The following is a 288,358-nucleotide window of genomic DNA, read 5'->3' as shown; positions in this document are numbered from 1 at the left end:
AGGCTCGTCTAGTTCTAGACAGAACTTCTTGTTTTATTTTGTATACGATCATTTGTATGGCAAAAATGAATGAAAGTACTTTCACTTTTAATCAGCTAGTAATTATTATTATCATTTTAATTATTATTTATTAAATTTCAAAATAGATATTTTTAACAAATTAGAGTGGAAAAGAAATATTTACACTCTACGTAACTTTTTTATCATTTGAGATCAGGAACACACATCCCAATATAACAGGCTGGGAAGGAAAAAAAGAGAGGGGAGGGGGGATTTTATGGTGGGACCGGCTCTGTATACAAAACTCAGGAATGTCAAATGCCTAAAGAAAAAGAGGCGGCCTTTTTTCGCGGGAACAGCGGGAACTTGCGCGGGAAATTTTTGTGGGAGAAAGTTTTTATATCAATGAACCTATCAACAGCAAATGTCGTCAACTATCCCCTTGGCTAAAGACATAAGCAGTTGCCCTTGAAGGGGTACAATTACGGAATCCGTACAATATAAGAGTATTGTGCGCGATTTCTGTGAACAAAATAATAAAGCTAATCTTAAGTGGTTTCTTGTATTTTCTGAATTCAAATGTAAAGCACAAAAGAAAGATTTCCTTTTATTTCTTCTATGCGTTAAATTGTTTCTTTGCATCGCATGCGCATCTGAAAAGAATGGGGAAACAGATTAGGAAAAGATGCTCATAGTATCTTTGTTCAGGAATAAATAAAAGTTTTTGTTTCTTGGTTGTATGCTCTATGCTTTTATTCCCTTCCTTGAAAGGGCTTTCCCATCCCTCCTCTTTTGCTATGTTATATAAGTTCGTACAAACGTACTGTGTGATTAGTTGCAAAACAAACTTTGATCGAGTAACCCTTGCGGAGCACTGTACAGTGAGAAACTTGGGTCGATCTGTTTTAAAAAAGCAATTATTAATATTTTAATTATTGAGAAAAATCTTTTTCATACATCATCGTCCTATCAAATTCACAGAAAATGAGTAAACGAAAAAGGCCAGCGACAAAAGAAGAAATCACTAGAATTCTTTTTGAAGAAAGCACCGACAGTGATCTTTCATCAGAAGATGACGGATGGCCAAAAAATGATTCATTTGTTGACAATGCTGAAGCTGACAATCATAGCACTGATGAAGATGAAGAAAGTGATGCGAGTGATGAAGATAACATCTTATGCAGAAACATAAATTTTTCATGCAGCGAAATAATATGGAAGGAAGAAATAGAAAATAACAAAATAAAATTGTCAAATAAGATCCTTGGAGGTGGTCCAACCCACAATTTATCTCCTGGTGCATCCATTCTGGATTTTTTCAATTTGTTTTTTACCTTACCGATGATGGAAGCTGTTCTCCAAAACACAAACAAATACGCAGAACTTATGAAAGCTTCACAACCGTCAAAGAAATGTTTCCAGAAGTGGACTCCTCTTGAATCCATTGACGAACTGTGGGGGTTTATTTCCTGTATCTTTGCCATGGGAATGACCAAGGCACCCAGTTTGAAACATTACTGGTCAGAAGACCCAGTTCTGGGAAACAACTTTGTGAAATCGACAATGTCAAGAGACAGATTCCTGCAAATTTTACGGTGCTTCCATCTGTCCAATAGAGAAGAAGAAAAGGCTTCAAATCATCCAGAATACTATATGATGCAAAAGTTAGATCCATTTATGACGAAAGTCAGATCAAATTTTTGTCGATTTTTCACGCCAAATAAAAACCTTTCTGTTGACGAAGCACTCCTGAAGTACAAAGGGCGCTGTGGCATTATTCAATACATGCCCAACAAACCGGCTAAAAGAGGAATAAAAGTCTGGATGCTTTGCGACTCAATAACCGGATACGTGATGGACTTTGAAGTGCACTGCAGGAATAAAGGCCGCATGGAGCGTACCGAGAATGGCTTAGGTTGTGATGTGGTCACAAATTTAACTAGAACTCTAAAACAAACCGGTCATCATCTTTTTTTCGACAGATTTTTCACAAGTGTTCCATTAATGACGAGTCTTTTCTCTGCGGGTCATTATAGTTCAGGCACACTTACAACTAAAAGAAAATATCTTCCCGCATGCTTAAAAAACATCAAATTAGATAATGCCGGGGAGAGCAAAGCTTTTCAGTGCGAACAGCTGCCAAACCTAACTTGCACAGTTTGGAAAGACAAAAAAGAAATTTTTCTTTTATCCACTGGGTCCCAATACAAAAATGAAGATACACAGCGAAGAGTAGGAGGAGAAAAACTTACCATCTCATGCCCAACTTCATTCAAACTGTATAATAAATACATGGGCGGTGTGGACCTAGCGGATCAAAAGAGAGGTTATTATAACACGTGTAGGAAGTCGAAAAAATGGTGGCTGTATATCTTCCATTTTCTTTTGAACAGCGTTGTAAATAATGCTTTTTTGCTCTACACTCTATCTAATATGCCATTAGGAAAAAATCCCATGAAAGCATTGGATTTCAGACTTCTGTTGATTCACAGCCTTTCTGCTAACTTACGTAACAAGAAGCAAAACGTATTAAACGTCTTGACATCAAACAATTTGCACAAGCGAATAAAAATTGAAGGCAGGAAAAAAACTTGCAAACGTTGCTCAAAACTCAAAGTAAAGACTTTAAAAAACAGAAGTGTTGAAAGCACATTTAAGTGTGAACAATGTAATGTTTGTCTTTGTGTAACTTGTTTTGGTCCCTATCATAATGAATATTTGAAATAACATTGTTTATGTAAAATAGCATCATACAGATATTTTTAAATGTAAGCAGAAAAATAATTATTAAAAATGTTTTCTGTCAATTTAAAGGGTTTTCATTTTATAATAATTTAATTTGACACATCTTCGTTTTTTAAAGTAGGTGTAGACCCGGTAGTTATGCCATACTTTTTTTTTAGCTGTGTAAAAAATCCCATGGTGCACATAAATAAAATAAATCATGCTGCGATATTTCATGATAAATATATAACAAATGTACTTCGACCTTATACATATATCTATATATTTAAAGATTTGTTTAAAATCCCTTACACCGTCAAGCGTTACCTGTGTATGTTTAGGGTTAGATACCACACTTGTGAAGAAGTTATATCTAAGGTGAGTATTTATTCTTTACCTCAAAACGGAACACTTAACAATTTTAATACCTAAAAGAAAGACGTAATATTTACTGTATAGTGGGAAACTTATATCGATTCATTTTAAAAAAGCAATTATTAATATTTTAATTACGGAAAAAAATCTTTTTCATACATCATACTTCCATCAAATTCAATGAGTAGTTCATTTTCATTACAGAAAAGAACGTTGAAAAAAGAATTGGTGTAATATAATGATTTTAACTAATAAACTGAAGACATTAAGTGCTGAATTTAAATAATAACGGAAATTGAAGTATTAGTTACTAAGCAAAGACAAAAAAAAAAAACTTCGATAGTAGTGCAAAACCTACCGTAAAATGGGGTGTATCTAAACGCTTTTCAACTTTGATCAAAAAACGGATAGGTTAATTAAGAGTTTTATAAATTTTATTTTGGAAATAGAAGTTTCAGTTTTTAGATCTCACGTTTTTGAGCGGAAACAAAAAAATTCGAAATCTTTATAATATGAAATTTTTTGGTGGTTGTCCAATTCTCCCCGCAGGTAGTGTTAATATTAACACATGTTAAAATCTTCATTTTTTCTGATTTTTCCTAATACAGCTAGTTAAAAAAAATAATAGTGAAGAGGTTGAATAGAAACAGGTTGTTACCATTAAATAAAACCTTTACCTACAATATATACAAGAAGGAAACTAGTTCGCATGGAAGCTCATGTTGCACTCTTTTTTAACTTTTTGTGACATTTTATGGGGTTCATATTATTTACACATTGAAATAAGTTCTGAATGCTCTCGCACATCTTTCATTAGAAACTAAGCCCTGAAAACAAGTAATATAAATAATTTATCAATAATTTGATAGAAACTTTGACTTTAATAAAGTAAAACTTTTGGTATAATAATGCATTTAAAATGAGAAGCATAAAGATTCAATTCACCCTATTCACCCATATTTTTGCATAAGTTATTGTGTCCTTGAAATGAACTGATGTTTGAATGTTGTCATTTGGCTGAAGTTTCTTCATGACATCCTCTGGAAGGAGCGCTGCCTCCCTCTCCGTTTCTTGAAATCTACAGGTTTTCGAGACCTTATAGTAAAATGTTACCACAACCACACATTAGTCAACTCTACTTTATAACTACTTAATATACGCTTTGTCACTCCCTTGGATAAGTGGCGCAGCCATGGGAGGGGTTTTGGGATTAAAAACCGCTCCCAGAACTATATCTCATCCCACCAATAAAAAGAAATAAACAGTATTTATAGCTTTTTTCAAACAGGATATGTTTTAATAAAATAGCTTACTACTTACTGAAATTTTTAAATGCACAATTAATATTTCATATTGATCACCTCTACTGGTGTAAGAAGTCTGAAATGGTCTTAGTAAAGCTAAAAAGAGGATCATGCTCACTCAGCACTCCTCCACCTTTTAATATATCAAAAGGCATGATCAAAACTGAAAAAAAAAAAAAAGGGGGGGGGGATGAAATGTGGTGAAACTGGGAAGATACCATGACGTCGCAAGGAATCATTCATCTTTTATGGCGCAGTTCAAAAAATATGTCAATTTTCACCTGGGATACTGTTGTGTAATACAGAGCCAAAAATGTAAAAAAAAAAAAAAACTCATTTTTTTGGTTTATTTTTTGTTTTATTTGGCACAAAGTTTTGCAGATGATGAAAGCATGATTTTTTTTTGGCACTACACATATTGTCTTCCTTATAAGCCAGTTTTGAGCCCAAAATTAAAAAACTCTGCCTTTCAGCTCCTCATGCATTACCTTTCTTTTAAAAAAAATTCTCTGCTGAAAATACCATAACGCAATCTATGGGGATTTTTTTTTATTTTTTTCATATGATTGAGAAGTTTCGTTCCGAAACACCTCATTTTACGGTACCAGCAATATAACAGAAGGAAGCAAAAGAAAGACGAAGTCACAGTAATCTATTCCCGAGCAATGCAATGCGGCGGCGATAGCAGTCTTGCCCTAAAGGAGATTTTCCTCCCCGTCAATTAGCTCGTAGTAGGGGGTTCAACTTTTTCCCGCGAAGAAACTACGACTCTCCCTTTGGAAGAGTCTATTCTACTAAGTTCTTTCGAAAGAGACGTCCGTCCTTCGGGGATGTGACCAGCGATCTGCCCATCGTCCTTAAAGAGTTAAACTTAAGTTAGATTTTAAACTTTAGAAGTTAAAATTAGTTAAGTCGGAAATTAAAATCAGCGTCTTTGCTCTTAGGGGAGTTAGCACAACTGTAGAAAAGTCCTCATTTATAACTCTAATTACAATTGTTCTTAACAGTACTCCTTCAACGGCAAAATTCCTTTAAACAATGAGTTTTCATTTAATCCATTATTTTAATGAATGATACATGAGGCAGTGAGAAGCAAACGGATGCAAGTGGCAAAATTTGAAATTTGGAGATAACCAGTACAAATGGTAGGTGGACCTCTCCTCTGTTTTAAAGCAACAGATAGTACTAGTAGCCCTGGTAGGTGCTGCTGTATAAAATGATTTAGAAAAAAAAATTCAATGAAAGCCTACCTAGGATGTTATTTTTAAGCGCGTTTTACTAAAAACTTGAAAATGTCCACTTACATTCCTTTGCTTCTCATTGCCTCATATAATCAGTGAAATGTCTGAGTAAAACTTTCAAATTTACGTGAAAATTAATTATTTTTGGTAGACATCTTTTTTTTTCTAATTAAACAGTATGACTAAACGAAGACACAAACGGTCTCATTATCGGTTCATTCACTGACAAGATCAAAGGGAGCATAAAATTGCATTTTTATATCTTTTATTTCGAAAAATATTCCGGGAAGAGCCCTTGATTCCCATGCTCTTTCCTACTGTCAACTAAAATAAAATGGCGTTTTTAGGACTTTAATTTAAAAAAAAAAAAATCCGAAGGAGAGTCACTCACCCTTCTTTTCTTTCCTAATTTGGCCAAACCTAGCCTAAAATGGGGTTTTTTCAGACCTCAATTTCAAAGAATAATTTTTGGTTAGAAACCTACCATGGGCGCTCATAAGCAAAATTTTAAGGGGGGTGGGACTCAGATATTTTCTCCATGGTTTAGCAGGATATTTTCCTCATAGAAACTGGTTTCAGTACAGATTAGAGTTATTAACATATTTGATTTTTTCAATAACTCATTTATTAATGGCTGGAGAAGAAATGTTTTACATTTCTGCTAAGAAAAAAGTACTAAAAGCAATAAAGTTTTGAATTCTAAAGGGGGGAGTGCTTGAGCCCCCCCTGCCCCCCTATATGGGCACCCTTGGGGAGAGAGTTCTGAACTCTCTACCTTCCCTTACGTCAGTAATGGAATGCAATCGCGTTTTCAAGGCTACAATTCCAAAACATTTTTGAAGAATACCCATCCCCCTTTCGCTAACTTTATTGAAGATCTATTGATTTTGTGTTTATGGCGGGTGAACAGTCCCTCAAAGTATCACTCCCATCGCATCTCCCTTGCGTCCGCGTTTGTATGTTGTTATTAAGATTAAGACTATTCTAAAACAATTGTTTACACTGACGTTATGCGAATCAATTACTCCAATTGCAATAATAAATCACAATTCCTTGTTCTACGATTTTATTTGTTGCTAGGGCGGGGGGGGGGGGGATCTCAAATTAACGTCCTAGGTGTCACCCGTTCTGGAAATTCCACATTATGTCCTACATTAGTTTATTTGAATTATTTTTTTCTACCAGTAGCAATGCATTTTTACTCTACATTTTTTCCCCTAACGGAAAAACAACTGAATGTTCAAAAGTAAAGACAATGTGGTTAACAAATAAAAATGTGATTTTTTCTCTTTATGAATTCATTTGGCGGAGGGAAGTGGAGGGTCGCAAGGTGCGTGGAGGCACCAAAATTGGAAAAAAATTGCCCCCTCCTAAGCCAAATCCTGGATCCGCGCCTGGGCGGGATGTGTCCCGTGAGCCAAATCGTACTTTATGCCGAATGATCTATTTCAGGGCTGCGGAGTCAGGCTGATTTTGGGGTAAAGGTGTCGGAGTTCGGAGTCGAAGGTAAACTTTTAAGAATTGGAGTCGGTCATTTTCCCTCTTCAGCAACTCTGCCAGTGAAAAGTCTGCCAGTCGAAGTCGGACTGATTTTGGCATAAAGGAAACGGAGTTAAAGGCTCTAAAACTCCACGCCTTATCATGTAGCCTTTAAAACCACGTTTTGAAAACTTTGAAATCCAAAATTTTCTAGGTACTGCCTAAAATATGCTTCTAGGGCTTTCATTTTGGAAAAATGCTGATTGTTTGGCGAAGTGTTTCAAATTTCAAAACATTAAAAATACTCCTCTCAGCTCCTCCCTTAAACTCTCATACAGGCGCTCCTATAGGGACTCTAGGCGCTCCTGTCCCCAAATCATTGGATTTGTCGATATATACCCTCAAAATACGGCTATTTTTTGCATTTGTTTAGAAAACCTTTTGCATTATTTTAATTTATTCGCGAAAGAGTGCTTTTGCTCTTATGAGGAAGCAAATTGAAAATAACAATTTCGGTTCTCGTTGTATATAGGGAATCTGTAAGAGGAAAAACCGCTAAATTATTACTTCAGTTAAGTCATCTACTCCTTCGTAGTTTCGATTCGCAGAAATTACTTTATAGCAATGATTTTGCATCTGGCATCAAAACTGCGCTTTTGATGTTAATGAGAGGCTATCAATAAAAAACAAAAAATAAAGAAAGAAAACTCTGAGCAACTAACGAAGTAAAGAAAATGTTTCTGTCAAAGTTTCGTTGATTACAAATTGAAATTATCTATCCCAAGGAATTACATCTGCAGGTAACATTAATAAATAGTGATTTAAAAATTTGCTTGGTTTCATCTGTAAACAAAAATATTACATTATGTATGTTTGTGTTATTCATCAATCTGAATGAATAAATAAACAACACATTTTATGCAAACATCAGTGAAATGACCTCTTCAAATATTTATAAATCATTTAATTTTGTTTTGTGTGCAAGTCATAAATAATAAATTTCGTTGTCAGGCATGACTCATTGGATGGATGTCGTTAAGTACTATTTCTATTAATGATGTAATTTTGGTCTTTCTGCAAAGCAATAATCTTACCTGTAATGCCTTGTTTTCAAAAATTTGAATCGTTTTCCACGATGAAAATGCGTTTTCACGCTTAATTATTTTCTGAAAATTAAACAAATGTGAGGGAGATATCGTTCAAATTATTTTACATGTATCAAATCTCTATTAATGACTATCAAATCATTATTTTGTTTGTGTGTGCTTTTCTTAATTTTAAACTATCCTAATCTTCTTCATTTTAAGTTTAACTTTCCAGAAAGTAAATCTTTAATGCATTATTGAACTACATGCAAAATATCAGTGGACTATCTCTATTCTGAACACTCATGGGACCGAACAAAAGTGTTCCGATTGTGGGGGTGTTCATTATAGAGGGAGACTGGATAATGCATGTACATGTATTCGATTGGGTTAATGTACTATATTCAGTACGTTACCCCAGTAACTGAGGAGAGGTGTTGAATTTTGGATTGATTGCTAGTGCAATGTCTAATTCAACTCGGTAGGACTTAAACTCTTGCATTTATTTATTTCATTTTTTAGTTTAAAAAGTTTAACATAACATTCAGTACAATACCTGAAAAAAAGTTTTTTTTAAAAATCTGTTTTTTCATTGCGTAATCTCATGCAAGGTATGTGCTATCATCCAAGTAAAAATGTTTTCAGGTTATTCTCGGCCGCATTTTGCTTGAAGGTAATCATACTTAAATGGTCTTGAAAACAACTTGATACAATATTGGAGTCTTGAAATATAGTTAAACTTTCGGCTCATATTGATCAGCTGAAAGATTTCATGTGATGCAGTAATATTCAGGAAAATAATTTTTCTTTTTCCTCTATCCATTTTCTCTTTAATGCCATTTAATCAGTGATAAAATCGTGAATGTGTTTTTGGCTTTCCAGTTATACTTATAGGAATTCTCCAGTATCAATTGGTGAGCATGTTTAGTATACAGAGAGGTGATAATTGAAAGGGATTGAAAATAGCGTTCATAATACTGGGGTGTTCATGGTAGAGAGAGGTCAGCCTATGTTGAATCTATGGAGTTTTGCCGGGACCATCAAAATGTGTTCATGATATCGGGGTGTTCACATTAAAGAGTGCTCAGATAGAGGGAGTCCACTGTATATTTTTTAAAGTTAAATTAGGTATTGTTTACAGTTTGCCCGAGACCATACTTATGTTAGTTTTGAGAATACAAGTAGTCTTAAAATTGCTTCGATAAAAATATTTGCTTCTCACAGTTAAAAAAAAGACAATAAAATATTTAAGAAAATTTGTTTGGACGAGAAAAAAATTTGCGTTGTAAAATTATTGAGTAATGAAGAGAAAAATACTAAGTTAAAATTTTAAACTGTGTTTCTTAAAAATTAAAGTATGTCAAATGGTGTGCCTGATCGTTAAAAGCGAAGGTTTGTGGATACGGACGGATGTTTTGTGTTTAAATCTGCAAATATGGGTACCAATATGAATCTTAATATTTTTTATCCAACTAAGTCCAGTGCACATGCAAAAGTTGTCATGGAAAATAATACTTTATTATTAAATGCAATAGTTTCTTTAAAAAATCATCTACGGCGAAATAATTCTCAAGAATATGATTTATTCTTAAAAAAAGTCTGATAAGATGAGTTGGGAGAATTGGGAAAGCGCTGCATTTATGCTGAAATAAAAGGTGAATTTTTTTCTTGCTTGTCCAGTAAATGTAACAGCAAACCTCAATCTAGAAATAATTTTTCACATTCTATCTCAGCATAAATGCAGTGCCTTCAAATTTTCCCACTCTCCCCTATTCTTGAAATTACAGATCTGGCAACACCTTTACAGGATAAACACATAATTTAAACAAACCTTTTTTTGAAAAATTCCTGGGAAAGCCAACAGTACAAACCTCAAATCAAAAAGAACTGATATTTAATTGCAAAAAATGATACATTATTTTAATTTCTTTGAGAAAAAAAAAGTTTTAAAATGGAATTTAATAGTATTTTATACTTACCTATATAGAATTCCAAGTATGTAAGGAAATTTAATAAAGTGAAAGATCCGTTTTTAAGATCTACTAAATTCGTAACTGATATGGATACTAGGGCTGGGTGATGCCTAGTATCCACAAGTGTGAATCTTAAATCGTTAAAACCGGTTTAGATTTTTTTCTAAAAACCGATGCATCAATTACTGCTCCAATGTACAGGCACCAGTCCACGGTTGCTGCCATTTTAATTTCTAATTTTTTCACATTAATGTTAATTAGTCAATCCAATCAGGCTTAACAATGAAGGTGCGAAGAGCTCATTTCTCCCAAAACATCTAAGAAATACACATAAGTTTTTAGTTATTGAAGAAAGAGCTATTGATGAACTGGTAAGTTGATAATATGTAGTCACTTGTCAGAAAAAAGCAAAATTTGAAGAGCAAAATGACAACAAAAAATGCAGACATGTATTTTATTTTGGTGTTACAAGCCATGGAGTTCCTAGCACAGATGTCACTCGAGTTCTCATAGTGTCACCGACACCTCACCCCCCCCCGAAAAAAAAACACTTCATAAATGTTTTATGTTCATATGAAATTTATATAATTTTCAGATTCCTATTTTTGTGGCGTAACAAAAGTTGGAAAACAAATAAAAATTGAATCCATTTTGTCCAAAATTTGCCCTAGATGACATATGTAACCTCCCCCTTCTCCTGCAATATTGGGCACTCTTTTTTTGTTAAATTTGTGAATTAAATATAAGATATATTGGTGAAAGTTTTCAGAATTAAAGTATTTATATTTTTTGTAAACTTTGAAATCCTCTTTGAGTTACCCGGTGCGATCCCCCCCCCCCCCCCAGCTACTGATTGCAAGGATTATTTTTTTTATGTAAGAATATGTGAGCTTTTGAATGGAATACATGACTGCATCCATTTACTTATCCCTTTTTTCATTGAAAAACAGGCTCATTGTAATCTCAAAACTTGTCTTCAATATTTTTCACTAACTTGCGATTTTAGCACTGTTTTACAATATAAATTCCTTTCTGGTATCGGAATCTGTTTATTTGTGTCTGGCCATGATATATATTTTTATACCTTGTGTGTATTTTGTTAAAATTTAAACTAAAAAAAAAAAACTTACATAGTTATGCATTGCTACTTCGCGATGCAAGGACGTAGAAAGTGCTACATCACCCAGACCTTATGGATACAGATATTTTTTCCCCTCGGATATCTAGCAGATCACTCATTGTAGCCCATTGGTTTGATAATTTTTGCTCTGTGAGTGAAAGTAAGATATTACCATCTTATGTATTATGCAGTTTCTTCTGGAGTTAAAATTTTATTTGTTTCTTTCATTTTTGATGCCTCATATAATGCAAACCAACAATGTTTTTCACCAATCTATATCTTTTAAATTCTTGAATATTTTCCTTTCCATTTAAAATTAAGGAACTTTTTATAATGGTATATCATTTTTTAATCAGTGGCTTTGATTTGTTTTATTTCATACTAAATTCAAAGAAATACTTTGCTTGATACATCTATTGAATTTTGTAACTATTGTTAATTCTCTTTTGGTCATGAAAAAAGTAACATTGTGTTCTTTTTCTAGAAACTAAAATGCCTCAAGAGTCTTTTGATAGTTATGTAGGCCAAATTTTATCCAAGGTAAGTTTAGAAATTAGAAATTCGATATGTTATAACTTCTTTCTTTTCAATCAAGTAATATAGCATATTGTATAGATTTTCCTTTCTTTTTATCAACTTTTCAGTACATTAAATTCTGCTTTCTTCCAATTAGAGGAGGATGACCCAAAGTGGGTAGGTTTTCAAAAAACGCTCAAAAATTGTAGTTTTGTTTAGTTAATTGCAGCAATTTCGGTTTTATTTCCTAGCAGGGTTCTTGAACTTCAAAACAAAAAGTGATTTTTGTATTATTTCAAACCCAATATTTATTTATTATCAAACTTAACAAACATGTGAAAAACCCGCTTTGCCCTACCATTGAGCCCAAAGCGGGTAAGTTTAACTAATTGTGGTTTGGTACATTTTCCAATCAAATAAGAAGTTATATATGATTAAAATAGTTGACTGGTTACCTGCTAGTATGTAAAAAAATATAAAACAGTTGTACTTATCCAATTTAAAGTCAGTACATTTGTTTATAAAGCATAAAGAAATAACTGAGTTAATTAATAGACTAATCAATTGCTATCCTAAAAAATAGCTTTTTAAAGTTATACTTATCCTATTGAAAGAGAAAATGTAAGTCAGCACACGAGTCAAGAAATTTTAAATAAATATATGATAAAATCCTATACCCGCTTGGCCCGACCTGCTTTGCCCAAAGGCACATTTTTTATTTCAATAATTATAACCTTAAATTAACAATTAAAAAAAAGGAACCATCGTAGTTTATAGGTGGATGGTATCCGAATAAGTTAATATTATTGACAATTAAAAAAATAAGCGGGTCTTCGACTAATGACAAGCTGCAAAATTTCATTTTTAAAAATGAAGTATCATTTTTTTAAATTTTAAGCCTGATTGTGACCATTGAGAAGCAATAAAATGGAGGGAGTGAAGACTTTCATTCGTGAAATCCAGACCCCAAGTCACGTGATATATTTTAAAGTAAGCATTGGAAGAACTCAGGTTTCTTTCACTTGTTTCACACAAAACGTGCTAGCCATTTGTCGTTGTTGAGTCATATGACTTGGGGTCTTTGGGTCAGCTTTTGCTACGCCAGTGATTGGACTTGCTCCTTCCATCTTAATTCCTGCTCTAAGGCTGCGCCATGTGGCTTCACGGCTGCATCACTTGGACTGATAACTCGGGGGTGTTGGGGGTAAACACGACATGCGTATTTATCGCTGCAAACACACCATGGGGGGGGGGGGGGCTACCCGCTTTAGGCGACCTACCAGCTTTGGGCCACCCTCCCCTACGTGTGGTATGTCTTGAACATCATATAAAAGTGGATTATTCTTTCATTGCAATCTCTAATATGTAAATATTTAATTTCTTGTGCTACTATTTGTTTCAAGGACAAAATAAAATACTTCTAAGGCATTACACTTTTAATTACAACATTATTTTCTATTAATAATGACACCAATTACTTTTCAGAATAAAGGTTTTATTAGGATTTTAAGTTTAGTCAACAGTGCAACATTGCAGGTAACAAAGTCAGCAGAATGCTTGGGTTTATAAATAGATCTACTTCAAACAAATCTAAGAAGGTTCTTCTGCCTTTATATATGAGTTAGACCTCATTTGGAGTAAGATGTTCATTTTCTGTCTCCTGATCTAAAGAAAGGGAAATATATTTCAGAATTGGAAAGGGTTCAAAGAAGGGTTACTAGACTAGTAAGGGGAGATTTAGGCTATGATAACAGACTTAGCAGGCTTAATATGTATAGCCAGGAACAAAAGAGAGTCAGAGGGGACATGATTCAGTTGTTTAAATTTATCAAAATGAATGATGTTAAAGGATTAAATTTTTGCACGGAAAGCAGGATGATAGGTCATTATTTTAAGCTACTCAAATCTCGGCTAACCTAGAAATTAGGAAAAATTATTTCTTTATTAGGGTCATGCGCAATTGGAACAGCTTACCGGAAGAGGCGGTAATGAGCAAGGAAGTGGATAGCTTTGAGAGGGCCATTAATCTTCATTTCGGGACTAATAAACTGACTAGGACCAGCCTAGCTGTCCCCAGAGCCTGTTGCTAGTCGTCACATTTGTATTTGTATTTTTTTAAATGTTTTTATAAGTGCTCACTAGTTTTCAAAATCCCTTGAACCATCTTTAAGCTGTAAAATCCCTTGAGGTTACATCTAAAAGCTCTTTTCTAGCAATTGTAAAAAGTAGTCTATTTCTTTTGTATTGCATTTAAATCATAATAGATGCTGAATGATCTGCCTCAATCTCAAATTTGCTAATATAATATGTTAATGCCAAAATATTTTATCTGTCATAGGTAGATTTAAACATTTTGGGTCCTTTTGCAATGTATTTTTGGGGTCCTCTTAGCGTATTGATTTTAAAATTAGCATTTTTGGGAGATTTCTTTAATTATTTCACTGCTAATATCCGTTTATAAGGGCATCATGTATGGAAAGATTTTAAGTCAGTTTAGCTTTGAAAAAGTCTTTTGTACAATCATGTTCTATCTTAGTAAACTTCCTCAAAAAAATTAATTTAGCATCTTTCTTACTATTATTAACAATTAGAATTATGAAAAATTATTTGTTCACAGTTCTAAAAATTGAATACAAGCTTGAATATGCTACTTTTTGGTGATTCTAGAAATTATCCAAAAAGGTAAATGTTCCATTCCCCCTTTGGAGTAAAATGTAGGCTTTAAACAGTTTGTGAAGTTACAATTTCAAAAGAAAACAAATGAAAAACCCCATAAACCAGAAAAAAAAAAAAAAAAAAAAAAAAAACTGTCATTCTCGAAACTTGAAAGCAGATTATAAGTTACTGTATTTGTTTGTTTTACCTGTTTCAGCAGCCATTAGCTGGAGACTGCCACACCTCCTTTAGTTTATTCAAATTGCGATTTGGTGTTTCCCCGAAATCAGAAAAGGGTGAGGATGCTTCCCGATGAAAGGATATTTTAGTTCAATTAAAAGGTCTTACTGATAATAATTTTACAGTAGAAACGATGAGTTTTATTTGTTTATTTGTTGTATACTTCACCATGTGTAATTTTTGATAGTCATTTTCTTTAGTAATAAAAGCTTTTTGATGTTTAGTTAAAAAATTATGCTAAAAACTGAATGTTGACTCTCTTTCCATGCTGTATTTAGCAACAAGGGGATGGAGTTCTGTTTCAAGGTCAGACTTGCATGATTACCCTTCAGAAAAGATTCGCTTTCGTGATCAAATTTCATTTGCTCTTGATTGACATGATCATTTACTTACTTTATTTCAAAAGGAGAAGGAGATGCATAAAGAAATTCGAAAAAGAGGGTTTTGTGCATCAAAGGTTGCTTTAAATGCTGCAGAGTGCACTGCCTGCATAAAAGTGCCTACATGCATTTAAATTAAATATTTTTTGCTTATTGTTTATGTTTCAATCCGTGAAAACTGAGAGCAATAGTTGAAGACTTTTGACAAACACATTGCACACCCTACTAAATGTGTCTGAAATTTAAGTTGAAGAACTATTGTTTATCATCTGTCTGTAACTTCTCTTTTTTAAACTTTTCCCTTCAGCTTGTAATAAAATAATGCTCTTATTTCCAATTCTTGTAAAAACAATATGTTTCATTCTTCTCTAATTACTTTAATGTTGCTATCATTTAATATTTTGCTATGGTTCATTATTAATTCTTTTTTCTTTTTAATTTTTAGTATCAATTTCCTGATCGGGCCAAACGTGATGTCTGTGCTGCCATACGAGAATATCAGAATCTTAGAGTAAAACTAGATACTTACGGTAAACAGTTCTTGCTTATTAATTAAACACATTAAAATTTATTTTTAAAAAGTGCAATTTTAAGTGAAGGAATGTAATTGTAAAATTTAACTATTTTGGTAAAAGTTTTCTGTTTGGATGTGTTATTGATATTGTAGGAAATAGGTTCATATTAGGTTATTTTATTTCTCATACTGAAATGTGCATTTATTTGTGGATACTTTAAAAGAAATGAGATTCCAATATTATAAGTACTGAATTCTGATGTCTCAAGCCTCCATTTGTTTTTCAAGAATTAAATATACCAAAAATTTATTATCCATATCTAGTTCATAATGGGTAGTTTTATTTTTATAAAAGGAGTAAGGTGTCGAAAGATATTGTCTGTATCAAAAAAGGTTATGTTTGTGTCAAAAAATTATTATTCCATATATTTATTTTACTAAAATATACTTTAAATTGCAGTATAGCATAATTAAACCATATTAGAAAAATTGTTGTAGTTTGTATTTATAAAATAATAGTATAGTATACTCTTTGCTAAATGTCACATAAATATTAGAACATAAATTAGTTGAAATAATTTTATTGAAGTGTAAAAGTTAACAAAATGTCCCATGGGCTAACAAGCTGGCAGCTGTAAGTGTCCACAATTGTCTAGTTTCAATCACTGTATTCACTTTTACTTAAATGTAAAGAATTTTTAAATGATATAGGGGGAAAGGGGGCCTCATGTGAAAACGTGGCACAGTGAACATGGTGTGTTTTACTAAGATTGCTTCAAGCAAAAAATCTGGAAAAATGCTCAAATAAGGACAGTACCAGTTGTACCTCTTGGTCAAACATTTAGAGCAATGAGCCATTTTATGTGTCTGTGGTGACAACTTTGTTTTAGCAGGTGTTGAAAAATTCTTTTAACTGTTTTCTTCGCATGAAAACCTTTTCAAAGCTAACTGCAATGCTAAACCTAAGTATTACAAACCATTGTACAGGGTGGCGACAGATCAGGGAAATCAAGGAGATCATGGAAAAGTCAGGGAACTTTATTAATTAGGGAAAAGTCAGGGAAATATCAGGGAATTTTGAAAAAATAACAAAAAATCGGGGAAAATTGATTTTTTGAAGAAAAAATTTTTTTTTGCTTTGCAAAATTAAGTACTCTTGATTCCCTACGCATTTTCTGCATTATGCACTGCCGCATATTTGTGCATCTTTTTTTCCTCAAAGTCAAAGTATTGAATCTTACTTATTAACCACAGGATGAACTTCCAAAGATTGCTTTTGTGTCTGTTAGGTTGTTTATTTTACCTAGCTTGAAATTTCCTTTTACGCTTTCAATGCTACGTAAAATAAACAATCATACAGGCAAAGAGGAAGCCTTCAATTATGCCTTAACTCCTTTGCCTTTATTCCATTGTCTCGAAGTAATTAACGTACTATAATCACGATTTCAAGAAGAAATCTAGTTTTTGAATGAATACTATAAAAGCTTAAAAATTATTACTTCTTTGCGTTTTTAATTTAATTGCTAAAATTGAACTTTCAATTTAAAAAACTTTGTTTTTTGCCGTTATACTATTTGTTGTCACCGCAGATTATAAAGGTTTTCATTTCTTCAGACTTTAGTGATTCTTTAATTTTATAACCAAGTTGTATTCTTCTTTTATATATTTTGAAATGAACTAATTGCTTTTTTTTCCCTTTTTTCCGTCCTTGCATTTCAAAGTTGTTTGTTACAAAAGCAATCTAAGATTTTTTCTCGTTACGTACTGAAATCATTTGAAATAGAGTTAACTTGTGTACTAAAGAAAATATCTTAATTTTTTTATTGTTAAAATGCTGTATTCATTCATTAATTAAAGAAAAGCTCCATATGAATGGTTGTCAATTGGTTTCATCTGTTTTGCATAAATATGTCAATTAGTTATATAAGAATAACTATATTACTTCTATTCTTTCACTATTACTTGTTATTCTTGCAACAATTATTATACTGTTTGAAAACTTAGTTCGAAATAATTTCAATTACTTTTTAGATCTATCATAAATACACATGTTTTTAAAAGTTATTTTAATAGTTTCTTAAATTCTTATGCTAAGTGGTTTCTGGAAGTAAAGTTTTTTTATTTAAATTTTCTATAATCTTTCCATGTATAAAAATTTAATATACTGTTTTGCAGGTCATCCTCCCCCCCCCCCTCCAAAATTATCTTTTTTTTTAAAACCATTTTATTAAAAAAATCAGTATATTTTTTAAATATATCTTTAGTTCAACAACTTTACATAACTTAAAACGTTTAAAATACTGCATTTTATACAAACATACAATAGATTTCAAGTAAAGCAAAGAAAGAAAACCATTATCATTGGTAATGTAAATCAGGGCAATTTGGTGAACTCAGGGGGTTCAGGGAAATCAGGGAAAAGTCCGGGAACTTTTTTTCACAGTTCCTGTCGCCACCCTGTTGTATGAACATTCAAATAAATTTATGACAATTTTTTAAATTTTTTTATTAAATTCAAAATTCTTTATCTTTTTGAGTTAGCTCTAAAGTAGACGATGGGGCACATGTGAACACAACATCTAGGGGCACAAATGAACAGTTCTAATAGTCACTCTCTGTAATATTATCATTAGTGCAGGATACTGTGAGTGTTATAATTGTGTATGAATTTATAATTATTGTTTTCCTATAATTAGTTTGTAAATTTATTGTTAATTGTTATTAATATTATTAAGTATTTATTTATTTATGTTTATTATTTTTATTTTTGAAATTTTTTGTTACTAAATTAAATTTTTAATTAAGTCAATAACTTAGTGTTATACAATACTTACAGGGAATAAAAAGACACAAAATATTTTCATTTAATTAAAAACTGAAGTTCAAAATCATAAATTATCAAACAATGTATGAAGCTTAAATGCAAAATATACAGTCAATTCGCAATAACTCGAAGTGCCCGATAACTCGAATATTACTATAATTCGAAGTTTTTGTCAAGTCCTGATCCCTTTGTCTTTAATTCCATGCTAATTATATTCAATATCTCAAAGTTAACTTCTTTTAACTTGAAGTTTTTTCATAGATGACTTGAAATTTATTTCAAAGGAATGAAAAAAAATAAATAAATAAATAAATAAATAAATGAAAGAAAGAAAGAAAAAGTAATTCTATGAGAGAAAAATTCCTTCACCTTCACTTGTAATTCCTGCACAATAGACCTCTAAAGCAAGGAAAACACATTTTGAGCCAATGTGCAATACTCGTGCGGAAACGAGTATAGCTTGTTTCTTTTTGTTGTACTACACTGTTTACACTTAGACATGTTGCTGGAGTATGAATCTGCTTTTAAGCTGTCAAGTAGTCAAGTCGACTCATTGTACCTTTATTCAAAGGCTGACCTATGTTAAGATGTGTTTTCCTTTATTCTTTAGTTCAATCATTTGCTGATAAGTTCCCGAGAGAGAGAGAGAGAAAGAGAGCGAGAGGGTTTTTTTTACTATTAAAGGTGTCTAAGCAAAAGCTAAACATCTTGGATTTAGAAAGTAAAGTAAATTTTATTTATAACATTTAAAGGAATCCAACAATGAAAAAGAAAGATATTGCACTGAAATATGGAAAACCTCCAAATTAACTCTGTCAATGATATTTAAAAAAAAAACGAAATTAAAAAAAAAAAAAAAACGGTATTAATCCATGAATCCGAATTTGAAATGAATGAAGATGTGCACCTTTCCTGATGTAGAATCAGCTTTATCCAAGTGGTTCCAGCAGTATTGAAATCAAGACCATGTCATTCCTATAAGTGGGTCTTTGCTGCGTGAGAAAGCACCGAATTTTACTATATACTGGACATAGTAAATTTCCAAGTCAGTGCTGGATGGCTTTTTTTTTTCACTTTTCACTCCAGAGTCCCCCTTACCTTCCACAATTTGTGGCTTAACCAGTTGGATGAGACCCTGAAGACAGCTCTGATTTTTTGAACCAGACCAGAAACTGAGCAATCTCTGGTCCAGCACACCCAGAGATATTGTTTCACTAGGAGGACTTTGTGACTAAGCATATTTATCGTCCCCAGTCACTATTAATGAAGACGGTGGATCTTTGACCAGCGATGATCGAACCCTGGTCACCAGTCCGATGCCTTACCGATCAGGTCACCACGGTCTCAGTGCTGGATGGCTGGAGAAGTTCAAGGCCAGACATAACTTCGTCTTTAGAATTCTTCACAGAGACTCTGTGCATATAGAACTTAAAAACTTCTAAGTTCTGTAATTTTGTCTGTTATATGTGCATGTTAATTAAAATATTCAATATTTTTTAATGTCAAAATGTTGAAAACCGAAACTAGCGGTAAGTCGAACTTCCGATAAATCAAAGTTTTTCGTTGATCCCTTTAGATTCAAGTTATCATGAATTGACTGTCTATAGAATAACCCTTACATAATAAAAAGTTATTTGTATTATGCAGTCATATTAGTTTTTTTCTAGTCTGTTCTGTGATCAGAACAGGCTACCAGGCTTTAGAATTTGACAGTGAGCAGTTATATATTCGCAAAAAAATTTTTCTTAGTAGAACAATTACTGTACAATTGAAACTGATTCAGTATAGGTTACAAACCCTTCATCGTATTTGTTATTTATGTATATATTTTGAAGAATTTTCGTTTAAAATGCTATGCTTCTCCTGCATTTTTTATCCATGTTCATATGTGCTCCAAGCCTGTTCACATGTGCCCCTCTATAGAGGCACATGTGAACAACTGAAGATGTTTCTTAAAAATACCATAAAGTATAAAAATATTTTTGTTAAAAATCCCAACAGAATCCATTGCACAAAGAAAAGTTTATTCAATCACAGAGACACTGAGCGTTCAGAAATTGATACTATTTTTTGAAAAATAAAGAATTGAAAAAATTTGTTCATGTGTGCCCCTTTTTCCGCTAGTTTTTTTTTTTAATTTTATTTATTTATTTATTTTTTAAATATTGCCCACATGTATTTGAGACAAATCTCATTTCTTCATGAAAGTGTACAAGTTTAGACTTCATTGAATATTATTATTATTATCTTTTCAATTTCAAATTTCGTTGTTCTTTTTTTATTATTAGTGATTTACTAAACAGTGTTTCTAATTAAAATATGTTGTAATCTTTTTCCCTCAGTTTTTAATGATGGTTCTAGACAAGAATTAGCATGCTTAGATGGCACAATTCCAGTTATGTATAAAGGTAAAAATTTTCTAGTCATTTTAAAATGAAAGTACAAAACTTCATATTATTTTAGAGCCCCTTTTTTTTCACAATTTGAACTGATTGAATGAATTTGTTTTTAATTTATATGCAGATACAGTCGAACCTCCATATATCGAACTTCCACATATCAAAATTTTCTATATATCAAAGTCTCAGCAAATTTCCAAGTCCATTACATAGAAACGTTGTTTCTATGCATCGAAAAAATTTCTATATATCGAAAAAAATTTCGAGACATTCATAGATTTTTTTTCCACTTTAGACCATTTGTCTCATGGAAAATGAATGTTAGGGGAGAAAATTATGTTCACTAAAGGTTGCTACTAAACCTCACAAGAAATCTAGGGTTGAGGGGCGGCTAGATGGGTGTTATTCCGTTCTGGAGTTCTTAAATTCCCACAAGTTTATTTCAAATCTTAGTTGAAACCAGTAATACCGTAAATTCAGTTTTAAGTAATCCGTATTGTCAGTTGATTATCATTTTTAGTCTTTTTAGCTTCAGTGAAAATCATAAAAGTTAAGTAGATTGAAATTTTACTTTTCTCTCGATTACATTGTCAAAACGAAAATTCCCTAATGTTGCGTATCAAGTTGAATAGCTGAAGAAGGAAGATGTATGAAGGTCTTTCTGATAAATTTAGTATTTTCGCTAGCAGAGTTCCTGCTATTATGAGAAAACCGCAGTAAAAGTACTGATATTTACAGTAAAGCCACTCAAAACATGAAACGGCATAACAGTTGGCCAAAACTAGCTTTAATTTTAATGTTTTAGGAGATTTTTATGATAAACTAAGATCATTTCTATGTATTGAAATTTCAATATATCGAATTTTTTTTCCGGCAATTTGCTAATTTGATATATAGAGATCCGACTGTATATATATATATATATATATATATGGATAAAGTATTGAACTACATACAATTCGGAATTTTTTTTTTTGACTATGAAAAATATTATTTATTCATAAAAATAATATTTTTCATAGTTGGTGTGAATCCCAATGTACACCTTAAACAAGCATTTCTTAATTTATATTGCTAATACATGTACCTTGTACATCAGGAAGGAATTGGTGCACGAATGCCTTTCCAGTACTGCTTTTCTAGAAAAATTAATTTCCCCTTTCACATAAAATTGGTCATGACTCGTTTTTCCCTTGGCATTTGGGTACTGGACAATTTAAGAATTCAGCCCTGATATACATATTTTGTCCATAAATATATTTACACTAATCATGTGAAAATAATTAATATTTGTCCTATTGATTTATTTAAATTTGATAAATGTCTCGCATTTAATAATAGTATGTTTTTGACAGGAACTTATTATCACATACCAATTTGTATTTGGTTGATGGATTCACATCCATATAGTTCTCCTATGTGTTACGTAAAGCCTACTGCAGACATGCAAATCAAAGCCTCTCGCCATGTCGATACAAATGGAAGGATATACTTGCCATATTTGCACAATTGGCAACCAGTGAGTACTTAATCATAAGTTGAAAAATGACAATTGTTATTTTGATATATATATTTTATAATTCTGTTTACTCTTAAATGATCTACATGTTTAATTTTTATTAATGCAAAAATAGGGAAGTTTTTCAGCCCAAGCATAATATATGTCAAAATAATATCTACCTCAGAACGCAAGTCACAATTGCTACTTTACAGGAGAGTGGAAAAACGGTTGCTTGTTGCATACAAAAGATTGGACTTGCAGTTTTTTAACACTGGTAAATTATTACAAGAGTTTTTTTTTTTTTTTGATTGCGTTCATATGGTTTGATATGGAGTAGGATTCTACATATAATACACTAATAAGAAGGAAAATCGAAATTTTTGGACTTACATTAGTATAACTCTAAGGTACAGATACACTGCTCAACATTGAAACTGCAACACCATGAAGAAGATTTCTGGAAGGAATGAAATTTTTCAAAAAAACAGAGACAGCAAGGAACAATAAGTATCTCTATTTCAAACTGATATTCAGATTACAGAACGAGAATGGCGTCGACTCAGTAGGATGTAGGACCACCAAGAACAGTGATGCACAAAGAAAAATGCCTAGATATAGAGTCAATAAGAGGTCAGATAGTGTCCTGATAGATGGCTCTCCATTTGCAGTCGACCATTTGTCAAAGTTCGTCCTCTGAACGAGGCAGGGTCAAAGTTTGCAAACAGTGTCCAATCATATCCCACATGTGTTCTATAGGTGACAGATCAGGAGAGTATGGTGGCCATGAAAACATCTGTACACCTTGTAGAGCATGTTGGGAGGTGCAAGCACTTTGTGGTTGGGCGTTATCTTGCTGAAAAATGGCATTAGGCACCCCTTGAAAGTAAGAGATTGCCACCGGCCACAGCACATTCTGCTTCTATCGGTCAGCCATCATAGGGCCCTGAATACGAGCTAGAGGTGACGTGGTATCATACACAATAGCATCCCAAACCATGATACCGCATTCTCCAGTGGTGGGGTGTTCCACAGTTGCTGCCAGATTAGACCTGGCTTCATGTCAAGACCACACTCATATGCAGCGACAATCACTGAAAAAACAGAAGTGCCCAAAACTTGATAAAGAGTCCCAGAAACGTGGAGAGATAATCAAACTATACTGCAGCCCCATAACTTACATGAACTCCTTGTAAAGACTACATTTCTTTTGTTCCTTTAATTGATGTTTAATTCTTAATATTTTTAATCTTATGTTCCTTTGTTGTTTTTCTAGTTCTCATTTTGATTGCTTGTGTATTTTGCTATCTTACTTGCTCTTTTGAAATACCCAAGCTTCTTTAAATGTATTGTTTGGTTTCTCCGATAAAACCATATGTAACAACAACAAAATCAATGAACCCAATTCAGTAGTTACTCCTGAACTTTACCAACAAATAATATTCTTTAGTTTAGAAGTGCTCATAAACATCTTTGAGAGAGATCAATATTGCAAAAGTCAGCTGATTCTTTTGTTATTCAAAAACGTTCATTGTTAAGTCATCATAATGTTTGTCATTAAAAAAAGTTGACAGAAACTTGTGTAAATTGTTTTCAATTTTTGTATTTTCTTTATTTTGGAGTTATTAACTGATTTTCAATTTGGTCTGCTCAAACTTCCATCTTAGTTAAATAGATTAAAAGTGAACAATCCTCCTCTCCACAGGTGCTAATAGGCTTTGTTTCTCTTCTATGTTTTTATGTTTTGCTCTTTTCTTTAATGTGTTGAATCATTTTTCTTCATGAATATAGCTTACCCAACATTGCTTGAAGCATAAATACACCTGTGTGATATAGAAAAAAATCTGTTGAGATTAAAAAATCAAAATGACTTGATTTCTCTTAATCAATGTGACTCAACAAGATCTCTTTGTCACTAACTCGATTTCTGAAAAAATACTATTGTAATGTTATGTTCCCAAAGAGTTTAATGTAATAAAATGTATATTTATAGGCAAATTATCAAACCTAAGTGACAATGATCCTATTCCAAAAAAAAAAAAAGTTTATGGTAGAGATGGGTACACTTTATTATGGTTTTACTATTTACAGGTATATTGTTGCAAAAAAAGAGTTAATTAAAACATATAAAACTATATTTAGAGTATTATGTGCAGTGAAATTTATATTGGTTACATCATGAATAGTTGTTTTTCTTTCATTTTGAGCAAATATAAATAGATGCACTAACATTGTAAAGGTGATTTTATTTCTACTGCTATCTTCAAGTATATATTCAGTATGACAATAATTTAATTGTTGAAGATTCTAACTTATAAGCTCTGACTCATGAGTTACAAAAAATCTTCTCTTGAATCAAAAAAAAATTTCCATGATTTGTAACTCCTTGTGAAATATCGACTTTTTTGAGCTATTGGAATTGCAAAAACTAATGAGTTATAGTTAAGAAATTCACTTAATTTTCATTCTTCCAATCATGATATATGTGAATTTAATTATGCATCAGTATAATTTTCAAAGTGCATGTTACCTGACCAGACTCTGTATCACCAATATACTGTTCATATTATCACCTCAGAGCTACAGTAAGATATCTTAGTGTTATTTCTGGGATTAGATATCTTACTGTTGCTCTGAGGTGGCAATATGCCTGAAAGGTATATAAATATAACTGCTTTGCATAAATTTTTCACAATTCCTTATTGTATAAAGTACTCTTCATTTGCTGTCATATTTTGTCTGACTTGATGTTTCTTCTAGGATAATTTTGATTTACTGGGAGTTATTCATGTGATGATAATAGTATTTGGAGAAACACCACCAGTATATTCAAAGCCAAAATTGCAAAATTCTTCTGCTTACACTACTACTCCTTATCCTACTGAGCCATCTAGTATGTCATATTTTTCTCATATTTCATTGCAATTTTTTGGTTGTATACTTTTATAATGCTGCTTGAGAGGAATAAATGTTTATCTCAACAGTTCGTTAGTTTTTAATGGTTTAGAAACTGATTTTCCTAGCTATTTTCATTGTTTTATAGTTAAGAAATAAAATTTACTAAAGGATAATATTTCGAGTTGAACTCGTCATTTACAAGCATCACTGAATACTGAAATCTTCAGTACAGAAGCTTCGTATCTGCTCTGCTTACAAATTTAAACAAAATCATGCTAAATTACAAAGGACTTGGGTTCTAATGTGATGGAAATAAAAAAATGAAAATACAAAAAATGAATTAAAATGCTTAATCTTACTGGGTACCTACTAATTTTAAATTAGTAGGTACCCAGGAATGCTGGAAATGTATTAAAATGTGTTTTACATGCTGGTAATATTGTAACACTATACTGAACTTTTTTTATTGAAATGCTCGAAAATACAAAAAAATTGAATGGAACATTTACCATTGATGTGAACTAAGATTCAAAATATGCAGTAGTCTGCAATAACCCAGTCTGGGAACATTTTTTTTTTCAAATGGAGACATTTTTTTCTAACAAATTTTTACTGTATTTAATTTTATTGTATATCCCAGAGATAAACTGTCAAAACTATTTTGATTCAATTTGAATATCTGAGCTAAATTTCTTACGCATAGATTTTAAAGTCAAACGTGACAAGAAAGAGGTGGGGCGGGGAGGGTGAGAAAAAAGAAAAATTGTGTTGACAAATAATAATTGAAATTTAAGTTCTGAAAATGCAGTGTCATCGATTTACATCTGTAATTACGGTTCGTAATTTTTCACTTATTATATGAAGAAGTGCAGGAAAGCATAAACTGTATGGAGTGATTTTAGGCCTTTCACTATATAAAAGGAGTTGTTAGCTAAAAACCTAATACGGAACAAAGAAATAAAATTTGTGTTATCATTATGGGTGCCCCCCCCCCCCAAGAGCAAAGGCAAACCCCATTAAATATTGCAAAGACCGCCCCCAAATCAAAAGCCCCACCCAAAAAAGGAAAAAATACCCCTCAAAACACCCCCCTAAAAATGTATGACCCCCCTTAGGTGGGCAACCCTGATAGTTGAACAAAAAGAATGTATATGCAATTGATACCAAACAAATTACAATTGATACCAAACTATCAATTGTAATCACAAATTGCACCTCTAAATAGAGATTTCTTTATTTTTCATTTTGCAGTAAAGTTGCCAGCTTTTTAAAAAACATATTTGTGATATGAAATTTGAATTTTCAAAAATGTCATACTGGAAATGTTTGGAATTTTAGATCAGCAGATTAGTAGACTCTGTGTCTTACTCTGAATTTTTTTTCAGAGTAAGAAATAATAAAAATGAAATAATTCTTATGTATAAGCAGCTTATGTTTTATTTGTTTAATTTGTAAAATTTGTGGAAAGAGCTAAAAGAATAGCTTTTATTTGTTTGTGTTCATGAAAATATTTTCATGGCACATAATTTTAAGAAATGAAATTCTTATGAAAATAATATAAAATTTTAAGCAAAAACATATTTTGTTACTTCATTGAATAAATTTTGTTATTTACTGAGAACAAAAGGCTTTGACTTTTTATGTTATTTAACTTGTGAAGATTTATAAAATGTGCAAAAAATAGAAGAATAAGAGAAGACCTGATTAAATTCCTAAAACCTCAATAGTACAGATGAAAATTATAGTGGAGAGTAGCAATATTGCTGGACTTCATTCAACTTTATGTTTTAGTATTTGCTCTTGACCTTCTTGTTCTCTTAAAATTTGAACTTCGCTACATCACTTCCTTGAGAAGTTTGACAATATTTGTAGAAGTTTAATCCTTGTTGCTAATCTTTAAAAATATTTAATTTTTCGTAAAATTTGAAAGTATTAAAAAATACCTGAAAATTAGTCAAACATTTCTTGGCAATTCTGAGGGGTTTGAAAGAGTTCCACTGTCAGAATCACCACTGTGCCTGAAGACCCTTAAAAATTCTTGTGTTTTACTTTAGAAACAACTAAAGATAATTATTTTTACAGGTCATAGAAATTCGTATGTTAAGTTTTTTTTTTTTTGTAAATTATTGCATATTATTCAAGACAACAAAAGATAGCTTGAAAAAATACTTGTCCAAATTTCTGACCTGTCACACCAAGACTTCCTATCCTTGTTTTGTTTTAAATAGCATCAAAGTACATTTCATGCTCATTTAAATCTTGTTTTGCTTATTCCTAGTCATAATTTTAAGTGGGCTTTGGAATTTATTTTTAAAATGTAAAGTTTTTTAATTTTGAATGTATTTTGTATGTGAGCTGTATTTTGATACTTGAAAACTTGTGTCAATATGAATTTTTGAATGTTTCCTAAATTCTGCTGAAAAGGGAACATGCAGAGATTTAATTTAGACAAGTGGTGGCCCGGGCAGAAGCAAAAACTGAGGGGCCCCACTGAAAAGATATCAACAGTTTTAATCAAAAGTAAATAAATTTGTTTTGTAATTAATTTTTCAAAGCTTGCAAAGGTATGCCCCTTTGCTTTAGCTGCTAGAAGGCCTTCTGTTTTCCAGGTTATTATTTTTGATTTACAACAAAATATATATTGCACATGCGATCTATATTGACTTTCTAGTTGAAAATTAATTCTCCATCAACATGAGCAAATATTAGTATTTACCTATTTGCAATAACTATTACATGATAAAACTATTACGTACTAACATATGTAGTATGAAAACAAAATGCTTGGAAGTTACTTGTCCTTTTTGGTAGTTAATAATGAAAAAATATATGATTCTGTTTTTTGTCCACTCTAATGGGAGACATTGATTAGTTCACTTTATTTTATAAAAGAACAACTTTTGAAACAAATTAAATGGGTAATCTCAGAATTGATGAGAAAATCATATAATATTAAAAGCTTAGTTTTGAAAGTTCTAGATGTTCAGACAACTTGTAATTACAAGTTGCCCAATTTGGGGCACTTTTAAAGAAGGGGATCAGGCACCATCAACGGACTCACCTCCCCTAATTAATCACTGAACATCTTCTTCGTAACTGGTATAGTAACTGTATTTTATGCTATAATTTATACTCATTTGGCTCCTGGCCTCTGTTTGCATTCCTATTGGTTCCTTACTGGTTTATAATTATCTCATTGGTGTTTGGCTAATCCGCTATTTTTATCTTTTAAGCTGTATGCTTATTTGTTATTGGCTTTTGTCGGATGTCTTTTCATCCATAAGTTCATGACTTTTTGCATTGAAAAGGGCGTTCCCTGTAACGCCGAAACACGTGTCTGCAGTAATCTGCGAATTTGCTTTTCTGACGTTGTTTATTTCTTCTCCACTGTTCAGCACAAAGGTATTTATTTATCTCTTATTTATTTTATTTATCATATATGAACTTGTTTTTAAGTGCTTCTGAATTTTGTAATCACAGTCAGCCCCTTGTTAGTGAAGTCGTACATAACAAATTCACAGCTATAACTTTTACTGTATTATTTAGTGTATTATTTAAATATTTTTACAATATTATGGCTGTAAGGAAATTTTTACTTGGTCCGTTCAACTTCGCTACAAACAGGTGCCACTGTAGTAACAAGCGTACCATATCTTTTCAGGCCTGTGAAAACTTTTGGGTGAAGTCTTCTTTCCCCCTGCACATTTTTCATTTGTTATTATTTTTTTAACTTGGCCTGACTTGTAATTTATTTTTTAAGGATTTGATTTTAATAATTACTAAAATATAAATAATAGTTTTTTTCTGCGAGAAAAATGATGATATTTTATGTTTCTCAGGGCAGACTTCAATATAAATATTTTATTAGATGAGAAGAAAGACTACAAACCAACAGTTAATTTAAAGTAACTTTAGTAAGAGAATTTCTCAAACAAATTGGATGACAGAGTAATTGATGCTTTTCTTCTTATAAAGTTAACTTCATTGTTGAAGAGAATGCAGAATATTTGAGTACATTTTTGACATTAGTTCCATTATGCCATAGAAACATTTTATTACCATTAAACTTTATCACTACGTAAGTTATGATAGTTGAATTTTACAAGAAACTATTTCTTATTTAAAATTTTTTTGCATTTAATCAATGCTGTCTGCTCGTTTTGTAATTTTGCGGTTGTTTTTGTAGTATGTTCTTTGGAATTGTTTTTAAAGTAGTTCTCTGTTCTTTTTGCATACTTAATGATTCATGGCTTATAGGAGTTATTACCATTCATCATGGAAAACTGTGTAAGTGATGTTATGAGGAAAAATACGCTGATTTTTATAAATATGTTTCACTTTTTCTATTAAAAGTTTTTGCAATCACTTTCATAACTGTTAACAAATCTTTATACCATATTTTATATTACTGCAAGTAAAGGAAACTTTTACAACATTAATATTTCTTTTGGCAGGAAGAAAAAAAACATTTACGTAAATAAATCTCAATACCACCAGCTCATAATAAACAGCATCTTCCTAAAACAGAATATATTTTAGATAATCTTGGGGCTTTTAAGAACTTGAATCTTTTGCACAATTTTGTATTATAGAATATTAAATTACTTAAACTGTAACTTTATTCTTATATTCAGAAATTACTTAGAAACTAACTCTTTTATATTACAGGATTAATTCATACATTCCTCCCCTCCCCCCACCCGACCTTAATCTGTTACTTTTAAAACTTAACTATTCATTGTTTGCTGGCATTAATGTAATTCATTGAAAATACCAATCAAAATAAAAATATAACTAAAGTGAAATTAAATGAATACAGATGAACTGCAAATAATTTTATGTTCCTTCTAGGTTTTATGCCTATGCCCAATGTAGGTACAACTTACCCTCCATATCCACCTGTGCCAGCTACGGGTCCAGCTCCTTATCCTGCTGTATCATCTGCTTATCCTTCTTATCCTGGTAAGTTAACTAACTGTCAAATGTTTTTTTTTTTTTTTTTTTTTTTTTTTTTTTTAACAAGAGATGTTCTTAAGAATGTTATGAATGTTTCATACTTAAACAGCTCTATTCAAAACATATTAATGTATTTTCCTCCTGAAATATTTTTTATAATTTATGTCAAAATAACACAGGAAAATATTTCCACTGAAAATGAGGAAGGAGGGATGGAATGCAAATTACTGAGAATAAGTTTAGAACTTCTAAGGCCTTCTGATTAGAAAATGTGACTTTGGTTTGATGGAATGAATTTTTAAATATTTTATTTGAAATAAAAATTGGTTCTAATTTTCTTTTGTCTATTTCTCAATTGAATCCATAGTAAAGAAAGGGAGATTTTATATCTCTTTTTTATTCTTTGTAAATGTATCAGTTCTCATCAGGGAACCACATGAATTATGTAAAAGTGAATTTGAGAAAAAAAAAAGTAGAGTTGAAACCGCATAGTGAAACATGTTTTTGACGCATAAAAATCATTTACCCTCGTCCCTCTATTACTGATATATATATAGAGTCTTAAACTTGGACAACGTTTTAAGAAAATTCACCAAATTTAACGTTTTACTTTCTGAAAGAAACTTCAAAATGTGACTTTAAAAAAAATAATTTGAATTTTGACATCTTGAACTCAAGTTATATGTTTTTTGCAATCACGAGCATGTGTATATAGGCGTGTGGGTTTGTGTGTGGGGGTATGTGTGTTTGTGTGTAGAGGGCATGTGTATGTGTGTGTAGGCATGTGTGTTTGTGTCTGTGTTCTGGCATAAGTGTGTGGGTAGTTGTGTGTATGAGTGTTTGTGTGTGTGTGGGGGGGTATGTGTATGTAGGCATATGTGTTTGTGTCTGTGCAGGCATAAATGTGTGGGTAGTTGTGTGTATGTGTGTGTGAATGTTTTTGTGTGTGTGTATGTGTAGGTGTCTGTATGTATGCGTGTGTGTATGTGTGCGTTTGTAGTTGTGTATGTATGCACGTGTGTATGTGTGCGTTTGTAGTTGTGTATGTATTTGCGTGTGTGTAGGATATGGATGCAACCTAGAGACGGCTTTTGCTGCAGGTGCAGCATCGTGAGGAGCCGGTCGACGGTGATGGTGCAGAGGATGGCGGTGGGAAAATACTGTTTGACCATGGATTGTATGTAATTTGGCAATCTGCCTAGTAAAGACTATTCCATCTGAATGAATCTAGCAGGGGAGAAGGGAAAATAATGATGGGATTCGGATGCACACGTTTTATAATGTCACTACTGCCTTATTCATTTATTGCATTCTCAAAAATAAAATAAGGGGAAACAAAAACAGTTACCATGGAAACAACAAAAATAAAATAAAATACAGTAGGCTCTCTATTTAACGACTTTCTCTATTTAAAGACGACTTTTCACGGTCCCAGATGGTCCACTATGGTGTTAAAAGCATTCTATTTAAGGACGCTTTCTACTTAAAGACGATTTTTTGTGATCCCTTGAAAGTCGTTAAACAGAGAGCCAACTGTATTTTCATTTCGTTTTGGAACTTAAAAGCAAAATGGTAAGCCCAAAACTTTGTTGTGACTAAATAAATCAATTAATTTTTTCTGTGAGAATATACACTGGACGAAGTTGAAAAATTAGCATATCAGCTGAACAAAGAGGCTGAGTGGACAGAAAGACCAATGAGGAGATTAAGTAAGGTGATGTACGACAGCACATGCGCAGATATGCAGGTAGACGTAATGGGGGAGTGTCTGAGTAGTATAAAGCATGTTGTCAGTGTAAGATCAGTATTTCTGGCAAAGAGATTGCACGCCGTATAGCAGTTAAAATCACACCGAGTTGCTGCCTCAGTGAGAAATGGCGAATAATCAATCTGTTAGACGACATCTGGATGCTTTTACCCGAGGTCGAATCATTGGGAAGTTGTAGGAAGGCCGCAGTGTGACAAGTGTGGCTGCAGAGTTCGGAATTGCTCACAGCATCGTTTCACGACTTTGGAGACAATTTCAAACTACAGGAACAGCTATCCGGAGGTTCAGTAGTAGTCGTCCACATGGAACCACACCCACAGATGACCGGTATATTGTCTTACAGGCCAGAAGAAACAGGCGGCAGACAGTAGGAGAAATCGCTAGACACACAACACAAGCGACTGGATGACCGATATCGCGTTTTACCGTGACCAGAAGACTGCACGGTGGTGGTCTGTTTGCACGACACCCTATACGGTGTGTACCTCTAACGCCTGCCCATCGGAGAAGGCGTTCTCTGTGGTGCTGGGAACACCGGAATGGGAGAGACAATGAATGGGAACGAGTACTCTTTACAGATGAGAGCAGATTCAGTCTGAGTAGAGATTCTCATCGCATACTCATCTAGAGAGAGCGGGGAAGCCGCAATCATCCCTCAAACATCATTGAAAGGGACAGGTATGGAGGTCGCGGTGTTCTCGTTTGGGGAGGCATCATGCTTGGTAGTCGTACAGACCTTCACATCTTGGACACAGGTTCAGTCAACGGGACGCTTTATTGTAACGAGATTCTTCTTCCATATGTGCGTCTATTTAGAGGCGCTATGGGACCGCAGTTCCTTTTCATGGACGACAATGCACCATGTCATCGCACAGTAGCTGCCGAACAGCTCTTAGAGAGTGAGAATATTGAACGTATGAATTGGCCGGCACGATCTCCAGATCTCAATCCCATCGAGCATGTATATGATTTTCTAGGCAGACGCTTGGCAGCTCGTACCTTACCACCAGTAACGATTCGGGAGTTTCGATTGGCGCTGCAAGACGAATGGGCAGCAATGCCTCAACAACTCATTGACACCCTCATTCTCAGCATGGGCAGATGCTGTGAAACCTGCCTAGCTGTCGGGGGAGATCATATCCCCTACTAAAGACCGCATGTTTCTTGCTGGACACCCATCACAGGGATGTTTCGGCCTTCAGTCGCATTGTGCTCCATGCTTCTTTTTCAACAAAGCTTTTTTTTTTCCCTCTGATTTCTCTTTTAGTAAGTGTTGCTTACATTACACATGTCCTTACGTATTGGGGATCTTACGGTATTAAATGTGTTGATTTGGAAAGCTTTTGTGCAAAGTTATATTGAAAAAACCGTCTTGTCCTTAATTTTTGCACACCAGTGTAGATCGAATATACTTTATATTTAGAAAATGTTACTGTGAGCAAATTTTTATTTTTACAAAACTAAGGCTAAATAATAGAGAGGAAAAAGTGCACATTTGAAACAAACCAACATCCCTATAAATTAATAGATATGTCCATTTCCGCCTACAAACCGGATATTAACCTTTCAATGTAATTGATGGTCAAACAGTAAAATGATAGGACGCCAAAAACAATCAAGTGAGAACAATAAGCAATCGTGATTGCTCAAAAAAACAAAAAATTCATTATTCATAAAATAACATCACATGTTCAGCTCAAAGCTTATTTGAAACTGAATGCTTTGTCTATCCAATGTTGCACAGAATTTCTTTCTACAACTATACGAGCCAATATTAAGTGGACAGATATGAATATTGATGGAGCATAATAATAATGATCATAGAGATTTTCTGGTTTAAAGATTAGAGTTTGGGCTTCCAGGCACACTGTGCAGGTTTTCTTTCTATTTGTCTGGAATCTCATGACTGTAAGCATAGTAATTATCTGGTTGACCTTGCTTGCTCCGTATACACAAAACAATGTCGAAGTGAAACAAATCAGCCCAAGTTTGAAATTGAAATCTTGTATTGAAGAATATATGGTTGGTTTAAGAATTTGTTGCCCCATTTCCTTACTTTTTCATTCATTTTATAGTGCGTTTCATAAGTGAGATTTTTACTGTGCTGCTTAACAGGATTTGGAATTTTTCCTTTTTAAAATGTTTAACAGTTGTACTCAGTTCAAACAAATATTATTTTATGTTATTTTCAATTGAATTTTGGAGGTTTTGAGCTTTTTTTCCTTTTGTCACAAGCAAATTATTTTTCTTCCCTATGCCTCCAAATGCTCCCGATGAAGTTTTAAGGGATGACATAGCCTGATTGGTTATGCATCAGACTCATGCCTGAAGGGTTGCTAGTGTGGTACTGGTCGATTGATGACTCTCCAACTATGCTCAGGATGACTAATGAATCATTAAATCTGTTGTGGTCTCAAAGTCTTTCAAGTTCCCATGACAAGTCAACTGCCATAAAGATGCTGTATTAAGAGTTATTTTGCTTCTGGTCTGGACAAAAAATATCTAACTGTTAATTACTAAGTCGATTTGTGTTGACATGTGAGCCACACCATTTGACTAGATGAATAGGGAATAGAATGCAAAAGAAGAAGATATTTTGCATGCATTTATCAAGATCAGTCCCCCCCCCCCCCTGCTCCTTTTTTTTAACAAAAAAGTCAGGGATTTGCTAAAAGAGAAATCACTAGCCGCCCTGAATATTTAGTGTTATCCTTGATACTGAAATATCAAGTATCTAAGTTCAAACTGCTAAAATTCATGTGCGTGCTTTAAATACCTACGTATTTGATATCTAAGATTATAAGTAATGGGGGAAGAAAATTTTCGAAAGAGAAAAGGCCACCCTGTTGCTGTCACAAGAAAAATGTCAAAAAAGTCTTATTGCCAAGATGAAAATAAATATAAAGGTTGTGGCTAATTACTTTTTGAATTTTAGGTAATTATCCTGTTGCTTCTGGTTACAACTATAGTGGTTACAATGCCGCTACAGGTGGAGTGCCAACAACCAATAATTATCCTCCAGTAGCTGCTACTGCTTCAAACCCATTGCCATACCCCCAAACTACTGCCTCAAATATGACTCAACAGAGCAGTGGTACGATAACAGAAGAACATATTCACGCCTCTCTTCTGTCTGCTGTAGAGGATAAGTTAAAGAAACGTTTGCGAGAAGTTCTTGCTCAATCACAAGTAAGCTTTAATTTTAAATAAATGAAGAATGTTATATATATATATATATATATATATATATATATATATATATATATATATATATATATATATATATATATATATATATATATATATATATATATATATTCAGTGCAACAGTTTTAAAATTAAACAGAGCATTAAAAAGAATTTCCAAGAAGAAAATAAACACATTATTTTATAACTAGGAAAACATGGTGGAAAGTTATTCAGTTGTGTCTTATTACATGATTTATGATCCATCTTTCTATGAAAGATTTATTGCAAAATTATGTGATGCCTCCTAAACAATTTCAAATATTTTAAATTAATGTGGAAAAACTCCCAAAATATTTTTATTCCTTAAAGTATTGGAACTCTAGCTGCGTTTTTCTTTCTAGACACAAAAGTAGATTTTATAAGTTAAATTGTCAATATGAATGTTTACATAGTACAATAAAATGATATAAATAAATTGTAAAATATTGTGTTTATGTGTTCATATAAAGAACAAAGAATTTTGGTGTCTTGAAAATGTAGCCTGAAAGTTGATTGTGTCTTGTAGAAATTGCATGAATAATTTCTTACTTGCTATTTAACATTCTGTGTTAAAACTTACTTTATTTTGTTTCCTTCAGGCTGAAATTGAAGTTCTTAAAAAGACAGAAGGAGATTTGAACAAAGGCAAGTCAAAAATTGAAGAAATTATAAATCGTATGCAACAAGAGCAGGTTAGTTTTTCTTTCTACTTCTCTTTATATTTTTCTTCAACTCATTAACTCTAACAAAGGTTGTTTGATTGAGCTTAATAACTGCCCTTAATAATCTTTTGAAGGGGAGAGGTCATGGTGTAAATGAAGATGACAGGGTATTTTGTTGATGTTTTGAAAATCATTTTTTACACTTATGTCGTTAACCATTATTTTTAATTTTTTTGCATTGAATATGTACTTCTTAAATTTTATTGGCATACTTTTCTCTCTGTTGCAAAAATAGTATTTTTCGTAGGACAATTATTGTTTCAGTGCTAAAAAGGTTTTACTAGCCTGCTATGAAATTATTGCCTCCAAAATCTACATTTTTTTGCTAGTATTTTTAGCATGCTAAAATCAAATTCAAAGCCAGAAAGTTACTATTATATAGCATTTATTATTTAAAGAGTAAGGTTAATTTTAGTGAAATAAAAAGCTCTTTTTTTTGACAATACAGTTAATATATATTTATTTGTATAACTACTCCATAATAAAGTAACATTTGAAGAATATTCTGTGAAATTTTGAGTAATTTTTATGCAGAAATGAACCACATTGACTCTGTGGATGTCTCAAAAAAGAAAAAAAGTTTCATTTCGATGCCTCTCATAGCTTATCACTGGATCTTCTGAAATCAAAGAACCATAATGATTCTTTAGTTAATAAGTTTTTGCAGATAACAATTAGGGATGCACCGATAAGCAAATTGGCCGATTATCGATCAATCTGCTCTGGCCGATTAATGATCATAATAATTATTCTAAATGCTACCAATCCCTACTTTTTTCTTTCTTTCTTTTTTTTTTTTTTTTTGACTTTAGAAATGGTTAACAGTTTATTTCTGTGAAGCAAATTTTCTCTTCTTTCCTAATTTTCCAAAAATAATTTTAAAATTTCATGCCATTTCTTTCAGCCAATTTTCATATTAGTGTTAATAAAAGCACATAATGTTAACTAGACATGAAAATTTAAAAATATTAGAGGCAGCCTGTGGTCAGCAGGCAAATTTAGAAACATTTTTTAATTTATATTTAAAAAAAAAATTTTTTTTTGCAGCCATTTAATTCAAGTTTTTTTTAATTATAAAAAATATCAGGTTATCTTAAAGCACTATTCTAAAAGGGGAAACAAAGGGGAAATAACAAAACTCATGAAACATGATGTAATGTTGTATGTGCATATTTGTTCAAAATAAAATGATGAAAAATTAAAAAAGTAAAAAAGCAAAGTATGCACATATTTCTTTTTTACATCAAATAATATTGATTTTATTCTACTTTTTGAATCAAAAATTAAATTTAAATTGTTTGTTGTGTGATATAATCATATGTATAGTTTTGAGGAACAAAACAACTGAAAAAATAATCAAGTTGTGTCACCAAAAGCCAGGATATCATCCTAAACTTTAGGAAATGATCATGATTTTCTTTTATAAAAATAAAGCAAAAGCTTTTGGGAGGTTTTTTTTTTTTTTTTTTTTTTTTTTTTTTGAGCAATCACGATTGCTTATTGTTCTCACTTGATGGTTTTGATGTTCCTATGATTTTATTCCCCCCTCCCTCTGCAAGCACCACCGTCGACCGGCCTCACGATGCTGCTCCTCTAGCGAAAATTGTCTCCAGGTTGCGCCCACATCCTACCTGCCTACATACATACACACACGCATGCCTACACACACACAAATACCCACACACTCATGCCTCCACACATACACAAACACACGCCTACACACTCACACACATGCCTGCACACAGACACAAACACACACGCCTACATACCCACACACACATACCTGCACACGCAAAAAAACACGTGATTGCGAAAAACATAATTTGAATTCAAGATGTCAAAATTCAAATAAATTCCCCCCCCCCCTCCTTGGAGAGAATCAAATAGAGGTTTCAGTGGGACCATAAACACATTTGTTTATTTCTGCCCTTCAAATGATAAATAGAAATAATATGAATAACAAAAAAAAAAAAAGCAGCTGTAAGGCGGGTAATATGAAAAGTGTGGGGGAGGCGGAGGGTGCTGGGGAGGGGGATAAATATTTTTTGCATTCCAATTTAAAAGTCCTGTAATTCTATTATTTTTTGTAGTATCACGTGAATTCTGGCTGTGAGAATGATTTTTTTTTTAAATTTTTCATTCAGTTTTACGTATTTTCTGAACTTTTTGTTTTTACTCTGTACACTTTCCTACTGCAGTTCTAAAAAAATTTTTGCAGCAAATCATGTTTATTTATTGTTCATAAATGTATTCATCATAGTTTATTGTTGAAGGCATGCTTAAAAAATATTTTGGAAAATATTATTTTTCACCAATTATGAATAATCCGCAAAACGGCCGATTAATTGGTGCATCCCTAGTAACAATGTCAAGTGTGTTTTCTTTTATTCATTTTTCAAGTTTCTACAACTTAAAAGTCCTGTTTTTCATCAAGGGAATTAAAATTTTGCTATTACAAAATTGCATTAAAATTTATTGCAAGATTACTTTATTATTAAGTATTTATATAAAAAAAAATGTACCAACTGTCATCCAAATTATTGGAAATGTGACTTTTCTTTTGTATCAAGTTAACTACTTCCCCCTTAAAGTCATTTTATTTTTCTTGCAACATAATTTTCATTTGTCCAAAGAGTAATTATAAAGCTGAATTCAGCATGTTGTGTGTGCTTCAAATATTGTTTTTTCTCTAAAATAAAGAAATAGTATGAAAACATTTATGATGAAATTTGCTTATTTATACAACAAACATTAAGTGATTTTGCAAGAAAGCCTGATGTGGTAAAAGATATAAGTAAACAAATTGAAAATTGCGATTTCAGCACTTCAACATTATCAAAGATCATTTTTTATTTTCAGTAGTAAAAAAAAATATATTTTGTAAGCTACTACTATTATTATAGGGGGGAAAAATATGCTGATGATGTTTTGTTGGAAAAAAAGTATATTCTATGTATGATTGCTTGATTTTAATTTAAAATGTTTTATAATAAATTACTGATTTGACACTAACCCACTAGTTAAATCTCTAATATTTCATATGTTTAGAAACAACTGGAAAAGAATGTACTAACCTTAAGTTTAAAGGAAGGAGAAATTGAAGAATTGAGGCAAAAAATTGAACACCAAGCCAATGTTCCCATTGATGATGCTGTTGTGACTCCTGCACCTCTATATAATCAGTATGTATTTCAAATTTTTTTTCTGTATTTTCTGCTCCGCTCTCCCCTTATTTTTTAAATAAACAAATTTATATCGTATCTACTGTACATGTTCCGCTGTATAGACAGAATAATTTTTTTCTTCCAATTCTAAAAATCTTAACTAATAAGTGTAGAATCTGCAGACGGTACAATGCAGATGGAATGAGATATCGAATATAAATCTTCTAATTTTTTTTTTTTTTTTTGAACTACTGAAAGGCAATTTTTATAGCTTGCAAATTTTCATTAACTTGTTGTTTTTTGATTAAATATACTAATTATAAATGTTAAAATCAGTGGTGTTTCTTGGTCTATTTAAATAGAAGATCAAAGAAAAAAGGGAAAAGAAAAAGTTTGCAGACATGATGTATAAATTAAGTTATGCATTGATAAAAATGTTTTGACATTTATTTATTTATTTCTAACAACAAAGTGAGCCATTATATTACTTCATTCCATGTTGAATACAAGACAAGGTACAGAAATTTAGTTTGTTAATTTGATCCATTTGTCTGACTTTTTTTTTAATACTAGAAGGCTCTGCCCCCTGTTTGCTGACGCTCAGCAACCCTCGAAGATGGCTTTGCAACCTTATTTGATTCGCAAAGATTTAAATCGTCAATTAGAAAGAAACAATTAAAACGCCTTATGAGCTCATTTTGGATCACAAAACATCCCTTCCCCGGGTTTCAAAGTAACTTGAACCAACTTACAGGGTCGTAAGGTCTAAGGGGCTCCTGAGCATTGCAAAACTGCTGTTTTGTGTGTTTGAAAGGTCATTTTCATATTTGTGGTCTCTAGTAATATATTTTACTCTTTAGCTGGGAGCTTAAATTGAGTTAAGCCTAAGATTTTCTGTTTAAATCGAAACCCTTAAAGTTTTGTGAATAAAAAAGAAACATGCGAATCAAAAAGACGTAACTATGGCAACGCTAAGTAAAACATCAACCATTTTAATGGAGATCAGAATATTCGAAATTGTTTTTTAATGGCTTGTAACTCATTTTCCTTTGGAGATACTGTTTGACCATTGATTACATGGAAAAGCTAATATCCAGTTTATAGGCGGAAATTGATGTATCCATTAGTTTATAGGGGTGTTAATTGGTTTGTTTCACATGTGCACTTTTGCATCTCTATTATTTAGTCTTAGTTTTGTAAAAATGAAAATTTGCTCACAGCAACATTTTTTAAATCTAAAGTATATTCGATCTATATTCTCACGGCAAAAATTAATTGATTTATTTATTCACAACAAAGTTTTTAGCTTACCATTTTGCTTTTACCTTCCTGAATGAAATGAAAATATTTTATTTTCTTTTTGTTGTTTCCATGGTAATTATTTTTGTTTCCCCTCATTTTATTTCTGAGAATGCAATAAATGAATAAAGCACTAGTGACATTATAAAACACGTGTGTCAATATCCCATCGCTATTTCCCCATCTTCCCTGCTAGATTCATTTAGATGGAATCGTCTTTTCTTGGCTGATTACCAGATTATATACAATCCATGGTCAAACATTAGAGGCTTAGTTTTTCAACCATTGGTCGAGTTAGATCTGGAGTAAAAAAAGCCGCTCTTTCCAGTGGTGTCAAAAAGAAAACTGGGACAATTCCTTCGCTTTTTATTGATCGATTTAATGAAGAAAGTAGTGCCTAAATTTTAGCTAAGCCTAAAAAAGTTGGAGCTAAAAACGCAAATAACTCTCACCGTATATAAGTTGGGGTATTGAAACAAATTGCATAGAACGCGGAAAATCCTACTCTTTCCAATGATACATAATATTAATATGTGTAAGTAGTTTTTCACCCCTGTAATAGGCAATTTACACGAAATTTGAGCTTAAATTAATTACAAGAAAAAAACTAATTCGAATTAAAAAAAATAAAACCTCAGGTGCACACCCCCGGGCTCAAAGTAATTTTGTACAAAATTAAAGGCTGTAGGTGCTATAGGGTGTCCTGGAGGCAGGCCCGCCGCAGACTTCCTTCCAGAATTCCTTTGAAACCTTACTTTTATTTACTATAAAGAGATGAGGTAAACAAATAATTTATGTTTATATCTAAGAATATCATTCATAATGCTTTTCACTTCCTTCTGTATTCAACCTACACAGAGATGGACAATAAACTGCATCACTTTTGAAAAATGTTTTTTTGTACTTAATTTTATGCAATGTGAATATTGTTGCAGCAAAAAATAGTTGTTGGATTAAAAAAAGGCAAACAATTTAAAAGGCAACATTTAAGAAACCGTGAAACATGGCAGTAAATAAAGTAAGACAAACAATCTTAGAAAAATCACAAATTTGCCAATTACAGGAGACATGTTTCGGCGTTACAGGGAACGCCTTTTTCAATGCAAAAAATAATGAGCTTATGGATGAAAAGACATCTGACAAAAGCCAAGAGCAGACAAGCATGCAGCTTAAAAGATAAAAACAGCGGATTAGCCAAACACCAATGACAAAGTTATAAACCAACCAGGAACCAAAAGGAATGCAAGCAAAGGCCAAGAGCTTTCTCTTAGGTACGAAACTCAGAAAGAAAGAATTCAATTGGGCAAAGATTAAGTCGACGCTTAAACAAAAAGAAAAGAAAATGTCAGTAACCGTGAACCGCAAGAAAGGAAAAGCTGAATGGAAAACCATGATATAAAATAAACAGAAACTATAAATATTTAAAAAAAAGGAAAAATAAAGATAAATAGAAGAAATTTGGGAGGGGGGGATGTCAACAAGACAAAAAAGGTAAAAATAAACAAAGGAAGATAGAAAAAAGGGGGGGGGGGAATGGGGAAAGGACAGTATTAAAGATATGGGAGCCAAATGTTAGAAAAATATGGAACTGCACTAAGATCGTTAACTAAGTTAGAATGTTCCTCAAAATATGAAAGGATTCCCAAAAGTCAAGATCTGATGAATTGGGGCATTTTTGGATAATCTGATAAGAGTTAAAATCAAAAGAGTGATTCGAATCCAAACAATGTTGAGCAATACTAGACTTATTTAATTGTTGTTTTTTCATATAATTTTGATGCTCTTTCAAGCGAATTTTTAAAGCATGCCGAGTCTGTCCAATATAGGCAAGTTTACAACTACAATTAATTCTATAAATTCCACAACAATTAAGAGGGTGAAAAGGATCTTTAAGTGAAGAGAATGAAAGTTTATTAACAGGAGAGAACACCACTTGGAATTGGACACATTTTAGAATCTTAGCAACCTGATAGCTTACAGATGGGAAGAATGGCAAAACAACCAAATTCTTTCTGATGAAGGTTCGGTTAAGAACATTAGTTTGGGATTTATTTGAAAGTTTTTTATAAATGGAATCAATCAAAGTTGGCGGATGGTCTCTATCAATTGCCACAGCTTTAAGATAATTAAGTTCCACTTTAAGAAGTTCCGACGAAGAACAAATATTAATTGCGTGATAAACAAAAGAATTGAAAGCAGAATATTTTTGATTTGGAGGATGAGAGGATAATCTATGAGGAGGTAAAGAAACAGCAAAAGGTTTGCGATAAGCAGTAGTTTCAAAACCAATTTCAGTACGAGAAACAAGTACATCAAGAAATGAAATGCAATTTTTCCATTCTTTCTCACAAGAAAACTGAATATGAGGATCAATGGAGTTTAAAATAGATAAAACCTCATCACGCTAAAACTGATTCTGGTTCATTAGAACAAAACAATCATCAACATACCGAACATAAAATTGAAACTGCAGTTTTTGGAACAGCTGAACCTCAAAATAATGCATGTAAATATCACTAAGAATGGGGCTAAGTGGGTTTCCCATAGCCAGACCATCTAACATAATATAAAATTTCCCATTAAAAACAAAAGAACATTGCTTAAGACAAGTACGGGTAAGGAAAATTAAATCCTCAATTTCCGTATTGGTGAAATGAAATTCAAAAAGTCTTCTACGAAAGCATAACAATGAACCCTCGACGGGAACGTTTGTAAATAAAGAGTTAACATCAAAAGAAGAAATTGGAACGAAACTATGAATTTTTTTAACATCCTCAACAGAATTTTTAATAGTAAATAAATTGTCTCTCCTAAGAGGAGAAAACACAGAGACTAAATATTTTGCAAGTTTGTACGAAGCCGTACCAATATTGGAAACAATCGGCCTGAAAGGAATACCAGCTTTATGCACCTTAGGTAAAGCATAAAATCTAGCACAATTAGCTGTAGATGGAACAACAGAGTGTTTAACATTTGAAGGAATAGACTTAACAGACTTGACAGCAGATGAAATAGTTTTTAACTCTTTATCACTAGGATCTTTAGAAATTTCAGCATATGACCCAGAAGAAATCAAATCATTAGTTTTATCAACATAAGATGATTTGTCAAGAACAACAATTTGGCTACCACTGTCAACTTTGGTAACAACCAGATCAGAATTCAAAACTAAGTCTTTAACAGAACGGCTAACAGTATTAGCAAATACAGGTTTAGAAATTTTCAAGTTAAAGTCAATATTAGAAGCTATAAGATACCGAATTGAATCTTTTTGAGAGGAAGTTAAGGCACTAAATTTAAAAGTATTCTCAACACGAGCAATAAGCTTTGAAAAAGAAGGTTTAACAATCACAGCAAAATTATGATTACATTTTAGAGCCTCAATTTGAGAATTGCTTAATGGAATGCTAGAAAGATTAACAACAACATTCTTATTAACAACAGGTAAATTATCAAGAGGAACGACATGAGATTTGCAAAGCATAGCTAATTTCTTTTTCAAAACAATTTGATGTTTATCAGAGGAACGAAGGGTTCTAGACCAAGAATTTCTGTCAATGTTAAAGTCGGGAATGGAATTAGAAACCGAAAGATGTAAATCATAAAGTTCACATTCAATAAACGATAAACGCTTCCTAGTTTCCTGGATCGAAGCTCTGAGTAAAACCAATTTCGACCGAAAGATTACTTTGTCAATTTTGACAGAACGTGGTAAATTACATTTCAAAGAGATAAATTTTGGAGTAATTTTCTTGCGCCTACACTCTTGAAGAAATTTTAAATGGTTCAAAAAACGAAATTTCTTAATCCGAAGATTGGCAAACCTATTGATTTGAGACATAATCAAAAGCAAAAACAAAACCGAATGAGAATAAACAAAATCAAACAATAACGGAATGAATAAGAAACAAGAAGTGAAAAATCACGATCAAAATACAACAATGAACAAAATTCAGAAAACAAAAACAAAACACAAAATGCAAAAAAGACAAAAAAACCCCCAAACCAATTTAATACAAAGGAAAATATTACAACACATTGAAAGTACAAGAAGCCTTGAAGGATCCTCTTCTTTTCCTCCACGCAGGCGGCACAGGATGTGACTCCACGTCAGCAGTATTCAGAAAGGGGAAATTAGGATCTTTCAAGTTAGTACAAGAAAACCTCAAATTGCTTTCTCTGATCTCACAGTTGAATAGTTCCAGTTGATCCAGAAAAGGTCACTCAGACTGCAGAAGTGTTCCTGAAACATCTTTTTGGTTGAGGAAGACTTAATTCTCTAGACGCCTGACGATACACCGCAGTAATAACTAAGTAACCAAAATTTGTTCTCCGAAATTTAAAATCTGGCAACTCTTCCACCCACAAGTGCAGCAGCTTCACAGCATTAACTTAGTGTATATCCTCAAGTACAACAGTGACTGAAGAAAAACACAAATTGAATTGGATGGTGATGTGTTATGAAAAAAGGGTGGACAGTGCACAATACTTTCGTCAATTCCCGTTCTTCCGCTCGTCCCCCCCTTCTTCTTTACTTAATGTTTTGTCACTACAAAATAACCGTAATTATGTGAGACTGATCTCAGATGCCAATGAAAATGCTGATCTTTAATTTCCAAGTTTTGCATGCATGGTCTTAGATGAAACAAATGAAAATTCAGTGTCTGTGCTCAGATTTGAAGATGAGGATGATGACGATGTTGAATTAGATACTTTTTTCCCAGACTTTTACTGACATTACTATATTCTCCTTATATATTTTACAGGTTTTTCTATAAGATATTATATGCCAGTTTTTAAAGTACTAAATGAATGATATTCTGCAGTATTGTTTTTTGAAAATTCTTTAATGGTCACTTTTTTTCCATTATCATATTCTCATTCCAAAGCTAGAAAAAGTATGATTTGCTTAAGAAATGGAATAAAAGCTACTTGTTTATAAAATAAATGAAATTTATCAATCGTTTTGCAGTTAATGTTTTAAAAAGAATACCATAAAATATTCTCTATTGTAGAAAATTATTTGTTTTGCTGCTTGTCACTGTACTGGTTATCATTATACACATGGGTGATAAAAATCCTTCCATTCGTATTTGTACTCGGAATTGTATTTTATGCTTGTGTCTATATTTTTGGTACAGGGCGCAGTTTTTGTACATGCAAAAATATTTACATATTAGTAATTAAAACAATCTTATAAATGTGTTCAAAGTATTATTAAAAGTTGTTTTTAACGAAAAATTAACATGGTTAAGTGTATAACTTATACATTGTTTCCACTTGGTATTTCCTGATTTCAGAATTTTTCTTAAAAGTTGTTTTTCACTGCGTTTTCAAAGTAAAAAAAAATGTGAATGAACAACTGCTTTCAATCACTTATATATTTTAAACAGTTGCGAGATCTTTTAGTTTATTTTCCTAGTTTCAGAAATGTTTTATTCATTATACAATAAATATATGAATTAAACTAAACTTTCAGTCAAAATTTGTACCAAATTAGCTGTACATTATGTTGCTCAGGGTTCGCGTTTACGCGCTATAGCGGGTTTTTTACGCAAATTCGCGGAAAGGGGACGCAACTTCCGCGAAAATTCGGGTCCTGGGAACCCAGAAAACCCAAAAGATAAGAAACAAAAAAAAATTGTGGAAAATGCTGAAGACCCATTTAGTAATTGCTTTTAAGCTTCAATAACCAGGAGAATCAGCAGAAAGGAATTAAAATGACCCTATCTCTTTATCAGCTATTCAAACACACCCCTATTGTTGACCAATCAATGGAGTTTTATTAGTGATAAGACTGGAACTTACAGTGACCTCCTGGGCTGAGCTCAGGGAGCAAAATATTGCAGGTACATAAATAGTCCGTTGTACTGTAAACTGTATTCTAAGAACAAGCTCTCCCTCAACTTTTATCTTTTCTGAAAACAGCAATCAAGACTAAAAGTAAGAGTGTGGTTTCAATGTAATCATCAGGATTAATACAAGACAACTGTACAGTAAAATCATATCTATTTTGCACTCATGTAACCAGAATTATTTTTGAAAATCATGCATCCCCATTAAGAGGATAGGAGAAAAAAAAATAGCGAACATTTTCCCGATCGCGCTGAACACAAAGTTCTGAACTACACACATTTTTCTTCTTAAATTGCTTATGAATACTTGAACTTTATACAAAAGCACTTTAAGCTTGTCCTCTTTCTAGTAATTCATCTCTTTCTGATGGGGTTTTTTTTATTTGGACTTGCAAAAGTCAGGTATTAATCGACCGCGCCATTTTCAAAATGGCGCGATTTTAAAAATAGCACGGAAGCCAAAACAGATATTTTGAAAGAGTCAAAATTAAGTCAAATGTACTGATTTAAGATTGCAAATGAGCAGTTTTCACACTCATGTGAGAGAATGGTTCGGTTTTTGAGATCGCGATTTTTGCGTTGGGTTCATTCGCTTGCGATTTTTTTCTTCTATTTCTGTGTAATTCCCAATGATACTTGATGATAGTTCATGCTGGATAGGGGGGAGGGGGCTTTTTGGTATTTTCATCTAGAAAAAAATTCAGGAAAATAAAGGTAAAGGAAGTGCTTTCTGCTTGATCAATCAGAGGCACTTGATTAGTATTTTATGGTAAAATCCAACTTTAATTTTTTTAAAGTAAATTTTGAGTGTGATTATCTCATTGAGTTTCTCACATAACTAAGTCTTGCAAGTATATTATTTGAAAATAATTTTACAATGATAATCATAAAAAATAAAACCAATTTAATTTATTTCATAACTTTTTTAAATCACTATGTAAATAGTTTTTTTCCCAAGTATTAACCTTTTTATATTATTCATTTATATGGTAAGATTTTCTGTTTAAAATTTAAGGGACTCATTTTTTCCACCAAAGGACCCAAATCTATTTCATTAATGGGTCCCTGGGACTCAGGTTATGGATAATTGAGCGTGAACACTGGTGCTGCACATTACTAACAAAGCTAGTATCTATTTTACTAAGTATGATACTCTTTTTTTTTTTTTGTTACTCCGAAGTTTGTTAATTTTTTAAATTTTAGTCAGTATGTGGTCAGTATTTAGTCAGTATTGGTCAGTATTTTATAAATTTTGGTCAGTAAAGTCAGTATTTTTGGTCCTCCAAACAGTTTTACCCCCCGCTAATATGACTGATACAAACAAATTTATGAATTTTTGGCTTTGTATCCAAAAGTAAGTTCTCAAGGATGGTTTTTCATTCACAAAAGTTGATCAAATAAGAGTTTAGATGACAGACTATTATTTAGTAACCTACAATATTGTATGTAAACTACTTATCAGCATGTTGAAATTTCACATAGAATTTCAGAGCTATCTCCTATATCAAATATATAGATATAATTTTTTTTAAGTTTTTTTTCTTAGAATTACACACTCCTTTTTTTTTTTTTTTTGAATTTTTATGTTTTATTAATTGCATGTATATATTTAATTTACAAATATGTAATTTTTTGAAATGGAAGTTGTTTATCTTTTTGCTTACTGATTAAGAATTTCTATGCAATTTTAATGCCCTTTTAGGCTTCTCAATGCATTTGCTGAAGAGAATGCTACTGAAGATGCAGTATATTATCTTGGAGAAGCCTTGAGAAAAGGTGTAATAGACTTAGACATTTTCTTAAAGGTATGGTTGCGGAAGATTTTTCTTTTTCTAAGGCAGTTTTTCACTCAATCTGTGCTTCACTCTCTCTGTCATTCTGTGCTCGAATAATTCATGAGTTCATCTACCTGTTTAACTTTTTAAAAATATTGTTTGCTTCGAAATGTTCTCTTTGTGCAGTTATACATTTCATTAAGTCATTAAATGCAGCGTTAATTTTGATGGTAGTAACTGTCTTGAAACTAGTTAAAATCTTTGTCATTAAAATCTGTGATGCTTTATCTCTGTTTCTTTTCTTCAGCATGTACGTTCTTTGTCATGGAAGCAATTTATGTTGAAAGCTCTGATGCAGAAATGTCGAGAGAAAGCAAACCTTCCTCATTAATGGTAGACGTTCCAGGAGCACTACAAGACTCACAAACTGTAAAAAGAATTTTCTGATTTTACGTTCCAGATATTCAAAAGCTTTATGCAAGAGCAAAATAATCTGTTCTATTAGAACCTTGTATAATATACATTGTTTAATCGTAAGAAAATATTTTAATTTAAATAAACCTGTTATAATATTTAAGTCTTGAAGTATCATTGAATTACTGTATTGAAAAGCAAAATTATTTTCAAGATTCATGGTGCTCCACACTTTTATAGTCTTTCATTTTGTTTGGTTTGAGAGAAATATGGGATGTTATCAAAAACCTCTGCTAAAAAAACGAAGGACTGGGAAAGAGGTGGGAGGGGGGGGGGCGATTATTTCTAGTTGTTCAGAAACATTGTTTGAGAAAAATTATATTCACAAGGTAATTAATTTTGTGCATGTTCGATTTGATAGATTTTATCTGAGGTAGATAATGAGTCTTTTCACTTGAAATGCTAACAAGAATTTTTTTTAAAAAAATCAATTTTTGCTGAGTATGCTTTGCATTGTCTGGGGGTTGTTTAGGATCTAATCTATACCAATAATATAAAGCTATAGAGTTTATTTGAACGCGCTAATCTCTGGAACTACTGATTCGACTTGAAGAATTCTCTTTGTATTGAATAGTCCATTTATTGAAGAATGCTATAGGCTATATAACATCACGCTATGACTAATAAAAGTGGAGTAGCAATAAAAAATGTTATGAAAACGGGAAAATTTATATCTTAATATGTAGAAATCTTCTGTGCGGACATTTGTCAACATAAGGTTTTAAACGCTTGGACCGATTTTAATCAATTTTTTTGTGTGTAATTAAGTTGTGGCGAGCATGGTTTAGAAGCGTGATAGATCGAATCAGAAATGTTTTTGTTAATTAATTAATCAAAACATTGGATGGTTATGTCTCCCAAATGATTAATATTCATTTTAACCTATTGTTGAGCGAGAACTGAAATAAATATTTAACTTGTTGCCAAAGGACAATAAGAAAGCCAGCTCTGCTTTTTGTAATGAAATTTCCTACTGTGATAAGTCAATTGAGAATAGATAAAATGTAGACAGAGAGAGAGAGTGAAGCCTTCATTTCTTGAAAGCAACGATTTTAGGTCCCGTGATATATTTTAAAGTAAAGTACTAGAAGAAATCGGGTTTCTTTCACTAACCAAATGATCAGAAAGTACTGTAGCAACATTTGTTTCTCGACTCAAATCCATCTGAGTTTTGGCACTAATGGAAGTATACTTTAAGGATTATCAAACATATCAGTACATTATTAAAGAAAAAGATGGTGGAATTTAGAGACGAAACAAATTTTATTTTCGTCCAGATAAATTACAACAGGGTAGTTCTGTACACAAAAGATCAGTGCAAAAGAAGATTTTAATCTGGTGAAAAGAAGAAATTAGGTAATATATGAAAATCATTCAAGTATGCAAAGAAAGGTAGTAAGTGAGACAAATGCTTAGCAAGAGAGCGGGATTTAAAAGCTTTCATTCAAAAGATTGGAACGCTAATTGGTCGGAGTTCGCTTCGCTCACTGATCGACTGGATTACAGTAATGTGGTGGTTTGGCGACTATGGCTATAAATAATAGAGTTGGATGATCGTTTGTTTGCATTTTAAAGCTACTGTTAATGTAATTTATTGTATTTTTGTTTATTTGGCAAAATATTTTAAATTGCAAGGAATTGTTTTTGGTTTTAAAAGAGTGTTTAGTCATTTTACTTGAAGAATGTGTTTATTTTACATCAGGAGGGATGGGGGATGAATGATTTTCGCTTATTCAGAGAACTGTTTTTACCTTTATAATTTTTTTAAACGATATCCTTTCTATTGTTTTATTCAGGGTTCGTACGCTCCGGGAAAACCGGGAATTGTCAGGGAAAATGACACTGTCAAAAATGTCAGGGAGTTTTCAAATTTTGTCCTCCAAAAATTTTTTTTTCCATTTTTTTCCCAAGGAATTAAGTACCATGAGATCTAGTCTTCGTTTTCATTGTGATTTCACAAAAAAAATTGTAAATTTTTATCTAAACCGCGCGCTGGCACTTAAAAACTGCAATCGAAAAATGCACCAAAATAGCGAAGATTTTCTTACATGGAGTCAGTGAGGGGAATGCTACAAGGATAGCTACTAGGAACCATGCTCATACTATGCTGTTGCGAACAGCGAATAGATTTTTGAATGTCTTTTTTTTTTCAATCTTCAGGTACATAATTTGATTTTGTAGGATTTTTATATTGGGTTTTGTTTTCCTTACTTCTTTAACGTTTGTTTTTGTTTTTATAGTTGAAGATAATTTCTTATCTAAGTAAATAATTTGATTTGTCGTATTATTCAATTGTGATTGTTCTTTGTAACATTTTTATTATAGCATTGTTTATTTGGCAAAACACTTCAATTTTCTGGGGAAAAACCTCTTCACTCGCTAAAGGGCAGGGTTATGGTCAGTCGTAAATACAAGGGAGGAGGGGGGATCATGCCCCCCCCCCCTTCCTCGAAACCTGCGGTAATATTTGAATGTTTGCTTGAAAATTTTTTTTTTAAATGTCAAAACCATGAGAAAAAGTAAATATCTTTTGAAATTCATTTTTTAAAGCATTTAAGAAGTAATAGATACAAAGAGGGGGGGGGTCATGGAAGTCGTGATCCCCCTCCGATCTGCGACAATACTTTTTAATCTGTTGTAAGGTTCATTGCATTTGAGCAATGAAAATGATTGCTTGAAAAAATACTTTTGTGCTGAAAAAAAACCCTCCTTAGTTTATAGACATAAAGATATCTGACAAGAACTATTGTTTGATTTCTTTACATACATTAAATTCACATCTTTTTGCACTGAAAAAGAAGTTTTAGTGATAAAATATTGTTGTTTTCAAAACCTGGCAAAGTTGTCCCGGTTGACGGAATGCAATTTTTTTCGCAATTGTCTTTATAGCATTGTTTATTCTTTTTAATCATTTTTTTTTTCAAGCTAAATGACTAAAATTTTTATTTCACTCAAATCTTCGTTTGAAAGTATTATATATTTAACGATATAAATGTCCCCCTCCTGCCTTTTTTTTACCTTCCCTTTCATTTTTCAGATGACTGGATTCTTGGTTATTTTTACCTCTTTCTCAATCAGTCTAGATAAAGGGCTTTCTACTATAATCACTTCATCTGCTTGAATTTCATGTTTTTTATTGCACCCAAAGCGTTTTGAAAATCCAGGCATTCCATATTCTATTCTTGTATGGTTGTGATGTTTTTAAATAGTGTTCATGTGAACTGAGAGAAACATTCATCCTTAATCATAAATTTATTTGATCTTCAGAGCTTAAATTTTCTTTTATTTTACTTTTTAAAGCATTTTAATTGAATGCTTTTAATACAACATCAGTAGCAAAATATGATTAATTTTCAAAGCTGACTTAGCATAGCTTATTTATTTTAAACAGTACCTTTTACAAAATATATCAAAATAATAAATAAAACGATGTATCTCAAAACATTTTTGAATTTTGTATCAAATATGAAAGTATTTTTCTAGTTAATTGTTAAAAAGAACAAAATAAAATATAAATTATAACAGAATACTTTTACACTAATTATTCGAATTACTAAAAGAATAATAAATCGGTTTTGGGGAAATTATATTGAACATCTACACAATGCTTGAATGTGCATTATTAATTTAACAATTAAATATTGTTGCCTCAGAGCAACAGTAAGATATCTTGGTGTCATTTCTGGGATTAGAGATCTTATTGTTGCTCTGAGGTGATAATATAGTATTCAAATTACAAATATCCACAGAAAACTTAAACATGTTTTTTTTTTTCTTTAGTATTCATATTTCATGGCATATTTTTAGTTGATGTCTGATTTAGGGAATAAATAAGCTTCATGTTAAGAGTTTTAACATTTTAGTGTTTACTTTCAGACTTCATACCTGGTGTGTTAAATTTAAAACTCTTTCACATGAATATCAGTATATATTGAGGCAAAGTGAAAGAGTTCATTTTTCATTTACTTATTCAAACCTAATCATTTATTTATTAATTCAGTTAGATTCCTTCACATTTAATAGTTTACTTACTTTAATTCATTCACGTATTTTCTTACTATTTGCTATTTTATTCACTCATTTATTTTTTGTCATATATAAAGGGGGGAAAACAGTTTAGACAAGTCAAAAATCCACTTTTTTATGTCATAAAATGGTATTAAAACTCCTCAAAAATAAGTTGCCAAAGTTTCAGTTAAAAATTTACAATTAGTTAAGATGCTATGAGCACTTAAGTGACCGAGGAGATACGAAAATGTTCACAGCATTTTTTTTTTTTTTTAAATGTGTTTTTCTCTAAACAACTTTTTTTAAAAACTTGTAGGCATTCTAGCTCAAAGAGTTATACCCATCATTCTGAAAATTTGTGTGGATATTCTGCATTCAATTTTAATTCATATAAACCTCACTCTGGGATAATATTATTGATAAATATATTTTTTTAAGCAAGAAATGTGAAACACATGGTAGAAAAACATAACATTATGATCAAACACCTAAAAAACCATGCAATTTTCAACTTTTTTTCATCACAATTAGGATTATATTCTTAGGAAATATGTTGTTGACAAAAGAGGAACCTGCATGGGTCGGGTAAAAGGACTTGTACGCCCTTAAAAAACCTTGAAAAGTGCTTGAAAAAAAAGTTCATTTTCAAGTGTTTGAAAACCTTGAAAAAGTTTCTTAGCGCTTAAATTCTCTCAAAAATCATTGGATTGAAAAGTTTTAAAAAATTATTTCACCAATGCAATTTCCTGAACATGTGTTCAATATGCAACATTGCGAAAAATTGCTTCCATGTTTGGGACTTCAATCGTTTTGCATCTTGTAAATATTTTGATGTTTTCTACAACCGAAAGATATTTTGACATATGGTACCTTAGATTAGTTTATTTTTTGTTTAATTTCATGAATTAACAAAGGAATCAATTTGGAAACCATGACAACATTGAACTTACTTGGATTTTGCGGAAAATCGCTCTCGTGTTTCAAATTTCAGTCATTTCGCATCCTGCAAATATTTAAATATTTTGGCTAATCAAATGTTATTTTCGCATATGCTACCTTAGATTAGTATTTTTTTTTTTTTTTTTTGTTCAATTTCCATAAAAAACAATTCTTTCAGGAAAAAATATTTCTTATAAATTTTGGAAACAACCCCATTCTTTTTGTATCTATTTATTTTTTATTTTGGCCAGTTTAAATTGATATTATTGATCTGAAAAATAACATGTAATGTGTTAGGTTAATTAATATTCATTATTTTTGCACTTTTAAATGCTTATACATGTTTTCAGATTGATTTAAATGCATAGTGAATTAATTTTTGATTGCTTCTTTTTTATCTGGTGTAGTGACATTTTACAGATAAATATAATTTAGTTTTTTAACAGTATTCCTTTTTTCGAAAATTGTTTTTGAAAAGTTAGCACTTAATAAATATAAATAAAAGTTTCATTTGCTACTTTTTTAATATTAACTACCTATATGATTCAGATTTTTATTCCTTAACAATTAAATTACGAAGACGTTTATCTATTGTGCATTGAAGTTACAACGAACCAGCTTCATTTCTCTGATCGCATAGGGGGCGGGGGGGGGGGGGGGTAACGTTACGTCTTTGTACAATCCGGGTTTTGGACACAGAAGTTAGAGCAGAGGAAAGTATTACGAATTAATAAATGAAAACTATATTAATCTTTACTGTAACTCCTTTCAAATTTTCTACTTCTTTCAATATGTTTTGAAGTAAAAAGGAAATATGATATTAAATTAAAAAATTTTGAGAATTTATCATTTCTTCAATACGTTTCTTCCTCATTTTAATTGTTTGCTCCTAAAGTATTTTATTTATTCATTATTATTTTTATTCATGAATTTTGCAGACTAAAAATGCAAATCATTCAAAAAGCCTCTTAATTTTTTTTTCATCTTAAAAATTACTCAAAATTCAAATTGAGACTTTTGATTTCAATAATTGTTTGGAATGCAATAGTTGAAGCAGAGCAAAATGAAATAAATCAATACATGAAAAATAACATTCTACCCTCAAAATAAATAAACTCGTTTCAATTCGAAGAATTAAAAAAAAGAAAGAAATGAGAGATCAGGAATAGTTTTTGTAAAAAGTAAATCAATTTTATGTAATTAATATACAATTCTGTTAGTTTCTGTTAAGTAATTTTTGCAACAGAAGAGTGTAAAATAAGTGAAGTTGAAAAATGAGTGAAGTTTTCTCTCTCTCTCTCTTTTTAATAGTGTTGATGGCATTGCACTATTTTTATTTCTTGGTACACTAAAAATATTTAACTTGTTGTGTACAATGCTGAATATTTGCAATGAGATACAATTGCAGTTCGGCAGTTTGTGCGTGGAGTGAGAATGCTAGCAATGTTCTATATACGCACGTGCGTCCAGTGCCAGAAGGAGCAGGGAGTGGGGATGAATCTTGACGTCATCAGCGGAGATGGGGAAACTAAGGGGGCAGGCCTAATCGGGAGACTTTAAGATTTAATTAAAAATAACTAGCAGCCCGAATGAACTGAAATCGGTGTCTATCTTTATAAAATGGCTTAAATTTTCATTAAAAAAATATAAAAAAATGCATGCATGTTCCTCATTGTGGCTTCAATAATGCCCACCAGCAACAAGCTCTGATGGTGACTGCCCATGGAGAGTAGCTGCTACTTCTGGTGGAAATAACTTGAAAAAAATGCCAACTGTACGTCAAAAAATGAATAAAATATCCTCCAAGTTTGAACAAATTCTGATTATTCTTTTCTGTTAAAAAAAATTCACGAAAAACACTAAAATTTCGGCCTCCTAAACTGGTTTCCTTCCTTAATTAATTTGTTTATTTTCCTGTTTATTGTTTTGTTTATTCATTCAGTTGATTAAAAAAACATAATAATTAAAAGTCAAACAGAAAAATGTTTTATTTTTCACTTTGGCAAAATAGTTATCCACTTTTTTGAAGGTTCAAATTTACTTCCAAAAAAAAAAAAAAAAAAGATGTTTCAATGCAAGTGCTTGTTTCTTCTTTTTGCATTGTAATTTTCAAAAGAAATTTCTAATTTGTTCATTGCAAGAAAGGTAAGTTATCTGATTCTATTTCAATTATCTATTTCACTTTGGCATACATTCCCCTTCTACAAAATCCCAGATATACTATAAAAGAACTTTTTAAAAGGCTAGGTTTATAAAAGAATAGTTCTATTGTACTACCCTGCAATTATATATTAGTGAGATTTTATTTGAATGTAATGGGATGTATAGTACACTTCATTTGATAAAACTTATGTCTTTATGCTTGACTAAAATGAGCTGTTTTAAATATAGCACAACATCTATGCATCAAAAACTCTTACAAAAGTTGATAAATTAACCCAAGTGTTTGAAATTCTGAACATAGTGTATTTCATCAAATCACTAGGTTGGTGCATAGATTTAATTTAATTTTGGTTTCTAGTTGTTGGAAAACATATAATTGGTTGATATTTTCAGTTTGAGTATTTCAGTGGATATTTTATTTTCGACAAATAATTGAAACAACAATTCATTGAAAGTTCTAGTTATCTCGAAATGAGCTATTAATGAAAAAAAAGATGATTTTTAAAATTGTACAAATTGTATGCTAATAATTCAACATTGGATGATAATATGTATCTTCATATAAATTGTTTCTCAATAAACTATATACACTGGCAAACATTCAATAAATAAATATATATACAATGCACTTTCAATAACAGTATGATAAATCATGGCAACATTGATAACAAGTCTTTGGCAACTTGATTTTTCAAAGACTGTTTGCAAAGAAATATATGAACAATTAGTTGTTTACATTCTTCGCAGAAAATATTCGTTTTTGGAGAGTATATGCACCATATGAAATTTCAGCTAGTTAAATATTCATATTTTCAGTATAGAATGGGCTTAGATAATATCTTCCCATTGTAATTACAACCGATTGGAATGCCTAGAAATTGGCATAAATTGCAGTACCCATAGCTGGTATGTCACAATCTTGTGCAATAAATTGATGTTTAAACTTAATAGTAGAATTGCACAAACTCTACTCTCAATAGCCCAGAGAAATATAAAAAACTCGGCCACACCTTGGTTAGACGGAAAAATGACATGTGAAAAACACATTGCATGAGTATTCCTGATAACCCGGAATTTCTACAAACTCTGTCGCTTTTCGGTTCACATTAGTTTGGGTTTGTAGGACTTTAGTGTTTTTCTGAGTGTTCCTTTTGTACCTGCTTTTAGTGAGTATAATGAAAGCAGATGCATATTTTTAATTTTAATCTTAGGGGGTTCAGCAAAAGATGGTATTAAATTTTCCCTTACATTTAAAATACATCATTCCACTATTTCAATATTTTGATAGACTAGTAATCTTGTGCTAGTGGAATCTTTTTAGAGTAAATGGAATTCAGATAATGTATTCTTTACATTTCTTAAAATGATGGTTGAAGTATTACAAATATGACCTTACAGTCCATTGACAACCATATTATGTGGGACAAAGGGTTTAAAAAACTGAATTTTGTTATAAATACAAATGTGACGACCAGCATCAGGCTCTGGGCCCAGCTAGGGTGGTCCTAGTCAGTTTATTAGTTCTCAATGAAGATCAATGGCTTGAAGATAAATGATCTTTCTTGGTGATTTATAATTTTATACAAAAGGAAAGGGGGAAAAAAGAATGAGGGTTCTACTGTATAGCGATAATGTAATGCAAAATGTCAGGAAAAAAAATTTGGAGTGCCATTTTGTCATATAATCTCAGGTAAGATATGGATACAAAAAAAAGGGGGGGGGGATTATTTCTCAGTTACTGATCACACAATAAACAGTTAATTACTGTTGTGTATAACGCCCTCCTACGATTTTGTTTGCTGTGTGATTTATTACTTCCTTTAATAGAATTAGTTGAAATTTTTAGAGACGTTTGGTGTGACTTAGAATTTAGAAACATTGAAAAAGTAATCAGATAATGATTCTGTCGAAATAGTGTGCATGGAATGTGCAGTTGTGCATTATGTACAATGTTGGCAGCTAAACTTTTCTGAAGTGATAAGTACATACTGTCTCAAGTGCATACATCTGATATGATATTTATCTGTACACATGCGGTCCATTTCGAGAGAAATTCTCTCCATTTTACATTTGACCAGAGTAGTTTGGCAGGAGTCATGGTCAGTACTCTTGTATAAAAATACCCCAATCATCTCCTTAACAAGAATAAAATCCCATTTCGGGACAAAGTTTAGCAGTGACCATATTAAAATGCTCTCTGCATTATGTTTGATGATGACTGCTTGATACTTTATTTAAATATCATCCACTCATTCACTTTGATATACTGTAGGAAGTCCCATGAGGCGTTCTACATTTGTTTATTAACTCTTTGTTCGCTTGTGCAGTTTTGTACTTGTTTTTAAGACGTTTTCAGATTGCTTTTCTGAAATGTAAACTGTCTATCGGAAAGAAATTCCAAATTCCTTACAAATGCCAAAGAACCAAAGATACCATCTGGAGGTAGGAGACAGCTTTTTTTCTTTCTAACACCTGAACCGTTTCCCACGGACAAAGTTTGACAAAACCCACAAATCTTTTAAAAGCCACAAAGAAGACAATACATGAAGTGTTGATTTGGGATGGCGCTTTGCAGTCCGGCATGACAAGATCTTTTGCAGTACATATTGCACTGTGGATAATCTAAGCACTCCTCCCTGCCGATATTTCACATTTGTGTGCTGTAATTGCACTTCTCACTAGATAAATAAATAAGAATGTATGCAGTTTCATCGTTTCTTTTTCTTTTTGTCCTTTCTTTTGATGACCGTCTTCACCCCTTTAATCATATCTGCCGCCTTCTCTGCTATCATGATGATGGGCGCATTCGTATTTCCTGATACGATGGTAGGCATGATGGAACCGTCTACCACTCGTAGCCCATGTACTCCGTTCACTCTATTAAAATAAAAATGATATTCTGTTAGACCACTAGGACAAATTATTGAACGTTAGACAGCAATGTTATGTTTAAACTTGGTCAGGCCCATCATTTTGAATTTTTCAAAGGGTCTAAAGGCCTGTTTTCCTACTAGGAAAATCGCCGATCTTCTGCGTTGTTGTGTCACGCTCCGAACATGCATGCGCGAACCAAATCCGCCTTGGCGCAACGCAGAAGATCGGCGACCTCCCCCCCCCCCCAACAGTGTGCAGTACACCCTCGTTTTCCGTAGGCTTGATTATATCCGGATAAAGATTTGACATCATTTTATTTTACGCGGATGAGTTTTGATTTCATGCGAATGAGGTATTGCAATGGGAAAAAAGGTTTCCTTTCTTCAAAATCCAATCCTGGAAGATTACAGGTAACATGCAATTAACTGTATTTTGGTTTGCTAATAAGCGGGTTTGGACCACTGGAGATACTTTTTGCGATTGATTCCCTTTACAGAACTAACTTTATTAAACTCATGCAATTTAGAGCTCGCTGGAAGAAGAACTTTGAAAGTGATAAAGGAAGACGAAACCAACGGAGATACTGATATCGATGGGATATAACTAAAAGCTTTCACAATGTATATTTGAACCACGTGGACAATGATATTTTTTTTGCTTACCATTATTTTAAACATTATTGTATTTTATATTGTGTAATTCAAGACTTTCACACTTGTCATTTTGCCATGCCCATTCGAAAGTTTTAATCCATCTGCATCCAAGCTGATTCAAGCTAATGCCATTCATAAACTTATCACTGATTAATACAAAATATTTGTCTTAAATTTATAAAGATTTTAGAAAATTCAATTTGTTTTAGAAGTTGAATAAGGACATTTAAGATGGCGATAGAATATGAAAACCACATCATGTTGCGTTAATTGTTTTTTAGTCATAATATTAGCTCAGCTCTTCACATTTTACTTTAATTTGAAAGAAGCATATGTACAAAGCATAGATCAGATAGTTGTAATTTTATTTTCACTAAACACCAATTATACAATTCTAGTGAACAATTTATGTTTTTTGCTGAAAACGTTGCATTCCATGAGTCATGGAAAGTTTCAAACAGAAGTCATAGAAGTTCATTGATTTGAAAACTCTAAATGTCGCAGATAATCTGTATTGACTTATTAAAACTATATCTGAAGAAGATTATTATGAAATGTCTTACCTAAGCTGTGGATCTACGACTGCCGTGGGATCACCCGGGGCTCCCATCTTACAAGTGCCCACAGGATGGTAGATGGTGGAAGTGAAAGTCCTCGCCACGCAAGCCAGGTACTCATCACTGAACTTCGCGTAAATCTCGCACCCTGGGAAAGTGGTCTCGAAGCGATGGCCACCGTATTTCTTGAAAGGGGGGGAATCTCCAAATGCATAGCAGATCTTCATCGCTGGAATGAAATGAGATGTCGATGAGAAATAAAAACTGGACAAAGCTAAGAACATTTAACCCCTTTCCCGTTTTGGTCTTGCACCATTCGGGCCTTAACTGATCCGATCCCGAACATGCTGGACAATAGGGTGCATCGAAAAAAGTTATTTTCAGAATTTCAAATCGGCCAGGGTGAGAAAAGTTGTCGGCAAGGACTAAACAATTACATGTGAAATTTCAAGTTGGTCAGATAATATCTTCATGCGCCACATCGCAAAACATCACATGTCAAAAATCGCAAATTGAACCTAGAAATGCATTTTTTTCTTTTTTACGAAAACATTGATTTTTAATAACTTTTCAAATCGATCAGGGTGAAAAAAGAGGAGAATGAATGAGGAGAAATACTATGATGTAAAATAACATCACAGTCCGATGAAATCTTCATGCAACCACCACTTAGCAGTCGAAATTTGCAAATTGAGCCTTAAAATAGTCTTTTTATTACGAATGAAAAAAAATCTTAACTTTTTCGGTCGAGATCGCCCACGGCAAGAAAATTTGCTTCATACAATTAAAATAATTCATACCTACCACAGAAAGCAATTAATCACTTGATTCGCTATTTACCAATCGCATTTTCATTAAAGTAAGATATATTAAGCCACAAAAAATGATATTAAAAAACAATCTTTTTTGCTCGATTAAAATAACATAAAAGAAAGGGAATAAACCATCCAACATTAGAACAAAAGCAAAAAGCTTTGATGGAACAAAATCTTCAAAAACAAAGATTAAATGCAGTAGTCTTAATATTCATGTTCTTATTCCTGTCTGTAGTTCTAAAATTAGAATATAAACTACTATCCACCACTTTTCCTTTTGGAATAACAGATCAAAAAGTAAATTGCTTAAAATATCAGTAACTATATTTAGAACATGAACAAATTAATTTACATCAAGCATGAAGAAACAGCTAAACGTATGTGGAAATCTTGGCATAAAGTGTATGAACAAAAGCATTTGAGAACAAAGTTATTTTTGCAACGAAAATGATATACGTACTTTGAAAGATGAAGAATGAATTAAGATTAAAGATTTTACTCGAAACATTCTTAAATGGCTCTCCTGCAGATATTTTTCAACATTTTATTAAAATACACTCCTGTTTGAAAAATGCAACACCACGAAGGACTTACAAAAGTGAGCTGAAAATTGCAGGAAATGTAAAGTAGGGCATGATATGCAAATGATTAGAATTGCAGACCGGTAGCGCATGTGTATGCTGAGTAGCGCCCTCTGAACGGCGGATCGAATCGAATATAAATAGACGGCTGTAGCGAGGCGTGTATTATTATCGGTGGTTATATGCTAGAGTAAGCAATTGAATCTTTACTATGTCTCTTCGACGAAAGAAAGCGAAATTTGAGCAAATTTTGGAGTTTGAACGGGGCAGAATCGCCGGCCTTCGTGAAGCTGGATTGTCTTATCGTGCAGTAGCCGCTCGTGTGCAGCGTAACAGCAGCAGAATCATGCGTGTTTGGAAGCAGTGGACGGACGAGGGTCGTACAGCTCGGAAATCCGGCAGTGGATCCCGATATGTGACGTCAGCTCGTGATGACAGACACCTGGTGCATATGGCGCTGACGGACCGCATAGCTTCTTCTAGACAATTGGCAGCACAGTGGTCAACAGCTGCAGGTGTTTCATTGTGTGCCTCATCAATTCGGAGACATCTGCTGCAGCGTGGTCTGCGCGCAAGGATTCCTCTCACGCAAAACCATCGCCACCTGCGGCTACAAGGGGCCAATGTGCATAGGAGCTGGCGTGCTGATTGGTAGCTGGTCGTCTTTTCTGACGAGTCCCGCTTCAACTTTCGATACCATAATGACCGAATTCGTGTCAGGCGCTATGCCGGTGAACGGCACATTCCGGAGTGCATTATCGAACGCCACAGTGGATGAACACCCGGAGTTACGGTCTGGGGTGCCATAGCATATTATGGACGATCACAATTGCTACTAATTGTGGGCAATTTGAACAGTCCCCGATACATAAACGAAGTTTTACAGCCCCAAGCTATTTCTTTCCTACAAGGATTGCCACGGGCTGTATTCCAGCAGGATAATGCCCGTCCACGTGTCGCCAGGACTGTCAAATCCTACCTTGATTCGTAGCAGGTACAGCTTCTTCCTTGGCCTGCATATTCCCCGGATATGTTACCGATTGAACATGTGTGGGATTTCGTTGGGTGGCGTCTCGCTCGTGATCCTCGTCCTGTTGCTTCGACAGACTAACTTTGGTTGCGCATACAAACAATATGGAATACTCTTTCGCAGGCAGATATTCAAACTTTGTTTCAATCCATGCCGAGTCGTGTAGCAGTTCTTATTGCGGCACGTGGTAGCCATACAAAATACTAATTTCTATCTCTTTTTATTTTTTGTTTGGTTTGAAAATGTAATCATTTATTTGTACCATTACTACTCAACTGTGTATCAAATTTCATTCAACTATGATGCTTCCTTCATGGTATTGCAATTTTTACAAACAGGAGTTTACTTAAGAGCCCCAAGCACAGTTCAAATGATTCATATGCAACAGATCTAGGGTATAGTTCGAAGTTGAATCTCGTGGATTTCTAACGGTTGAAAATCATTTATGCTTTTGAAATTGTCTGAGTAACGTCCCATTACACCATTAAATGCAAGCGTTAATGGTTTAAGAGTGCAAGAATGTCAGAATATCGAACATTTGGCTCATTATCTCGAAAATTATTTGTCAAGTAATCTCTAAGTCCAAGACTGAGAATCTCAAATTTTAGTAAACAGCACATGATCATTTTGACGTAAACTGAGGTGTTGTATAACTTTCTAGCTACAAGTGAGCTTTGAAATTCGATTAATCGATTGAGAGACTTAAAAGAGAATTTGAAAAAGGTTATCGATCCTGTCATAAGAAGGAACAGTTACTTCGCACAACATTAAAATATTTCACTCTCAATGATTTAAAATGAAAGATACCATGTACGGCAGCTGACCCTAAGAAGAATAATGGAAGCAAGAAAACTAACAAAATCCTTACAGTCTGCAAGGAAATTTATTCCGGCCCTCAACTTTGATGCAATGACTACACAAACCTTGACAACTGGCAAGAAATTGAAAATTATGAGCCACCTTTTACGAGAAACAATGCAGATTCTGAAATTTTAAGTGCAATATCGGAGCAGGAATGTGCAGGCTTTATATTTCCATTCCTAACTTTCCATGTCGTACTCAAACAACAGAGCGATTTTAAGGTACTTGCATTGATTTATTCAGTTTGTTCAAGTAATTTGTTCTCAGAAAAGTAGAATTAATTACAACGACACTATCTCCTCCAGAAGTAATCCATGGTAATAAAATAAATACAAAATTCCTAGAAATACTCACCGTCCACCATGGTGAGGACGTCTTGTGGATGGGTAAGGTAGCGGGGATCTATTATTGGTGGGTCGTAAGGATCACTTGATCGCAGTTTCAGATAGCCCCGACTTTTGGGTCGTAATAGCACAGGACAAAAAGTGTACGCGTCTCGATAGGCGTACGGTTTGTACACTTTTTCCCACATCTGAAAACAAAAGACAAATTTAAATACTTCTTATCTATGAAATGCTCAATTCCTGACAAATTTGTAGCTTCTATGTTCGATATTTCTTATGTTTTTGTACATTTTCGTACCATGGAGATAGGAGTACAGGAGGGAACATGCCGTATCTACTCCCATTGTCACGTTTGAAGTAACTATGAGAGAGCGGAGTCCTTGTTGGGTGGTGAGAGAGGGGAAAAAGATTCGTATTACTCGGGTGAAAATTTCGCGTGTTTTTCTTTTCTAGCTCAAATTGATAATGGAAATATTTTTCGCCTACCTAAGAAATAAAAAAATAATGCACAACACGATTATATTTTAAGCTTTAAATTTCCAATGAATAAACTAATTGATTAATTAATGTCTTCAGTTAATTAAAATTAATTTAGTGACAAATGAATGATAAACTGGTTTAAAAATATCATTTTTATTAATAAAACACAATGATTTTCCCATAGATAAGAATACAGAATTATCAAAAATTTGCAGCCTATGTCCAGATTATAAAATTAGAATACAGCACAAGGAAAAAAAAAGCAGCTAGAAATCAATAAAGATTCCTACATCCATGGTTCGTACTGTTTGCAGTAAATGTTTTGAAGTGTAGCTTTTAGTCATGACGAGCATTGTTCAATTTTATCGACATCAAAATTGCACCTCATAAGCTTGGATATTGTAATCATGTTCTTAGCAGACTCGAAAATAGTGACTATTTGTAGCAGTACTACTTTGTGTTTTGGAAGCTTTCAGTTTTGCAGAATGAACCTTACTTTTGGTTTCGTTCCGTCACGAATAGTTTTCGAGTGAACTAAACTTGTCTACGACGGTGATTTAGAAAAAAATCCATTTTCTGTTAATAACTGAATGTGTATATTTATTGAAACAAGAGAGATTCTCTTAAATTATTTGGGAGCTTCGATCTTTTAAGACAGTTATTAATTTTCTAAAAAACAAATGAAGTGCATTTATGATGTCCTGAGAAGCCAAAGTATTGGTACTAGGTAATAAAATTTGGCTTTAAGTTCGTTTAAGAAATTTGAATTGCTTGATAAGCTACTCTAAACAGTTTATTTACGATATAATACATGAAATTATTTTCGAGAAAACTCACCTCTCTCCTTTGACCCATAACTCTCTGAAATGTCTGCCCTCCGTCTGAAGCTGGGGATCCAGACAAGAAGTGAATTTCTACATCAGGAAAATCGTCCGATTTATTGGCATATTTGGTATTAATGAAACCAAGACCTTCCACTCCACCGAGTACCGTCAAGGGCCCTTGACGGAATAAAGGAAAACATGTTTCAGTTCTAGTAAATCAGAACTACGAATCTACTAAAAGTACGTTAGACACTAAACTATAAATGATTTTATTAAAGTAAAGTCTTGAAATGATTGCAATAGAGAAGTATCGGTCAAAGGTTGCAATTGGTTGATATTGTTCAGGAGCATAAGCATTTAAAGCTGTAAGTCGTATCTTAAGTAGCGACATGTACGCCATCTTGGGGTTAAACGCCACGCTATCTTCCTAGTCTACCATGATGAAGTAGCGGGCTTTACTTCTTGGTTGTATTTTCTTATTAACTCTATGTTAATCCACAATTAAGAAGGAGTACAATCAAGAAGTAAATCAAGCTAGTTCTTCATAGCAAACATAACAAGTAAGCGAGTTTAGCCCCAAGATGGCGGACGTGTCGCTACTTAAAGCTGCGATCTAAGGTTTTATAGTATCGGCAAAAGATTGCAATTGGTAAGTATTGTTCAAGAGCATAAGCAGTGACACCAAAACCTTTTAGAGTTCAAGCCTCAGACTCAAGTAGGCAAGATGTATCTCTACCCCATCCTCAGTCTGAGGGGCGCTAGCTCTTGCATACGTTAATTCTATAAAACACAGCAGCCTACATTACATCAGTGATCAATATGCAGAAAAGAATGAATGGCTGTGAAAGAAATTTCGTTTAAATTTGAAAAACTAAATTCATCTATTTACCCCTTCCAATAGAGAGATATCGAACAATTTCTTTGAAAGTGAAGACTCTTGGCTGAACAATGGCGACAGTCTCGCTGACTAAATAATGAATCCCCCCTGGGTAAATGTGGTCTTGTAAGTTGTAGCCAACCGGAAGGTCAGCGATGACAGGAATCTAGAAACAGACGAAATGGTTAATATAAATTTGGAACACATTGTTTATATATCTGAGGAGGGAAACCCACCATTTGTATGTACAATCCTAATTTATACATCATCGTAATAATGAACTAAAATTTTAATTTTTAGTTTGAAAACTATCTTTTTTAAAAATAAAGCTATGTCCCATAGCTATCTAATTCACTTGTAGTAAAATAATAAAAAATTCATCCAGATGTTTAGTTAGTTACATTTTTAAATTTTGTGTCACTAGGCAATTAAAGCATGTCGCTCAACAAATAACAATAAATACAAACACAATTATGCATAGTCTCGATAAAAAAGGAAAGGTTGGGCGACGAAAGGGGGGGGGGGGCTGATTTAGATATTTAAATTTATTAAAATGGAAGATGCTGATAAAAATAACTACTTCAGTAGGGTTGTGAGCTTTTGAAATTAGGGATGTGTCGTTCATAAACGAACGGGTCGAAAGAACGACTCCTTAAAATGAATGGATTCGTTCGCTCACTTAAAATATGAACGACCGTTCTTTTGAACGGGGTGAGAGTTTGGAACATTGTATTGATGCACTTGTGATAAAATCGCATTTTTTAAAAAAAATTACATTCATCTTCAAATTTTTAACTCTAAATCAATTTCAAATTTCCTTTTCCGCAGTGCAGTACAATATATTGACCATTTAGGACGAAAATGCGTTTTTTATTAATATATCCGTTAATTAGCGATCGATTTCAAAAAATTTTATTTATGACACGTTTAACGTTAACACGTTTATTGACGACAGTTTAGGGAAAAGAAAGTCAGCTTCCACTTCCCAAAATTTTGGAAATTCATGCTTTAAAATGTAATTTCAGGCTATCTTTGGCGGGACACGGTATATTTTAAAAACTTTATTCCTCTATTTCACGGTTTTTGAACGCCAGGCAATGGATGTTCTGCAGTATTTAGATTTACAGCTCATTCTTTTTGCATGTCATGTATCTCCTAATAAAATCAATCTAGAGTTTCACCAGAAATATGTTGTTTGTTTCTCAAAGAAATGACGAATTTGGTGTAAAGAGTGCAAAGCAGAAATTTTCTTCGTTGAAGTTTATATTTTTGAAATTTATCCAACAAAGCGTAACTTCTAACATAATTTTTGTAAACTTGGTACACATATTTTGATATTGTTTTATTACGCGTAAAAAATATGTGTATTTTGAAATGACTTTGTTCAAAAAATTGAGCAGTCAGAAGGATAACGAACATGCCGGATCTATAAATTTTGGGGCCCCCTGCAACAAAATCTGTAAGGTCTCTCTCCAGAGGCTAGCAGTATATATTAGCAACGTTAATAAGTCTTAGTATTAGTTTCTTTTTTTTTTTCAATTTCTTGGGACGTTGAGGCCCTTAAGGGCGTGAGCCTCCCGCACAGCGGAGTCTGTGGATACGCATATATGAACCTAATAACGAATGAAATTATTTATTTGATAAGATGCATGGGTCAGAATTCGAAGTTTGCTCCAGTGTGAGTGGTATCATCTCAAGCCGGTGAGCTTGGACAGTTTCGCTTCCGCATCACACAATGTCGCGTGCCGGGAGGCACTTTTCCTATGCCAGACACCCTTGTCTTCTTCCTAATGACGTCTGGAATATTCCACCTTTCTTTGTCACCCTGCCTGGTCAGGGCGGAACGACAAGGGTCACCCTTCTATTTGCGAAAGTTTCTTGACGAAAACAGTAGAAGGATTGATATCATTTTGGATTTGTTTTCGGTTTCCGAGTGGATAAGTTTTGTTTTCTTCGAAGATGGTTGTTTTTCGAGTTCGGAACGCTTGTTTGCTCCGGGTTATTGTGTTATTGTGGAATCCGAATATTTTCCAAGTAAATTAAAATGCTGGTGGATACTCGGAAGTTAAAAGATAGTTATTCATTGTTACCGAATGCGACGCGCATCATGTCGTTGAAAAGAATAAGAGGCTGAGGTAACAAGAGGACTTTTCGCTATCTGACCGCATCGATGATTGTCATTTGAATATAAGGTTAAAATTAAAAAAAAAAAAGAAGCTTCACCTTAGGAAAACTGTATTCACTTGATTCTGCGCTATGCACTATTCTTCAAAACATAATCCAGTTTTCTACTATCGAATATGACTCGCAATTGTGTCAAAAGACATGTAAAAAGTTGGATATAGGATTTTTTAATTTTTTATTTGTAGTATTTTCCCGTATGCGAACAAGTTCAGTTTAACATTTTAGGAGAGAGCGGGAATGGTTTAATCACCTTTGGCGCTTGAAAATACGACATTTTTACTACAGTGAAATCCCTCTGAGCTGCCACCCCTCCGTTTCCTAAAATTTCGGCCGTTCAGAAGGGGTGGCCGCTTTAAAGGGTTTTCATTTCAGTGGCAATATAATTTCTATAATACGTAATATAAGCAAGTCTAACACATAAAATGAAGTTTGAGACTTTTCTAAAGAAGAAATATTGCTTTATTTAATTATTGTTTACATGTTTCAGAGAAAAAGTACAATTTGTGATTCTTCTCTGAATTGTTTGCAAATTCGTTTTCCAGTCCAAAATGTAAATCTTTAACCAATTTATTTGTGATTGCATCCGAATTTCTGATGACCTTATCTATTATCCTCAAAATCACTTCAGTTGCAAATTTAGCTTGCAAGCGATTACAAAACGTATTAGAAAATGGATCGTCAAAGGCCGAATTAGTGCCTAAAAGGCACAAAAAAATATTTATTCTAAAAACGTTAATAATGCAGACAGCGAACTTAATAGTCAATTTAAATCAATCTCAATTTTTTTTTGGATTTGTTTCAAAAACGCAAATTTTCGGCAGACTTGTTAACCGAAAGACGTTTTTCTCAGTCTGCACTGTAAATATCAAGGCACTCCATTGCTGTTTCGTGCTTGAAAATAATTCGAAATCGTGCTCTAATGATACTCGCGATAGTTTTCCGTCCTCGTATTGCTCAGAACTTCAATACGTTGTTCGAGATTCATAAAAATATTCTCTAACAGTATTGTTTGCAAACCAAATCAATCACACTTACACTGACCAATTAATAAAATAAACGTGAGTGACAATTTTACTCCGAAATTATTGGAATTCGTAAACAGCCAATAACACTTCTCCTCCTTGAACCGAAAGGCTGAATATTAGAAACAAGAATTGAATAAATTTTCCTGAAAAATGGGATGGGCGCACTCACTCGGCGATCGTTATGAAGGGTTGAGCGGTGGTCGTTAGGAGTGTTTTTAAATTTAAGTCTATGGGTACAAAAATCCGTGGCGAAAAAATGTGGCCGTTAGAGAGGGGTGGCCTCTTAAGACAACTGGCCGCTCGAAGAGGTTTCACTGTATTGAAATCATGGTAGCGTGCAAGGATATCTTAGGCACATATGAGGCAGTGAGAAGCAAAGGGATGTAAGTGGGTATTTTCCAGTTTTGAGTAAAACGCGTTTCAAGATAACGGCCTAGGTAGACTTTCAGTGATTTTTTTTCCTAAACTATGCTGTAAAGCAGCACCTACCAGGGCTACTAGTACAATGTCTTGCTCCTGGACTAAGGAGAGGTTCCCCTACCATTTGTATTGGTTATCTCCAAATTTTTAATTTTGCCACTTACATCCCTTTGCTTCTCACTGCCTCATATGCTCTTTTATATTTGCCTAAGTATAAGCACGGCTATTACAACTGTAATTTTAGAGACCGCAGAATGTCTGCCCACCTGACCCAATAGCGTGGATAAGCTAGCGCAATGTCCACGGTAGGTGGTTGCAGACAACGTATTGGAGACTTTAAATAATATTGTTTCAGGAATAGCAAATACAATTAGTTCCCCATTTAGAACAAAAACAACGGAAAAAAAATATTTAAGTTCAATTTATAAGGCTTACATCAGTCTTTAAATATGAATTTTGAGGAACGGTAACGACTTTTTCAGCAATTTGTACATTTGATGATATCAAGAACTTAAGCAGATAAATGAAATTACTCTCATATGTTAAATTAGAATTTGGTAGAGAATGCAAGAATATGGCAAAGTGCCAAAAAAGGGTTTTCGTACTTAGTCATGCCCATGACTGTATAATGAGGGAATATTTAGACAAAAACGGAAAGTTGCTCGTCTTCAGAGTTTGAGAAATCATCAAAGGAGGACAGTTGCTGATGGGTGGAGCATGTACTTTCAATGAAATGATATACGGTATCAGATCAACGATAGACGTTTTGCTATAAGAATAAGCTGATAAACGGATTCGTGAAATTGAATAATTAAATTAAAAGGAAAACATGAACAAAAAGAAAAGCACCGAATTCAAGGAAAAAGCTTATTTTCATAGACTTCTAAGACGGAGCTACTGCGATTCCCTCTCAGTTTGTCAAGTGATCCAGTAATATTGAATCAAGGGACAAAGACCTCTCATCCTGGGTCAATACGATGTGGCAGAAAAGAGCAAACAGATCACTTTCCACTTACTCCGAAAACTCTTGGTGTGGAGATTGGATAACCAGTCCTGGTTCATGTGAAATATTTGTATGTCAACGACTCCGCCCACTTACATCGTCTACAAAGGCTTATGTGGCCGTCCATAAACGATGTCCCACTTTTTTTCAACATATTCTACTCCTCCCCTTTTGTCATCAAGTTTCACACTTAATGTTACCCTCTCCTCTGTCCTTGTCACATGTCAAGTTGTTTTTCTTAAGCATATTTTGTTATAAAAATATGTGAGGTCACACTTCTTGTTGCTCCTTCCTTCCCCTTGTCACAAACTGTCACAATTTTACGACCCACTCCTCCCCCTTAAATCGTGAAATCATTTGTGGATGACCCCTATGCGCATCTTCACAGAGTCAACTCCTTAAGAGGATTTTACTCACTCCCATCTCTTCGAGATGATGCCTGGGCCCGATGCCGGAGAGCATGAGCAGCTGCGGACTGTTGATGGAGCCTGCGGAGAGGATGATCTCACGTCGGGCCTTCACGATGTACGTCATCTTGAGGCGGTCGAACTCCACCGCGCTGGCCCGCTTGTGATGGTCGAAGTGGATCTGCAAAAGAGACAAGATTAGTCATCCTCCATGATATGTTTTGTTTTCTACATTTTTAAAAAAAATAAGAGTAGGGATTTTTTTACAATTCTAATTGCCCGAGTGGTTGGGTTTTTTTTTAAGCAACCAACAAATTGCCTATTACTCTCACTTGCTGGAGCTGGGCCCTATGCGAATACCGAATATCATTGTCCACCGGTTCCTGCAAGAGCTGCTCTTCTGTATCTGGACCTCCTCCAGCAGCACTGTCTACCGACCTCCGCTTCTCCTGAGTCCATGTCCTGCATACACAAACTGTTACACACACAAGCACACACAATTTGCCAAATGAAACTTCAAGTTTTGCCGAATGAATATAATTTTGCCGGATGGAACTCCTAATTTTGCCGAATGGTGATCATTTTGCTGAATTGTCAGACAAAATTTGCCGAATGATGACAGTTTTTCCGAATGGAATTCCAAATTTCACTGAATGATGATTATTTTGCCGAACCGTTTGAAAACATTTGCCGAATAAGGATATTTTTGGGTGGCCCCTGTGATTACTAAAGAATCGAGTTAAAGAGGTTGTATTAAAAAGTAATTATGTTGAATTGCACAAAAAAAATGCTAGTGGTGAGATTTAAGAAGTGGCAGCCATACGAATCTAGACTGCGATTTTTTTTTAGATCACCAAGCAATCGTTTTTTAAATGATTCAGAAATATTCAGGTAATACTTTCTGCACAAATGTTGATACGAAATTAAAGTTAAAAATTTACTTTTGTTGCATAAGCGTAAGTTACAACATCCAGATTTTTCCTTTTCTTCACCGGTGCCAGAAATGCTTTAGAAGTACTGCATCGAGCTCCCCTTCGAGTGGTGCCTTGTGGAATAAGAACGCCTGGAATACAAAAGTTACATAAATATATTAAGATAAGACCATGTGCTTAGAAGAGTTATTATAATGTATTTTTTTCCTGCATATCTTTATTGTGAAATTTAGACTTGTATAGCTTTAATTTCCTATTTTTCCAAAGGAATTATCTGAGAAAGCGTCGATATGTATATTTTAAAATTTAAACAGTTGTAACTTCAGTTCAATGGAATAAATAGGGATACGGATCCAAATAAGGAACGATTTGGAAGATAAATTTCAATAATTAAGGAAAATTTTAGTGCAATGAGATTTTACTTCTTCATATATATAATAACCAATGATCGAGTAACGTTAACGACGTCATCAACAATGAAACTCGCGCATGATAATTTGATAATATGTTTTGGTAATGTTTAATATGCAGAAAAAGTCTTTATTGTGACAAGGCTGAACTCGATCCGGTAACTTAATGTGTTTTGGTAAGACTGTCATTTCAGGGGAATGAAGAACCGAAAAAACGGTCAACGGTCTATCTACTATCTACTAAAATATCACCCAACAGGCAATTGCTTCGTTCAAATGTAGAAGCAATTTTCACTCGTCATATCTTGACAGACGATTTTCTAGTTAAGAAATAATGTTGAACATCTTGCTGTTCAATCGTGTACTATAGCTTCTCTCTACTTGGGGAGTTTTTGTATTATTACGGATAACGATAATTTAAGTTTAATGAAGTGTTAGCTGAATAAGTTCTTAAAATCAGATAAGATTTAAATAAGTTGCCTTGCCATTCTGTAGACTTAAATGATTCCATTTGCAAGAGGGGTTAGAAAAGCGGATTAGTGATATGATAACGATAATTGCCTCTGTGCCAATCTAATAAGGTTTCCTCATTCAACCCAAACATAAATGAACTCGTTGAAAGTCAATCATCAAGATAGCTGAGTCTGAGTCTACTGTATGCCGGCTATAGGAATTTTCAGAACTAAACATATCAATTTAGGTGATATAGGTCAGGGTCCGATTAAGTAAAAGTGAGGCTCAAGGACCATAATACCCCACTCAATCTATAATTTTTTAAGTCAGTACAAAATAATGTTGAGCTTTTCTGCTGTCACGGTACTAGCTCTTGAATGCAGTACTGCGGGTACCGTGCAGTTGCACTGCTTACACATGCCGATCACCGCCACTGCTTTTTTTGGAGATAAAATTATCAAGAAATAAAAAAAAAGCTTTCTGACTCATGTACAGGCAACTAAATAAGAGAAATACAACAACAAGCATTACATTTTTTTTCAATTGATAAATCATTTTTTGCATTATTTCCTTCACAATGCATGATTCTTTAATGCTATGTTTTTACAAAATACGGTGCCCCATAGGAAGATAGGGCCTCAGGTCCAGACCAAGTCGGCCTGTGCGGTAATCAGGCCCTGCTTTAGGTTGGAATTGGTTCAGAAACATGTGATTAAAAAACTTTTGCTGGTGTTGGTAATGGAACATGAAAGCAATGATGTCCTTAATTTGTCACCAAAAAGAAAGTTTCCTCATTCTCAGCAAGGACATAAACGGCAAGCATTTAATTTAATAGTTTTTTGAAACGCAAACATTATATCACAGTAGAAACTTAGAGCTGTAGCGCAATCAGTGAATGGGACAAAGTTTGTTTCTTTGACCGCTCACAAGAGGCAAAAATCCATATCGCGAGACCGAGCTGAATTTAAATGATACAAATCCACTGACAATGAAATTTGCAAGTACAACGGTGAGGAATTAATCTCTCACAAAATACACTGTTTTTTCCTTTGTTGTTTAAGGTCATGACATCATAAATCTTTCCTGGCAGCTTTCGTCTACTGTCAAAACGCGGGAAAGCAGCGGGACTTCTTCGGAATTGAAAAACAAAAATCCTGCTGTGACATAACAACAGATGAATGCTTCTTAATAAAGCAAAGCGAATAAAGCATGCATTGATGGCCGAGATGCAAATTTGAATGGACATCTTTGCGTTGTATAAAGTTCACACCTTGTTAAGTCAAAACAGCAGGAGGCGTTCTTTTAATAAGTTTTTGCATGGCTTATTTGTGAATTTGCTGCTGGCACTGTTTCTGACAACGATGGCAAGATTTTTGCAAAGTTTACTATTGAGCAAGAAAATGTAGGACAGCATGTCACTTCAAGATTTTTAGTCTGGTCTCAGTTTTTCAACCAAACAATCTGATGTGTACACCTCATGACTTCCTTGTACTGCAATTTGATAACTGATGTCTGTTAAACAAACTATCTGTAAAAGAATGGGTGCGTGTGCTAAATGTAGTATGAAAGGATCAACAGTAGAATATAATAGTGCCTTAAGGGGAGCAAAAACATTTAAAATATCGACACTTCTAGTTTATTTTAAACAGATGCATATTTTATGACATTACTCAGTGGGATTTAAATTCACATTGGTTTGCCACAAAAAATGCTTAAAAAGCTCTTTTGGAATATCTTATTGCAACTAGAAAAGGGAGGCCCACAAAGGCACAACTAGATTCCTTATAGACTCAACTGTGGATTTTCAACCTTCTACTGCATACTCATTTTGACTTATGCGAGATATGCGTTTACCTTCCCACGCACAGACGCGTCACGAGAAAATTCGTGATAATTAATTTGAGGATGGTCAAAGAAGATAGATCGGTGGCTCGGTTGTCCATACGTTTGAAGACACATATGTAGGTACGAAAGTGATGAAAAAAACTAGTGAACTGTCATTCGAAAGTAAACGGCTGAAAATTCAGTGAACATTTTTTTTTTTTTTTTGTGATTACAATACTTAGTATATTTTGTACAAGGAAGCAAAAAAGTACAGATACCTTTTGTTCTTCCGAACCTATATTTGCTCGTAAATAGGCCGAAATTCAATTTAATCTGAAAATTTATCAAGAAAAAATAATCTGAACGATCATAAGATCCCGCAACCAGAGGCCAAAGAAGCGGAAATTATGTTAGAGGTCAACAGCTAAAAGAGCAATTTAGTGCATCCTCCGTTGAGCGTTGTTGAAGATTCCCCGTTGACAAAAAACTCGTTAAAAACATTCATTCGGATTAAAAAATATCTTCCGACAACTCACAGGATTAAGGCGATTCCTCAGTGAGTAGTAGCAATGATAGGTTCACAAGTTCAAAAATAAACAACAAGTTATTATTACAATTCTCAGCATTAAGTTTAGCAGGAAATTTTGACTTCTGGGGATTGGATCTGCGTTTCAAATTACCCTTTTCTTTTTTAACATTTTTTTTCCTAACTCAATGCTTCAGTTTCAAATCATAAATAATATTTGAAAAAAAATCTAGTGTGCGTCCCTCAGTACTTCCTTTCGTCTATTAAATAATCGGTTTTTTAATAACTTAAAGAAGTATGTGCATGAGCTTATGTAGGCGCGTTAAAAGGAACATTTCTTAAAGGAATAGCTTTTAAACATTTTATCCACACACATAAAAGTAGCGTAAAAGTTGAGAATTTTACTTTCAAATGTTTTTAAAAAAATGTTTTTAATAGCCTCTGTGATCTAAAATTGCATAAAACTGCATGAAACGTGTATATAGAAGAATAATACAATATAATAGTGCCTTAGAGTGAGCAAGAAAACATTTTAAATAATTACACCTCTAGTTTAAAAACAGTAATAATATTTGAGATGTTATAACATCTCAAATATTAACAATATTGGATTATTACGTCATAATTCATGTCAAAATAGAATCTTAGATGCATCTGAAACTCAATAGAACGTATTTCTCACTTTTTTTTTTTGTAAACGAAATGAAGCAAAAAAATATAATAATTAATTAAAATAGAAACTTCGGTTGCTGACAGAAAAAATCTCTCAAACCCACAATCAAAAACTCATAGGAAGTTCGAGATCGAAACGAAATTTTTTTCTTACCGTAATCAGTACAATATGCTTATTATCAAAATGAGAAGCACTTATAAGTGTTGCTCAAATAACTTGTTTTTAGAAACAAGTAACTCAATTTATTTGTCCTATTTTTTACTGAAAACTTTCGTTTTAAACAACAATAATCAAAAACGTTTAACTATTAATTGTAAGAGTATTTTATAATCATAAATTAATTACTTGGTTATGTTAAATTGTTTTTTCATAATCACGCACAAAGTTATAACATAACTGCTCACTCCTCTTACTCCCTGCACTAAACAATTACATGGAAACAATATGCTTGTTATTAAAATTCTTAACTTTTTTCAGCAATTTTTCTACACTTGAGCACCTTACTATCCTACGTTTGTTTACAAAGTGCTTGGATTGATCTCTTTGGATATGAAAATCGTTATCAAAACTCGCCTTACTTTATTGTTATTTTGTGGGGAACAAAAGAGAAATTTAATTAAGCATCTGTTTTGAGAATATGACATTGTGAACAAGAAAGCTCTCAAAGCTCCTCAAAAAGTGAAATGTGAAACAAAACATCTAATCCAGAGATTAAAACTTTTTCGATTCGCGCCAATCTTTGAAGAATAAGCATTTTCTTACGGCACTATACCCTAATTCTCTTACATTATGCACAAGGTACCATGGACATTTTGCGGTACCCTTTGCTTCTACTTGTGGCACCCACTTTAGGGTGCTCTGACCTAATCTAATCTGGAATCTTTCGCCTGCAGTTTTGAAGACAACGAATAAGGAGTAACCAGACGTCAAATAGCAAAATGATAAGATATTACAGGACGTATTTGCAAGAAGAATTTTTCTGTAATTAATTTCAATGCTGTTTATCTTATCCATACTTAAAAAACTATGGGGAAAATCGCCTTTTAAAAAATATTTACCTGTTTGCTGAGGTCCATTGATGTCCACATTTTGGTAACCGAGTTGCATGCCAGCTTCAATGAAAGAAAAAGCCAGGGGAGTAGCGTAGGAAGGGGTAGAAACAGTTAAATAACCACCAGTTGCATGGAAGCCTGTAATGAGATATGCTAAAGATATTATTTTCCGTTGGAGAACAAATGATTAGCAAGTGCACTTGATAACTGATTTTACGAACATTTAGTTTACGAACATTTGTAATTTTTCAAGCAACTTACCACTTCCAAAACTTCGATTTTTGAAACAATGGTAATCGATTTTATGAGCATGGTCCAAAAAATTCGTAAAATCGAGCTTCGTGTTAGAATTAGTATTAATCGTATTTGGAATTAGAGCTGCAGCGCACAAACTTAATAAGAACGTATTACGATTTAGCTCAGAAGTTTTGAGAAAGCCAGTAATATTTCAGGCGATTGTAAACATTACCCTCCATCCATTCCATCACGATGGAATTCATTTATCAATGCGAGAATTTTCATACAGTAAAACTAGGGGTGCCCATCACCCTCTCCTCTAAGAGCAAAGGCGCACCCCCTAAATATTGCGTACACCCTCCCAAATCAGGAGCCCCCCAAAAAGGGGAAAATACTCTCAAACACCCTTCCTAAAAATTCCAATGGCGCAGTCTGTGCCATGACTAGGTGGGCACCCCGGCAAAACAGAACATGTTTTTAATCCGATAAAACTTTCATTTTATTAAATGTAAATAAAAAAAGAAATAATCCTAATTTGAGCAAGCCTAAGTGTTAAATTAAAAAGAACCGATGAAACATTTAGTACCACACACCATCTTTGTTTCTCAAACGAGCCGCTAATGTCGATCACTCTCCCGTAAATGTAAAATTAGTTTTCAGCTCTTATCCACATAATAAAATTATTTTAAAAATCTTTAGGTGGCATTAATTTTTAAATTTTATTCACCTCATCTAACCTTAAACAAGGTAGAATCCACTCTGAACTAAGAAACTGCAGAGTAGGAGCAAAAAATATTATAGGTTACTCTTGAAAGTACTTCGTTGTTTTATTTGGAAGTAATAAAATATTCTTAAGGTTTAGCATCTTTTAAAAACTTTCTTCATCTCGTTCACGGTGTGACGTCGTGAGTCACAGATGTAAAGATTAACAATTCCAATCTTTTCATTAAATCAAATCACACCACGAACAAGGAAGGACTAAACCCCTTTTTAAAATTAACGAAAAAAAAATTTATTTACAGAAAAAAAAAATATAAATCGTTACATTGATGGGGTTACAAATTCAGGCAAACACAGTTGCCTCAGTGGTGGTCACAAAAAAAAATCACGGTTTCCAACGAAACCGGAGAAATGCCTAAGGGCACCTGATTCTCTCAAGTCCTAGAGCAATCTGCTCTCTAAAAGTCTGGATCGAGGTCTTTTTCGAAGACACGGGGCTTGCGAACTAAGCCCCCTTAAAATATCCCATTGGTGGAAACTTGGTGACGAACACTGCTACGTCGTTTTTGTAGAAGAAACCAAGGCCCGGATTCGTTGGTCGACCGGCGCCTCATTAACATGGAGCACACCTCCCCGTCTGCGGTTTTTCGGCAACGACAAAGTCGGACACCGTCCAGGGCTGTCAGGCAAACTCGTCACACCTGGTTTTAAAACTGTCCGAAGTGGTGCCAGACAGTCTAGTCCTTTATTTAGAAGCGGTATTCCAACAAAGGCACAAAGGCGTAGAAGAAGAATAGCTGTCCGTCAGTTCCACAGAGTACGGTCGGGCATCCCCGTCGCACAATGGACGCACGGCATCAAAAAGGGCACAGGACTGAAGATGCCACAGCTCCTCCCCCCTTAGGAAGGAAATTTCGTTGTGCAACCACATCAAATTTCAGGTGACATTGACGTCCAAAACACATTTAGGAAAACGAGGGTGTCCCAGGTCAGTGAACTAGACTCCCGAAAAGGCAGCCTCAGTTTAACAGAACATATTCAGAAAAAAACAAAGACACCCTACCCGTGAACCAACATCAGGTTCTCATGACCTAAAATTCTCTCCTATTTTGTTCGTCATTGCCAAAATTTTCAAAACTAACCTGCGCTACATTAATCAGTTTGGAAATGCACCATACTCCTTTATGATTTTCATGACGTCCAAAACTTTTAAAGTTCTTAATAGTCATCCGAAAAATTTAGTAACACAAACTCTCGAGCATAAAATCCCCAAAAATATTTAACACAAATAATTGATCAAATACTTCTTCGACCAAAACAAAAAAAATACATATATAAATACCAAATCCAAATAAATTGCGATAAATGGAAATTAAATACTCCCAAAAAGGTATGTTAATTTACCAGAATTTTTTTACAAATAGCCTCGGGGCCCGTTATGGTTCCTGTCTGCTCAAACCGTCGGCGTTACCATTTCTTTTCCCCGATTTGTGTTCAATTTCGAAATTGAACTGTTGTAGACATAAAGCCCAACGAGTAAGTCTGGCATTCGTTCCCATCATTTTTTTAAGGTATGTGATAGGGGAATGATCGGTTTGTATACGGAAAAATTGGCCGTTTAAATAGTGAGCTAGTTTCTTTAACCCATAAACTATAGCGGCTAACTCCTTTTCGATAACACTATAATTTTTTTCAGCTTTCGAGAACTTTTTACTGAGATATAGAACTGGATGTTCTTCCCCATTATGCATCTGAGCTAGTACAATCCCCATTCCACTCTCACTTGCATCAGTTTGGAGAATGAACTCTTTCGAAAAGTCAGGGGCATAAAGAATAGGGCTCTTTAGTAAACTCCCCTTTAAAGCACGGAACGCCTCCTCGCATTCATCCGTCCACACTACCTTTTCTTTTCTGATCCTTCCTTTCAATGCGCTTGTTAAGGGGGCTGCTACCTCGGAAAAGTTCGGAATGTATCTGCCGTAATACCCTACCAATCCTAAGAATGACCGTATTAACGTTTTAGTCGTGGGGGTTGGAAAATCTTGCACGGCTTTTAACTTCGCCTCGCTCGGAGATCTCTTCCCAGAACCGACATCATGCCCCAAAAACCGGACACTATCTTGTGCGAAATGACACTTAGAAGGTTTTACTGTTAATTTTGCGTCACCCAATCGCTCTAGCACTTTGTCCACATCGATCACATGCTGTTCCCAACTTTGCGAATATATGGCTATATCATCAATGTAGGGTGCCGTAAAATGTTCAAAGCCATTCAAAACTTGCGCTAAAAGTTTTACAAAGTAATATGGAGCGTTGAGTAGTCCGAACATCATATTCTTTGGGCGATACGTCCCAAAGGGCGTGACAAAAGCCGCGTAACGGCTTGCTCTTTCGGTCAGGGGTATCTGAAAATATCCCTTTGTTAAATCCATCAGCGTTATGTAAGGCGCTGCGCTCACCCGCTCAACTACTTCCTCAATGTTTGGTAAGGGGAAAAACTCAGTGCGCGTAATTGCATTCAACTTACGATAATCTACGCAAGGGCGGGGGTCTTTCCCAGGCACCTCCACTAAAATTAGGGGGCTAGTATAGTCGGACTGCCCGATTTCTACAATTCCCAGATCTAAAAGTCTTTTTATTTCCTCACGCACTATTTCAGTTTGCCGTGGGGACATTCTATAGGGTCGCGATCTCACGGGGTCGGCGCTGGTCAGCTCAATGTCCATCGTGACCAATTTAGTACACCCAGGGTCCGAAGAAAACACTCTTTTATGTTTCTGAAGTACTTTCCCTAATTGATCTATTTGTTTTTCCGACACGCGTTTTTCCAAATTGCTAACCCGCAACATCTCGTGTAAATCAAAATATGTAGGGTCAGGCAAGGGAAAAGGGATCTCAGCTTCTTGCTCGACATCTTCCCCCTCCTCCTCTATTATTAAATTTACTCGTTCGGGGCGCTTATGATAAGGTTTAAGTAAATTTACGTGATAAATGGTGCATTTGTCCCTCCTCTCAGGGACGTCGACCACATAGTTAGTTTCCGAGATTTTGCTCGTAACCACTCCTGGACCTATCCAGTTCACTGCCATTTTGTTAGCTTTATTTGTCGACAATACTAACACCTGCTCGCCCACCTTAAATTGCCTCTTCACAGCGTTCTTGTCATACCAAGCTTTTCTTCGTAACTGCATTTCACTCATTTTTTTTACTGTCAAATCCTGACATCTCTTTAAACGGTTGGTCAAATTTAGTATGTATTCTACCACATTTGGGTCAGATTCTTCTGGCACCATCCAATGCTCGTAGAGCAAGGTTTGGGGTGTCCTCAAATTTTTTCCATGAACGAGCTCGGCGGGGCTAAATCCCGTACTCTCATGATTTACCGTCCGAAGGGCAAACAAAGCCAACGACAAATTCTTCTCCCAATCTTCTCCCGACTCCACGCATAATGCTTTTATTATTCGTTTAATGGATGAATGAAATCTCTCCACTGGGTTGCTAGAAGGGTGGTAAATGGAGGAGTGCCTAACTTTTATTCCGAATCTTTCGAAAAACTCTGTCGTTAAAACACTAGTGAACGACCGCCCTAGGTCACTTTGTACCTCCCGGGGAAACCCTGTCCTCGAAAACGTACTCAACAGAGCATCTATCACATTTGGAGACTTAATATCGGCCACCGGTATAGCTTCGGGATACTTCGAGGCCATACAAATGGACGTTATTAGGTATTTATTCCCATTTGTGGATACGGGAAGTGGTCCAACTGCGTCAATATTTACACAGGAAAAAGGTTCCGAAATTATCGGCACAAGTTTCAATGGTGCTTTCTTCCGATCACCTTTCTTTCCTACGCGTTGACAAGCATCACACGCCCTCACATACGACTCAATTTCCGCATAACAATTCGGCCAAAAAAAATGACGCAACACTTTATCCTTCATCTTTGTAGCACCCAAATGGCCTGACGCGCCATCATGACAAAATTTCATAATTTTTTCTGTCAAACTCGATGGTATACAAAGCTGCACCCTTTCCTCTCCCAGCTTCGATCTACTCAGACGGACCAGTTTTCCTTTCATGCATTTAAAATCCTTTCCCTCCCCTTTCGAAACCTCTTCCCACAAGGGCTTTAGAACCGAACACAATTTCTGCTCTTTCTCGAACGATTCCGAATCTATTTCAGCTAACGCTAATCCCTCAAAAGGCTCTATGGGGGGTAAACCGCAAATTTCCTTCCCTTCTTCTTCGCAGGAGGGAAACGCGCTCGCTATCTCCGAATTCCCTAGAGTCCCAGTCCCAGGGTCCAAGTTCTCCTCACGCATACGCTGACGTAAGACGCTCCGAGTCTCTACCACGTTTACAACTTCGTGGGGAGTTGCTTTCAACTGGAAAAACAATTCCGCTGTCCTGTTGCCCAACAGATAAACTTTTGAGTCACTATCAGTGGTCTTAACTGCCGCTTTAGATATCACACAACCTTCTTCTGTTTCTATGCAAACTTTGGCCAATGGCAAACATTTGCATTCTTCGTCCAGCGGTTGTTTTACATAGACATACTCTCCCGTGAAATCTTTTGTCTCGATCCAACTGCGGGGACAGACGTCAATGGAAGCCCCACTGTCTCGGAGAATTCTCCGAACCTCCCCATTTATTTTCCCCGTACTCAGGTAAGGGGCAAAACACTCACTTAATTCTTTAGTGTCACCAATGTGATTAATTTGCTCCCCTTGCGCTCTCTTGAATTCAGGGCAATTGGGTTTTATATGTCCCTTTTGTGAACAAAAATAACAAACAATTTCTTTCCTTTTTTCGAAATTACTGTTTTTTTCCCATTTGGGGGGCTCTTTCTTATTAGCACTTTCCGATTTAGTATTGCTAGTTTTTGCCGGATCATTTCCTCCTTTCACCCATTTTTCTTTTTTGTGCGTTTTGGGGTCGTTTTGTTTTCCCTCCGATTTTTTGAAAGTACGCCGAAGGCTCTCGTAGTGATCTAACCTTTCAGCGAGGTCTGACGCCTTACGGAATTCTTCCCAGGAGTCCAAAAAGTGTTCCCTCACCTCAGCAGGGGTTCTCTTTTTTAACTGCTCCGTGAGCAATAACTCCTTTAACTCCTCGAATGTATTTACCTCCGCGGTTTCTAGCCAATTGTCTAGATAGCTTCTTAATTCGAAGGTGAGATCTGCCCAGGAGGAACCAAACTTCCGATTATGTTCTTCAAACCTAATCCGCAATTCCACAGAATTTAGTTTGAACCTCTTCATTAACAGGCGCTTCATGTGAGGAAAATCGTCGCTTTTCTCAAGGGGTTCCTTCACAATTAGCTCTGCTACTTCCGGGGGCAACAAAGGAATAAGCTGGGAAACCCACCTCTCTTCCTCTATCTCCTCTTTCTTAGCCTGTCTCTCAAAAATTTCAAAAAATAACGAGACATCTAATTGCTTCGGGTCAAATTTTGGGACCAGATGCTTTAAATTTGATCTCCTAGAAGTATCTGTACTCGCTGACCCATTTGAACTCAAGCTAACCGTTTCTGCTGCGGTAGTTAGTTTCAGTTTATCTAGTTCAAATTGTCTTTCTTTGTCTCTTTCCCGACATTCTCTCTCTAGTTTTTCTCTTTCCCGCTCTCTCTCTCTCTCCCTTTCTATCTCTTCTTTCAAAAGTCTCCAAGTCGATTTTGCAAATTCTTCATCATAATCTGTAGCCCCAACAATCGCTTTAACTATGTACCGACGCGTGTCTGAGTCAGACGTTTCCACGCCAAACTCCGAGGCTATCTTTCTCAGATTATCTTTTTCGATTTCAAAAAGAAAAGAACCCATTTTGCTTAAATGAGATTTTTAGAGCGTTCCCTTTTTTTTTCACAAGCAAAACTCTATTTATTTCATGCAAAATCCAACTAATCACAAAAACAGCATGCACATAAATATCTTTTACAGATCAATTTCAATAGATTTACTTAACCTGAAATCTATATCGTCAAAATAAATCATTAATTTATATGACTTTCCTTTCCAAACTGAAATAGCAAAGATCTGCAAAACAATTCTTTTGCAGTCTAACTCAGAATTTAATTCTCACAAGAAACCTTTAGTCCAATTCTATTTTCGAAAACATTGAAAATTTTTACCAACAATTTTACTCCGCTTAAATTCTCTCAAAACAAACCCACTAAAGCTGCCTCATCGGTAACCAAGAAACAAAGACCGGACTCACCCTTTTCTGCGTCCGTCTTTAACATCAGAGTAATCCAAATCCAATTTGGGGGAATGGCACACACAAAATCTTATAGGTTTCGATCAGCTCTAGGACTACTTTGTGTAAAAAGTACTTAAAGTTTTAAAAAGAATTATCTTTCAAAATTGCATAAAAATAGAAAGACCAAAGGTAACATGGGTCTGTTTCAATTTTTCTGAAACATAATCGCACCCGCTGCCACCAAATAAGCTGTGACGTCGTGAGTCACAGATGTAAAGATTAACAATTCCAATCTTTTCATTAAATCAAATCACACCACGAACAAGGAAGGACTAAACCCCTTTTTTAAATTAACGAAAAAAAAATTTATTTACAGAAAAAAAAAATATAAATCGTTACATTGATGGGGTTACAAATTCAGGCAAACACAGTTGCCTCAGTGGTGGTCACAAAAAAAAATCACGGTTTCCAACGAAACCGGAGAAATGCCTAAGGGCACCTGATTCTCTCAAGTCCTAGAGCAATCTGCTCTCTAAAAGTCTGGATCGAGGTCTTTTTCGAAGACACGGGGCTTGCGAACTAAGCCCCCTTAAAATATCCCATTGGTGGAAACTTGGTGACGAACACTGCTACGTCGTTTTTGTAGAAGAAACCAAGGCCCGGATTCGTTGGTCGACCGGCGCCTCATTAACATGGAGCACACCTCCCCGTCTGCGGTTTTTCGGCAACGACAAAGTCGGACACCGTCCAGGGCTGTCAGGCAAACTCGTCACACCTGGTTTTAAAACTGTCCGAAGTGGTGCCAGACAGTCTAGTCCTTTATTTAGAAGCGGTATTCCAACAAAGGCACAAAGGCGTAGAAGAAGAATAGCTGTCCGTCAGTTCCACAGAGTACGGTCGGGCATCCCCGTCGCACAATGGACGCACGGCATCAAAAAGGGCACAGGACTGAAGATGCCACAACGGCCCTTAAAAAGATGTCTAAATATACATCTAATTCTTCGAGGATGAGTTTTTACTTGTATCACTCTTTTACTACTTCACTTTTCCCTATCACTGTCATTTTCTGCTGCATTCTCAGCCTCCTACTTCAAAAGAAGAAATGACTTTTCGCTGATAAAAGATCGGGTACCACGGAAAATCCTTGGAAACGAATAAACGTGGTGCTAACATTTCCGGATCAAGTCAGATACATATTGTTGCACATCTACGTTTTCTTAACTGATATGTTCCTACATTCTTCTCGACATAAGGCTATTCTCTTCAAAAGCAAGATTAACTGATCAATCAGCCTGCTGTCTGCATTCAAAACGTAATGCGCGTTTTTTTTTAAACATACAAGTATCTCCATACAAATACTCTCATAAGCAAATGATTGTTTCATAATATCTTATTTTCTCTGTTCTTTTGATGAAAACAAAACAAAAACAATAAAAGTTTCTGTTTTAAAGAGATTTGTGATGATTATTTTAACCAGATAACACTAAATTTGATTTCTTGGTTTATTCTAAACTTTCTGATTTATGTATTTATAAATCATTTTTCAAGCATAAATCACGATTTTTTAGAACCGTGTTTTTTCTATCAAAACATAAATAATTTAGCAAATGAATAAAAACAAAAACAAATAAGTAATTAAACAAAAATAAATAAGATGATAAATAAAAATAAATAAGTAAATAAATAAAAATAAAAACGAATAAGTAAAAAAATAAAGCATAAAATAAATTGAATAAATAAATAAATAAATAAAGATTATCAATAAAATAAATCATACAGGAAATAACAAGAGAATATTCCTAGGCCAAAAGTTGTTGTCTAGTATGGACTTACCGTTTTTTCGCCAAAGCAGGATCCCTGTTGTCTTCGGATTTAAGGAAATAAGGGAACACATCTTTCCAACTCCACCCATGTGCCCCGTTAGCAGCCCAATAATCGTAGTCCTTCGGATTGCCGCGCACGTATAGCATGTAATTCAGTACCGATGAACCTCCAAGTACTCGTCCTCTAGGCCAACGACTTCGCTGGAAGGTAAAGATAAAATTATTGACAGCCCCTCATTTGCTAACAATTATTTTTTGCAATATTTTAATGATCATCGTTTGTAGTTTGTCAACAACTAATGCTTAACGTTTATTATTAGTAATTACTGAAATTTTATAGGATCAAAGAATTTTTCAGTTTGTAATTACTGAAACTTTGTAGGGGAAAATTTTTTTTCGAACTCTTACTGTCAGTTAGATTTGTATTAAGAACTACAACTCATCACAGAATGAAATCTTACAAAACTTGCAAAATGAACTAGACTTGCAACAACCTGATTCTTGTAATTATTGTCCATAATTTGTCAACAACTACTATTTGTCACAACTAAAATTTCAAAGAATCATAAAAACGTCGAAGCTGCAGGAAATTAGATTTGTAATAAAAGCTAAGATTCATCGATCTATAAACTCTTATGGGATAAAGTATGCAAAATTAGTTTAAGGAGCAACAGTTCATCTGGCCTAATTCTACGAAGAATTTAAGACATAAATTTAACCAAGCAATTTTTAAAAGGTACGCTACAATTGTATCATAAATACAAATTTGATCCCTTAAAACTAGGGTTCACATTTTAAGTTATGTTGATGAAATCGATAACATGATTAACTTAAAGATCTTTTAGTCAACTTTGAAGTTTATAAGGAAAAAAAACCCTCTTATTATCTTCTCTCATGAGCATAAAGTTTGGTTTTACAGTTCAGTGAAATTGGTAGAGTATTGAAAAGAACTTAAAACAGTTGAAGTATGATATTCTCGAAAAGTGTTGCTCAATTCGTGACCAGTAGAGCACTGGTGCGTCGTGAAGTCATTTCAAATATTCCACAAAAATGTTGAAGTTAGAAATAGTGAAAAATGAAAAATAATTTTTCTATGAAACTTTTATTAGCAAATTCAAATGAGAGAAAAACTTAACCTTAATACCAAAGAAACGAATTGTTAAATCAAGTAAGAAGTGAAGGGAACGTGGGGTAATGTAATAATAGCGGGGAATACTGAAATGGTAAAATATGTTCAGTTTGCCGCGACACCTACGAGTATCTAGCAGTAGTTTAACTTTGTTCTTAATCTTATAGTTGATTCCAGTCATGAAATAAAATGCATTATTAACACATGAAATACAAATTGTGATCTACTGATGTCCAGTGCAGTACTTATTTAGATAATATTCGAAACGTTTTAACTCTTTCATACGATTTGTCAAATGTGCACGGGGCAAAGTGAAATAAGCTCATTTCGTTTTCTATACATTCATTAATCAAATTACTTACGTAATAATATATTAATTCAATCATTAACATCCCTTCAATCATTAATTTACTCATTTATTGATTCATTCACTTATTTTCTTATGATTCAATATTTTATTCACTTTTTTATTTTCCCTCATAGAATAGTTAAATAATTTATTTATTCGTTTATTGTTTCATTATATATTCATTTACCGGTTCCTTTGTTTATTTATTCATTCATTTAATGAAAAATATTTTGAATAACCGAAAAAAAAAACACTAGAAAAATAACTTTAATTTTCACTTTGCCCCTTAAAGAGCAACAATTTTTACTCTTTTTCGAAAGAAAATTTATTGCCATAAATGAAAAATAATATTTCAATACAATTTTTACTACAAAATACATTGCATTTTGTACTTTCTTTATGTACTGTAATTTTCGAAACAATTTTACAATTTGTTCATTTTGGAAAAAGATAAGTAATCTCAACTTTACCCTACATTCCCCAATTTTTATTAAATTTGGAAATATAAAAGTCAAACCTTCAAACAATTTTTTAATTATAAAACGGTGTTAATTTCTTTGCACAAAAGCTATGTAGTTGCACAAAAGGCATGCGTCGCATTTAAGAAACGTAATATTGTTTAATTTTCCCCGTCTTTTTTGAAGTAAAAAGTTTGGAAAAGATCTGGGCGAAGTTGACTGACATATTTGATTATTTTAATGATGTCGGAATAAGTATACAAGAAAACGAAAAATAGGCAGCAAGGAAACTTTTAATTAAGTGAAAGATCGGGATAAGAAAGAACTGTTCCATGTATAGAAACGAGGTAGCTGTCCACTTAATTATTGAATATTAAACAATAGAAAAAAAATCGACTGACAGGGAGACAATGGAGTAAAAAAAAAAATTTTATTCCTTGAAGAATTTTTCATTTTAGTTTGAAAATTGAATGTAAACTAATCATACAATATTATTTGTCCGCAAATCCTCATTTTCAATGATTGACTGCCATGAGAATGTAATTTAATCGAATATACATTAAAACATTGGTAAGGGCTTGTAACCTTAGTTACCGAATGGGAAAGTCATTCCGAAAATGCAAGAAATATCAATTTGACGCGAAATTTTATTTCAGTCCGTTCAGTTATAGTCTTCGCAAAAAAATCTAGTGTAAAGTTAAAAAATAAGACACAATTTTAGTAGTTTTAAAAAAGGTATTGGCCTTTTTTACATAACCTGAGTAACTGAAGGCCTTGCAGGCACTACAGAACGCTCGGTCTTGTAAACTGAGATGAACACAGTAGGCCTTGACTCCCATGGGCTGTTGCGCCACTTAGTCTTGAGTTTTAGAGTTACTGAAAAAAGTTGCAGTTCGTTTATACTAGTATGTTGCTCATTTTCTAATTGCGTCTACTAGTTAGCTCGAATATGAACAAGTTGCGTTCAGTGCAGCATCGAACGTAAAGTACGTCCAAGGGAGAAAATGTTCGTGTTTAGAATAATGTTTGATGAAATGGTAAATATTTATCTATACTTATATAGAGCAGGAACATAAATGGAGAGAACAAGTTAACTCATTGGCTAAGCAAAAGCTGAGGCTACGACTCCAAGTCACGTGACTCAACAACGACGAATGGGTGACACGTTTTGCGTGAAACTAGCGAAAGAGACCTGATTCTTCCAATGCTTTGCTTTAAAAATTATCACGGGACTTGGGGTCTTGGGTTCACGCAAGAAAGTTTTCACTCCCTCCATTTTATCTCTTCTCGATGTATCTATGTGCTGATTGTGTACTAGAAAGAAGCTAACATAATTGTAACACAAATTTTGGAAATAATTTTCCGCTGCCCTGAAGGAAATTTTGTTTTCCTTGTAACTACGGTATGCGAATTTTCTTGCAAATTAGAATCAACAGAAATTGGCTATAGAAAGTTCCGTTTAGAATTATATAAATGGTAAAAATTTCGCAGTTTAATCATATTTTGATTTATGAAAAAATTTCTAGAAATAAGTTTCTGTGTTTGCTAAGACTGAATATTACATCGTTTATAAATCCGAAGCTCGTATCGATTTTCGAGACTGTTTCCTATCAACTATCTCTTTAAATTAGCTTTGTCTTTCCAGCTTTGGTTCGAGGCATGACATAAATGGCACCGTTCAGAAGAGTCATTTCTACATCTTTTAACAAATAACTGCTTTGAGCCTAATTTTACGACAAAATCTTATCAATTCGAGCATGGGGCACAACAGTAGGGCCAGTTGGGGTAAAAGGAAATATAAAGTAAACAAACTCTAATATCACACTTGTGGCTTTTGAAACTTAAATGTTGGTGACTAGATAACATACAGAAGAGCTTCTGCGAGTTCCTCATGTTTCTAAACAGTTTTGTAGGCTTCATCATTGTTTGAAAATGAAATTGCGAAAAAAATTGTTTTTAAAATTTTACATTATCCTCTCCATCAGGTCAACGAATGAGAAGTAACTAAAGTAAGCAAAAAGATTTCTAGGAGGTTTGCAACAATGCCACTTTTGGGGATTTTCTCTTGAATAAAACAAAAAGTTAACCAAACTGATTTGCATTCGCCAACTTGTTCTTGTCTAAGCCAAGCACGTGATTAAAGTTCCCAAATGGTGCAATTCTTTGGTTACATCTAGTCTATCTTTCCTGTGAATGAAGTTTAGGTGCTTCTATTTACCCCATAAATACTTTATTATGGCGTAAATGGTAACAACTAAATTTTTCATTCTTTCTACTTTTTTAGAACGTTCACTTTTATATAAATAACACTTTTGTGTGAATTTTACATAAATTCAGCTCATAGTTTAATTTTTTGTGAGCTGTTTCTTTTTAAATGAATTCAGATTACATTTGGAGGATTCGGCGGGTTGCATGCGACTTTGCGGGCTATAGATTAAGTGTTGTTGGTGTAGAACTTCGTAAGCTACTAAACTAATTGTATATAGTATGATTATATACCCAGTTACTATCTTTGACACAATGCTCAAATTTTAAACCTCATTTCATCGAAAAGTAAGGCAAGGATCTAAAGTTGAAACACTGAAATACTGTTTCCATTTTACCAAACCGACACTGAAATATTTTATTAGTTATAAAACCTCATACCCTGTTAATGAGTCCAAAGCATGCCGCCTCTTGTGGTTCTGTCTGGTATGCCCAGTCAATGGGTGTCTGTTGCAGCATAGCAGCAGCCAGAGGGATGTCCGTCACCAGGTTCTCTTTTCCACCAGCCTCGACCAACAATACCGTCACCGAAGGGTCCTCCGACAGGCGGTTGGCTATCACTGCACCAGCAGATCCAGCACCCACTGTAATAAAAGAATTCATCTGTAAGTATCGTCATTTCTGAAGGATCCTGAGCATGAGCAAAAAATTCCGATACTCGTGTTGTTGTAAACACGCAATCCGTTTTTTATCTGAAAAATAATGAATGCCAAATTGTTAAAAAGTCCCTAATATGTCGTCAGTAAATTTTATTTCGTTTTGCATCGACCTTTTTGCTATATTCGAAACTGGAGCCATGAAATTTACTTTAGGGAGTGCATTTCAGCGAATGACACTATATTTCCTCAATTACATCGCCTCGTCTATACTTTAATGGTAAAGTGAAATTTGGTTTCTATTCTCTTTTGCTATACCTTAAGTGTGGTGAAAATCTAGTGTTGCATTTGTTGAGCACAGGACATCGAGATACATTTTTTCAAGTAAGACATTTTACATGATTTAAATAGCTATTGTTTTGTCGTATTGTTGTTAAGCATTCATTCGAAACTGGCAATTTGAAGAGTGAATCAAATCGATGATTGTATTGCAAAGCTTTTCATTCTTATTGTGTTTTTAATTCGCGCATGAAGGATTGATTTTGCACTTAAAACATCAACGACGATAAAAACTTGAGATTCTTTACTTGAGAGCCAAGTTTCTCCTTTGGTTGTTAGACTGTTGTGTTAGAAATAAGTAAAGACTGCTCAGGACAAGCACCAGTTAGATATTATGTAGTTCAGAGACATAGACTTGTTTTTTTTTCTCGCTGGGGTATTATCTTTGTATTTAGTTTCATGAGGATATTTTCCAAATGTTTTTATGAAGGAATATTACAGAGTTTTATACGGATTGGTTTTTGCTATCAATAGGTATGTATTGTTATACTTTTTTAATCTTTAGCCTTGTGACAAACTGAGCAGACAGTATATTTCCAACATCAGTTTCGTTTATCAATTTGATGTGTATGGTATTAAATCTTAGATTTATGAGCAAGTGCGCTTAGCATAATGTTCTCATTTTGACTCCCGTTTCGCTTTCGTAACCTCTAAATGTTTTTTTTTGCACTATAATCAGCAGGTTTGCAATTAGTAGTTCGATCAAATTTTTTTTCCTTCGTAGTTGGGGAGTTGGTTCGAACATCATAACAAACCTTAAGTGTATAATATCAACGTCTTACGGTAGAAATATAGCAACCGGCCAAGCGTTCGAAGGGAGGTGGGGATTTACCCTGATCCCTCCCTGGTTGCTCCCTTTCCTGTTACTATGAAATACTATATATAAGTACTATTTTTGCACACTTATACTTTAATGACTTTTATTCAATCTTTTATTGCTTCGTAACAGCCGTAGAATTTTGAGCACTATTTAACATTAATTTCTTTTTCTAAATTTCAATTACCACATTTTAAGCATGCTTAAATTTCATTGCTAATGCCGAAACAATTCCTATGGTTAAGCATTATCTTTAACTCAAACTTAAATAAAATATTCCTCTTTAAAGCAAAATTCGCGTGTAGTTTTAATCATTAATTAGATAAATTGAAAGCTTTACGTATACAGTTAATTAAATCCATATTAATTACGTATCCAGTTAATTAAATCCTGAAAGTTCAAAAAGAAAAATCTTGATTGCTCTAATTCCCTATTTCATTTTGATAAATGTCACCACAACAATGTAACACCAATAAATCACGAAAGTGAGCTCGCAAAAGAACATAAACGACATTCAGATAACAACTGCACTGTAAAGATTTGTCAAAGAAACACAATGACCCCCCACCTCCCCCCCTTCCCTCCACAAAAGAAGAAATTGATTCCTTAACAAAATAACAATCAATGCTTTCTTTCTACGTTGATACCTGACAGTTTCTCGTTAAAAGACATTATAAAGCTCAGTGTTTCTTTTAATTAACGACATAATTAGAAGATATTTACAATGATACTGCATATTATGTTTCTCGAGGCACAATGAACGTTTTCTTTTGACATGTTAGGTCATTTTCCTTCGTCTCGTGTTTAAGACACAAGTTCAAATTGTAGCACGTAAAAACGTGTAACAGTTTTTTTTTTTTTTTTCATTTCTTCAAACGTAGCTTTTTAAAAGGGCATTTCTAGGTCAACTCCACTAATTCCATCCTCTGAATACAAATAGGTGTTACAATTTCTTCCACAGTAAAATGCTAAAGAATTCAAACAATTTCGTTAGAAAAGGGGTTTTAAATTCGCGTAAGTTATTTAGTCGGGTGTAATATAAATTCAAAGGAAGTATAAAAAATATTACAACCAAACTAATTTTTTTTTAATGAAGGAAGTTTTTGTTCCGTTATAGAATTATCTCATGAGATACGTCCGTTACTGAATCAAATTTTTTTTTTTTAGAATTGTTTCTGGAAATCTCGTAAATTTAACAGTAGAGTTCATGTTTTTCACAAATTTAATGCTCTGAAGCAAGGATCTAACACATTTCGAGTCTTTACATAGTGTTTTAAGCAGCATATACGTCTGCTACCGTGGAATCATTCTGCTTGTATTAGTAACTATTTTTTTTCAGTAACTTTTCAACAGTATCCAAACCCAGGAGGGATTTCTGTTACACCCTGCACTTAACATTGGGCCTACCTTTTCAACAGCTTATAGATGTTATGCTAGTATGCTAAATTAATCTCGCTTTTCTTTTTACTTTTTTCCCTGCCATGTTAATTAAACCATCATATCCATCTCTGTGAATGAAACCATAATATTCGGAACAGAAACTATTGTACAGTTGGACATCGGATCAGACGTTGCACGAGGGCTATTCCACTGTAACAGACGTATCAGATGTTGCACAAAACACTCGACAAAGACTTCAAGAGCGTTGAACCTTTGTTTCACTGGATAAATCGTACGAAGAACATGGCCTCTACTTTAATATAAAGCATTAAATTTTGAAGGTTTTCAAAATTTAATGCTTTATAGGTAAGTATCTTTTGAAGAAAATATTATTGTTTTTTTTTTTTTTTTTTTTTTTCTTTTAACTCAGTAACGGACGTATCTCGTAAATTACGTCCTCGTAAGATTACAGAGCAAAAAAATATATGTTATGTATACATTTAATGTGTACATATTATACGTATACAAAAAAAAGACATTATAAATGTATATGTTTTTGAACATGTTAAAAATTTAATTAGATTGTATAGAAGTAGATTCCGTGTTCTTCATACGATTTTTGTAATGAAACAAGGATTTAATATAGAAGCCTGTTGCTGCGCACAACTGATGCGTCTTCACAATTAAGATTCAACTTCCTGCAATGCTTCTGACACATCTATTTATTTTTCGCAAGTCCAAATAAAATGTACGTGCGATTCATTACCAACATTACCAACATCACGCAGGTTGTAAGACATCAAGAACAACAAAAAGTGTTTCAATAGTGTCACCGAAATGAAAATCCCCGAAGGCGTTCGAATCTGTCACACCTCTTGTTAAATGTAGCATCACTAATGCTTTTTTTTTTTTTTTTTTTTTGTACCTTCAATTTCACATTTGTTCTGTTCACACGGAACGGGTTCCAAACTCAGAAAAATCCGAAAGTCGTGCATTCTATTTGAGAAGAAAATGTTTTTAAATGGTATAGAAAGAAAATGGTTCAGTTGAGTGAAACAGGTTAATGCAGATTCTATCCTTCAGTCAGTCAAAGAATGTCATCATCAAAGTGACGTGTCAAATAGAAGGCGAGAAAAGAAGGTGAGTCAAAAAAGACTCAATTCAGGCACTGATGTATCTCCCAGTTCCGGATGTCAAAAATGCATAAACTTTTTGCGCCAAAACTGTCTGCTTTGTTACTTGGTAGTTGAAGAGATATTAAGAAATATAGTTTCGCGTTTCTATTCATTTTATAATTTTTGCAGGTGTTACATCATTTGTGATGCTAGGCAGAAAGTAAAGAATTGACACTTCCTATAATGAATAGATGAAAAGATAGATAGAGTGATATGATTTATCTACACATACAAGGGAGGCTCAAAACTGTAGGCAAAAAATGTAAAGGCAGGTAGATGGGATTTAAATAAGCAGATTTTGTACGGGAATGTAGATGCGAAAAAGCAGCGTCAAAGTGTTACCCCGTAGAGCAATATTAATCACAAGTAAGAGAGGTAAGAGAAAAAAACCACAAATAAAATAAAATTATTAATCGTTTACTATTGTCTTATTGTGAAATATTCTACAATCAAGTTCAATTTACCATCTTTGTTTGAAAGAGAGATCACCAACAGCGATGCAACTGTTCGCAGATGCGGCGTATGAAAATGCGTCAGGGGCCTTCCGATTGGAAGTCACGAGAGGTCACCATAACCATCCAAAAATTTCCATATTCAGCAAATTTTGTCTGCCGGTTTGAAAAAATTAACATCATTTGGCAAAATTTGGAGTTCTATTTGGCAGAATTATCCATCAATCCGCAAAATTTGTAGTTCCAATCGACAAATTGAGAATTTGCGACATCCCAAAAATTTCAGTTAGAGGTTTCCCTGATCGGCGCACAGAAGTAAAAGCATCAGTCATAAAATTTCCAGAAGCAACAGATAATCAGACAACCAAAGTTTCTCCAATGGACTGTCATACACTATGCTTTTAAGTTAACCCCCCCATAAGAGAAAATTCAAACACGTCAAATCTGGAGAACGTGGTGGCCAAGGAACTGGTTCGCACATACATTCCTTTATTAAATATGGTTTGTTTAGGTCCCCTCTATCAACTTTTGTATTTTTGACATATGAGGCAGTGAGAAGCATAGGGATGTAAGTGGACGTCTTAAGGTTTTGAGTAAAATACATTTAAGTTTCAGACCTTTAGTCAGGCATTGTTTGGATTTTTCTCTTCCTAAACCATGCTGTAGCTACCATCTCTTACCCCAAAGCAGATTAGAGCTTCCTCAACCTTTTATTGTAGTTATTTCCAAATTTTAAATTTGGCTCTGATATACCTTTGCTTTTCCCTGCCTCATTACAGTTTTGAGCCATCTTCAGAGACTAGGAGGTCACGGGAGGTCACTGTGACCTCCCAAAAAGTACCTTTGGATTTGTTGGTGCATACTCAAAAAGTCATAATATACCTATTTTGCTCACATCTCGCATCGGCGAGGACTAATAATGCTGCCCAAGAAAATCCTCTTTACTTTTGCAAATCAATCATCTATGTTGGACAAAATCTGTTTGAACTGAATGCTTGAATACAGTTCACGAGCTTACACATGACAATTTATGGCATTGATGAAAAATCTAATCTTATTCTTAGTACTGTTATGCTGTTATTCCTTCACATTCAAAGGTACAATGTTTGAAAAAGAAGTGCTTTTGACTCCCTGCTGCTTCGTCTGAAGCACATAGAGCTTCTAGGTCAAACTTGTCAAAAGCTATGGATCAGATAGATAATGGGAAACGATTAGGCATTGCTTCTGCACGCACTTAGTCTTGATAGACGTAGATGGATGTTTCCGTCATAGAAATATTTTTAAAAATAAAAAGAAAAAGCAATCGGCGGAATTTAAAAAGAATGATTTGCTGTTTTATCATGTTTTACGGAGAGGGGCATAAAGCTAATCACGTCGCTACCTCTTTTTTCATGATGAACGCATCAGCTTTTTAGCAGACCAAATTTGCAAAAGCTCTTCACATCAAAGAAAAAGCACCTCTTCGAACTATAACCGTGATTTCGTAAAGGAAAAAAAAAATAGTGAAATTCTGTCATGCAGCAAGTATTGACCGAAATATCGGAACTTTTGAACTTCAAAGAAGCCGCTTAGAAAAATGGCAAATTTGACTAGGCAAAAAAAAAGAAGCATTGTTTTTATTGTAGAGTAAGAAACCCATTTTTCGTGAGCGCTGGAAATTTCGATCACGTAAAATTGCTTTATTCTCTCAGTGAAAGAAGAGTTCTATTTATACAAAAGGAACGATATACCAATAGCAGGAAATATCACGTATAATTTCATTTCTTTTTCAAATAAATAAATAAAAAATAAAATAAAGAAAAATAAAAGAAAAAAGAAGCAATAATAATAAAGCCACATAACTTAATCCATGGTAAATACGGAGATCTTACCTCTTCGCCTGACTGCCATTCGTTTTTGGAAACATGAATAGTTAGTTAATTTATCTTTTTTCTTGGGAGCCAATATTTTCATTAAGTGGCGCGTAGTTCTTTCCCCGCTTGTGTTCTGTAGCATCAAAACATCTGCGCTTCATAAATGTGTATTTTTCAATAGTGTACAAAAATTTGATAATTTGAATTCCAGGAAATTCCTGAATGAATTCCAGGTAATGATTTCTAAATTTTGGTTGCGAAAGACAGGAATATATAAGTAAGATATTTGTAAGGAATCAGTTTTGATAGTTAGATTTCCTCCTCTATGAAACGCTCCCTCACCTAAATTTCCAAAGTCTTCGTAAATTAATGGTGACAACTGCCTGTCTGGACGACTTTTGAATGCACACCTTTTCAAACCGAATAGGAGTAGATCCCTCTATGCATTAAAGTTCAAATAAGATCCAAAAAGGGTTTGATTTTCAGCAATATATAAATATCGGAACTTGAAAGTGCAATAAATATCAAATATTATTTACATGCTTTTTGGCTTTTATTTTTATATTCAAATGATTAAGAACTGCGATTACTGAAATCCGAACGAAACAATTTGATTGAAAATGCAGCTAATGTCCCCCTCCTTACTTTCTAGAAAAATATTTTTATCTCTCATATCTATCGTGCAAAAGCTTAAAAATTTTTAAAACTGCAATTGACCACATATCCAATATTAATCGGTTTTTAATTCCATAGAATGTTTTGATAAATATCATAACTGAAGGAACACTTGAACTAACTTCTAACTAACATCTTGATAACTGGAGAAATTTTCTCATTCTTTTCTATTGACATGATTGAAAAAGATTCAAATTGATTGCAGTGAAAAATACTATTTATTATCGCTAATGAAAGTTGAAAGTGTTTTGTATCGTGAGTTCGATGTCCGTTGAAAAATCAAACTTTGAGCTCAGGAAAACTAAAGCCAATGAATGTAGATGATAATAATTTTCACGCATGATTGTTAATGGCATTGAAAACATCTCACGAAAACCGACATTGTGAACCAAACTTTTAAACCAATTTAATAATATAGTTAAAGACACTGACTAGAACTAGAAAGAAGCAGATGCCATAAAGCTCAAGTGCATTAGAGCGGAGGAAAAAGAGAACTTTTTTTTCATTTCACTAGCATAGCCTGAAGGGCATCAAATTTAATTGTAAGCAAATTGTTCTTTGTTCCAGTGAACGAAAAAAAAGTGGATAAATAAATTAGAATCTAAAAATTTATTACTCGGTCTGCTCATAAGAGCTAAAATCTTTGAGACACCAGGAAGCAAATGGTCTGTTGAACCACCTCCTAGGGATTCAAAGGGTCACTGATTTGCAAGATTTGACTACACAGAAATGAACTTTGGTGGCCATTTTTAATTTCTTAACTTATTTGAAAGAGCTTGAAGAGTTACGCATTGCTGAAGAGCAATGGCTACCAACTGTTTCTAAAATGCAATCTTCAGAAAAGCTGATTTGCGAAGCAAAGCTCGCCAATAGGTGGCTTTTGGAAAGGAATCAGAAAATTTAAAAGCTTCCGCAAGGTTTTGACCTCACGTCAATCATCTTCAAGTAAACGAACTTCCTTAATGTCATTAAACTTTACTTCATGCAAGGGAATCTCATACACTGAAAAAGCTGATGAAGTTCTATTCAGTTATTTGCCTTTGAAAATAGTGTAAAACATTCAGTACACATTATTCATTTGAATTTTGACGTCTTGAATTCAAATTATGTTTTTCGCAATCACGAATTGCGACAGGACCCTACTCGTTGGATTTCTTGCTTCTACAAATGATATGGAAATAAATGGCCAAGAAATTTGCATTCGTCATACTATGACTGGAGAGTTTCTAGAATGCATAATACGAGGCATACCCATAAAAGAAGAAATGGTGATTAGGATGCGGTAGTAAAGGCAAAGATTTTATGGCCGATATCCACCAGTACACTTATCATAAAGATTATTTACAGTGTATAACGTTATGTGCTTTCATGTCTCATCAATCTTAAATTATGGGAATTAGCAATCTGGAAATTTCTGGAAAACATCAGCTTTGGGTCAAGTGATTATCAATTCGGGATTGCGTCCCCCCCCCCCCTCAAAAAAAAAAACCCCGCTGAGGAAAAACCATTCCTTCAAACGAACTTTTAATGCAAGATACAAAATTTTCATTGCTATAAAGTAATTAGAGTAAGGTGTTTAAGGAACGGGAATTAATTTGAATTCAGCAAGCATTTTTTTAAGCGGGTGTGACATAGTGCTGAGTTTACATAGTGTGAGATTTCTAGAACACGAGGCTCGTTACTCCGAATAGAATATGTAATTTTACGCTCAAAGTGTAATACGGGATAACGTAGTTTCATTCCGTAATCGGAAAGTTCAGGAAACGAAACATTAATGCAGTATTAATTTCAACACAGTCAACTTATTTGTTAGTTAAAATAAGTTCTTTTGCAGTTAGCATTCAAGAGTATTTTTTACACGTACACAAATTTAATATTTTGTGTAGCTTTTTTTCATTACGTTTCTCATGAAAACAATTTATCAGATATTTTTCTGACAAATATTCTCGTTTATAAGTATATAATATTTTAATTTTTATGAGCAAACGTCAAATTAGCTTTTTGTTTTCGAGCCAGGTCAAAATAAAAAAAAAAAAAAACTTTTGGATCAAGAATGAAAAGAGTTTATACAATTCGTATTACAAAAAAAAAAAAAAAAAAAAAACTTTTTTCACAATAATTCAATTGTTGAGTGCAAAACGCTGTCAAAGCAGTTTTGCATATTATATGCGACACGCGCATAAAATATACAAAGGTTTTTGTCACTGGGTCGGCTTTGTTAGTTCAGTACCGCTGTGTCAGCTATAACCTAATCTCTGAGACATAGGAAGTTTTTTTTTTTTTTAATACAGAACATGAAAGTGGTCTGAAACGAAGTCTAAAGCAATAGATACGTAAGAACATGCTTTGAAAAAAAAAGTAATAATCAAATTGCAAAACAAAACCCTTTAGAAGAAGGAAAGTACTTCAAAAGCGATCTGTTTAATCTAGAAAATTTCCTTTTTGTTGAAGTAAATTGTGAAAAACGCCGAAGAGGCAGCATGATTCGGTCCAAACATAACCAAAGTTTTCGTGATAAGGTATCATTCTTCCGTCTTTCGTGAATAATTTGATATTCATTTTTTGACACTTCCGCTATGAAGTCGATTTCTTTTGTCTTTTCGTTTCTATATTTTGACATAAGACTTTTTATTTATGTCCCGTAAGATTTGTATTCTAATTTTAAAACCCGAAACTTTTACTCATGACCTACTTTCAGTTTGATTTTAAAAAAAACAGGATAAATAGTTATTAGTACCATGTGGGAAGTGTATGAGACTACAAACGGTGTTCAGAGAACTTTGCACTACTTAAAAAAAAATAATAATAAATTAATTTGAATTTTGAAATCTTGAATTCAAATTATGTTTTTCGCAATCACGAGTGTGTGTATGTAGGCGTGTGTGTTTGTGTGTACGGGTTATGTGTATGTGTGTGTATGAATGTGTGTGTGGGGGGTATGTGTGTTTAGGCATATGTGTTTGTGTCTGTGTGCATGTATGAATGTGTGGGTAGTTGTGGTGTATGTGTGGGTGTCTGTATGTATGCGTGTGTGTAAGTGTTTGTATGTGTTTGTGTGTGTATGTGTGTATGTGTTTGTGTGTGTGTGTATGTGCGCGTGTGTGTGTGTAGTTGCGTATGTATGCGCGTGTGTGTGTGTAGTTGTGTATGTATGCGCGTGTGTGTGTGTAGTTGTGTATGTATGCGTGTGTGTGTGTGTAGTTGTGTATGTATGCGCGTGTGTGTAGGACATGGATGCAACCTGGAGATTGCTTTCGCTATAGGAGCAGCATCGTGAGGAGCCAGCCGGTCCACGGTGATGGTGCGGAGGGTGGCGGTGGGAAAAATCAGCGTAACGCCAAAAACAGTCAAATGAGAACAATAAGAAATCGTGATTGCTCAAAAAAAAAAAAAAAAAAACTACTTCAGGTTTAAGCATATTTAATTTTTTACTTTAATCTTAATCTCAAAAAGTTTGTACACTACTTTTATACACATGTGAATCTTTCATAGTTCTGAGAACATTTAGAGGATTTTAAACTTCGTGCCAGGCATTAGAGCGGGAACAATTTCTTTTTTGAGAGTAAGGGCTTGTTCATAACTGTCCCCATATGGACATAAACTGTCATTTGAGAAATGGCAAAATCTTCCGGAGTGCCCCCCCCCCAACCCCCCAATCCCCATCTGCGCTCTCCTCGGAAGTTTTTCTTTCATGGACGCCATTTTCAGTTCCGATAATAACGCCATTTACATTGAAACTATTACAAGTCTTTAGCTAATATTGTACTAATCGAAATAATAACTTGATAAAATAAGGAAGGAATTCTGTAAAAAACTATTAAATAGTTTTTTTTTTTATAAATTAATTTTCCTTATATCAGCAAGACTTTCCAAACCCTCAATATATTTATCAATTTTTATGCTCAAGAAATATTTCTCTTAACTTCGTAGTTTGATTTTGAAAGGTCTATTAAGTTTCCATACTTTAAGGTATCTTTAAAAAAATCAATAACCTTCTTTTACTCGTGTTTCAATTATTTCACTGGAGGGTCATTCCATACGAAATGAGCAAAATTCGCAAAAAAGTGGTGGCCGCATGGTAACAGATTTTTATGAAATTTGGTATACAGGTTCCTTTTATGCCTATATAAAAATATCTAAAATATTTTTGCTTCAAATTTTTTATTTGAATAGTTAAATGCAATTGAAAATTGGTCAAATTGAACAGCATTCTCATAAATGCTAAATGTTGCACTTTTGAAGGTTTGTATCTTACTAACTATTTAATGAAAGCACAAAAGTTATATGTTTTTGCAATCTATGAAGTAGGGTAATCAATCTGATATCAGTAAAATTTTCAAAGTTATTATAGTTAATTTTTAACCGAGTTTCAAAAACTAAAAATATTTCAATTTTCTCATAATTAAGCATTTTATTTTTTAATCTCAGTCTTTAAGGAATGCATTAACTTTGATGAAATTAATACCCAATAACGTGCTAAGTATCATAAAAGAAATACCTTACTTTTGAAGTTGTATTTTAACTCCTTTGTCTTCAAAATCAGTTTTAAACTTAGTGACATTTTGTAAAATGACGATTTTCCCCTTCACATACACACAAAAATTCAAATGAGGGAAAATTCAGACAACTTTAAAATTTTACAAGAATATAGAGCTGTGTTTCTACTATTTGTTTGAAGAAACTCGAAATTGGTTTTTGATTTCCAAACGTAAGATAAAATAAAAAAAAAAAACAGCATTTTTTTTCAGTTTTATGGGTTAATCCATATGTGTTTGACGGATGGGTGTACTCGACCATCTTAAATTTTTTTTTGAAATTCATATTCCTAAAAGCTGCATATTAAAGATGTTTAAAACCACTTTTATTTTTTCTCTCAACTGGAACTTTGATTTTTTAGAGGTCATCAAAAATCATTTTCGTAGTCAAAAAATGGGACTTTTAGACCTTTGCATTTTGGCCAAAATCCATTTGAATTTCATTTATGACAGTTAATTTAACGTTTTGATGTTAAAGTGCATAAGTTGATAGTCTTAAATGCTGAGTTACGTAGCTGTAAGTTAATAATTGAAATAATGGCAACAGGTTAAAATTCAAGGCAATATGTAAAAATTTTACTCATTTCAAAGGGGGATAACTCACGTAGAGGACGGAAACACAAAATGAAGTACGACAAAAACTAATCACTAAAACCATGCTAAAAAGAATGTGTACTTATTGCTGTGTGTTTGTGTACCCTTTATAGATTACAGCCCCTCAAAAATCGGAAAAATGACAAAAATTACATTTTTAGACCCCTATAAACCAAAAGGGGATGGAATTAAAAATAAAATTTCCTGGCCAATTGAATATTCCGTTCAAGTACTATACATGTTATACATATTGTTTTTTTATTTGGTTTGTAAAAAAGATTCAGGTCTTTGAAATTAACAATTTTGCCAGTCAATTCACACACTAAAACAAATAAAAAATGTGAAAACGTCATGGCACCTTCTTAAATTACCTATGTGCCCTATATAATACATTATACTGAAAAAACATATTGTAATTTTTAAAATAATTATTTTAATTTGATAACTTAGAAATATTTGGGTATGAATGAGTAGTTTATACTGTATGGAACCTGTATGGATTGACAATTATGTGAAATTATGAGAATTCAAAGAACTAGATAAACGACTAAATGATGCAAAAGCAAATAAAACTAACATTTATTTCAGTTTTAAAAAATGTATATTTCAGCATGTACTTCATAAACATGCTTTTGAGAAAATGAAACACGAAAGAAATGGTTAATTTTGCTAAACTTACAAAATAAAAAGAAGTAACTAATGAAATTTTACCTTTGTTTAAGTTACTCTAGTAACAAAAATACTTTGATACCAATGATTAAAATTTAGTAGCATCTAAAAGACACTTCAATATGTTACGTTAAAAAAAAAAGAGCAAATTTAGAGCATTCCCTCATCTTCAAAAAAACATCTGAAATAGAGGAAAAAATGAAATTTTTGGAAATTTTCTACTTTTTAAAGTACAATTTCGTCATCAAGAAATTCATAAACAGTTACTAAATTAAAGCAGATAGTTCGCTATAGATAGTTTTTCAATCTGAATCATTTTTACTCTTATTTTATCATTAAAAGAGCTAGAAGAGTGATTTAAAATCTGAAGTAAATTGGCAAAATTTCAATCTTTGTTAATATCTCAGATTCAAAAAAAGATCCTAATAAATTTTACTTTGCTCTTTATCAATAGAGAATTGTTTATAGAATGCAGAAATATTTATTTTTTAAGTGTACGTTTATAACTTATGGAGTTATTGAGTCACAAACTGGCATCAATGAACTCTGAAAATTTAGGCTTAGCTAAGCATCAACTTCTAATTTCAATAACAAAGCCACAAACAGTTGTTCAACTTCCATACTTTGCATTCCCTCATAGATGTGTATGGTTTACCTAAATAAAAATTTTCATTGAAATCTGTGACATGTCAGCCATAGCTGATTTGCTCATTTCGCATGGAATGACCCTGGAGTGAGCATAAATTTACAAGCAATATAACATTGCAAAGAAGATGACGGAGAAGAAATACTGGGCTTCAGAAATGACAGTTTTTGAAATCAATATTTATATGTGTAAGTAATATAATTTGAGTTGAATATGAAGAAAGAAAGAAAAAAAAAAAAAAAACGAATGGAATTTGGCATTTGTGATTCCTAACAGACAAATTTATCGTATTCAAAAATTTCTTGAACAATGCAATCGAGATATATGATCATCGTTTTAAATTTTAAAGATCAAGACGTTTTAAATTTAAAAGATTCATAGCTATTCTGCGGCACCATTAGAAGTCACGATACGCGAATAAGGACCCAGTGGTATGAGCAAGCAAATTCCCTGAAGTAGAAACGGTTTTTATGGTAATTCAAATGTGAATAGTTTTTTTGGTAATGGTTGATAAGATTTTCGAGCAAAATTACAGATTTCTCAAACAATTGTAATCCAGAAAGAAAATTAAAAAATGTGAATATAGAACGAAAAAAACCTTACCTAATTTTAGACGATTTATTCGTCTTTATTACTTATTTTTTTCTGACATTTTTTTCACAATTGTTCACCATCGGTTTATCCCCACAGCGTCAAATGGTTGTTTCAATATTATGAAATGGGTGTAATAGTTACTGCTTAGTATAGTTTTACCTAAAGATAAATATTTGTGATAACAAGAATAAAAAATATTTTTCCTTCAAAAAATATTTTTTTAACTATATTATTGAGAAAACCCTTCAGCATTTAACATTGTTCAGGGAATTTTATTTATAATCCACAGCATTCTTTCTTTTTGAAATTTTCCTTTCAAATTTTATCCTGTAATTTTAATTAAAAATTATTATTGAAAGTTTCGCGTATTCAAACTAAAATCGTCTGACATATAGCGCAATATGTCAGAAGTTTTAGTTTGAATTTTTCATAGTTCAGACTTTTTCATCAGTTATATGGAATTCAACTATAATTCTTAAGTTGAATTTTTCAAAGGGCCACTAATATTTTTACCCATATGTGATACTTTTATGAAACTACCCTCATAAGTTAAGCACAGCAAAACAAATAACAGTTAAAAAAAAAAAAAAAAAATCCATGTTCAAATTTGTCTTTTACAATACAAGATGACCCTCAGAGTAACTGCAGGGTCATTCCCTAGTACTGCAGTGGGATTCCTAATGTCGCGAAAAAGATTTTTTAAATATATTTCTTAAAGACATTTTTGCATGTTTCTTTCATAACCAAAGTTTTAAAAACATTCTTCGAGAGGTTCTTAATTTATTTCGCCCTTTTTCAGTATAGTCAGGTGTTCATATTATTTTTCCCAACCTCTGAATTTTTGCTTTTCTTCTTCACTGTTTTATTTTCTTCTGTCTCTGTATCTGCTTTTTTTTTTTTTTTTTTTTCACGCATTCTGTTTTATGCCACGGATTCAGAACGGTGCATTATTCCTTCGAGTCGAAAGAGGAATTCCCATTGAGTCGAAAAAACAAAGCGAAGATTATAGAGAGATCAAAATCAAACTCCGCTTTCTATCACTAATTGCTATTGGCACATGATAGAAATCTATAGCAACCAGAGCCATTGTTTCAGTTGTGGTCAAGATTAATGGAGAACGAGTGAAAACGGCGCTGTGCTCATACAGACCGACTGACCCGGTTGCGGTTAAAATGGGTAGACTTGAATGAAATCGATATCTTCATCCTTATTTAGAGCAAAAGCATATCGGGAAACTCTCCATCCGAAATTTGCATAATAAAGTACCACACAGCACGACTATTTTTTCTCTGAAGGGATTCTTTTGAGATACTTATTTTTTTATGTCTCGTTAATTTAAGCGTGTATGCGCTTCTTGCGGCCATTGCTTCGGGTTTTTTTTTTTTTTTTTTTAATGTGCGTCGTACAGTGGGACTCTTTTAGAATGCAAGCTGTATCAGGTGAATGACATGCATCAGAAAACATTCGAATTTGGACCTATGTTTTCAGGGGGGATAATGGACCTTTTCTTTCTCTTCTGCAAGCAACGCAATTTCACTGCGGTAGAGTGAATAAAATTTTAGATTTCGGATATACATGCAGGGACGGATACAGAATAGCATTTTTTTTTGGGGGGGGGAGGAAGTGGTCATGCTGAAAAATGCACAAGCTCCTACCAAGGAACCTACGGTTTTGGGTTTGAAAAATTTCTGAAACTGCTTTAGTGTCAAGCCAAATCAGTCAAGAATATGGCACTAATATGGCCTAAACGATATAAATTAATTTCATAAGCAATGAAAAGAAGTAGTATTTCAAATATTTACTTTCAAAAATAACTAATGTTTTTGAAAAATTACTGCAATCGTTCACATTTTATTCATTAAACGTTTGAACACAATGTAGGACGAATAATATTGTCGACGGTTTAGGGGAGGGGGGCATCACCCCCATAATCCTTTCCTTGTATCCATTCTTGTATACCACTTGGTATATGTGTGAAAAGTTTTTTAATTAACTTTGAGAATAAGACGCTTTCTATAGGGGAGGGATGATGAGAGACATTTGACATCCAGTCTGCACGCACATGAATATTCTGTACAGATCTGTGGAAGAATCTTTTGAACCAAAAACATTTAATCTGAGCGTCAAATCTGACAACTCGATTGTTTGTAGCTCCAATAGAAATATTCTTACTAACTAATTTATTTAATCATAAATACATTTCTCTACTCACCGATCTAAGTGAGAGAATAACCAACGTATCCCATTAAAAGGAACATTTACCGCTCTTTACTGTACATTAGTTAAATCCATTCAATTTATAGCGCAATCTTGCTAATTTTTTGAATTCAGTTGATGAACATGAATCAAATTCTGATAGCTATTAGTGGCATCTTTAAATAAATTTCCATGCTTTTGTATCATTTGATTTTCATCTCTGCTAATTAGATTTAAAAAAGTCCTTGAAACAGAACAAATAGTAAAATGCATAAAATTTGACTAAAAGGTTACAAATGCCAATCACATAAATTTACTCAATATTATTCCTGTGGTTTTGTTATTAATTTAACCCTTAGCAATTATCAATAACAGAAGAAAGTTGTGTGAAGAAAATTAAAGCTAAAAAATCTAAGGTGCGGAACAAGAGAGAACGAAAAATATAATTTCAGAGCATTAATTATACAATATTAGCAAATGAAATCACTTCAGTAATGAACGAAACATGCAATATGAGCAATAAATGCATAAAATGGTTCCATAAAGAGTTGAAAAACAGATCAATAAAGAGTTGAACGGTACCATTTCTTGCGGACTCTCGCTAGTGAACGAGATTGATTTTTAAACACCAGTGTGTTGGAAATGACAGTTTTAATGAAAGAACATCTGCCTCCAGCTTGGTTATTGACTATTCCAGATTGATGAGTATATAATAAGGACGAAGCTGTTTTCTCTGGATGTAAAATACGGGGCTATCGGTATTTTGCACGAAAGTTTAAAAGTTTTTGGATGATTTCCTAGAGCTATTTGTACTAATGGTACTCGCACGGCTTTGCCCGTAGTAGAAAATTAAAAGGTCATTTAGTTCGCCTGTATATTTACAAATAATGGATGATAAATTTCTCGACAAAATGCTATGTTAATTTGCTCGTCCATGTTATGGTAATTTACTTGTCCATGTTATGGTAATTCGCTCGGTAAAATGGGCTTAAAATTAGGATTGAAAAAGTAAAAAATCGAATTTTTGAAAAATTGCTTCCAGGGGCTCACCACAATGCTACGAACTATTTTTGTGCTAAATTTCATGAAAGTCGGCTGAACGGTCTAGGCGCTATACGCGTAACAGAGATCTAGATATCCAGAGGCACAGACTTTCAGCTTTATTATTAGTAAAGATTTTATTTTATTTTTTTTTATTTTATACGAGAGAGCATAAACCTGAGTTAGGGGATATAAAAATTTTCAATACCTTAAACTGTTTTTTTTTTTCTTTTTAAATTCTCTCTTTATTGAAACTAAAACCCAGGCTACTGTTTATAAATTTGATGAATTCTTCAATGTTTTCTTTTTCCAAGAAATTAATTTTCTTATACGCAGTGAAAAGAACAATACCCGGTCCACACAATTTGCATTCACTAAGTAAAAATACAAGGTTTAAAGCCAGCGCATTCTAATATTGTTTGAAACTCATTCTTCGAAAGAGTTTCCATCGAATCTGGAACGCTCATTCAAGGAATTCAAGTCCTAAAACCGAAAGTAAATTTAAAAAAGAAAAGAACTTGGAGAAAGTTTGAAAACAAAGATAATAGCAGCTTCCTAAGAGAAACCATGACTCTCGTATAATAAGTGTAGTAGATTGCTATTGTATGTGATTGTTATTTTTTTCTTTACAACGTAGTAGGTGTTTCCGACAACGTCTACGACAGCAACCTGCCTTTGATGAAGACAATGCCTCTGGGGTATGATAAGCATTTCGAACCATGTAATTGAATATTTAAGGAAAAAAAAAAGAAGGGGAGGGATGTTGATAAGTAGAAACAATAGGAATTGTAGCTTTCCACGTGACGAAGAGAAGTCCATTTATTTTCTGTTCGATAAATAAGGAATAAATGATTAAATTTTTGAAAAAAGAAAATGTAACGCGATTTTGCGAAACACCCATTCAAGGTTCGGGGGAGATTTTTTACAAAGCAGTTAAATTAATGAGGCAGTGAGAAGCAAAGGGATGTAAGTGGACATTTTCACGTTTTGAGTAAAACCCGTTTAAAGGTAAGATCTTATGGAGGCTTTTATTGAATATTTTTTTCTAAATCATGCTGTATAGCAGCAACTACCATGGCTGCTAGTACCATCTCTTGCCCCAAGACAGAGGAGAGGTTCACCTACCATGTGTACCGGTTATCTCCAAATTTTTAATTTTGCCACTTACATCCCTTTGCTTCTCACTGTCTCAAATGATTTAGTTTTATACTGTCTTGGGCAGGAAAAAGGCAGTATCTTCAGAAATGAGTTTTCAAGATATTTGAAGAAACACGATTTATATTCAATACTAACAGTACTGAATACTAACAATAAGGAAAGCTTGGAATTTGAACTTTTTTTCGCGCTTTTTGTTCTGCAGAAACCAAGCTTGTAAAATAAATCTAAAGTAGAATAGATAACAGAAATGCGAAATATAAAATACGAAAAATTTGCAGTTACTGCTCTTTACCTCCCCCGGCAGTATGGTGCATGATTTTAGTTTTGATTGTTACCAAAAACGTGAGATACTAGAAAAATCTACACTGCGATTTTGGGGTGATAATTTTGTATCAGTAAAGAAAAATGGGATAAAAATAACATGTTGGGTACTTACTACAAAACAGTTCAAACATTTAGTTTTTAAAACACTAACCTCGGATGATTTGGTTTATATCAAATAACCTGTCTTAACTTTTCTTCTGAACTATTACTTTTTTTCATCTTTCCAACGACACATTTAGGTGTAGAAAGTCGAAAATTAACCACATTGAAATTGTGAAAAAAATAAAATAGTAATAATAGTAATAAAAACAGCGAAAATATGTCTAAGTAATTTCTAACGAGATACAAGCGAGCTCTCAACTCTCAATTTTGCTCGATTTTGCTTATTATGGCTTCATTCAATTGAACTTTAATCATGCTTATTTTCACTAAAGAGTGATAAAAGTCTTTACTTAGTACAAAAGTTGTTCTGCTTTAGAGAAATGCTTTGAGAAAATGTAAAACGGAAGATCCAGCTAAAGTTGACCCTATAACGAAATCTCTGGGGGAGTAAACGTTTTTGCCATCTCTCTTATTAGCTTATTAGCTCTCAGAATTGAATCTTTTCAAAATTCACGATTTTATAAACTAAACTGACTTTTCATCGCAAAAACAATTACTTCAAAAAAAAAAAAAAAACCTTCATGAACTAAGAACTGTGTCCTTAAAGGTCTAAAAGGGAAAATTGTTTTTTTAATTGAGGGGATATCGTTGACGTAATAACGTGAATTTTACGTGCCACGATATTCGCAAAGTGATATTTGAAGTTTGACACAGGGTGTAGGGCTCCAAGAATTTCAGATTTCGGCTCGGTTATTCACTTATCCAAACTGATGAGTTATAATAAGAACGAAACTGCAGTCTTGGATGTGGTAACCGGGCTGTCTGGTATATTGCATGTAGTTGTGCATTAGCCCTGGCTTAGAGGCGGTAACTTACTGCTGATGGAATTAACCATGTTTATTCTTCTCTTTTTCCCTCTTCCAACCTCTATCTCGAGAATCGAAAGAAACACAACATGTCTGGTAATTAATAAACAATAAACAAGAAATTTCAATTTTACATTCACTCCAAAGAGAAAAAATGACTTTGAATACCTTGGTTGTGATCGTTAGCTTTCGTATAAATATTCACGTTAACGTATATGCTTTAAACAGGAAATTTAGTGGAAAAAGAACGGGGAGGGAGATGCAATAGAGAGCCTTTTTTGCATCGTGCATTTACTGACAGGAGGTTAAAGTGTAAGCATGATCCACTTCATTATTGCTGGCACCCGGCAAACTACAAAAATCAACTATTTTAAGCACGTCGACAGAATAATGCATTGATTAGGCACAGGCTTCTTAAATCCAAAGTCACAGGTTCGAACCTGGATCCAGTTGGTGGATTTGAAGATGCAGAAAATCGACAGGTCGTGTGATCTGACTGAAATCATCATTTTTGAGACCGTTTAATTAAGTAAGATGATAAGATCTCATGTTTTTTCTGACAGGAGTCTAAAACTACACCACGTAGAGCATAATTACAGCTCTTGCTCAAAGTTATTGACCCAAGCGTTATAGAGTAATTGACCTAAAACTTTGATTCTTGTTGTTTCAAATTATCAACTTTGAGACCGCGTAGTTAAAAAAGTTGATTAGTTGCCATGGGTTTCTAATCTGGACCTTAAACTACACCACTCACACTATAACTACAGCTGTGTCCCAAAGTTGTTGACCAGTCGCGATCAAAGTTATTGACCTCTAAACTTGGCCATTTTTAAAAAAATCATCGACTTTGAGACCGTTTAACTACTAAAGTCAAGAGAAAAGAAAGCTATTTTATATTTTTCTTAGTACTATGCTGTGGTGAGTAGTTAATCATATACTTATTTCCGTGGATTTTTCACAGCTTTAGCAGTAATAAGGGCCTAAACAAGGCAAAAAAAGTAAAAAAAGTAGCAGTTTCAATTACCTTCAAAGCCATGAGTGAGTCACCAAAATAATTATGCTAGCATGTACCTAGTATCAAGTAGTATCCACATTTAAAAGAATTGGCTTTGTTCACTCATTGCTTTTGAAGCAAGGCAGTCATATATTTAGCTCTTTTTTTTTTCATGACCTTAAACTTTGACCCCAACTCAAGGATAAACAAATCAGTTTTTTACAAAAAGAAACCTCACTTTTTCTTATAGTACCACTAATACATCCTGAAATTTTTACGAAAATTTAAGACATCAACTATCAAAAGTGTCAAGCCTTTAAAAAAATGAGTCTTAGTTATTAAAACACTTAACACTTCATGTTTACAATATGGAAGTAGTATAGTTCATCGTAAAGCAAGTTATAATCAATTCTACATCATAAAATCTCATCAGTAAGAGAGGAAAAATGAAAACCACATTCGCTATCGCCCGAGGGTTGGCAGTTTGAAATAGAACGTAAAATTCTCACTATCGACTGCAAAAAACAGAATCGTTCTGTGTGCTGCGAGAGGGTGTATTTCTTCGGCATTTCTTTCCTGCACTGCACGTGAGTCGTGAGGGAGCATCGACCACGCGAATGTTCCCCTAAAGGGTTTTCGAACGAAAATGTGAAATCCGCACGGTTTTTATTTTAGCCTCTAGCAGTGGATCAGTAGTAACAGGTTCTTGACACGATAGCAGAGAGTCAACTAGCGAGGAGATTGCACATATTGCACGATAGGGATTAGAGGGTGGGGATGCATGGGAATCCCAGCTACTGGAATGCAATAATTTTTAACCTTCAGATTTGCATGTTTAGTTTATCAGCATGCTAGTTTCAAAAATAAATAGGCATAAACAAGCAATTGCTGCCTCTTATACTAGCTAGAACAAGACTACACGCAGAACACGAAATATAACTTAAAGAAAATTCATTGGAGCCAAACAAAAACTTACAAACATCTAATTATTACAATAAAGAAGAAAAAAATCTGAAGCCGGATGGTTTTGCTATTTTGTTTGCTATAAATGTCAGTGGCATACCAAGTTTTTCTCATGAAAAAAAAAGGGGCTTTTCTTGCATGCCCATTAATCAGGACACTCAGGAAGGGGACTTTGAATCAGACTCAATTGATTTTGAAAAATTGATGCATTTACTTGTATGTGGGATTGGTTTTTGTTGTATTTCGATATAATTTGCATTGAGTATATATGTATGTCCTACCCTTGCCTGGAAAATTTTTAAACCCCGACCTGTTTCCTTCTAACTTCAAAACCAGCATTTTATTTATGTCGTATTTACGTTACTTTATTTCATGCTATAACAGTCGTAAAAAAAAGCTTTTTTCTAAAACTTTTTCTAAAACCTTATTTAAGAGTTAAGCGCCTTTCTTTAAAAAAAATCAGGTGCCTTAATTTTTTTTATAAATTAAAACACGCAATGCATTCAATTAAAACATTTTATGCACTGGTAGGTTAGTTATAAAATTCACAAGCAAATCTTCTTTTATACTAAAACACAAAATGAACTTATAAGCCCATTCTTTTTTTAACAATTAAAAAATATCGGCAAGTTTACTGTGTTGTTTTAAAACTTAAAACAAATAGAAAGTAGGCAATGGGCAATTGTTATAGTCTTTATAGACTAACTATACTGTTTTATTATCAATTATTTAAAATATATTTTACCTAAAGTAAAATACAAAATCTGGGAATAAACACGAGGACTTTTAAACATGAAAACATAGCTAAAATTAGTTTTTTTAGGTTTTTCTTTTTTAACTCTTTTCTATCCTAATTAATAAATGTCCATAAAAATATAAATTAATAATCAAAACTATCATATAAATTAATAATCAAAACTATCAGAGAGAAAATCAGAATAAATATTTTTAGAGCATTCTCATTAAATCAAATTGAAGGGCCTGCTGCAAAAAAGGTGTAACACAATTTCAATGTTTTTAAATTGGTCAGAATTAGAGCTTAAAACTGCAATCCACTTTTTTATTTCTTATATTATAGTACCTTACTTTGTATGATTCTCAATAAAAGAGGAGTGATAAATATATGAAAAAACTTAACAACATAATTTGGTATTTTACTTCTGAATGCAAATCTGTTGAAAATTAAAATTAGGAGTTACTTCCTTTTTGCAGTAAACCCCTCAATTTTAATTATGTTTTATGCATAAATGTTACTTTAAACAAATGTCCCATTCAAAAATTTTTAGAAAGATCTAACATTTTTATTGCAAGAAGGTTTTTTTTCAACTATTGTTCATTGATAAATTGGTATTAAATGAAAGCTATTTCTAAAAGCACTGAAGAAGGAAAAAATCTAGTTTTTTATTCTCTGTAAACATGCATTGTTAAATAAGCATTATTTTCTATTTTCATGATTTTAATGATTTACGATTTGAGGAGTGAAAAATGGTCGTTTCTTTTGTTATAGCTCTGAATCCCTATTATACTTCACATCTGAACCATGCTACTGCAGCTTGTTTAAGAAACTCCGTGTAGTTCTATAGATACCACAACTTTACGCTCTTAATTTTCCACATTAAAAAAAGATCTCAGCCATCAACTGAAGGCAGAAGTGTTAGCCAGCTCCATTGATGTAAAATATATGAATTGGTGTTGAGCTTTGTGTGTACGTAAAAGAATGTAGGTCAAAGTCAATCCTTAAATCAACATTTGTAGGACGTTTTTTAAGAATGCCTGCTTCTCCTGCCATTACGTGTGGCCATCTATTAAACGTGGTTGTTTTTTTACGATTTAGGCAACCAGTTAATTTAAGTCCACGAGTAGGATAAATTTTCTTAATTTCTTTCTTTTTTTAAAAAAAAATTTGTTGGGAACAAGGAAACTGTGAAACAAACTGTCATAGACAATGAATGTAGTTAAAAGTAATAATAAAATAAATAAAAAAATAATAAAAATGTGTATATATATCTAATTTGAATTCGAATTATGTTTTTCGCAATCACGAGTTGCGACAGGACCCTACTCATTGGAGGCTATTGTTTCTACAAACGACTCCTGTCCTCCCAAGCCTGCCCCTCCTCCTGGGCGGTTACGTGTGTGTATGTGTGTAAGGACTTGTTTGTGTGTAAACGTGTGTGGATGTAGGAGTGTGTGTATGCAGGATATGAACGCCACCGCCTAGGAGGAGGGGATTCCGGTGGACAGTGCTGCTAGTGGAGGCTAGGACCAGAGGAGCAGCTCCGTCTGCCGGTGGACGGCGGTGCTGCAGAGGCCCCTGGTCCATTCTGAAAAAAGGAACCGGACATCAAGGACGGTCAAATGAAAGCAATAAGCAATCGCATTGCTCAAAAAAAAAAAAAAAAAAAAAGACTAGTGACAGAGTTTTGCTATAAAAATGCAAAAAAGGAACAAACTTAAAATATTTATGCCTAAAATTGAGGGTTTTATAAATAGAGCATTTGTTATTCAATGACTTAGTTATAAAGTTAAAACAAGGGGTTTACGAACACCGAACGAATGAGCTGCCAATAACTAAGGTGAAACAACCAGTAACTGACACCCGCACGAGATGTAGATATTGCAAAGCAGCTGACACTTATAAAGAAAAAAACAAACTATTGGGTTGTTCGGAAAGTCATTTCGTTTTTTTGGGGGAACATGAAAGACAGTTTTCGTATAATGAATAAATATTTTATTAAATTATATATTGGTCATTCTGGTCCAACACCTCTTGCCATCTTTCTGGCAGTAACATAATTCCCCTCTCATAAAAGTTTTGGTCCTTGCTGGCAAGAAACTGGTTCAGGTGGTTTTTGACATCTTCATTTGAGGTAAAGGTTTTGCCATCCAAAAAATTTTGCAGGGACCGGAACAAATAGTAGTCGGAAGGCGCCAGATCTGGAGAATATGGTGGATGTTGCAGTACGTCCCATTCAAGCTGTAAAAGTTTTTGGCGAGTGACCAAACTTGTGTGAGGCTCCGTAAGGACATGGGGCACCCACACATCGAGCTTCGAGGTTAAGCCCATGCCTTTCAAATGGCCATAAACAGTCGAATTCGACAAATTTAATCTCTCACCGATCTCTCGTGTGGTTATTCGCCGATTTGCATCAACTAATGCCTTTATCGCATCTTTGTCAGCTTCGACCGGCCTTCCAGACCGTGGTGCATCTTCGACATCAAAATTGCCGGATCGAAATTTTGCAAACCAGTTCTGGCACTGGCGTACTGTTAACACGCCTTCTCCATACACATCCGTCAATTTTTTTCTCGCTTGGACAGCATTTTTACCTTTTCTGAAGTAAAAAAGTAAAATATGACGAAAATGCTGCTTATTGCTCTCCATATTTAAAAAGGCACCAACCAAAAACTACTGCGTAGAATTAATAGAACTTTTTCACACACAAGCCTTGCAATATCAGCTCTCAAGACATATAATGGTTATGCGGCTTAAGTGTGAAGTTGGTTTCGAAATAACGTAATTAAGTCCTCTGACGGGAAAAAACGAAATTACTTTCCGAACAACCCAATAATAAGACATATTATAAAGTTGTACAAAAAGTACAAAATTATAAAATAGTGTTTAAATTTGCAATGCTTACCTTTCATTTATTCCTGGCTGATATTTTGACACCTGTGTTTTTCTCGTTGGATTATTTTTTTTCTTTATAAGTGTCGAAAACCCGTGCAGTGTTAAATAATAGTGCGGATGTTAATTGCTGGTAGTTTCACCTTAAATAAGTCGCTCAAGGTTAAGCTGTTTACTTTTGATGTTAAGTTTTGCCTTTCATCACAAAAGAAACTGTCACGGACAGTAAATGTCGCAAACAAAACATGACTAGTGACAGAGTTTTGCTATAAAAATGCATCTAAAATGCCACTAAAAATGCTGTGTTAACTTTATAACACAAAAATTTTCTTCCCATGGTATCGAAAATAAGAAATGGTGGTAAGTGCTATACTTCATTACAGTTATGCATGCATAAGAACTTAAATTTGGTGCATTAAAAATAGAAGGAAAATTTTAGAAGTTATTACGACGTTGAAGCTTTGCTGAAAGTTTTCAATCTGAGAAGCTAGGGAAAAAAAATCTCTCTTTATTAATTCTGTGTTACTTGTTAATGTCCGATAGACATTTCTTAACTGTAGAAATAAAACAAAAATACATCCGGAAAGAAGAGTTGATGAGGAGTTGATTTTTATTTGAAATTGGAACAGTGAAAAAGAAACGTGTTAGTGAATCTTAAAAAGTTAAACAACGTTTATTCTCAAAGTGTAAGACTGAATATTATGTGTATAATTGTAGGTGTCTCAGTAAAAAGTAGAAATACACTTTCATAGAAACATTTGCAGCAAAATATTTAGGAAGGAGAAATCAGCTTAGCAATCAAATAACAGAAAGAGCGTTTGTTCAGGTTCTGAATTATTAAACATGAATCATGAACTTGGATAAAATTCAGTATTTTGAGGGAGATCAATTAGTTTGCTTCGTTTCTTTGGACATTTAAAATTACACAGATAACAAGGATTTTGTCCCCTTCAACTTTATTCAAAAATAGATAAAAGTGCAAAAACAACATAGTCAGTTTTATGTTTTCTGCTAACAAAACATTTTTGATGATTAAAAGTCGTATATGAACATAATAGAAAACTTTTTTTTTTCAGGTGTTCAATTTCATAAACGGATCCAGGACATCCGAAACCGCAACTTTCTACAGAATTGGTAATAGCGGACGCGAAGAAAGTAATCCCATCTCCGGGCACTGGCGAGATTTACTTCAGAATAGTGAACCTCATTTGTTAACCCTTTCAGACGTTGCGTCCGGTATACCAGGCAAGAACTTTAAACAGCTGCTAATCATTTAGTAATTAATTAAATTACTCGATTTTTTTTTCGTAGTTAACATTCAGCTTATTATCATTTGTGCAAGAATTTTTCGTTTTGGGATTGACAACATCAAGAAATAGGGGTTATGAGATTGGGACTGACTCATTTTCCCAACCACGGATTCTGTCGAAAAGGCGAGGGTTTTTTTCTTCTTATTTTTCAATAAATAAATAATCTTTTAAAAGTCATTTTAAATGCTTATATTATGTTTTATTATTGTTAGAGAACATTTTACAATAAAGTTCGTTTGATGTTTCATCTTTTTTTTTTTAATTTGAAATATTTATTTGAAAAATGTGTCCGGATTGTTGGACGTGTCATAATTCTTTTAATTTTTCTCCTACAAACTTGAAATTTTGTCTATAAGAAATTCTTTACTATAGTGCAATGTCTACCAAATAAAAACATTTTTGGTTAAGCATTTCATAATTCCGTCTGAAAAGAATTACGAATTTCAAGAAAAAAAGTTTTGCAGTTTGGATATGTATGAAAATAATCTCTAAAGCATTGAAGACATCTGGATGATTTGAAATTCTTTTGCTATTAAAGTCGGATGTACGTGTTGATTTTATGATGGCAAAAATGTCAAAATGTTTGGAAATTATCAATAATAAGCACTAGCATAAAAATGATGTTATTTTAACCAAATGTCACACTCCTCATTACCCCTCTCTCCCACTTGCAGGGGCGGATCTAGAGGGGGGCCATGGGGGCCATGGCCCCTCCCAAAGCCTTGTGATTGAAGGAATTTTTTTAAGAAGAAAAAATAAGAAAAAATATACTAGGAGAAGATAACAAAATTTAACACATGTGTTTCACTGAAAAAGTATAGGCCTTAATTGGAGATAAATTATATCCCTATCCTCAAAACAAAACTTTTATTTCCAAATTTTTTCTCCGTCTTTTACATCATTTCTTGATTCCAACTACAGACGGACGATCTCGAAATGCTGCTGTTCTCAGAGTATACCTATTGTTCTCAAGACCAAAGAGAGCCTAAATTTTCGTTTTTATGGCTTTAATTTCGAAACTAGAGGGAGAACTCCTTTTTCCCATGCCCTTTCATAAATGCTTGATATGTAGCAAAAAATTGCATTTTAAGTCTTTTATTTGGAAAAAATGTCAATGGAAACTAGCTTATCCAGCCCTTATCACTTAACTTGCTTAAAAGCAATTTAAATGAAATTTTTTGGGACTTCATTTACAAACGAGTTTTGATAGGACCCCTCCCTCCCTAGTTTATATCGTGATGATAGTTTTAAAAGAAGGCTTTTGGATGAGCTCACGAATCTTCCATCCCTTTCTAAAATATGTAAAAATATAGTTAAAAAAAGAATTGTTAGAGCCTCAAAGGCAAAATATTTCTATCCCAGGAAGGATTCTAAGCACCTTCACACTTCCTTTAATGTAAGCAAACATTACCTAAAGGTGCATTTTTAGGCTGGACAGCTGAAGAGTTAGAAGAGCACCTTTCCTTTTCTAACTTCTCAATGTATAATGACAGAATATTTTGGTTTCTAAGCTTTATTTTCAAAAAGTATTTTGGGGACAGCGCCCGAAACCTGACCTTTCTCCGTACATTATCAAAAATATAGATAAAATGCGTTTTTAGTTTCCTGATTTTCAAAAATTATTGGGAAATTAAAATTACATTTTCGAGGGAAATTTCTAAATCCACCCCTCACCTAATGTCTCGATACCCCAAAAATTGAGTTTTTAAAACTTCATTTTAATAAAATTTCTGGGGAGTTCGCAGTTAGTTCAAAAATTTCGGATGGCCCCTCCCAAAACAATCGGCTGGATCCGCTACTGCCCACTTGTCACAATTTGAACCCCTTTATTCCCTAAAAGCGTGACATTTGTGGACTACCTCCTCATGGACTTATTTCTATTTTATGATCGAATTCAGAAAAGTTAGGTATTACAGATTTTCTAAATTTTATGGGTATATCTAGGAATTCATTTGGGTGTAAAATTTCTTGGAAATGCATTTATACAATGAGATTGAGAAAATCACTCTAATAACCTTAAGCGTATCGAATTCAAAGCACATGAATAATGAATATTACCCAAAATGGTGGTATAATCCTGAATTTAGAAAGTTTATACTCAGAAAGCGAACGCAGAATTTTTAAAATAATTTCTCTCTCATCATTGCATTACTGGTGCTCTCATTTCAGGTCGATGAAAATCTGACGTCTTTAATAGCTTTGTTCCGCTTTTGGTAATTTGAAAAACCTGTTCTTGGTAGCTGTGGTGACTTACATTTATCTCTTCGGGTTCGTTTTTAGAAGAAATTTGAATTTGCTATTGTTAGATTCGTATGTGCCGGTTAAGGTTTCGTTACGCTTTAGCAATATTGTTGGTCTTGATTAGAAAATGTAAGTAACTTTCAAGTGTCATAAGGTCCGAAATACAGAGTAGGGTAGACCGACCAGTGAATGACACCCACTTGTGCAGAGGGTCCCGAACTGGGTGCCGTGAAGCGTCAATGATATCAATGTATATGTAAGTGATAGAGATAGGTAATAGGGTGGTTCGAAAAATTCGATTTTTTTATATTTCAGAATCGTGTTAGCTCTCGAAAGTTGTAGTTTGATATCCTTAATTGGGGAAAAATTAAAAAAATTCTGAGTTGATATCTTCAGTTCAAGCATGAGGCTGAAAGTTGGAACAAATATGTTAAAAATTAAATTTTTCAAAAATTTTAAAATTATTTTTTTTTTCTAATTTTTATAGTGAAACAACCATAAGTTATCAGTATATAGCGTAGTTTAAACCTAAAAAAATATCTTATAGCTTTTACATAAGATCTTTAGTCGCGCATACGTAAATTTCAAATTTTAGGCGATTTTAGCCCAATTCAAGGCGTATGCGTGAATTAAAGATCTTATATAAAAGCTTTGGAACATTTTTTTAGGTTCAAACTACGCTATACACTGATCATTTATGGTTGTTGCAATATAAAAATGTTAAAAAAAAATTAAAATTTTTGAAAAATTCAATTTTTAACATATTTTTTTTATTATTCCCTACTGAGGATATTAAACTACAACTTTTGAGGAGTAATGCGATTCCGAAATAAAAAAAAAATCGATTTTTTTCGAACCACCCTAATAGGCAAGGGTGCTGTGAGATAATTATAATTCTTCAAAGGGTTCCGTGAACCGGAAAATTTTGAAAAGTTCTGTACTAGTAAATGAAAAGTCTGTAATTTGTTCCAAAAAAGAAGTTTTCGAAATTTTACTCTTTGATGAATGGGCAGTAGTAGTTTTCCTCAGTAAGTGAACTAAGGAATGACAGAATGCAAATGAATTGATTAATGAATTTTTATGAATGAACAAGCAAAAGGTATTAACTATTTCACTTTGCTCCACGTGCTCTTGACAAGTAGTACTAAACACTTAAATTCAAAACATGTTTAATATGCACTGGACACCGGTAGATCTCAATTCATACTTAAAATGTTTATTTCAGAACCTCTATCATTTTACAATAATGAAAATTAATTTTCATAAACCGCAGATGATTACAATATGTGTATCAAATATTGAAAATCACTTATGTTATTATTTTCCTTGATCTTTAGAGCTACTTATTTTTTGACTGGAATCAACTTTATCTTAAAGAAGTCAGTTAAAACATTGTTAGAACTGCAAAAATATTTTACGATTTCATTTTTCCTCTCAATTTCACGTTGCCCCACGTTCCGCTACTTGTATTTACTTAAATAGAGGGCTCACTGAAAGAAAGCGGAGGCACTCAATCATTAACATTTAAACAAAAAAAAAATCTTTATATGTTTGTAGTACTAACCCATAAACATTTGAGTTATTTTTACCTCAATTAACACGAAACTTAATTTTATATCTCCATTCAAAGCAATCCCATACTGAGAATATTCATTCACTTAGCACTTTTTTGCAAACCAACTTACGAACTTTTCGCAAAAAAAGAAAGAAAAAATAAAAAAGAAACGGAAATTGCGTTTAGAACTGCAGCATTATCCATCTTCGAGATCTTAGTTACGAAATCTGATTATTTTCATAATAAATGTTCAAACAATTATTTATGAGAGCAAATTATTTTTCTAACAAATTACTTTATCAATTAAAACCTGAAAATAATGTTCCAAACAGAGGTAAAAACTAAGTTTCCAGAGAATATTACTTTATTAAATTTTAGACGTTTATCCAAATATAAAACTCTGCCTGAAAACAAAACTTTAAGACATTTTACGAATATTTATTACTTTTTTATGATTTTTAGTTGTAGTTAATAATAAATGTGTTGAAATAAAAAATACTTGTCTTTAGAACAGATAGGAAACATTCTTGTTCAAAAAGCAGTATACTTCCCCCTCCCCCCCCCCAGAAGATATTTTTCTGGCATTTCTTTGCGACAACTACTTCGTCAACTCATACATTTTAAACATTTAAAGTTTAATATCTACGCTACGTTAAAGAACTCTTGTAAAATGTTTGATTAACTCTTAAAGTGTTTTTGATGGTTATTGTTATTCTTATTGGTATTGTTGTTTTTATTGTTGTTATCATTGCTATTATTATTATTATTATTATTTTAAGAACAATTAAGACATTTTATTTTGTGATAAGAAATTCGTGAATTGTTATAAAACATGAAATCTAAATCTCAATTGCATTTGACAAATGTGATTATTTTGCACTTTTTTGATTAAATAAAACTAAAATGTGTAGTGTTTTGTTCAGTAGTTACGCAATAAAATGAGAAACCAACGTAAATTCGCGAAAATAAAATTCAATTAAAATGGCAGTCACTTTCTTACCTATTAATTACTAAGCGAAGAACAGAAAAATCTGCTGTCAGAAGAAAATTTAAGTTTGCTATAAACATAGCTTCAAAACCAGCCAAGATTTAGCACTCGAAGTCAGAAAATGCAATATCAACATTATTTAGTAGAGCAGGAGGAGTATGCGGAACTGCAAAGGACTAATTTCATATTCTGTATGCGTTGTCGTGTACGTGAAAATCTTCCGTAGGGAGTTTACTTCTCAAATTTTAATTTGGAGGTTTGGTATAAGATTAGCAAAAAATTTAGTCTCGGAAAATTTAATTAGTGACCAGAATCCCAACAATGTTTAGCTATAGAATATTTTTTAGTTTTTTAATCCTAAAAGAATTTTTATGCTCTTTGAGCCCAAATTAAATGACGTGATTCTTTTGGCCGATATAATCGATGCCACACTCACATTTGATACAATATCGTAAAATGGTACAACTTTGTGCCAAGTGGGCAACAATGGGCCACTGTTGCCATGGTGATGATTTTGCTCTCTAGTGGCCTCTTTTCCGAACTTACAAGCTCCAAAAAAACTCACCTGGTAGTGTAACTATTTGGGTAATTAAATACGCTTTATCAGAGATTGCCATTGTTGTTGTATACCTTTAATAACTCAGTCGTTCTTACTGCGTGATTCGATTCACTAGTGAAAGAGCCAAAAGTCTCTTTTGGGCAGATCACTTATGCTGTTTTCCAAGATCTGATAAGTTCAGATTTGCTTTATTATATTGTCAGTTATGAATTGAGCCACTTGTTGACTTAAAATGTTTCATAGTTTTCACAAGCTCTCAACATTTATCAAAAATGGGAATGTTGGAGTACAACATTGGCTACCTATTTTTCACGGTTTTTGATGGCTTGAAGCTTCATTTTATTCTCTGTAGGGATGCTTTTGTTATATTTTGTGTTATTTGTTGTAAATAATGGCAGGAAAACATAGAAGAAAGCTTAGAGGTCGCCCTATCGCCCGCATTCATAGGAGTTTCTGCAGAAGGTGCTGACTGAAATCCGAACCAAATATAAACTGAGATAATTTTTAAATATTATTTATTTTGATGAGATTTGGAATGTGAAATGTGATTTCATATTTCAGTTTTCAAATTTTTTTTGATCTCATTTAAAACTTGGCTGACCTACGTATTTTCTGAGACCTAAGTATAGGTACCTAGAGTCCCTATATGAGGGACTCCATAGTTAAGTAGCCTTTAGTTGGTGAGATTTTTCTAGTTTTCAAATGTTTCCATGTCAAAACTTAGGCAGATAATAAAGAATGTTACCTACATTTACCATGTTCAACTTTGTTAATCACTCGAGACGACAAGTGATGATTAAACCTTAAAAAATTGAAAAAAAAAAAAGGTAAATGATGGACTAAAAATTTTTTTATACAGTTTCAAGCAGTGGGCAACATGTAGCATCAGACAACAAACAGCCATATCAAGTTTTCAATGAGTTTTATAGGTTGAAATGAGGTGGCCCACAGTTGTACCCCGTAGGTCCGTCAACCTCTTTTCTGCAGAAATTGCTGCTTACCTGTCCACGGCAGTATAGGATTTTCACACTTCTTTCAGAACAAATTAAGTTCAGGGTAGAGTGAGTAATGCATTTTCCGATCCGTGCTTTTGGAAGTGAGTGAGTGTATTAAGAAAAGTGTTGCAAAAAGAAGCAAATTTTAGAAGGGATAGTATAAAAATACTTATCCACAGACGTGCAATATAATCTCATTTTGTCTCTGGTAAAGATGTCAAAGTCAACATATTCAGAGAATTCTTTCTGCGCAGATCGTACTTAACGATCAAAGAAGAGACTGAGCTCCTTTTTGCTCGTAAAACCATTTCTCGAGTACATCTTCCCGGTCAATGATTGTTGTTTTCGAGGTCATTGAATCAGGAATCATTTAATCTTGTCGATTCCACATTAAGTATGGAAAATGGGAAAGTAAGCCTTTTTACCGATTCCTTCGTAAGAGCTTGATGCGCAAGATAGTTACAACTTTCTTTCGGTGCACTCAAGGAGACCCACTTATGGAACGTTTAATGGAACTTCGCACCTGCGATTAATTAATTCGTTGATGGATTTTTTTTTGAACGTCATTTTTGAAAATCTTCTCATATCGGTCCTGAGTGTTTCTGGGCCATTCCACGAAAAAGTCAACCCTTTGTCCCGTACGTGACGGTTTATATATTTCATTGAAAAGTAATGATTTTAAAGGGTAATACGAAATTTTTTGCTTAAGATATCACACATAAGTTTTTAATTTGTTGAGCAGAACAAAATTGTACATTAATATTTCAAAGCATTATTTTTAATGACATATCTCAGCATCATGTGCGGGACAAATGGACCGTTTTCTGATGATTTTAATGATATTCGAAGTTGATGTAACTAGAAAAACTTTATAGATGAATTTTGACGAGAAAAGGAAGCTAGTATTCTGCCGTGGGAAGGTAAGAGGCAGTATCTGCAGAGGTGAGTTCTCGGGATATTTGAAGACAAGTGTTTTGAATTTCATACGAACAATAGAGAAATGTTGGAATTTGAGGTTTTAATCGTGCTTTATTTTCAACTGAAACCAAATAGGCAAGCTTATACGATAAAGCTAAAGTACAATAGATGACAAAAATGCAACAAAATGAAAACTGAAAATTTTGCATGTACTGCCGTTTGCTTTCGCAGGGTAGTGTAAACACCGGTGTGTGAGTGTGTGTGTGACAAAATATCACATTTTAACTGTACATTTGAGAAGAATTAGAGCAATTCTGCAGAAACATGTGTCTGGAAAGAATTTTAGTTCGATGCTTACAGAAATATATATATATATATATATATATATATATATATATATATATATATATATATATATATATATATATACATATATCGTGAAAAAATTAACTTCATGAGGATAAAAGGAGCTTTTTATATATATAAACGAAATTTTTGTATTGTTAACAGAATAATTATTTATAAATTATTGTAAATGTACTGTATTGTACATTTTCAAAATGTAACTCATATTATATGATATTATATTCGCGAAACATAATATTATATTGTTATATATTATAGTCCATAGTATACTAGTGAAAGTCCGAAAAATGGCATGCGGCGACACTAGTCGGTGAGTATCAACCTTCACATACCAAAAGAATCCGTAAAAGCTCGAATATTTCCTGTGATTCACAGGTGAAAGTCGACATTCTCCAGTTTCAGTCGTTACGGTGACATACATACTGTAGTTACACGTAGATATTCATAACATGATGTTCAATTCTATTTCATTGTTTGACAAAATCTCAGATATCTTTACACTCATGCAGATTTCTGTGATCTTGCATTATTTCTTTCTAATTAATTAGAAAACTGATTCCAATTCATTCGCTAATAAGTTTTCACTTTTTATAACGGCATTCAATTGTTTGCTTAGAAAAATGTTACTGGATTATAGTTGTAAAATGCTTCCCTTAAGTTTTTTCCTCCTCCGTTTATTTATGAGCGAACTTTTCAAAACGAGTACTAACATTATAATGGGATGCCGTTATTTGGGTCGGTAACCAAACGATAAACTGGAATTGAATATTTGAATTCCGAATTTTTATTGAATAATCAGACGATAAATTGGCTTTAAATAGAGAACAAGCAAACCTTTCGAATTAAAATTCCAAGCAAGTTGCTTTCTAATGAAGGATAAAAAAAATTGAAAACTGTAGGAAAATATTTTTCCTCTCTCTGATATATTTTTTTTAAAGTAAGAATTAGAACGATCAAATACACGATACAGAGAAATAAAAGAAATACTAAAAGTAAATCTATAAAAAAGTTCAAATGGATCACAACTCAAGCCGTCCTAGTATAATTAGAAAAATGTTGGATTGTTTCCTTTTTGTGCAATGGAAACTAGAAAATTGTTCAATAAGAAAATATTGCATCTAGTTTCTTCTACTTAACAGACGCGAGTAACCAAAATGAGAATAATTTATCAAGTTGGAAAATTAACGAATGAATAGAAGAATTTAAGAAGCGTTTGCAGAAAGAAATAACATAATGCACGTACGTACCTTTAATGCATATTGCAAAAACCTTCAATAACATTTAAAAAAAAAAAATCCAGATTTAAAAAAGTCTTTGAAAATATTTTTGAACGAAAGCAATGAACAATAACATATTCATTTGGTACATATATATTTATATATTACATATGTCCTAACAAAATATGAAAATTACCATCTAATTTTTTTTTAAGTTGAAAATTTAAGTCATTTCCCTAAAAAAGGATTAAATAAGTAAGAGAAAAAAAAGAACTAGAGGCAATTTTCATTTTATTTCTTGGAAAAAATTTAAGTCAAAAAAATCTTGCATGGATCCTATACACAATTAGACGAAAAAATGCACATTTATTTCTCTAAAAAATTCAGACAGTTCAAAAACAAGAGAGTCAAGTCCATCGTTTGAAAAATAAATAAAATTGAACTCAATAGATGTGGGAAAATATCAACTGAGTTAGGATAGAATGACAATTTTACAAAATTTAATAAATACAGTTAACTTTCCGAATATTGTTGAGTTTTTTTATAAATGAGTATGGCAATGACTCTTAATTGTAATATTTCTCGTAGTAAAAACGAGAGGAGCAGAAAATAAAAAAAAATGTAACGAATACAATCATCTCTATGTTTGCATTTCTAATGCAAAAAGAAAAGAAAAACGTCTTTGAATGACATAGGATGTTAAGGGGCGTGGACAAAGTTTCATCCTCTCATTGGGTAACTTATGTCAAATTTTAGTTTAAAAGATTAATTACAAAAAATAAATAAATAAATAAAAAATAAAAATAATTCGAAATAAAAAAAAAAAATAATAATAATAAAAATGAAGGGAAAAGAAGCAGATGCAAATCCCCGGGTCTCGAAGTAGTTTTGTACAAAATTTCAAGGATGTAGGTGCTATGAGGTCTCTTGGACACAGGACAGAATTTCACAATTTCTCGAACGTTACTTTTTTTTAATGGAGATACTTAAACTTTATATATAGTATATATAATTCTGCTATTCTCAGAAACGTTGTTCTCTGGCAAAATAACTAGGAGGAGAGTATCCGATTAGCTGTTCTTTCTTTGTAGCTGCATTCGGATTATATTTAACAACTGCTTTTTTTTCTTTTAATGATAAATCCTTCAAGAGGTCGTTGAGCAAAAGTATGTGGCATAAATTTGACCTTTATTTGTATAGAGATGATGTGGGAAAGAAATTTTGACGCTTGAGGTATTATTTGATTAGGATCAAAAACAGAATCAAGTAAATTCATCATCTCTGAAAATCAAAATGCATAGTTAAAATTATGGTTTTATTTATTTATTTATTTATTGTGAAAGATAAGCTTTAACTGCTTCTAAATCAAAAATAGCCCAACGGAATTTGAAAGTCTTTTTTTTTTATACATTTATTTGTACTTAGTTACCTACTTTTTAAGTCAATGTAACAAAAAAGTTAAAATTCTAAAATATAGGAGTGTAGTGGGACATTATTTCACATTTCTTTAATCAGTAGCTATGCTGAAAAATATTGTTTACTCTCATATCATGGGGGGGGGGGGGGATTTTTTAAAATATTTTATTCAAAATGTCTACAATTTCCTCTTTCTTATTTATTTGGAAAGTTAATTTTAAAAAAATAATCCCAGCACTTTTTTGTGTATAACATTGCTTACATGAAAAACTTCTTTAAAAAAAATTGTATAATTACTGAGGAAGTTTATACTATTATTTTATTTGTTTATTTATTTACACGTTTCAAAACGGCAAATCGATATCCTTTTTCATAAAACATAAGACATTAAATTAAAGGTCACCAGTCCCCCCTCCCCCACGCTCTTCAAAAATAAGCACAGAACTTAAGAACGCATTCAAAAACAATTTTTAATGATGTAAAATTGTAGATATAACCTTAGCAAGAAGCTTTTGTACCACAGAAAACAGACTAATTCATTCGGTTGAAATTTCTCATTTGTTGCGAGTAGTTTCTTGCACGTCTTCGTCATTCCGTGTTACTAGATTACTCCCACAACAGCGCAACACAAAAGGGATTCCCACACTTCTTGACCAGGATGTTCGGTAAGGTAAATCCAGGGTGTTGCTGGGAGAAGAGATGGTTCACAGATGACCCATGCAAAACACACCTGAATCGCATTAAGACTTGCATCTATCTTATAAAACGCCGTGATTAAGTTTGCTGGTAGTAATTTTTAACATTACCCGCACATAAAATTATAATAAATTATTTTCTCTTTATTTACCTGGTGTTAGGTAACGCACGCAATATCTTTCTGAACAAAAGAGAGATTTGAGACTTTAACACATCGATTTTCAATCAATGTCTGGGTGAAATTAAATATTTTGTTTTATTAGAAACTAGTATTATAATTTTCGTACAAACTTCAAACATTTTCTCTCTGGCAAGTTTTATGGGATTTGAAGTGGGGTGTAAAAATCACAATGGATACAGAAACTCGTACAAATAAAAAAAAAATTATACAATTTTGGTTGCGACAAAGCTCCAAGTAATCAAAGTGCTCATATTTTGACAAATTACAACTAAAAGAAAAGTTTGAAAAGTGTCTTTTCGTGACTTAAATTACTAAATCTTTCAAAGTGAGGATTCCGATAATGACTAATGAAGATGAAGAGAGAGAATAAATCGTATTATCGATATATCGATGACCAACATGGCGAAAAAATGTATGCAATGTGTTCGGTGTTTCGCTAGGGTGATAAAGATTGTATAGTTAAAAGTAAACAATTTTTGTGTCATAATTGTGTGAAGCTGGAAGCAAAGAAAAGAAATTCTACCAAAACATTGGACTAAGGAGTCTTACTCTTATTTCTGTTCATTGATGAAATTTTTAAAATAATGAATGAAATTTATGTATTTAATAGGTGTTGATATTATCTTGGCACTATCCCACATTCGGACGTTTTTTATTGGATTTGGTAGATTTCTAAGTATTTTTATATTTTGAGATAATGTTACATTGGTTTATCTTTACTTTTATTTATTTTTCTCTTTACAAATTTTACCGATGCATATTTATTTATGCATATCACACGAATCTTATGCATAATAATGATGAGCATTGTAATAGATGAGCATTAAAAAGAATCTCATACAAGGAACTCCCAACGCTTTCACTCACAACATAATACAATATGAATGAGCAAAAATAAAATTAACAATGAACAAAACTTTTTTCTCCGGACTGTGCAAAGACACACACACACACACACACACACAAAAAAAACAAAAAAAAAACAATCTATATAAAAGATAAAAATAAAAATCTATGTATATAATAAAATAGAGAATGTTTTTATGTGTGGAACTCATACAAATCTGCTTTTTATGCCGGGTCTTTAACAAATTTGGTTTTAAGTACTTTGCTACCTGGAGCTTTGTCGCTACAAAAATTGTACGGATTTTTTTTATTATTGTACGAATTAGTTTCTGTATCCATTGTGATTTTTGCACCACTTCAAATCCCATAAAACTTGCCTAGAGAGAAAATGTTTGAAGTTTGTACGAAAATTATAACACTAGTTTCTAACAAAACAAAATATTTATTTTCACCCACACATTGATTGAAATTCGATACCCTAAAGTCTCGAATCTCTCTTTTGTTCTGAAAGATATTGCGTGCTTTACTTTCAAATAGCAGATATTCGTGCATATGTCTCCTTAGATCCACATGGGAAAGTTACAAATACATTCTTAGATCTCTAAGGTAATGAAGTGGACCCACTCCTTCATTATTGCTGTTCCACAGTCCTTCTTCACGCTCCGTTAGTCGGCACCCGGTCGGTTTCAAGGCACGGAACCATCTTATCTGATGACCAGATAGCAGAAGATATTGTTCATCATCAAAGAAACAAGCTAGCGTCTTCAGAAACCTACTTTTGGTCGTGAAAACTGGCTGCAGCTGGATAGCTCGAAGTGGCCATCACTTTCGACCTTGAACTTGCCCCCGGGAATGAGGGGGCCACGTATGTTATGCGAGGCCCTTCGAGCGCAGACGAGACCTCGAATTATGTATTTTATTCGCCAGTAGAAGAGAAAATGAGAACGATCTTTTCCCGCTTCCCCTTCGTAGGTTCGGAGAAGGTAACAGCAGAAGTCATTATCCTACTTATGGAAATTACTCGTTGCGATCGGAGATCGAAATGCTTTTTTCGAGATTTTGCTTTTTGCTTGATTCAGAGATTTTGCTTTTGATTTTTTCGGTCGTCTCCTGTCTCTCGATGTAGGAGAAAACTTGTAACAATTTATCTCACCTACTTATATGAGACAGTAGGTCACTATTCTTTAAAATTAATAGTAGCACAATTAAGAGAAAGTTTCAAATGATGTTTCGTGAAAAATTTTCATTTCTTCAAATTTTGTTCTACTTTCCTGTTACATGCTATTATTATTGTCCTTTATGTTTCAAAATTTGTTCTTAAGAAAGATTTTTCATTTTAATTCTTCATTACATTTAAGTATATGTCTTCTACTTAACATTAATATGAACCTTATTGAACAATTTATAGGAGATTTTTTCTTGAAATCAAAACACTTAGCACGCGTTTGATTGATTTTTAAAATAAACAATTGTTTCTGTTCTTGCACCCAAATCAGTAAATACATGCTTGCTAAGCTTCCAATTAAATGGCAAGAAATTCTTCGGTTGAAAGCTTATAAATTTAAACTTAAACGGAAATAGTGAGCGACTTAAGGCCGTCCCACACATGATATTGATAAGTAAATTCATTTAAAACCACATAGTTTTATGAAAAATTTTCGTGAGTTTAAAAATCGTAAATGATTTTAATATTTTAAACCACTGATACGATATTTTTCCATATAATTTCGTCTCTTGCAAAGTACTGCCATGATGGTTTTATTTACATAAAATACCAAGCTTAATCTTTTTGGTTCCTGCTTTCCATCACAATCACCATTAAATTTTCATAGATAGGCTTTAATTTTCACTGGTGACTTTTCTCACTTTTTGAGTTTTGACTATTCCACAATTACTAAAATTTTTGAAACTTTCAAATTATACTCTGGAAGAAAATAAACAAAAATTAAAGAAAGAAGTTAAGAAATGCTCAAATTCCCAACTTTTGATTTCTCAAGAAAGAAATGAAATGGAATCTAGATAAAACATTATTTTAGGAATAAAGAAAAAATATCCACCACTAACTAAAAGTTTAATATTTTTTAATGAAAAATATGGCGGGAAATGTGAGGCAAACTGAGATTATTCAGAATGTTAACATTTTCGAAATGAAAACATTGCAGTTTTAAGATCACAGTTCATAAAGAGAGAGCAGTTTATTTCATATTAAAATTTGTTTTGAAATATTTTTTCTCATTTTGACAGTAAATGTGTATCTTCAAATAAAAATCGAAAATGATCCCTTTAACTCATACAAGGGTCTGCAAGTGATGATTACAATGTTTTTCAACTGTACTTTCTATTTTATTATTAAAAATATTTATAGCTTAATTAACAAGCAAATGGAACAATAAAGGAATGAGTTTTAAAAAGAAATAAATAATCGTTGGATTAAAAGAATGAGAGAATAAAACATTGAAAGATGAGAAAATAAGTAATAAAAAATGACTGAAATAATTTCAATGAATAAGTGAATGAACAAATCTATGTACAATAAAAAGGAAGAAATAAATAAATGAAATAAACTATTTCCCTCTGCCCGTTTCACTTCACCCCGTATGGGATCTGACAAGTTGCACTATTCATTTAAAACCAAAGCAAGTCTTTCATTGTATTATCATGTACTAAAATCTTCAGAAATAACTTCCCTGACTGGAATCAACTCCATGCTTAGTAACGTAGTTAAAATATTGCCTGATAGGTGGTTCCGCAAACGAGGTAGAATGTTTTACCATTTCACCTTTTACTCACATTCACTTATTTATCGATTTTCAGACAAACGTTGTGATGAAAATCTATCAGTTTTAACTTATCTTATTGTAAATTCAATGGATAAAGGAAATATAACTATAATTGAATGAATATTGTTAGCTCTTTGAGTTTGCCGTTGTTTGAATTGGTATATTTATAGAAAATTTTTCAACTTTCGCTTTCAAAATTACTTTCGACGAGAAAACTTCGTCGAGTGCAAGAGGAAAAAGAAAATGTTGAAAATCATCGGAAAGAAATCGTAAACAATTCATGCTGGTTAGTTGATGTATTCCATTTAATAATACATTACGGTTGACTAAACTACTCTTGGTAGCACAATCAGTGAAACAAGAGGCAAAAAGTAAATATTATTTGCTTGTTCATAACAGAATTGGTTAAGGTTTTGCTGAAACGGTTTGCTTTTTGATGGCAATTAGTTTTGTTTGCGATTTGTTATTTCTTGTTAACGTCTACAGAACTCATTTGGACATGTTGCGCGACGTTATTGCTTAATAATTCCCTTTTAAACAGAACTTTTGTTTAGCACTAATCGAGCCTACTTTGCTGAAAATCTTATAGTCTATTTAACGACATTTTTTGTAGTTACGATTTGTAGTCGAAAAAAAATACTTGAGAAAAAAAAATGTCGACAAAAATCATACAAAATATGATTGTCGCAAAACACACAACTATTTTGCTTTCTCACTCTTTTTTAGCACTTTGTTAAAATGCTTGCATTCTCTTATACGTTTTCTTTAGTTACGATTTCTTAGCCGAAAATTACCAAAAAAAAAAAAAAAAAAAAAAAAAAAATCGAAAAAAATTATACAAAATACTGTTGTTAACAAAATATTATTGTGGCAAAACACGCAACTATTTCGCTTTCTCACTCTATTTTAGAACATTGCTGAAAATCTTATTCTCTTTTACAGCATTTTCTTTGTTATGATTCTTCACTGAAAAAATTACTATTAGAAAAACAATTTCAACGAAAATCAATAAATTGTTACAAATTTCTTGCTTTGAACTGTCACAACGTATTTATATTTGTAACGGAAATGTGTATTTATGTATCTAGCAATAGGAAAATTTGGGAATATAATGATCAGAGATATTTGTAATGGCTCAACAAGCGTATCTCAGGCGTTTAAAATCGGAAATACTCCTCAAAAACTTAGTCAAGCGTATTTTCTCGCTTTGTATTTTAAATAAAGATTAGCAACGTAAAAAATGAGAAAAAAAAGCTATCGGAATTTTGAAAATATTCCACTTGAAAGCTTTTTGTCTTTATTTTCCTTTTAAATACAAAATTCAAAGCCTTCTAAATGATAAAATTTGATACTGTATACTTCTCTTCTTTCCTTGCGACCTTCTATTAAATCCTTAAAAAGTACTTTCATACATTTCTTTCCTTAAAAATAAATTTCACTTCTCAAAAAAGTATCAAGGAGCCACGATTTGGAACAAATCCTAGCAACTAAAATCTGTCAGTTTTTCTTCCATACAAGCAAATGCAGAAACGAAAGCTGTACTGAAAAACATTAACTTAAAATACAATATGCTGGCTTAGAAGATAATAATAATCCTTTACATGACATCACATTCCTTATAATTTTCAAATGTAAATCTCATGTCCATTGATGTTGAGATACTCCTTCACTTTTATGTGGAAGTGGAAAGCAGTTTGCGTAACAAGTACTTGCTATTACTCGTTTAGTTTCAAATTTCTAAAGTTAAATGTACAAAGATTGCTCAAATAATCAATCAATAATAATAATTATCAGTATTATAAATTGTAAATAATGATATTTTTTTCTGGAAATAAATTATGCATTACATTATGAATATTTTGTATTGCAACAGAAAGTTTTGAGACATTGTGAGATATAGTGTTTCTGGTATCTTCTGAATTTTCGTTTTTTGTTATAACTCGAAATTGCTATATCAGAACCGAAATCTTCAATAAAAAGTAAAGGTTGATTAGTTCCGTAACTACGCTGTCTAAAGGTATTTTTTCAACAAAAGGTGTTCAAAACTTTATTCCTGACTTGGTTGATAGGAATAGCGTTTTCAGGTTTATTGTTCGGTTGGTTTGTTGAAATAATAAGTTGATGAAATGGTTTCAACGGTCAACTCTGCATGAAACCACTGGAACAGCATTATTACCAATACTGATGGACAAAAAACTTTTCGTGGAGCCCTAATGTAGAGTAGATATCACAAAGTAAAGGATATAGGGCTTGTAATTAACTTAAGAAAAAACAGGGAGTGGGGGGAGGGAACACAAGACGATAGAGTCATTCAGGGTCTCTTTGAACCAGCCCAGAAAACTTTGCATCATATTTTTAATTTTGATTTGACCTAAAAAAATCCAGAACTTCTAACGATGCATTCATTCATTTAGCTAAGTCATAAAATAAGATATCCGCTCTTTATGATTTTAATTTATACTATGATAAAAAAAATGTGTGGTGGCTCAAAGATACCCTGAATGACTTACCTACAATCAGGACCGTATTTAAGGGAAGGCAAGTCAAGTCTCCTCCAAAATTTTTCACAAAAATTCGAAAAAATGCTGTTTATTATAATTTTTCTGCTGAAAAAAATTATTATTCCATTTCATTATTATTTTTATTTCTTTATTTTTCAATTTCACTTTCAAAATAAAATTATTATTGTCGAACAATTGCAAAAACTCAGTGCTTTATCTACAGCATTAATTTTCGTTGTAGTTTTTGCGAACATCCTTCTTACAAAACTGCATATTTTTTTAAATACATATATTATATACATTATATACTATATATATATCTATATATATATATATATATATATATGTATACTAGCTGCGTTGCCCGGCTTTGCCCGGTTTACCTTAAAAATAAAAATTGTGTCAAGTGACGTATATTCAACAATCAAGCGTAAAAAAAAATATCATGATTTACCTTCCAAACAATGACGACAGATATTAAAATACTTTTAAGAAATTAAATCCAGAAAGGTGGATTTAAAATGCGTAACCATGGAAACACAAAATAAAATACATTTAAGGAATTAAAATGCGAAAGAAAATGGTTCACAATTTGAATGGAATCGAGATTTTTTAAACTTGATTTTAAAAGGCTTGTAACTTTTTTTCCTTTTGAGATAAAAGCTTATTTTTTCGACCAAAGGTCGAGTTAGATCTGGAGTAAAAAAGGTCGCTTTTTCCAATGGCGTCAAAAAGAAAACTGTGGGACAATTCCTTCACTTTTTATTGATTTACTAGCATTCCCGTACCCGGCATCGCTCGGGTAATGGAATTAAATGGGTTTAACAGTGCTTGGTGCATCTAGTTTCGAAAATCCCCTATAATAATTACTTATTACCTATAATTTTTCCTAATTTTGGGAGGATCACGGGGTCCCTGGACTCCTTATATATATATGCCCTTGTCCTTAACCGATCTTTAACTGTTATTAACGATCCTTTTAAAGTATTGATTATCTTTGCAAATACAGACCATCCACATTTTATTGTTATACCTATGTTTAAGCAAGAACTTCTCTGTATACAACATTTTTAGTTTTTTTTTCCTGGTGCTAAAATTATTAAGCTGCTTGATGAACTGACTTTGTAGCAAGCTGCATAAAATTGGCCGTATAAAAAAAAAGATCTTCTCTTAAATCGGTCCCTGCTACTTTTAATGTCTGTCTTTGTGACTTATTAATGGTTATTGCAAAGCAAACTTTTACAGGAAACTGCACTCTTCTAAATTCAAAAAGATAGGTCCGTCTGTGATGATGTTCTTAAAAACTTCGTTTCTAGTTTTGAAAAAATGAAAGCAATAGACAGAAACATTATGATTTGACTTGAGAAAAGCCTCGAAGAACCACGTGAGAAACAAAAACAATATCAAATTTATAGTTCGCTATCGACCAAAAGTTGAGATGAAGTACTGAATAATGATTTAAATGGAGGAAAGCCTTCGAAAATAAGGGATTTAAATTCAATGGCAGGTTTTAATTTCGCAGAAATTAAGAGGTTTTAATTAATTTCTCTTGAACTAATTGAGATTTCGAAAAATCCTTTCTTAGTGGTTACTTTCGTAATCATGCGGACATGCCTGCCAAATTTCAAATCTGAAGCTTCAGCGGTTTCGGCTGTGCGTTGATATACATATATATGTATATATGTTAGCTCAGGACATTGATTTTTATATATTAAGATTTACTGAAGAAAGTAGTGCCTAAATTTCAGCTAAGCCTAAAAAAAATCCAGCTAAAAACGCAAATAACTCCCGCCGCAATAATGTTAGAGCATTGAAACAAATTGTGGAGAGCGCGGAAAATTCTACCCTTTCTAACGATATGTAATATTAATACGTGCAAGTAATTTTTCACCCCCATATATGAGAATTAATGTGAAAATTGGACGGAAATTGGACGGAAATTGGAATAAAAAAAGAACTATTCGTCGAAATTTATTCGAACTGGTCTGCAAGCCTTTTCAGGACTTAAAGGAACAAACTGTAAAATTTTCAGCGCAATCGGCCGGTTAGTTCTCGAGTTTTGCGAGTTCAAACACACAGACGCTTTTTGAGGACTTCATTTTATACTATGTGTATATATATATATATATATATATGTGTGTGTGTGTGTGTGTGTGTATGTGTGTATATATATGTATGTATATTATATGCATATTTTTCCTGCAAATTTCGAATCCTGGCGCTTACAAAGACATCACAGTTCTTTAAATTTGGAAGCGTCAAACTCTATATTAAACATATCTCATAAAATGTCAAAAAAAATAGGAATTTAATAATTACTTCGAATGCTCGAAATGAGTACACACAACTGTTTTTTTTTTTTTTTTTCAGTTGTTAAAAAGACATCGAATATTTTACACGGGTAAAGTTGTGTGGTGTACATATCACACACACAAATTTCTTCTCTTCATTCAATAGATACGTCATTTTTCACATTTGCTTCGTTAATGTCATCAAAGCATATCATTCAAATAATCTATCATTTAAATAACCTATTGCAACAGAAATCAACAGATTATTAACAGACAAATTAAATCAAATTTTATTGATCATATACATTTTACTAAAGTTGTGTTCGGTAAAACCTTCTCCCAAATAAAAGTCGCGTTACAATGTATTATTTATGCGGTATACTAAGGCAGGATATAACGCAACTCTTGTTAAGCTGCTTGTTTTAAGAAGAAACACTATGTTTCAAAGACTATTCTAATGAAATTTCAATATAGAGCGATGTTTCTCTTATTGTTCCCCAAACTGCCATGTTGCTTCGAATACAAAATGGCATTCGGTCTTCCTGGATGTCCCGAAGAGAACTATCGCAAGACATCTGTCGACTGGGTCAATGTCACAGCAGGAATCGAAATCATTGTGTTCCTCAAAAGAAGTCGTATCCATAGATAGAACAACATAGTTGTTCTTGAACATGTTGCACGGCAATTAATTGTCTTTCAATGGCCATATCCTACTTCGGACCCTCGTTTCAAGAGCTCTTTAGAGTATTTTTAATTGACTTTACATCGGGAGATAACACACATAGTATCATTGTGTTGAGTAAGAAATAGTTTTATCCAAATAACAATAAACAATAGCATACATAAAGCACATTCCAAGTTTTGTCCAGAAGTAGGAGACAGGAGATGCATAAACAATGCAAAGAATGTTTTGTATTTTTAATAGTAGATTTCAATTATGTTTTAAACATTATTGGGGCTCATCAAGAAATATATACAACGGTTTGATTCAAAATGTTTCTTCACTGTTGAAGAATCATTATTATTGTCTTTTTAAAGCAATATTTGTTTTGAATAATGCGGGCGAGATTCATGCTAATGAATCCTTTCACGTCAATATCATTTACTTGAATTTCAACATAGTTATAAATACATTTGATTGAGACAAATAGAATAAATCGTGGAAATATCAGTTGGTATTGTCAAAAGAGTGTAAAAAACAGGGAGTCGGAGTCGAAAAGTCAGAGTCGGACTGATTTTGGAATAAAGCATTCGGAGTCAGACTCGGTCATTTTCCCTTAATGTCCGCAACTATGCTAGTTCTTGAAGAGTCAGAGTCGGACTGATTTTGAAGTAAAGGAGCCTGAGTCCAAGATTCTAACATTTCTGGAGACGGAGCCGGAATCTGTCATTTTCCTTTCGACTTTGCAGCCCTGGTAAAGGTGGAAAAGTTACGAATTAAATATTCAATAAGGTGCTAATATCTAAAAATTCCCAATACAATTTTTAAAAATGCGTCTTTCTTGCTTTAGACAGAAGAATAATTTCGTCGGAAAAACCCTGATGCTTAATATTAAAAAAACTCCAATGCAGGTTACATATTTGGTCAAATGGACCAAGTATACACTTGAGAAAAAGTTCCACTCCGTCAAAGTGTAAAAAAAAAAAAAAAAAGTTTGTAAATAAGGTTGTAATGACACAGGATAAACGACAGATTACTATCCACTGATATGCATTTTTAAAAAATTCACTTTAAAATGACAACTAACTGTTTGAAGCACAGTGGCTTCACTTGAATTGAGGCTACTATCTGTTTTTCAGCAAATTGGCAGCCAGTTTCAGTAACTTGGTGAAAAAAAGAGGAGAGAGAAGGCACCGTGCCTTAAAAGGTTAACAGCTGATTTAAAAAAAAAAAAAGTGATTTGAAAGATTATTTCACTGCAAAATGCTTTAAAAAGTATGCTTTAGCGGAGGATATATTTAAGTGACACAAGTGCTCTATTTTCAACGAGTGCTATTTTATAAAAACCGTTTTCTTCTAAATAAGAATCTGAAAAGAAAAGTTAATTGCACAAACGCGATATCATCATTTGAACTTCCAAGAACGTTAAAACATTTCTAGATGCTGTAACTTACTCTGTTCCATTTATCAAAAACGAGGATAATTGCCCTGGTCATAAAAGAAATACCCCTAAAAGACGAACCAAGAGCACGACTTTCAATACATCACGTTATGTCTTTGTAATGCGAATTGACAATGGCAATGAATCCTATCCTGCGGATTTCCGTTAAAGAAATCAAGCGGGGAAAAATAAAGGAAAACTGAAGATATCGAACCGTAAAATGATGCAACTGTTTCGCTGATTCCAAAAAGATTCGCTCCAATGAGCAAAAGTATAGTTCTTCGATTTTGTTTGGCTGCTCAACAAATTAGGTCCCACATTATTATTACAAGCCAGCTACTATGGATGAAAGGTCTTCACTAACCATTTCACTGACTTACTTAAAAATTAAATGATGGGGATTAATGGGCTGTTTGTTCCGAATGGGGTTTGCCCCCTTTTATGGTTGACATGTTCGATAGACGTTGAGTTATCCGATATACGTTTCTTCCTTAAGTAGCAATTATAATGCATCAAAGTAATTTGATTTGGTATTAACTTAAGAGTTAAATTTGAAAGAGAAATAAATCTTCTGAAATAATTGCATGACTTTACTTGTGACAAAACAGATCAGGAAGGAGGGATGTCCCGCCATTTCAGCAAACAAGTTGTGTCAACTGCCCTCCCTCCCTCCCCCCCCCCCCTATTTTGGGAAAAAAAATAATAATGCATTTGTGTATGTACTTTATAGCTCAGAAATACATTGAGCTCATTCCCCCCCCCCACACACAAAAATTCTGAAATGACAGCTTGCGGGAGGCACTTTTCTAAATTTAAACCTTTTTACGGTGTTTAGAAGGGCGTATGTATCAACAGGGCTGTGGAGTCGGAAGAAAAATGACCGACTACGGCTCCGACTCCGGGAATTTTAGAGCCTTCAACTCCAACTCCGATTCTTTTACCCCAAATTCAGTCCGGCTACGACTCCGCAAGCACTGGCAAAGTTGCGAACTTTGAGGGAAAATGGCCGCCTCCGACTCTTGAAATTTTAAACCTTCGACTCTCGACGACGACTTTTTTGCCCCAAAATCAGTTCGACTCCACAGCCCTGTGCATCAATGCACTTTTTCAAAAGAAAGAACACATTTTTGTGGACGGTTTTGTGGAAAAAGGAAGTGTTTTTTGGCCCCGCGTCACTTTATGTTTGCGTGGTATTGCGATATTAACATAACTAAACACCAACAACTTTCCCTTTCCAATTAGCTTCCAAAGAAAAACACACATTCTAAATCAATCGTAGTTACTAGAGCTGAACTCGTTGATAAGTTTAGAAATTAAATCAGCAGTCAATTAATCTTTTTTTTTTTTTTGAAATTTCTTCCTTTTTTTGGTTTTATTTTAAATATATTTTCTATTTTAAAAGGGTGCATATGTCTTCTCTTGCTTTCTCTCCTGAATACGCGCTCATGTCAGTAAAGCAATATCTGCTATGCTTAGTGAATAAAATCGTATTTGCTTCATAGTAGCTTATTTGACTACTCAGTTGCCAGGGGTAGTTAATCAGAAATATAAAGTCATTCCTAAAAATAAGCTAATTACCAGTAATTCATCGTCTTATTAATTGGCAACACAAACTTCCTTTCGAAAAGTAAAATTAAAATTTTACAACGTAACAAAAACTACAAAATTATACCAGGTTTAACTTTTTTTTTAATCATTCGTAACGTTTTTATTAAATTTTATAATACTTGCTCTGTGTTGGGAGGGTTGGTGGGATAAGCTTTTTAATCGTTGCTAAAAACAAAATAAATACTGCTACTTATTAAATTAACTAGAAAGTTGCCCATCAAGTTATGACGGGTGAAAATTGCTTCTACTCTTCTACATTTGAACGAAGTCATTGCCTATTTGGTGATATTTTGATGGTTGAAATTGTAACCCTAACTTCAGTGAACTAACCCTAAACTCCAGTAAGTAGCGCTGCATTTTTTGTTTCTTCATTCTCCTGAAATGACACAGTCTTACCAGTAAAACAGTTAAGTTACCGGATCGCGTTCAGCCTTTTCACAGTAAAGCCTTTCCCTGCATGTTAAACCAAGGCTTCACTTGATACGCGTCTTATCAGGCTCAGTCATTTCAATAAAAGTTGTAGTATGAAACCAATCAATCAAACAAAAAACCTGGTTAGACTCCAGTGACATCTGGTGGATTTTGTAGCAACTTTTAATTATATAAACAACAGATAAGATTATTCTTAAAGAGAATAGTTATTCAAAATTGAGTTCAAAAGTATTTGAGTTAATTTAAAAGCGGTTTTTTTCTTCCTGAGGAAAAGTGTTTAAAAAGATATTTTAGGCAAAAAGTGAAAAAATATTAAACTTTGTTTTCAAGAAAAATTAAGTTTGGAAACAAAATCAGATGAATATAAGCTGAGGAAGACAAATCAATGTAAATTCCGTGTATGAAAAAATGTTGTGATTAATTATTCCATTTTTTCGCAATAAGCATTTTCAAAATTATTTGAGTAATGTAACTGCAAACCTTCAATAAATATAAATGGGATGGGAGTAAGCATTTATTGCAACTTATACATTGAATAACAATTTGAAACGAGCTTAAAAAGAAGTTTTCTGTTCGAAAACGTATGTGAATAAATGTTTTGGAAATACTGTTATTTTTTCTTTTTTGGAGTGGGGGGTAATTTCGGCTTCCAATTAATAAAAAACAATCATTGGAAATTTGGCTCTGAATGAAATAATGCGTAATATTATATAATTAAACATTACATCTTATGGACGAAACCATACTGTCTATTAAATGTATGAACAATGCTTAAAAAATTTTCTGGTTTTATTATGCAAAAATTAATTACATATGCTTCATCAAGCACAACTGATAAATATATTTATCAGTTAAAACAGAAAACAATTGAAAGTAGCGATTATTACTCATAATTATTACTAACCCAGGCAACGCCGGATATTTTTGTTAGTTGATAAATATATTTATGGAAACATTCAAAGAGTTTTTAGTATTTTTTTTCTTATACTTTAAAGTTTAATTCAAAATTAGTTATTTTTTAAAAACATATTCTGAAAATGGTGAATAGCTCTATATGATATCTTTAGTTTTTTTTACAGTAAGAACTATAAAATTGCACAAAAAATGCATAGAGATGCAATTTTTCTAAAGAAAAGTATGTAGAAAACATATCAAAGAAAAATTTTGCCATAAAACTGATCGTTAGTATCGATCATTATAAATTTGGGGGCATTATAAATTTTTATAAAAATTTTTAAATTTTTATAAAATTAAAATCGACTTGGCGGGGGCACGGCAGTGCCCCCGCCAAGTCGAGCGCGAAGCAAACACTGCCGTACCATCCTTTACTGGAACCATTTCGCCGCATTTTCAGGCAACTATTTAGAACTTTCTGATGAGACTAGAACGCAGAAATTTTCGTCATCCAGTAAGCTATAATCACATACTTAAAATCCGAAATTTCAAGTCTGTAGGTCATTTAGTTCCGAAGTTAAGCGAAAGCAAAGTTTCGCATTTATGGCACTCACTCACTCACTCATGATCATCAAAATAGAACTAGTACTTCCCATAAACTCAGAGAGGTGAAATTTGGTACAGAGTTAGGGTTTGATGGCCACATAAAGGGAAAACTATAAAAACTAAGCTAATTGAAGATCTGGAGTGACCCTGATTAGAAAACACAAGAGCCCAACCAAACTATTAGAGATCGACATACAACCTTTACAAAAAATATTCAACTTGGCGGGTCGCTTCATTTGATGTCAAAAATCGAAAGCTGAAGTATCTAATGAAGAACCCTCAGGTGTATTATAGATATGGTAATGCCCCCTTCTACTATTGGTACATAAAAAAATCGACTGTCATTGCAAAAGTCCAGCGTAGTGGGACACCATCTTCTAACTTAATCTAGCCTAACTTTAGTCTACTCGAACATTACACAAATTAAATGTTTCTACAAAAAGAAGTGAAATCCCACCAAAAACATTCTGTAAAAAACTAGCCAAGTCTCGATGGAGCTGCTTGTTTATCTCTAAAAAGTAGTGAAATCTAGACAAAGTCATGACAAGTCTAAGGTTCCTTACTGCGATTTCTTTATTATTATAGTTAATGTTGTGTGACTTGGCCGTTAATGGGTACACAAGGGTACAAAACCAGGTGCTCCATGACACCATTGCACCAATCTTTCGCCGGAACCACTACCCATTGACGATGAAAAATTGCCACTTGGAAAATGTGTAAACAAAATTGACCTGTACCCACTAAGGTATAAAGAATGTCTAACGGCCAAGTCACACAACATTAACTATAATAATAAAGAAATCGCAGTAAGGAACCTTAGACTTGTCATGACTTTGTCTAGATTTCACTACTTTTTAGAGATAAACAAGCAGCTCCATCGAGACTTGGCTAGTTTTTTACAGAATGTTTTTGGTGGGATTAAAATTTATATCATAAAGGAGTACGTTGTATGTTAAAAAGCAAGAAATTTAAATCATTTAAAAGTACATTGAAACAATAATGAGTTCACCCGGAAAAACATGCCAATAAAAATTTCAAAAAAGGAAAACATGGTAGCTTTTCATTCAAAGATTTTTATAAACCTATACATTCCAGCCTTTAAAAAAATAATAATAAAAATTCCTTCTTTTTTTTCCTTGAACAAAACTTTTGCTTGTTGAAAAAATAAATAAATAAAAATAATAATAACAGTTAACAAAATAAAAACAAGCCTGTTGAGGAAATTTAAAGGGGAGAAACTTCGCCACATAAATACCTTATTGCACAAAAAACATGAAAAGTTCCACAAATTTTTAAATTATTTGTTAAAGATCAAATTAAAAAAAAAGCCATTAAGTAGCACAAAAAGTTACATTAAAATGAAAAAAAAAATAAAAAAATGGAAAATTAAATTCAGCTATTTCGTAATCCGCCAAATCAAAACTAAACAGTATTAAGAAGCAACCATGTTACTGTATTCAGCCAAGGATCCATTAAAGTGTAAAATAATTAGCCAGATAAATGTATTAATTAATTAAAAAACAATAAAAGTTAAATCAAAGTATCAAAAGAACAAACATTGGCGACAGCAATTTTAGCAATAGAAAAAGTTTTCGCCAATTTCACATGTTCCGCGACTCGATAATTCCCCCATGATTTTAATGTGAATATTAAATGGCAAGAAATATAATGCTGTCAAATTTTGTGACGCCAAAGACTTACATATGTATATGTGCGTCACGATGCATTTCAACGCTTGGAGATTATTTTTCATTTAATTTGTTGTCCCCGCATTCGGTTTTTTGGTTTCAATAAAATGAAGCTTTTATTGTTGTCAAATATAGTTTGTTCAGCGGATTTTTTTTATATTTTACTGAAACTTTTAGTGTCGTTTCGTGGGTGGTTTCATTTACTGAGAGGATTATTGAAACCTTTAATAAATATATAGGTAATAAAATTATATGTAATAAAACTTTAAATGCTTTCGATTATCGAATTTATTTATTTTTCGAAGTAGTATGTTATTTTGTTTTTGTTTTTCGCGAATTTTTAATCAAAACAAAGTAAAATAATTCGCCAAATAAAAAAACGAGACGTTAAAATAATATGAGAAATCTCGTTAAAATATTTCGCTCAATCAATTTCAGTTCTCCATTATTATGTGACATAATCAGCAGAATAAATTAACCTTGTCATAAGTAAAAATTCAAAGTGTGTAAATTTTGTAAAATTAGAAAAAGAAGCAAACATACGACAATGTAAGCCTTATTTTTTAATTTTCGCCGACGATGATGTAAGTGCAATTTTTCAGTTTTCGCCAAATAAAGGTAAAGAGAAAATTCATCAAGCTGAGCGACGTACCTGTAACTAAATAATATCAAAAGAGCAAATATGTATTACAGTCTTACCGATATTGTAAAAATAAAACAATTATTGTCGAAATCTTGACGATTGCGCCATTAAATACCACCTTTAAATAGGCAGTAAAATACTATATAATTTATAAACAACAAGGTTTCCTTCTCAGACTTTTTTTTTTAATTTAGAGGAAGAGTAATGTTTGAGCCCTTCTCGATATCAACTTACATTAAATGTCTCAAAAAATTTATACATAATCCCTGGGGCCGACTTACTAAAAGTGAGACCAAGGCTCAAAATGCTTTGGAGTTCCCTGTGCTTCAGGGATGCATTTTACCAGAAGTGAACGCCAATGAGAAGTAGTTGAATACTGAGTTGGGACCAGCTTTACCTGAAAAGGAAATTTATTTTCCTTGAAAAACAGACCAGGTACGCCGTTCCGGCATCAATTCATCTGTACTACACATCGGTTAACCATATCAATGAAATTTTACGTTAAAGATTGAAACACATCACTTTTTACAGCAGAAATAATGCATTAACTAATGTAAACAAATGATTTCCCCCGGTTATACTACAGCGCCATCTTACGGGCAAGGCGGCGCCTTTGATCTTTTGAGAAATGACTGAGCCTGATAAGACACGCATCGAGTGAAGCCTTGGTTAAACATTACCAAAATATATTATCAAATTATCATGCTGTGGCGCGAGTTTCATTGTTCAAACACTCGGGTTACTCGATCATCGGCTATTATTTATGTGAGAATTGCTAATAAAGTTAACAACTTAATTTCAAGGCTAAACTTAAGCAAGCATAGATTTTTGGATTTAGAGTGTTGGGAATTTTCAAATAATAGAGGTTTTTTGAGGTTTTTCATGATTAATGTCCAATCAGCTTAAAAGCGTTTTTAAGACTGTGCTCCATATACCTATTTTTTCGTACTTTTAACTACGGTACGTTAGTACACTTGTTGTTTAGCAATAAGTTTTCGACTTTTTTGGAACCTTTTATTGTTTGAAATGGATCGTTAAAATGCTCTAAAATATTTTGGAATTAGTAAAATTTTTCTCAAGTTGAAAATGTTATAAAAACTCGTCTTTTTTAGAGGACAACTTTTCATCAACTCAGAGTCATCGACTTCAGAAGACAAATCACGCGCCGTCACTAGACCACCATGACTACCACGCTCGACATAAGAAATCTCGCCCACTTCATTAAATTTTAGAGAAATACATCATTCCCATTTTTAGGAAACATTTGATTTTTCCTACTACACGTAAGATGCTTACACTGTAATCTTTACTAATATTATAAAGAGAGAGGGCGAATTTTTGTGTGTTTATATGTTCGAGGTAATCTCCGGAACCACAGCACCTATTTGAAAAATTCTTTCATTATATGAAAGGTGCTTTCTTACTGAGTAACATAGGCTATAATTCGAAAAAATCCGATAAATAGTTCTTTTTTTATTCAAATTTAGGCCCAAATTTCACGTAAATTGCCTATTATTGGCTATTAAAGGGGTGAAAAATTACTTGCACATATTAATACTATATATCGTTAAAAAGGGTAGAATTTTCTGCGTTCTAAACAATTTATTTCAATGCTCTAACTTAATTACGGCGGGAGTAATTTGCGTTTTCAGCTCAAACTTTTTTAGGCTTAGCTGAAATTTAGGCACTATTTTTTTCATTAAATCTATCAATAAAAAGTGAAGGAATTGTCCTACAGTTTTCTTTTTGACAGCACTGGAAAAAGCGAGATTTTTTACTTCAGATCGCTCTCGACTTTTGGTCGAAAAATTTAGCTTCTATCTTCAAAGGAAAAAAAGTTACAAGCGTTTTTAAATCAATTTCGAATTACGTCATTTTGATTCAGGTTTTCAACCATTTTATTTTCGCGTTTCCATGGTTACGCTTTTTGAATCCATCGTTTATTTCCATCTTTTTCATTCTCAATTCTTAAACTTATTTTATTTCAATGTTTCTATGGTTATGCTTTTAAAATCCATCTTTCGCATTTTAATTTCTAAAAAATATTTTAATATCTGTCGTCATTGTTCGGAAGGGTAATTTTGCATGGTGTTTTTTTTTTCTTTTACTTAAGTTATTCTTTAAGTTATTAAGTTATTCTTTTAATTAATTGTTGAATATATGTCACTTGACACAATTTTTGTTCTCAAGGTAGACCGGGCAAAGCCGGGCAACGAAGCTCTTAAGGCACGTTAGGCGCAGAGCAGTTCAGTCTAGGATTATTGTTTTAAGGCTACCGTTAATGCAATTCATTGTTTTGGCAATTTGTTTTGAAAGAAAAGAAACTTTTGATTTGTTTTTATCCGAGTGAAATGTACGACATTTTCCTTTTTTCCCCGATGATTTTTGAATGTTCCACGGGATGTGTTTTTTTTTTTTTTTAGACGGATGGATTATGATAGCGTGGTTGCTGGGCAAGTTTGGCGATAAACAATAGAGCTGCGGACTTATTTTTACATTTGAAAGATATTATTTGATGTCTTTTTTTGTTTATTTGGCGAAATGTTTGAAATTGCCGTAAAAACCGCTTCACTCGCTAAATAGAGTTTTAAAGCAACTGTAAATATAATTTAATGATTTGACGATAAGTTTTAAATTCCAAACAAACTTAAATATTCTTTTTTTTTTTTTTTTTTTGAAAAGGTGTGTACGCATTTTATACAAAGAAAAACGATCATTTCACATCAGAAGGGGAGGGGGGCGTCAGTTTTTTTTATTCAACGGACTTCCATTAAATTTTTAGCACGGACATCGCTGTGCGGGTACTGCTAGTGAATATAATAAAAGACGTTGTAAATTTTTAAATGCAAACATTAGATGAATAAAATAGTAAAAGTGAAAACTTATGTGAAATAAACAAAAAATGTCAACAACATATTTATATAAACTCACAATATTCCTCCTTTAGAGAGTATACGTACGTATTGGGGTAAAATGCACTATGTTCTAATATAAGGGCACTAGATGCCAAAAAAGGCAAACCATGGCATTATTGGGATACATAATGCCATTCATCTACTTTTCAAGATTTTCAAATCACGGGAAAACACGACGGTACAGAAAGACATTTTTCTTTTTGAATTCGTCAGCTACATAAAGTACGCTTCAAGAACAAAAACAAACTTTTTTTTTTTACGCTAGCAAACTACAGTGAATCATGTAGAAACAAAACTTGCCGTAAAATAAGATCAGGTAGTTTTGACATCACTCTTCCGTAATAACTGTTGCCCGGTAATTAAAAACTGCTAATTGATAGCGCTTTGCATCAGTTAGGTTGTCTGATGACGATGAAGTGACGATCTAACGAATTTCTGTTATGCTGCATCAAAACATGGGAGGGTGGGGGGACTTATTGATCTACATTGCCCTATTTGGTGCACTCACCTTAACCAAATTTAATACTATGGACACTTTGTGGCACCTCTCGCCTCTACCTACGGCACCCCAAGTTGCCGCAGCACTAGGTTTGAGAATAACCCTGTATAATAAATTGTTGTGAGGAAAACATTTTTGCAACTTCTTAAGATTATTTTGGAAGTTATATTAATTCAGTTTGAAATTTGAAACGGTAAATAAATAAATTAAATGTTATGTTACTACAGTTTCTAACCAAATAAAATGTTTGTTTTATCACAAGAAAAAATTAGTTCCCCCTTTCTCTCCTTTTTTTTCTTACAATATATATATATATATATATATATATATATATATATATATATATATATATATATATATATAAATCAATCTCATAAATATCAACACTACAAATGATCAGGGGGGAAAATCTTGTTCTGCTTCCAAGTTCTCAAAAAAAAAAAAAAAAAAAAAATCAATCCCGCTCTGAGCTTTGCTTTTTTTTTCTTTCAACAACTGTGTATCGCATTTCCAAACAAACAAAATCTTTTTTGGTCAAATCAAAATTTCGAATGACATTGGCCTTGAAAAGCTGCCATCGCGAACAATCAGTTAGAAATGAAAGCAGACGAAACGAAATCACTCCAGAAAAGAAACATATTCCTTGCCCATCAGCTTTCGAGTTGCCATTCCCACGTCGACAAATAACTCAAATTGACCTCGAAATTCACTAGAGTAGTAAGAATGGAGCCTCAAAAGATGCCACCGTCGAAATTTCGGAAACGGAACAAGCGGACCGCGTCCAGATAAACATTCATTGTCACTGATAGAAAGCTCGAGTAGCGAGTTCATTTTCTCGGAGATATTACTTTTAAAAAATGGCAGCAGATAATGGAGTAATTCCTGTTTTACCGAATTGGAACGTTACTTTTCTCTCTTCATTTGAATTGCAGAGAGTGATTTTGTTATCCACTGTTTTTTTTTTTTTTTTTTCAGATTTCCTGCCCGAAGGTTATTGAGTATTTTTCAATAGCACGTCCGAAATTTTCGTTCATTAAATAAATAAGTATGTTTTCTCTCATTGGGGGCATGAGAAACAATCTGCCCTAAATTTGAAAATAAAAATAAGCATGATCAGTTTCATGTATTCAAAGAAAAAAAATCGTTCGAAAACATAACGTGTGCTCAATATTTTATACAAAAATTTTTATGAATTTCTTTTTTATTGAAATAAGACAAAAAGTTGTAGTACAATAAATTTCTTTTAAATTTGTGTCATTCAAAATTATGACACTAAAAATATTGTTTCATTTGAAATTGTACCATTTAAAATATTGTGTCACTTAAGATTTTGACGTTTGAAATACATTGCGTCGTTTGAAATTGTATGACGTATTTAAAATATTGCGTCTTTTCTTCGTATTGTTGCTCTTCGTACTCTTTACAGCATCCCCCTCCCCCACTTCGTTTCATAAACATTTTACAACGGTTGTTATGTTTGTAATAACCATATTAAAACGTTTACGAAACCTTTTAAACGATACGTGTGCGACCTGGGATTTTAACTCAGACGACCGACCTCTTGTGTATTTTGCAGCTGATGAGGAAGATTTATTATTAGGAGACAAATTTATGATGATTTTCACAAAATCCTCATACTGTCGCAACAATGTGTTATAAACTCAGAAATTTGAATGGATAGTTCCTTTGTACCTACGCAGTGAAGATCAAGATTGGGAAAATTTTCTGGTCGCCAGCAGCAAATGAAAGCAAATTTATTCTTCGTTACTCCTTTTTTTTCTTATTGCCACTTTTTTGAAAAAAAAAAAAAAGTAACTGACTAGCAAATCAGATTTTAAATTGCTACTAAAATATAAACGTTTGAATAAAAGAGAGGTTAACTACTTAATGGCATTAAAGTTAATTGGTAGCACAAGTGGTGTAGGAGAAAGTGCTGTGGTGAATGATACTAATGTTTTTAGTTGCAACTTTTTTACTTAGTCGCCATGGGGAGAGGTAGGCGACCGCTAATCTTGATCTCTTCAACGTAGGCCCGTTTATTTTGTGCTAAACTGCTGAGGAACATCAACGGAGTAGGTTAAGTTAATTTCTTGTTTTTTTTTCGGGAAATGAATCTTTCTGAAGGACTCTAATGGTTTGACAGATTTAAGTACTGAATGGGAGAAAATCTGGAAAACTCGAGTCAGACTACTCGAAAATATGTCATAAATAACCGCTTCAACTTTTTTTCTCGAAACTTTCGCTTGTTAACTGGAATTAGTGCTAGGATTTTTGTGTATACATAAGTAAAAATTACAAATGTCTATGCAAAGTAATTTCTTTATGTATAATTCTAAAGATTTTACCATAAAAATACTATATCACCTGATTTTCGAAAGATGTCTGAAGGAAATAGCAATGGGAGGAGCAAAATAGTTTTTCAGGAATATTTTGAATTAAAAACAGCATTTAATCTTAAAATTTTTACAAACTACAACGCCAGAGTGATGCTAAGCGCCAACTGCATAAATTCAAGATCAAGCTCTTACTTTAGATTTTTCTCAAAATTATTTAATGATTCCTGTGTAGGAATGTTCTTGCTACCATCAAGAAAGAGTAATTGGCGCAGTTAATGCATTCATACACAACACTTATCTTTTGCCAGCAGGTGCAAAGCGTGGCAGCATTAAAAATAAACACAATTATTGACTCAACTGAATATACCAGAACCTGTATTAAACTTATATTGAACAATCAATTAAATAGTGGGTAGAATTATTTTTATTAATGTACTTGATAGAATGCATCATTAAATAAACCGCAAACAATAAAGAACTGAGGCTCGATTTAGAAACGATTCATATCTAGAAGCACTTACTCTGTTTAATTTAAATGTCGATGTTGAAGAACTGCAATTGAGGAAATTAAGACTTTGTTTGATAAGTAAATACTGTTTGTTCACCTGCGCGACATATGCTTCATTACATTACTTTAAACCAATAAAATAGTGAAACCATAAAAAAATAAATGAATCGCATTAGTGTTTGCTTCAAAATCAATAGTTTGTTTTTCATCGATGTAGGATCCGTTACTGATGAGAAGTCTTTTTAAGGAACCAAAACGATTTTTATAAAAGCATTTATCATTAGTATTTCTTAGCATTAAGAAAAGTCTTTTTTACATTACTTTTTTTAAGTTAACTTTTTAGTGGGTTACATTCTTTTTACATTTTTGATCTAATAACAACTCCTCGATCATATACGTGACTTATGAAACGAAAAACAATTTGGTTTCTCTTCCAATTGGTTTCAGACCTATCATATCTTCTGCGAAAGAATTTCAAATCAATAGCCTGAAACAAATCAACAACACTTTGACACTTTCCATGAGAGGCGTTAGAAGGGACATGACGTGCTCCCACCGAATTTTCTGTTTCGAATGGCCTCATTTCAAGCGGAACCACAACCTACGAAGGTCTTCCTACTCCTCACCTTGCCGGTGGACACTGATCTAAGTAGTTTAAAACTCGAAAATTAGTTACAAATAGCAAAACTACACGTAATCATACAGAAATAGTAAAATTTGATTTATGGTTCTATTGTTCTAATTTAAGGTTGAATAGGAGAGCAACAGGAATGTCTTGCAATAGACAGTTGCTATGTACATTGCAAGACATTCCTGTTGCTCTACTATCCACAACTGCGAGGATTTGTGTATTCTATGTTCTATGTAACGTCAAAGAGCAATGTACTAATCACGGTCCTTTGGGTTAAGGAAATTTTTAATTAAGAGCTAAATGAAAACCAATGATTTAGCAATTAACGCTGTCAAACTAATGGCGGGCGCTGAATGCTTACAACAAAATTTTTACTTTCCTACTAGGTGTGAAACTAGCAATACTTCTAAATCTCTTCAAACATTTACTTTTATAAATGTGAGTTAAACTTGGTATTTCATTGGTGATGTGTTTTTCGCACCCTTATTTTGAAAAGAAAATTTGAAGATGTTCAGTTAAAACACTAACGGGAACGAATTAATATCTGACAAGAATTTTGATAGCTTTATTATATTATATTCCAAAATCTCACTAACATAATTTATAACCCTATGACAATGTATTAAAACATTTTCGAACAGAACAACTTTGCAATGACTTTTTATAAACTAACATTTTCAGATAATAAAATAATTACTTTAATGAAGAACATACATATTAATAAATCCAGTGTTGTTTGGTTCATGTTGCACTAAAAACTGTATACGCATATAACAGAATTACCAAGAACCCTATTCTTCACTTAAAAAAAACTATTTGTGCAATATTTTAAAACTATAATTATGGCACAAATTCGCAATCAATAACGCATAAATCTGTTCACACAATATGCATTGCAAATTCGTGTTGAACTAAATTGTGTTTGTTAACGTGTAAAAAGAAAATAGTTACGTTTTAACCAAACAACTAATAGTTCAATTAATTACTTTTTACAAAGTATGAATAGTTATAATCCGTAAAAAATTGTAAAGTAAAATCTTCTGAAATGTGTCTGAGGAGAAAAATGATAATCGCGTTGACATTGGAATGTAATGTAAAAAAAAAAAAAACTGTCCCGAAATAAAGTTTATACATTTTAAACATTTATAATTTCATTGACAATTATAAAACAATTGTACGATAACTAAACTACTGCCGCGAACTCTGTAATCAAAATAATCTCGTTTGATACCAGTATGTAATATTCAAAGCACTAAAGTATTCGACACTGCATGTAAAACTAAAGGGTTTTTACTTTCTTCTGTATCTAATATACTATAGAAGTAAGCATTGGATTCGTACAAATTTTCGAATTTCGTATTTTGACGGATTCGAACGTTTTGAGGTGTGCTGAGTCCATTTCGACCATTTTTCGAAAATGTCTGTCTGTCTGTGCGTGTGTCCGTGCGTGTGTCACGTATGTGTGTGACCGGTTTTTGTGACAGCTCTATAGCAAAAACTACCGCATGAAATCAAACGAAATTTTGTACACATATGTGTCCCTATGTGAACTTGTACCCACTGGTTTTTGGCGCGAATTCCTCAGAGGGGGGTGGAGCAATGGGACCATTCTTGAGTTATGCGTTCCTGATATTCCCCAGGAAGTAACTGGCAGAATCAAACAAAATTTAGTCCATGTGTTGCCCTTGACGTGTACAGGTGTTGATTCAATTTCGGTGGCAATAGCTCAAAAAGGGGCTAAGATACAGAACATTTTTTGTCGTCACTTGTGACTGCTATATCTCAAGAAATAATGAACGGAATCAAACAAACATTTATCTACAAGCAGTAGCTGATCCAGGTGGGGGCTAAGGGGGCTATATCCCCTCCCCTTGAAGTCCGAACTCACACTAGATAAAATCGAAACTTCAGAGATTTTAATACTGCAATACATTTGCGAACTTAAATGTATATTATATTTAAATAAACTACTATATATAATGGCATATTAATGGAATGAGAGGGAGGGTGGCTGTAACCCCTTCTCCCATTTGGTCAAGACTAAAAACAGATTAAATTGTGATTTTCAATAATATGGAAAGACATGGAGGAAATAGTTTTGTTCTGCAATCGTTTTTTTTTTTTTTAATCTTAAATGTATTACCTACAAATTAAACCAGCTACATATATTTCACTTCGTTCACAGGCCAAAGGTTCTGTAACCCCCCCCCCCCCCCATAAGATCAGAAATAACCCTAGACAAAAACCCAACACTCTTTTGCAAATTTAAATATGCATTATATTTAAACAAATATATACACTATATATGGTGGCGTAATGTTAGGTTGTGGGGGAGGGGGGCTATAGGAACAGTAGCCCCTTCTCCCATTTGGTCAAAACTTACAACAGATCACACTGTGATTTGCAATGGTATGGAAAGCCTTGAAGGAAAAAACTTCGTCCTACTGTCGAAGCTTTTTAAACTGCAGTTATTAGTTTCAAATTAAGTCATATGTTTTACTTCGTTTGCTGGCTAAAGGAGCTGAATCCCCCCCCCCCTTCCCAAAGGTCAGAATTTACGCTGGATAAAACTGAATTTTCGGAGATTTTAAATACTGCAATACTTTTACAAAGAGAGCCTAAAACTGTTGTTAGGCCTCTAATTTCGGAACATTTTCACGGGTGAACCCCCGCTTCCCCCTAATATTATCAACGATTACCTAAAATTGCATTTTTAACGAAATATTTTCGATTATTTCTAGAGGAAATTTTCTATCTTTTTTTCTCCAATTTACTCAAATCTTTACCCCTAAATTGGACAAACATAGAATAAAATTTTATTTTGACTTTTCAATTTCAAACTACAGGTGTGAAGCTTCTCTTCCCTATCTATTTTAATCGTCTCCTAAGTAAGATTTAAAATTTGTTTTGAAGACGAAGAAGAGCTCTCGAATCTCCTTCCCTGAAAGTTGTTAAACACTGTCTGCAGTAACCTGCAATTTGTGCTTTTTTGACGCTGTTTTTTTTTACTTTACTGTTCTGCACAAAGGTATTTATTTATCTTTATGCATATGTATACATTTTTATAGCACTTTCATAATATATTTTATTTACATTTGCTCAAAAGTTGGCAAATGTGTGTTGAGGACAGGGGATAAGAATGGCATTTCACCTATGTTTTATTTTTTAAACACAAAATTTAAGTACAAAATATGTCTGATATACATTTTTAATACTCTTTGAATATTTAAATATGTCATTAAATGAAAAAAAAAACAGAATTTTTTTAAAAATACAAAGCACTTTTCATAACGCACTCAAAAGTACAAAATAACCTTTCTGGGTCAGAAAGGACAATTTAAGCATTCCTGTAGTTTTCGAAAATTCCAAGAAAATGACACCACAAACGAAGAAAAGTGCGTCTCATGTCATGAAGAGAATTTCTCTTATCATTATCTAGCTTTCAACCATAACTTTGAGTGTTCAAACATGCATATTTTTCTTGTTGGGAAAGTTTGGTTTGAAATGACTAGAACCGCACTTTTCTTCGTTTGTTGTGTCACTTTCTTGGAATTTTCGAAAACTGCAAGAATGCTTAAATTGTCCTTGTTTCAACCAAGAAAGGCTATTTTGTCCTTTTGAGTGCGTTATGAAAAGTGCTTTGTATTTAAAAAAAAATTCTGTTATTTTATTCTCTTTAATGTAAATGTATTTTAGAAATAGAATAATTTTACCATCACGAAACTTCACCTTATTTTTTCATATAAATGCTCGGTACTTAAAGGGAAAAAACCTATATACGTATCAAAAACTTTAAGCAGTTGGCACTAAAATTTACTCCTTGTTCCTCTCTAGGATTTATAGCTTGCTAATTTCATGCTTGCTTCAGAGAAACCATGATTCAAAATTTTCATTATGATTGCTTTTAACATTACATTTGCAAATCAACAAAATTTGTAACAATGGGTTTTATATTTAAACATTTAATGGGGAAATTAAATGAAATTTGCTATTTTCCATCCTAACTGAAATAATAATTTTATTTCAGAATTTTAATTTTTCTTCGTTAAGTTGTACCTTAAGATTAAGCAAATTATTTAGTAAAATCCCAAAGTCTCTAAATGATCTAGTTGCTGAAATATAAGCAAAAACAGACCTCAGATTACTCCGTGACAAACAGGATAAGTATAATAAAAGTGCTTAGCTTAATAAGGATTTAATTTAAAGACATAGCATTTTGACGCAAAAGTTAACGAATTGAGAAAATGACGGGGGAATAAGCCTACCAACTCTCTCATGATACAAGTGAATTCTGAAGCTCTTGCTAAAAGGTGCGATAAGGAAGTATAAACTCTTTAACTTGAATTTGCAGAGAAAAAGATTAATTCAAATTAATGAGATCATAAAACAACAAGAACTAATATTAAATTAAAAACTTCCGACCTTGAATGCCGGCCCCATATTAAGCTGAACTTCGCGGGTCAGGAACATTATACAGTACAAATACATTTAACTTTTCTCTAGACGACATAGTAAATGCGGAAAAGGAAAGATAATCACAACTAGTAAAATCTGCCAGTCTCAAAAGCAAAAGCAAGAGGGAAAACCGAAAATCATTTCAAAAGTATTTCTTTTTTGATGAAAGGAATTAAAAGTATTTTATTTGTCAGCAAATAGAAACTATCAACAAATAAAATTTAGATCCTTGAGCTTTCGTTCTTTGTTAATTAACAATGACATTGTTACCAATCGCGTGACTAAATGCTAAGATTGTATTTAAAAAAAGTTTATAATTCGACGTCGATAACGTGGAAGTTCTAAACAAATGTCATCACACGCAGAAAAATTCGTTCTTTCGATTGGTACTAATAACTTAACTGTTCGAGCATGTTTTCACTACCAAAATTGCGAAAAAATCACTAATTTTTGAGTTGTTTTATTAATATTTTATGTAATTAAAGTGATACAAAGACTAGACAACACTCTCGATCAAATCTCCTTTCGAAAAAAAAAAAGAGTTACCATGATAGGTTTTTCCGTTTCTCAATTTCGTTTTTTTACGAGATACAAAATCAAAACCGGGAGATAGAAGGAAGGAGATAAATCCTTACTATTTAGAAGTGGCAACATTTGTTTACTTTTTCCAGGGGGCGCTGTCGTCGAGCGGCTCCCAAGAATCGCAGCAGATCAATGTAAATGATGCTAAGTTTATCCTTATCCAAATAACGAAAATACTTTTTCTAGTCTGGGAATGTGTCGAGTTTCATCAAATAGTTAAAGAACCAGCAAATTTTTTTTTAATGAACATTGATTTCCGACTTACATAAATTGAATTCACCTATTTTCTATCATTCTGTTCAAAAGTTTTGGGAGTGCGACCGCCCCCTCTTGACCCCCTATTTGCCGCCCCTGAACCAAGGCAAACTAAAAATTTTAACGAAATCAGTCCGGTATTTTTCGAGTTTACCCCGGACATATAAATTTGGAGTTTGTATTTTACTTATGTATGTGTGATCGTAACTTAAATAAATATAAATAATTCGGGAAGGTTTGCGACTAAAGGTCTGTGATGCGACTCATATGCAACATATGGTGCTTCAAGATCGATTTAAACAAAAATGTATTAATTTAATTAATTATTTTTTTTCAATGTGCACATTTTTTCGGACATAGCGCTCATAGAAGTGAAGCCGATATTTTGATTTTGCATCGAAAAGTTCAATCGACAACAAATTATGGAAAAAAAAGAAAAAATATCGCTTTCATGGTTTTTTAAAAATATTTTAGTGAGGAGTACCATCTTGAAGGTCCCTCCTTGCGACAAATGTTCATGTTTTTAAACTTTTCTTTTCTCTATGCCCTCTCCCACTCCAAATAAAAATAACGGTTTTAAAACAGTCAAAAAAAGGAAGATTGGGAGGGGCAGGAAGTGGCATTATCTCCAAAACTTTAAAATGGGACGCGTAAGGACAAACGGTGATCATATTTGGATTCAGGGGGTCATTTTATGTAACGACATTTTATATAACATTTTCCTGAACAGAGTGATACAATCGACATTGACAGCGATAGATAAATAAATACCTTTGTGCTGAACAGTAAAGTAAGACAAACAACGTTTTGTGCTTTTTCTAACGTTGTTTGTCTTACTTTATTGATAGCGTTGTTAAAGATTTTCCGTTGATGAAAAGCAGAAAATTAATAGTTTAGGTTAAGAAGATTTTTTTTCTTTTCAAGTATAAATATATGTGTCTATCAAGTAATTTATAATCATATTTTCGTTTCCTTTTCTTTCCAATAAAAGGTTTAAGTATTACTACCAGTATATACAGTTTTTGATCACGTTTAAAAGTGTTTTGATGTAAGGAAAATAATATCGCTCATAATGCAATGATTTTTGAAAAATATTTCGATCAACAATATTTCCTGTTTGACGTAAGATTATATTAAAATGTAAAACATGTTTTGGATAATAAAATCCTGTTTTCGTTCTGTAAAATATTAAAAATGTCGTTTTTTTGGGGGGGGGGTGCATTTATCAGAAGAATGTAAGAGGGGCGGCAAATTTAGTGCCTGCCCCGAGCGGCAGAAACCTACGCTACGCCGCTACCCGTAGGACATTTATTTCTCTCCTTATCAAAACCCTTAACTTTAACACAAGGTAGAAACAATATTGTAAATAGTTGGTTTTATTTTTTGTTCTTAAAAATAAGGTTCGCTTATGTAACAATGCTTAGAGCAATATGGGAATGTCCATTTCTTTAAACATTAAATCGTTATAACCACTACATGTACACCTTTTAAAGCCCCTTTACATGATAATTTGCCAAGTTGAGTACTATTTTTGTAATAGTATTTAAGCTACTTATTTTGTTCTCAAAATCGGAAGAATATTTTATAAGTATGCGAATAACTGTTGATATAATCCGCTTTTACCATGCTCTATCGTACCTACAAATACCAACCTATCCAGGGCTGCGAAGTCGGAGAGAAACTGACCGGCTCCGACTCCGAAAATTTTAGAACCTTCGACTCCGATCCTATACACCAAAATTAGTCCGATTCCCACTACACAAGCACAGGCAAAGTTGCGGTCTTTGCTGGAAAATTTCCGACTCCGATTCTTGGAATTTTAAACCTTCGACTCCCGAATTCGACTCTTCTACCCCAAAATCAGCCTCCGACTCCGTAGCTTTGAACCTATCTCAAATATAATTTTATTTAAAATTTTTAGCAAATAAAATTAATTTAAAAAATCTTTTTCCTTAAAACAGACATTTCTCACTGTGTCACGCGAAAACGGGGCTACATTAGTCATCGTGTTTACGTATACGAATATGTAAAAATGTTTCTAGTTTCCTGCTGGCGAAAGAAAACAGCACCGCCTCAACATGACTTCTCATTTTTATTAAGAATGAGTAATAAAAGTTGGAGAGTTTTGACCCGGATCCTAGTATTTCTGTTCGCATGACGTTGTAGAATTGATGAGAGAGATTAAACAAACTTTCGGAAGTTATTTGATTACATAATCAGAAACTTCAATTGGTTTTAGCGTATTTGCTATTCTTGTATACGCTATTTATTAATAACAAACCAAAAAACATTTTCCCTCAAATTTAATTGAAATTAAGGAAGAGAGCTGAACCGAATAATTCTTTGAGAAAGATTCTTGGAAATCTTAATAGTAATCAATCTCAAATCCAATTAATCTCCAAATATTTAAAAATTAACAAATAAATAAAATAGAGAAGGAAAACCCTCCATTAAATATTATCTAATCCCTCACCAGAGATTTATAAAATAAAGTAAAAATAAAATAATTAAATATATATATATATATAAATATATATATATATATTAGGGTGTTCCTTATTTTTGAAGTTGTAGGTATTTTACACGACGCCCCCTCAATTTGTTCCATTATACAAATAAATGATCCATGCAAAATTTTAAGTCAATCCATGAATATTAACACGTGCCCCTAGGGCCCCCTTTTTTGAGTTTCGAAGAAAAAAATGCGGATTTTCTCATTTTTATGTAAAAATAATTCTAAAGTTTTATATTTAAAGTAATTTTATTTTGAACCTCAATAGATGTTGCTACTTCCAGACCAACCATTCTCTCACTTTCATTCTGTAAAATTTTACAAATTACATAGGGTACATGTACACCGATTTCCCTGGTACAGGCATACCGCTATTTGCGCTCGTTTCAAACCAAGCGGCAGGGGAACATTTCTTTCCACCAAGATGGACACAAGGGATTCTAAAGGCCATTAATGAATGATGTTTTACAGCAACAAATTGCCTCCTCCAGGCTTTAGGGGTGTTGATTTAGAAAATTTTCTGTGTATGTAATAGGTGTGGCATATCGGGTCACTAGGTTTCCATGCTATAAATATAAGTAATGACAATTATATTTTAATTCGCTGTTCTTTAGTTATGTACTTAAATGTTTATGCATTCTTATAATTTAAATTTTGAAAAATCCTCGATTACCCTACAATAAAAATAAACTCTATTTTCCATATCTAAAATATAAATTTAAAAAAATTCCAGATCGGAATTATGTAAAAATCTATACTTTAAACTGTCTTCTATTTCAGTACATAGTCCTTTATTATCATCAAATTCCTCTTGCAATTCACAAGATTTAGAAACCGAAATGGGTATCTATCCTAACCTGTTGAACCTTTTTTTCTATATCTGGTTTACCACAACGCAAAAAAGCTTGACAACTATTGATATCTGCTCACATTTCATCAATGTTAGACAAATGCCATATTAGGGACAAAGATGCTGCTCATTTTTTAACAGCCTATGTAAATGCGGTAAATTTAAATCCAAATAACCTAATGATCAATCGTACATCCCATAAGAGAGCAAGAAAAAATCTTCGGGAGGTAAAATCAGATTTCATGAATTTAAATTTAGATTTTTAGTTATTCTCTGGGATACAAAGCTACATCCAGATGTAACTAGAAAAAAATGCCGATAGGCTTACCTTGATAACTTCAGGTCCCAAAGTTGAACAGCTACTCAGAATTTTTGAGATATTTCTTCAGTTGTATATGATATCTTATATGATTGCTCTTTATTGCTAACTGTTCAAGCTGTAGTGTTTTATACAGCGGCTTACAATACAGGCCGTATAAATTGTGCATGTAATTTTTAGAGCAAAAGCTGAACGGTGATATATTGCATTTGTATTGCTATCATCATGCACTTGAAATCGTACTGCAGAGTGTCTTTAAATAAGTTTTTGCCTTTCTTAGTTCTAGACTCGATATTCCATTATTTAAGCGCTTCAAAATTCAAAAACTACACATACCACTTAATTTCTAAAAGAAGAATTTGATGACATATTATTGTTCGTAGAAAGCGGAATTAAGAAATATTACAGAGAATTCTCATAACGTGTAATAATATTTCTTGGTGAAGTCCTCCCTCCTACAGCGATATGTTATCGGCAACCTGGAGCTTATCTGTGAGCCAGATGGGTGGCAAAAGGAATTTATTGTTTGAATATTTATATATTTAGGAAACAATTTAAATTGACCTTACATGAAGAGATTGCCCGGAAATGCTGTTTTACAGTTAAATGTTGTATGAAGATATAGTGTTTCGCAGTATTCCATTCTAGGTCTTTTAAATTAATATAAAGTCTAGATCGAGGAACATGTAGACACTTTTTACAGTCAAATCCAGGCCAGTAAAATGTATCATTAAACTGAGGAAGTCGTTAAATCGGGTATCGTCAAATCGAAGTTATATTGTACTTTTCACTGAATGTGATTTCGAATAGTCGCAAATTCGCGGTTAAAATTGCAGGTAATTAGAAGGGAATGCCATTCATTTCTTAGATCGTAAATGCATAGAAATGAAACTTTGGGCTGAAAAAAAAAAGACACCGACAAGTTTTTTAAAAAATACCATTAACTACTCAATTTATAAACAGAAGAGCACTTTGTTCACTTCTTTTCCCAATTCAAACGTCGATTCCCACCTTCCAGACAATAAGTCCAAACACTTTAAAAACATACAAGTTCAGTGTAACCGGCAGATACAAGAGACGCATTCCCTTCCACAACCTTTCAGAAGAATTTACCCTAGGACTAAATGTTCACATAATTTGCGTTTCTCAAAATAAAAGCACTTTTCAAAAACTATTCTCAACGAAAGAAACGGATAAAATCAGGCATCAATACAATATATTTAGCCGATATTATTCAATTACGTATTTCTTGGTACTTCGCACACAGGGGCGAACTGGCCAGATCGGCTAGTCGGGGATCCCTGACTGGGCCAAATGCTTAGGGGATCCAACTTAAATAGTTGACTCTTTTTTGTCAAACAAATTTTTCTAAAAAAAACTACTTACGTTCTTGTCCTTCAAATTCAAGTCGAAATTGTGAATAAAGTTAAACGGGAAAAGTTCTATAGAACTGAGATTGATGCTATATATCAGCGGTGCTCAACCTTTTTCATTTTTAACTTGGGCCACACTTCATGTTAAGAGGAATATCGCGGGCCCGAACATATAAAGTTTTTTTTTCTAAATAGAATGGGAAAACAAGGAAAATGAATGACAATTACAAACCAAAACTTGCTTCCATTATTACTCAAAGATAGCCTAAATAAGGCTTTTAATCTCAAAAACACAGCGCTGAATCCTTTAATACCATAAAAGATTTGAAATTGACTAAAATTCGAGAAAGATTTCATGATTAAAGATTAGAGATGCCCGAACCTCGCACTCCTTATGATGTCTCCGATATCGTTTCCAAACGAAGCCTAAAATCGCCGTTTTAGATCGTCAAATTCGAAAAACTTCGGAGACGAGCAGGGGTAGACCGGAATTCAAGACCGGTCGTTTAAATTTTCATCGGAAAATTTAAACGACCTACTTTTTTTCCGATGAAATGTAGCTCGGCAAATTTTCATCGGAAAATTTGATCGTTATAATTTCGTTTTTCGATATAGCTCGGAAAATTTTCATCCGAAAATTTGATCGTCGCGATCTCTTTTTCCGATAAAATGTAGACCAGCCAATTCTAATCGGAAATTTTGATCGTAGGGATATAGTTTTCCGATAAAAAACAGCTCATCGAAAACCGGTTCTCGGATTCTGATCGCAACGATATCAGCATGTGTTAGGCGATGAATTTAGGAGGAGTAGATGATCGGCTGAGCAAAATCCGATGAGTTGATGCTACTTGGAGAGGGAGTGAAGTTTCGAGGATAGACTTGTGTCAATCTTTACCTTTCGAAAAATTCTTACTTTTGTAAAGTTTGTTTGAAACTTTTAAGGGGCAAAGAGGGTTGATTATGTTAAGGGTCAAAGGTTAGCTTAAAAGCGGAAGGGCACGAGACTTTCCAAAAAATCCTTGGGGGATGCACTAGAGAAACCTGTCCTCTTTCCTTTTAATGTTTCCAAACATATTAAAAAATTATGTTTTTAAAATTGCAATGTTGAAAAATTCCGAAGAAGAGTCGTCAGATTCCCTTTAGTAACGAAATGTTCTTTAAAAGTGGGTCGAGTAGACTTCAGTTTTGAAATGCTTCCAAATAAAATCACTGAGCCTCGTAGTCTCCCTAGTACTCTCTAACGTGATCAAAGATAATTTTGCGTTTTTTAGTAGTTCAACGTCGAAACGTTTTCGCAGAGAGTCCCCTGATGCTTACCTGTTCCTTTAATTTTACCATGGGTAACATAAAATTGTGTTTCTAAAACTGCACGTTTCGGAGAATTTCCGGGAAGAGCCTCCCGCCATTCTATTGTAAATAAATATAAACTGAAATGGACTTCAATTTTGAAAAAAAGAAAAAAAGGAAGAAAGAAAGAAAAGAAAAAGAAAGAAAAAAATCGTGGAGGAGCCCCTTCTTTTACCTCTAACGTTTCCAAAAATTGCAAAATAAGGGTTTTTAATATCTTTTGAAAATATCGCTTGCAAGGGAATTAGAACCTAGGGAACCCCTTCTCCCTATTCTACTCTTAAGCCTATATAGACCAACCATTTTAGAAAAATTTCTGGGGGATTTACATTATTGTTCTTTTTCCTCGTGTCCTTCCAGTGTTGTCAGTAGTGAAGCTTAAAGACGTGCCTTTCACAAGACTTGTAACCACAACCATGGTATCCTTCTTTCAAGGCACATAAAAAATGTGTCAATGTTAGCTTTATTTTACATTTCATGATATTCTTTTTTTAGAACTTGAAAACTTGATTTAGAAGCTTAAAAGAAAATTTGAACTAGCGGTGGTTTAATGTCTTTGCTGGACCTCGGAAGAATCGAGATCCAGCTCTGTTTAATTTAACTTTTTTAATTTACAGAGGTGGGCCAAAGTATTTTTTGCCGACTGGGCCAAAGTCAGCCAGTCCGCAACTGTTAGCACATTCTGTATGGTTAAAATGTTCGTTACAGTAATATCTCATTACAACAAATATCAGTACAAATAAGTATCCGCTTCAACGAAATAAATGTTCAGTCCCGTTTTGATTGTCATTACACTTCTTGAATTTCATTTCAGAGAAACTCTCGTTACACCGAACACAATTAAGGGAACCCTGAAGTTCCTTCTCACCTGTTTTTCAGTTTAAAACTTTACCTTTTAATGCATTTAAGAGAGGAGGAAATTTTAAATGTCGGTACAAAGTAGGGTAAATCCTTCTGTTACTTATCTTAATTCAACATTTTTGAGTTTTAGTTTATATATTCTAAATTTTACGCCAAAATGAATTCTATTTTCCTTTGTCAAATTAAATCTTGATATCACAAACCTTCTCTCTCAGAGAAGGTTTGTGATATCACGATTTATGTGATGTGTGGTTGTGTAATTAGGAGAATGAACTGGGCGGCCCATGTCTCTCGAATGAACGAAGAAAACCCAGTAAAAAAAGTTTTTGCTGCAAAACCCGTGACAATTCGAGGAAGGGGACGACCAAAAATGAGATGGTTGGATTCAGTTGAATCTGACTTCGATATTCTCAAAGTTAAAAATTGGAAAACCCAGGCAAAAAGTAGGACGTCTTGGAAGATTCTCCAAAGGAAGGCCTTGGCCCACCCTGGGCTGTCGAGCCAACTATGATGATGATGATGATCACAAACCTTCATATCTTAACGAAACTAAACACGAAAGAGAAAAATCTCCTTACACATTAGACTTAGTTTTGGAAAAGAATTTCAATGTTTTCCCGTTTATATGAAAATCATTGTAGAACTTGAAAGAAAAAAATCTTCAAAATTCTGATGACTAAATAGAATTTTTAAGTCAGTGGAGAGAGAGTGTGAAACACTCCCCCTGATTCCACTACTTCAAGTTCAGGTTCCAGTGGCCCAGTCTCCGGAAATATGAGCCATGAACATAAGAGGAAAAAATAAATAAAATAGCCAATTGAAACTATTTCTTTGTTCCCCGAAGTACTTTAGATTCGTGCCCTTTTGAATTCCGGGGGAAATACAAGTACCAATCAGAAATCGATGGGGAAATGACATAACACCTGAATCTGTCCAGTTTTAACCAGTCGAGTCCTTCCCCGAGGACAGTCCCTGTGGGCCTTCTTCGCCCTTCTGAAAGTAGGTCCTCACTCTCCACGTTGCGGAAAAGATGTGATCTAGTTTTTTTTACTTATGACATTGGAAAATGATAAGAAAGCTTAATGAGGGAAAAAAGAGAGAAATTCCCTCACGAAATCCAATCGGAAGAAAAATCGTATGACGTTTTAATGACGTCACGTGCTTGTGCGAATTTCTTTGTTATGACAGGGAAAGAAATCTTATTGATGGAGCTACACAAAAATCAATTTTTTCCTTTTTTTTTCATTTATCAATTTTAAATTATGTTGCACATCATTTTCATAAATCAAACTGAAGAGTGTGTCGTCACATTTTATTTTGACGTTCAAGGAAGAGAGTATTTCTAACTGCGTAAAATCAGTTTCGATATTAATTTTGATTAACATTTGATATCAATTTAAACACACAACTCATTTGTCTCCTCTTTTTTCCCTCAGTTGAAAATTTTAAGTTGTAAACAGTTCTATGCAATTACTAATAACTTCTTAAGCAAAGCTAAGTTCTTGAAGAAGTAAGAACATTGGGTAATACCAAAAGATCTACAAATAAAGAACATAGACGAGAAATTAAATTATCATTTAATTCAATTTATGTGTGTGTGTATTTGACTGTTCAGCTGGTGACCGAAATTTATAAAATTACCGAATAAGGAGAAATAATCAAGATTTATATACCTGACTTTAAATATTGCGTTTTTGTGCCAGCATTAAAAAAACACCAAAGTGACAAATTAAACGAAAAATTATTTATTTTAAATATGTACCTTTTAACGTCCAATAGAAGTTTTTCATGTAACCAATTACTCTGTTTCATTTCGCAGCACAAATAGTCTTAAGTATTTGAGGCCATTTCATTAAAAACGGTCATTTTGTCCCACACGTGACGCCTCATGTAATTTATTAAAATACTTCAAAATATTAATGAACCAATTTTTTCTTCTTAACAAATTACAGACAAATTACAAACTTATGTCTGATTTCATAAGCAAACGAGCTGATGTGTGCATCACATGACTTCCTTTTACTCCAATTTAATGTCATTTTCCCATTACTGGTAATTTTAATGTGATTCAATATTTTACTCTCTAAATATCACCAACAGTGGCCTAATTGAAACCAGATTTAAAAAAGAAAAACTGCCAAATTTGTCGCTAAGTTGGCGACAAAACTTGGTGACCAAAAGACTGGCGATATATTGTCAAGTGTCCGCTTGAGTTTACATCGAAATTAACAATGATTTCCCCCCAAAAAGGGGCAAAGGACTCCCATAGAAACACCCGAATGCAACTAAAAGGGGAGGTGCACAACTAAACCCTACTAGGAATCTACGTACCAAGTTTCAACTTTCTGGACATACCGTTCTTGAGTTATGCGACATACATACGCACATACATACATACGTACATACAGACGTCACGAGAAAACTCGTTGTAACTAACTCGGGAATCGTCAAAATGGATAGTTCGCGTGCCTGTACGTTCTTAGGCACTTATCCACGTGTGGTCGAGTCGAAAAAACATTCATTCGGGGGTGAGAAAAATGGAAATTAAGGTCGATTTTTGAGTGAAAATTTTTTCGCGAATACAATACTTCCTTTTTTGTAAAAGGAAGTAAAAATGTTGTCAATACCCTTTGAAATTATCACTTTTTAATGAAATATATGAACCATCACGTGCAAGACAAAGGGTTTACTTTTCCGGTCAAACTCCCATTAGCTCTCTTAATATAATACACTTTTTATTAATTGGTGAGACTCAGTAATTTGGTGCACGATATTTATTTTGAAATGTTTGCGTTAACATACTTATGATCTAAACAATGGAATAATTATTTATTGTATAGTTTAAAACATTATAAAGTGTTAGTTCCTTAATATTTTCGTCCTTCGTTGGGCGATATTTTTCTCAAGAGAGTTTTCAGTTTTCCATAATTTACTAATCAAATCTTAAAGTTCAGGACAGATATTTTTATTTTATTTTATGTTTCTAATTTCAAAGGTGGGTAGCACTGGGCGTTGTCACTCAAAAAGTTTTAACTTTGATTGTTTGTTTTGTTTTTAAGTCGTAGCTTTAGTACCGAACCTTTTTTTTTTCGTATATGTACTCTTTCTTTTTTAAGATAAACATAATAAAATGTATCAATTTACTTAAATACGAGGGAGAGTGAACGAACAAAAAATTTTCATTTCTAAACACAATATACATTTTAAAAATAATCTGGAATCAATTTCTGCGAATTGAAATGAAGAAACTTCCAAACTTGAAGAAATATCCATACTTATAAGAGGGTGAGTCCCCTTAAAAGAATAGAACAATTACCCTTGCACTAATCTGAGCAAGATAAAGAATGATGTGTGTCAGCTCACAATATCATAGTAGTTTACATGCAAAAAGTAAAATTTCTTAAATTATCTTAATTTTAGATGCGTCTTTTCGTAAATCTAACCAGTTAAGAATTGAGTGATTTGATGTCATTTCTTCTTACCTAGAAAGAGGGAAAACTGATAGCTAAAGTTTTGTAAACGCTACGAGAGCCAGATGTGAGTCGACTGCTGCGAGCAAAGCACAAGCTTCCCAAGATTAACTACGACTGGGCACACAGCCTAATTATTAAAAAGAGTTTGATAAGAAAGTTCTAAAAGAAATGATCTTAACTTACTATTGAATTCTAATTTTCATCTACGTAAATAATCTGTTCAAAAAAAAAAAAAAAAAAAAGAAAGAAAGAACCATTTAAAGGGATTTGTATAGATTAACTAAAATTAGGATGTTACTGAATAATTAAAAAAAAAAAAAGTTCCCAAAAACATGTGCTCATGCATACAGCCTGATGTGCTTGGGGAACTAAAGTGGTTAAAAATTAACGGTTAATAATAAAGTGGTAAGGTGTGACTCCAGGGACACCTGAAAAAGAAGTTTGCCCTACGGCCTTCCTTTGAGTTAACCGGACCCTTCATGCATACATACCTATATCTAATGAGAAGTAGGTATAATTAAAAAAAGATTTTTAAAAAATATTGCAGTATTTCGGTACTGTCTCCAAAATTTTCCGAATCATCAGCTAAAATTTGCCGAATAAGAAAATCTTTTGCTAGGCCACAGGGAAATCCCGTAGCCTCCCATCGGTGCACTCCCCTCCAAAGTTAGATTTGGAGAACGTAAGACATAGTTTGAGCTTCGGTCATAAAAAGTGGTTGCTATTTAATCAGCAAATTCCTTTCATATTTTAGAATTGGCATGATGAGGAAATTAGAGCAATTAGAGAATGAGTTCGGAGAGGGGGTGGGGTACTTGAGCGAGACTACCTGCGACCGACATAACGAACGCGGAAGCCCGGAGGGGGGAAGAGGCAGGAGTTGAGGAAGGCAACTATCTACGCGACCCTGGCATTGGAGATGGGAGAGGAGAAACGTGCTCCGAGCATTGATTCTCTCCGCCGGCTGGAGAAGAAGCTCTCTCTCTCTCTCTCTTTTTTGCTGTTTATATATACAAATAGAAAACATACAAGTAAAACTATATGCAAATAGACTGATATACACCAATTGTTGAAATAGTGTGTGCAGAAAATTTTTTGTAAATATTATTTTTACGCACAGAGCTCTATTTTTTTTGTTGCATTGCCTCATTAGTTCTCTTCTAGTGTTTCACGCAACAATGATTTCTCATTAATATCCCAGCAATCATTGGGATATAAATGCAAAAAATCCACTAGGATAAGCCAATTTGATCCTTGTCAATCTGTCAATCCCTCATGAAGATCGAGATTGATTGGAAGAAGGTACACGGTAATTGCATGGAGTCATTCATAGGGACTCAAAAAACATTTTCGCGAAAATGACACAGATACTTCTGTTTACGTATTTTCCTCAAAATATTTAAACTTCTCTTTCCCTCTCAACGCTTAAGGATTTCATAATACTATTGATTGACAAATATGAAGAATACGTTCGATTCGGAATTCCTTATTATGCCTTATGTTTTTGTTCGTATTGTATTCTACAAAACTATTTTTATCCAAGTTTTAACAAACTCCAGCCTGTGGTAGATTACTGATAAGGTGCACTATTTAGATCTTTTTCTGTTCTATATTTATAAAAAAAACTGTACGCAAAAGATATTACATTGAAAAAAAGAAACTTTTTTACCGTGCAAGCAACAACAAACTCGTTCTACAGAACGTCTCAAGCAAAATATAACTTGTACAAGCTGTACAGGTACCAGTCTCAAACAAAATATAACTTGTACGCTAACTGATGAAATGGAAGAACTTAGCTAGCAAATAGACGACTACAAACTCGCTAGCACTAGCTGTACAGAGAGTCTCAATCAAAATATAACTTGTACGCTATCTGATGAAATGGAAGAACTTGCCAGCAAATAGACGACAACGAAATCGCAAGAAACCGAAAGCTCTTTTCGGATGAGTACGGCCAAAATGATCCGCCCTTTGCTGGAACTAACCACGCTTGGGTGCTCTCTTCGTTTGTGTCGTCGCGTTCGTTCGCTTTATTCCATCCCAGAGAACATGAATAGAAAGAATCGGAATATGTGAACAAAGATACAAAGAAACCTAGATAATATCGACGCCTCCGTAAGTAGGTTTGAGAGAAACTGTTACAAAAGTGTAACGATTAAGTCATCGTAATTTTTAGTGGTTTTATGACGCTTGCGGCTACTTTTTGAACTACTCTGTTTACTAGCGCTTTAGTCACGATCGCAAATACGTACATGCTAGTTCTGTAGCAGAGAAAAACTACAGCCGATATACATCCCTCATAAGAAAGTTTCAGCCCATTTTTACTTCCTTTTACAAAAAAGGAAGTATTGTATTCGCGAAAAAATTTTCACTCAAAAATCGCCCTTAATTTTCATTTTGCTCACCCCCAAATGAATGTTGAGTTTTTTTTTCGATTCGACCACATGCGGAAAAGTGCCTAAGAATGTATAGACACGCGAAATATCCATTTTGACCATCACCGAGGTAATTACAACGACTTTTCTCGTGACGTCTGTATGTATGTGCGTATGTGTGTATGTGCGTATGTGCGTATGTGCGTATGTATCTCGCATAACTCAAAAATGGTATGTCCTAGAAAGTTGAAATTTGGTACATAGACTCGTAGTGGGGTCTAGTTGTGCACCTCCTATTTTGGTTGCATTCGGGTGTTTCTAAAGGGGTCTTTTGCACCTTTTTGGGGGGAAATCATTGTTAATTTCGATGCAAACTCAAGTGGTGTTATAATTTGGCGGTCACTTGGCGATATATCGCCAGTCTTTTGGTTGCCAAGTTTTGTCGCCAACTTGGCGAAAAATTTGGCGATTTTTTTTTTTTTTTTTTTTTTAAATCTGCTTTCAATGTGGCCATTGCTAGTGATATTTAAAGAGTTAGAGAGAGAATCCCATTAAAATTGCAATAATAGGGAAATAGCATTAAATTGGTGTAAAAGGAAGTCATGTGATGCACACATCAGCTCGTTTTAAGGAGGTATGGTTACTATATTATTCACCAAAGTCCGACGTTCATTCTTGTAACTAATGTTTAACTGGATTTTTATAGGATTAAAATTTAAGGACAGCTAACAAAAAAAAGTCTTAAAAGCCGGCATTTTCACCGTTTCGGAAAGTGAAGGTGAGGTTTTGTGGAATGATGCAGTCATCAGACACTATGATTAAAGTGAAAAAACCAACGTAAATAAAGCAATTTTTGAAGAAAATGCAGCATAATGCATCCATTTCAAAGCTACAATGGAACCTCTTCATCAGTGCAAAAAGCACTGATGAAGTTTCTTCATTTTAATCACATTGTAGGATTTTTCACTTTAATCATATTGTAGCACAAAGCTTATATGATAATTTTTCATTGATCAGACACTAATTTGACATTTGACACTATCAGAGGAATCCGCACCCATCAATTGCTTGGTTTATCGGTCATCAGACCCTAAGACAGAAAGCGATATTTTCAGAGATGATATGAGGCAGTGAGAAGCAAAGGGATGCAAGTGACAAAATTAAAAATTTGGAGATAACCAGCACAAATGGTAGGTGAACCTCTCCTCTGTCTTGGGGCAAGAGATAGTACTAGAAGCTCTAGTAGGTACTGTTGTACGGCAAATTAAATGAAAGCCTATCTAGAATCTAATTTTTAAACGCGATTTACTCGAAAATTTAAACAGTCCACTCATATCCTTTGCCTCTCATTGCCTCATATTGTGTTTAATGATTACTTTAACTGTAATTTTTAAAAAATTCTCACTTATCGAAATAAAATGTTTTAGACAAAGAGCAAAAAAGTCTTTCGTCATTTTGTTTGCTTTTAGCTGATACTAATTTTATCTCTTAAGCAGTAAATGGTTTACAAGTAATGCGAAACGAGTTGAAATGTTTGTAGCAATTTTTGCAATCAAAACAGTTTCTTCACATGTATTTCTTTGTTGGATTGGAGCATTAAAAAACCAGGAGAAGAACTGAGATTTATGCACGACTAAACACTTAAACTGTTAGTAAATTGCAGATGGTTTTCTTAACGCTGACTGAATACATTAACGTTGCAAAGAAATTCCTACATACGCTTTTCAGACGTTCTAAAGTGCAAGAAAATTGCATCAATGGTCTATTTAGATCCTGATAAGAGGTAAAAAATTATTATATTCTCAAAAAATGAATAAATTAATAAACAAATAAGAAAGTTTTCATTTCAATCATTTGTCAATTGATTACACATCGGTACAAAAATAAAAAGTTGCAAACAATAGAAACTATTACAGGAAGTTCTCCGAATGAGTGTTCACATCATTTACATTGCAAAAGTAATTTAGCATTTTTAAACGAAATTTTCAGGAAAGAATACAGGTCAAAATACGAGTTTAGATTCATGAACTAAAAAACTATTCAACAATTTTTATAACAAAGTACTGGCTCTATTTTAGGTGCTGTTTCTTGCTGCATTAAGTTTATTTTCTTTCTTTCATTTTTTTTTATTAGCAGTTTCGCTATTTCCGCTACATGTTTATCAAGTAGCCACGGTCAGAACTGTAGGGTCGCCCTACTCGGTGACCGTGACATTCAGCAGTTGACCGGCACTACTTAGCATTATGAAAAATTGATACAGCATCATTTTGTATTTACTACACATGTAGCTTCTGTTAGAAAATTCTTCGGTAAATTATGTATTTGTTAGGAATAGCTTTTAAGTTATAAAATGTATTTTTTTTCTGCATTTAAGTAAACACATTAAATGTTTGTACATATCAGTGTTTAATTTGTTTTGAAAGTGGAACTCTTTTTAGTGTCAACTTTTTTCGTGGAACCCCTGGTTTTTCCTCAATCGTTTAGTTTGCAAGCAACATTCTAGGAATGATTTATTATTTTCAAACAAAAGTACGTATTTTGTTTAGAAAGAATATTCTAAAACTTAAAAAAAGTAATTTCAAAATCAGCACAAATTTCTCCAAAATACTAGAACTCTATTTCAATTTTTTTTTCTTTTCAAGTTTTAATTTTAATGCTACGAGTGGTAACTGTTTTTACTAAGGCAAATACATCCTTAACATGTGTGCTCTGAAAGCTGCATTCTCATATCAGGTTCAGTACTTAGTGGTAATATTTAGTTTTTGTCGATTGATAAATTGAGAACATAAATTTATTTGCAAATAATAAAAGTGCCAACTAGCAACTTCATGGCTATTGAGAACATTCATTTTTTTTTAATTGCATCAGAATTTCACTGAATGGCACCATTTTAAATTTCTGGTGAAACAAAGTATCAAGTGCCATTTTAGTATAAAAGCCGTATTCTACAGTTGACATAATTGAAGGCCATACATTGACTTTAAATGGCTTTTTAACCACTACCGATATTTTTTCAGTTGTTCATATACTCATTACTCAAATCTTAATTTTTAACTAACTAATTTGAGCGTTTTGAAAAAGAAAAAAAGTGCAAGTTTCGTGGAACCCTTGAGCAATTTCATGGAACCCTGGAGTTCGGTGGAACACAGTTTAAGAAACGCTGGTATCAATCATAATCACTGCTACTTCCGAGTCTGTTTTATAAGTAAATGTGTCAAACAATTGCTTTTTTTCTCTCAAGAGTGTTTTTTTTCTTTACACTATCATTCTATGCTATTTTTATTGCAGTTCCTCAATTTTAAAAAGTTTGTAATATATTGCCACGTATTTTCAAATAATTTTTATATAAATATATCAATATTTTATGCATGATGTAAATTTTCACGCACAATGAAAGTGTCTTTTTTTTTCATTTTTTGCAATTTTAATTTTATATTTGTCTTTATTCTGAAATAAATTACATAAATTAATGAAAGAAATATTGAAAATTTGCTTATAAATATGCCATATTGTTTCTCTGATTTCCCCCCAAGTTGAACACTGCGGAAGTGCGATCAATTCACATTCTCGTATCTCTTCAATTTTTCTTATGAGGGAATTAGTTGTAAACACGCAATTTTGTTTTGAACAGCAACATAAAATAATCAGTAATGGGTCAAAACTCCGCGGCCAAAAACTTCGCGTGGACAAAACTTCCCGTGGTCAAAACTTCGAGCGGTCAGAACTTCGCTTGGTCAAAACTTCGCGTGGACAAAACCAAAACTTCACGCGGTTAAAGCTTCGCGTGGTCAAAATTTCGTCTCGACTTTGATTTTAGTTTCAAAAAAAAAAAATGATCAGAGGGAAATAGAAAGAGAGAGAGAGAGAGTTGAAACTTCTATGCGGTAAACTTCGCCTGGAAAAAACTTCGCGTAGTCAAAATTTCGTTCGTACAAAACTTTGCACAAACAAAACATCGTGCGTGTATTACTTTTCGCATCTAAAATAAAACTTCTTAAAATTAAATTATTTTAGTTTAATGTGAAAAAAAATCTTTAAACTGTATATAAATTTTTCAATTTTACGGTTTTGATTTAAAAAATAAATATTATAGTGGTAAATTAAATATTTAAGAAATTCGATGCATCATGCATGAAAGTTGAAATGAGAAGAAAGATAAAAATAGTGTTTGGTTTTATTTAGTTATCATTTCTTATTTACTTTTTCATGAATCTGTATATCATGAAACATATTTCCTGCACAAGTTGGATTTAAAATTTCGAAAAAAATTTATTTTTTCGATCTACTCTACTGTAGAGATTCGTCAGTTTCTCACTCGAATGGAAAGTGAGCGAATTATGAGTGACACCGCAAAATCAAGTTGGGACTGACAAATTAGGAACAAATGATGAAAAATAAAATGAAATATAAAATTTTTAATCATCCAAAATATTTCAGTTATTTATCATTAGAACATTAAATTATTATTATGAAACTAATAACTTTCTTTATTCTTTTATCGTTTTTGGAAAAGTAATCATTTTATCTTAATTTAATCTTCAAATTTATATCAATTTTGTTATTTCATTAACTTGCTATACTTAAATATACTTTCTATACTTTAGTTATTTATATAGTGTGTGTCTAATGCATTCATGGAAATCCTTGAACAATAACACCCTCCCCCAACCTAAAAAAGACACATTTTTACTTGTTTGCTAAATTTTTATGATATGTTTACTGAAGTTTATTGTTATGAATATGCGAAGTTCTGAATAGGCGAAATTTTAGACCCGCGAAGTTATGGATCGGTGGAGTTTTGACCGCGCGAAGTTTTGTCCAAGCAAAGTTTTGTCCAGCCGAAGTTTTGACCGTACGAAGTTTTGACCACCCGAAGTTATGTATCGGCGAAGTTTTGGCCCCAAACCAAATTAATCTATTTGGTTGCTTTAAAAACCGCAGTTATCTAATAACAAAAATTTAATTTTATGAATTTATAATTTGAAACCAAATTATTATTCTCATATTTTCTTACAATAGAAAATGAATATTTATTTTTATGGTATAACTTAGAATAAGAAGTGTTACTTATCAATCGTACATCCATAGTAACTTTCTCAGGTCCATTTAAATACTAATGTCCCTGCAGAAATCAAGTATAGCAGGCTTACTATGGATTCGATCAGTATGAACTTTATGAGAAACTAACTTTCAATGAAATAAAAGAGCGATGATTATAGAAAGGACGTTCTTTTTGAGTTCTTTCCTCACTTATATAATTCAGAATGATAAAGCTCCCAACATTTTTTTTTTACCAATATTTCACAAAAGTGACTGAAGAACAACTTAGTTAAAACAGTAAAAAAAAAAAAAAAAATGCGGAGAGTTGAAGATAATGTCAAATTAAAAAAAAAATTAATTAATTAATCAGAAAAGAAAGTGAGAACTAGAAAATACACAACTTAAAAACTTTAGAGGTCCTCTCGTAGTTACTGCCAAATGCATTCTCTCATTAAAAAATATTTTTGAAAAGGAGAAGAAATGCATAACTTCGGAATGTAATGTGTATCGACATGAAAATGTACTCATTTTTATTTCAAACCAAGGTCATTTACTTTAATTAAAAAAAAATTATTTAATTTCATTCATTAGTTTTTACAAGAGAGGATTGAACAGCGAGTTCAAGTGATAAAAAATTTATGTTGCAGCGAAGGAATTCTAAAGTTGAAACAAATGCGAACCAAACCCAGTTTTTGATTAATTAGAACGCAGGTAACAACGATCTGGCTCAGCTGGTATAAATGAAATACGAACGGTGTTAGAATAATTCTTTTTCAGAAAACAGAAAGTGGAAAAATATCAAAACACGTTCCCTAAAGTTCATCGAACTACTTAAGATAAATTTTCCAGATTTTATTTATTTAATACGCAAATGCAAGGCAGTCATCTTCAAAAGTCCTCTAAGAAGGCGAATTGGTTGGAGGCTGCTTTTACTTAGGTCACTTAGCACCAGAAAATGTTACGCAGAAGGAACAAACTTTTTCACAGAATTTCTCGTTGAGACTCTTGAGTCAATAAAACAAATCAACTAAGGACAACAATATTAACAAACCAACATTGACAACCTAGCAACGCCACCAAGAAATTTAATTCTCGTATCTTTCTCTACGTACGATGGTTTCCAACATGAAAAAAAAAAAAAAAAAAAAAAAAATCATGCCAAATAGGGCAAGCTTAGTTCTTGATGCTAAGAGTGTGGAATGGTGCAGAAAATCACAACACAGGCAGTTGATCTTGAACGAAAAAAACCAAAAAAAAAAAAAAGGCTGAAATTTAGTGCGTTCTAAGTTAAATGTAAGTAGGAAAGAATTAACATAAGGTTTTCAAAAAAAGAAGAACTATGAATGGAATGTTACCTTTCAAATTTCCTTAAAGGGAGCTGCTATTTGAGGGGGGAAAGGGAGCAATATTGTTTCTATTACAACTGAGTGTAGCAAGATTTTAAGTTACGTTAACCTTAGTAACGTGATTACATTTTAATGAGAATATATTACTGTTAAAACAGAACTATTTGGATGGATGATAACATAGTAGAGTGTATTTCATCCAAAATCAAAAACGGTAAAGTGCACAGAATCATCAACTTTCACTTGGAATAAAAAGAGTTTAAAGAGAAAGCGAGAGAAAGCGAGATTAAAATAGGCAATAACTACTTCTCGGGTCATGTTACAATAGCAACGCAAATAATAATAACTTTGTTTTTCAGTTTTAATTTTACTATTTATTTGCCAAAAAAAAGGAAAAACCTTAGATGATGCGTGAAAAATACTAAATCAATAATTTCAAAACAAATAATAATAGATCTTATCTGTAAAAATATCAGCAATAAGGAGGATTTTTTGGATTGTAAACAAAACTCAGACTTCGGAATACCGCATAAATGGCACCATTTTTTCCTGAAAGCGAGCCTTGACTTTGAAAGCAAGGTTAGTGTCTTCATGTGGCTGCGATTATTTCCCGATGCTTGCAGCACGCACGCCTGGCCCGCGGGAAAAATTGTCACAGTGTGTGCCGAGATGCACGCACGCCAAGTAGAGCGTTGAGGTTTTATTTCTCGCAGAAGAGTTTGGATCTGGAATCTACCCATCCCTCTCTTTCTCTCACTTTTAAAAGAAAGATCGCGAAAAGTTAGTTACTTCTTTTTCCCCGTTAACCCAAGCGCAGATTCCCCGTCCCTTCTTATTATCGAGAGTGATTAGGGATTAGGAGAAAGTAAACGTAAAGTTATGCTGTGCAGTTCCTCAAACTGAATCTGGTCCTGGTAAACGCTTTGAGTCTCCAATTGCAAAATGAAGAGCATTGCAAATTTTTGGTGTCAGATAAACAACTCTTTCGTGGGATATTTCATTTCTGATTTTATAGACAGTATACTCTTGTTTATCCGACCGTTTTTTTTTTTTTTTTTTTGCAGTTATTGAACAGTTTCAATCTAAAGCATCAATCTGCAACAATAACAGCAACTCACAGTCAACAAAATTGCTTTTATTCATCAGGGGACTTCACTTTTAATCCTTCCCGACTTGAATTTTATTTTGAAAATAATTTTGTTTCTTCTTCATCTTATTTGACCTTATGAAATCAAAAAAAAAGTACATGACACAGACTTTTTTTGTTTTTTTAATTTATTCAACATATATGTTACCGAGAAATACACAAACCGGGAAATGTTGACTTTCACCGGAAAGATTCGATTTTTCTTAGGTGCCTTCGGGGTGTTAATGTTGATATTCATCGGTCGCCATTTACCATGTCATTACCATTTACCACTTATTATTTAATATCGACATTTACCAGATTTCAGGCACTTTTTTGCATCTATCTATTCATCTTGTAATTCATTAATATAGGTTATTAAACTTAGTGGCACATTCAGTGAGTCTAATTAGAATCTCAAGGCCTGAAAGGATTAAGTTTATTTACTTATACGTATTAACATATTAACTTTTGTTCAATTCTTTTTCTATTTTGTTACATGGCTGTTAGATTCTTCGTGTGTAGAAGTATAGGGTAAAAGCACCGAATATGGGATACCTTTTGTTTTTATCACCTACAACTGTCATGATTAAGAAAATAAGAAGAAAATTAAGCTAAAAATAAAGTTCAGGGTTCTGAGATTAGGAGCATATTAATTTAATAACTTAAAACAAAAATTTCAGCAATAAATTTTAGATTTGAAACAAATCCGGAAAAAGTTTGGTGTGACACAAATAAACATTAGAAAACAAGTTTTCGCATTTTATAAATCAACTATATGCGCTTTAAACAAAGTTCTTTTTTTTTTTCGATTGCCGTCAATAAATTCTACCTGAGCCTATTCGAAGTATTTTTGATAAAAACCTTATGTTCACCCCCTGATAATTTGAAGATGACTTTGCTCAACGAATACACGCAGTATAATTTTCATCTTCACTTTCACTTCTCTATTCTCAATTTTCTGAAGAAAAATAAATTTGTCTCGCCCCATATTGCGTATTTTGCTCGGCACCCCCCCTCCCCCACCCTCGACTTCGGAAAATTGATGCGTTTACAAGTGGGCGTGGTTTTAGTTGTTTTTTGGTATAATTTGTATTAAATACACCCCCTTTGACCGAAAAAGAAATTTGTCTCGCCCCATATTGCGTATTTTGCTCAGCACCTCCCCCCTCCCCCACCCTCGACTTCGGGAAATTGATGCGTTTACAAGTGGGCGTGGTTTTAGTTGTTTTTTGGTATAATTTGTATTAAATACACCCCCTTTGACCGATTGAAATTAGGGGGGGAGTTAAAGGGTAGTTCCAAACCCCCTTTGACTCACGTCCCTGGAAATGCGTTGCCACATTTAGCAACTTAGTTCTAAAATTTTTATTGGTAACCTTTCATCAAGCTTGAGGATTCAAGGCAAAAGGAATGAGTATGTAGGATTATCGTAAGAGAACCAATACAAGTTTTGCTATTTTCATCAGAAATAATCTTTTCAGTTCACAAAAGTAGGCGAGGAAAAAAAACATAGCTGTTGAAAACTAAAACATAACTTATGAAATCAATCATTGTGACATCTAACTCTAAAAATAGTATTCGATTTATAAAATCTCTTGAAACCTACTTTGCAAAATTGAAATGAGACACATTTGACCTTACTAACCACACTTTTAAGCTCGTTATTTTTGCGTTGACAGAGGAATTTTTATGTGAAAAAGGTCACTCAGCTAATGAGTTCAAAGCTTAGTGCATATTTTTCCTGAAAACATTCAAAAAGTTTTCCTCTGCCATAATGGGACTTTTCGTACAGCACCTACATTTCAAGTTGTCACGTCCTTGTCTTCATTTGAGCATAGGACCCCTTAAAAGTCCCTCTTCCTCTAAAAGATGTATTCATCCATTAAAAGAATTTCCTTTTCTTGACTGATGAGTCAAGTTTCTTTTGAGGGGGCTTTCCAAAAGGCCGCATTCAGAAAAGAAAAAGGAAAATAAAATCCCGTTCTTCATTAGAACTTACACTTCCTGGTCACAACTCCTGTGGGCTGTTGCATTCCTGTGGGCAGTAGGAAGTTTTGTTCTTTTGAAAGTAATCTTGCAAATGAATCTCAATTTGAGCAGTTTTCTGATCCTAAACTTGGTTTCCTTCATTGCGAATTACAGGCTTAAATTTGAAGAGTGAGATGCAGTCAACTCCTGTTTTAGTGAAGTCCACTGCAGCGAAAATCTTGTTTTAGCTAAGACTTTGGTAATCCCCAATTCAAATTACATAGAAACGAGGTCAACATTCGTAATGCCGGTGTAACGAAATTTCGTTACAGCAAAATGATTTCACTGACTTCGTTAAAATATTTTGACTACTACACGAGAATCAGGTAGTTGAAAATCCCAGCTTTTTAAAAACGAAGTACTGTGGAGCGAATCTATAGATATAAAAATGGATGTATGTTTGTGGGTATGTGTGTATGTTCCTTATACAAATCCAGTTTTCGTTGGATTTCTTCCAAATTTGGCACAAAGGTAAATTGTTGCTCAGGAATTCATATAGGCGGGTTTTTGGAATTTTAAAAACACCCAAAGAGGTCTAATTTCATATTTTGAGTCATAAAATTGCTCTTTTCTGCACGAAATAATTTTTGTATAGTTATGAATTTAGTCTAAATGAAAAGCCCGTAAAAAACTGTTCTAGATGAAGTTTCTTTAAAGATTGACTTTAATCGTTAAATTTGTGTACCTTGGTTCAAAGCAAATGAAAACGGTTATCAACATGTAACCACCAGGAGCTATTTTAACTGCAATCAACACAAAACGTATCCTAAACGATGGCAGTCAATGCCGTTTAGCGATGAGCTTGAAGCATGTTTGGCGAGAAAGCCAAATGTACAGCATATAATAAACGATGCTGTACATCGTTTCTTAAACTGCGACCTACGAGGCCCCAGGGGTCCATTGGTCCTACTCATGGTGCTACTTAATTTGAATGCTACCGTTTAGTTATAATTTTTAAATATTGTTCAATTATAAAATCCACAACAGTAAGGCTTCATGTAATTTTGGATCAGTGTTTATCCCGTTAATAGCAGGAAAATACAAACATGAGTAAGGTAATAGTATTGCATTCAATATTGACGTACAATCTTCGATTGTTTCAACATTAGACTACTTTTATTAAAACCACATCTATTTCATCCTTGCAACAGAAATTTTATTTAATGTTCTATGATCCTTATCAAACCAATTTGCAATTTGTAAATTTTCTTTATACTATTGCTTGATTTACGTCGAATCTTTAAGTAATTCGGTTCAACTATATCGGTATTTGTGAACCTTGGTTCAAAGTAAATGAAAATGGTTATCAACATATAACCACCAGGAGATATTTTAAATGCAATCAACACAAAAAGTGTCCTCAACAATGGCTGTTATTGTCGATTAGCGACAAACGTATAGCATGTTTGGCAAGAAAGCCGAACGAAAAAGAAATGCTGTCTTTCAGTAGTTCTTAAATTGCACCCTGCAAAGACACAGGGATGCATTGAAATCACGATCGGTGTTTCTTCTTCAATTTGCTTGCGCATTTCGCTAATAAGTTTTCAAGTAATAATACCGTAACATTAAACGAAATTTTGATCTGTATTTTCTATACATAAACAGCACAGAAAATAACAAAATGAAATAGGCATTATCGAAGTACAATCTTCAACAGTTTTACAATTAGAATACTAAATTTATATTAAAACGACATCATTGCATCGGAAATATAATTTAGTATTGTATTATCCTTAAACAAATCAGTATGTATATGTTATTCCATGATTTACCTAATTCAGTTCACCTTAGTTTCACAGAAATCGCTATAGGTTATCAGAGACCAGGGGTAAAAATACTAATATGGCTAATTGCAAAATAATCATTTTCGTGCATAGTAGCGTAGATTGAATTTATCTTTCAAGGAGGAGGGGGATAGTCATGGGGTTCATTACATGTACATAAACTATCATACTAGGATTGCTAATGTGTGGTAGAGGAAAAGACTGCACCTTTAGACTCGAAACCACACGAAAATTTAATACGGCGGAATTCATAATTTTAGAATGGTAAAAGTTTAAAGTTTGAAAAATGTAAAGCAATATTAATTTACATTTAAACTTTTAAAATGCATAAAATGTCTCCATTTTTTACGTAAACAAATTTCTTAATCGTTTAAAATTTTATATTACTTTAACGCTCGAAGCAATAGTACACCTGAAGGCGCATCTTCGCTGACTAGCAATAATTTTAAACCAGTTAGCGGGTATGAGGCAACTTTTGACACGAAGAGATTGCTACTGAAATGGGCATGATGAAATATTACGCCACATTATAAAGTTTTTTCGTTTTAGTCTTCATCGTGAAATTAGTTGAGCAAAGCTCCATTTCCAGTTACAAGACGCTCAGTTCGATAACGTTTATTGTAAACAATCGAAAAATATTACTGTTTGTAACTACCACTAAGTAATTCAACCGTCATTGAAAAAATGCTGTAAGATAAAAATGGATACGTATCAGTGTTATAGAAGCAACTCTGTTCACAGTGGAGGGATAAGGTGAAATAATTTGTATCTCACGTATATCCGCTAATCGCAATACATCATTCTTTAAACTTCAAGAAATTAAAATCTCCAGTGAGACATAAGTTCTGTATCACGACCAATAAGTCAGAAAGGCAGGCGATTAAGTACTTTAAATGCATGTGAAATTTACCTATTTCCCTTATAGATAATTTTATGTTGCATGCTTAAGATTGGGTTCATTCAAAAATGTACTTCATTTTGCTGCTGGAAAGGGGGCTAAGAATTGTATTTAGGAGCAAGATTTGAGTTAAATTTAAGAATTAGAAAATTTTGAATCATTTAACTTTTTAGTACTTGGATTACGTTTCTAAACGTGGAAATACATTTCCTTCGTTTTAAAGCTGCGGATATGAGGAACAGAATGTGCAAAAAGCTTTTGTAAAACATAAACAAAAGAATTGTCTACTATGCAGTTGTAAGTAGAAACAAGACGGGTTTTTTTCTTTCTTTTAATTTAATGGCCTGCAAATAATTAAAATAATAAAAAAAAAAAAAACGACGCGGAAAGTGACCAAAATGTGCACGCCTATTTCTTTTTCTATAAGGCAGTTCAATTGACGGGTTTTATATAGTTCGTTCCATAAGTTCGTGTCCACGTACTCCATTTTTAATGCTTTATGTATTTTAAAATATTAACTGTAACTGTTTCTATGGCAACTATTATTCAGTGGAACCACTCCTACCCCTAATGACGACTGTGCCTCTGCAAACTAAAATTTCGATATTCTCAAAGGAATACATCACAGCAGCAAACTTAAATAGGTGATCTTACTACCTGCATCAGTTTGAGTTATCATGTACAACATTTACGGCAAGTGTGAGGTTTCAAAAATTTGAAATAAAATTTTAATCTAGACAAATTTTGAATCGTTGCAAGACACCAATATAAATATCTAACTGTCATTTTCACCTGCGAAAACAGAAATTTGACATAAATATAGGAAATAAAATGTAGTTGACGTACGTCTTTTTATGCAATTTACACTTATCTAATATTACTCCATGGCATGCTACTAAATCTCCACGGAAAGGGCAAACAGTCACATTTTGTGAAGTTATTTATACTAAGTGAACGTTTTCTACAGAATGTGCTTACATTCCTGAACACTTACAAAAAATTATAAAATGAGTCTACCTAACACGTGAAACCTTGAAAGTAAAAACACCGCCAATTATCCGTAAAACGAAACGTTAACGCTATTAATAACAATGACCGAATTCCTTATTTTCTGTACAGTGGACTATCTGTTTAGCTTTTGGGCCATTGAGGATGATTTTCATACCTGAAAATATTGTAGCGGTGGCATATTTTGTATATATTTGCAACTGATAAAAGCCATTGAACTTATTAACCACTCTTTCTAGGGAAATGTGATCGTATGTGAAGAGTACTATAGCATGCTTTAATGTCTTGAGGTATACACAACCGTCAAAGGCAACGGTTTTCGTATTCGAAGCACCACGCAAAAGGTTGTCTCACAAGATATGTAAGACAATCATTTGTCTCTGCATTAAGACATTGGATGTACTGCCCGTCTGATTCAACCGCAGACAACGTGCCAGTGGACACGGCAGTACCAAAGAATATCGTTGACAGAACCCCGATAACATGTCTCATTACTTTTTCGTTTTTACTTGATGCTATTTTTCCTGCAAATGCTCAACTTTCTGTGCTATTTACAGTCTTTTGAAAATTTGAGCCTAGAGTGGTGTGAATGCAGTTTTTTACTGTCATTTAGATAGAATTCATCCATTTAATTATCTAAATGATACATTGCATTGAGAAGCACCCGGGCAACGCCGGGTAATAAGCTAGTTTACAATAAAAATCACACATACACGACAAACATTTAAGGCTTTTCCCGTTCGATCCCCACGTAAGCTCTGAAGAAGGACTCCTAGCTCCTTAAAACATTGCACAATGCTCTTTACTTGCACGTTTTTCAATTCAGGGTGAAACAAAATTTAACAATTTTTCCGTGGGAGCTGTTTTTTTTTTTTTTCTTATAACATCACTTGATCTCTTCCAGAAGTTCCGTAAAACCATCGGTCCATAACTTAAGCGATTTTCTGGAAAAATGTCTCCTGAAATTTATTTTTGTGTAAAATTGAATTTCTCAAGGCATGTTTAAGTTAGTTTTCGCAGTTCATTAGTCGGCCATTAAGTGGCGCCAGTAATAAATCGACACTGCTGTTACCACAAGATTAAAACTGAATCATTATGTGTAATTAGTACCTTGAAATGAAAACTGAATGTTAGGAAGAATAACTTTAAACGTAAGGCCCAATCATGATCATGTGGGGCCTGGGACAAACATTTCAGCGAGTTATCTTTTCCCACACACATTCCGATATTATCATTAAACAGAATATTATAAATACAACATAACAACTAGGCAGTCGCAGTAAAGTAAGTTAATGATAAGAAAACAAGTTTCTCTTTGTTTCTAGTCCAATATTCACCTATTTTCTTAAAGTTAACCTGGAAATAAGATCTCAATGTGATCAATAAAAATATGTCATAATATTTTCTTAGATTCTTAACTTATTTTACTAAACACAGAAACAATGTTTTCAATTCAGTTGTACAAATTTTTGCTGCCTTCCGACTGGGGTACCTGGGCATGTGCACCGTGTGCCTATTCTTGCAATCAGGCACTTATTAAACATTTGATTAACAGTAAATTACCGTCCTATAACCAGGGCTAAGGCATGTCATGCATTTGATTAACTGCTTATTTGAAATTTTTTATATTCACTCCATATAAATCTTTTATCTTTCTACATTTTCATTCCTATGACTTTAATGTTATACAACTGATTATAAATGCTAAGTTTTCAAATGTATTTTTTTAATGATTGAATTTTCTCTTTAATGAATAAATCCCCCCCCCCCAATTTTTATTTTCTTTTTTATTTAATTTTATTTATTTATTATTATTATTATTACTATTTTTTTGCATGATCTGAGTCACATGTTTGAGTTGAAATTAAACTTATTTTTTAACAATGCGTCAATTTTAAAATTTATCAACCTTTATCTTAAGTAGTCGTTGGGACAGTCAGAATTCCTTTTTTTTTTTCTGCCGGAACGTAAATTTTACTCTCTCAACTTCTGAATTAGGTTTTTGTTTATTTTTGAACTAAATTGATTCTTTTCTTTTTACTACATTTTCATCGATACTCTTTTGAAGCAATTATAATTGAAATTCCAAGTGAAAGCGCACTCAAAGTTAATTGGTAATTTTTCTTCATTTAATACTTGGATCAGTAATTTTATGAAATAGTTATACGTGTATTTTTTAAATTAGTAACCAATATACGTTTAAACTAAACCTATGTGAGTTAATTTCTATGAATCAATTCATTTCATTTAGCTCGGATGAAGTGCAATTCAATTCAATTCATTTTATTTCAATCAGGGAAATATATATATATATATATATATATATATATATATATATATATATATATATATATATATATATATATATATATATATATATATATATATATATATATATTTTTACAAATATGCATTTCACATATAAAAGAAAAAGAAATTACAAAATAAAATATATTTCTTTCTGTCTATTTGAGAATCCCTGATTAAGTAGATGGCAGTAAAGGCTATACAGTAGCCTGACTAAAGCTCCCACCACTCAGAATACAATGGATACTATTAATGAGTTAATTCCTGATTTAATGCAGATTGAAATATTTTAACTAGTATGCATATGTATTCTGACTGTAAACTTTCAGATTTACCGGTACTATTAGAGTTAATCAGAACGATTTTATAGCAACTTTAACTGGCACGCTTTTGAAATTAATCCAACTTATGATTGTACGTTTAACCAGAAACTTTTTGTGCTTGATCGGTAAACGTAACATTGTAATCAACTGATAAACTGCTTCCAAAATATGTTTGCAATTCTAACATACTATTTCAAAAGAGAGCAATTCCAAAGTAACAGACGTATGAATTGTAGCCCAAGACACAGTCTAAACCCTCCAAACATGTAATTATCTTGTTTCACTGCATGACTTTATGAAGAACATAAGCACTACTTCTGCGTAATGCAATTAAATTTTGTATATACCCATAAAAATATCTAAATATTTATATTTTCTCAGTCTACGGACGTATCGCAGAAGATACGTCCGTTACTGAACCCCCAAATAGTATTTGAATAATGTTTCTGGAAGCCTTCAAAATTTAATTACAATTGCAAAATGTCCAAAAATGTGATATTCTTGTTTCCGTGCATGAACTTTATGAAGAACATAGACTCTACTTCTATAGAATGAAATTAAATTTTGAAGGATTCCAGAAACATTATTCAAATTATATTTTGGGGATCAGTAGTGGACGTATCTTCTGAGATATGTCCGTTACTGAGCAAAAGCAAATATTTTGATATTGTTTATGGAAATCTTCAAAATCTTATTATATTGCATAACAAAGAAGTAGAGTCCTTGTTCTTCGTTACGTTCATGCAATAAAACAAGGTTCTAATATTAAGTAATAAGTTACCGCCCCCTACGCAACAGCTAAGGTAGCAGCTACATGCAGTATACCAACCGCCCGGTTTCTGCCTCCAGCTCGATTAATCTTTATTCTAGACTGATGAGTCCATAACAAGGATGAAACTATAGTCGCTAATGAGATAATCGAGATGTAGATGCATTGTATGAAGATTCTATCATATTTGGAGTATCTGCAATTGCATTTAAATTTTGAAGGCTTCCAGGAACATTATTCAAATAATGTTTTGAGGTTCATTATGGGAGGTATCTTCTGAGATACGGTCGTTACTAAGCGAAAGTAAATATTTAGACATTTGTAATGGAAATCTTCAAAATACAATTGCGTTATAAAGAAGTAGAGTCCTTGTTCTTCATTAAGTTCATCGTGCAATAAAACAAGATTCTAATATATTTAGAATTTTTGCATTTGCATTTAAATTTTGAAAGCTTCCAGAAACATTATTCACGTAACATTTTGGGGTTCAGTAACAGACGAATCTTCAACCGAGATCTGTCCGTTACTGAGCAAAAGCAAATATTTAGATATTGTTTATGGAAATCTTCAAAACTTAATTGCATTACGCAGAAGTAGCGTTCTTGTTCTTCATAATGTCATGCAATGAAACAAGATTGTAACATACTTGGAGCTTTTGGAGAGTGTTTCGTGCAAGAAATGATAAATCTATTAAAATGGAATAGCCCATTAGCCGTGTAAAGGTACCTTCACGATGCACATATTTCCATGTATGTATTTCATATTGTAAAGTGATACATACTAAAACTTGCTTAGTTTGCTCAGTATTTTTAAAATTAGTGTCAAAGTTATGAAGGTCAGGAAACAACCAGGCATCCCTACACATTCCTGAACTTTCCCAGAGGATGAGCACATAAAATATTCCTCAGAGTCATCTGCTCGACCCAGATTTGTTCAGAATGCCCTTTGATCCCTAAGACCTGTTACTAACCCCATCATCACGTAAATTGGCTGAGCAGAAGATATAAAGGCAAAAGAAAGAGGACAGCTTTCGCTAGGAACAAAACAATCTACTTCCATTCTTCGTAGAAAGAAAATTTAAATGAATGTTGCTTCTTTGTTGAACAGAACGCTCTCAAAAACACGTGGATAAATCTTTTGTTCCACATTCTGATACAACTAAGGATAAAATTGGATTTTAGTTGTACAATAAACTAAAGAGATGAAGTTTTCTCTTGATTCTCTTTTGCTTTCGTAATGTAATATGTTTTTAAATATAGAAATTATATATGAAATGCTTCAAGTTAAAGAATTTTGAGGCAAATCATAATGATGAGTTTGATCATAATACAAATCAGAGTTAAAGTGTTAAATGGATAAATAATATTGTTTTAGTGTTTTGGATACTTATGTATATCTCCAATTATATTACAAATTAAGCTAATAAGAGCTAGGAATCAATTTTAGTTTTGAACTTGTCATTTTTTAACCAATTTAACAAATCAAGAATCAGTTTTACTTAAATTCCTCATTGAACACTATTACGAGTACAACCACATTTCCCGCCGTGGTAAAATAAGTGACGCATCTCAAAACTTTTAAAAATAGTACTAATTATTGATTTAAAATATAAATGTAATGTTCTTTCTTGCATAAAACTAGCACAGAGATAGTTTAAAAACTGGTGCGTAGTGGCGCTAAACGATATAGTCAATAAAATTCCCTAACTTAGAAGAAAAACTTTCGAACGATGTATTCTTTGAAGAAACATCTTCGAAAATAGACTACAAAAACTGACCAGTAAAATGAAATCATAAATGTTTTGGCACGTATTATCGCGCATTTGAGAACAAACTAGTTGAGAGTAATTATATTGCGTAGAACCTTGAGTATCTTCAACTCTTTTCTTCCTTTTCTTTTTTTTTTTTTTAATTTTTTGACTTCTATTTTTCCTAGTGCGATATTATGTCAGAGCATTGTCTCTTCTAATGAAATGTTGGGAAAAATAAGGGATAATAAACATTTTTGTTCGTCACAACTTTAGTTAAATGCTTCTGAAATGTGCATAGAATCGTTATAATATCAAAAAGTTGCTGCTGCGATTCCATTTTATTTTCGACGTACGATCAAAAGAAGCCATTTTATAACTTGGAATTTTGCATTTCCTATTAGCTAAAAATAAAGTCATGATATAATGATTTCTTAGCCAAGAGAGGATTTTTTTTCTTCTTGAGTCAATAAAACGATTTACAAGCGCGTTCAACAAACTGAAACCGCACTGATTTTTAAATTGATGGTTGTAAAAGTAGAGGGAAGTGATGCTTTGTCTTCTCAAGCAAACAAAGCGGTCAAGTTTTTTTTTATTGAATGCGGCAAAGTAAATTAATCACGACAGCAATCATCAAAGGTTATTGAATTATTTATGCGTTTCATTCCTAGTGTTACCACATATGTCTATAACCCTATCTCATCCGGACTGACAATGTCTACCAGGTTAATACTGGTACCGTTGGGTACAAGACATCCAGGGAAAGCGTCTAGTCTCACTTCTCTAAAACTTAAAGAGCCGAAGATAAAGGCCGAACCTCCAGTCTTCTGGATGTCCTGACACATTGAAAAGCATTAAAATCATCAATTCTCACCAGCCACAGTAGGCATTGAGGGACCAAGGGTGGCGAACGGGGCTTGGCAAGCGAAGTGAAGAGGGGGCAGAGCCTCTAGTCTGAGAAAAAACTTTCGAAATCTCATTTTTTCAAAAAAGAATTACGAGCTTTTCATTCTTTGATCGGTCTACCCTAATTCATAGAATAAGTATGTTTCTGATAGGAGGGAAAACTAGATGAACCTAGAACTATGCCTAAGTCCTCCTTTTAAAGGTTTCACACCGGAAATTCTTTATAGGATTTAGCCCATATGCAGAGATACCCATGAGGATGGCGCGTTTGAATTTTTAAGGGAAGCAATTAAGGGAAGTTGTTTCTGATAGGAGGGAAAACTGGATGAACTAAGAATTATGCCAAAGTCCTCCTTTTAAAGGTTTCATACCGGAAATTCTTTATAGGATTTAGCCCATATGCAGAGATACCCATGAGGATGGCGCGTTTGAATTTTTAAGGGAAGTAATTTAAAAAGGTTTTTGATCTCCTTTAGGGTGGGGGGGGGGGGGTCGTTCTTGAGAGTTGCTCCGTAGCATTTGAAGGGGTGCGCCATCACTTTTGGGAGGGATGAGCACCCCTGCCGTATCTTTAGAGCAAATATTGTGAGGATTAATTATATTCCTCTTAATTCATTTGTAAGCATTACAAAAGATTTTAGACGAAACGTACTTGAAAGCGGGAGAAAGGTTAAAAGTAAAGTGACAGATTCTGCGGCGCGAGGAATAACTTTTTAATTCTAAATTTAATAATATACTGTTTTAACCTAAAGTTTTCCAATTTTACAAAATGTACCAAATAAATAGATTCTACCAAAATTAGACATTTGTATTCAGTGATTTGGCTGTTCCAGGAGTGAGCGATTTTCATTCCGAATAAGAATTTTAGATCAACCAATCAAGAAGCGTCACAAATCAAGAAACCAAAACAAACTGAAGTGCAGCAAACACAGTCGAGGTGCTCAAGCTCAGAAACAAAAATGGGGGACGAAATAAAAATTTTTTAGCTCTCATGAAAGAGTGCTTCAGGGTATAATCTTTTTCTTTTTCAAAATGGGAAAAACGAATGGAGATTCCTGAGTTTTAAAATTGCTTCCCAGGAAGCAAAATTTTCAGAAGCGGCATTTTTTTTTTTTTTTTTACAGGTGCACCAAATAAGGCCAAGTAGACCAATAATGTCAATCGCCGAATTTTCTATGTAAGACAGTGAAAATTCGCTATATCGGGATTTTATAGCTTTAAGAAAGCCTAACTGATAATAAAGCGATATGAACAAATAGTTCGTTATCAACAGGAAAAAGTGCAGTAACAGTTTTTTTTAAAAGAGTCTCGACAAAAATTATTAATCTTATTTTACAAGTAAATTTCTTTTCTTCATGGTTCACTTTAGTTCACTAACATAAAAATATTGTTAATTGTTCGAGAAAGCCTAATTTATGTACTTGACGAATTCAATAAGAAATATGTCACTGTGTACCATCATTTTTCTGCGATTCGAAGTAGACTGCAGCTCAATAAAGTTCTCATTAGCATTATTAGGACTCTGGTGTCCTTATTAAGACACCGAATAATAGGGTGGAGAATGATCCTGTGCTGCATATGCTGCACATATGAGACGAGCCCGAACTGTGCGCAAGAGTGACCAAAAAGCAGAAAATATGGACTTATCAAGTGCTCCGAATTTGGCGAGCAATTTTTCTATTTTCCCATTGAAGTAAATATGGAATTTCTGGTAATGTTTTAGAGTTTATCAAATATGGTTAAACATATTTTCATATTGACAAAAAAGAATTTTTCAATTTGTCTCAGTTTGATGATCCTTTTTGGAGTTCTTATCAGAGGTGGCCTTATTAGAAAAATGTATGCTAAATGTAATTTAAACTTAAACTAGAAAATCGCTCGTCAAGGTATGACGGGTGAAAATTGCTTCTATATTTGAACGAAGCAATTGCCTGTTTGGTGATACTTTAATAGTTGAAATTTTAAGCTTAAACTCTAGTAGACAGCGTTCGTTCATTGTTGACCACTTTTTCGTTTCTTCATTCCCCTAAATAGTCCTGGCCCCACAATGTAGTCCCGTAAAAATTTTTAGGTCCAGAGATTTTCTCTTTAGAATCTTGATCTGTAGGTGTTCTAATGTGAGAATATCTTGGGTAGACATGTTGAATCCTGCGCGAAATAATTTTACAGGCCATCAAAGATAGCGGCCATTTTGGTTCACTTGCTCATTACGTTTTTCGCAACGGGCGTACCTACAAATTTATTTTTAGTTTTGAACTGCAGTTTTTGGAGTTAAGGAAGTCAATTAATGTATTAATTATGTCATAAAATCTTGTCTAGCTGTTTCTTCAATTTTACGTGGAGATATCTCCAACATTTGTTGTTGAATATTCTGGTTACTAAAAAGGGTACAAAAATTAATAAATAATCCAAAATGCTCATTTTAAACTCCTGTTTATCACATGCATGTTTCTTCAACAACACAATAAACGAAAAATACAAGATTAGTTACTTTTAAAAAAGGTTACGATCTGTTTTTGCATTGCATGTTATTGCACCACGACGAACGTCTGTATCATTTGATGCCGCAGCCTCTCTTTTTGAGCAATTTTTATCAGCCCAGTCTATGTGTGGAAAAATTTGTAGATCTGCATCTTCTCTTGAGTTATTCTAATTAAGCTCTTCAATGATGTGTCTCAAATCTTCTATGAAAAGTATTGCAGATTGCTTCTTCATTAACTGTTAAACCACTAGCAATAGCTGAAAATGTAGCATTTTTGACATTTCTTCTATTTTCTTGCGTGCTAGTTACTGTAAATTTTTCTTATTTAATACTGAAGACCAGAATTTTTCTACCTGCATAGGTACTAGTGTTTTTCTGTCAATTACAGCAATGTTTGTTCTGCCCTTAGTTGATTCTCTTCTCATCTTTTCGAATTATTTCACAACATGCTGCAAATAACTATCGAACACAGGATGAAGTTCATGAAAATAATATACAGGAATGAATCCGTGCAGAACATTGATGATAACTTCGCCAAAAGTTTTCTTTATTTGGCGGACTTGTGACATGAAATATATAACGAGAGCAGTTTTTATTGGGGATACTTTGCTAAATAAAAAATGTTCTGGGAACGGATATTTGTGCAATCTAGCTTGGTAGGTGAATCACCACCGCCAGGGGCGTGCACGGGGGGGGGGGGGAGGAAATAAGAGAAACCTGTTTACCCGGGCCTGAGCCTGAAGGGGGCCTATTATTTTTAAAATTAGGGATGAAATATGTGCTTAAACAATATGGAAGGGCGGCCGAGACATTTGTGGGCATTTGTGACGGGCCCCAAATTTTCTGTGCACACCCCTGACCATCACATAATCTGTTCGTTGGAAAAAAGTCGTAATCCAAAATATTTTTAATGCATTCTCCCCTTTCTTTCGCTATTTCCATGTCTCTGCACCCTTTTTAAAGTTGATTCTTTCCCATTGGCTTAGAAGTGATATTTCATGAAGAACTGTGTGCATCAAAGCATGGTAGGTTGACTTTTGAAAGTAAATCAGACAATTTTTGAAACAAAATGTATCCAGTCTAAACGGGCGGTACTGTTCTAATCAATGATTCATCATATTCATGATGCTGAGACGGCGAATCTTGACACTACCATTCACAAGTCGTTTACTGAGAAAGCTGTTAAGTTGCCCTGTTTCAGAAATCTCGTAGGATTTATATGTTGATAGATAAAATCAACAAGTCTTTTGACATTTTCATCAAAATACTGGCTACGATTGCCTATAAAAATAAGGATGCGGGACACTCTCACAGTGATCCATTAAATGAGAACTAGTAAGACCACGAAACACATTGCATATCATTAAAATTTCATGATACTCTAAATGCCACTCGGCAACATACTTTTTCTCGTCTGCTCTGCAATTTCTCCGGCACTTTTCTGTGACCGTTGAATCGTTTGTTCCAATTTCATCTCTGGCTTCACAACATTAAATTTTAACAACAAATTTACCTTGAATGAATTTTTCTTACAGGTAGGGACACTCATTTTCTAGCACCCTTATCCTCTCTACGTACGATGTTTCATATAGTAGATAAATGATGCAATCAAATACACGAAAGACTGGAAACAGTAATTCAACAGTTTGAACGTATAATTTGTAATTTTCTTCGCGATCAGCAATAATCAAGTGTTTTACAAGTGATACCAGTGAACGAAACACTTCCCAACACTTGCACAGTTCTGATTTGTCACTACATCCTTTAACAAAAACTCAATCTCTGTTTTCAAGCTTTCAATATTTGTGCGTAGCGATTGAATCATTATTTGACATTTTTCCTCATCCATTGAGCCAAGAGCATCCTGAACCGTCTTTACTCGTTTAGAGGAACTTCTCTTGTAGTCTAAAATCAACATCTTATAATGATTTTCCCAAGATTATCAATGATTTTCTGCAGTCTTCACAGCCTCTTGTGAGCTAAAAGCAGCAGCAAGTACTTTTGGAGATAAATGACTAAAAAAAACCAACAAAGGGTCATTCTTTCTTTTGGAAGCACAGAAAAGAATCCTTTCATTATACGTTGTTACGAGAAATAGTTTTGTTTCATTTATAAAAGCCAATGCATTTTCATCTACATTGAGCATTAAGCATCAACTCTTTTATTTCTGAAAGAATAAATCCATGCCCAGCATTTAACAGAGGCTTTAATATTTCATTTGCCTTTTTAAACAGTTCAAATTTTGAGGATAGATGTTGCGCAGACTGTGTATTGGTTTCTCGCTCATACTTTCGAATATAAGAACTTATACAGTTTGGATGTGCATATGAATTCGCAGCAGAAACATTCATATCGCTGTTAAGATCTGCTACTCTGTCAAAAACTTCGTCTTGATTTGGACCTCCTTCAGTACTTTCTGATTTTTCCAAAATATTGTTTTCACTTTCAAAATAACTTGTCTGTGCATTTTTTTCTACCATTTTTTTAGCGTTTTTCCTCTCGTGTATTTCATATAGCACTAGTTGCTGCAATGACACACTATATTTTCTTGCCGCGTTTTTCAATATTGCGTCTTTGCGTATTTCAGCAGCTTCCCGAACTCGTTTTTGGTCGAAGAACATAATTTTTCTCTTGTTTCCTTTTGACAAACTACATATTCGTTTGTTAAAACTGTCTTCAAGATGTCTTCAATTGCCTACCAAAACTTTCTGAACTCAGTTTAGAAATATCAGCCATTGCTAAAATAGTTATTGTCACAGAAAAACATGAAACAAAAAGTTTTTGGAACTGTGGAACATTTTTACTCGAAAACAATTACTTTGATAGCAGACGATAAATAATCTTGAAAAGCGTGGACCGAGGGGGGGGAACCCCTATAGCCACTGGTTTTAACATGAATGCAAATTTTAATACAGTAGCTTTTATGCATATGAAAGGGCTGTTTTGATCAAAAAATCCCCTTCATAAGGTATTTTTGATCAAAAAATCCCCTTCATAAAGTATTTTTGATCAAAAAATCTCCTTCAGAAGGTATTTTCAATCAAAGAATCCCCTTCAGAAGGTATTTTTGATCGAAAAAATCCATTCAGAAGGGTTTTTTTTTTAATCAAAAAACCCCCCTTTAGACGGTATTTTTGACCAAAAAAACCCCTACAGAAGATATTGCTGGCTACGCTGGTGACCTTGAAAAATATTGTTTTACACAAAAGGTTTTACACTTTAAAATCTTTTGGTTTTATTAAGAGTTATTAATTTTTGTACACTTTTAAGTAACTAGAATGTTAAACAAAAAACGTTAGAGATACCTCACGTAAAAATTGTAGAAAAAGCCAGAGCGGTTTTTATGACATAACTATTACATTAATTGACTTTCTTAAGGCCCAAAAATTTCACTTCAAAACTAAAAATAAATTTATAGGTACGCACGTTGCGAAAAACGTAATGAGCAAGTGAACCAAAATGGCCGCTATCTTTGATGGCCTGTAAAATTATTTCGCGCAGGATTCAACATGTCTACCCAAGATATTCTCACATTAGAACACCTACAGATCAAGATTCTAAAGAGAAAATCTCTGGACCTAAAAATTTTTACGGGCATACATTGTGGGGCCTGGAATAAAAATGACAGTCTGATCAGTAAAACAGTTAAGTTACCGGTCCTGTTCAGCCTTGTCACAATATAGCTTTTCCCTGTCTGTTAAACATTACCGAAACATATCAAATTATCATACTTGGAGCGATTTTCATTGTTGCTGACGCCAGGAGCGTTACTCGATCATTCGCTCATGAAGATTTTCCGATGGAATGATTTTTTCTTTATTTGTTATGAGTCATTGGATGAATGTACAAAAATCAGAGTCAATTGAATGATAAATGAAAGAGATATTAGACCCTGAACGGATTAGACGATTGCTCTTATTTGGCACACTTAACTTATGTCATTTTACTGTTCTTAAAAACAAAGTACAGTCGAACTCGCTATTAACGAGAGCAAAGGGACCGCGTTATATGCTCGCTATAACCGAGTGGTCGCAAAAAACAAGCTCGTGAAAAAAATCATAAAAATTCTTTAGAGTTGCTTTTTTTCTTCTTTTTAATCTCTGTACAGTACCAAAAAAGTTGTTTATTTTGATTTGAACTGTCTCAATGCCTCTTTCTCTGTTTTTGAGAAATTTTCATACACAAATACACAGATAAATAACTTTTAAATGCTTCTTTACTCCACAAATTTAAAAAAGTGATCTCATTGCTTATTCTTAGGATTTATAATTTATCACTAACATTCGGTTGACTTCGGAATGTAAACGAAAATTTACCAAAAAAGGATAAACAGAAATGAAAATCAATAAAAATTTTATGAATCACAAAAATATTGCTCGTTTTAAGCGGGCTTTAGTCGTTAAAAGCAGTTTATGCTCCCATAGACTTAACACTGCACCAACCAAATATTTCTGATTTCCTCGCTAAATCCGGGTTCTCGTTAAATCAGGGCTCGTTATAAGCCAGTTGGACTGTATGAAAACAGTTTTATAACGATAACTTTTATTTTTATGAAATTCTATTCAATTACTCATCTCATCGTAATGAGATAAGACTTTTCAATGATCCTAGTTCAATCATCTTAATACAAACTGCCCTGGAGCAGTATTTGCCTCTGTCTTCCCAATAAACAAAAAAAAAAAAAAAAAAAAGAGAGAGAGAGATAGAAGTCAGCACTTCTGTATCCGCTTCGTTTTTTCATTTTGAGAGCAACGATATCCTTTTAGAAGCTTTGGTTGCGCTTCCTAGGGCTTAGCAGGTTTGCTTCTTTGAAGGGGTATAGAGCAAGTGATAGATTTAAGGTCGGGCTACAGACAGCATGGCTAGGCCGTCCAAAGAGGGGGAGGGGGGAGGGCGAGCTGGGCGATCACCCCGGTTTCCAAGATTTAAGGGATAGTCACAAACAAAGCTTTTGCAACATTATTGTTATTTTTAAAAGTATTTTTCCTTGAAAATAGTTTTTTAAATGTAACACATTACGTCTAATTTCTGTCTGTTGTGATGCACGTAGATTTCAGATAACACGTTTAATTATGCAAAAATTGGTGAAGAATTTTGGGTTCTTTTCCAGTATACGCTCACCATTCTGTGAGGGGTGAGGTGGAGGGGCGGGGGAGGCAACAGAAAATATTCACCCCGGGTGCCGTAACCTCTTAGGCGTTCCTGCGGCATGGGATTACATTCAATCATGAATGTAGGGAAAATATCTACTAATGATACGTTTGGTACCTCTTTCTACAATAAAAAAAAAAAAAAAATGAGTGCAAACGAATAAACGAAAAAATCCACATTAAAAAAAAGTGAAAGTTTGTTTGATTGCGGAAAAGCAAACATTCATACCAGTAATAAAACAGTTCATGAATAAACGAAGGAGTAAACTATTGTGGGTGGGAATAAACTTTCCTTTCGAATTACAATTTTTTTTTTAAATAGTCGCTTTAAATAATTATTTCAAGTGAAGTGCCATTTCAAGCGTGTTTCCACGTAAGAAAAAATTTCGTATTAAAAAATGTTACAAATAAATAAAACATGGAAATGGGTACAAAATTTAGATCCCCGTCACTTTATTTCTTTTCTTGTGGCAGAAGTGCTCAACTTCTTCGCAAACAACTTAGGGATTGTTTGAGCACCGCAGCCCAACGGAGTCGATACTCCTTATTATATAACACTAGATTATTTCAAACCAATACTTTATACGAATCGAGAAAGAAAATGAAAACATAGCGATTAGATGCAGGAATTGGTATGGTAAACAAAAGTACAGGAGTCCAGCTACAGTATTTTTATTTTCTCAACAAGTGAACATACATTACGTGGGATTCAGATTATTCATGTTTTAGCTTTGAAGCATAAAGGGTTTCTGCACTTTTGTCGGAGAAGGAGCTCTGTATTGATACATTAAAAGATCGTACTAGCTCAAATTGTAAGCAAAATTTTCTGAGTACCATCCACAATATCAGTGCTAGGTTTTCTAAATTTTTTTTTAGAAGAAATTAATAAATGCGAACGCTTAAAGAAGCATCATTGGTTTTTAAACACCAAGTACAAAGCAAATAAGCAATTTCTCGCAGTTCTTTGCAGTATTTTTCAAATGAGCTATTATGTCATTCACTACAATAACGGGCTAGATCTTTTACACAATGAAAGAATAACGACAAAATAATAAAACAATCTTTCTCCCAACTGTCCCGAAATATTTTAATGTTTCCACAGCCTTTTAAAATTGAGTGCAAGGTTTGGGAAGAGAAAGGCAGTGAGAAGCAAAGTGATGTATGTGTCTTAAGCAGGCTTTAATTGAAAGGTTTTTCTAAATCATGCTGCATAGCAGTGCCTACCAGGGCTACAAGTATTATCTCTTGTCCGAAAACAGAGGAGAAGTTTATCTACTATTTTTATTTCCAAATTTATTACTAATGGTTATTTCCAAATTTCCAATTTTGGCACTTATGTGCCATTTGCTTCTCACTGCCTCAATTGTTAAGGGGTTCTCTATACAAAAAAAAGAGACTTACCCACAATATAATCATACTCGGAGTCCACTTTGTCTGTCGAAATCGGTACTCCATACTCTGAGGCGAACAAGTACAGAAGAGTAGCCAGCGGTACCAGCGCTGGCAGTACCGGAAACAAATCTGCCATCTGGAGCAGCTTCTCTTTCTTTCTAATGTGTACAGTTTAAAATGTCATCAAACACCCCACACGCGCATTGTTACGTCAGTCCGGTAGCATGGCGGGACGTGTAAAGCCGCCATCCCCCTCCACGGGATCGTCTGCTATCGAGTGTTCTCTCGTGTGTGTCAGAGGGATGAGTAGAGCAGAGTACACCACCGCACTCACTGCGTGGCAGAACTAGAATGAAGTCGAGCTCAGAGTTTCTTCGTCTTTCCCCCTTGAACTTGACCGACTGACTGCTTTTTGCGCCACACTTGCAAGCAGGAAAAAAAGCAAGAAGTTAAAGAAGCTCCACCGGCGGCAAATTTGGGCCAGTTTTGGTGACAGCGAATAAACTTGAAATGTGATCTGCTTGCTCCACGGCGGCTGGACTTGGCAGGGGGGCTGATCCAGGTATGGATGGACCAAGACCTGATTATTACTTTCGAGGTTATTGGGCACAAATTTTATTTGGTACTCCCACCCCCCCTCCCTCGCCCCTCTTTGAAAACCTTGTAAACTAAAGTGGTACATATTTTGACACTTACGTATTACCACAATCAGGCCAAACTTGGCGGCGCCTTGGCATTGAACATATCTAATATACATAAATGGCTACTTCTGTATGTATGTCCGGAGTAATTTTCAAAACTACTGGACCGATTTTAACCATTTTTTCGTCATAGATAGATACATTATCAAGGAAAAACATAGGCTAACTTATTCCTAAAAAACTGAGTTTAAAAAAGTTATGATGGAAAACAGTAAATTTCATATAATTTTGCATTAAATGATTAAATATAAAGCCCATTATAAAAATTCGCTGCCTTACAACAGCAATATTAATAGTAATCATAATGAAAACTTTGAATCAAAGCTTCTCTGGGTCTAGCATGAAATGTACTGCTTTCTTAGAATCTTTATACTCATTTATGTCAATAATCTGTACCGAAACTAAGTAAAAAAGACAATTGATTTTGACAAATGTTAGAAAATAGAACGTTTTTCTCTACATAGTATAAAATGAAGTCTCCAAAAAAACCTCTGTTTGTTTGAACATGCAAAACTCGAGAACTACTCGGCCGATTTCACTGAAATTTTTACAGTATCTTTCTTTTAGCACCGGAAAGGTTTGCAGATCGGTTCGAAAAATATTCGACAAGTAGTTCTTTTTTTATTAAAATTTAGGCCCAATTTTTACATGAATTCCCAAATATAGGGGTGAAAAATTACTTGCACATGTTAATATTACATATCGTTGGAAAGGGTAGAATTTTCCGCGTTCTACGCAAATTGTTTCAACGCTCTAACTTAATTACAGCGGGAGTTATTTGTGTTTTTAGCTTGATTTTTTTTTGGGCTTAGCTGAAATTTAGGCACTACTTCCTTCAATAAATCTATCAATAAAAAGTGAAGGAATTGTCCCACAGTTCGCAATTGATAATTTTTTATTCATACTTATATAAAACTACCAATCATCAGGGGCGCTTAAAGTTCAAATTTTCGGGAGACGGGAAATTATCAATTTACCGAATAAAACATCAAATCTTACGGAAGGACAAAATACGATCATGCACACGTACTAACATCTAACGAAAAGAGAAATTAGACATCCTTTCAAATGTGTATATATATATATATATATATATATATATATATATATAAATAATTTATTAATTGTATGTATTTTCACTTATAATGATGTAAGGTTTGCTCCCAACATATTATTTTATGAATATTGTTGTTAAAAATTTCACTACGAAGATCACAAAAAAGTGGATAAAAATACATGGAATGCCACCAAATATGTTTTAAATAGAAGAAAAATTAAAATATAGAGAGAAGGATGATTTAGAACATTGTAAGGTAGAGACACCAGCAGTTCTAAATTTTTCTAAGGTAAATAAAATGAACGAAAAGCAAAAATGCGTCAAGAAATTCAAGAGCCCGACATTTAATTTTAAATAAAAAGGAAAAAAATACATAAGATATCTATGCTAAATATCACCTCAGGCCAAAGCGTCAAAAGTTTTTTTTTCTTGGGATAAAAGCGTTTGTTCTTCAAACAAACAAACATTTGAAAAATCCATTATGGAAAACCTAAAACAGTTAAATGTTTTCGGAAAAGAAAAAGTTCGTCAGGATGTTTTATAACATATTAAAAAAAAAGATTATATATAAACCAAAACAGGGGAGGAAGGAGTTTCCTAAGTCTATCCCCCAATTTATTAAATTTCCCCCATCATTTTAAGTCACCAAAGATAGCCTAAAATTGCATTTTTATAACTTCAATTTTAGAAAAACTTCAGAGGAGATTCTTTGACCCCGCTTCCACTGTCATATTCAAAGATTATCTAAACTTTTTTTTTTCTAAATGAAACATCAATTTAAAAAAGTTTTCGAGTGAGACTCAACGAACCACATCCCTTCCCACAACGTCATCAAAGATGATTTGCTGCGTATTTAGGACTTAAATTTCGAAAATTTCTGGGAGGGTCCTAAACACTAATTCTCTGCCGAATATCATCGAAGAAAGCAAACAATTTCGTTTATATGAATTCAACTTTAAACATTTGTGCAGGAGCACCCTCGACCCCCCGTTCCTAACATTTTGAAGATGGTTTAAAATTTCAAACATTTCCTGGATTAGATTCCCAAACTCCATTCAGTCATCCAGCATTATAGGTCCTACAAATGCATTTTAGAGTTTTCATTTCGAATTTATTTTTAGGAAAAAGATCTCTGTAACGTCCCACCTTCAAATCGTACCAGATCGTCTACAAATGTGTCTTTAGGGGCTAAAAATCGAAAATTTTCTTCGAGAGTGACCTTGATTTCAGCCCTCCTCCTACTTTATTGAAAATCGTCTAATATTTTGCTTATAGGACCTCACTTTTGGAATTCTTACCTGAGAGGGCCCCCGGTTTCAGTCCTTCTCGAACATAATTAAAACAGTCCAAAAATTTGTAGGACCTCTAATGCTGGATGACTGGATGGGATTTGGGAATCTAATCCAGAAAATGTTTGAAATTTTAGACCATCTTCAAAATGTTGGGAACGGGAGGTCGAGGGTGCTCCTGCACAAATGTTTAAAGTTGAATTCCTATAAACGAAATTGTTTGCTTTCTTCGATGATATTCGGCAGAGAATTAGTGTTTAGGACCCTCCCAGAAATTTTCTATGTTTTAGTCCTAAATGCGCAGCAGATCATCTTTGATGACGTTGTGGGAAGGGATGTGGTTTGCTGAGTCTCACTCGAAAACTTTTTGAAATTTATGTTTCATTTAGAAAAAAAAAAAAGTTTAGATAATCTTTGAATATGACAGTGGAAGCAGGTTCAAAGAATCTCCTCAGACGTTTTTCTAAAATTAAGGTTATTAAAAATGCAATTTTAGGCTATCTTTGGTGACTTAAAATGATGGGGATAGACTTAGGAAACTCCTCCCTCCCCTGTTTTGCTTTATATATATATATATATATATATATATATATATATATATATATATATATATATATATATATATATATATATATATATATATATATATATATATATATATATATATTTAATATGCTATAAACCATCCTGAGCAACTTTTTCTTTTCCAAAAACATTTAATTGTTTTAGGTTTTCCATAATGGATTTTTCAAATTTTTGTCCGTTTGAATAACAAACGCTTTTATCCCAAGAAAAAAAAACTTTTGACGCTTTGGCCTGAGGTGATATTTAACAGTGATATCTTATGTAATTTTTTCCTTTTTATTTAAATTTAAAGCTCTTGAATTTCTTGACGCATTTTTGCTTTCCGTTCATTTTTTTTTAACCTTAAAAAAATTTAGAACTGCTGGTGTCTCTACCTTACAATGTTCTAAATTACCCTTCTCTCTATATTGTTACAAATTCTGTAAATAGTAATTATTGTAGGAACGTAACCTGTAAATAGTTTCCCGTAATGAATATACAACCCCTTTTTCATTCGGCTAAATTATACGACCCCTATTTTCTTTCTTTTCATTGATAACGGTCTACTACTTTACAGAAGCGTGTGGAATATTTGAGAAATTTCTTTTCGGTGTATTTAAGCCGTTAGCGATGGATAAACAGTTTAGTTTCGATTCAGATTTCGAACTGAGTGTGTGTATTAGCTCTGTTTATAGCGAGGCATTTCGCTGTGTTGTTTTCGTATTTGGAAGTAAATACGTGTGTAAACGTTGAGTTTACGGTGTTGCGTGATAATTGCTTAATTGCTGATGAATAATTTTGCAGTTGTTGACGATCTTTCCTGTACATAGTGTAAATAAATTTCCTGTGCTTTTATCAAGAACTGTGTCTTCATTTCAAGAAAGTGGAAGTCGCACCGAATCCGTTACAATTGGGCGCCCAACGTGGGGCTTCTTCTGGACTTTCTTGGAGTAAGTCTGACTTTGGACATTTTTTTTCATAAAGACTTTTTGAATTTGGACTTTATTTTTATGGTGATTACTCGCGCAATGGATGAACAATTAAAACAACTTCTTGACGCAATCAACTCTGTGAAAAATGATATGGCGACTAACCAAGAACAATTAAAAAATGAATTGGCGACTAACCAAGAACAATTAAAAAATGAATTGGCGACTAACCAAGAACAATTAAAAAATGAATTGGCGACTAACCAAGAACAGTTAAATAGTGATTTAACTGCTAAAATTACTACAAGTCAAAATGAAATAAAAAGTGACCTAACGTCGATGAAAACCATGATGCAGAATCAACTAATCGCCGTGGGAGATAAAGTTGATGCTCTGGAAGAAAAATTTGATACTGTGGAAGAGCGTATCGCCAATGTGGAAAATAAGTTGGAAGAAGAAGACAAGAAATTTACCTCATTTAAGGAAGAAATAATTAAAGACATGGTAAGGAGATTGGCGACCGCGGAAAGCAGCTCTGTACAGTTTGGCGCTCCCACATCGGTTGCTCGACCGTCCATTAAACTTGCCACATTTGATGGGAAAACTTCGTGGCGGGTTTACAAAACTCAATTCATGATAGTGGCGGAAGCGAACGGATGGGACTCTGCTACCAAGGCTTGTCATCTTGCAGCATCCCTGAGAGGTGACGCAGCGGACATTCTCCAGACCCTTCCGGACGGCCAGCGCCTGGATTTCGCCGCCCTCACATCTGCGTTGGAGCTTCACTTCGGTGAGAAGTGCCAGAAAGATTTCAGCCGACTCCAGTTGAAGTCCCGTTTCCAGAAAACTGGGGAAACCCTGCAAGAGCTTGCGGCGGACATCGAGAGACTGTCTCATCTTGCTTTTTACGACTGCCCTGCGGATGTTCGAAACAACCTGGCACTCAACTACTACATCGACGGGGTTCGAGATCCGGAAATCCAGAAAGCTCTACGGATGGCGGATGTCAAAGACCTGAATTCTGCCGTTGTGTATGCGATGAGATACGAGGCCGCCCAAGAAGCAACCCGTGTGGATCGCCATCTAATCCGGACTCAGGAAGCTGATGAGTCTGATTCCAGGTCGTCTCACCTCGCTGAACTTGAGAGACAACTCGGTGACTTGACAAGACATTTGAGCAGCATAACAGCCCAAAAGAAACAAGAGCAGAAGTGCTGGAAATGCGGTAGTGAAGGACACCTGCAAAGGAGTTGTCCGGCTCGCCAAGCTACGCGAGGGAAGGAAATCACCACCACTAAAGCTCTGCAGATTTCCTCTTCTGGTAGTGGCAGTGATGGACTTTTCATTTACGCACATGTAAATGGGAACCCCTGCAGACTGATTGCTGACACTGGAGCCAATGTGACAATCATTAGGACAGATGTGGCTCGTGAATTTGGATTGAAACTGCTGTGGACATCGCCACGCGTAAGTCTCCAGACTGTGACAGGTGACAAAATTGAGATTGACGGTAAAGTGGACTTGGAAATAGTGTTTGGGAATGCCACCTACCATCATACGGCATTCGTCGCTAATATCACGGACCCCTTCATTCTCGGATTGGACTTTTTGAAGAAATATGACTTCACTCTCGACTTCAAGACTAATGAGCTGCACTCGATGAGAGAAGACATAGCCGTTTTCCCTGCAGAGAGTGATGTAAAATCCGCTCATCAAATAATAGCTCAAACAGATTTATCGATTCCCTCAAGGTCAGAATCATTAATACCTGGCTCCCTTGAAGAAAGCAATAGTTTTCGATTTGGACTCATTGAATACCCTAACCTAAGCAATAGCCTAAAAGGAGTACTGGTAGCATCTACGCTTGTGGACCTTTCTAAGGATGTAATTCCTGTGAGAGTCGCCAACGTGAGTGAAAGGCCAAGGAATATCCGAAAAGGTGAAGTGTTGGCAACTTGTACTCCAGTAAACTGCATCATTAGAAGAATCAATTCCCCTGAGACTGTGTCTTCTGAGTCCTTGACGTCGAAGTTAATTGGGAGTGCGCCATTATCGAAAGATCAAAGAACTGCTGCGGAACAATTGGTGGACGACTTCAAGCATCTGTTTTCATCTACATCGGAGGATGTTGGCCGTACGAATTTAACGCAGCATAGGATTTACACTGGAGAACACCCCCCTATTAAACAGCATCCAAGACGACTACCGTTCGCTAAGAAGGAAGAGGTTGAAACCCTTCTGAAAGAGATGAAGGAGAATGATGTAATCGAACCTTCATCCAGTCCTTGGGCCTCTCCCATCGTCTTGGTCCGAAAGAAAGATGGCTCCACCAGATTTTGTGTCGATTACCGACGACTGAATGAAATCACCAAGAAAGACAGTTACCCTCTTCCACGGATAGACGACACCTTGGATACTCTTTCCGGACACAAGTGGTTTTCGACCATGGACTTGAAGAGCGGCTATTGGCAGGTTGAGATACACCCTGATGACCGAGAGAAGACAGCGTTTACAACTGGAGAAGGCTTATGGCAGTTTAAAGTGATGCCCTTCGGCCTCTGCAATGCACCAGCTACGTTCGAGCGTCTTATGGAGACAGTGTTAAGAGGACTTTCTTACGAATCCTGTCTGGTCTACTTAGACGATATCATCATCGTGGGACGCAGCTTCGAAGAACATCTGGCAAATCTTAGGAAGGTGCTGCAAAAGCTTAAGGAAGCCAATCTGAAGTTAAGCCCGTCTAAATGTAATTTGTTCCGCCGGGAAGTGAACTACCTTGGTCACATCATCTCTTCTGAGGGTGTGCAAACCGATCCAGAGAAGGTATCTGCGGTCAGGAGTTGGAGTCGTCCCGAAAACATCCATCAGTTGCGAAGTTTCCTGGGGTTCTGCACGTACTACAGGAAGTTTGTGAAGGGTTTTTCCAACATTGCACGACCTTTGCATAAGCTGACGGAGAGCAAGCAAAAGTTTGAATGGTCCAAAGAATGCGAAGATGCATTTCTACGACTGAAGGAGGCTTTAACATCAACGCCTATCCTCGCCTATCCTCAGCCTGAAAAATCCTTCATCCTGGACACTGATGCGAGCAACGAGGGAATTGGAGCTGTTTTGATCCCAAGAAATTGACGGAAATGAACATGTCATCGCTTACTGGAGCAAATGCTTATCAAAGTCGGAGCGAAATTACTGCGTCACCAGAAAGGAGTTACTGGCCATAGTGAAAGCTGTAGAACACTTCCATCATTACCTCTACGGCCGAAAATTTCTGCTTCGGACAGATCATGCCTCGTTAACTTGGCTTTTGAACTTCAAGAATCCAGAAGGCCAGATAGCCAGATGGATACAGCGGCTCCAGGAATATGACATGGAGATCAAGCATCGAAAAGGGTTATCTCACGGTAATGCTGACGCTTTATCAAGGAGACCCTGTCCTGAGAACTGCCACTATTGTTCCCGAATCGAGAAACAGTATGGAACGACTAGCTCTACCGCCTATCAGGTGACAGTGACTCCAACATCATCAGAACCTGATCCATGGAGTGATGACCAAGTTCGAAAAGATCATCTTGAAGACCCCGACATAAAACCAATTTTAGAGTTCATGGAAAGTGACAGTCGACGCCCTAGCTGGCAGGACGTTTCCATCTTCAGTCCTGCAACAAAAAGATACTGGGCTTTATGGAACTCACTCCATTTACGGAACGGCGTGCTACACCGGAAATGGGAATCTGACGACGGCAAAACATCTAGGTGGCAGTTACTACTTCCCCGATCAAGGATTGCAGATGTTCTGAAAGAAATACATAGTAGTGCGACTGGAGGACATTTTGGTGTCTTGAAAACTCTCAATAAAGTTCGGGAGCGCTTCTTCTGGAGCAAGGCGAAGGATGACGTGGAGAAGTGGGGCCATTCTTGTGACGCCTGTGCTGCTCGTAAAGGACCGAAGAAGAGAAGCAGAGGAAAGCTACATCTGTACAACGTTGGAGCTCCTTTCGAACGAATTGGGATCGACATCCTGGGTCCTCTACCAAGAACTGCCGATGGGAACAAATACATTCTTGTTTCCATCGACTACTTCACCAAATGGCCGGAAGCATATCCCATTCCAGATCAAGAGGCTACTACCGTAGCAGAAACTCTAGTCCAACATTGGATCTCGAGATACGGAACACCTTTGCAGATTCATTCCGATCAAGGGAGGAATTTCATCTCTGCTGTGTTTAAGGGCCTATGTCAAATTTTCGGAATTGAGAAAACTAGGACAACACCACTACACCCACAATCGGACGGCATGGTGGAGAGATTTAACCGCACAATCCTGAATAATCTCTCACTTATGGTATCCAGAAATCAACAGGATTGGGACAAGAAGCTACCTTTGTTCCTGCTGGCCTACCGCAGTGCTGTCCACGAGACTACCGGATATGCCCCATCTCAGATGCTCTTCGGACGAGAGCTTCGGCTACCTTGTGATCTCGTCTTCGGTCGTCCTCCGGATGCGCCTTCATCGCCTGAGGAGTACATCCAGGATCTCCAGGCCTGGTTGGAAGATGTTCATAACTTCGCACGAGAGCGAATCAACATCGCGGCGGAGAAGATGAAGACCCGATACGACACAAGGTCTACTGGACATGAATTCAACGAAGGCGAGAAGGTTTGGTTATGGAATCCCATCCGACGGAAAGGTCTGTCACCCAAATTGCAGTCGCATTGGGATGGACCCTACAAAGTCCTTAACCGACTAAATGACGTCGTAGTGAGGATCCAAAAATCACCTAATGCAAAACCTAGGGTTGTACATTATGATCGGTTAGCCCCATACTATGGCCATAGTTCATGAGTATTACGTAAACAACCATGGTTGATAACATAAAAGTTGTAGATAATTTTTGCTTTTAATGTTTAGTAATATTTCTTGTTATTATTGTGTTTTCTGTATCTGTTAGTTATTATTTAATGTGTGTAATTGTGAACTTGTGATATAAGTTTGGCACCCTTTCTGGGGATTGTACTGCCCGGGACGTGCAGTCCTTAGGAAGGGGGCAATGTTACAAATTCTGTAAATAGTAATTATTGTAGGAACGTAACCTGTAAATAGTTTCCCGTAACGAATATACAACCCCTTTTCCATTCGGCTAAATTATACGACCCCTATTTTCTTTCTTTTCATTGATAACGGTCTACTACTTTACAGAAGCGTGTGGAATATTTGAGAAATTTTTTTTCGGTGTATTTAAGCCGTTAGCGATGGATAAACAGTTTAGTTTCGATTCAGATTTCGAACTGAGTGTGTGTATTAGCTCTGTTTATAGCGAGGCATTTCGCTGTGTTGTTTTCGTATTTGGAAGTAAATACGTGTGTAAACGTTGAGTTTACGGTGTTGCGTGATAATTGCTTAATTGCTGAAGAATAATTTTGCAGTTGTTGACGATCTTTCCTGTACATAGTGTAAATAAATTTCCTGTGCTTTTATCAAGAACTGTGTCTTCATTTCAAGAAAGTGGAAGTCGCACCGAATCCGTTACAATATTTTAATTTTTCTTCTATTTAAAACATATTTCGTGGCATCCCATGTACTTTTATCCACTTCGTTGTGATCTTCGTAGTGAAATTTTGAACAACAATATTCATAAAATAATACGTTGGGAGCAAACCTTACATCATTATAAGTGAAAATATATATAATTGTGTATAATAAATTATTTATTAGGAACTTGCATGCAATGCATGTTTGTGTAGAGAATTAAAGCAGTCAGTTGAATATTTTGTACAAAATAGTAGATATGATTTGCAGAGGTGCCCCGAAGTGAGTCACTGGAGATCACTGTGACATCCAAAATTTCCTCATTTGACAAAAAGTGTCTGACAGTTCGGAAAATTTGGAGACAACATTAATTATATATATATATATATATATATATATATATATATATATATATATATATATATATATATATATATATATATATATATATATTAGGGTGGTCCTTATTTATATGGGAAAATTTTTTTTTCGGAATTCAACAAGTGACGCCCCCTAGTTTTGTGACACTATAATAAAAAGCAATCGGTGCAAAATTTGAACTCGATCGGTCCATAATAACACGTGCCCCTAGGACGTTGAACTTTAACACTTTTGATAATTTTCCCACAAATCTTCGAGTTTTTACTTCAGACTCCGTACATCGCTTCTCCTATGCTTGCAAAATATTTTTACAGCGAGGTAGCTAAAATTAACCTTTTTTATTACTTTATATCGTCTAAAGATTTTACATTAAATAAGAATGAAATATTGCTTTAGAAACTTTACTTTAATCGTACGCTTTTCTCAATGTATCTTAATCGTGTGCATTTTTTTCTGCTAGTCTTGAAGTGTCTGTAAAATACTAAATTGCTTTTGTGACTCATGTTTGGTAAATTGATTGTGAAATTCTTCGATTAATAGTGCTCCTCTTTCAGTTGTATCATTCACAACCTTCAGCATTTTAAAGGTATCTCTTCCCTTTAAATAACTTCCTTCATTTTGCCATAAATCAGGATCAAGAAGGAAAACATCTTTTGGTATTTGTAACTTATCAAGCAGTTTTATTGATTTGTACTTGATTTTATAAAGAGGAAAACCTTTACTAAGAAAGTATTTCAAATCATCTACCGTAATATGAAATTTTTTGTACAATCATAAGACACGTCTTCCTTATCAGCAAGCATTTTTTGGATTAGTCTTTTACTATCTTCAAAGCCAATTCCTTCATCCAATACGGACAAAGCTACTAGTTTATCCTCTAAATAGCGCAAGTGATTGATGAATTTTCCAATCGCTGCTTCTACTGCATGTTTGTTATAATTTTGTACGCTGCTAGTGTTTTTGGCAAATTACATAATTTAAAGGAGCCTCGATTCGGTTGCTGCGAAAAACTATATCTTCATACAACATGTAACTGTAAAACAGCATTTCCGGGCAATCTCTTCATGTAAAGTCAATTTAAATTGTTTCCTAAATATATAAATATTCAAACAATAAATTCCTTTTGCCACCCATCTGGCTCACAGATAAGCTCCAGGTTGCCGAAAACATATCCCTGTATAGGAGCGAGGACTTCACCAAGAAATATTATTACACGTAATGAAAATTCTCTGTAATATTTCTTAATTCCGCTTTCTATGTAATTTTTTAGAGCAAAAGCTGAACGGTGATATATTGCATTTGTATTGCTATCATCATGTACTTGAAATCGTACTGCAGAGTATCCTTAAAGAAGTTCTTAGTTCTAGACTCGATATTCCATTATTCCATTATATGTCATCAAATTCTTCTTTTCGAATTTAAGTGGTACGTGTAATTTTTGAATTTGGAAGCGCCTAAATAATGGAATATTGAATCTAGAACTAAGAACTTCTTTAAAGATACTCTGCAGTACGATTTCAAGTACATGATGATAGCAATACAAATGCAATATATCACCGTTCAGCTTTTGCTCTAAAAAATTACATGCACAATTTATACGGCCGGTATTGTAAGTCGCTGTATAAAACACTATCGATTGAACAGTTAGCAATAAAGAGCAATCATCTAAGATATCACATACAACTGAAGAATTATCTCAGAAATTGTGAGTAGCTGTTCAACATTGGAACCTGAAGCTATCATGGTAAGCCTATCGGCGTTTTTTTCCAGTTACATCTGGATGTAGCTTTGAATCCCAGGGAATAAATAAAAAACCTAAATTTAAATTCATGAAATCTGATTTTACCTCTCGAAGATTTTCTCTTGTTCTCTTAAGTGATGTATGATTGATCATAAGGTTATTTGGATTTAAATTTACTGCATCTACATAGGCTGTTAATGAATGAGCAGCATCTTTGTCCCTAATATGGCATTTGTCTAACATTGATGAAATGCGAGCAGATCTCAATAGTTGTCAAACTTTTTTGAATTGTGGTAGACCAGATATAGAAAAAAAAAGGTTCAACTGGTTAGGATAGATACCCATTTCGATTTCTAATTCTTGTGAAATGCAAGAGGAATTTGATGATAATAATGGACTATGCGCTGAAATAGAAGACAGTTTAAAGTATAGATTTTTACATTATTCCGATCTGGAATTTTTTTTAATTTATGGTTTAGATATGGAAAATAGAGTTTATTTTTATGGTAGGGTAATCGAGGATTTTTACAAATTTAAATTATAAGAATGTATAAACATTTAAGTATATAACTAAAGAACAGCGAATTAAAATATAATTATCATTACTTATATTTATAGCATGGAAATCTAGTGACCCTATATGCCACACCTATTACATACACAGAAAATTTTCTAAATCAACACACCCAAAGCCTGGAGGAGGCAATTTGTTGTTGTCAAAAATCATTCATAAATGGCCTAGGCCATTCATTAATGGCCTTTAGAATGCCTTGTGTCCATCTTGGTGGAAAGAAAAGTTCCCCAGCCGCTTGGTTTGAAACAAGCGCGAATAGCGGTATGCCTGTCCCTAGGCCATTGGTGTACTTGTACCCTATGTAATATGTAAAATTTTACAGAATGAAAGTGAGAGAATAGTTGGTCTGGAAGTAGCAACATCTATTGATGTTCAAAATTACTTTAAGTATGAAACCTAGGAATAATTTTACATAAAAATGAGAAAATCCGCAATTTTTTCTTCAAAACTCAAAAAAGGGGACCCTAGGGGCACGTGTTAATATTCATGGATTGACCTAAAATTTTGCATGGATCATTTATTTGTATAATTGAACAAATTGAGGGGGCGTCGTGTAAAATATCTACAACTTCAAAAATAAGGACCACCCTAATATATATGTATATATATATATATATATATATATATATATATGTCTAATTTCTCTTTTCGTTAGATGTTAGTACGTGTGCATGCTCGTATTTTGTCATTCGGTCAGATTTGATGTTTTATTCGGTAAATTGATAATTTCCCGTCTCCCGAAAATTTGAACTTTGAGCGCCCCTGATGATTGGTAATTTTAAATAAGTGTGAATTAAAAAATTATTAATTGCGAAACACTTCTTTACTGACGTAATTTAAACACATCAGAAGAAAAAATAGTTCCAGTATCAAGTTTTACAACTGAACATTTTCTGGATCATGGTTTCAGCTAAGATTCCTGTGTGTCTTACTTCTAATAAGTTTTTTCCCTTTTGAAAGCCAGCATTCAGCTACTATCTCACCGGCCCTCGAATCTAAGCGCGCTTTCGGTTTTTTATTTTTATTTTTATTTTTATTTTATTTTATTTTATTTATTCATTTATTTATTTATTTATTTATTTTTTGCGCCCTCGAATCTGTCCGCCCCTTGGGAGTCAAGGTTGACACTATGTTGGCGGACCCACTCCAACCCTAGGCAAAGTTATACTTTTAAGAAATTATCGTTCAAATCAAAGATATTGAAAGTTATCTGCTTTGACCGGAAAAGGAACTCGACTCAATCATTACGGCCCTCCCCTATCGTCCAATTGTTTTTTTTTTTTTTTTTTTTTGCTGCCTAACGGGCTGGTTGAAATCTATTCTAGTTGAATTTTGCTTCTCCATATATACTAGCGAACTAGCGGATTACATTTTTTTTTTCAGCAAACTGTTTTTTTTTTCTCCGTGACGTGCGCCCTTTTCGGCTTGCGCTCGTAGGCCTGGGCCTAGGGTGGCCTATTGGGTAATCCGGGTCTGGCCACTGACGTCAACTTAGTTTGCTCTTGATTAGGCTGATGCCAATAATGGCATGACTATATAGAGCAGATGAGCAAAAGAACTTGAAAAATCAGTTATTGTAACTGATCAAATGAGTTAGGAATATCATTCGAAGTGTCAAAAACCATAATGTCTTCCTTCTCAAATCTTGATCATGTCTCATCTTTCAAAACTGACAACTTTTTTAATTGTGAACTAAGATTAAGTTTAACTTTCTCTTATTTCTCTAGCTCGGGAGAATCTCAAAACCACAAACCGCCCTTAGTTTTTGGAGTGATACTACCACTAGGTCAAGCATGACTGCTTCGTGAAAAATAAATACAAGTTGAAGGATGCCTCTCGATGATAGTGCATCTTGATCGGAAGGAGAATTTGTATTTCTCATAATTTTCTCACTATTGAAAAGGAAATTCGAAAATACCGATTGGAAATCTGGATCAGAGCATTCAGAGCATAGTTCTTACTGAGAGTCTCGCTACTGAAAGTTCACACGGTGCTATTTGTTATGGAAGAGAGACGAATCCGATTTATTACTCGACTACTGAGCAAAGAATTATGCTGGACATCTAAGTGCATAGCAGACATTTTCTCTGCAAACCATGCGAAAATAAACGAAAGAGAATCATATCTGCTTGAAATTGAGAAGACTGAATCACGTTCTCTTGAAGACTTGTATTTTCAGAAAATTACTCAGTGAGAGGTAAGTGCTTGAGATGTATTACATAGACAACGATTATGTAATATATTGGTCACTATGTTCTTTGTTTTGAGCTGCCGGCGGAATTGAATTTGCTTTTAGAGTTAGAACGCCTCCACTGACATACATTTCAATCTGTATTTAAAGTGAAAATTTTATCTGCGACTTTACGCCTTCATTCAAATCCTCAATGTTCATGATTTATTTATTTATTATTATTATTATTATATTTTTTTTGGAGGAACAACTTTTTTGCTAGGACTACTTTTTAGTTAGGAAATTAATTTTAGCCTTGTTCTTTAATGTGCTTTGATATATTTTGTGTAGAAATTCAACATATTTTGATTCAAGTGCTTCAAATCATGTACGGTGGCACGAAACCAAAAGCTACAAATGTTGATTCGAAAAAAATAGGAGATGAAATTTATGTTTTTACGTAATGGTCAAACAAACCATTATGATTTGCCAAATGGGGTTGCCCGGGTATTTTACCTGCTCAAAATATTGAGCAACTGGTCGCTTCTGAAAATATTTCGTCTTTGAGGTACTCTGTACTTAAGGGCTTTAGGAAAATCTACTTCAATCGAAAAGGGGTTCTTATGAAAAACTGAAATGAGTAAAGCATTTTTGAGAGATTATAAGACGAGAGACGTTAATAAGGTTAGAAGACAAAAATTGCCTTTGAGTTCTACAAAATTTTCTAAAAGACAATGTAATCAGAAAAAAATGATCATAAATGTTTTAAGCTAAGAGAAAGTACTTCGCGGTATTAAGCAACATTGCTAAATGAGAAAAATACATTTCAATCCAACATTTCTTTCAATGCCTTGATTTTTCTGCACAGAAATCTCATTTGGGGCTTTAAAAAAAGGTGCTGCTTTCTACACTCTCTAAACTCCAATCTGCAATTTCTTGTTTCGAAGCTGGGAGTGACTGATTGTCATATTGTATTTTGCAAAACCTGGCCAGACGAATCAATAGAGATGTTTGGGTTTCTTTCGTGCACATTAATAAAAGTAAAAATGATGCAAAACGAAATTTTTTCATACTTAAATCATTTTAAAGAGACTCTATACGTCCTCCTCCTGAAGCAATTGCTGGAGTGATTCAATCTTTCAGTTTGTCAAGATAAGCTTGTATTAGGGTATAAACACAGTATCCTTTACCTGTACCCACAAAAAAAATCATATGGTCTTAGGTCTGGTGACCTAGGAGACCCGATCGCCATTTTGACACACTGAATAATAAATAGCAAGACAAATAAGATTGATCGCAGATACGTCTGGTGGTAATCAGTTGAAATTTTGCAATTCCCTGTTACATTCAAGCTCCACCAAAGAAATGAGGCCCAATATTCGCAAATCAGTAGCCTTATAGAATGTCCCATTCTTTCTGAATCACTCGGTATCATAGTAGCAAGTCATTTAATTTAAACAATATTTTAAAACAATTTCACTATAATCTCATTATAACAAAAAATTATATATTTTTATATCACAATTTAGCGATATTCACGATTTTTCAATGAAGATGAACTATATTGAGACCACGAAATCTCACTTAACCTGTTTCTAGCAACTTTGATTTTAAGACAATGAAAGATTGGTGAAATTGATTTTTGGGGTCAAAATTTCCTTCAATTGGCTTGAACATTATCTTAAACTTTCAGAAAAAATAAAAAAAAACGCCCTGTATTATTTAAGAAAAAGATAGATGATTTTGCGAAAAAAAAAAAAAAAAAAGCTATTGTGCTAAAGCCTATTCCTGTGTCATTACAATATTATAGTTTTTCATAATTAAATAATTTGTTAGAATTTGTGTGCATATTTTTCGAAGTGTTTCGTTGAGCTATAACCCGTACTTCAACAAGAACTTTTCAATTAGTATAACCCGCATCGAACTAAATGTGCACTCTCGGAATTGCGTCAAATGCCGGAAATTCTCCAACAGGTATGAAGATGATAATGATGCAGGTGTCATGGTGTGAGGCAGCGGAAGAGAAAACTTAAAGATGGGATGGAAATATCAGGGTTCCTGACGAAGGCATTGAACTGCAACCAGCCCTGAAGTAGATTGACAAACATTTGACGGAATATCACTTGGCACATTTCCTAAAACATATACGATGATTTATGAACTTTTATTAACACTAGTGTTCGCCCAGTGGTCGAAATTCGACCATATTCATAAATGAGTATTTGAGAAAACTTGTATGAATTTAACTATTTCCGACATTTTTATTTCTACTGTTATTCATGTTTGCTGCGTATCTGGAAACATACAATTTTTGTATGTACACACAATACCAAATTGTAATAATTTATTCCAATTTTGCTTTTGTCTGTTAATCTCAAAATAAATGGATGAATGAGGATATTTTGGTAATGGGGTCGTTTCCGAAATTTTAAAAGCTTCTTTTCTGTAACAGCATGCTTAAAGACATAGGTTTTAAACATTTTTTAAATAATTTGAAAAAAAGTAATATTTTTTAACAATTATTTTAGTTGGTGCGCAGATTGAAATTCATTTTTTACGCTTCTGCACATGGCATCAAAAGCTTTGAAATGCCATTCACTGATGCCATTAGCGCACATCGTAAATTATCATAACTTGGAAACGCGGTTGGCAGCAAAGCGTAAGTATTTAGCGAGGCAATGGAGTAGCGTGCCAAAGTACATCACTTGTAATGTCATAAAAACCACGCTTTATTTCCAAAATCGAACATTTAAAAAAAATAGCAAAAAATAATTGTCGGGAAAATAAAAGTTTTTTCTGGCTCCACGTTATTTGTTTTGCTTATTCTATCAATTTCAGTGACTAAAAGGAGTACTTCTGACTAAAGAAAACAACCCCATCGAGATATTGGTGTGGTCGTCAAATTCTTGGCTTAAATAATTTTATTTCGGATACTATGTTGCTTTGTGCAAATACTATGCAGATAGCTATTTACCTACTCTTTGTTTACGTATGCAAAGGAAAAACATTTTTCGCGCAGAAACAAAAAATTTGACACCAATTAATAAAAATCGCCAATTATCCCATTTTCGAAATCTTCCCGTATGAAATGAATCATCAAAACTCAGTTTATACTTAAAACTTCTGTGTGAACAATATTACTTATAAAACGTCTACTATTACTGAGTGTGTTGCTTCTTCGTCATTAGCAATATGAATTTCCAAGCATCAAATGAGCGAACTTTACTCGCAGCAACATATAACTGTCCATTCGAAAATACTGGACGTCGCAATAATAGTATAATTTTAAAAAATGTTGTCTTTGAGATTTGTTTATGGTTAAGGGCGAAGCATAACTGATGTCACACTTTTCAACATTTCGACCCTTTCACTCCTTTGCCACAAAGTTTCGCACTTCACCATACCCTCTCTTCCCTTTGTCACATGTCACGCTGTTTTTCATAGACGTTCCTATTTAAAAAAGGCTTGCTGTCACATTCTCCCCATAGTATGTCGCTCTTGTCATTTCTCTCCTCTCCCTTGCCACAAAATGTTACTATTCCGTGAACTCCACCTTAAAGCGAAACTTCATTCGTGGACAGCCCCCGTTTTGTGGTAACCGTATGCAAGTATATTTTTCCCTACTCTTTGTTTACTTATGCAAAGAAAAAACATTTTTCGCGCTGCAATTGGTGCCAAAACTTTGACGCCAATAGATGAAGAGTGCCAATTTCCCAATTATCGAAATCTTCCCGAATGAAATGATGCCGCAAAACTCAGATTATACGTAAAACTTCTGCATGAACAATATTTCTTCTAAAAAGTTTAATATTATTGAGTAAGTTGCCTTGACCTCTTCATTAGAAATATAAACTTTCAAACAGTGAAATGAACGAATCCTACTTGCTACATTAAAAATTTTCCATTCAAAAACACTGGACGTCGCAAAAATAGTGCAATTTTATTAAAAAAAAAAAAAAAAAAAAAACTGTCTTTGGGAATTTTTTTTTTTTTTTTTTTTTTTTTAATAAAGCCGTTTATCGTTTAGGGAGTAACTGACTAATGCACTTTTCAAAATTTTTGGTCCCTCTCCCCTTTGTCACAAAGTTTCACATTACACCATACCCCCTGTTCCCTGGCTATCGAGTGGAACAGTGAGTAGGCAATGGGCGCCACCGAAGTCAGGTCTGTACCTGGGTCCACGGTGTCTAGAGTCGTAAGTGGTTGGATTTCGTTCCCGTAAGGGTTTAGGGGGCACCGGCCGAAAGGTCAGTACTCTGGAAGCCCACGATGGCATAGCAGAGCGGGGTTCCCTTTTGTGTACCCCCTGTTCCCTTTTCCACATGTCATATTACTGTTTTTAATAAACGTTCTTATCAAAAAAGGCTTGATGTCACATTTTCCCCATGGTATGTTTCACTTGTCATTTATTTCCTCCTCCTTGTCACGAACGGCTACAATTTAATGAACCCCGCCTTAAAGAGGTACTTCATTCGTAGTCAGCTCCTTGCAAATAGACATTTCTCTACACTTTTTTACGAAAGAAAAAGAAAAATATTTCTCGCACTGGCATTGGTGTCAAAAATTTGACACCGATGGATAAAGATCACCCAATTTCACAGTTACGGAAGTCTTCGTGAATGAAATGATACCGCAAATAAAATTTACAATAGTTAAATGAACGAACTCTACTCGCGGCAACATATAATTGTCCATGCGAAAGCACTGAACGTCGTAATAATACGCCAACTTTATCAAAAGTTACACCTTGATGTCTGTTGCTGGTAATAGCAAATGCAGGTATTATTGTGAGCTTTTTTTTTTTTTTTTTAAGAAGGTGATTTTTATCGAAACTGAAAGTCCTTCCTCACTCCGTAAAATGATTTATTCAAATATTAAAATCGCGAAAACATAATCAAAATGAAAATATTTTAAGAGCCCGTAGTTACCCAAAAAGCCTCAATAATAAAAACAAATGCAAGAATTTCATTTCTTTACGCTCAAGCGAGAAATGGCAACACACAATATTATCTATCAATTTCTTCCCGCTAACTGTCACGTGAAAAATCATATAAAATGAATCTTCGCTAACCCATAGTTGCTTCTAGCTCCTTTTCAAGTTATCTTAACGGGTTTCCATTTTTGAACCGTTTAGAAGTATTTTTCACGATCTTTCCAACCATACCAAACTCGAAGCACTAAAATGCATTTTTCGTGCAGAAAAAGCGGTTTAAAAACTTAATTAAAACTTAATGTTTAACTTATCCAACAATGAGTTTCAACAATGGAAAAAAGATAAAATTTTTAAGTTTCACTAACTGAAAAACGTTTATAATTTTTTTTCTAGTGGAATTAGGTTATTGGACATTGGGCGCCCTGGCAGTTTCTTCGTTAAGACTATTTTATAAAAACCTTTCCAATCATATCAAATTCGAAAAAATTGGACCATTCGTTCGCGTAGAAAGAGCCAATTAAGGGGAAAATGCGTTTTTAATTAATGTCTCCGTTAATTAGCGTTCGATTTCAAAAAATTTTATTGATGACACTAAAACTCGGCAATAGCTACTGAATAAAAAAAGAATGATGGAAATCGGTTCACAAACAGAGGAGAAATCGTTACCGAAAGAAAACGGCTTGCCTATCCTCATATTCGCAACTCCAACGAACTGTAGGGGGCACTGAAGTCACTGTCTAATGGCGGAATTGAAAACTAAAACAAACGCACATGGTAACGAAGAAAATGCTAAAAGTGTTGTGATTTTTGTTCGTACGTATGATTTTTTCGCTTTATTCTTTTTAAATTAATTTTCAAAGTCTTGTGGATATTCTGGCCCACGTAGAAAGAAATGAGAGTTCAAGAAGCATTACTAAACGTCAAAGATTAATGCAAACTACGTAGTTCGTAGTTCTAAGCAGCTATTTCCATGATGTTGAATTCGATATTTATCAATTCTTGATAAAACTAAGTAATAATTGTGACCTGACAAGAACAACAATTAATGCTAGAAAATTCAATATGACATTACAAATTATTATCGAAAGAAGATGATACTTCTTTGCTTTGCTTGGCTAGCGCTTATTTTTTTTCCATTTGTAGCTGAGTTATTTCTCTCGAATTCCCGAAGCGGTTCATTTAAAAATTTTCTGTTTCGATTTTTCTAATTTCTGAGTTACGATTTAATTGTGTCATGTTATGCAAATCATCAACAAAATTCTCACGGATATATGGTGGTAGTTTTCTTTTCAGTTGATTGACCATTATTTCTTTTCACTTATCGAATTCTGTAATCTTACTACCATTTTATTCCACTCATGTTAAAAAATAAAAATGGTTTAACTAAAAACGCGAAATCTCGCCAAGGCTACTTTGCTCGCACAATACCAAAATTATAACCCTAAACAAATTTGGCGAAACCTTTCAGCTGAGAATAAAAGGAATAAAGTAAATTCTTTCTAGGTTAAACATTTTTCATTTTGTTCTACGATAATAAATCCAGGAAAATATTTTGCATACTGTCCATTCCAACTAAATGCTGCTGTAAAATATGATTAGTTAAATTAATTTAAGATTAAAAAAAACTCATATTCTTACAAATTCATACAAAACAATAAAAAATTTTACCTGGTATAACGTTATCCAATTTTGTTAATCCAGAGTTTTCTTGTTTACGCGTCCACCATTTAATACTTTTTTGAAAGAAATAAGGAAAACTAACATTATTTTGAGAAACTCGAGAATACTCTTAAGGGACGAATTAATTTCTGTAGCTGAAAGCAAACTAAGACACATCGAATGCGTTAATAAATACTCAGAACAAACTGCCTGTGTTTACGTCAACAGACACACATGGAACTAAAACGTGGCAATGTTTTAGTTCCATCGGCAGTTTTGTAAATCACCGCAAGGTAGCGTATTCGAGCGCTGGAGTTCCGAATAATTAATAGCCGATGATAAAGTAATCCGCGTGTCTCAACAATGAAACTCGTGCCGCGGCAAGATAATTTGATAATATGTTTTGTAATGTTTAACATGCATGGAAAAGCTTTATTGTGACAAGGCTGAACTCGATCCGGCAACTTAACAGTTTGACTGGTAAGATTGCCATTTTAGGAAAACGAAGGAACCAAAACAATTCGCAACTCCAATAAACTATAGGGGGCGCTACAGCCACTGTCTAATGGCGGATAAAAAAGGTAAAACAAACAAATGCTGTAACTTATAACTTGCTTTGAAGATCAGTGAATGACAGTAATTTATCATAGTGTTGTAGGAAGCTTTCTTTTCTATTGCTCTGAAATTACATCGCACTATAAACGATCTGAAGCCTGTAATTTACATCGAAGAAAACACGTGGAATGGAATGTTTTAACTTTTTTCGGTAGTATTGCACAGCAAGGTAACGTATTCGAGCTCTGGAGATGCGAACTGACGTTATCTACTGGAGTTTAGGGTTAATCCACTGGAGTTCTATCAAAATATCATCAAACAGGCAATCAGGGCCTGATTAACGCACGGTCCAGTGGGTCCGCGGACCTGGGCACCACAAATTTAGGGGCACTAAAATAGCATAAATTAACTTACTTCCTTCCAGTGAGTGTTCCTTTTCAGCTTTAAAAAGAATCAAAAATCTTTTTAGAAGCTGCGTTTCTCCGGATAATTTACAGGCGTTTTTCTTATTGACTATTGAAAATTCTATGACATCAAAATTAGATTTCGATTATGTATGTGATCGACACATTTGTTTTTTTTTTTTTTTTTTGCTATTTTTGCAGTTTTAAATTGTTTTTTAATTCATCTTCACCTTAAGGTAAGGTAATTTTAACTATGATTAGTATGATGACTATCAAGTTTTTAATATTCAAATCCCAGGTTTCTGTAGTAATGTGTAGGTTTCTAGTGTATTAGGTTTCTAGTACAAAACATTGACTTTGAAATTGTGCTGATCTTCTCATGGGAGGGGGGGGGCACCAATTTTTACTCAGGACCTGGGCACCAGTTTTTCTTGATCGGGCCCTGCAGGCAATTGCTTCGTTCAAATGTAGAAACCATTTTCACTGGTCATACCATGACGGGCGACTTTCTAGTTAATATATAAAGATAATAAAAGTCAATCGTTAAATATTTGTAAGTTTTGAGATTATTTGGTAAGATTGAAAAAACTTTTTTATTTCATTTTATCATTGGCGTAAGAAAAGGAGTGGTGTCCAAGTCCAGACCCATAACTTGAAGCTCAAAATTAATAAATTAGTTTCTACAAAATACAAGTTCCTATAAAATTAATTCCTATAATAAACATTAAAGTTTTCCTCTTCTGCTAAAAGGTTGTTTTCCATCATCTTTTGAATTTTATGTATTACTAGAGGACCCGACAGACGTTGTTCTGTTCAAACTTTGTAAATTGAAAAGTTAAAAAATTTCAATAAACTATCAAGTGTTTGAACCATTCTGTTGAAAAAAAAGAAGTAAAAAAAATGTTTTAAGCTACTATGGTGTCAGAATGTGCATATTTATTACAACTTGATTTGTCTAATGCCCACTGAGCAGTTGTTTTGTTAACTACTGTTTCTCCCGCACTTAATGGTTTGCTCCTTCAGCCATACTCAAAGGATAAAAAGCGTCCTCCGATATTAAGTAAAAATCTAACTACCTTTCTAGAAAAAACGGGAAATCCCGCTGCAATATCCCCCATGTGAAAAGGAATAAAACAATCGGAAGGATATCGTTTAGAAAAATGATAAAGGTAAAAAAAGTTCTCTGAATAAGCGAAAATCATTCATCCCTCCCCCCCCCCCCTCTCCTGATGTAAAATAAACACATTCTTCAACTAAAATGACTAAAAACTCTTTAAAAACAAAAAACAATTATTTGCACTTTGAAATATTTCGCCAAATAAACAAAAAATACAATAAATTACATTACAGTAGCTTTAAAATGTAAACAAATGATCACGCAACTTTATTGTTTATAGCCAAAGTCGCCAAGCCACCACGTTACTGTAATCTAGCTGATCAGCGAGCGAAGCTAACTCCGACCAATAGCGGCCCGATCTTTTGAACAAAAACTTTTTAAACTTCATTTATTGCCTAATTAGATAAAAATCTTCCACTGTACTGAGCTTTTGTCTACAGAACTACCCTGTTGTAATTTATGCGGCTGAAAATAAAATTTGTTTCGTCATTAATTTCCATCATCTTTTCCTTTAATAATGTACCGATTAGTTAGATAATCCTTAAAGTATTCTCGACATTGGTGCCAAAACTCAGATGGATTTCAGCCGAGAAACAAATGTTGCTAGGTGCGGTATTTTCTGATCATTTGGTTAGGAAAACCTAAAGCACCAATCCGGTCACATGGTTCAACTACGACGACAGAACAAACGTTTTGCGTGAACCTGACAGTACTTTACTTTAAAATATATCACGGGACTTAAAATCGTTGCCTTCAAGGAATGAAGGCTTCACTCTCTCTCTCTATATATGTTACGGCCAAAGTCCGAAATCGGCCAGTTCGCGAATTGGCCAGCCAATTCGCGAACTGGCCAACATTGCTGAAAACTTACCGGCCAAAGCCCGAAATTTTCTTCATTTCGGGCTTTGGCCGGCCAATTCGCGAAGTGGCTATGGACGATCGGCCAAAGTACGAAAAAAGAAATGAGGAGCAGACTGTTTTCCACAATTTAAAAAATGAAGTATTTTGAAATGAGTACTTCGATGTACTATTTTTTTCTAAAATACATTTGCTTCAAAAACGAGTTCAAATATATCTGATACCTCTTTGTTGAAAAGCTTGAAATGCATAAAAATATCTCGTGTTATTCTTTTCGTATTTAAGCCATAATAGATATTATTCAGTGAAATGACATGATGTAACGACGTGATTGCGTAAAGAAGTACATTTGCGCCCTTCAAGTGAGCGAATTATATCTTAAATAAATGCGTTGTGTAAAGTGTGCGAATGCAAAGGTATATGAAATTACGGACGATCGACAGTCTTTTTCTGCTCCGTAGACTTAATTTTAAAGATCCTGGAACACATTGTACCAAAAAATATCGCTTCAAAAAATTTTAAATTATTTTGGAAAGCCTCCATAATAAGGGCTCATTAAAACAAATAAAAAGCGAAAATAGTTGTGTTGTTAATATTATTTAAAGACATTTCTTTAATGCCGCTTTTTGTCAAACTTCCCCTACAACATGTCCTTATTAATACTTTATACATAAATGTCATTATATTTATTTTAATTTTCTCTTAGCATTGTTTTTTCCTTTGTAAAACAGTCCAAATTTTTTTTGAATCAATATTTCGGAAGAGAAAGCAATCTAGAAAATTAAGCATATTTTCCTTACATTTAGGAAAGGTTGTTCTTACTGTCATAGTATTTATTTTAATTCTTTTTTTTTCGAACGTTTTCACGAATGTTTTACTGCATTTATTTTAAGGTTGAATTGATTGCATGTATTTTAGTTGGTTTTCTCTTCGTCTTGCTGTATTTGCAATGCGAAGTTTTAATTCAAAACTTTTTCTTCTTGAGGATGCGGAATTCATTTATATAATTTACGTTGCGTATATTTGAGCTAAATTCTTTTTTCTTCTACGGGGGATGGATAAGCGAGATTTTCCTTTGGTTCTAGATACAATGTGTTTTTATTTACCTTCTCTGCGAGGAAGGCGAGAGAGCGGGATTATCCTTTAAACGCTTTCGTAAGAAAGGTTATATCGCTAATCGACCGGAGTTCGCTTCGCTCGCAAATCGATTGGATAACAAAGCGTGGTAACTTGGCGAGTTTGGAGAAAAAACTACAGAGTTCTATTAATTATTTTACATTTTAAAGCAACTTTTTATGTACTTTAATGTCTTTTTCATGTAGCAAAATATTTTACAATTGCAGATTTTTTTTTAAATAGATTTTCTTAAAGAGTATACGCATTTCAGTATAAGAAAATGATTATTTTGCATCAGAGATGGGAGGGGGGGGATTTTGATTTATTCAAGAACCTTCCTTTAAATTCTTAGCACGGGAATTGTCATGCGGGTATAGCTTGTAATTAATAAAAGTACTCTCATACTTTTCGAAATGGCTTGTCGCACCAACGCAACGGTGTGAATAGACTGTGAGTACAGACTAATTGCATGGACTCAGCGCAAAACATGCTAAATTTCCCATCTTTGCTATCTCGTTTTTTAATTGTCAATTCTACACAAATGAAAGCAGAAAGAAAAAAAAACATTTGCAGCTTCTCAAATTTTAAACTTTCTGCTTCCAATAAAGCATATTTCAAGAAAAAAAAATCAGACATGATTATTTAATTAATTTCTAAATGGAAACAAGTTCATATTATTCGTGCAATAAGTCCTTTCCAAAACGTGTGTTGCCGAAGATTAAGTTGCTATATTTGGATTTTCATCACTACTTTATAGCTAATTTTTTAGTCATGACTGATTTTGGCTTGGAGATTTTCTCTGAGATGTGGTTTTGTAGAAATTCGGGATTCAGAGGGATTTTAAATAGAACCGATTTTAAATGGAATTCTGGGGAGGGGAGCACACGCTAAATTCCTTACTTGTGATTAGGTTTGGTTTCAGAATGAAAATTATATTTAAAATTTGTGTCACACACACTGAAAGGTTGAGAAACACAGCCTTAGGCTTAACCTTAGCTGGGACCGGTCAAGTATTATGTAGGCAGAAAGGGGAGACTAAGGGCTGCTTATTTTCTCTGACAAAAAGTGGGGTCACAAAAATTATTGGGTAAGCATTAAATAATGAACAACAAAAAACGTGGGAAAAGAGCATCCTGTGACGCACAATATGGCATAAAATCTTATATAAGCAAAAAGGGAAGGGGTATAGCGCATGCTTATTTTTTCTCACAAGGTGGGGGGGTGGGAGGTACAAAATGAATAAAAAAAATGCCTACACAATACTTGAATGACACTTTATTAGCGATAGCATGTAATTTCAACTGAAAGTATTCACATATAGAAGTGAAAATATCAGAAATACATACTCATAGCTCAGTCGAAGAACTAACGCCAAGAAAAACGAGGTCGAAGTTTAGAATATCTATTGTCACGACCTTCACAGGGACATGGTTGCACCCTCCAAGCCCAACGAGATGACATCATATCAGCCTATTGGGAAACTAGGGATCCGACTCTGTATTAAAGTACTATAAATTTGACTGGTTTTATAGAGGGAGGCGGGCCTGGTGGCGAAACTGACAAGGGACTCGATTTGGCTCTCGACGGCCCTGAACCAACCCTTATTTTCTAGTTTCTACCACTTGCACGCCGCGCCGTCACACTGGAAGCGACACATGCGTCGTTTACCTGTTAATCTAAAATATTTCGTAATCATTTCGGACTTTGGCCAAGAATTTCTGGCCACTTCGCGAAATGGCTAGCCAAAGTAGAAAATGCAATATTAATTGCAAGTATTTCGGGCTTTGGCCAAACCTCTTGGCCAATTCGCGAATTGGCCAGCCAGTTCGCGAACTGGCCGAACTTCGGGCTTTGGCCGTAACATATATACGTTTTATCTATTCTCAATTGACTTATCACAGTAGGGAATTTCATTACAACAAGAAGTTCTGTCTAGAACTAGACGAGCCTACTTTCTCGTATACCCATACTACTTTCTAGTACCTGATCAATGTTCTCAAAAATAGCTAAAATCGCAAATTGTTTCAAACATATTTTTCCAATATTTTAAGCTACTTTCTAGGCATAAAATATTCCTCACTCATCTAAAAAAATTAGATGCGTAAAAAGAAGAAAAAACAAAAAACAAAAAACGAACAAATAAAATAGCAGCACCTTTTAAACAAAGCAGCTAATACACTTCTTTCCATTTAAAAAAAATTCTTCAACAGCTTTCAAAACGAAAAAAACAATTCGCAACTCCAACGAACTATAGGGGGCACTGAAGTCACTGTCTAATGGCGGACTTAAAAACTAAAACAAACGCACATGGTAACGAAGAAAATGCTAAAAGTGTTGTGATTTTTGTTCGTACGTATGATTTTTTCGCTTTATTCTTTTTAAATTAATTTTCAAAGTCTTGTGGATATTCTGGCCCACGTAGAAAGAAATGAGAATTCAAGAAGCATTACTAAACGTCAAAGATTAATGCAAACTACGTAGTTCGTAGTTCTAAGCAGCTATTTCCACGATGTTGAATTTGATATTTATCAATTCTTGATAAAACTAAATAATAATTGTGGCCTGACAAGAATAACAATTAATGCTAGAAAATCAATATGACATTACAAATTGTTATCGAAAGAAGATGATTTTTTTTGCCTTGCTTGGCTAGTGCTTATTGTTTTCCATTTGTAGCTGAGTTATTTCTCTCGAATTCCCGAATCGGTTCATTTAAAAATTTTCTGTTTCAATTTTTCTAATTTCTGAGTTACGATTTAATTGTGTCATGTTATGCAAATCATCAACAAAATTCTCACGGATATATGGTGGTAGTTTTCTTTTCAGTTGATTGACCATTATTTCTTTTCACTTATCGAATTCTGTAATCTTACTACCATTTTATTCCACTCATGATAAAAATTAAAAATGGTTTAACTAAAAACGCGAAATCTCGCCAAGGCTACTTTGCTCGCACTATATTAAAACTATAACCCTAAACAAATTTGGCGAAACCTTTCAGCTGAGAATAAAAGGAATAAAGTAAATTCTTTCTCGGTTATTCATTTTGTTCTACGATAATATATTCAAGAAAATATTTTGCATACTGTCCATTCCAACTAAATGCTGCTGTAAAATATGGTAAGTTTAATTAATTTAAGATTGAAAAAACCCCCATATTCTTACAAATTCATACAAAACAATAAAAATTTTTACCTTGTATAACGTTATCCAAGTTTGTTAATCCAGAATTTTCGCTTTCACCAATTATTAAGGAAATAATGAAAACTAACATTATTTTGAGAAGCTCGAGAATACTACTAAGGGACGAATTAATTTCTGTAGCTGAAAGCAAACTAAGACACATCGATTGCGTTAATAAATACTCAGAACAAACTGCCTGTGCTTACGTCAACAGACACGCGTGGAACGCAACGTGGCAATGTTTTAGTTTAATTTGCAGTTTTGTAAATCACCGCAAGGTAGCGTATTCGAGCGTTGGAGTTCTGAATAATTAAAATTAATAAGCTCATTAAAATAAATACATCATATCAAAAAAAAAATCGTTTCTTTTTCCCCTGTTGCCAAAAATAATTTTTTTAATGAATTAATGCACTTATCAAGATAAATAAAAACAATAAAATGTCAAGTCAAAAAAAAAAAAAAAAAAAAATCGTCTGCGCATATCTTTATGTAGAAACATAAATTACTTCGAGTTTATTCACCGAAAACTGAATACCTAAATAAAAACTTTAACGTTAAAATAAAAACAAATCACATCAACAATAATTATTTCACAGTTAAAACCATAGCGTCGGAGTCGGAGTCAATCTCATTTTGGGATAAAGGAGTCGGAGTCGAATATCCAAGAATCGGAGTCAGTCATTTGTCCGTATATAAATTTTTGCCAAAGCTAGGAAGTCATAGTCGAAGTCGGGGAGTCGGAGTCTGATTAATTGTCGGGCACAGGAGTCGGAGTCGGATTCAGGTGCCCCTAAATTCTCGGAGTCGGAGTCTGGAGTTCGGCGTTAAGAGCTATTTCCAACAAAATTTGTTTGAAGTAAATCCGCCTTCAAGTACCTATAATCTACATTGACTTTCAGTTTCCCCGTAGGCGCTAATGTTAAGGGATTTGAACTGTTCAAAATTGAACAGAAAATTGTTCAAATCAAAAAGATATTTTATAATTATATACAAGTTTTTCATCAAAAGCTTTTTCCTACAAAGTTTGTTTGAAGCAAATTCGCCTCACAGTTCGGAATTGCCTTGAATTTCCCCCTAGGAGCTAATGTTAAGTTTTTTTGAACTGCTCAAAATTGAACAAAAAATAGTTCAAATCAAAAAGTGAAATATGGGAATGAGGTGTCCTTGCCGAGATCTTTCGAACAAAATAAAGTTTGTTCAAATCGGACTATTCATTCAAAAGTTATTAGGGGGGGGGGGGACAGCCAGACAGACCGACAGACATTTTTCCCCATCTCAATACCCTACTTTCCAATTTTTAATTTTTCGATATTTATTTAATTATTTTATTTATTTTTGACTATTTTTTGTTTTTCGGGATATTTTTAAGATGCATTAAGCCTTCTTTCATGCTTTTTTCTTCTTTTTCTGACTTTTACTGGGAAAGTATGCTAAAAAGCAAAGCTGGCTTTCTTATTGTCCTTTGGCAACGGGTTAAATATTCATTTCAGTTCTCGCTCAACAATAGCTCAAAGTAAATATTAATCATTTGGGAGATATAACCATCCAATCTTTAAATTGATTAATTAATTAACAAAACATTTCCGATTTGATCCATTGCGCTTCGAAACCATGTTTGCAACAACTTAATTACACACAAAAAATTTGCTCAAAATCGGTCCAGCCGTTTAAAAGCCTTATGGTGACAAACGTCCGCACAGAAGATTTTTATGTAATAAGATACAGGTTTGTGTCTAGATAAATTTAAATCAAATTATCACTGCTTCTATTTAGTAGTGGCCGAGTTGCACTGCAGGAATTAAATATTCGCTGGCAAGAAAGGATTAAACAAGAAGTTCTGTCTAGAACTATACGAGCCTACTTTCCCGTATACTCATACTACTTTCTAGTACCTGATCAATATTCTCAAAAATAGTTAAAGTCGCAAATTGTTTCAAACATATTTTTTTTAATATTTTAAGCTAATTTCTAGGAATAAAATATTCCTCACTCATCTAAAAAAATAAATTCGTAAAAAATAAAATAAAAAATTAAACTAAATTTAAAAAAAAACGAACAAATAAAATAGCAGCACCTTTTAAACAAAGCAGCTAATACACTTTTTTTCCATAAAAAAATCTTTAACAGCTTTCAAAACGAAAAAATAATAATTAAAATTAATAAGCTCATTAAGATAAATACATCATATCAAAAAAAAAAAAATCGTTTCTTTTTCCCCTGTTGCCAAAAATAATTTTTTTAATGAATTAATACACTTACCAAAATAAATAAAACAATAAAATGTCAACTTAAAGAAATACTTTTCATTGTCCAAAAAAAAAAAAAAAAATAATAATAATAATCGTCTACGCATATCTTTATGTAGAAACATAAATGACTTCGAGTTTATTCCCCGAAAACTAAATACCTAAATTAAAACTTCAGCGTGAAAATAAAAAAAAGTCATATCAACAACAATTATTTCGCAGTTAAAACCATAGCTGCAGAGTCGGAGTCAATCTCATTTTGAGATAAAGGAGTTGGAGTCGAGTATCCGAGAATCGGACTCCGTCATTTGTCCTCCGTGTATAAATTTTTGCCAAAGCTACGAAGTCAGGGTCGAAGTCGGGGAGTCGGAGTCCGATTAATTGTCGGGCACAGGAGTAGGAGTCGGAGTCAGATGCCCCTAAATTCTCGGAGTCGGAGTCTGGAGTTTGGTGTCAAGAGCTATTTCCAACAAAATTTGTTTGAAGTAAATCCGCCTTCAAGTACGGAATCTACATTGACTTTCAGTTTCCCCGTAGGCACTAATGTTGAGGGATTTGAACTGTTCAAAATTGAACGGAAAATTGTTCAAACCAAAAATATATTTTATAAAAAGTTTTTATCAAAAGCTTTTTCGTACAATGTTTGTTTGAAGCATATTCGCCTCATAGTTCAGAATTGTCTTCAATTTCCCCGTAGGCGCTAATGTTAAGTTTTTTTGAACTGTTCAAAATTGAACAAAAAATAGTTCAAATCAAAAAGTGAAGTATGGGAATGAGGTGTCCTCGTCGAAATCTTTCGAACAAAAAAAAGTTTGTTCGAATCGGACAATTCATTCAAAAGTTATTAGGGGGGGGGGGCAGACCGACAGACCGACGGACCGACAGACATTTTTCCCCATCTCAATACCCTACTTTCCAATTTTTAATTTTTCGATATTTATTTAATTATTTTATTTATTTTAGATTTTTTTTTTGTTTTTCGCGATATTTTTAAGATGCATTAAGCCTTCTTTCATGCTTTTTTCTTCTTTTTCTGACTTTTACTGGGAAAGTAGGCTAAAAATTTGAACGTGTAATTCTTTGCACTTTTTAACCCTGCGAATATTTGTAAAAATCGTAAAAAGTGGTTTCGAATGACAAATTGGCTCAGAAAAAAAAGAGAAAGAAAATTCTTAGTAATATTCTATGTTTAAATGAGCTAATTTATTAATATCAACCACTTTTTTTTTTTTTTTTTTTTTTTTTTTTGTTCAATCCTTAAACGGTGTGTGTGTGTGTGATTGCGTGTTTAAAAATATTTTTATTTATTTATTTATATATTAAAAGAAACAAAGTAGCAACTACATCCAGGGCGGATACAGGATTTTTTTTTTGGAGGGGGGGATGGATCGTAGCCAGGGGTGAGAGTGGACTCAAGTAAGATTTTTTGAAGACACTACAATATCCCCCCACCCGTAAAACATTCAAAATTGAATACAAAAATTATTAAAATAACCACTTTTAAAGTTTTTTTTAAATAATTTTTCAGGTTTTAGAATGTGTTTGTTGTCAGCCCTAAATTTTTGGAAACGGCAACCATAGATTATGTAGTCTGACGTGAGGCAATTTTCTTAAACTTGAGTTACATTTAATAAAAATAATAATAGTTAAAATAAATCACTTGGTTTGAACTGTGTAATTCACCTTGTAATAACCGTGATGGGATAGTATTATATTTCCTGTTCTAACGGTAAACTTTTAATTTGTGCCGAAAAAAAGTTTTTATCCTGTGGAAATTTACATAACGACTTTGAATAAAATGGGCATCTCAGATACGAGTTGAAAAAATGTATAAGGCTTGTTGATATTTGTAGTGGAACCCGAAAGTTATAGATCTGGGCTTGAAATGGAGGATTGTTTAGCATAAAAGGTGTGATTAAACATTAAATTACTGACGTAACTAAAAAGTTATTGCACAGAAATTAAAATAAAATAAACATAAAGATAATAGCTTCTTACGACGGTCTTTGCTCTTTTTCATATTTTATGTACTGATATCTCTGTAAAGAAGGTTCATTTCATTCATATATATATCTGATTATGACGCAGCTAGCTTGTATGCAGAAATATACTATAAAACTTCACTTAAAAATGGGGGAGGGGGAATCTCATTAAAAATTAAATATTTTATGAATGTAATTTAGACATTGATCAATACTCACCGACTGATTCTTTTCGGTTGTAGAAAAATCGGAGGTAGACGAGAACGTCGCAATCTCAGAGTCCGATACAGAAACTCGGGATATGTTTCCATCGGATTTGGATTCATCAGTATTTTTTTTACTTTGCAAAAAAAGACAGCAGTGTTTTGTCTACCGAAAACTGCATTGTTTTTGTTACAGGTAGTCCTTTTCTAACAAAACGCGACTTTTTTTCGCACAGTTTCCGTCTACGAATTAACGGAAACCCTCGTTAACGAGGTTTCGCGCTAGCACGAAACTAAAATTTTACATTTCTTGCACGACACAAAATCTAAACCACTGATTTAAAATAATTAACTATTCGCAGCACATTTACAAATAAACTCAGCACGAACAAAAACGAAACTGTCTAAAAATCACAACAGAAATAGTCCAGGATCTGAAGGGGGTTGAGCATACATGGAAAGGCTGACGCAATATTATTTCTGATTATTGTTACAGGCACGATGGTGATTATGAAACCACATGTCGTCGCCCCCCTGGGTGGTCGACAACCCCGGGGAAGGGGGGGGAAACAGTGGGGAAGCCGTTTGCTAAAACACTCATAACTCGCGAACTATTTGAGATAAAACACTGAAAAAAAGGCAATCGACGCAACAGAACAAGGGCTTCATAAAAGCTAAATATGATTATGGACCTGTCTTTGTTGATTTCTGAGTAAAATTCCATTTTTTGCAAACAAGCAAATTATTTGAATAAAATGCGCAAAACAAACTTTTTTTGACCAAAATAAATTCCAAATCAAAATTGTTTGATTTTTTTTTTCAAATAAAGTCCTAAATATCATTATTCAGTTTGTTAAAACTATTTAAGTACTGTTAACGCGTTGAAAAACAATATGACAGTAGCAAGCTCGAACACTATAGTATAGTTCAGGATCTGAAGGGGGGTTTTGAGCATGCATGAAAGACCTGACGCAAAGTTATTTTTGATTACTGTTACAGGCACTATAGTGATTATGAAAACGCATGTCGTCCCCTCCCCCTTGGCGGTCGACATCCCCGAAGAGGGGGAAAGCAATAGGGGGATGCTGTTTACTAAAACACTCATAACTTCGCGAACCGTAGGAGGTAAAGCACTAAAAATGTGGCATAAGATGCAACAAAAAAAGGGCTTGAAAAACCTATACATGTTTATAGTTCTATCTTTGTTGGTTTATAAGTAAAATTCCTTTTTTAGCAGCCATGCAAAAATTGTGAATAAAATACGAAAAGCTTTTTTTTTGCAAAGATCAGTTCTTTTTTAAAATTATTTAACGGTTTAGGGAATCAATAAAATCTGGAACTTCATCATTCAGTTTGTTTAAAACTACTTAATTATTACCAACGTGAGCGTTAAAAAGCGAAATAGAAAATGCAAGCACTGCCTAAGTTAACACATTGAATAAAACGGCAGCATGCTAAGGAGAAAAAAATAGCCTTATTATCCTTATGACGAACTATTCATTCTTCAGTTTATAAACTTATTCTAATTGCAAAGTATTCAATTATGGCTTTAATTTTGTATATACTGCTTTAAATTTGAGAGGAACTAGGGAACCAGGCCTGCAGTAGTTTCAATTCAAATAAAATTTTTATTTATTTCTATTAATTTATATTTTCAATTTGCACAAAAGAATATTGCGGGTATTGTTTTTTATTATTTACCCAACAAAGATAAATGATACAAGAAATAATATGTTCTACATAAATATAAAAAATGAGAAGCATCTTTGAGCTTTTATGAAAACGAATATAAATATAAAATTATACACTAGAGTTCTAAAAAAACTAATTAAATAAAATTAGTAAAATAATGCGTATTAAAAAATAATTGCAGAATATCAATATGCATACATAAAGCATTAATATATCAGAAATTCTGGAAGCTGGATCATACTCTTTTTTGTTGACTTGTAATTGTTCTGTTGAATCGTTCTCTTCCGAGTATTTTGTAGTTTATGGGTTTTTGCTTTAGTCTTAATAGCACAGTATTTACAGCAAGATGAATTATTAATAAAACATTTACAAGATTATTTACAGTTCTTGACTGCACAGGGTGGAATTAAACTCTCTGGGAACACTGGCTGCATCATAAGGGGCTTTATTGTTTTATTTTCATTTAAGTGAAACCCAAACTTGGTTACATCTAAAGGCACTGCTAAGGTACAGGGGAATTGATTCAATAATACAGTTGAGCAATACTTCTTAGCACATGTTGGAAAGAATTGCAGGAGCATGGTAGAGAGCTGATATTATATTTATTTCTGATGGAAAGGACAAGAAATTATTGTGTGTAATGGTTGCATTCGGAAGAAATACCTATTTTCTTCACAATTTTTTTATAATACAGCTTCTAACAGTTGAAATTCTGAAGCACTCAGATATTGTTTTAATGATAACTCTAGTGTACAAAAAACAGTTTCCGCCTTTTTTGGTAAAGAGAAAGCATACTTTTTTTGTTCCTATTTTACTTGTTGAATCGCAGTCGGAAAATGCATCAAAAGCTTGTAAAATTTTAAATGTTTTAATGTGTGCTCCTGAAAGTGCTCCTGAAGATAGATGCCATCCTAAAGCTCTTCTCCTTTCCACAACACCAGCACATTAAATGGCAACCTCTGTTTCCTTTAACAAAGATTGCCAATAAGAATTCATTAGTTTCTGATCTATAAACTATTAGTTACTTTTTCCCCTATTCTGCACTGAATCATATGCAGGAAGATAGATTCTGTTGCATGCTTCGTCCTGGTTGGACTGGGGCATTTCAGAGAAATTTATTACTTGACTCTCAGATTTTAAATAATATTCATTTTCGTTTTCAGAGTTACCCGACACCAGAAGCTGATTGGATGCAGGAACGGATATGTTACATATTACATACTCTGAAATATACTTTTAAAGATTCTTTTTTTTTTCAGGAATGGCTATGACACGAAACCACTGGTTTGGTACGTAGTGATTTTTTTATAAGCGAAGGAGACTTCTGGTTTTCAAGTTATGAAAACGACAGTGAGATGTAGCGATCGTGTTTAAGGTGAACTCGTGTAGTTTGACTATTGGAGAGAAAATTTTATTATTTTTTATTTGGAGACCTGCAAAATCTTTGCTGCATTTGAAAGTAGTGTTTGGGACATTATGGACCAGAGTCATTCTATCGACAACTTGAACTTTGTTCTTAAAATAGGGTGCTTCTTCTAGAGTTTTGCTGCAAGAAGTATCATTTTCAATTACATTCACGAAATCGGACCTGTCGCTTTGCTTCAGTGAACCATTCTGATGAACCTAACCTAGCATTGGGCTAATTGTATGGGAACGATTTTTAGATGTACTGACATCACTTTTGAGCTAACGTTTCCCAGGTTAAATGTTTTTTTGGTTTTCTTTTGCTGTTTTGCAGTCGCTATTGAAGACATTGCCATTGCAGAACTTCTCTGGATAAGAGACTATTCACATTTTCTTTAACGTTCCACTGAAATTTTGATGCTGCTTATATGACAATAGCCTCGCTAACTATGTTTCATAATTCAGGGGTAAAATCTGGAAAAAAGTTTATCCTGATAGTTTATCCTTTCCGTAATTATTTCGTACATGCAAACTTGCATGTTTTAATTTTTTAAAAAGTGCTATTTTGACCCATACTAAGCAGCTATAATGCGTTAAAGGTTAGAAAATTTAGTAATTACTTAACTGGGACATTGTTTTGATAATATTACGAAATAAAACCGCCAAAACAGGAGAGCCACAAAATTTTCTTTGGTTTATGTCGAGTCTTCAAGGTACATTCCGCAAACTTTTTTTTTTTTTTGTGAATTACCTGAAATGCTTTTTGAGCTTGCTTTTATTTCACTTTTCAGCGCTTTGATAATAATTAAGTAATTTTAAACAAACTGGATATTGATACTTCAGATTTTATTGGTTACCTAAACAGTTAAATAATTTTGATAATTCGGAAAAAAAAGCGTATTTTACACTGTTAAAAAAAATGTATTCAAAAATGAAACTCTGAATGTATTCATTTTTTTTTGAATACAATTGATTCAAAAATGAGTAAATGTGGCATCAAATACAAACATACGAGAAATAAGAGTCATCATATACGAACATACCCAAGTCATCATATAAGAATACAACACATTATCAAACACTAATTCATGAATAAAGATGCATACAATCATTTAATACTGCAGCTAACGTTTCAAGAACATGGTTTAATAAATATTCATGTATAAATAGGAAATATAATAAGCGTGACCTCCAAGAATAAAACTCGGTTTTTGCCGATTGAAGGAACGCCTGAGGGGCTGCCGTGCTTTCCCCCGTTCCTACCCCCCCCCTGCTCGTTATCTGAGCACTATAGCAACCTTTAGCTTACGGAAGAAGGAAGAGGCCAATGTTAACTTTTTCGCCAAGTTTGCACGTGTTATTGATGTAGTGTGGATTATACCGATAGGTTAGGCCTATTTGGATTGGATGTTGACGAAGACACGAAGGGTGGAATTTTGCAGTTGCTTTTGTGAATAATTAAACAGGATTATAGTTTTACGTTTTTAATAGTTAAATTTCTTGTATGAATTATATTGTTTAACATGTTTTTTGAGTTTTCTTCGAAAAATTTCATCATATTGAGGTGGGATGCCGTGGAGATATTTACGCCGTGTAAGTAAAATTTTGTATTTTAGCTGTTAATTTGTGATAACATGATTAGTAAGTAATATGTTCAATGAATTTGTTTGCAAGATAATTATTTGCTAACATTTAATTTGTTTGCAAGATTTTATATGTGACTTCATAAATCGTTCAATACTGTTCCAGATTTAAACTTTTTCAGGGAATGATTTTATTTCGTTCCGCATAGATGTGTAGTCTATCTGATTAAAAGAATTAAAATTAAGTAATTTATACTAAGTGTGTAGTTTTAAGTAATACATGCAGGTAGATTGCTAAGTTTTTATTATTAGTGCCTTTCCTTTTATATAATACAAACGCTTATAACTGAGATCTGCATATTCTATGAAAATAACACAGATTGTAGATCCAAACTAAGTATTATTTATACTTTTAAAAGTAATGTGATTAGCAATTATTTGTACAGTTGAGCTTATTTAGCGCTCTCTTTTGCTGCATTTCTCTTTTAGTTTTTTATTGTTAATACGAACCCATTTAGGAATTTTTATAAAAATGCTCCTAGTTAGTTCAAAATTTTATCATGTTTCATTTAAGTCCACTGCACAAATTGACTGATTAAAGCTTCTGATTGTTTGTTATGGTGCAAGTTAAGCATGTATAGAATTTTTTTTTTTATCTTGCATTGCTTATATTTGTATCCTGTGTTTTTATTAAATTTTAATGTCGTAGAACCAGAGTTTCCTGAAAAATGGCTATTTCCCTGAATTTTTCATCAATTTCCCTAATACAGTCAAACTTTTATATATCGAAATCCCAGCAAATTTCCATGTCCATTACATAGAAAGTTTGTTTCTATACATCGAAAAAGTCTCTATGTAGTATCCAAAAAAAACTTCAGATATTCGTAGATTTTTTTTCCAGTTCCGACTGTTTGTCTTATAAAAAATGAAGGATGGTGGAAAAAATTATGTTCACTATAAGTTCATATGCAACTCAGAAAGAATTTGGGGTTCAGGGATTGTGTGGATAGCTCGTTGTTCCATTCTCTTAAATTCCCTCAAGTTCATCTTAAATCTTAGTTGCAACCAGTAATACAGTATACTCAGTTTTAAGTTACCCCTTTTGTCTGTTAATTATCATTCCTAGTCCTTTTAGCTTCAGTGAAAATCATTCAAGTTAAGTAAATTGATTTTTTCTTCCATTACATTGTCATAACGAAAGTCCCCTGATGTTGCGCATCAAGTTGAATTACCAAAAAATGAGGATGTATGAAGAGGCCGAAATGTCATTCTTAGAAAATTTAGTATTTCCGCAAGCAGAGGGCCTGCTATTATGAGAAATCGGAAAGCCGTAATAATAGCTTTAAAGTGGCTTTTTAGAAACTTAGAAATCCCAGCAGTAGATAATGAATTTTTTTTATTATCAACTTTCATTTAATCAGATGCTTGTATCAATTAAAAATTGAGCATCACACAACCATTAGCTTTATTTTTGATGCTTTAGCAGATTTTCATGATAAACTAAGATTGTTTCGATATATTGAATTTCCCTCGGCAATTTGCTACTTCAATATATGTCTGACCGACTGTAGTATCTTGCTACACATAAAACTAAATTTCATTGCCATAGCTGCCAAAACTACGAATTTGTTGGGGAGATTCCTGGAGTTTGATACCTTCTCCCAACTTTCTAATATAACAAATATCTCTCAAATTATCATTAAAACAACGAAATTCCTTGAACATGGGATTCTAGTATTTATTAGAGCTTTTTCATTTGGTTCTAAAATAATTTAATGTTTTCAATACAAAATTCTACATATCTGGAATGTACTCCTTTAAGTCAAATGTTTTTTTTGCCTTGAACTTATTGCTTTGCGTATCAATTTGTATGAAAGGGTTTATTTACAATATTTCATGCGCACAGTGTAGTTAGATTGCTGGAAAAGTAACCAAAAGTCGCCTTTTTGTTGTGTGTGATGACAAAGTTTGGCTAATCATTAAGAGGCATCTTTGTTGATGAGGACTGGGCAGACATGAAAGTTTGCTTGAATATCGAGAAAGAAATAAATAGGTGTGAGTCCTGGTTCTGCAGAGCGATTATGGAAGCTTTTCTTTGAGAGTCTATTTGTGCAGATTCTAACGAAGATGATGTTGAGAAATCTACCACCTCCAACTAATCAGCAAGTATCAGATTTTCTAATATTTTACTGCTGTAAATTGAAAATTCCAAAAGGGTGGAAAAGTCGAATTGTGTTTACAAGCTCAAGGACTTTTTAAGATACAATGTTTTTTAGTAAGCAGTCAAAAACAACTTTTTGCTTCGAAGTTTTTTTTTTTAATTTTCTGTGACGATATTTTGAGGTACTAAAACTTGATTTTGTCCAAACGATAGGTGTTATAGTCTATTGTGCACTATATTCCCGGAAAAAATTGATATGGGGGGGGACAAATTTCAATAACTCAAACTGCCAAATCTTATTAAGTAACTTTAGACAATTTGCCTTTTGTTCCTTTCCCCTGCACTTTAAGATTATTAAGGGCCAACTGTATTTACGTTTATTGTTATTCTTTTTACTGCAAGTATATCTTAATAATAATAAACATAAAGAGTATAAAATTTGGTCAGGTCACCAGAAGGTGAATACATTTTTTCCAAACCTTCAATGCGAGCCACAATTTCCCAAACCGAGTTTACGGCTCGGATTTTTAAATTTGAAATGCATGAGTTTTTTTTTTTTTTTAAAGAAAAATTCAGATCAAAAGACTATATCTATTCAGATTTTAATCCATTTCATTAAAAAAAGATATCTTTAGAATGGGGAACATCTCAGGTTTCACAGAGTTGCTGACAGGTAGCGATAACTCTTCCTTCGCCCACCATTTCAGTGTTTGAAAAGGGCGACTGCATCCCAAAAATCATTGTGTCTACCTTTCACAAAGTGCGAGCCCGTAACAACTGTTTAGTTTGATTTTCGTCGAAAATACCCTGGTTTTGAATCTCCTCCCCCAACAAGCATTAGAAGATGGTATGGGTTGTTGTGTAAGCAGTCGATGCAAACATGCTTGCAAAAGAACACCCTGTACAGTTAAAATTAGTCAGCCTTGACATCTAGCATATAAATATAAATTCCTCCATGCATATATTTTTTATTAGTTAGTGATTTTAATTATTTTAACTCCAGCATCCCAAAATGTAGGGAAAAATATCACTTTGATCTAGTTAGGGGCTTTCAAAAAATATATTTTGCACCCTGAAACACAATAGAGCAGTGACAATTTCCATTTTAGTCATCTTTACAAGTGCATAACAAATATTAGCTTTATTTATCTTAATGTTTGATATATAAAAATTTCTATGTTGTGTGACTTGCAGTCAAGCATTCCTGCTGTAAATTTGTGTTCAAGCAAATCTCTCAATATACAAGCATCTTTGTTCTAGGCTCAACAAGCTTTATCCCAATTGCTGCTCTACAACACTCAAAATTTTTAATACACTGAAAAACCCTTGAAGTCCTAAACTACTCACGTATGCAACATTTAAAAAAAATAAATGATTGTTTTAATCATTAAGGTTCAATGACTTCAAAATTCATCTTTAGAAAAATTGTTTAAATGATGATTAAAATGTTTCTTTGTATTGATCCTATCTAAATAAAATGAGCCAAAAAAAAAAAAAAAAAAAAAAAAAACGCACACACACACACACAGCTTGAAAGATTTTGTATGAAAACACTAAAAATAGAATGGAAATTTGCTTTAGTTATCCAATAATTCAACCAGAGTTATAACTAGAAAAAATCGCTGCATTAAGAAATTGACTTACCTCTTTCCAATCCTTCGGCCAGTCTTTAATTGAAGTGTGTTGTACATCCAGCAGAAGTAATTCGGGGTTTATGTTTTTGAAAGAAATGTTTTAAATTTTATTTTGTGTTTGATTGAATACATTCATAGCTGTAATGTAAATTTTATTCTGATAGGCGAGTTTGTATAATAATGGGTGGAAAAGATTTAGACATTGCTTGTACTAGTGTTGCTGTATTTCTGTGTATTAATATATTTTTTAAAAAGTAAATTAAAATTATATATTGCTTTCAATTCTGGATAAGCTAGGGCCTTTCTTTCTAGTTTTTTGTATCCTACCATGTGGCCTGTGTAGCAGTTAACAGTTAAAATTGTTTATATAAGTTCAACTGCAATTTGAATCTTAAATAAAATGTATTTCTTTAAAAAAAAATACCCAAAAGCTCAGAATTAGTTTATAAATTATAATAAAACTAGGTGTTTAGTGTAAAATGCATTTACACTTACATATGCAATTATAAAATAATTACTTAGAAGCTATGTTCTGTTAATTCTAACTTAACTGTGACCATGAGCTAAATATATTCTAAACAAATTTTAAAATATTCATATCTATAAATATATTTTTTTATGGTCAAACATGTGGCAGATAAATTGTCTATTTATTTGTGCTATAATTTCATGCAAAAAAAAAAATATTTACTTTAGAAAACTAACTTAAATAAAATATAAACAAAGCGTGATATTACTCAAAAACTCAACATTAAATTTTCCACACGTTGGGCTAATCATGTAAAATATGTTTCCTAATACATTTCTGATGTTTTTTATTTTGTTTAAATCCTTAAATTTAAGATAGTACTACATTTTTTGAGTTTTACATACTATGTAGCACAAAAAGCAGTTAACAGCTAAAATTGTTTATAGTTAAGTTCAACTGCAATTTAAATCTTAGATGAAATGTATTTCTTAAAACAATTATATCTAAAAGCTCTGAATTACTTCATAAGTTATAATAAAACTAGGTTTTTTGTGTAAAATGCATTTACACATATGTAATTATAAAATAATTACTTGTGAGCTATGCACTCTGTTAATTCTAACTGAACTGTAACCATAAGCTAAATTTTGTTAAAGCTTTTAAAAATATGCATATCTATAAATATATTTTCATACTTGAACATGTGGCAGATAATTTGTATATTTATTTGAGCTATAATTTCATGCAAAAAATGTTATTTACTTTAAAAACTAACCTAAATAAAATGTAAACAAGCATGATATTACTCGAAAACTCAACATTAAATTTTCGACAAGTTGGCTAATCATGCAAAATATGTTTTCTAATGCATTTCTGATGTTTTTTACTTTGTTTAAATAAAAAACATTATTTGAGTTTTGCATGGTAGTTAACTTGTGTAGCATAAAAACACCACTTACCTCTTTATATATTTATAAACATTTTTCTGGTTATTTTTAATATTTAAATGAGTTGGTGATAATGAAGTTAATGTATTGTGTAATGTAATGAATTTATTACTTTGAATGCTGGATAATCTTGAGCCTTTTTTCCTCCCAGTTTTCAACATGTGGTTAACCTGTGAAGCAGTTCACAGTTAAAATTGTTTCTAGTTAAGTTCAACTGCAATTTAAATCTTAAATAAAATGTATTATATGAATTCTTTCAATAATGCCGAAAAGCTCTGAATTAGTTTGAAAATTATATTAAAACTAGGTGTTTAGTGTAAAATGCATTTGCACATACATATGCAATTATAAAACAATTACTTTTAAGCTGTGTGCTTTGTTGATTCTAATTTAACTGTGACCATGAGCTAAATAATCTTGAAGTATTTAAAAATATATATTTTCATGATCAAATATTTCTGCAGAATTTTTTTTCTTTTCATTGTGCTTACTACAACTTCATGAATTATTATGTTACATTTACTTTTTACTAAAGGGAAAAAAGGGCAGGGTACTGCTTTTTGAAAGGCCACTTTCTAAACAGCTAATAATCTGCAAATTTGAACAGATTTATTTGATATTCTACTTTTGTTAAGTATTTAGCTGTTTCTGTAATTTATTGACTTGCTGATCATAACTTTTTCAGGTTTACAAATGGTCTACGAAAAAATGATGCAGAGAGACACATTTGAAATTCTTCACTATCTTGACTGAATGGTGTGCCACTATTGTTATGACTTTTGTCTAACATGAGCATTACGTAGTGGCATTCTTTTCGGTTCTCAGTGTTTGTTTTACTGCTACAACAGGATTTTGAAGTTGGATGATCCAACCAGCAAACCTTTGTTCCAGAATTTATGTACCTGCTTAGAATTGTCTTACCTGAAAATTAACACAGTAAGTCCTTAAAATAAGTCTTATTTAGTTATTATTTCAATTTTTTTTAATCCTCTTATATAGGTCTAAATAAAATAAATTTATCAGCACTATATTTTGAGTTGACTGTAATCATGCAAAATATGTTTTCTCATGCATTTCCGATATTTTTCTTTTGTTTCATTCCGTAAATTTGAGGTAGATAGTTTGCAATATAGACAGTATTCGAGTTTAACATGATAGTCAACATAGTGCCATATTGTGGTTCAAATATGGCATCTACCTGACTTTACATGTTTATGAATACTTAACATTATGATTTTGTTTCATATTTTATTGAGTTAGTGATAGTAAGATTAATGTATTGTGCCCTAAAATAAAAATGAGGAAAAAAAATTTAATTCAATATCTGCATGTTTTTTTTACCTCAAAAATTTTTTGAATGTTATGATACTAGTAAGTTATTTTTGTATTTTGATACTCTACTACAACTTTCATTCATTGTATAAAATGATGTGTTGCGCAATTGTAGAATATTTAAATATGTTTACTATATTCAATACTTAGTTGCTGTTCAAAATTATTTAGTGTTATTAGGGGAACAAACCAGTCAAATTTAATTTGCAGTAAAAACGTATTAATGAAGAAAACTTCTTTTATAGTGAATTCAAAAAGTATTAAGTCCTTTCCCCGGGTCATGTGTAGAACATAGAGCATGACTGAGAGTATTATTATGTTGGCAGAAATAGTAAATGTTTAGCCAACCTTTATTCAACATTAATTTATGTACTTGAATTTTGAATGATTGCATGTTATTATTTTCAGGGTTTGTAAATATCTGATACTTTTAATCAGCACAAACTAAAAAATAGTAACAACATTCTTAAAATCTTCACAGTTTTTTATTTTTTTATAATAAAGTGTACTTTTCATGGAAACATAAGTACTTTAATTTATAATTGTATAAATGATGTTTACAATCATACATGGAATAGGATAATTTAATGTTTCAAAAATAAAATGTAACATAACTATTATTAATATTGGCTGTATATTACTATTTTAATCATATGCTCTGCTCTATAAAACTGGATTATATGTATGTGCCCGGTAAAAACCACACGAAGATCATTCTATTATGTACAAAAAAAAAAAAAAAAATTGAATTAAAACCTGAAAAAGTTATTTGAAACCAAATGTTTATTGATTGTTGTAATATGTCCTGTTAGAATATTTTGCTTTAAATTTTTATTTATTTTACTTGACATAATTAACCATTAACTGCTTTACTTTTCTTTAGTTTGCTACATTTAAATTTATATAACTCAAAAATAGGTTTGTGCTCAGTCGTGAGACATTTTCGTTTTTTTCTGATCAACTTAACAGGATATTTATTTTGAAGCTATATTAAAGATGTTACATAATTAGTATTTTTATAAATATAAAATTTTTAAAATATATATTGTATGACTGCATATTACTGATATATTAATATAAATATAGTACAGACCCGGTAAAGAGTTGCTTCCGGTTTAATCCTCGGCTTTTTCACTCTAATGTTAATTAGAAGTGTATCAATCCGATCTAGTTTAACAATAAAGGTGGTACAAGTTAGACTATCATTTCTATTGAAACATGTAAGAATTGCACATGTGTTCTTAGTTATAGACGAAAGATATGCCGATGTACTAGTAAGTTTATCATATAGCCACTTGCCTGAAAAAAAATTACACAGCAAAACAGCAACAAGAAATGCACACAGGGCGGATACTCCCCCCCCCCCCCCCCCCAAAAAACAAAAACAAAAAAAAAAAAAAACAATTATAAATGTTTTATGCAAGTATGAAATATTTTAATTTTCAGAAACAACTTAGTTCTATTTTTGTGGCATAATAAAAGCTTGCATTTACATATTTTTTGCATCGAAAAAATAGGCTCATCGTAATCTCAAAATTTCTCTTCCATATTTTTCACAATTTGGTTCTGCTTTATAATATAATGAATTTATTTCTGGTGCTGAAATTTGTTAATTTGTACCTGGCATGATATATAATTTTTATACCTTGTATATATTTTGTAAAACTTAAACCTGCAACTTTAGTTTGAAAAAAAAAAGTACCTTACATCTTGATGCATTGCAATGTAAAGTTGCTGATGCATTACAATGTAGAAATTCCTACATCTCCAGCCCTACTATATATATTGGCAGACGCTGTCGACAATTAAAAATATTTTTTTTTTCAGCTGACCTGTATTGGCCAAGTACATAGATAAACTTTGGTTTGAGTACTCCATAAAGCATTACAGTTGACAAAATTCAGACTTCATCCGATTTTGATGTAAATTAGAAATTTAAAATTTGAATAAAGAATACACTATTAATCGTTAGTTTAATATTAAGTTGTCTAATAGTCTGCAATTTAGAACATATCTCTGTGATTTTCTATTTTTATTAAATATTTTACTATCAATTATGTAATTTATTGACTTACTAGACATTAACTTTTTTAGGTCTACCGTTTGTATCTACTAAGATATGCTGCTTAATAGAGGGACGGAGTTAGGATTTCTTTGCTAATTTTACTGAATTGTGTGCCATTATTGTTTTAACTTTGTCTAACATAAGCATTACATACTGGCATACTTTTCTTCGTGTTGTCTGATTGCTACAACACGAATTTGAAGTTGAATTGTTTATGCTCCAAAAATTTTGAAATTTACCTTTATTCCAGATTCTACGCTTACCTACACCCTGCTGTATGAATGGCATTTTCATCTTGCCTGAAAAGTGTGCAGTATATTGTGGCCAAAGCCTGCTTTATTTATTTATTTTTTTAAATATTCATCTTTATCCTCTTATACAGGTCTTATAAAGAAAATTAATGTATGGTATCAGCACTGTTTGTGTTTCTTCATTTTTTTTGCTAATTTCCAACAATATTTCTTGTTAGTTATGACTATGAAATTTTAATCTGCATTTTAGAAGTTAGCTACTTTGCAAATTTAGTAAATGTATATTGTTACGAAGTAAAAACAAGAAAGCCAGTACTAGTTTTAAGTATGAAGAATATTAAATTTCCAAAATATTTGTAATTGAAAATATTATCCATATTATATTTCTTGTAATCACATTGCTGAGAACACATTCGTGTTATTTCATTGTTGCCTCATTATTTTAAAGTAGAGAAATACTGTATATCTGACATTGTTTAAACTGTAATATTTATTTTTTGTTAATGTCAATTTAGAATGGATATCTTTTGTGAAATGTAAATGCAAATAATTATTACTTTAAATAAAGTTGCTCCAAAAGAAAATTAATATAGTTAATGATTCTGAAATTATGCATAAATTGAAATTTAGTTTATTTTTGACACATGATTTGATATAAATGATTATTATGGTAGCATGTAACAAAGAAATAATTTTGTACAATGCCTAATGCTCCTGCAGCATAACTTGCACTTATTATTTTTATTATAATGCTTAAAAGCACTTATTTTCATGCAGCTTAAATTTTTGCTATCCTATTTTGTTTACAGAGATCAAGCTTCGCAAAACAGAAGGATTTATGTATTGTGTTATTACTTCACATTTTTTAATATTGGTTGTAGTATGGTACTATACTATAACTTTCATTGCTTGTATTATTGTATATGAAATATGTTTACCAATTTTCAACATTTAAATCAACTTCCAATTGCCAAAACTTATCGAAAACTGGAAACCCGGATTTTCAGCTCATGCAAGTACCAAAACTAAATACCGAAGCTGTCTAGCTGCTGATCCTAATATTAGACTCCAGCTATCAACAATTGCCCAAATATGTTAAAATTGAGTCGTCAAATTTGAATTTTAATGGTTTTCTTACTTATTGATTTCTGTCTGTTTAACTTGACGTTTACTCCAGAATCTAATTAAAGTTAACCATTGTAAACTACCTATCTTTTTGAGTTTTGTGTTCACTATTCATTATTTTTTTATATTGTGGTCTTATGTGATATTTAAATATTCATTATATGTAGACTGGGCCAATGTCAATCTCTGCAATTCTAAAATCCTCCACTAAAGATATTTGCTGTTGTATGTATAATGTTTGATTTGTAGTGGTGCCTGATGTACCAGTTTCTGTGCACTGAATGCTTTCCTACAGGGAAACCAAGTGCTTATGAAATATCCTATTTTCTTTTGTAGTTTTTAGAAATTGAATTATTTTATTAAGCTAAGGGAAATTGAATGTTACATTGTACCAAGTTTGAAAAAAATGTAATATTGTTCTAAAGAAATTGATATTAAAGGAACTACAACGTGTCTTTGTGTTTTCTGTAATCATTTTTAGCATTGCAAATGAGCTAATTAAAAAAGTTTTTGAAAATTAATGTATGGTTCAAATTAAATTATTCTTAATCATCAAAACTTTGAAGAACCAAATATGTAAATAAAGATATCTTTGAAAACATTATTAGTAGTTACAATGCAAGTATTATTATTTCAATAACAATATGGGAAAAAAATGTTAATCGAAACTCACAAACAGTATATGACGAAACAAAATGTAGTACACATGTAAAAATTTCAAAATATCTCATTACTCGACTTTTTTTTTAATACTATAATTGATTGTTACAAGTACTAATTGAATTCCATCACTTACAAAGTTTGAAAAACAATGAACATTAAAAGTTCTGTATATTAGTTCTTACGGTATGGTAATTTTTTGTCCAAAAAGATAAAAGCACTTGTACATATTCGGAGAGAAAACCTAAACAACTATAGGTATGCATTGTTGAAAATTCCCTCTTTTCTACCTAACACAAAACCAGGTTTCTTTGGATTAAACCAAGTGGTTTTTTGCCCAAATGCATACCTGCCAACTCTACTGGTTTTTCCCGGGAGATTCCTCGATTTTGATCATTTCCCTTGATTATGTATAAGATGTAAGGAACATTTGGTTGTACCAAGAATCGTAGTAAAAAAATCCTTTATTTCCTAACTAACAATGAAAAATCCATCGTTAACACCAATTTTACATATTATTGCAAAGAGTAAAATCGAATTAATGCAAAGTAACTAGCAAAACTTTATCCATAAATCACAGATTTAATAAATTTTGAAACTTTTATTTTTTAAGGTAATTGCTAAATAGTTTTTATTTTAATTTTTTTTTTTTTTTTTTTTTTTAATCTATGACTTTCTACTAGGTACATAAATATACAAGGCAGACCAACTAAGTTTTTCTAAAATTACATAGAAAAAAATTCGAGTAGCTCTTTTATAATTTTTTAATTGTTATTATTTTTCAGTCTTTTGCATTTCAAAATAGTCGAAAAAGCACATTTCAACGAAAACTTCATATACTACCTAATTTGCTTGATCACTTAAAATTTATGGAGATAGATTATGTATCATTAAAGTGATGGATAGTGTAAAAATATCTTAACAGTAGAATATTTAAATAACAAGAGAAAAAAATAACTTAGTAGGCATAGAATTCCGTTTATACATGCACGCTTTTTGCATCCCCGATAGACAATGCAGTCAGGACAAGAAAAGAAAATGCAGTATAAAATTATGAAAACAGAAACATTCATGTAACTTTATGCTCTTATTAAAAAAAATAAATAAATAAATGCTTAATTTTTACTTTTCAAAGAACTTTTTAATCCCAGTATAATGAAAGTCTCGTGTGAATGGTGGATGAATCAATAAACATTAATTTTTTTATGACAGTCTTCATTATTAAAATATGTTAAAAGAGCATTTTCATTTAAATTTGTATTAAGGCTTTTGATTAAAGGATTTTCTTTCTTTGACAAAAAAAAAAATTGTATTCCTAAATGCATTAAACCTGAGGAATACTTACTACAATGGAAAGCATAATGATTTTTCAAAAACCTACTTGTCCTGTTTCTATAAGTGTTATCACTGATATATTATAAATAGATAAATTACATGATTTACAATCTTTTTTAAATCTTTAAACAAAATATATGTTGATTTTTTTATTTTTAAAGTTGTATTAAGTATATATATATACTGTTAAATACTTTCCACGTTTAAGAATGCGTGATTTTGATTTCACTTTAATTTTTTTATTTATAGTAGATGGCAATGATTATGAGGAAATTAATTTGCAAGAATTCATTCATGGTTATTTGTAATTAATGTCTGAACCGTCACAGTAAATTATTTCTTTGATTATTTATATTAAGATCCATTTACGCAGGGCCGCGCCATCCCTATGTGCGAGGTCGTTCGGCGCGCAGCAGCGCCAGAGTCAAAAAGGCGCCGAACTTTACCAATCAAAATGCTCTAAATAGGTGGAATCACTTGAACAAAAAATTTAATATACATATATATAATTAATTTTTCATTATAATTTAGGGCCCGATCAGCCCAGCTCATATCAGAGGAGCTACTGAACTCGAAAAAACTGCGACATATGAAGTAAAATTGTGCACTGTAATGTAATCCAAAATTAAATAAACATTTTTACACATCGTTTTTTTTTAATAAATTAAATGACAAACGTATTTTTCCCAAGCCATATTTGTCTACTTATCCTCATTCTAGGTGTTAACTATTTCTTTCGCCAAACGCCACTGCATAAAGGCGCTTGAAAGACTACACGACGGCGCCGATCAGGCTTGACGCGGGCGGTCCTGCATTTACGTATTGTATTTTTTATAGTAGTTTTAAAAAATTCAAACAATATTCTCCTATAGAAATCTCTAAGTATAAGGTAATGAAATTACAAGATTTTTACTCTTATTTGTTTAATTAACTACAAAGAAATTAGTTACAAATATGAATATTAAACATTCCTTAACAATCAACGTATAAAATCTTCCTGATTTTCCTTAAGTAAAATTGTTTTTCTTACGAATAGTAATAAAAATCAAATAAACCCGGTTTAAACCAAAAAAACCTGGTTAAAAAAAAACACAGTTTTTTGTTTTTGGTTTTATCAAAAAAAAAAAAAAAAAAAACGATTTTCATACCAACCCTGCACAAAACTTATTTAGGACTTAAAGACGACTCATAACAGTATATATACCATGCAAAAACTAAAGGTGGCGACTAATATTCCGTAATGTGGTAAAAACTGACAGAACATAAATTCAAATCGTAACATTTCTGTAGAAATATAGCATGTTCATTATTGTTAAGCAGAAGAGAGGGAGTTATAGGTTCATTTAAGAAACTATTATTTATTTTAAATTCATGCTGATTATATAATTGAATTTTTTCAATCATTTATAAAATAAAAGTTCAAATTCATAATTTAATTTGCTTTAATTACTTGGCAGTTATAAACAATATAGGCAGAATTATTTATACTACCGGATTATATAGTCGATTATTAAAAAAAAAAAAAAGAGGGGGGGGGTGCTTTTTGGCCTTTGGTAGAATTAATGCAATTTAAGGTTTCGCTTTCAGTTATGAATCTGTAGGAAGAGTTTTTGATGGCTTTGGTTTCATCACTTAAATTCAAAGAACAATCATTTATAGCAGTAGATGCTTTTATTGTTTCTTATAAATTGAAATGGTTGACTTTTAATTTAAAACTTCGTTTTGACCTTCTTTCTTTATTTATTTGTTTGTGCATTAAATTTTCATTTTAGGTACAAATAGAGAAACCCCAGAAAATACTATTTACACCCGGACACCCCCATGATGATGGTCTTGATTTGAAAATGTCCTCGCATTTTTTGGCATTTCTAGATTCCTTCAATTCAATGCAGTTACAAAATTTCGGGGGGGGGGGGGGGGAATAGGCTTATTTTTAAAATGTATAGGTTCTGTAAATTGGAAATCATTTCGGGTTTCAGTGGCGATGGGAGGAGGATAGGCTCTGGCTATATATATATATATATATATATATATATATATATATATATATATATATATATATATATATATATATATATAATTGATCAAAAGGGTAATTCTATGAACATAATTTATCCAAAAAATGTGCTTTTAAACAAAAATTTAGATCCCCCCTACCCCCTTCATTTAGAACACATCAAAATTGACAGGTGCACCATTTCTCTTAAGGGCTTCCCAAAAATTTTCGATTCATAGTACCCGTCAGTGGCGCTCGACTGAAAGCGCCTAAATTTTTAAGAAAGAGACAAGGGAGGGTGGGTGGCATATTCTATTGCAAATTGCGTTTGCTTTAATAATCGGCTTAATTCCTCTGAATCCTGCTGTATTAGGTTAAAACCCACACGGTTGCTCTTTAAAATTATGAGAAAAAATTTGTCTCCTTCTTTTTTTTTCTTACAGGGAGGGGGAGGGGGCTGATCCCTATCACAACTAATTTAACAGTAAGGAAATACATGCCTAGAAGTGGTGTCTCTGCTAAGCATTTTCTGGGACAAAGCACTTTTAGAATACACACAATTATTGTTGTGTTGGAAAGGAAATAACGGTTTACCAGGAGAGTTGATTTCATGAAATGCGGTGAGTGTTTGTTGAATGTTTTCATATATGATCGCTGATAAGCAGTAACTCTATAGAACTAAATTCTCAGGGGTGCCCACCGCTAGAGATAAGGCGGCGCCTCCCCAAAAAAAAGTAAAAAAATACCCCTCAAAACAAGCCCCTAAAAATTTCCGTGACGCAATCTGCACTATGACCCCCCCCCCCCCCAGATGGGCCTCCCTGAAATTCTTTATATAAGAAAGGTACGCTATATAGAACGTATCTGGATAGTCCTCGGTGAGCCAGAGTTAATTGGTTGCTCTATTCGAACACGATCTTAGAAGTTAAGGCTGTCAAATGTGAAGGAAATTCAAAAAATTTCAATGACTTAATTCATTTAAAATTAATTCACATACCTTGCACTGAAAATAACGAATGATTAAATGGCAGTTCTTATGAATAGTCACAATAGACCATCAGGGGTGCCCACCTAGTCTGTCTTGTGCTAACTGCGCCATTAAATGGGGGATGAGCTGTTTTGAGGGGTATTTTTGTCTTTTGGAGGGAGGGCGGTCTTAGTGATAATTTAGGGGATAGGAACCCCTGTAAAGACATTGGCGTACATCGGCTCAGGTGCGCGCCCTCCTTCTACAAGATTAAAAGTCTGCCGTATCTCAGACTTACCACAAATTTTTTCAAAAAAATTATAATGTAAAAAAAAAAAACCTTGGTGAAGAAAGATATGGTTGGGCATTTATAATCAATTTTATTTTAGTTTTAGATAATAAAAATCGCAATTGTGGTAAAAATGTGGAATTAAGAAAAGCAAATGAAATTCTTCCGCCGATCCACGATTTTTCTCTCTCTCTCTCTCTCTTTTTTTTTTGTCATTTTTCACTTTTTCTTGATTTTTTTCATCTTTTTTTGAGAACGTTGATAAATTTGCTAATCCTGCCACACAAATAGGCATTGGAAGAGGGTTTTAACAAATGTGAGACAGAAATTGTGAAAAACCCAGAAATGGACTTAAAATTGTCAAAATGTTAGAGCAGAGCGCATTAAAATACCTGAGGGAATCAGTAAATGCAGCATATATGGGGGGGGGGGGCTTCGCTGCTTCTGCTGCTCTCCCCTCTCCACTGTAACACGAATGGATTTGGGAAATTTGCAACTCCAGAACCCCTCCCAAGGTTTGTCTTGGAAACTTTCCAAAATTAAAAATCTAAAAACTAAAATTTAAGCTGTCTTCGGTCATAACCTACGAGGAGACATGACTACACATGAATTTACCGATTGAGGAAGAAGGCAAACAGTTTTCGTGTCCGTCTAGTATGCGTAAGTAGTGTACAAGTGGAGGAATAAAATAATTAAAAAATTTTTGAAAACTTAACGAAACATAGCAATTTTGAAATGTTTGTTTCCCTTTTCAATGATACATAAAAGGTTTTTAAATGTTTAAAATGGTATACACAGACCTGTCATTTGGGTGATCCGAGGGGCCTGGAGTTTAGAAACATTATGAAATTAGGCATTTTTATAAGTCTTTTGTTTTTTCCCCTATGAAACGTATTGAACACAAACTCTTTGCCCCCACCCCCTTCTCGCAGGAAGACTTTGAAATGATGGGCCTGATCATGCAAATTTGGATTAAGAATTATCCATTTCTCAAGGAGGAATAGATCACAAGAAAAAAATAATAATAAATAAATAAATAAATAAATAAATAATAATTTGAATTTTGAATTCAAATTATGTTTTTCGCAATCACGAGTGTGCGTATGTAGGCGTGTGTGTTTGTGTGGGGGGGAGGCGGTATGTGTGTTTGTGTGTAGGGGGTGTGTGTATGTGTGTGTAGGCATCTGTGTTTGTGTCTGTGTGCTGGCATAGTGTGTGGGTATAGTTGTGTGTATGAATGTGTGTGAAGGGGGGGTATGTGTATGTGTGTGTAGGCATATGTGTTTGTGTCTGTGTGCATTCATGAATGTGTGGGTAGTTGTGTGTATATGTGTGTGTAAGTGTATGTGTGTGTAGTTGTGTATGTATGCGCGTGCGTGTAGGACATGGATGCAACCTGGAGACGGCTTTCGCTACAGGAGCAGCATCGTGAGGACCCGGTCTACGGTGATGGTGCGCAGGGGCGGATCTAGAGGGAGGACATGGGGGCCATGGCCCCTCCCAAAGCCTTGTGATTGTAGGAATTTTTTTAAGGGAAAAAAGAAAAATATATTATGAGAAGATATCAAAATTTAACACATGTATTTTACTGAAAAGAAGTATAGGCCTTAATTGGGAGATAAATTATATCCCTATCCTCAAAACAAAACTTTTATTTCCAAAAATTTTCTCCATCTTTTACATCATTTCTTGATTCCAACTACAGACACTTGGACGATCTCTAAATGCTGCGGTTCTCAGAGTATACCTATTGTTCACAAGACCAAAGAGAGCCTAAATTTTCGTTTTTATGCCTTTAATTTCGAAACTAGGAGGAGAACCCCCTTTTCCCACGCCCTTTCACAAATGCCTTGATATATAGCAAAAAATTGCATTTTAAGTCTTGTATTTGGAAAAAATGTCAACGGAAACTAGCTTATCCAGTCCTTATCACTCAACTTGCTTAAAAGCAACTCAAATGATTTTTTTTTTTGACTTCAATTACAAATTAATTTTTATAGGACCTCTTCCCTCCCTAGTTTATATCATGATGACATCTTTAAAAGGAGGTTTTTTGGAGGAGCTCTCGAATCTTCCATCCTTTTCTAAACTATGTATAAATATAGTTAAAAATGGAATTTTTAGAGCCTCAAAGGCAAAATATTTCCAGGAAGGAAGGATTCTAAGCACCTTCACACTTCCTTTAATGTAAGCAAACATTACCTAAAGGTGCATTTTTAGGCTGGACATCTGAAGAGCTAGAAAAGCACCCCTCCTCTTCTAACTTCTCAATGTATAATGACGGAATATTTTGGTTTCTAAGCTTTATTTTCAAAATGTGTTTTGGGGCCAGCGCCCGAAACCTGACCTTTCTCCGTATATCATCAAAAATAGATAAAATGCGTTTTTAGTTTCCTAATTTTCAAAAATTACTCGGAAATGTAAATTTTGAAACATTTTCGAGGGAGATTCCCAAATCCACTCCCTCACCTAATTTCTCGATACCCCGAAAATTTAGTTTTTAAAACTTCATTTTAATAAATTTCTGGGGAGTTATCAGGGCCCAATTTCCCAATAGGCAGAGTAGGCAGCTGCCTAGGGCGGCAAATTTGCTATTATAAAACACATTTTTTGAATTAAATTGTTATTCTTGAAAGTAAAATATTAGCATTCTTTTATTTTCCACAGAGACAAGTTTTTCTTGTAATTTAATAATGATTACTTTCACACATCTTATGAAAGTCAAATGTTTTTCAATCATGGTATTTGCCAAATCGGCAGCAAAATTTGCTGAATAAAACTTTTTTTGGGACATCACTGTGATTATCTCATCGACGCGCCTCAGAATGTGAAACGCCATCATTTCTTCATAAGTTTGACAGTTCGGGGAACACTTTTTTAGGTTTTTTTGAGTAAAGGATATTTTACTTCTTTTTTTTTGGGGGGGGGGGGGAGGGGCGGCAGATTTCAAATTTGACTAGAGGCATGGAGCTAAATTCGGCCCCGGGGAGTTGGTTCAAAAATTTCGGATGGCCCCTCCCAAAACGATCGGTTGGAAACGCCACTGATGGTGCGGAAGGTGGCGGTGGGAAAATAAAATGATAGAGAACGCCAAAAACAGTCAAATGAAAGCAATAAGCAATCATGATTGCTCAAAAAAAAAAAAAAAAATCCGAAAATGATTGCTGGACTCTCTCTTCCTTTAACTTGACTGATGGGAATCTAATCCACGTCCTCCTGCCCCCACGCATAAGGAAAGCGAAATTGGAACCTGGTTAAAACTTAGCATGTAAACTTTAAGGAAGAAATAACGTTGATACATGTATTAAATTTTCACTTGCTCACGCACATAAACAAAATGAAAGTTTATATTATTTGTGAATCGCGCTTTGCCTTTACAGTTCATAAGAATTGACCTTAATTGAAAATACTTTGGCAACGACAATTCAGAAGAAAAATTTTCATTTTTCAGAGAAACAATTTAGTTGCCAAAAGTGCGATAAAACGTGCCAAGTAGAGACCTGGCGAGATATTTTTCTATTGTTTGTGAAGGCTGTAACAACGCTCTTGCGGAAATAGCCAAAGTCATTTAACTATTCGCCAAGCTTTAAGCTTGCACGTGGTGATTTTGCTGTACGCTAGGCCTATTGCCGCTAATTACGCTTATCTTTAAAGCAATTTTATTAGATTAAAATTGTTTGTTGTATCCTTTCTTTCCTTGCATGATCACTGCACGTTTTTCTTTTTTGTGTGATTTTATTTTGCAATTTGAAATTGATTCTATGGTTAAGTACTTACGTAAGTACTTACCATGTGAATTGTTAAATTATTAGCTGGATCTCGTTTCTTTTCCAGGGATCACTATTGAACGTCTGGCAAATAAGATATCTACCATGGATTTAACTAACTATGATTTAATTATTTTGCATGTAGGTACGAACAACGTATCCGATGACGCATCCTCTTGCATCCAAGAACTCAAGTTGTTACTTGGGAACATTTTCAGCTGGAATAGCAAGATAAAGATTGATTTCTGCTGTTTTGCCAAGAGAAGTAAACTGCTACTTACCACTAAACAAGCGTTTGAGGATGTCTGGGGAAATAGCAGAGCTTAATCGTAAGTATGGTAAGTATAATACACTTGTGTCTGAGCTTTGCAGTACTAACTGTGATTTATTCTTTTGCAGGTCTGATGCTTCTTGGCAAGGATTTATGGCTAGAGATGGTGTGCATTTAAATAGAGAAGGGAACAGGCGTTTAGCTCATCAGTTTGTTGATTTTTTGAATTCAACATTTAATCAAACTTTGAGACTAGACCTTCATTTGTGACACCAAATCTACCACCATCTACATCTCTTCTCTACAGTGAGGTGGTAGCGTTAAACTGCAAGACAGCTGTTCATTCTCCTAGCACTTGCTATAACCTTTTGCAAAACCCTTCTAAACAGCAACAAAGGGTTGTAAGTCATCTTCCAAGGTAATGTAAAGAGCTGCACCTTATAACTAACTAGTGGCTCTTTTCTTCTATCTAGTACTGTTCTGTATGTCATGTTGAGCAATATTGTTTTGAACAATGTTTAAAATTAAAACTGTTTAGAAGGTACGTGACACCACGAAATTGCGGGAAATGCTGAAAGCCAGAATTGCGAATTTTCTGGATGGTTGATCGTGGAATCTAGAAAGTTAGTTCAACGAAGACTAATTAGGCTGCAAGAACTCACAAATCAAATTCCTATTGATATTACAAAAAGCAATAGTTATCAATAACGACCATAATCGCAAACACAAAATCTTTATAAAAATTAAATTAAAAAAAAACTTGTTCATGAAAAATTCTTTATGCACTATAGCAAGAAAATCTCACATTTACGTTCAAAAACTTGCGTCTAGCCCTTCCCTTCATTTTTTTCCTCGTTTTAAAACATCGAAAGGTGGTGATTTTTTTTTTTCTTTTTCATATTGAATGTGAGGGTCTGAGGTCTTGCGAATAACTTGAAGTTTTTTGGTGTTTAAATTATTCTTTCTTTTCAAGTAGTTTTTAATTTTTTGATAGTATTTATAAGCATTTCTGAACTGTTTTTTTTCTTATTTTAATATTACTATTTATTATAGTAATTTAAGTTTTATAAACAATCGGCTAACAGAGCTTTTTAGCAATCCAGAAAACCGGGAACTTCAGATATCTGGGATAGCGATGGTCCCGAACTTCCCGGATAATTTGTTCTCTACTGTACTTTTATTTTCTTTATTTTGTTGCTACTTTTTAATTTGATTTCTTGTTCTATTGATTGAGGATCGCCCCCCACACCCCCATGTATTAAAAAGAAAAAAAATGGTTTGTAATATGGCTGCATGAAGGCGCCTGTAATAATTAGAGCAATTTTTCTGGAAAGTGATGCATCATCCCCTTTGAGACATTACTTCTACAGTATATCTTCAATTGTATGTATACGTCTTGTCTTAATTTCATTTTTATGCTAATTGATCTGCTTTCTTATGTTAGTTGCAAATTTGTAATAGTAATGGTCATGGATTCCCCTTTCCCTATCTGTTTTTATGTTGAGTTACCTGCATGAAGATGCATGTGTTTGTTTAAACAATTGTCCTGGAAATTATCATATTTATATTATTTTTATTATAACCCCTTGCATATTTTTGTGTACAAAAATATCTTTCTTAGTTAATTACTTGTTGTTTTTAAAAGAAAATTGCATTTGTCTGGATATTTGAAGCAGCGAAAAGCAAAGAGATATAAGGGCCAAAATTTACAATTTAGAAATAACCAATACAAATATGAGGTAAACTTTGCCTACGTCTTGTTGCAAGAGCTAGTACTAGTAACCCTTGTAGGTGACGATGTGAAGCATTGTTTTGTAGGGGACTTCAGGATGTCAAGTCAAGTTTGCAGCATCATTTGGAAACACATTTTACTCAAACCTTAAAAATGTCCTCTTACATTCCTTTGCTTCTCATTGCCTCATTTATCCTGGAAATTTTCATTATTGGTCAATTTGTACCATGGTTTTCATAGATGCATGTGCTCCTCTGTGAACTGTCCTTTGTTTTATTTCTTTATTTATTCTAGTTTGATGCATGTGCTTGCCTGATGCATAGATTGCACCATTGAAACTTTTATATATATATTCTTTAGGTTAACTATTTCAATTTGTTTTATTTACTATTTCTTTTTTTTTTTGTACTTGTTACTTGCACCCATGTTTTGAAAGATAAGTATGTGTCTGGACATTTGTCCTGGAAATTTTCATTACTTATTTTTTAACTTCTATGTAGTTGTTAAAAAATACTTATATTTGAATAGATATTTGTTCAGGATGTTTTTTCTTTGTTGTCTTTTAACTTCGAAAAAAAAAAATTTTTTTTTGTTGCTTATGAATTCTTAACACATTAAGCAATAACTAACCCTTGTCATTAATTATGATGTTGGCACCAGCAGCATGAGAACATATGTACTTAAATTTCTCCAAGAAATTTTGGTTTCTTTTCTCCTAATTTGTAGGGTTATAGTACAAATTTCTTGTTTAATGAATCTGAATGTCATTTGAATAGTAATGGTTGTGTGTGTGTGTGTTTTAATTGTAACCTGTTGTGAGATGCAAATCCTTGACTTTTACTATGATGTTTAAAATTAGTACATGCTTCTTAATTGTTTTAATCTGATAAAATATCCTTTCTATTAGGACATAAAGGTTTTGCCTCTGGATAAATGAGTGAGTTCCGCATTGATTGGAAAGATCATTCCCAACACGTGAATGAGGAGGGCTTACTGGAGCTGCCCTGTATTAAATGTCCTCTACTAAGAGATACTGCTTAATCCAAGAAAATCCCTGAATGGTGTGCCGCCATTGTTTCGTCTTTTGTCTATCATTGGCATTGCATAGTGGCATGCTTTTCAGTCGTGCACCTACAAGTTCTACAAGCACCTACTAATTCTGCAGTGATCTGAGTATAATATTTTTATCTTCTAGACAGGCCAGTAAAGAATTAATTCATCATCAGTGATGTTCATTTTGGTATATTTTTTTTACTATGAACAATAATTTTTTCAATTTATTGGTACAAGAAATTTTCTATTTCATTTAAATTCATTAAATAATAATTAATTTCTATTTCATTATTTTAAACTTATTACCAAATACAAATAAATATGCAAAGCAATAGTTTTAAGCGTGAAAAAAAATGCAGACTATGTGCTTTGTTAATTCTAATTAACTGTGACTATGAGCTAAATAATGTTGAGGAATTTAAAAATATATACTTTGAGGCAGTGAGTAAGATATAAAAGTATTCATTAACCTTCAACGTTTTAGCCTTTTGCTGAAGCTCCTTCCCCAATTTTAGCTTTTTGGCTAAACAACTTTTGAGCTCAGCTTAAACACTGATATGTACATATTAATTAAAATGTTTGATTGCTTTTTTTATATTAAAATGTCAAAAAACTAAAACTAGCGGTAAGTCGGAAGTTTTTTATTGTTCCCTATAGGATTCAAGTTATTGAGAGTTGACTATATTTGTTATTATTTTCAAGATTGGTAAATACAGTAGACCCTCGTTTTACACAGGGGTTACGTTGCTCAAAAAAGCCGCATAAATTAAGCTTTATTTAAACAGTCAAAAATGTTAGTAATGGAGGAAAAAATGCAGTGATTTAAATGAAAAGGTAAAAATTCATTTTAAAGTGCTTTGACAACTTAACCATGATGAATCAAAGAAATGCTGCAGCACGGCTAAAAATTTCCCAACCATTAATTCAAATTATTAAAAAATTGTGATGAGATTGCAATTTTGAAAAATGGAAGGGGGGTGGAGAGAAGAAATTGATTTCTATTTTTAAAAAGAAGGAAAAAAAAAAAAGATCGGGGAGAGCCCCCTCACGTCAATAAATATGGCCTAAAACCACGTTTTAAAGGCTTTAATTTCTACACATTCCCGCGGAGTTGTCCTGTGCAGTTCTTCTTCCCCCTTCCTTACAAGCCGTACTGTAGCGCTTGAAAGCGTAATGGACATAAACGTGAGATTAATGATTTTCGTGGTATTTTGTAGCTTTTCATTACCTAATTAGTTAAATTTTAGTTTTGAAAGTCAGGTGTGAAAGTGCACAACCCTACCAGCAATCATGGACCTAAACATGGTATCAATATCTTTTGTGATTTACTTTGTAGTTTAAGTATTTTGTTGCTTAAAATGCAGTTAATTTTACTTATTTAATACAAATTATTTTAAAAGAGTTTAAATATTTAAAAGAAAAAAATTTTCCTCTAAAAACCAGGTGAGGGGGGCCCCTCACTTTTTCGAGGCTTAAGCCATCACTGAAAACAAAGCAAAGCTAAATAAAAGATTAAACAAAAGCAAAACCATGCTGGAAAATATGATGAAGTTGAATTTGCTTCGAAACTGATTTACTAATGTCGGGGAAAAGAATACACCAGTAAACAGTCCGTTAATGTGACGGAAAACAAAAGATCTTGCTTGGAAAATTGGCAAAAAATACTTCATAGCACGCACTAATTTAGTAATTCATAATTTAAAACTGCATTTAGTTGACTCATTGTTGTTTTAATTTGCAGTTGTAAAAATGAATGCTTCCTAATTGAAAAAAAGTCAATGTTATTGTGTGCTGGATTCTTTTCAGTTATTGTTATGAAATTGCTTTCCCCCCAAAGTGATCACATTAAGCGGCGCCTACTGTTATTTAATTTTAGAATCTATAGTTTTTGTTGACAATTGTAAATATTAAATTTTTACAACTGCCCTGTTTTGGCCAAGTGGAATGACAAAATTTGGTTTGAGAATTTCACCTGACCATGATGTAAATCAGGAAATTTAAAATTTTAATGAAGTATTTATATTATTAGTTATTTGATAATGTGTTAAATAGTCTAATAATCTGCAATTTAGAAAAGATTTATGTAATTTATTGACTTGCTGACCATAACTTTTCCAGGTTTAATTTGTCTACGAAAAAATAGTGCATTAATAGAGGGACGAAGTTAATTCACTAACTTGACTGAATGGTGTGCCACTATTGTTATGACTTTTGTCTGACATAAGCATTACGTAGTGGCATTCTTTTCGGTTATCAGTGTTGGTTTTTATTGCTACAACAGGATTTTGAAGTTGGATCATCCAGGCTACAAACTTGAACCTTTGTTCTGGATTCTATGTACCTGCAGCATAAATTGTTTGCCTCACCTGAACATTACCACAGTAAGTCATAGACAAAGTCTCTTATTTCATTTTTATTTTTAATCTATATGTTTTATTCCGTATATGTATTATATGTTGTATTCCGTTACATAGGTATGTAAATAACACTACAACTTGCGACAGGCAACATTGGATAAGAAAGTTATAAAATAAGTTTCGATATTCCTCTTAGATGTACGCATTATAACCAAACATTTGTACATATTCCCATCTGTATATATACATTCACATTTTTTTGTCTGTTTTCAGTTTTTAGAGTCTCAACGCTTACATTGCAATGTGTTTTCGCCAAAGCAAGAAGTAATATTTTAGTGTTATAATAAAACAAGGCTTTCTTTGATTTTTCAAGAGATATATTGTGACAGGTTTTCGCCAAGAGAGTCATTTTGTCTCCAAAGTTATATATTTTGACGAAAACAAATACATGAAGATCCTATTAGAATTAAATCCATGAGCCTGCTAAAAAAAAGGTAAGTCGAAAAGTATTAATTTATTACCTCGAGTGCAATAAAAGCAGTATTATTTAGGATTGAATCGCAGCTATTTAGGAAAAAATAAAAATTGAAAAAAAAAAAGGTTGCACAGCTTATCTTACACCAGATTCATAGTTACTGACAGCAATTTCTGTAACAGACCAGAACAAGGCTATTGCTTTAACGTTTTAAAGAAAAGATGGCCTTCGGCTTATATTAAACTTTTTCAAAAATTAAGAAAAATAAACATACACGTATTTATCAACACCTTTTACATCTTTGGCTTTACATATTATTTCTCAGCTAACCCTGAACTTCTTCAGAAAGATTTCAATTACTAAAACACTTAGAAAATTTTTCAATTGTCGGCAAGTGTTATTACACCATAAACTATGCACTAATGTTTAGCGGATGCATCAAAAAATAATCATTATCTATAGTTCACTAACTGAATTTTCAAATATTGAAACAGAATTAAAAAACATATCTTATGAATTATATTAAGAAAACATTTTATCCAGTTAAATGAATCAATTAACCACCACATTTTAAAGCACAAAAATTGCAAATTGCTGTGTTTCGGTGTTTCAAGGAACACCTTTTTCAATGCAAAGAAGCGTGAGCTTCTGGATGAAAAGTCCTTTCTTTGGATCTTTGATTGAATGACTTTTAATCCATAAACTTACACTTCTTTGCATTCAGAAAGGCGTACCTTGTAACATTGAAATACGTGTCTGCAGCAATTTGGAGGACAGAGTTACGACAATGTGGATGTAGCGTGTGTTCAAAATAGCAGCGTTACAGCCATTAATAAGTTGCCGCCAAATCAAGTTTGGTAAAAATATCATTAAATACTATTTAGGTTCAATTTTCTTCCCCCCCTTGTATGTGTGATTTTAAGGATTAATGATGCCAATTAAGATTTTGTGGAACTAATATCTGTATTTAAATGGAGATAATGGGAATATTGTTCTTTTATTTATACTATTGGACCTTTACTGGTGAAGATTTTTATAACTAATCATGACTTAGATTTTCCATGGGAGGTTAATATTATTCCAAAACACTGATATAGGCATTCTAATGGTGACTTTTAGGGAAAAAATTTTCTTTCCCAAAGGTCAAGTTTTATGTACTATTGTCGCCATTGAAATGAGAATTTAGAAAAAAGAAAGGTTGTGCTTCTTATTTTAATGGCGTTTTTACAACAATCTTTTTGATATTTTATATTTGTTTTATTCACAGCTGTGTTGACGCTGTTTAAGAACTTGAATTCCTTCTGAAGGGGACGAATTCCGTTCCTGACAAAAGCGGTCAACATAGACAGGTGGTCAACTTTACAGGTTTTACTGTATATTCAAAAGAAATTGATAATAAAGGAACTACAACGTGCCTTTGTGTTTTCTGTGATCATTTTTAACATTGCAAATGAGTTAGTTAAAAAAATTGTTAAAAATTAACGTATGGTTCAAATTAAATAATTCTTAATCATCAAAACTTTGGAGAACCAAATATGTAAACAAGATATCTTTGAAAAGCATTATTAGTAGTTACAATGTAAGTATTATTATTTTATAAAAGTATGGGGGGTCAATTGCAATCTTCTTAGCGGACGCCGTGATTGCAGACCACGTGCGACCAGACGGGAAATGGTTCTGGTTGACATGGGAACATTCAGGGTATCTTGCACCTGCTGCAGAATCGAGGAACAAGTGACTTGTAGGTCTGCTACAGCTTGTCGGTGGATGCGTCGATCCACGCGTTCTGACGTCACTCTGGCTGCCCTTGCACCCCTCAATCTTGCCACATTCCGTTGTTCCAACCATCTTCGGCACAGCCGATGCACCGTGCTCACATCCATGTGGGTATCAACTGCGATTTGACGTACGGACCGACCTCCCCTTCTCAATGCGATCACCATACCCCTCGTAAAATCGTCTATCTGCTGGAAGTGCCTTCGTTGACGGCGAACTAGTCGTTTTTATTAAAAAATGATCTCTCTGTTTCGATTCTTTGAAACTTTACTGGTAATTAGAAATATGCATCAGATAAAATGTTTAATACAAGAATTTAAAGACACATACTTTATTTAGAACAACAAAAAAAGGGAAAAGGGGTATATACTACTAGGGGTATAAGGGGTTTTACTGTATGAATGTTGAAGATCAGAAAAACTATTAAAAAAAAAAAACTTTGAATCAATCAAGTAGAAAGGTAACGCTTTTCATGCTAAGTGTACTAACAATGCTGCTGCGGAGAGAAGGATAATAGCATAAGTCGACAGAATCATCATTTTGCAAATCACAGCAAGTGCAATCGCCCTTAATTTTTTGTTCAAATTCTGAAAGCAATTCGGATAGTTGTGGTAGAGTTCTACTGTGTAGCTGCCAACATATCTACTTTAAAAATCTTACAATGCATGCCATGGGTGTATTTGTACACTTTTTTAACCAACACACAACAAACTGTTAAAACTGAAAGCATTATATTTTCAAATCTTTACTTGTAATTAATCAGCACAGAAAAAAAAAAAAAACTGGATTCAAAAAAAGCATAGGATTACAACAAGCAGTTAGTTTCAAAAAGGCAGGCTTGTGCATTTAAAAATTTATTAAGTGTGCACTTTTAAAATATTGTCTTATATTTTTCTGTAGGATGCATTAATATTATTCTTTTGGAAGAAACTAATAACTTGCTGTATTATCTTACTTTTTCTGTCGTAAATTAATGCAGTCAGCTGCTTTTGCTGAAACTACTTTCACTGGAACTTAAGCTTTCTTAAGTTGCTGACTTAGCAACATTCAAAAAATTTATTTCCCTAACTTATTCAAAACAATATATTTTTTTTTGGAAGTTCTTAATGATTAAAATGTTATCCAGGTTATTATCAGACAGGACTGCACAGCTCTGTCCTCGTCTTTCTGACACTACTGAATTTTCTTTTGCACTCTGAATTGCTGTGAGGTATGGCTAGAATGAAAAGCATAGAAAAGGAGAGCCTTTCATACTTCAATGAACCATTGACATTAAATTTCTTCAAAGCAGCCTATTTTTTATCCATCCTCTCCCTTTTTAGCACAACATCGGGCAAATTATCTATTTGTACAGAGTGGAATTCACTTTGGAGCTTATCTTAGGCTCTTCATCTGCAGTTTCTCTATTCTTCTGAAGCAACATAACAGGATACTCATTTTCTAAATTTTCTTTATTTTTGAAAATGAAATTATTGTGAATTGTCAGGTTATATATGGGCATGGCAAAATGATGCTTGTGCAACCTTTAATTACACAATATGAAGTATAAGAAGGCAATTGTTAATGTCCAAGTGATGGAATCACAAAAACCGTTTTTTGGGGGTCGGCACTTTGTCACACTGGATCGCCAGGTGGCAAGGGCCACCTTAAATTTAGAACTTTATTTCATGACGCGAATTTTTATGAATGAGCTGCTTTTACAGTGTAGAATTTTCTGAAACGGCCGCTTTTACATTGCAGATCTTTGTGAAGGAGTTGCAAAGCGAACCCAATTCGATTCTGCGTCGAACCTATTTTGGCGAGCTCAGCTCTGCATAAAGCCAATTCGGGCCCCTTGTTAGTTTGTTCACCAGGTCTCCCTCTTCTCATAAAACTTTTAACATTTGTATGTCTCAGATTCCAACTGGGCCCCTAGTTCCCGACTAGGCTAACATGGCCTCTGAGCCAGCAACAAATGTTGTTCGCTAATTTCCTGTTTCTCCCAATTAATAATGTTGAAAAAAGACCAAATATAATTAAAAAACCAAGCTGGTATCATTGTGGTACTCTACTCACTGACATTTTTGCTGTTGGTTAAGATATGACACTAAAGACTCTGGAGAAATACAGTGGTATTTTGCAGAAATTTTTTAAGAGAACTTCAGTTTTAAAGTTTATCAAGATCTCAATTGAGGTTGCACTATACTGTAAATGTGTAAATTTTTGTTTCTAAATTCAATGAAATCCATCAAATTGTGAAACAGCAAAACATGTGAATAAAAAATCAAGTAACTTCAATTGTTAATGGAGTTTTTTTATAATAACAACAAACAATATCAATACATCCTGATTATTATACTCAACGTTAAATCCCGGTTATCACAAATTTGCCATTTCAACTGCGCTTGTACACAGACTTAGCTGATTTCAAAAATCTTGCTAACATTTTAAATTTGTTAATAAATATGAGATAGCAACAGATAAAAATTAGAAATCACAAAGCTAACTCTGGTTTAGTTTTTAGGCCTCGGTAAAGATTGAGTTTTGAGTCTTAATTATTAATGGATTCAAAGTCTGATTTTTCTATCAATGGCCCTTTTTCAGGGCTAAATTTTCAACTTCAGAAGAGCGTACTAGAATTGCAGCATCACTTCTAATACAAAGCCGAACCATCAACCTAAATAAAAATGTATAATACTGCTATTTAAGCCTAACGTAAAATATCCACAAAAGACGGACATCTGTACTCATATTCCAATCATTTTTGAAGTACCCAACGGGTTTTAGGTTTACGTTAAATAAATATTTTCAAACCAATAAATATTGGAAGTGTCATTTTCCCCTTTTCATTATAAAGATTATCAGTTATTCATATCCGCAGTTTCATGTAATATATCAAAAAATCGCAGTGAAAATATTCTAATCGCAGTCATTAATTTTTTGGGACTCTAGCTCAGTATAAATATAAACAAGCAACACAAAATCTTAAAACAGAAATCCCAAAAAGCTAAGTCCGCGCGCAAGCGCAGTTGAAATGGCAAATTTGTGATAACCGGGATTTAACGTCTACTGATTATTATACATTACACAAGCAAATGAAACCAATGTAAAATTTTGAACATCAAAACAACATAATTGAAATAACATAGAGTAATAACTGTTCTTACCTACCTGTCACCCAAAAAAAAAATGTAGCATATAGAACAAAAAAGTCAGCAATAGAGTATGGTAGATTTTAAAGTATACTAGCACTCTCTTTTGCTATCCATTTTGTTATCGATGTTTCCATTATGAATCCAATTATCTTTTTACATGCTTTTTCTTAAGACTATGATCGAGCAAAGGTATGGAAGCTTCTACATTTTTAAGCTACAACATGATGATTCACTATTCCCGCATTCGAGTGCCAAGCAGAAGTGCGGCATAATGTGATCTTTCTCCCAAACCAAAAATATGGAATAAAAAGAACAAAAACATAATTTTAATCTTGAATTTTAACGGCGAACTTTACCAGTACTTAACATTGATATTTGTAAACTCACGGACCAAGTAATTTCCCCTAACCTCGAACCCAATTCATGAATATCGTACCTCGAACCCATTGGTCACTCTATTCGAACGCGACCTTAGAAGTTAAGACTTTCAAATGTGAAGGAAATGGAAAAAAATTTCAATGATTTAATTGATTAAAAATTAATTCACATACCTTGCACAGAAAATACTTTCCTTTAATTAAAATGCATCGATTTTGTTCAAGATATACGCTTTTTTTAAACATGCCAGGATATGCCAATTAATATAAGTAGTTAACAGTTAAAATTCATCTAAACCGTTTAATTTAAAATTTTCAACGGTACTTTTGAAAGTTCATTGCACATTTAAATTAAAAAGAACTATCTTTAGAGATATCTGTTGTACGTAACTAAGGCCTGCATTAACTGCGTCATTAACTACATTCAACTCTTCGTGTATTTTAACTTCAACCCATGCTTTAACTGTATTAAAAACAAGATTTATTCAAATCGCCAGCTAAGCGAGAATGCGCCAAATACGGCAACCCCAAATTTTACTTGCGCAGCAGGGGGTAACTCATTAACTCCATGGGTGGTCCTAGCCTTCGGCGCAATCCCCCTCCGGGGTTCCTATTATCAGACGCGCTCCTCAATGAACACAGCACAAGACTAAAAAACAGGTTTTAGTGTTGCCACACGAGTTTTGAAATACAAAAATTAAATTTACTGTGCATATGTCCGTAGGCTACGGTCTCATCAAATATGCACATTTTTGATATATTTTTTTTTTTGAAAGTGAATTTGCAATTTTAAAAGGAAATTTTATAATTTCTTATTACCAGGCACCTAAATGATGAGCCTGCTTTTTTACAAATCGCCGGAATTTGATGTTGACTGATCAGATTTTGGCGATTGCGACTTGGCGCTTCTTTTGTTTATCTGTCGCCGCGACGATTCGCGCATTCGTGCTCTTCTTTACTTTCCTTACTCTCGTGAAAAGTTTGGTGGGAGGGGAGTGTACACATTCCATGGCTTAGACAAGAGCTAATTTTTTTAAACTTATGTTCATTTACTCTTTGCGTATTTTTTTTTTTTTATCTTCAGACTAGCCTCTTTACTCTAAACAATTTTCAGAGTTTGAAAGTTAAGCTTTTGACTTAACAAGTCCTTTGAGGAGTGGTTTTCGTGGTAACTTTGATGACTTTTGAAATTCTTGTAACATGGTAAGATGTTTCTTGTAAAGGATGTTTTCTAGCTATATAATTCTTCAGTTATTAATTTCAATTTTGAGCTGAATAATTTCTTAAACCCGTAAGAGGGGACGTGCGGTCTCACAGACCGATCAAATTTTCATCATACCACCCCAAATGCATGCTTAGTCCTTTTGAATTGTTTTGCCGATAGTGTCTTTGTTTGAGACTCCTCTGACATCACCCTCTCCCATGAAACTCTTTCCAAATGAAGTTGGTAGTCGTTTGGAGTGGGGGGGGGGTACGACTTACGACTTATGCGCAAGTATATTGGGGTGTATCAGAAAATACTTTTTTTTTAAATTCAATTTGTCAAATTCATAAGAAGTTGCCTCTATCGACCCACATATTACAGAAAAAAATTTCAACCGAATCAAAAAATATTAAGGTGTCCCGCACAAAGCTTTAAAGTTTATAATTTTCTCCAAAAAATAAATTTTTTCTAAATTTTTTTTTTGGAATAACAGAAAAAATTTAAAAAAAAATTTCAAGTCGAAAAATGTACGCAGTAAAGTGTCAGAGAAAAAAGCAAGGGGGAAAAAAGTATCATAAACAATATTCGCAACTCCAATTAACTATAGGGGCGCTGCAGTAACTATCTAATGGCGGATGAAACGAATGCCGTAACTTAAAACTTGCTTTGAAGCTAAATGACTGACAGTAACTTTTCACCGTGTTTGTGGGAAGCTTTCCTTTCTATTCCTCTGAAATTGCTTTACACCACAAACTGTCTAAAGCCAGTAATTTATCCTAAAGAAAACACATGGAATGGAATGTTTTACCTTTTGGTGGTATTGTTAATCCCCGCAAGGGTAGCGTATTCAAGCTGTAGAGTTGCGACTACGTCTCCTGCATTTATTCTATACTTCTGTAGTTTCCACAAAAAAAAAGTATTTTACAAGATCACGTGGATGGTTAGAAACAGGGTTTCCAATCCCGAATTCTGTGGGATCCCGCATGATATTTTACGGGATTAAGAACAAAACCTGCAAAGATCTGCTGTGCAAACGTTTTATAACTTTTGCCCCTCATAAAACGATTATTTTCACAAGCATCATTTGAAGTTTGAATCACTTTTCCCGTATTTCTACAAAATGAGTAAGAAAACTTTTGTCTCATTTGATGAAGGCTGAAAACGAATTTGTGTTCTCAATCGAGGTTTCAGTTTCATACATTCAGCAGTTGAGAAAATGCATAAAAATTATAAAAGTTTTTGAAAACCAACACTAAAATTCAAAACCCAGAAATTTACGCTTTAGAAAAAATTGAGAAAGTGTAGTACAGATTGCAAAACCCACTGGAGCAGCCAGAATACAATGTTGGAACACTTCAGTAAGCTTAAGGAAAACACTCGAAACCTTGAACTTGCTAAAAGTGCACAATATTTTTCTCTGAAGAAGAAAGCTATAAAAACCTCATTATGGTTTCTAACCTTGTAGAAAATGCCTGCCAATGTCTTTGTCACCATGAAGCTGATATGATAAATATGGGTGGTATCTTGAAAAAATTATGTTTGGATGAATAACTGACTAATCTGCAATATTCGTAAAGAGGCGACAGAAACTTGGATGAAACACAGGATGACTCACAGTAGGTTAAGCGGATCAAGTTTTTGATTGTCTCTTTCAAGTGAGAGGTAAAATTAAAAACTTTTACTGAAACTGGCTTGGTGAAATCAGTGTTCACTCTGTGCTGTAATGAATCAAACGCACTGATACGATGACCAATGTCATTATAGTTAGCATGGATACAGCAGTACATAAATCAAAAAAATCGTATTTGTCTGAAATTTGAGCAAAAGCGAAGCATGACTCCCATAAGAAACAAAAAATATTAGAAGGTCATGAGGTTTGTGGAGATCTTCTGCTAAATGTCCACAATTATTTAAACTAAAACTAACTGCTGTGGAGCCATAGCTCACATTTTCATCAATTGCATTACTTTTGGGGCAAAAATCCCTTCCCATCCCATACAAAGCGAAGGATACACTTTTTTGCTCCAAACGATAGTTACTTATTATTATGTGGCTTTGCAATACTCTACAAATGGTGTACTGAAAAAGCCTCCAGCAACACTCACACATCCTTTTAGAGATGTTGAGAAACAGTAGTATGGAAAAAGGAAAACTTGATATAATATGATAATACACACAATATTCTACATATGTTTTGGTGTTTAGTTTTTTTAACTTAATTCTTGTAATAACCTACTTTTATGTAATTAAATGAAAGCTATGTTTGCAAGATTATTTTATAACCTTTAATTTTTTTCTAAACTTCACAAATTTAAATAATTTCTATCTTTTAAACATAAAGAAATGTTTGTGTAAAAAAAAATGTAAAAATTCTTTATTAGCAAAGATATTTTTAAACCAACATTTGCGAAATAAAATTTTAAAAGCTGATGCATTTATATTGAAAATTCTAACTTAAACTTTTGAAAAATCCTTTTTTTTTCCATACTATGCAGGAACCAAAATGCCGCATGAGAGCAAAACCTTTTATTTGACGATAATTCCCGACCTTATTATTCACAATTTTCAACTTGAAAAAAATTTAATATTTTTTCTGTTATTCAAAAAAAATATTTAGAAAATATTGATTTTTTAAAGAAAATTATAAACTTTAGGCCTCTTGCGGGACACCTAAATATTTTTGGATTTGAAAAATTTTTTTATGTAAGATGTGGGTTAGTACGGACAATTTTTTGTAAACTTAACAAATTGAATTTTGAAAAAAAAAAAATCCAATACACCCTATAACAGCGATTCCCGAACTTTTTAAGCCACGGAACCCTAGGTGCTTTACATTTACGTCATGGAGCCCCATTATTGTTCGTGACTGGAAGAAGAAATATTTGCGATCTGGAATTCAAATGATAAAACACAGTTGTGGAAGATCTTAGACAGCATTAATGGAATAGGAGTTGAGATTCTCCACGGATATTTTTCAAAACTGAAATCTTAAATATGCAACACTAAGCCATCATAAACAACATTAGAAAGGTTGGGGTTCGGAAACTTTCCCCTGGAAGTTTTCGATATTACAGTATTAAAAACGAAAACTTGGACAATATTTAATAATTTTGGCACAGTGCTAAGGTCAGAGGCGCACCTCTGGAATCTTCTTGAGAATGAGGTACTAAAAACAAAATTTCAACGAACTTCAATGATGTGGGAGATATGTACTTCATGAAATTTCCTTCAGAAATGTTTTCTAATTTAAGTCTTAAAACCGTAACTGCAGACGTTCTTCATGATTTTATGGGAAGGATGTGGATTGCACATTTTCCTTCGAGAATATTTTAAAAATTGAAGTTCTAAAAATGATAAAAAAGGGAGGATTATTTTTTAATGATGTTGGGGAAGGATAGAGTTGGGGTGTGTAAATTTGTTGAGCTCCTCAAAACGTCTATGTAGGCTATCTTTGATGATGTTAGGAAAAGGGATGGGGTTCCGGGCGCTCCACGATTTTTTTCAAAATTGATATCGTACGTATGCAATAGTAATTTCTATTCTGAGTGAAATGAACTTTTTAATTTCCCTTGATTTAAATTTATCAAATTAAATCTTGGGTGATATTAAAAGGGTTGGGGTTCAGGATTCTCCCTGGATATTTTTTGAAATTTAATTCCGAAAAAGGTAATTTTTGACTTTTTTGGATAAATTGAAAGGAAGGGATAGAGATCAGGTACCCTTTCTTGCCCATCAATTTTTTGAAATCGAAGTTCTAAAAATGAAATTTTAAACGAGTTTTTATAAAGTTGTGGAGAGGGTTCTTGTGGGCAGGAGAAGAGGAGGCTCTCCCAAAAAGTTTTCAGAATTAACAACCTTAAAACGAAATTTTGGACATTTGTTGACTGCAGCCTCGTGCGCTGTTCCCTTGAACTAGTTTTGAAATTGAGGCTTTAAATACGAAATTTTAATTCACCTTTAATAATGTGGAAGGCGTTAGGGGGTTCTTGACCAGAACATTTTCTGTTTTTTTCTTGAATCCTTATAATTTTAGGAGCCTTGCATCCTTATAATTTTTGAGGCGGGCTGAAGTTGAAAGGGCTCCTCCAGTTAGTTTTTGAAATTCAAGTCCAAAATACGAAAAATTTTCTTAATAAAGTGAGACGTTCAGGACCATCCTGTAAATTGTCTCAGAATTGAAGCCCCATCCCTTTTCCTAACATCATCAAAGATAGCCTACATAGACGTTTTGAGGAGCTCAACAATTGAAGAAAATGAACACTTTGGCTATCTTTAATGATCTTGGGAAATGTGGACGCGTTACATTTCTTGTATCTGAACGGTCCCTGTCGCAGATTTTAATCGACACAATAGACTTCTTTTCTTTTTTCATTTAAGGTTGAAAAAACTGCATTTTTTGATTTTATAGCTTCAATTTAGCGCTTCTGGTACAGGTGTCCTCCTGCTCTCCTAAGCTATGCCTTTGGTCATGTTTTGAATTTAAAATAAAGTTTTCTTGAGTAGCAATGATATTTCACACCGTTAAAAAAAAAAAAAAAGTAGCAGTGCCTGAAAGGGAAAAAGTATCTGGAATTGAGAAAGATGTCAAATGAAATTAGAACAAACAAAGACAATCTGACATTATGAAAAAGCTCTTCAACTTAAATGCTATTAGGTGTGATAAAATGAAAATGAGTATTTTGTAAACATGCGCAATGTTGAAACATTGATTCAAAGGAAAATATTTTTCACGGAAAAAAAATATGCCATTAAAAAACAATGGCTGCTCAAGGCGTATGCACAGCAGAAATTTTCTGGCACCTCGGCGGCCAAATATGTCACTGCTAATGACGACTAATATTTACAATGTGGCACGACATTTTGAATCAATGATCTCCTTACTTTTTATTTTTTCCTCAAATTACTGTAGAATTTTTTGCAACTGTGGCGAAACCCTACTCATCCTTATCCCAAACAGTCTTTGGGAATCGCTGCCCTAGAGTATATACAATCGGCACAACATCAACATTTCAAGCAGCATTTGCCAAAAATAACCTAATTGTTTGCTGTAGGGATTTTTATAGTGCAAAGCTTCTATTCTGCAGACACATTTTTCTTTTGATGCAAAACATCTTTAACTATTGCAGCCTTTTATGTACTACAAAGTCAAAAAATATGATGAGTGGGATACATTACATTGGTACCAGAAACACCTATCAAAATATGTCTTACTATTACAGAAGATTTAATTTTGATTATAGAAAAAAAAAAAAGCAGGGGGCACCTGGGACTAAAATGGAGGCAAGGGGGGGGGGGATTCTCAATTTACCTGATAAATCACTCGATTTTACCGACTGATAAATTATGAGCATGCAGAACTGCCCACCAACATCTAATAAAAGACTACAGGTATCATTATATATATATTAAAAAAATGTGTTAAAAGTGCAATATTGCAATACCATATTCAAATTTATAATCAATAATAAGAACATTTTTGGGAGGTCAGGGTGTGCTTTCATCAGGGCACCGCTGAGAGTTAGTGAATATCAAGGGGCAGCTAAAACTCTTCCAATGCTTATAATCTGCTGAGGTAAGAGCAATTTAGATAATGTAAAAGTGTTTTCCAATTTTATTTTTCAAAAAGATAAGCTTTCATGTAGCAAATTACATTCATTCCTGATTAGGTACCTGTTTTAAATTATAACATTTCTTTTGCAACAATGATAGGAAAAGTATTCATATTATTTTTGGATTTTCTTTTAGAACTCTCATTTATTTAATATCTGGAGTATGTTAACTTTTATTTGTTTTATCCCTCATGTAGAAATTTCGATTTTGTGGAGAATTGGATTGCCCAGACTGGGTGCTTGCTGAGATAGCAACTCTGGCTAGAATTGTAAGCACATTTTTGTCCTTGGATGGTGTTTTCATTCATTTTTTTTTTCCATTGAAAAAGGGGTTTCTTATATCTTTCTCAGATATCTTTTCATCCATTAACTCTTTTCTTGCCATTGAAAAAGGGGTTTCGTGTAATCCCAAAAGACATAAGTAAAATCACCTGAATCACATTTCTGAAATTATTTGCATATTTTGTGTTTTTTTTAAATATTATTTAGATACATAGCTGTTTAACACAGGTATTTTTTCTTAGTGTTATCTTTATTTAGTTTAGTGATATTTTATTACTCATTGGTCCATGTTGAGATTGATTTAGTTTGTTGTTCTTTTTCTTGTATAGGTTTTCTTTTTTCAACTATATATTTCCATCAATAATAAAATCATGAATAAATGCATTAAAAAAAGAATCTAATGTGGACCCCCCCCATCTACATGTACTATTAAACAAGCGATCCCAGGGGTGCCCACCTGGGGGGGAGGGGCTATAATTCTCTAGCATATTGCATGAGTAGTAATAGCCCAAGGTTTGCTAAGAATACTAATGATTCAAAGCTAATAAATTAGCTAAGTGTGATGCATAAACAGAGTTAGCCAAACTATAAATTTCAAATTCATTTTCTGTTTTGTGAATTATCTTGAACTAAGTGATGAAAAAGTCCTATTATATGCAACAACAAGTTTATTAACGATTAACAATTGTATAAATTAAATTCAAAGAAAAAGTTACTAACTTAAAGCCATATTGAAAATTAAGCTTCATCTTAAACTATTTTTAAACTCAATCTTATTTTTGTGTACTAATCCCAATTTACTATTACCAAAGATCATGTCGAAAAAGATTTCTTGATCTGCATTCCTAGATACTAGATACTAATACCAATTCAAGATACTGGACGAAGACTAAAATCGGTTAACGCTTGCGTAAAAACTTCATGACATTTGGCGCCAAAACTAAGTCACCAAAAAATGGTTCCAACTTTATATTAAATGTTCAATTTCTTGCCAAGCCTATAGACTACAAACACATATGACATCATTGATATATGAGACGCTGAAGACACCTCAGGCGGAGAATCTAGCCACCCTAGATCGCTCGTATAATGCTTAAATATTAAAACATTGCTACTAAAAATAATGCATTGATATTATGAGTGATCAGTGTAGGTACAGTAAACTCCTAATTATCTGCAGAATAGAGTGACATGGTAACCACGGATAAGTAAATTTTGCGGATAATCCGCAAAATAAATTAAAAGCGATCGCTAAAAAAATTCAACATTCGCACATAAACTCTGCCAGCAATGACCTATTAAATTAAAAAAATTTGGCGACATTTAGCAGTTTCTCGCCAAATTTGGCGCCAGAAATAAGTTACTAAAAATGATGCCAACTTAGCGATATCTGTTTAATTTCTCCCCAAGTCCATAGCAGCCACTCAAGCAGATATGAAGTCACAATCATGTTCGTCGTCGCAGGGCCCAAATGTTACCGTCGACCCAAATCTAGTCAGCATAGCTGCCAGAATAATGCCTAAATATTATAACATTACTGTTAAGTAACCCTTATACAAAAAATGTTTAATAGTTTATACGGGGTGTCCAAAAGTAATTTTCCCTATATACAGAGTCCTAGCGGCCTATTCGCTGAACCTATCGATCAAAAATTTTAGATACGTTTATTTAAAGGAATGCGTTTGAGATTGATGATTTTAAACAACGCAGTGATCTCATGGCTGCAGTTACAGTGATAGAATCTTAAAATTTTCCAATGACAACGCCCACTTTTTCCTTGCACAAATTGATCAGTGTATTGATGAGCCAGAAATGGCATTGTATCGATCGACGTGTGACGAAAATTTAAGCACCGACTGAAGAAACACGCTTTCCACTCTGCATTTTAAAGATTTTGTCCTTAAGCTTTGCACATGGTGTTTAGTGGTTTGTGCTTTTAATACATGTCTTACCCTGTGAGTTATGCAAAATGCTTCTTTTTTATATTGTCCCTAGGATAAACAATTTTCATCTTTAAAGTTTTTGTCACACGCCATGCGTAACAACACAATTTGAGGTTTTTTAATATGTGGATCAATTTGTGCAAGAAAAATGTGGGTGTTGCAATTCGAAATTTCTGAAATTAGTTTACTATAACAGAATCTGTGTTAGTACTACGTTCTTTAAAATTTTCGCGATTAGGAAAACATCTGTTCAAATAACCGTATCACAAATTTTGATTCTAATGGTTCAGCGGACAGGCGGCTAGTCAATTTCTTGCAAAAATACTTTTTTTTTTCGAACAAAAGTAGCATTATATTTCTTCTTAAGCTAAAAAATTTTGTAATCACTTTGGCTTCGAGAAAAAAGTTTAAAACCAACATAAGTTCATTACTTGACCATTCTGGTTAACTACTGGCATTAATTGCATTTTAGACAACCAGTAGTTGGCCACCCCTCAATCCCAGCATAAATGATTAGTAAATTGATGCAATTTTTTATATTTGCTTAATACAAACATGGATGATCAGCATTTATCAGTAAATGAACCTGAAGAACAAAATTTAACGTCGAGGAATACAATAGAATATTTTATCTCATGATAATTCTCACTAGTAAGAAAAGTGATTTTCCTTATTTTTTCTATGTCTTTATAATTGTACCGTCCTAACCTCCATTCAAAACCTAAGTTACAACTAATAAATTATAAGAGAACACTTTGTAGGATGCTATAAATTAGGTCCAGCAATTAGATTAAAACTATCTACTTATTCATTCTTGTTTTGTACATATTATTGCTTGAGTGGTCAACTACTGGCATGCGGTCAACCACTGGCGAATCACCCTACAAAAGCTTTAATGAAACTATTGATCTTTTCAGTCTTCCATTAAGATGAAGCTACTGTGCAATCAGGTTGTCAATAGTATACTTGGAGAACCTATTGATGTAAGTAACTCATGTTATTCTATCCCTTTTGTTTTGTGTTAGAAAAGTAAAAATCATAAAATGTAAATTTTCTGCCCAGTACTGCATGCGTATAGCTAAACTTTGATTTTTTTTTTTCAAAAGTTTTGGTATTGTTTATCTAGTGAAATACAGTATGACAATTTTAGATAACACATTTATCTATATATAAATAAAGTCATGAAGGAAAGAAGTAATATACAACTACAACATTTCTCATTATTTTTTCCAGTCTTGCTTCAAACTCAATCCACAAGATTTCGGAATTATAAGGAACTGATTACAGGAGATTGACTTAATTCTTCTAACAGTTAAATTTCACTGTCAAATAGAAAAAGTTTTACTTTTTAGAAAAGACTGCTTTTGTTACTTAAATTAGTAGTTTTCTCCAATTCCGTACATGAATTGCAGAGTACTACAAAGTCACATTCCAATCAACAACTATCGTTTAGTACGCAAAAGTGTGCCCAAAAAGAATCCAATCTATCTTAACTAAGCATCGCTTGTATGGGATGACAGACAATTTTTGCGTGGAAAATAATGCGCTTGATAAAAAGGCATATTGTGACTCCACTGCAGAAAGTTTTGCAGAGATTGAATAATTGTAACATTTAGCAAAAGATCCCCATAAACTTCATCTTCTAAAATAGATTTTTCTCTTCTTATGTGGGTCGTGATTGGTTTTTGCTCAAAGACTGCAAATTTCGGACGAAAACAATATCTATTTGTTTTGTATATTGCTGTTTCTAATTTAACTTGCATTGCTTCATTCACATTGGTCACTGTATCTGCATTTGATTAATCACAGCTACCACCACCTAGGAGAAGTAAACCAATAATAACATATATAATATAATATAACCAAACATAACCAAAATGCTTCCTGTTTGGACACACTTTATATTTGGATAATTTCTTGCATTGATAATAATCTTGCAAAACTTCAACAATTAGGCTAAGTGTTGTAGTTTATGTTGTTACTTACACTTTAATCTTCTATTATTCAGCTAAATTATTTTTAACTCATGGTTTATTTTAATAATATGAAGTAAAAATTTTTATTTTGTTCTTTGGGCCTCAATGAGACAAATTTTTTGGACCACAATGAGATGTCTCATTATGGCCCAAGCAGCAGTAAGCAAGTGTAAAATACTTATCTACTTCTTGTTTTAGTTTCCAAAAAAGAAATTTAACAATAAAAAATAGACTTGATTTTAAAATATTTATATTTTAACTAATTATTACGAGTGAACTTTTTATTTTACTACACAGCTTTGTACAAAACAAAACTGGTTAGGTGGTAATAAAGTTGCCAAACATGGTACTTATGTACTTATTTCAAAGCACTTTATAATTATAATTAATAGTTGTATAAAATAATTATATAAGTTAAGCATCAATTAATGTTTGGCATTTATTATTTTATTCTTTTCTTGAAATCCTAATGATTTTTTTTTTTTGCTTAATGTAATTAAAATTGTTTTGTATGTAAGCATAAAATAATAGTTTAAAAAACTAAAAAAACAATTTAGTAGCAAACTTAACTGAATAGTTAAAAATAATCTTTGGATGACAAGTATATAAAGTAATTGACCAAACACTTAATTTTACTGTAATAGAAAAAAAAGCGTGGGGGGGGGGGGCTTTTTATCAGTTGTCTTAAATTTCTTCCACTTGTTATCCATGCAAAAACCTAAATAGGCAACCCCCCACACTTTTTTTTATCACAGTAAAATTAAGTGTTTGATCAATTACTTTACATACTTGTCATCCAAAGATTATTTTTAACTTTTTAGTTAATTTTGCTACAAAAGCATGTTTTTTTAGTTTTTTAAACTATTATTCTTTTATAATGGAATGTATCTTAGTATTCTATTGCATTATTTGCATCAGATACATTTTGAATGCTTTTTGGTAAATTCATGTGCAAACATTGTTACACTCCACAGCTCTGATTTGTACTTTGTAAGTAATTCAAATAAGCCACTGGCTATTTGTCCAAAGGAAAGTTGGACCCACAAACATAAAAGTTAAGCTAATAAAAGCATGTTATTTAGAATAAACTAATAACTTATCATTAATAAATTAATTTGATTACAGAATATTGCATTGTCATTGGATCTGAGGTTGCATTCCAAATTTTAAAAGAATCTGATACAAAAAGTGGGCGAAAATTGAGTTGTAAGATTATAAATTTAATTTCTATGTAGACAGGATTAGAATGCACGCCCAATGATTCCCGGAGGTAAACGTCAGCAAAGACCCGCGTCTTAAAGTGCTCGGCTACGAACGCTCATAAAGTGGTGGAATGGACAATAGCAATGTGAATCTTCAGTGGGCAGAGTTTAAGGAAAATCTAGCGAATACGGTTAGGGATCATGTTCCTTTTAGGAGAAAGGGTGTCAACACTAAAATTTGGCCAATGTGGTTCTCCAGGGAAACTAAAGACGCTCTAAATTACAAGCAAGCTGCTTTTCATAGGTTTAGAGAAACAGGTCACAGTGCAGATAGGCTCCAATATTGTAAGGCAAGGCGTAAATTTAAGTATTTGGTACGGATTCAGAAAAGAGAGTTGGAGCAAAGACTGGCAGATAATATAAACAGGAATCCCAAGAGGTTTTTTGCATACGCTAATTCGGGGAAAGTTCGAAATAGTCATATTGGGCCACTGGTTGATGAGCACAAAATTTTAATTCAGGACGATAGTGATATTGCTAATGTTCTTAATAACTTTTTTTCGAGTGTTTTTAACGATAACTGTATCTCAACAGTTGACACCAACAAGACATAAGCTATAGTACAGCTTGAGGACTTTGTATTTTCCAGGGATGACGTTTTACTTCATTTGAAAAAAATTAAAGAGACTAAGGCTCCGGGGCCAGATAATATTTATCTGAAAATTTTAGTTGAATGTGCAGAGGAATTAGCAGATGTAATCGCAAACATTTTCAATGCTTCTTATAATTCGGGGACAGTGCCAGAAGACTGGAAGCTGGCTAACATTACACCTCTCTTCAAGAAAGGGTCTAAAGGGAGTGCGGGAAATTATAGACCTGTGAGTCTAACTTCGGTGGTTTGCAAAATTTTTGAAACATTAATGAAAATTAAGATAGTAAATTTTCTAGAGACTAATAATCTATTGACTAGTTTTCGGTACGGTTTCAGGAAAGGTAAATCTTGTGCAACTAATTTATTACATTTCTATGACCAAGTTACCATGGCTTTGGACAATAAGAAGCCTGTAGATGTTGTTTACATTGACTTTCAAAAAGCTTTCGATAAGGTACCGCATGTTGCTCTACTTAGCAAATTAGCTGATATAAGAATAGGAGGGAAAACTTTCATTTGGGTAAAAAATTGGCTGACTGGAAGGAAACAAAGAGTAGTTGTAAGGGGAAATTATTCTAATTGGAGTGAGGTCTTAAGCGGGGTTCCTCAAGGATCAGTGTTAGGGCCTGTTTTGTTCATTGTCTTTATGAACGATATTCACAAAAATATTTCTGGGAACATGAATTGTTTTGCTGATGATGTCAAAGTTATGGGGACGGTAGAAAATGAAGAACAAGCAAATCAGCTGCAAGAGGATCTAGATCATATTACGGAGTGGGCTAATAAATGGGGTATGGCTGTTAATGTTGGGAAATGTCAAGTGCTACATTTAGGGCATGGAAATAAGTGTACAAGTTATTATTTGCAAGGTTCAGTCATTAGTCAGGCAGACAAAGTTACTGATCTGGGGGTCCTAATAAGCCAGGATTTAAAGTTTAGCCAACAGTGCAGTATTGCTAGCAACAAAGCCAATAAGATGCTTGGGTTTATCAATAGATCTATTTCAAATAAATCTAAAAGAAGTTCTTCTTGCCCTTATATAGAAGTTTGGTAAGACCCCATTTGGAGTATGCTGTTCAGTTTTGGTCTCTTTATCTTAAGAAAGACATTAATGTATTGGAAAGGGTTCAAAGGCGGGCTACAAGGCTAATAAGTGGACTTTCCCACTTAGATTATGATTCCAGGCTTAGAAGGCTAAAAATGTACAGTCTTGAGCAAAGAAGAGACCGAGGGGACATGATTCAGCTTGTTTAAATTTATTAAAACGAAAGATGTTACGGGGCTAAAGTTTAGCACTGAAAACAGGACAAGGGGTCATTGTTTTTAAGCTATTTAAATCTCAGGCTAACATGGATATTAGGAAAAATTATTATTTTAGCAGGGGTAGTGGAACCTTGGAACAGCTTACCGGAAGAGGTGGTAATGAGCAAAGGAGTAGACAGTTTTAAGAGGGCCATTGATCTTCACTGGGGATTGTAAATTGACTAGGACCAGTCTAGCTGGGCCCAGAGCCTGTTGCTGGTCGTCACTTTTGTATTTGTATTAATAAGCTACTAGCTCTTAGTCTAAAGGAGAGTTACTCACAAACATACAAGTGAAGCTAATAAAAGCGTGTTAAAAAAACAATTTTAAACTTTTAAAATATGCTTTACGCAAAAATGTTTCTTTGCAACTCTGGGCCTGAGTCAGAGGATAGGCTTTATATTACTCTGGTTCTAGTTCAAAAATGTGTTATGGAAAAAGTATGAGAGATTTAAGAGAATTAACATATGAGATGGCAATATTTTAGGTAAAAATAATAGTGATTATTCAGCTGTCCCATTGTGGCCCTACCTAAAGTGTCATAGTGGCCCATAACTGTGCCACTATGACACTTTAGGTAGGGGGAGGGTTGTGGCCCGGTTATGGGCCACTTTAGCTAGTGACCCATAACTGGTCCACAATGAGACACTTTTCATAGAATTTATAAAGCCTCATAACATTTTCTTTCTAACATTAAATGGGCTAAATTTGGTGCAATACACTATAATTTGATACCTTTAATATAATCAAATATGTTTCTGTTCTTTAGAACTCACCAATATATGAAAAATATGTCTTTTTTTGCCTCATTGTGGCCCACCCTCCCCTACTAAGATTTTTTAAAAACGATTTTAGATTATGGTTTCAGTCTGCGCATTTCGTCCCAAGTTCAAACAAGTTTCCAATATTTTCAACATTTTTATAATTTAACATTTTCTTTCAATATGAACTTAAATTGTTTTCAAAATTTTTTCTCAATCCTTTTGTTATTACCTCACAATGTGCAGTTCTTTGGTAGCTTATATAGAACTACCAGAACTCACCACGAGGAGGTAGTTGCACTTTGAGTACCACCTGTCCCCTCCCTTCCGCACAACCAATGAGAGCACACATTTACATTTTTTAGATTAGTCTTTAATAGATAAACTGTGTTTTTTTTTTTTTTTTTTTTGGGGTCATAGATTGGCCGGATATTTTCTATGAAGCAGCTTTTATTTTTACTAAACTTAACCTTTTCTTCCGGTCAGAATGAGTGACCCTCTTTGACAGCTCTTTTCAACCACTTGAGTGAGTGATGAAAGCTCAAAAAGAGTGCATTCGGAAATCATATTTAAATTCTCAGCTTCCCAGTAAGCTTTGTAAATCCTATGTTGTCAAATGACATGTAAAAAGGTGGCCCTGTAACTTTCACATCATGCCAAGAAACCAAATCAATGTGTTCTGATGCTCCAAAATCAATTTTTTGGGATCTGATACTTTCTCACTTGTTTGCTTTTTTTTTTCTAGATCAAACGTTGATAATACGACTTAAAGCCAGTATCTTTATCTAACCTCTTATCAACTAACAAGGATAACAACATGCTTTCAGGGTGAACAAAGTATGCATTGTTTTGGATACAATTTGGATGGATTTGGATACAATTTTCTGATTTTTCTCCAGAGAGATCAGTGCAACTCTTTATTGTCTCCTACAAGTTTGTAGCTCCATTAGTAACTTTTGGATTGCACTTAATCCTGAACTAGTCACCAGTTTTACAATGAAAGTAGTGAGCTCTTTTAAAGTTTCAGTTGGAGTAGTAGTGGCTACAAACAGTCTTCAGATTCTGTTAGCTGTAGTCTTACCTTTTGGCATGTGAAAGCATTCCTGAACTTCTGTTTTCTAATTCTTAGAATGTTTTCTTAGTTGAAACTGCTTTGCACAAATCATAAAGATGCTGTTGGTTAGTACTAAAATCATTTTTGTTGCTACGATTGATCTTACTTAATAACAAACTCTAAGGGCTCAAACTGAGACTGATTTCAAAGTATGGCATGCTGTTAAGCTTCAATCAACAGGACCAGCAAATCCATTCAGTCCTCCCATAGGTTAATCTAGCTTGCCCACAAATGCTGCAAAGGAAGTTCGTCGGATGCAATCAGCAAATGACCCACTGCAGAGATCTACCAAGTTTTTTTTTCCAATTTCCTAATTACATGTTTGTATTGCATCCATCAGAATCAATGCAAACTATTTCAGACACAAAGAGTGAAGAGGTTGTTTGAAGTACGCTAATATAGAATTTTCAATGTCAGTTGCAGGGGTCTGGCCAAAGGATATTTGGGTCCGTTAACGGACCCATCACAAAAATCCGATCAAACAAAACGGACCTTTCACAAAATCCCGATCAAACAAAACGGACCCTTCACAAAATTCTGATAAACAAGATCGGATCTTTCACAAATTGTTAATTGAAAGAGCAAATCTGAAAGCAAAACAATGCATATTTCTGTGTATAAAACCGATAATTTTTTTGAACCTTTTTTGAGAGTCGAATTAGAGGGGATCAGCTTATACAAAAATCGGCTAATTTTGAAAGAAAAAAAATAGGGCACTCTTGCGATGCTTCTGCAAGCGATAAATAATTGCTACTGCCAAATAAATATAATGGTTGTTTGTTTTATCACAGCTAATTAGAAGCGATGTTGTTGTAAACTTTTCTGAAAAGGCATTGGTAAGCACTTTTCTCCCCCCCCCCCCCCGCTCATGATTTTATAAACAATAATAATATATATCTGCGAAATGAACTTAGAACTGCAAAAGGATAGTAAGGATGGGGAAAAAAATATGATCGCTTCAGATAGGGTTACCAACTTCAAAATTATCACCACTTAGCACCTGGCGTTGAACCCTTAATAATGACTTGATTAGAAAATATTCTCATTTTACTAGCTTGTCAATATTTGCGGTTTTTACAGTGCGGGGTGCGATGTTTAATTGTTATTTTGGGAGAAAAATTATATGGGTTTTGATTTTTTCGATGCTAACAAGGATGATTAACTTTAAATAAACTCTTTTAATTACCGTTTTTTTTTTCTTTAGATGTCTACATTTTGAAAAATGCAATCCTTTAGAATCTGATATGAGAGTCATATTTTTGTTCTTTTTACGAGCTAACTTCGCTTTATTAGGATGCAAATAAATGAAAAGTCTCTTTATTTCTGTTAGAACTCTCATTTCAAGTTTTTTAAAGCAAAATTCCATTTTCTGTTATGAGTCAAAAATTAAAATGCTGAATAGATGGTTTATTTTATTTCATTCATTTATTTATTTTATTTATTTATTATTTTTTTTTTTTTTTGCTTCAACTGTGTCCACAGATGTTAATGAAATGTTTATCATAGGACTCTAAAATGCAATTTTAAAATAATTTTATCAAAAATATTTCTTTTACAAGTCGTTTTTTATACTTTTTGATGCCTTCACTTTGAGAATTGTGATCTCTTTGCATCCGCTATCGGAATCCGAATTTTTCGAATTTTTTATGTTTATTACGCTTTGTTAAGAGGTAAACAACTAAAATAACTTTTTATTTTTGTTAAAATCATGGAATTTATACGTTTTTAAACGAAATTCTGTGCTTTTTAAGAGTGTCTTGGGTCACAAAGTTAAATGCTGAACCCTATTCTGAATTTTTTTTTTTTTTTTTTTGTTACAATTATTTTAAATTACTGGACAGAAATATTTTGTAGTATAATTTAACCAAATGTAGAATGGTAGATAAATATTGATACTTCAGAGAGCGATGCCCCCCCCCCCTCCGCCAAATATCAGAAAAACACTCTAGAATGATATTCTCGACATAGAAGAGGAAAACACTCAACTTTAAGTTTAATTGATGCAGGTTTATGCCATCTCTAAATTATAAAATTTCGTTTTTAACTAAAAAATTCTTTTTTTTTTTGCGAAATTAATTATTTTTTCACAAAATTTATTCATTTTTCACAAAAATTATTTAATTTTTCACAAAAGACGGACCCTGGGAAAAAATCCTGGACAGACCCCTGCAGTGACTTTCCCAGACAATGTACGGTGTAATCAATAAACCCCGATTCAGGCCCCTCTATTGGAAATATGTGGTCTTCTTTAATAGTTATTCTGTGCATTTTGTCATCTTCTGTCTTACTTAAATGCAGGGTGTCATCAAGTCTTCCATCAGTGTATAGGATTTGTATATTACGGAACTCCACACTTGTCTGTTTGTTGACAACTCCATATCGGATCGATATTTTGAAAATATCGGACATATCGAGAGATTTGTATATCTTTGGGCGTAATGGTGCAGACTGAAACCATAATCTAAAAATGGTTAAAAAAAAATTCTTGGTTTATTTTAGTCCTTATTCTGCAGTTTAATAACCACCCATCATTTTTTTCATTTCTAATACTTGATTTTTTTTTTTTTGAAAAATCTAAAAATATTCAAAAATTAAAAATTTTTAAGTCAAATGCGCAGACTTAAGATGACCTCCTGAAAATGAATTATTTTAAAGAATTGTGTGTGTGTTACCAAGCCTCGTGCACAGTAATTGACAGGTACCCGTTTTCTGAAAATTAAAAATTCATTTTTTTCACTCCACCCTAATGCACATTAATAACAAAGCACATTAAGCACAAATACAAAATAAACATCAGACTCCCGTCTGGGGCAGATCATAACAATGCACTTTGTTCTGTCTCAGCGTCATGCATCTTTCCACCTTTGTTGATCTCACTCATTAGCTCGTGCAGGCTTTTTGTGTACAGTCAGAGTTAACATGAGGGCTCTATAATCTTACAGACACACTCTCTAAAACGCAAAAATTTTCTTTGGGAAAGCATTAAAAAAAAAAAGAAATTTCAATTTCAGAAATATGCTGCACGCATTCCATGTTTGGACCATTGTGCCCTGTTTGAAAGGTCATAGGAAGTCACTCTGACCTCCTAAACATTTTCTTATCCAGCAAATTTCGGTGACAATATGGCAGCTTTGAATACAGTATTGCAATATGGATTTCCTTTTTCATTTGTTCTCTGTGCATTATTATGAAAAACTTTGAAGTGTATCTGATTTTTGTTTTGCTTTGTTTTTAGTTTGACAAAGTGAACAAGCTTACAGCCGATGCCAAATATGGTTGGTAATTCTTATACTTTTGCATGCTTTTATTAACTACAAAATATTTTTAAAATGACACACTTAACCATTTTCCGCCAATGTTCCAAAAATGGAATATGATATTTAAACTAAAAAATTCTCCCAAGAAAATAACATTCAAACTGAATAAGTTTTTATCTGCACTTATTAGTCATAGTTAGAAGTTGTTTTTTTAATTCCAGTTTGAATGTTTATATACTTATTTTATTTATGGTGATTTTTCAAAAATTACTGTTTTTAATTATTTAGCTTTTTCTCATAAATTTTTACAAAAATTGGATTTTTCAGAAAATATTATGATATTTTGTTTTTAACAAATACTTCAATGTATGATTTTAAAATACTTGCAGATATTTACAGTGATATTTCAAAACGATATGCCAGTTCAAAGTAGCATATTCAAAATTTTGTAACATTAAAACTTTTAGGGAGTCCAGTTTCTATAAAGTGATTCGCTCGGCCCCAAGGGGAAACTTCAAGTTTCGTATTATTTAATTCCCTTATATATTCTTGTTTTCAATGTTAATCTTGTATAGATATTATCAAAACCAAATTGTTTTTTACATTTTGAATGGGTATGAGGTTTATAAAAGAAATTAATAACAAGAAGGCGGAGGGAATGGCTATAAACCTGCACCTATTCTGATAGCTGCACTGTTACACCATACTGAAACATTAATATTAGTTGACTTTTAAACATCTCATATTTCTAAAGCTTTTTAGTAAGTCACAATTATATTTTCAAGTTATACAAAATTTAGTTTGATGTTTAAGAACTGTTGATCAATGTTTAAAAAAAAATGCAAAAGAGAGCTTCCTACAGAACAAGCTGTGGCATATTTTGAAGAAGGACCGCCTCATATGCAGTTAGGATCCAGGGTTGTAAAAGATCTATTATCAGTTTTTTCTGACACGTCTAAGTATATAAGGAATATCTTTAGAGCTTTTTTACTTCTTAGGAGATAGTTTCTTAGCTATCAAAAAAAGTTCTACATGCAACAGGAGCAATCCATAAATGTTGTTCCTGTTGCCCACTAAAATCCCTAATTCCTTTCTACAGAAGATAGAAAAAACTTTGATTATCAGTCAGACAAATCAGTGCGCATGTGTAACTAGAGTGATAATGCTGTGGTTTCCTTAGTATATTCCTTAAACCAGGGGTTCTGAAAGTTTTAAACATCGCGATCCTCTTTTTAGACTAAGTATTTTGGTGACCTACCAAAATTTTAACTCTGTCTAAACACTAAAACAATAACTAAAAACTGCACAAGCGGTTAAGTTTTATCTTTAGAAACACAAGTAATTAGTAAAATAAACATGCATTTTTTCTCATGAATTATTTTATAATAAGAAACAGTAGTAGACCTTACTGATTTTATAATCTTGTGGTAGTTTTATGAGTTATTGAACCTTGCGCTCCTTCAAGTTCTATCATTGCACACAGTACGAAAAAGAAACAAACATTTTCTACATCTTACAACTGTGAACAAGGATTCTCCATATTGTTAAATTTAAAAACAAAATCTAGAAATCGTGTGACGCTGGAGAATGACACTGTTTTGTGTGTTACAAAGGTCATTCGAAATAAGGTTAAGTCCAAACAAGCTCATGCATCCCACTAACTAATAGAACACAAAACCAACTTGTATGTGTGTTAAAAGCTTTATGCGTACTCTTTTTTTAATAAAAACACAGCAATAAATTAATTTTCTTTAAACTTTTCTTCCACATCTTGCAACCTCCCTGGACACATCCCCCGACCCCCATGGGGGGTCTCGACCCTGTTGGCATAAAATATAATTTTATTTTATTTATTCTCAGTCCACAACCGATAATTTAAAGAAAATATTTTAAGGTTGAATATTGTTACCTACTTTTAGCCCAGTCTGGTAAAAGGTATAATTCAACTAGTTGGTGCTGACACTTCAATCGACGTTTTCTCCACGCCATAATTAATGGCGACTGTTTTCTTAATCCATTGCAGATTGCGTGTTTCGATGTGTCGATTCGGAGAAAGTTGAGTTGTCACATGATGATTTGAATTTAATTCCACTTGATTAAGACCGCACGTACCATGGAGGGAGTACGAAAATTCGCGGCAGTGGAATAAATAAATGAGTTGTAGTTGAAGTTAATATCATGACACATCGAGGCACGCAATCTCATTGGCTGATGGAATATATATATTGAGGTGAGTGGCAACACTCTCTCTCTCTCTTCTCTTCGATCTCCGGTTGTTTTGCTTTTCTCGTGAGGCCTAGTTCGGCTCACGTGTGGTTTTTTCCCCCGCTATGTTAGCGGGAGTCTGTGGCATGTAACTGGTGATGCATTAATCATGTAGTTTTCAAGTTTTGGAATTTCAAGTCCTGGTAATGAAATGAGTCCGGGTGAAGAAGTGCTTATTTTATGTCCGGCAAATTGATATTGCCGGGGAAATGAGTTCCATGAGTTCTTCTGGATAAGTTCACTGAATCTTCCCATGTGGTTTTCCTATCAAGATAAGTGTTGTGTTCCCGAAGTTTAATCCGGTCGATTTTGTGCGTTCCTGGGATTGTCAACTTAGGACTGACCTGTGACTTCATCTACAGACTGGTGACATTTTATCCTTTATTACATGGAACTTATTTGTTGTGATATTTTGGGGGTCTTTTTACAGGGATGTTTACTATATTTTCTAGTCATATTTAAATAAATGAATTTTTCTGAAATATGCTTTTTGCTTGTCTCCAATTTGACATTTCATGTCCATTTAATGTTGGCTTAGTTTAAATTTCTTAAACAGGATATTGGATATTTAAACTTAACTATAATTATGCCAACAAACCCACCGTTTGATAATCCCTGTATTAAACGAACAAAGCACTTGGATTTGTGTGCGAAAACATTACTCAAATGCATAAAAATACAAGCTAGATGTACCACAACCTCATCTCATCAAAAAATACACTGAAGGAATGGGACTTTTTGATGTATTAGACAAACTTTTTGGAAGCTACAGCCCTCTGCTGAGAAGTAAAAAATGTGGATGGAACCATTTCAGCAGTGCTCAAAATATTGAAATTGTTTTGCTAGTTGATTTCCTAGCTGTAAGCTACATGAAGTCAAACAATGCAGTATTTAGACTTCTGAAGAGAAAGAATAACAACTCAGCTCCTAAAAGAAAAGAATGAACAGAAGCACCTCAAGGGACTTCTTTTCATTTGCATAAACATTCAGGATAACCAGATGGACATTAAATTTTGTTGACTTCAGAAGGCGATAGTATGGTGTGTAAAAACAAATACAGTCAACCCCGCTTAAACGAATATCAACGGCTCGGACCTGCCTTATTCAATTAAGTGGGTTGTTCGATTATACGGGGAATATAAGAAATATATTTTAAAGCATTT

General features: G+C 33.3%; 3 protein-coding genes and 1 long non-coding RNA gene across 4 annotated transcripts in view; 3 read left to right on the top strand and 1 right to left on the bottom strand.

Moving 5' to 3' along the window:
- Positions 1–7,772: 7,772 nt before the first annotated feature.
- Positions 7,773–48,569, top strand: LOC129217432 (tumor susceptibility gene 101 protein-like). Its single transcript, XM_054851766.1, has 12 exons — positions 7,773–7,923; positions 11,786–11,841; positions 15,538–15,622; positions 20,773–20,838; positions 22,185–22,348; positions 25,088–25,220; positions 30,077–30,187; positions 34,885–35,138; positions 35,777–35,869; positions 38,948–39,081; positions 47,920–48,022; positions 48,300–48,569. Exons 2-12 carry the CDS (start codon positions 11,794–11,796, stop codon positions 48,381–48,383), a joined length of 1,275 nt encoding a protein of 424 aa, XP_054707741.1. The 5' UTR covers positions 7,773–7,923; positions 11,786–11,793; the 3' UTR covers positions 48,384–48,569.
- Positions 48,570–58,284: 9,715 nt separating this feature from the next.
- LOC129234132 (glucose dehydrogenase [FAD, quinone]-like) lies at positions 58,285–196,256 on the bottom strand. Its single transcript, XM_054868030.1, has 11 exons — positions 196,167–196,256; positions 89,939–90,160; positions 85,372–85,557; positions 76,388–76,523; positions 71,453–71,574; positions 70,522–70,692; positions 65,485–65,638; positions 64,609–64,772; positions 63,302–63,479; positions 59,667–59,889; positions 58,285–58,453 (listed from the first exon to the last, which is right to left on the bottom strand). The coding sequence occupies exons 1-11, from the start codon at positions 196,254–196,256 to the stop codon at positions 58,285–58,287; spliced, it is 1,815 nt and encodes a 604-aa protein (XP_054724005.1).
- A 39,034-nt stretch (positions 196,257–235,290) lies between these two features.
- On the top strand, positions 235,291–245,877 carry LOC129217365 (uncharacterized). Its single transcript, XR_008580212.1, has 3 exons — positions 235,291–235,465; positions 241,352–241,602; positions 244,314–245,877. It is a non-coding gene; the product is annotated as an uncharacterized LOC129217365 (long non-coding RNA).
- A 20,747-nt stretch (positions 245,878–266,624) lies between these two features.
- The window catches only part of LOC129234123 (COMM domain-containing protein 4-like), a 32,862-nt gene continuing 11,128 nt past the window's right edge, over positions 266,625–288,358 (top strand). The window contains exons 1-4 of the mRNA XM_054868018.1: positions 266,625–266,831; positions 272,639–272,710; positions 275,584–275,649; positions 284,909–284,948. Coding sequence (XP_054723993.1) covers positions 266,829–266,831; positions 272,639–272,710; positions 275,584–275,649; positions 284,909–284,948 — 181 coding nt within the window. The 5' untranslated portion in view covers positions 266,625–266,828. The remainder of the gene's footprint in view (positions 266,832–272,638; positions 272,711–275,583; positions 275,650–284,908; positions 284,949–288,358) is intronic.

Source organism: Uloborus diversus, chromosome 1 (assembly GCF_026930045.1).
Source record: "Uloborus diversus isolate 005 chromosome 1, Udiv.v.3.1, whole genome shotgun sequence".
Classification (NCBI taxonomy): Eukaryota; Metazoa; Arthropoda; class Arachnida; order Araneae; family Uloboridae; genus Uloborus; species Uloborus diversus.
This window is presented reverse-complemented; position numbering and strand designations above follow the sequence as displayed.

Excerpts from the sequence above, each read along its gene's own strand:
- LOC129217432 (XM_054851766.1), top strand. The coding sequence starts at position 11,794 with ATGCCTCAAGAGTCTTTTGATAGTTATGTAGGCCAAATTTTATCCAAG. Across the intron at positions 22,349-25,087 it reads ATTTGCACAATTGGCAACCA|GATAATTTTGATTTACTGGG; the intron begins GTGAGTACTTAA and ends TGTTTCTTCTAG. Across the intron at positions 35,139-35,776 it reads AAGTTCTTGCTCAATCACAA|GCTGAAATTGAAGTTCTTAA; the intron begins GTAAGCTTTAAT and ends TGTTTCCTTCAG.
- LOC129234132 (XM_054868030.1), bottom strand. The coding sequence starts at position 196,256 with ATGCCGCAGGAACGCCTAAGAGGTTACGGCACCCGGGGTGAATATTTT. Across the intron at positions 70,693-71,452 it reads CTTACGCTTATGCAACAAAA|ATCCACTTCGACCATCACAA; the intron begins GTAAATTTTTAA and ends TCTCTTTTGCAG. Across the intron at positions 63,480-64,608 it reads TTATGGGTCAAAGGAGAGAG|ATGTGGGAAAAAGTGTACAA; the intron begins GTGAGTTTTCTC and ends TTTTGTTTTCAG.